Here is a 288,358-nt window from a genome sequence, read left to right on the forward strand (position 1 = left end):
CTTTGGGTATATCTGATATCTTGTATTAGACCAGCTCAAATAGTTGGAAACATTCTTCTTGGCAAACTTTTGGGTATAAATACCATTCGTCAGGCTGAGGAAGCATCTGCAGTAATGGTATTATGTATATATAGATGTAACTGTAAAGTCAAACTAGATAAAGAATACAATCATGGACCCAAATATGTTCTTCAGTGTTGGTCAAATAGTTTTGCAAAAAGAAAGTTATATTAAATCACAATGGCATGTCAACAATGCTTGGATTATTTGCACTGAATAATTTAGTCATTTTTAGTCAGTAGAAACAGGATCTAAGCTCAAATTCTGCACCCTTTAGTAATGTACAAAGATAGAACTGCCTGACCAATTGCAATGTCCTTCCTGCACTTCTCTCTGCCATTTCACCCATTGTTTCTCACCTTCATTCATTTTGTTTGGTTTTTTGGTTTTGTTCCTTCAGTCTCTTCCCCCCCAAAAAATAATGTTTATAGCACAAAGCATTCTTCACCAAAATGTGTCACATAAAGCACTCGTTGCTTCCTGCCTCCATCATATCCTGTAAAATACCTTTATTCTACTCATACTTTGTCATTCTTCTAAAAGCAAGGACAATCGTTACATTATCCACAAAAACTACTGAAAGTAAAATGCTTCTTTCCATGTGGAATTTTCCAAAACATATATATGAGTATGGGGGGAAGGAAAAGGAGAGAACTGTATCTCATTCAATTCTACCTAGGTGGCAAGAGATCCGTTATGTATTTCATGGTCAATAAAGAAAAAAAAAAAGGAAACCTCACAAGTTTTCTATGTATTGCAAGAGGTTTGCCATCTGTCCTCCATTTAATTAGGGCTGCCTAGTTATATAGTGCAGTATTAAATGCTATCTGGCTCAAGTTGAAAATTCTCCATATTTACACAAAGCACAGTACTGTTACAAGTGAAATGTTAACAACATGGAGAATCTGAAGCAAACAAAGATGATGTAAATAATTAAAACCAAATAGGCACTTGTTTTTATGGATAGGTTGAGTGGTTTGGGGAAAATTAAAAGTCTTCTGCCATCTTGGATACTGCCCCATAACTTAATGAAGCCTTTTCTGATGTTCAGAAAATTTAATTTAACTCCTCCCCATCACATTTCATTTCCACATGTTTATGGCTTGTCACTAAATCTTAAATGATACAGGTAAGAAAGGCTTATTTTGTGGTGTAAATAGTGTACTTGTCAAGTATGCAAAAAGTACATAATATTAGTACACTGGCTCCCAAGTAGCTTCTGAGTTCAATTTAGAGTCCTGATTTTGATCTATAAAAGCTGACTTGAGCCTTGTTTATATCAGAAACCTTCTCCTATATAGAAATATTGTGGTCATGATAATCAATGGGATGTAAGACTTATCATCCTCTTTTATTAACAAGAAGGATGAGTTGAGGATTTGTTGTGACAATGGGTAATAAAAGTTGTTTCTTAGTCATTGAAAGGGGTATTTTTCATAGTGTTGATTTATTTTATGCTATGTTATATTTTTAATGGTTTTACAGATTCTAAACACCTTGCATAGATGATGTTTTAATAAATCAGAAATACATATAAATATATTAAAACTGTTCAAAAGTCATTATGAGTTCTCTTTGACAAGATTTTTAAAAAGGAAAATATTTAAGAAACACTACAACAATTGTGGTTATTCAACTGACGGGCTTATTCCATTAGTCTTTTCAATGCCTAAACTGAGTAATATCACAGAGACATTAGCAAGACTGTTTTCTCTACTTATATATGAATCTAGTGTCATTTCTCTGCAGGTTTTGGAAATAAATCTGTTCCATCCAGTAACGGTACACTTTTGTTTAGCTGTTTGTTTCTCCCCCAAGGAAGGCATGGATGAGATGCTATAAATTTGAGATGTTCTTCAGAGGGCCTGTCACCCAGCTACAGGCTGGCTTACTCACATCATGCCTCTCTCATAACTGGAGGTAAATGTCTCCTGAAACAGTCTAATCTGTTATCAAGACAACACTTTTAAAGTGAAACAGACTCAGCCTTCTCTCTTCACCCTACCACCAAACCCATTATTCAGGCCCTTATGATGCATCTCAACTGCTGTAATTCTTTTTTCTTTTCTCACTTGATGCAAGTCACATTGTGCCCCTCTAAGATTTGACCCTCCTACTAGGATCATTTTTCTGACTCATGGCCCTTCACCTCATCCATCTTTATATCCCACCAGTTGGTTCCTTTCCTCAAGCTCACAAGTCTTTGTCCTTTAGGCCCTACACCATTTATATGATCTAGTGAATTACTGAGCCAATGATTCCAGCTTTAATTGTTTGCCCCTTCCCGTCACATGCCGATGCTTTCTCCATACTTATCCCACTGCATGAGGTGGAAAAAAATTCCCCATCAAAACTTGTAAAGCTGCTGCTTTATTCATATTTAAGTGGCTTGTTAAAATCTACACCTGTTTGATTCCTACAGTTTCCCTCTAACTGGTACTGATTATTAGGGAAGCTGAAGACCTGGACACAAGATACATTTACACAGGTATAAGTGGCAGGAGGCCAGCAGGACATTTCATTCTTTTGGAATGCTAATGTAAATTTCAAGAGGATCTGGAGTCAGTAGACATCTAGCACCTTGGGCGTGTCTACATGTGCTATTAATGCTCTGTAAGCTTGCTGTGCAGTAAAAAAAGGTGCAATAAACTTTCCTCAGGAGCATGTCTACATGTGTGCCCATCTGGGACGAATTTGCTCCAGACAGGAGCAGTTTAGTGCAGGGCTAATTCTGCCCTGCTCTGGCCCACTACAGCAACCAGAGGGAGGTCCAGGCTCCCCTGGGTGTTAGCCCTGGGCTGGCACAGGACACCAGAGTCAGGCCTGGGCTCTGGAGGGTGAAGGAAGTCATTCTGCCTTGGGGGAAGCTGTCTTGCTTCTGGGGAAGCTGCCTCATAGCCCTGTGCCCCAACTGTCAGATTGGGGCATGGGGCTGGGAAACTGTCCCCTCCTCCAAGCAGCTGCTTCCTAGCCCCATGCCCTGATCAGCCCTCTGCTGCCTGGGCTGACTGGGAGCAATTTGCTCCTGATCAGCTATCTACATGTGCACTACTGCATAGTAGCTACTGAGCAGTTAATCTGTATCCACAGGTAGTAGCCAACTGTGCAGTAGACTCATTTACTGTGCAGTAAATGCTGGGTATATGTACATGATGATGCTTTACTGCTCAGTAGATTAGTCTGCTGTGCAGTAAAGAGCCTCATGTAGATGCGCCCCTTGGGTAGCTTTATGTAGTCAGTGCTATTATGGTGTTGTAGTAGGTAAGAGCCTGCCCACCTTGAGCAGGGGACTTTGGGTTATGTAGGGTTTTTTTCCCAATTTACTTTATTTTTCTAGTGAATTCTATATTGGATTTGAGTGAGTTACACCAGTGTAAAGTTCTATGTCTATCTGCTTCTTTTGTGATGGTGTAAAGACAATTTACACAGTTGTCATACACCACCAAAGGCTTTTGACTTATATTTTTATACTACACTCAGTCCACGACAATATAGATTTATCCCATTGTGCCTACCACAGCATGTTTTGGGTATACATTGCATGCTATCTAAGATATAGATTGTAAATTCACTAGGGCAAAGATTTTTTTTTAAATTTGTGTGTATGGTTCAAATACAACAGAATCCTGTTGGTTAGTAACACTAGTATCTCAGGCTAAGCAGTACTATTTGACTATTTCCACTAATAATAATCACTGAGTTATAGAATCATAGAAAGTTAGGGTTGGAAGGGACCTCAGGAGGCCATCTAGTCCAGCTCCCTGCTTAAAGCAGGACCATTCATTTACCTGGGTCTTAAAAACCTGTAAGGATGGAGATTCCACAACCTCTCTGGGTAGCCTGTGTTGGCACTGGATTCACAACCTAGTCCTGGTACGTTTGTTCTGGGCAAGCACAACCCTCAGACTGACCACAACCCCTGCCGGTCGATAATAGGCAAGTTTACTGATACACAGTGATAGGAAATAAAAGCAATGCAGGCAAAGCAAGTACAGCATACATTACCCAAATTCCCCAGTCCCAGAACATACACAAGGCAAGCGGTCTATCTGTCTGGTATGTAAACGCCACCTCGAGGTCTTTTGCTTGAGTGTTCAACATCAGCACTCGTGGTGCTCTGGTGTTGGCTCATATTCTTGGCAACAGGGGTGCACTGTTGGCTCATATTCAGCTTCTTGTCCACTGAAGCCCCAGGTCCTTGTTCTCAGAGATGTTGGTTGCCCAGTCAGTCCTTGCCTGTTTGGGTGGATGGGATTGTTCTGTCCTAGAGAGCAGGACTTTGCACTTGTCCTTATTGAGCTTGGTATGCAGCTTGATCCTTCCCAATTAGCAAGGGCCCCAGCCAGGTGGCCCAAGTGGTAATGTCCCAGCTGACCACTTATGTGGTTCTCTCAAAAATTTAAAATAAAAGCTTTGGGGTCACCCCCTCCTGTCATTTTCTTTGGAGCAAATCCTTACAAACTTTTCAGTTGTTTCGCTCTGCCCTTCTGCTCCTGTTGCAGTACCCATGCCAACTGTTCAACCAGGGCCTGCCTTTTGTTCTTTAGCTTGCTGTATGCTTTACCAAATCATGTGTTTGATTTGTCTTTGTTGCCCTTGGACTATCTGTGTCAAGATGTTCTAATGTTTCTGTGCCTCTTCTTGTAGCTGAGCAAAATGCTTCAGCACTTTGTCACTGCTGGTGGGTCCAAAGAAACCTCCCCTCATGTCACAACCATCTATGGGAAGCTTCCTGGTCAGTGCACCAAATTGTAACAGGATGAACATCTAAGGGTGGTCATGGTACCCCCAAGTGGCTAGGTGACACCTATGTGCCCGCTCTTGTTCCCTAATCTGGCCCCTCCCTCTTGTCTGCCATGTCTTGATATTATAGCTAGCATGTTGGTTAAGACTCTGCCTTTAGGTAAGCAGAGTCTAGCCAAGGGTGCATTGCCCTGCCTCCTTCTTCCCTGGCTACTGACCTTCCTGAGTAGTGGGGGAATGTCCTTCTCTCTCCTGCTCTCCCCCTTTATCTTTGGCCGGGGCTTCAACCTCATTGGGTTGCAGCCTGCCTCACTCCTGTCAGGACTTCTGGCCCCTCTGGGGCTTCAACACCCTCTTAGGCCTCCGCCTGGTGGAGGCAGCTACCTACCTTCCTCTCTGAGACCACCACAAATTATTAGGAAAGGGTTAACCCTAAAAACCACAGAGGAAAATTTGCAGGCTGCTGAGCACTCCCCTTGTGGCCTCTCTACCTACCCTCATAGCCACCCCAGTCCGCTAGGTATTACCAATACCTGAACAGAGGAAAGATGAAAAAAAAAGTAAAACAGGCCCTCAATGGGTTAAAATAAATTGCCCCAGCTCACCACATGCATCCACTTCACTGGGCTCCACCTGGGACCACTTGAACCATCTTTAGTCCCCTGGATGCACACAGTCCACAAGGCACCTCCAGGGTTAGAACAATCCCCCACACTCTGCATTCCTTTGGTTCCTCCTCCCAGGGTCATTTCTGAGTCAATCTATAATAATGATAGGCTTATTCTGTCTGTCAAGAACCCTCTGATTGGTTTTCTTGGCAGCCAATCACAATGCTTACTGAAACAACCAAAATGCTCTGGACAGACTGAATAAGCGTGTCATTATTATAGATCCTGTGGCATTTCAGATAGATATTCAGGCAAGTCAGAGCTAGAATGAACCACCAGGCACCACCGCCATGAAGTGGGCAGGCTCTGTGGAAGGAAAAAAAAAAAAGAAAGAAAGAAAAAAGAGGGGCCTGATCCTCTTTTTTTCCTGGAGCATGCACACCTCTCTCATGGCCAGGGGGGCAAGCTGCCAGTGGGAGCTGTGGGAGGCTCCAGTACTTCCCCACATGGCAGCAGCAGCTCCCAGGAACACCCGGGCACCAACAGATGGGTGCTGCCTGGGGGGCACTGCTACAGAGGGAAGCACTGCGGTCTACCACAGCTCAGGGGCTGTGTGATCCACTAGCAGCTTGCTCCCTGGCCATGGGAGATGCAGGCAGGCTCCAGCAGAGAGAGAAAAAGAGACATCAGACCCCTCACCACTTTTTTTTTTCCTTGGCGGAGCCTGCCTGCATGAGCTGCTGCCGAGTCGCGCAGCCCTTTAGCTGCAGGGGATCTTGATGCTTCCTTCTGCTGTGGTGGTGTCTCCCGGGACCACCTGGGCACGGTGCCCACAGCTTATAGGCAGCACCTGCCAGATCCAGTGGTGAGTAGGTGCTAGAAGCCCCGGTGTGCTCAGGGAAGCTCATGCTTGGCAGGGTTCCAGCACCCTGTGCACCTCCCCTGCCACCTTCCTGCTGCCTGGGAGTGCCCAGGAATGGGCTGTCTGCTCCAGGAAGGCAGCAGTAGGGTGGCTGGATGCAGTGGTGGCATGTAGGTGGTGCACAGGGGTGCATGTGCACCCCCTGAGAGCACCAATGCACCCCATCAGGCTGCACTCCCTGTTTAGCTGGTAGGCCAGTGACCCCCCCCTCTGCAGCCACCCCCCACCCAGGTCACTGACTGGTGTCAGGGGGGGCACTCAAGAGGCACTGGACACCCATGATTGGATGTGGTAGCAGCTGGAGAAAATGGAGGGGATTGTGCATGGGAAGCCTGCCAAGTCTGAGCTTCCCTGAGCATGCCCGGGCTTCCAGCGTCCTGCGCACCATCTCTGCCACCTTCTCTGTATAGGGCCCTTGTCCACATAACAAATTACAGCGATATTTGTCATGTAGCAAACTAAAAGACATGGGATGTGTTTTAGTTTGCTACACAGAAAAATCATTTAAATCGAAATAAGCTGCCACATGTGTACACTGTTACGAAATTTAATCATAACATGCTGCCGAATGTGTATACTTTTATGCAATTAAATCATTAAAAGAGGCAATTAAACCACTAAGGGGGCAATTTCCTCACATGTGCAGTGGCCCTCTTATTTTATGACTATAAACAAGTCAGAAGGTCAGACTTTTGACAAAATATGTCTTTATATTTCTAAGTCTGTATTTACACATGGACAGCATTATGTGACCTTTTCAAGGGTGAGAAGTTTTGTTTCCATTAAAGCATTTGGTCAAAGAATAACAAAAAATCCTGTATTTAAAGAAATACTTTTGCAATCAAAATTTAATCACAATGCTTTGCGGGTTTCAGCTAGCACAACATAAAAAGTCTCAATCCTCTGCACCCCCCGAGGTCCTACTCACTGTCTGGCAGCAGAGGCTTCTCCTCCCAAGCAAAGGCTCTTCCAGCAGGGCTTGCCTCAGGTCCTTGTCCCTCAGAGTAGCTCCGTCCTGTTCCACTGCTGGGACCATTCCCTCTGCCTCTGTCTTGAGGAAGGATTTCTATCCCATTAACTCCTCCCCCTTGGCCAGCTGACTAGGCCTCCTGCTTACTTGGCCCAGGTGCTGCCAACGACAAACCTTCCCTTCCTTCAGTTGTCTTTTGCAGTCAGCTAGCTGCAAGGGTTGATGCACTGATTTTCTATTTGAAGTCTTCTGTACCCCAGTAAGATTGTACAGTCTCAGGAGTGATTGAATGGGCATGAGAATTGGCTCCCCCTATTGTCCAGCTGTGTCTTTCAAATCTGGATTTATACATTGCGATGATGTGGGGTTGGTGTCCCTCACACTACTGTAGTCTATGCTGCCCCTAGTCTGTGGATCAATTGAAAACTTTACAATCTAGGGTCTGGCTATTGCTGCATTCACTTTGGAAATAACAAAACAAAACAAACAAGACACAAGCACAAGTACTTATTAAACTGTCATCAGATCAAAGACTAGCCTTAATTGGAATAAACTGATTTACTGGATAATTTATAATGCTGTTAATACTAGTTGAAATGAAAAAAGATTCTTGGATAGTATCCACTAGCCATCAGACACTGGGGCATAGCACATTTTTGAGGAGGAGTAGGTTACTCTTGAAGTTTACTTGTTGTGGCATTATCCATTTGAGGTCCACTAAAGATAACAATTAGCCATGGAAATTCTCTGTTGTTTTTCATGCAAGTTACCAAATGTCAGAAGGAGGTGGATATTGACCTTTCCATGTCCTAACTGACTAGGGGTCCGTCTCATTTCCTGCAATCAGTGTACAATGGAAGCTTGAGTCAGACACATATTTCATTTTTCTCAGATATTGTTTAGCAAAAACAGCCTAAAAAGTATCAGCTCACTAAAGTTTCCTGGCAGAGCTTGTGTTGTGCTGAAAAATCTGCACTTAGGCAGTTTCTTGTGTTTTTAGCTGTTCCAATATCTTTTAGTTACGGAGTTTTAAGCCACTTATGTTTCCTTTCTGTTCTGCAGTACAACACATTTATATACCTAATTATCAGGGATTGGCTAGCTCAGGGGATTTGTAATGGGATATAGAGCATTTCCTCTACAAGTTGCTGGTTTGAATTTGACTTGGTTTGGTAGTGATTGAAAGTTACCACTAGAAATGGCTGCAGTGTTCTATGGAGAATGAGTAGGTGGTCTTAGATTAGTTGCAAGTGGACAGGTATCCAAGTAACCACTGTTAGCCTGGACTGGAAATCTAAACAGATGGCAAGGACTACACAGGACTGGAAACAGATTCACTGTTTCAGACCTACTTGCTATACTTCTGGCTCAGGTGATGCACATTAGCCTCAGCTGGGAGCAGTACAGAGAGGTGAAATTATTGCTGCTGTTTATAGTTAATATGTTCTATAGTTAATAAAGAATTTCAGTTTCTGAGATTATCAATCCAGACTCATTTTACATGAAATCATTGCAGATTTGCCAAAAAGCCTAATTTTTGAAGTTCAAGTCACCAAATAAATGTATGTTTTCTGTTGAAAATGAATGTTAAGTCTTGTGAAAGGAATTATAGTATGCTAGCTTTATCATGTTCCTCTTTAGTGACTGGTACAAATGGTTCATCCTTGCTGTGGAATTTGTTTGTAGATCCAGATTTGCAAAACCACTTATGTACCTCTGTTCAAGTGAAAGATCTAAAAAAAAATAAAGACTTAGATGTCTGAGAATCCATAGTTATCCTTGTTTTTACTATTAGAGAAGTGAGTTTAAAACTCCCTCAGGCAGCGAAGAGCACTGAAGCCATAAGAAGATAGGACTGGAGGGCATCTTCTGGCCCATCAAGTCTGTCCCTTGCCATTCCAGGCAACTGTTTACTGAACGATTCCTAAAAATCTTCCACTTCTAGGCCTCACATGTCAGAGTTTACAAGGCACAAAACTAGGAACACCAAAAACACCCAAGCATATGCCATGGGTAAAGCAAAGTAATAAGGGCACTGCCAATGCCCAGTGAAGTGCAATAGTGGAGAAGTAATTAGTTAATATATGTTTAGTGGATCCTAAGAAGAGGACCATGCTCCATGCTGCTGAAGAAGGCCCAAGTCCTCACAGATCTTGCCAAGCTGACGGAGTGAAAAAATCCTTTCCAGTCCCAAATTTAGTGATTGGTTTCACTCTGAAAAGAGATGCAGGGCACTCTAGGTAGGACTTTTGACTATTTCAAGTGCTGGTAGAAGCACCAGTACATCTCAGTCAAAACTCCCAGCTTTAACTGCAGTCAACATCCAGTGTTTGAGAGGATGACAATTCCTCCAATCCCTTCTTTTTCCCCAAAACAAAACCCAAGAATTAAGTAAACCAAAAGCTAAAAACCCCAACAACAACAAAATATCCATGAGGGGGAAAAATCCCTTCTTACCTCTGCCTGTGCCCAGCAAAACCCATGAAGCACAGGATTACTAGGGATCTCCCACAGTGCAAAAGAGTTCTGTCTACATGGGATTACAAATAATTGGATCCACATACTGTGCTTGCTAGTTGCTGAACCAAAGTTAGGTCTTCCATTTCCACATTAAGGATGGGCTACCATGGCAACCCTATCACCACTACTCTTCAGAAAAAAAGAGTGTCAGTCATCCATCTCCGAAAGAATGATGTAGGTGGTTAAGTCTGGGAAAGATTTCTGGGCTATGAAACCCGGTCTCACATGGATGTCTATCTCAGGGCTGCAGTCACCTGTGCTTAGCAAGCTAACAATTGAGAATTTCATTTGTATGTGCTGACTTCTCCTCCTGTTTGCACAACACTAGACCTGGGGCGTTAGATTGCTAACTCCAGTCTGTGAATTGTACACCTGGCGATACTGAGGGGCACTAAGGCTAAATCCTTTTGTAGACCTAAGTCTAACTCCTTTGTGTCATGTGGGTCTTATGCTCCTATTTTCCACTTGTAACCAGGATTTGGAGGGCTGTTACCACAAAACTGGTATTCTGTCTTGTGTTTGATATTTGTCTTTGTTTATTAAAATGGCATGCATGGCATGGGGTGAGTTTTTTCTTAAGGTACACATAACTTGTTCCTTCAGTGCTGTAGATGTTTTTTAAAAAATAAAAGTAAGGTATGCCAGAAACAAATTTTTTATGGTAATTAAATTGAACAAACTCTGGGATTTCCATGGAAGAATAATTGTGTTGGATGCCTAACTCCTAAAGAAACTCCCCTAGGCTCTTTCAAAACTCCCAGCTGAAAAAAGAAAAGAAGAGGAGGCACAATATTGAATCAACTTGGTAGGCCAGTGCAGAAGTATTTGAAAGTGGGAAGATGGAATGTAATGAAAGAAAAAAAGAATACATTGGTAAGACAGAGGTACATTCCATGGCGTTAATAAGACAAGATCCTGAAAATACTTGAAGAATTTGACATGAGCTGTAAAATTGTTATGTGATCATTTATCCAACTCACTGAGCTCAAAATAATAGATAAAAATGGAGATGTAAAGATTTACCAAGGGAGCTCATGGCAGAGGCTCTGAGAACGGACAACTCAGTCTTTCTGTTGCATTGTCCATGTGTCAGGTTTGAAGAAAGTTGGCAAATAAAAACCTTACTGGCTTGGGATGGAAAGTCTTTGTTTCAGTGGGAAGATAAAAAAGCGAATAAATCATTTAATTACCCACCTTCTGTTTTATGAGATTTGAAGTAACATCTGGATGTAGTCATGTTATGTACAATTCAGTCTTGCTACACTTTTATACGAGAATTTCCACTTCTGTTAATGAAAGAGGGACATGGGGTTGGGACACTAAAATTACTTCAAATAGAGTAATAAAGGACTAGGCTAGATAATGGTGGCTAAGCTTCTGTACAAGAAGGCAGGGAAAAATATAACACAAGCGATGGAAAGAAACATGAAATTAAATGCTAAAAATATGACATCAGAGGCCAATTGCTGTCTTTCTTCAGTTCTGAATAAAGAGTTGCCTTTGTTCCTTCCTCAAGCTTTACTTCCCTCAAACCCAGCGACCCATAGAACAAGCATGGTTAAGATACAGCAGCCCATATGACACTGAGGGTAGAAACAGACATTTACTGACATCATATTTGTGCCTCCATAAAAAAATGTATGGTGGCACAAATGGCTAACAGAGAGATATCTCTACCCCTTGTCATGCTACATTGACAAAGGGCATTGAAAAATAGTGTTGCTTTATTGCGGCAGAGGTCTATTTGCTGCTCACATTCTCCAGTTACCTCTGGCATCAGAGGCCCAGTCCTGCAGGAATTCCTGCACAGGATCAGGCTCTTTAAGCCCTGGGGGCACCTGTCAGGTTTTGCCCACTTGCAGAGACATCCCTAGGGAACCTCAGGTACCTTTCTGTAAAAGTTTCAGTGAAAGTTGAGGTTCCCCAGTTATAGAGACCAACCCTAGGATTCTCTGGGCCCCATGCCTTAGCGCTGGGACCAACACTGATCTGTGCTTCTGCATGAAGTTGGCACAGATTGGAGCAGAACCCAACCGGGGGGGGGGAGGAGGACGGGCAGCAAAAGATGTGGGCAGTCTCTGGGTAAGTGGAACATGTTGCCCATTATCCCTCATGATGATGGACAACAGATAATATGTGTTTCACCACATAAAGCAGGGAGATGATCTGCTTCATTTGGCAACATCTGTTTTCACTCTGATGCAGCTAGCATTATGCCTAGCCACCTTTAACATCTTCAGTCCAAAGAACTAGGTACCCGTTTTATAGTTGGGTTGACTGGGAGTGTCCTTCAACACAAGTCTGGACCAAATTGTTAATTCATTCGTGTGAAACCTGTAGCTAGATAGATTCTACTATGCCCCTCCAAAATCATAATCATCATCAATATTAATTATTACCTGAACTTTTGCTTTCATCTGAGACTCTTAAAGCCTTTTGCAAACAATTATTAGATAAACTTTCACATCTGTTCTGTAGAGGATGGTGTAATAATTTTTATTGGATTTCAGAGGCATCTCTCTCGTTCTTCAGCTAAACTTGAATTCTTTCATTCAATATTACCAGACTGGAAGAAGACATTGCTGTTGTTTCTAGTGCCACTCTGACATGGGCTAGGAAAAGAAAGCTTCTGTAAAGAGAGTTTAGTGTCAGTCCTGGCTGCCAGTTGAGAGAAGCACTCAAAATCTTCAACACCAAGAATGACATGGTATGATTTCCCTCTTTCAACCTCAAATCAATCAAGAAAAGGAGAATTGGAGTTATAGTACAGGTGACAGACACTAAATGACACATAATCATAGAAAATTAGGGTGGGGGGGGGACGTCAGGCAATTACCTAGGTCACACCCTTGCTCAAAACAAGACCATCCCCAACTGTATCATTCCACCCAAGACTTTGTCTACCTGGGTCTTAAAAACCCACAACCTCTCTGGGTAACCTGTTCCAACCCAGTGAGAAAGTTTTTCCTAATATCTAACCTAAACTTTCCTTGGTGCAATGTGAAACCATTGCTCCTTGTTCTTTTATCTGCCACCACTGAGAACAGTTTAGCTCCACAGTCTTTGGAACCTGGAAGCTGCTGTTAAATCCTCCCTCAGTCTTCTCTTCTCAAAACTAAAGAAGTCCAGTTCCCTCAGCTTCTCCTCATAAGTCATTTTCCCCAGTCCCCTCACCATTTTTGTTGTCCTCTGCTGGACCCACATAGATTGTAGAGTTGGAAGGGACCTGAGCAGATCACCAAGTCTGACCCCCTGCCATGGCAGGAAATAGTACTGGGGTTCAACGACCCCAGCAAGGTGCTTGTCTAGCCTCCTCTTAAAGACCCCCAGGGTAGGAGCCAGCACCACTTCTCTTGGAAGTTGGTTCCAGATCCTAGCTGCCCTGACCATGAAGTCGCGCCTCCTGATGTCTAGTCTGAATTTACCTTCTGCCAGCTTGTGACCATTAGTCCTAGTCACAACTGGTAGTGCTGGGGGGAACAGGGACTCCCCCAGTGCCTGCTGGTCCCCTCTGACTAGTTTGTATCAGGCCACTAGATCTCCCCTTAGCCTCTCTTGCGGAGGCTGAACAGGTTCAGGTCCCGTAGCCTCTCCTCGTAGGGCCTGCCCTGCTGCCCCTGATCATGCGAGTGGCCCTCCTCTGGACCCTCTCCATATTGTCCACATCCCTCTTGAAGTGTGGCGCCCAGAACTGGACACAGTGCTCCAACTGTGGCCTGACCAGTGCCGCATAGAGGGGGAGGATCAGCTCCTTGGACTTACTTGAGATGCATCTGTGGATGCACGACAAGGTGTGGCTGGCCTTCCTGACCGCATCCCCACACTGCCGGCCCATGTTCATCTTGGCATCAGTGATGACTCCAAGATCCTTTTCTGCCTCTGCACTGATGAGAAGGGAGTTCCCCAGCCTGTAGGTATGGTGCTGATTGTTCCTCCCCAGGTGCAGTACCTTGCACTTGTCAGTGTTGAATCCCATCCTATTCTCATCCGCCCACCCCTGTAACCTGTCTAGGTCCAATTGCAGCCTATTCCTCCCTTCTAGTGTGCCCACATCCCCCCACATCTTAGTGTCATCAGCAAATTTGAACAGGGTGCTTTTTACCCCCTCGTCCAAGTCACTGATGAAGATGTTGAACAGTGCAGGCCTGAGGACCGAGGCCTGCTGAACCCCCCTGCCCACATCCCTCCAGGTCAAAAATGACCCATCCACCACCACTTTCTGGGTGTGGCCCTCCAGCTAGTTGGCGACCCATTTGACTGTGTAGGTGACACCACAGTCACCCAGTTTTTTAATGAGAACGGGGTGAAAGACAGTGTTAAAAGCCTTCCGAAAGTCCAGAAAGACTATGTCCACTGCTACCCCTGCATCTAAGGATTTGGTGGCCTGGTCATAGAAGGCCACCAGGTTGGTCTGACAGGACCTGCCTCTAATGAACCTGTGTTGGTTGCCCCTAAGCATAACCTCCCCTGCTGGCCTCTCATGGACATGTGCCAGGATAATTCTCTCAAAAAGCTCACCCAGGATCGAGGTAAGACTAACTGGCCTATAGTTTCCCGGGTCCTCCTTGTTCCCTTTTTTGAAAATGGGAACCATGTTGGCCCTCTTCCAGTCCTCTGACACCACACCAGAGCACCACGAGTGCTCATAAAGCCATGCCAGGGGTCTGCAACAACCTCAGCTAATTCCCTCAGCACTCTGGGGTGGAGATTGTCCGGACCAGCTTATTTGAATACATCTAGTCCCTCCAGAAGTTCCCTGACTAGGTTTTCCCTGACCCTTTGCCTAGGTACGCCTCCCCTGGGGCCTGAGCGGGGCCCGGTATTGGGGCTGATCCAGTCCCTGCTCAGGAAAATGAAGTCAAAGAAGTCATTAAATAGGTTTGCTTTGTCATCTGGTGTGACAACCAGATTTCCTAGCGACCAGATTTCCTCTCGAATTTGTCCACATCCTTTCTGTAGTGGGGGAGAGGGGGACAGAACTAGACACAGTACTCCAGATGTGGCCTCACCAGTGCTGAATAGAGGGGAATAATCACTTCACTCAATCTGCTGGCAATACTCCTACTAATGCAGCCCAGTATGCTGTTAGCCCTCTTCACAACAAGGGGACACTGTCATATTCAGCTTTTCATCCACTGTAACCCTTTTCTGCAGGTCTTTTTCTGAAGAGATGCTGCTTAGCTAGTCAGTCCCCAACGTCATTCCCATCGCCATGGGTGCATTTCATATCAGCCAACTCCTTGAACACTCTTGGGTACATTGTGTCTGCCCCCATGGACTTGTACATGTCCAGTTTTTCTAAATAGTCCTCAACCTGTTCTTTCACCATTGTTGGCTGGTCACTTTCTCTTCAATCTATGCTGCCAGGTGCCTTTGGCAACACATACGGAGTGCACCTGGGTACACATGCACCCTCTAAGATCAGCCTTGCACCCCCTGGAAGTGCCAGCCACAAAACCGGAAGTGCACTTCTGGTTTCGCCACTGACTTGGTGATTGGCTGCTGGGGGACCTCCCCCCACACCCCATTGGTGATCTGGTGCCCCACCCCCACAGACTCAGGAGGCACCAGTCACCCATGCAGTAGTCTGGTGACACCTTGTCAGTAAGATTCAGGTGAAAAAGGCATTGAGTACTTCAGCCTTTTCCTCATCATCTAAGTTGTAACTAGGTTGCCTGCCCCCATTCAGTAAGGGACACACACTTTCCCTGATCTTCCTCTTGTTGCTGATATACTTGTAGAAACCCTTCTTGTCACCCTTCACATCCCTTGCTACTTGTAACTCCAGTTGCATTTTGGCTTTCCCGATTTCAGCCCTACATGCCAGAGCAATACTCTTATATCTCTCCCTAGTTGTTTATTCAAGTTTCTACTTCTTGTATTTTTGTGTTTTAGCTCACTGAAGAGTTCTCTGCTAAGCCACAAGGATCTTCTGCCATACTTGCTAGTCTGCCTGTGTGTTGGAATGATTTGTTTCTGATACCTCAGTAAGGTTTCTTTAAAATACAGCCAGCTCTCCTGGCCTCCCAGAGGATCCTGCCTATCAGTTTCTGAGTCTGCTTTTCTGAAGTTCAGGCTGCTTTGTCTGCTGCTATCCTTCCTTCCTTTCCTCAGGATCCTTAACCCAATCATTTCATGGTCACTGCTCCCCAAGATGCCATCCACTACTACATTTCCCACCAATTCTTCCCTATTTGCGAGGAGCAAATCAAAAAGAGCATGTCCCCTGGTTGGCCTCCTCAAAACTTGTACCAGGATGTTGTCCCTAGCACTCTCCAAAAACTTCCTGGATCACCTGTGCACTGCTGTATTGTCCTTCTGGCAGACATCAGGATGATTGAAGTCTGCCATGAGAAACAAGGCCTGTGACTGGGAAACTTCCACTAGCTGTTCTAAGAAAGCCTCATCCACCTCATCCTCCTGGTCTGGTGGTCTGTAGCAGACCCCCACCATGACATCACCCTTGTTGTTGTTCCCTCTGAACCTAACCCAGAGATTTTCCAAAGACCTATCTCCAGTTTCATACTGTATTTCTGAGTAATCATACAGCAATTTTTCATAAACAGAAACTACTCCTCCTCTTCTGTCCTTTTTGAACATTTTATACCCATCCATGAAAGTGTTCTTGTCATGTGAGCTATCCCATCAGGTCTCTGTTATACCAAACACATCATAGTTTCATGACTGTACAAGGACTTCCAATTTGGTAACTGTGCAATTGCCCTACTTTCTCAGGAACAATGAGAAGGCTTCCACCATTGTCCCCTCCTGCCTGTACTTCCCCTAGGGTACCTGCTTTATCACTTACCTCAGGGCTTTAGATTCCATCCCCTGGGAAACCTAGTCTAAAGCCCTCTTTACTAGGTTAGAGAGCCTGTCTATGAAGAAGCTCTTCCCTCTCTTCATCAGGTGGATCAACTCTCTTCTAGCAATCCATCTTCTTGGAACAACATCCCATGGTCAATGATGCTGAAACCTTGATGGTGACACCATCTGTGCAAGCATGCATTGATCTGTAGGATGCATCTGTTCCTGCCCGGGCCTTTCCTTATGACCAGAAGGACCAAGGAGAACACTACCTGAGCCACTGTCTCCTTCACCTTTGCACCCAGAGCCATGCAGTCACTTTTGATCTGCTCAGGTTCACCTGGCAGTATCATTGGTGCCCATGGTGCAGCATGGAGCAGTAGTCATAGGGCCAGATGAGTCTCAATAATCCTTCAATGACAGCTCAGATCTAGGTTTCTGGCAAGCAGCAAACCTCCCAACAGAACAGGTCAGGCTGCCAGAGAGATGCCTCTGTCCCCCACAGAAGACAGTCTCCAATCATCACCACCTATCGCTTCCTCTTGGTGGCAGTGGTCTCAATCCTCCCAACCTTGGGGATGCCTTGCCTGGTCTCTTCCACTGATGGACCGTGCTCCTTTTTTTCTGTTCTTAGGGCTCTGTATCTGTTCCCCAGGCAAACTGCAGCAGACAGGGATGAAGACTTGTTTGCTCCCAGAGGTCACAAGCTTCCAGCTTCCATGTTCCTGGGAATCCATGTTCTCTTCCTTTTTCAGTGCTGCCTCTGGTAGTCCTTCCTCCACAGTCCTAGAGGTCTCTTTCATTAAATTGATGAACTTCTCATGGCTGAGGATGTATCAGAGTCTTACCACCTCCCCCTAGCAAACTCCCTTGTAAGTTGTCCTGCTCCTTGGTCCTGAAAGCTTCCCTTTTTCCTGCTAACCTACCTCCTCTCACCAAATTTACAGTGAAAGAAGGTGAAGGAGAGTTTCTGGGCAAACTTCAGCATATCTTATTACAAGAGCATCATTATCAGCACAGTCTAAATTTACACTTTGATTCCACAAGCAATTATACTCCTGCTTAACTTTAATGAAAGGAATTATCCCCTCCAAGTCAGTGGGAATCAAACAATAAATAATATTTGTTGTGCTCATCGTGTTTTGCTTGCCAATAACAGCCTATGTGGAATCAGAAAGCTAACAATTGTATTTTGGTAGCACCATTCTGCCACTCAGTGCAATCATCAACCAAGTATTAAATATAAGCTAGGAGAGTCTTCTCTGGAATATATTCAGAGCCTCAATGACTTTCTCTGTCCCTCATCTCCTGTAAGGGCCTTTCCCAGAATTGTACTGTTGCATTACATCGATGGCTAGCAGTATTCAAGTGGTAGCTAATACCATACAATAATTCACAGGCCACTAAACATGGCTACCTTCATATTATAAGTATGGGGAAAAAACTGACTGCTGAGATCCATCCTTTCAAAAATGGTCCCTAAAACTGAATACCTCAGCTTCTTTTGTGGTTCTCTAGTTTTGTTACCAAAATGTCTCACCCAAAACCTACTGAAGTCACTGACACAATACATTAAAATCAAAATCACCCCAAATAGTGTTTTCAAGAGGCTAGTAACAACTAAAGGAAATTTCTGTGTGTCCTAGAAGACTATAGCCCCATTTTAATTTGATTATTTTGAATAGATTATTTTTAAAGTAATTTGAGAAAAAAGAAGTACTCACAACTGGGCATGTCTACATGCTTTAATGCATAATAGCCTATTTTATTGCACATTAAAGTGTCACATAAAAATCATGCTATTACACTAAAGCACATTAAGCATCACTTAAAAACTGTGCACATTTATTACTGTGCATTAAGGCAGCATAATGCACAGTACCTCAGGGTGTTTATACACGTGCTCAGGGAGTGTGTGTGTGGGGGTGGGGTGGGGTGGGGTGGAGGGAGGGATGCTTTAATTAGAGCAGCTCTAAGAATTATGAGCTACTCTAATTAAAGTGCTTGGAAGTTTCATGTATCGGAGCCACCATGCTTTAAAATGATGCACTTTAGAGAAAGCTTATTGGATGAGTTTTAGTTAAAGCACCCCCATTACCATTTTTAAGTGCAGACACAATGATACATGAGATGCTGAAGTCTGCTCTGACACGCTGTAATTACAGCATGCCAGGGCAGCCTTTCTGTTTGTGTATAGGTGCCCCCACATTGGAGGTACTACATTTAATGCGTAGTAGGAAAAGTGCCCTAATGCACGTGTAGACGCGCCCACTATGGAACTCCTTTACTGAACTGTGTCAGATTGTTCAAGAAACAAGGTTCATTAAGTAAAAGGCATGGATAGAAGCATTTTTGTAGGTTGTAGGTCAACAATATGCCAAAGTGTGAAAAATTAACTGCAAGTATTGAAAGTAGTGGCTATATGGATCAAATAGAACACATCTTGGAATTTTTCATTTCTTTCCATTCAGATATATACAAAAGATTCCAAGAACCTTAGGGTATACTTTACTCTGTATTTCATAGTTACAGATAGATGGAAGGTGCACATTTTAGTCTAGGTCTGGATCTGAATTTGGCCTTTTTACAATGTTTGGGAACATACATGTCTGGAGCTCTGGTTTGTCCTATTATAGAGAAATGCATTATAGGTTCTTATTCCTCTCTCTGCTCCACAAGTTCCAGAAGTTTCAGATATAGGATTTTGGTTAAATTCTCATGTATGGCAAATGGATGTATATCCATTCCATAATTTTTAAAGATATGCAATTTGATAATAGTCCAGTCATTAACAGAAGAAGGGTTATTATATATATATTTTCAATGATCCTTTTCATCTTTGTTTCAGCATGCCTTCTTGGTGAAAGATAAATTGCTGTATATATCTTAATTCTCATGTGAGCAACTACTGTTGTCTTAGTTTATAATGTTACTGCCTTTTCCACCAACTATCAGATGTTTTTTATGATATACCTTCCAGAAATTCTCTATAATCAGCTTGATACTTTTAGAATTGGTAATGTTTATTTTGTGATCTTAATGTAACCTTATCAATCTTATTATATCGAACCATGCTATTATTAGCTTCCTAATAATCTGTAAATCATTAGAATCTGTTGAGGAACAGACAACCCAGTTAGGGTCATAGGATCATAGTAAAACAGGACTGGAAGGGATCTCATGAGGTTATCCAGTCCAGCCCTATCCTTAAGACAGGATCACCCTTGACTGTACCATCCCAGCCAAGTGCCTATCTTGATAGTTGCAGCATGTCTTCCGAAAAATACAAAATTTTCAGAAATGATTAGGTACCAGAATCTGAATTAGTAGTCCAGTAGCATAACAACATACACTTTTGGCCAGGCCACTCCTTCTTAGTCTGAGAAAATCACTATGGTCGTGCCTACATGTGTGCATTTAATATTCATTAGCTGTATTTAAGGTGTATAAGAGGCATGGATCTACATGTGCGTGCCCTTAATACACCTTAAAAATGCCAATTTAAGGCCATTCTATCCTAAATTTGATTACTGCATAAAGCAGGTATCAAATTTATGTGCAAATAGCTAAATCACATTAGCAAACGTATAGACGCACTAATACACATTAATGTGTCCATTGACTTGGGACCAACTTTAGTCCCAAGTCGGTCTGCACACCCATGTTAATGCGCATTAGTGTGTACATGTGTATAGGCACACCCAACTTGCCTTAACATGCATTAGGCTAATGCACATTATGTGTGTAGGTGCATGTGAAAGCGTGCATAGACACACCCTATTTGTAGTATAGCATCTGGAAATTCCACATTTCTGAGATAAGTTGACTTATGTCATATATCCTCCTCATGGATTTTGTGGAAGGGTATACTGGCCTTTAACTTTCAGAGTTTATTCTTCCTTATCCTTTCATGTAATGCTGATTGTGTGTTAAATGCTGATAAGACAGTCCATCTGACTCTACGCTAGGCTACTGTTTAAGGGCAGTTCTATCTGGATGTCAAACATTCCAGCCTGTATTTCAGAATGATGATTAATAACCTGATTATCCTGGAGAGAGCCTTCAGTACTTGTAAATATTTTATAATTGCTATTGTAATTGGGTACTTTGGCTTTGGTGCCTCCTAAACCTAAGATCTCTGACTGAGATATTTATACAGGCAATAAACTGAGGCTGTTATACCTGTTACGTTCTAAATGGCTACTTTTGGCATTAGGAACGTGTTCCTTTCTTGCTAAACACATTAACTAAATGTTATACTGTAGTTTTCTCTTCTATACTCATGAATAGCACGTGTTATCTACTTTATGCAGTGTGTAACACTGGCATTATTTTTGTACTCAAACAAGGCAGTACTGTGGGGATTGTTAACAGACAAAAGACTTATAGAAATAACAGCTAAGTACTTTATACATTACTAAAGCAATTTTGCCATCTAAAATTAATATGAGATAAATAAACCAAAGCTGTAGCCTATTTTAGACTTGAAGCTGGATTATGCTGTCAAGAGATATGCTGCACAAATGTATACGGACCCTTTCAACAGTAATGAAAAAAAAGGTATGTTTTGATTCTTCATTTACTAGTTCATATCAAAAGAATCCTGAATTACAAGCCTTAGAATATAGGCTCTTTTGCTTCCTTGAAGGATGCTGTCTATGGTAATATATGCCACATGCCCTATCTTTAGATATTTGATGCTTTTTCCTTCACATAATTGAATGCTGATATTCTAGTATTTTGACACTGAACTAAATGATCAAATATGTGCCTTTTATTTCACCTTCAGAATATGATTTTATTCATCATGTATCTTTATATTTCTCACATGTCCACACTTTCTCAGTGTTCACAATTTCCTTACATATGCTAGCAAAAAACTTGCGCAGTACAGATTTGTGTTTGCATTCTCACAGCCTCTAAAGGAACCAGTCAAGGATCATGCACCAATAGTCTAAGTGTTTTATAAGAAAATGACATCCCCAAGTCCCAAAATAAAGTTCCAAAGAGCTTCTGTTAAATTAAATATTGGGTTCAGATCTTTTGACAAGGCATATGTCAATATAAACTGTCCAATAGATTACAAACATTTTTTTTTCATGTTTACTGTCTTGGCCATACAAAGTAATTTCCCAGATACTGTATTTACTTACATACCACATACACCTTTCTCACCAAAATCAGCTCTCCAAAACTAGAGTGTTTAACTTAAATAGGGAAGCTAATTTTTCTTCACTGGAATAGACTTTTCCAGAATAGATTTTTCTTCATTGTGACAGGCTGTAATAGTGCAAGCAGGGACTGTGACTCCTGGCTACCAAGATGGCTGCCACTTTTCCCCGGACCTGCAAACAGTGGTGGGTGTGGGAAAGTCCAGTGTTAAGTTTCTCAAGAGTCACTAATGGTGTAGTAGCTTCTAGCTGAAGAGCCACTGAGCTAACTGAAGGTGAGTGAACTGCTGCATGCAGTTTAAAGTAACTTGATGAGGCTTGTGATGTGGAAATTCTTTATTATTTACTTATATAATAAGTACTTGTATAAAGAACTATTAGCAAGAAAGAAATAACTGTCTTCTTACTGCCCTTGGAAGGAACTGGGACATAGGTTTGTTGCTGTCCTGCCATAACAGGAGGTTCCAGACCGTCTCCTGGGGTGCCACCCTTCCTGGACACTATGGGTGCTGACAGATGTGCAGCTCCCCATTGTAACTCATGGTGCTTCACAGAACACGCCATGAGCTACAGAAAACTCCCTGATCATGTGAGAAACAACTTCTGTCTGTGCTCTATGTCTCCAGGAGGACTTACTCTGCCACACAGTTGGCCATGGCTCTGAAATTTTTCTTCTACATTCTGTCTCCCAGAAACAAGTTGTGTGTTTTTTCTGAGGGTTTTACCTGAGGATGTGTGGTATGCAAGAAAATGCAGTGTATTTATAAATTTTTCACTGGCAGTTCCTCTGAAATTGTTTTTTCAGTGCCGTTTTCTTGAAAATACTGCTAGTGTTCATACTTGATGGAGTTCCAGCAGAAAAGGTCTCTGTGTGGTTTGTGTTACTCTTGTCTTTTATTATATAAAAAGATAGCAAGAGAAAAAGGTCTTTAATTTAAGAGACCAAAAGCATACCGTCAAAATATGGGGCTTGGTCCCATTGATCTTACTGACTTGAGGATCAGTCACAGAACTGCTATGACTTTCAACAGAGAGCTTCACCCACTCAGCTGCCTGAAGCTTCAAGTCTACCTCCATCCACCAATATTTTTCATGTTTTACCACCCCTTTGTGTACCTTACAAATTTGAGTCTCAGATGAAGCAGTCTGCGAAGTGTAGGCTATTTATCTAATGTATGATTATGAATGTGAGTTCATGGTCTTCCTAAAGCCCCTCATTCTTTTCATCAAACATGCTTGCTTTAAATTCATTGCTTTTTCCACTGTATAAACTAGGTAGATCTGAATACTTACACAAAGAATCTAAAGCATTTGGTTGTTATTAGAGTGAAGATAGCTGACTCACACATGCAAAAAATTAAAGAAACCTTACAAATGTTAGAGTGATTTTTGTTTTGTTTTGGGGCTATGGAGCACCAAACCACATCCTGTAGTAAAACAGATCTTTCCCCTTTTTTGTTTTTCTTATGTAGTATCATGTCAGGCCAATAAAACAAACAAGGACAATTGTTTTATTCTCTATATTCCCAGCATTTTATTATTTTTATTTAAATATAACATAGTGTACAATGTTGCTCAGCCTTTTTTTTAAATAACCAATTTTTGCTCTTGTTCAGGAGTCCCCTCTTTGGTAGGGGTCACACAGATAAACACTTTTGGTGAAAGATCTCTAATACTTTGGGAAGACCATCTGTGGCACAATCCTGCCACAGTAGATATCACAGCATGCCGGTCAGTCATGCAGGGCCATTGTTTTTCTTCAGTGGTCTTCAAGGGCTTTTTATTTTCATTAATTCTCAGGAATCAAACATTTATTCCACAGAACTGCTCTTGTCCCTATCTTAACTTCCTTTGGAAAACTGACATTTTGGGGGGCCTCTGAACAGTGATATGTTTTGCTAGAAGCAATTTTAATGTTTTGAATCCTATAATTATGATTGTTTACATACAACCCCCCTCCCCTAAATAATTCTGTGAAATGAGAACCTAGTTTGTAACATGGATGTTGTTAAAGTAGTCATCCAATACTGTATTTGTCCAAGCAAACATTTAATTGTTGTTGTGGGTGGTCCATTATGCCTTGTCATATGCAATTACTACTTAAAGAATTAAAAAGAAAAAAACTCCCTCTTGTAACAACAAGTTTTGCTGTTCACTCTTAATTACCAGTTTACTTTAAAAATCTGAAATTCTACTGTTGATAGATTTTTTTTTAAAGAAGCTCATTAGTCAAGAAGTAGGTTGGAAATAAACTGTCATGAAATACAGTGTTATCTAGCAGCCAAAATGCTGCGCCTCAAATGACATTTTTATTTTAAAACAGCCAACATTATTTAAGGAACAGGAAATGCAAACTGACCATTTTGTACTTTATCGGAAAGCTTCTGTTTTCACACCTAATACTTAAATAACACATAAACATTGGAAGTGCTGGTTAAGCATTGACTCAAATAAGTTATAGAAGATCACAACACCAGCCTTTCTAGAGGTTTAACTTTGTTAAAAAGAATGTTAAGCAAGACTCTCCGTGTACCAAAATACAGTTTCCAAACAATAAAAATAAAACCAACTTTTTTCACAACAAGAAGTATTGAAGAGAAAACTGCAGCATCAATATAATCTCATAGGTATCACTTAAAGTATTTAAAACAAAATAATATTATACTACTTTTTGTTTCTCACTACAGACACTGCAAAGAAGGCTTATTTATTTAGTGGAATACAATGTGAAGACAGTGGTACATGTTGGTTGATGTATTGTTCTCTATTTACCTGCTCTAACAAAATGAATCTCAATATGGTTATACTGATGAGCTATCCAGAGCTCTCTAAAATCACAGAGAAAAGTTAAATAAAAACAAACCTTATGTACCTTTTAAGAACAGACTTCATAGTATGTTCAGCTTAGCTATACTGTATTTGTTCAAATTAAGCCGTGGGAGTAATTAACACTTTCCAAGAAGTGTTGAATACTTTTGTTTTCTGAGTCATTTTTTAGTATGATGTATATGAAAGGCATTCTAAATCTGGACACCAGTGTTGCTTCAGGGTTGGCTCTCCTGTCACATACATGAGAATAATACACTTTAGCATGTTTTAGATCCTATCCTTCACTCCAATACCACTCTCAGTGAATATACATGATGGTAGGAGCTTGTAACACGGATAAGTTTTGAATAGGTGTGTTAACTGTATAAGGAATGCAAAATTATGCTCATCTTTACCTACCACTTTGGGACCACATTTTCTCATAGGATTTTCTGACCTCAAATGTTCTCATAGGATAATTCTGTTCTTTCTTCAATTTATGCAGTCTCATTGATTTTAATGGGGGTAGGGTGGGGTCCATGTTCAGGGCTTGATTCAAAACCCACTGAAATCAGCAGATTTCATCTGATTGCACTGGATTTAGGATCAGGCCCAAGGTTCTAATTGAGTTCCAAATAGAAATCAATGAAAGCTGAATACTCTTATACTCACACACATTTGTATACTCACACACATTTGTGTACACGCACACACGCACATACATACACACAAACACAGATTTACCCCTCTCTGTCCATTTCATAACAGCAGCGTGACCCTTCATACAACATATTTCTTGAAGTTTGCTCATGAGTGATGGCAGGTAGGAGGTCTCACAGACATAAACACACCCAAGGCATGCCAAAAATCCAAACACTACATGTTGGGTCTTTTTGCTTAAGTGCAAACCAGGTTAGAAGAAAACAGATTAAACACATTAACTGCTGCCTTTAAAACCTTGTCCATTTACTAGTCTCAGTTCATGAGGATTTGAAATTTTCCTCCATCAACCTCTGTATGAAAAGCTGAGAAAAGGAAAAAAAAACAAGGAATCAAATGAGAAAAAACATTTAAACCCAAAAAGGATATTTAACATCCTATTAAATAAATAACTTAGAGAGAAATAAAAAGAACTAAAGTTAGAATATACAGACAGACCATACTATTCGTTTTGTTAGAACAGTTTTACTCTAATGTGCTTATATTTCTTAATCCTATCCATTCTTCCATGAGGCTACTCCAGAAACTTCTTTTGTGCATATGACCCAAGTGCTTCCAGTAAATGCTTGCATGTCTAACTGTTCATTGGATCATTAGGCTTGAATGAGCAATGAAGGTCTTTGATATGAGTTAGTATTCCATAAATAACTTTCCCCGAAGATCATTCAACAGATTGTCTCACGTCCTTTAAATTCTATCGCAGAGATAAAAAAAAAAAAAACATTGTTCACACCGGGAATAACTCCTATCCCATTTGATCCAGCTTGTATCTTGATTATAAGATATGACACAGAACTGATTAAAAGTACTTCATGTGCCAGCAGTGAGTACAAAACCTTCAAAGGCTTCCCCCCCCCCTTTTCAAACAAGCAGACGTCTGCACTGTTTCTTTGCATTTACCCTTCAAGAGGATTACCCAGAATACTTGACAAAAAGGGCCTTTGGTTCAACTGCATTAATAAACAGTTCCTTCTCTATGACATTACTACCATTGGAAGAAAGTGGGCTGAGGTGTTTTTTCTCCTTGTTTTCTGTCCTCTCTTTGTAGCTCCCCTTCCATTCAAGGCCACAAACATTTGCCTTCCATTGTGCTTCCAATTTAAGGACGCATATGTGTTATATCCATTTTCTTCTATTCTTTCCTTCAGTTTACAATCACTGTTAAACTCTTTCTGTTAAAATAGGAAAATAAACAGGCAAATTCAGAAAGTAAACATCTTTGTACAGTGTATTGAGGAAAAATTAGTTCTAAAATAATTATATTCTAAAGAATTCTAAAGTACTTTATACTACTTCCACCTAAGCTAGAACATTATTTTATAATTATAGGATTTTCTTATTAAATGATATAACTTCATGTATAAAGCCCCCCCATCAAATACAAAACAAAAATGCAATCATTTGGGTAACAAATAGTTCATATACAATGATGAGTATATAATTCAGGCACTACTGAAATGCAGTTACTTCTGGAATAGAATGTGGTAGATACTAAATAAATCTTTTGGTTACAGAAATTATGGACTCCTTCACTATGTTTCAATTCCAGCAAATGCAAACCTTGAGGTGCTTTCATCCAGATTATTGGTTGCATATGTTAAATAAATCTATACAGCCTTATTCTCATTTAACTACAGTTCTTTTTACACCACAAAAATAACACAAAGGGGCCTTTTAATGGGAATGAATCACTCTTCCACATAAGTTTGCTTCATGTGGCTGTGAGGCTCCTTTAATCTGCTAGAACATCGTCAAAGAACTTAGTATAAATGAGAATCAGGCTCTCAAAGACTTGAATGTTTGGCCCAATATTCATATTGCTAGATTATTCACAGAGAGCCAAACAAGCTTCTGCATATGCTCTCCCAAAGATGAATGTACTGATTTTTTAAAGAAGTGGTACCATTTTGCTTGAAGAGGATGTAAAATGTAAAAGCTATTTTTTTTTGTAATGTTTAATATACACAGACAATATTCACAGACACATATTTGTATTTCAGTAGTGATGACAAGATATAGTTTCCAGATTTGGGAGAAAAAAATGAGAGAAGCAGTTTCAATTAAACCACAAAGCACAAATTGGAAGACGTCTGCAAAGTCATTTGAAACTATAATCAACAATAAGAAATAAAGCATTGGATGTGTCTACACATGCAAGTAATTCAAACCAATAAACTCGGAGCAGTTTGGACACAGTGTCTACATGTACACCTAGGACAGCAGCAATTTGAGCCAGGGTGGAACAGTTTATGCCAGAGCCAGGAGCACAGTGGAGAGTCAGCCCTGGACTCCAGGTGGTGGCATCAGGTGGTGGAGGGGCTGGCTGGGACACAAGGGTGCTGAAAGTGCAGAGCTGTGTGGCTAGTTGGCAGGCATGAGTCTGGACCCCCGTTAGCTGGGCTGACCAAGCACAATTCATGCCTGCAGTCAGCATCTACACATGCATTTAATCACAGTTAATTACCCCGGCATAAGATAGTACTGTCCCTGATGGTACTAGTTTACTACAGCATTGATTAGTTTACTGTGGCCTAATAGTGTCACATATGTGTAGACTGTGATGCTTTACTGTGCAGTTAATTAGTCTACTCTGCAGTTAAGTGCATGTGTAGATGTTATCATTATGTACTTCTGTAAGTCCTGCATTTTAGAAAGCAAGTTATTTCTTTAGCAGAAATGTGCAGGATCATCACAGTGGAATACAGCACTGCTTCTCAACATTTTTAGACTCAAGGCACCCTTCATTAATACTCAAGGCCACCCTTCGAAACTGCCACATCTTAGCTTTCATTCATTTCTGACTACAGAAAAATAACAGAACAATTCTCCTATTTCAAAGAACTCAGAAAGACTGCAACACATCAGACTGTTTTTGACAACATGGATTCCTATTTGAAATCCCTGGGTTTTTATCTTGTGAATCATGTGCAAGTGTTTGCACACTTAACAGTGCTAATATTGTGCAGCACCCTTAAACGTATCTTGCAGCACCCCAGGGTGGACAATTAGTGGAATGGATAAACATGGAGATGGCCTATAAATAGATGGTGTATCTAAGGCCTCTATTCATATGTTAATAAGACAAATCAAGTCTTGACATTATAAAGTGCTCATCACGGTATGAATAGAATTATTTGGGGCTGATTCAGACATTTTAATTTGTTGTTTATATTGAATGTTATTAGATGCCTTGATGATTAAATAATTAGAAAACTGCTACATTAAATAAAAACAGATCCATTCTTTAGGTTCCCCCTTTAAATAATTACAGACACAGGGAAGCAATGTGTAAGACCCAATTCCTTTTTAAAGAGTATATTTTCATTTCCTTTTCATAAAGATTTGAATTTAAAAAGTGAGTAAGAGGTTATATTTGGACACAGCTACGTTTTAGAGCCTTGGATTCCCTTATTCTCAGTTAGAACTATAGCAATCATACTTATGTGTGAAGAACAAATACCCATTGTTCTACTATGGGTATTTCCCATGCTTCTGGACTTTGCTGGTTGCCCCTACCCCACCTTTCTGCTACATGTCAGGGTGCTTTTAAGTCTCCTTCAGAGGCACTGGGTGTTGGGATTCTGGCTAGAGGATCTTGCCCCTCCACTCAGGGTCAGACCAATAATCATATTTATGGTCAGGAAAGAAGTTCATCCCATGGTCAGAGAATTATGAACTATGGGGGTTTTTGCTTTCCTCTGTAGTTGGGGGAAGGGTCAGAGGAGAGGTGTGACCCTCTACCAGGGATCTCTTCAACATATATTGACAATGTTTTATTGAAGCAGGATATTGGCTGCCATGGTTTCCTTGCCTTATCTGTGGCAGGTTAGTGTGTTATGTCTGTGTTGTGTTGTTGCTGGGTTGATGGTAGTCTTAGACAGAATTTAGATTATGGATTGTATAGGATAGTTTGGAAAGGGATGATTCTGCCTCAGGCAGGAGACTGGAGGTCCCTTCCAGTCCTATTTCTCTATACCATAATTGATTGATACATGTGACTCTAAGAAAGATCATTTTACAGTAGTAACCTAAGCAAAACTATGTGAGTTTGGGAAAGCGTTTTCTGAAAATATTCTCCATTTCCCAAGATAACCCTCATACTTACCGCTTTCATAAACATCAGGGCACTGACCTTATTTTATTTGCTTTAACATGCCAGCTTCTTCCTCAATGCAGTAAATAGGTAGCTGGCATTTAATGTACACTACAGTTCTAAATTACATAAATTCCGATTTGCTCCTAACTGAACAGTTCAAATAATTAAAAAACAAATAAAACAAATGAATCTTCCTTTTGCCCTCTCATCCTAACTATAGTCAGTAATAGTGACTGGAACATATTTGATAAAATCAGTCTTATTTGAGTTCTTTTTTTTCTAGATACAGGACTCCACTATGGTCCAAACCTTCCTCCCAAATTATAGATGAACGTGAGAGTTAAGAAATTCCATTGGCAGGAGTTTTGGCATCAAGCCATGTATAACCTGTACAGATCATTCCAAACAAATTTCAGTATTTTCCTATATCTGCATATATCTTGTGTATAGTTTCTCTCATATCCAGGAGGGCTGTTTTTCACATCCACCAGCGTGTAAAGAAAAGCTGCCATTCTATAGCATCATGAGTCAGGAGAGGGACAGAGAAGAACCTGATGGATTTTAGAAACTTCTGAAATATTATAGAACAGTGAGCTTGTCAGGATAGAGGCCAGTTTACCAGAGGCTGAAATTCTGATGAACAGCTCATTGCAGCTCTAATGACTATTAACGACAGACAACTGGCCTATTCAGTAGGTAAGGGGTGGAGGGAATCATATTGTTGCCTACTACCATCCACTTTGAAAACAAAAGTAGTATACTTACAGAGCCATAGACTTTTCCTTTCTTGTTCATGGCTAAATAATAGTTGCTGTTAATGGACTTAACTGCAACAACTCCAATTTCCACAGATGTTATCTCCAATATGCCTAAAATACAAAAAAGAAGGAAAAAAATAGAAAGGCTCAGCTTAATGACTTAACCACTTCATTAAATAAAGAGAGGACGTGTCAATCATAAAATATGGGTGAAATTTAAAATGGGTCCTACCAAATCATGCTAAAATTCTATTAATATTTTAAATCAACCAGTCAAAAAGCCTCAGAAACATTATTCTCCAAATCACGGCAAGAATATACATATGCACTGTTTCAATTAACATGTTTCCTTTGCTAACCCTGCATTTAAAACCTCATAAATATTGAAACAGCTCTACTTTTCTTAGCATAGATTTCACTAAAATTTATCAGAAGAGATATCTGACCCACAGCATTAAATTAAATCTATAGCATATGTCAATAGAATGTCAGTTTTACCCAAATCTTCAAAAACAGTGGTAAGCTATTTATTTTTATAGGGTATTTAGATAAACTAAATCTCTTGGCTGTACTGATCTGATAAATTCATTTTTGGCAAGTGTGCTGACATTCTGGGATAAGACTAACCCTGACGTCCATGTTATCTTTGTCTTTCAGATATCAGAAACACTCTGTTCTGTTTATAATAAATGTGATTATCCTCTTTTGTTTTTCAGATGAACTCTTTCTGGAGTACTGAATGGTTCAAGGGACCAGTGATGGGCTACAGAGGCTTTCATCTTTAGGTCATCTGTCTGAATTCATATTTACTTGGGGGTACTGAAAACAGCTACCACTTATATGAGTTAGAGATTTCTGTTCAGCTACTACTGGACAAAGGTCAGCATTAAGCAAAGTGCCAGAACTGTCAATCTACAGTTGTAACAAGGAGTCAATGGATATGAAGACTGAACTGTCCTTTGTGCACATCCAAATTTGGATTCTTATCTTCTTTAGGAACCATTTTTAAATTGGACCAATCTTAAGTGGAATAGCTGTCTAGTCAATGTGATGGGCCAACCCTTTCTCACTGGGCTATAAATGGAAGAGGTCCATATGACATGGTAGTTAAGAGACAGACAATATAGTCTGTCTATACTGATTTTCATAAAGTTGTTACCACTGGAGGAGCTGCCTAAAGAACCAGATTTCAACAAACTTTCTTCAGTTGACAACATTTTAATCAAGGAATACCTGTTATAACTTCCCATTGTGTGATGGCACAATGCATGTCTTTTGTCAGGAAAGATGAAAGAATGGAGTAAATGGTAGCAGCAAGGATCCCTTTGGTATCTGGAACTACTTGACTAACTCCACTAAGGAAATATATGAGCCATTAGATAAGTGAAAGCTTATGACAGTTCAGTTTATGACATATTGGCATACATGTGCATTACTCATTTAGGGCTTGTCTACATTGCAGTGTTAGCTCAAGACCATTAACGTAACTTCCTGCTGAATGTGAAGACTTGAAGCTAGAATTATATGGTATTTTAAACTGTAGCTACCCCAGCTGTACTTAGGCTCATTGGGAATATGGCTTGGAACCCTAATGATGCTGCTGATGTTTGAGCTACAACTGCAGACATTCCAGTCACAGTGATGTTACTTAGCCACGTAGCAGATCTCACTCAAGCTAGGCTAACTTCCAAGAAATTAGGTGTGTAGCTAGAGATTAGATTATGAAAATGGAAGGTTTCAGATTAGTAGTTTAGGGAATGAGGTAAGATGATGAGCTAGAAGTTGAAGTCTGTGATGGGCCAGCTTCAGGGATGATGCTCAAGGGCAACCAGCACGGTTTCATTAGGGGCAGGTCATGTCAGACCAACCTGATTGCCTTTTATGATCAGGTCACAAAGGCAATGGATTGCAGTGGACATAGCCTTTCTAGACTTCAGCAAGGCCTTTGACACTGTCTCCCACCCCATCCTCATTAAAAAACTAGATGACTGTGGCATTGATGCCTACACAGTCAGATGGATTGCAGATTGGCTCAAGAGTCGTACTCAGAGGGTGGTGGTGGATGGGTCATATTCAACCTGGGGGGAAGTGGGCAGCGGAGTCCCCCAGGGCTCAGTCCTGGGGCCTGCGCTGTTCAATTTCTTCATTAGAGATTTGGGCAATGGGGTGAAATGCAACCTATTTAAATTTGCTGATGACACCAAAATTTGGGGTGAGGTGAGCATGCTAGTACGGAGGGAAAGACTGCAACAAGACCTGGATAGGTTACAGGAGTGGGCTGACATAAACAGGATGCATTTCAATACTGACAAGTGCAGGGTGCTGCACTTAGGCAGTAGAAACCAGCAGCACACTTACAGAATGGGAAACTCCCTTCTAGAGAGCATGGAGGCAGAAAGGGATCTTGGAGTCCAAGATGAACATGGGCCGACAATGCGAGGTCACGGTTGGCAAGGCTAACTGGACCTTGTCGTGCATTCACAGGTGCATCTCAAGTAGAGCCAGGGAGGTGATCCTCCCCCTCTATGCGATGCTGGTCAGGCCACAGCTGGAGTACTGCATCCAGTTCTGTGCGCCCCACTTCAGGAGGGATGTGGACAACATTGAAAGGGTCCAGAGGAGGGCCACCTGCATGATCCGGGGACTACAGGGCAGACCCTACATTTAAAGACTGAGGGACCTAAACCTGTTCAGCCTTCACAAGAGAAGGCTGAGGGGGGACCTGGTGACTGTCTATAAACTCACTAGGGGGGACCAGAAGGGTTTCACCTAGCACCCCCTGGTACAACAAGGAACAATGGACACAAATTATTAGAGAGTAGATTTAGATTAGACATCCACAAGAACTACTTCACAGTTAGGGTGGCTAGGAGCTGGAACCAACTTCCTAGGGAAGTGGTGCTGGCTCCTACCCTGGGGATCTTTAAGAAGAGGCTTGATGACTACCTGGCTGGATTCATTTCAGTCCAGTCTTTTCTCCCGCCCAGGCGGGGGGTCAGACTTGAAGATCTACAAGGTCCCCTCCGACCCTACTTCTATGATTCTATGATAGTATATTTCCATTGTTTTAAGCAGATTAAATCAGTTTATACATGTTTGGGTTCTGGTCCACATGGATACTGCTCCTTTAAGATTTATTGCTACATTCACTTTTACAAATCTCTTGCAGGATATGCTGCAGGATCATTTCATTGCTATATTCCTCCAGGCTCCTGTTGACCCTCCTCAAACTATCTGTGTTTAAAGCCAAGCACTGTTAAGTATAGTGGCTGTTGATAACAGCCTCTTGGAGGGGAGAAATTGTCATGTGAGCACTACCTGCTTTGCCAGCTGACACCTTTTTTCTGTGTTTGATTGACATGTTTTTGCTTCTTTCCTTGTCAGACAATGATGATAAGAATGCAGGCCATTAATTACATGGAAATTTTAATTTGCTGAAACTGCTCGTATAGCAGTAAAACCAGACCAGATTCATTTCTAACAACCACAGGGAAAAAATACTACATGAGTATTTCAAGGGACATCATTAATTATTTTATGTTGAAATAGATTAAATTGAATTAAATGTTATCATGTTATCTTTGCAAGAATAATATTAATATAACATGTTATTTGTCCCGGGACAAGGGGGAGACTTGAACCCCGAAGGGTCAAAGAGGGACCCTGGGGGACAGCACACCCCAGGGAAAGGTAGGAGAAAGGAAGAGTGAGCAAAAACAACTCACCGGCAGCACAAGGTGTGGCGGGACTGGAAGCGGTGGCGGGAACTGCAGCGGAGTGGAACAAGGCGGCGGAGCCCGCGCGACTCATTAGCCGCGGTTTGCTTAAAGGGGAAACAGCTGGGAGAGAGGGGGAGGAGAACCAACCCAGGAGTATAAGAAGGGGAAATAGGCGGACTGAGGGGGAGGAGAGGTGGCAAGAGAGTGGCGAGAGAAGAGCCCTCGGGGCCACTAAGGCAGTAGAGGGAACAGGGGACGCTGCTCCGGGCTCGCAAAAGGTATCCGAACCGTGCCCGGGGGAGACGCTGCCGGCGGACCCGAGAAGATGCAGGTGTCCTGGCTGTATATAACCCTTGGGCCGTGAGGGGAGCCCACAGGAGTGACCATGTCGACTGGGGCTCGAGGCCGGCAGAAGTACGAAGCAAAAGGTATCCGTACGAGAAGGCCAAAAATGTTGAGACCTTCACACTCGCAACAGAGGACACAGACTGGAACCCTGTCGAGGGAGGGCTCCTTCATCGAGGAACATAGAGGGCATATTTACGTGAGAAAATCCCCACCCGAGCTTGCATAGTAGCCCTTAAGTGGAAGGGTAGTTGGGGTTTAAGGGGATGGTACTGCACTAGGCATGCCTAGGCAGAGATATAAGGAAGGTTGTGAAAGGGTGTTGAAGTAAGGTCACCGTAACTTCTTGGTGGACCTATTATTGTTATTATTATTATCGTTGGTATCACTTCCATTATTGCTCTTAGTGTTGTTACTGGTGAGCATCGCAGCCAGAGGGAGCTAGGGCCCCTAAGCGCGCTCGAGTCAGGAAAAGGTCTGGGTTTATTGGGCCCTCTTCTTAGGCCTGACTAAAATCAGGAGGGACCCTACATCAAGTAAGGGTCAGTCATTGGCAACCACAATAGCACACCGCCGAGGCTGGGATAGGGCAAGGTACAGGGGGAGTTGGAGCCTCGCGAAGAACATCACACCTTGGCTGCAGGGAGGCAGCCAGGATCAGACAGTCGTACCCTTCCACCACTGAAATATCATCGAATTTGTGGCAGGCGGGACAAGGAGGGGGAAGATCGCCTGAACCAGGAGATCGGTGGCACCTCCCTTAAGGGACGGAGCGAAAGGTTACCACCAAGTCCTTGGGCCGGGTGGCACGGGATTGTATGATCGAGGCCTGGCGGGTGCATTATTCTATTGACCAACATATTTGTGAAATTTTCAAGAACAGTATCAAAGTGGATAGTATATTGTTCAAGTATGAAATTGGCATGCGATTGAATAGTTCTGGTTTGTGCTTGAATGGTCCAGAAACATCACATTTCAATATAGTACTTCAGTCAGTGCTGTGCAATAGAAAACATTTAGCATAATACATCAAAATACAACAGATTTTTCTAGTAAACAGTAGTCCCACTCCATCACGTTCTAGCTGAAAAAGCTCAAAAGTGCTCATCAAGATGGAAGTTACTGCATTTACATTGTATACCACAAGAATTTGACTGTGCCTAGTGATGGTTGTCCAGCTGGTCCAAAGGTGGTTGAATTCTTCCAGAGTATTATCAACTTCATCTCATTTCCTTGGATTTGTTCTCCCTAAGTAAGCATGCTTTACAAACTTGGAAGTGCAGATGAAAAACATTATTGAAGTCTCAAATGATAACTTTATGGACTCCCACCTCTGGTGTCTTTTTGGAGATTTCAGTGGGGGTTTGTGTTTGAAATGAATCTGGTATTCTTAATCTACCAGGGAGTTAATGTACAGTATGGGTCAAATTCCTTATTCATTTATGCCCTTTCTGTCTATACAACCCTAGACACTTCAGTAGAGGTGCATGCTAAGTCTATACAGAATTTGGCTCCATCTAGATCACGTAGCCTCTTTCCCTGTGTTTGGCATAATTTATAGATCCACAGCTATCTTAAAAAATGGGGCCATGTCTACGTGAGACACTAGCTGTGCAGTAGCTCATTACTACTGCGGAATAGTATCACATGGCATGAAGCATGATGTGACGCCACTGTGCAGTAGTAGTGAGCTACTGCACAGTCAGCATCACCTGAAAACCATTCAAAGTAACAACTGCGCAGTCAGCATCTCGTGTAGATGTGGCCAGGGAGTCTTAAACTAACTTCAATAATGTTGACATATACGTAGTAGAATTTGGAACAAGATCACTAACTCATTTGACATATATCACCCAAAAACAAACTGTAGTTTATTTCAGAATCTATAAGCTGGCCTGGATTCAATCCAATGCCCTTTGGTATGAAGGTGAAAATATCTGTGTTCATAATCCTTGAGTTGCTGTGTCATCAAGTGCTCCAGGAAAGTACCTAAAGAAAAAAATTAGTCCTACAATAGAACAACCTAAAATTGTAATCAATATTTTCATCATCTAATTAAAACAATTTCTTCCCTGAAAAAGAAAATGCTGTCAGGTTGCATTATGGGTCACCTTCTTATCTAATTCAGTTAGACTGTCATACATCCATATAGTGCATAATGCTGTAACACAGTTGTAAGCCATGACTGTGGCTCCCCAGTATTTCTGGAATAAGACTAAAAATACGGATAATATGATAAAGATTTTCAAGATTAGACCTTTTAAATTGCCTTGATAAGTACCACCATACAAAACAAATAAAACAGTTTGGGGGATTATCATTAGCATTTGCTCATTTGTTTGATGTTTTTTTAGGAATTTGGAAAGAAAAATGGTGGGGGGGGGGGAACGACACACCCTTTGTGGCCTCCATTATGGTTTTAAAACATATAGCACACTATTATTTTACAGTCATTACTCTATAAACTGGTACAATTACAACTAATCCCATTTTACCACATCCACTGTAAAAGCATGGTTTTCAATACCCAAATCATTTCCAACTCATTATAATTAGAAACATTTGAAATATCAACTTGAGATGTGCCCTGTAGCTGTGCCTCTATTTGCTTTACAGGTCCCAAATGCTAGAAACATATTCCCCACAGGAACCAAGTATATTTATCTTATATAAACTATATTTTTATAGTTTATAAAAATGTTCATTATGCAAATGAGAAGGCAACAGAAAAATGACTGGTGATCTTGCATCACACAAAGGAATTGTAAAAAAGAGGCTTATATTGTTTGTATGCTATTCGTAAACTTCTTGGATTCTTATAAAAGTACTGGAAATATGAACGTAAAACATATACAGAAAATTATGTGGCTAGTGCGGCATTCTACTGAGCAATTTATTATGGGACAGACAGCTTGGTATTGGTGATGCTACTGAATACTTTATTGAGATATCACCATAATAATAAATGAATGCTGTTATGAGAGGCCAAAAGAATTGGTAACTATGGATCATCTGATTCCAGGACCAAACCTTGCTTCTTTGTGATACGGGGCATCCAATCATTCTTCTGTTGTCTTATAATTTATATACTGAACACCTGTATACTTTCTAAAAATGCCTGTGACCCCAGACATGCACTAGCTAATAATGCCACCTTCCCTCCATTCCATGTATCCTTTAGCTGGTGATCTGTTATGCTTCTAACCTGGTTTCTTCCCACAGACATTGCCTCCATGCATAAAATATCACAGATGAACAATGAGTTCAACTCAATGGAATGTGATAATGCTAGAAAGCTGCTGAAATGCAAATTTTCCAACTGGTCAGATGCCTGTAGACAACAGGCTGCTGGGTATATGGAAATGGCTGCTGCTCTCAGCTGGGTGAAGCGGGTTGTGGAGTGGCTTTTGGTAGCATTTTTCAAAATGAGGTTATTGGAACATTTAATCCATGTCTGTGGTGGGTTCAAAGGACCTGCAGGTGTGAAATGGGTCCTCTGGGCTGCCTGGGTCAGGGTCAAGTTTGAGTGGTGGTGAAGAATGCATGAAGCCATAACATGACGCATTTGCTATTTTAAGGGGTTGCTGTTGATTGGTGCCTTAGGATTTGGGCAGCTTGAAGAAAGGTGGGGCAATCAGCTGTGTATGCTTTGTTAGAGGAGAAGTAGGCAGCCATTTGGTCTGCCTTTGCTGGAGTAATGGAAAGAGAGGGATCAAAGCATGAGAAGGATGAGGACACTGAACTTACTTTTCCACTGCCTTAAAACTTACTGTCATGTACACGTGTATAAAGCAAATGCAAAATGACAACAGATAAGAACCAGATAAGGACATGACTTCTGTTATATTCACTTTGCATAAGTATTGGTGGGGGTGAGATGCATCTATATGAGATGCTAACTATACAGTAGCCTAATTCTACTGCACACTAGCACGCATGGGAAAAACCATGCTACTACATTAATGCGCAGTAGTTTTAGTCTACTGTGCAGTTAATGTCACTAAAAAGCTGTGTGCTGGGGTTACTGTGCAGTAGTGCCAGTTACTGAGCATTGATTTAGTACTTGGTTATACAAGTACTAAACTTAATGCACCGTAACTACTAGTGGGTAGCCAATGAACATGTAAACATGCCCAGGGTGTACTTAAATTGCAGCTTCATGGATTTAATAGAAACTGCAAAATCTGGGACTGTCTGCAAAATCAGCAACAACTACAACAACTACAACAAAAATAAAATAAAATGGAGGCTCCCCAGTGGGAACCAGTGGCCCAGCTTTACAACCTGCCCCAGAAAGGCAGATGCTGCCTGGTGTGGCAGCATGAAAGGCAGCAGAAAAGACAGTCACTACTCCCTCGTCTGTCCTCCTCTCCAGGGCTTCTCTGCCAATCAGTGTTGAGGAGTGGGGTTACATGAAAGACAGCCAGCAGTCAAGATGGTGGTTGCCCCCTTGTCCCTCCTACACCTCAGGCCTCTCGGCCAATCAGTGCTGAGGGGTGGGGCCATTGGAGCACATCTGTGAGATGTCTGCAGAATTTGCTCATTACGCTTCAACCAACCTGTGAAAAGTGGTAAGTCTAGCTGTGGTTTAAGCAGACTCCTAAGTACTGGTAACTGGGTGTAAGGCAGTGTGCCTTGGAATTAAGCTTGAGGTGAAGAAAACATGACTTGGAGAAGTATTTGTTTTTAAATAAACTGTTTTCAGTAAATAAGCATCAAAAGTTCAATGTAAGCTGTGAAGGGAAATTTACAATCTAGGGATCACAGCAAAATGATTTTCTTACAAGTCCAGCAAAAAATAACCTCTTTAAATTAGGGTAAAATAGCCATATGAATAAGAACCATCATGAACCACATCACAGATCTACACACATGCCTGAACTTTTATTGGAGTTAGGAAAAAAATCAGAAGCTACTAGTAGCAGCAGCAGCAGCAGCAGCACAGCCTTCCAAGCTTCCTGCTTTAAATCCAAAGTGGAAGGATTGAAATACCCTAAAGAAAGATGTTAACATGTCATGCCTAGTTCAGCTGGCCTAGGCTTACACATAAACAGTTTTAAGTAATCAGAAATTGGTTTAAACCTGTAACAGAACAGAAGTTCAGTGCACATAAACCAGTTTTGAAATGCCTGAAAGATAAACCTAGTTGAATGTAGTATCAGACTTAACTGGTCAAACCTGTTTATGAAACTTCTGTCCAGACCCCTTCCTGGTTCAAGTTAAATCAGAGTTCCCCAGCATCCTGTTCTGTGCTGTGCTCTCTGTTCCAGCAGAGGAGGGTTGGGTGGGTGAAGAAGATGGAAAGAGGCAGGAACTGCCCTCCCTTCCCACCCCCCAGTATACCCTGGCTAGGGTCTGGGGCCAGGGAGAGGGCTTAAACCCTTCTTCCCCCAAGTACAGAGCTCTGTTCTGCCCTGCTAAATGTACTGAAAGTTACTGCTGGCTGCTACCGTAGACTACAAATCCCAGGGGCACCTGGAAGCAGGAAGAGGAAGTGATGAGCAACCCTGCAGAGTCCTGCTTCTGGGATTCTGGATGGCAAATCCCAGAGACCTTAGGGGCAGCAGGAAGAGGAAATGCCAGACAGCTGTGCTGTAGTGCACCTCCCCAACTTGGCTTCTGGCCTGACCCATTGCAGAGCTGCATTTCCTGAATCAAAGGTAAATGTGTGTTCAGTTGTTTCTCAGTTTAATCTTTGCAGCTTAGACTAACCTGCAAAGACTGAATCGATTCAGCCTTAGGCTTTTTGATTGTCTGCACTTAGCCCTGAAGCCAGAACGTGATGTGATGGAAATCGTGCAAGAAACCTGTCTATGTGAGATTTCCAGTCCAATTTTCACATTTGAAGCATTTGGATGAGTTCGAGTAAACATATAAACTTTTGGAAGGCTATGGGAACAGAACCTTTGAACCTTGTTACATTATCATAATGTGAACAGACAGTATGAAATTACAGTAGAAGCACAGAAATCATATAAAGGACCAGATTGTCACAGATTTGCTTCAACACACAAGGCATGTCTACATGAGATGCTTAACTGCACAGTAACCTAGTTTCCTGTGCAGGAAAACCCCCAAATCATGTGTAAATTTGCTACCTGCAAATGCAGGTAGCAAATTTATGGATGATTAATTACTGCATAGTTATGTACATGTAGACGTGATCCAGGAGCAAGTTTCGTCCCAGGTCAGCCCTGCCACTAGGGGGCTGGCCTGAGTTTAGCCCCAGGGCTCCTGGCTGGCAGCCTCTCCTGCCTCTATGACAGCCCCTGCCTCAGGCTTTAAAAGCTTGCAGGCATTTTGAGCCCTAGAGCACACCGGCAGGGAGCCTGAGGCCACTCTAGGCCCATGTACCCCGGTCAGGTTACAGGCTAACTTCACAAGCCTGTCTGCACCCTTGTGTGGCTGACAAGCCAACACTGTCCAGGCCTGCAGGGTGCTGCAGCCTCCTGCCAGGCCTGTCAGCCCCCAGGCCCAGATTCAGGAAGCTTCTGGCTGACAGAGTCAGCTCCACTTGCGCGTAGCATACCCTGAGCAACCTACCTTGAGCCTGCAGGTGCTGCAAGATATTGCCTCTACTGTGCAGCTGCCAGTCCCATGCCATGCCCCTGCACTGGGTGCTGCAGGCAGTTTTCCAGGGTCAGCAGCATAGGGACAGCCATGCAGGGGCCCAGGGAGCCAGAGGAGGATCCTCAATGACCCATGCCTATGCCCATGCCCATGGCTGCCACCCAGGGCCCCAACTGGTCCAAGGAGGAAACTGTGACCTTGTAGTGCTGTGGAGCAAGGCAGAGGTGCAGCGCCATTTTAAGTGGGGTGGGTGCTCCAACACCCACATCTCTGAGGCACTGTCAGGCTGGATGTGGGAACATGAGTACAACTGGTTGGTGCAGCAGTGCTGCATAAAGGTCAAAGCCCTGTGGGCACAGTGGGTCACAGTGACTGGTCACAACTGCAAGTCTGGCAGTGCCCACAAGCCCATGCCCTTTATGCAGCAGTTGATGGACATCCTGGCACCCCAGTACCCAGGCCATAGCCATGCTGTTTACAGTAGCATGGGCAGCCTGCCCAAGCCCCTGCCCCAGATTGGCACGCTCGGGACATGTCACTGGAGAAGGGCTTCAGTTGTTCAGTGGCCTGTCTTGCCGAGCTCCCCGACTACACTCTCCACCAGCAGCTCGGGGATCCCAGGCTAGTCCAGCTCTGCAGCCCCAGGGCCGGCTACGAGGTGCAGCCAGCCATGACACTGTTGGCCACCAGCAGTGCCAGCTCCTCACAGGGGGAGCCCTGGGTGGGTGCCTGCACACCGATGCCTGTCATATGAGGACGCCACCCAGAGCTGCACACTGTTGCTGCCAGCCAGAACCAAGCGGAGCTGTCAGACGCTCCAGCCCCATCCATGTGGTAAGCCCTGCTGTTGGAGGAAGCACCTCCCCGCACCTGTCCATATCCCTGCCCCTATCCCCACTCCACACCTGGCCTGCCCATGCTCCCCTGGCCCTGGGTTCCCCTCCACACAGCATGCAGGGAGGTGGGCGGCAATGAAGAACTGTATTAAGCAGCCTGTGCCCCTACCACTAGGCAGGCACTGGCCTCTCACACACTGAGGAAAGTGTTGATGTCAGTGGCGATGTCCTCCTCAGCTGTGGTGGAGGATATGTAGTGCAGCCACAGGTAGCCCTCCAGGTGGTGCTGGAGGTTGTGGAGTAGCTTGGGCTTGCTTCCCACACTGTTGAAGCTCAGGGTCCCATGCCAGGTGTGCAGATGTGCCCAGCGCACCATGGCAATCAGCAGCAGCAGGGTGTAGTGGGTCAGGCACTGCTCGGTCCACAGAAATGACTCCTCATGCTTGCAACATGCACAGCAGGAGCACGCTCAGGGTGCGGCACTGGCGTGGTGGGGGGCGGGCCCCATGGCACTTCCCCCCTCTGGGGAGGACGGGGGCATGGACAGCCCCCCTCTGGGGAGCACGGGCAGCTCCTCATCCCAGTCATCTGGGAGCCCCACACACCCTAAGCCCTGCCACCGTGAGCTGGGCAGCAGCAGGAGACCAGGTGATCTGCAGAGGTGGGGGTGTGGAGCAGGGCCTTGCTCCACCTCCAGCAGCCAGAAGCCCCCTCATCTAGACTCAGCCCTGCCACTCAACCCAGCTCTACACGGGCTCAGAGCCGGAGCTGCCTACAGCTGTTGGCCACTGGCTGCTGGAGGAGGAGCTGCCTGCACCGCATGACCAGCAGCCACTGTCACCCCCCGGCAAGCCCCCTGCCCACCATACTTGCCACAGTGTCCACACCCACATGGGAAAAACCAGAGGCCAGGGTGCTGGGCACCTGTCCATGGGTTCTGCCCTGTGGCCCTCCACCCTGGGACACCACACAAAGCACTTTGTAAATTGTTTGCACAGGGAAGAGGGTGTTTTATTGTTGGTGAGTGGGGTGCATGATGGATGGAGCTCTGTTTCATGTGAGCGGAATAAAAACTTGTTCTTCTGAGATGTGTCTGCAGTGAGCATGCTGGTGAGGATGAGTGGGTGGCAATGCAGGTGGGCTGCTTACTAAATACTTAGATTCGAGTCGTTTGGACCAAACAAACTGCACCTAGGAGTGAATGACCGCTCTAAAGCAATAGTACTTCGAAAGACTGTTATTTATAACTAGAGTCTGTCACCCTCAACTCAATGAGTACTGTCATCTTCTTCCACAGGGGCTCCTTTTCTGTGTGGAATGGCACATGGAAGACAACAGAGCACTGAAAAAGTGTTGGACTTACTGGTAAGGATGAAAGTATCTCTTTCAGGATAAGTTTAAAAGGGAGAATATTTTGGAACTAATGCCTACCAGTGCAGATAGGATTTATAATGTTACATACAACTACTTACCTTGTTGTTACGGGTTATAGAGCTATTACTCTTACTTTGTTGGAAATATTTCAAAGAAAGTTTGATTCTGCCTTTTAAAGTAGGAAGATTTTTCATATTTTAAAATTTTCATACATTTTTATATATTTGCCAATGATTGACATTTTTCAAAATGCTTTTTAGAATTTCAATATAGAAAACTTCCATTTTCAAAAAGTCCTACCATATGACTATTTGTCAGCCTTCTGAAAAGAAACTGAAAAGAAATGGAGGAGAAATGATCAGGGAAAGCTAGGGCTGGAAAGGATCTCAAGTAAACATGGAGTTCATTACCTTGCCCTAAGGTCAGATAAAGTAGATCTACACTGTCACCAAAAGATGCACCTTGCCCATTCCTGATAAACCACATTAAAGAGGATTCCCAGGTAGGCTCCTCCAGTGATTCAGTACACATATGTTTAGAAAGTTTTCCTAATATCCAGCCTGTCTTCTTTGTTGCAAATTAAGCCATTTCCTTTTTGTCCTTCCCTTATCGAAATGGTGGCTAATTGATCACTGTCCTGTTTATAATAACCTCTCACACATTGGTGGACTGTTATCATGTCCCTCTTTAGTCTTCTCTTTTCTAGACTAAACAAACCCAAATCCTTCAACCTTTCCTTAGAGGTCATGTTTTCTAAGCCTTTTCTCATTCTTGTTACTCTCCTCTGGACACTCACTGAAAATGATAAATGAAGGAAGTAACTGTACTGGTTTGCCAATCTCAATGTTTGTGAAAATTTCTTTTTGAAAAAACACTGGCCAAATTTCAAGGAAAAATTAAAAATTTAGAACAGCTTATACTGTTTTCTCATTCAGGATTATGACATTATATTGCTGAAGTCAAACAGTGTCCAGGAAAAAGAAGCATGCATTCTTTTTGAAAATAAAACAATCACCTAGCACATTAAGAAGCTGATACATATTAATAGACAGACATATCCTTCCCATCTGCTGCAGTTAATCAAATGTTCTTGTCTTTAGTAAGTTTGAGGAAGTAGTAGTTTGTTCATTTTAAAAAGGACCAACAAATTCATATTGCCCATTGAGCAGGCATATGGGCTAGTCACTGCATATAGCACATTGCTGTGCTAAATAACCCCCTAAAGACTCCAAGGGGTATATTTTATGTATTGTACAGCAGCACAAAACAAGGGCAACTGCAGATGCCTCAAGCTATGAATAAAAGCTGTGCTGACAATCAGACCAGTACTCTTGCCAGACAATCATCAGTCATCTGTGCAATGCCAAGGTGTTCAGGGGTTTGGTGAAACACTGGCAAATCTAAAGTCATGAAAGGATTATGCCCACTCAGCTCCTACTGCCAGCCTGCTACTGCTAGGCTTGTCTGCAGGGGGTTTGACCTTACTTAGCATGTGAATCAGGTCCTGCCAAATACACTAAGCCCTGATGTGGACTAGTTGTTCTTCTAATGGGTTGTGTCTGTCACAGAGAAAGAAACACATGGTATTTTGAAATATGGAATCCACATGTTTACAATACAATACTTATTGCTACTGTACATGCTGCAATAATTACGTGAACAAGAGTAATTATTTCAGGTGACAGTTACCCTTCATCCTTCATATTTTTTCTGCAATGCTAAACCTTCTTCACCACTTCCCTGGTTCTTCTTGCTCACAGTGGTTATTTTTTCCAGTAAAAGAGGCTTTATAATGGTTGTAAGGGACAGGATTAACATTGCAACTAGAGGTGTAATAGCCATGGTCTGTGCCCTTGGTGGTGGTGGTGGCAGCAGCGGCGGCAGCAGCAGCAGGAGCTGTGTTGGCTGTATTGGCTGTTGGGCCAGTTAGGTGTCCCCTCAGTGGACGTCCATGGTTGGTGTTGCTCATTATTGTTCTGTTTGCACTCAAAAGTCACCATCAGTAGGTATGAGATACAACTGGGAAAACACGAGTGTTTTAATACACTATAGAATTCCCTGACCCTACCTATCTCCTGCATGCTCTTTCCCTTAAAACATCCCCTTATCTATACGCACCCAGTTCTGATAAAATCCGAGATATTTTGATTTTATTTAGACTCTCTTGTTTATAAAGGCTCTATCATCCAACAAAGGATCAGAAATAATATAGAGTGAGATTAGTAGAATAACTGTGCTATATGAATTGCTAAGAATCATGCTGGGCAATTTACAAACCAGATACAGGCTAGAATTTGTTCAGCCAAATGACTAGTTAAGCAATTGGGAAGAAACGATTAGCATTGTGACTTGTTATTGGACAATTAAGAGCAGAGAAAAAGGTAACACTTGTTGACAAAACTATTATTTGCAAATCGTTCACAGTCCTCCTTCATTCCTAAGTCTCCCCCGTACTAGTTACTGTGTGTAACTTAATTTGTCCTACACCCTGGCAGACTGATCACAAATATGGCATTCTAGCATTGCGTGTAATGCTCTAATTGTTTTACTGTACAATTAGCTTTTGATTTTCTACAGCAGATATTTGTATCTAACTACACATTCAGTATGTAGCCTTCATTATCAGAGGTATGCAGCAATGTGAAAGCAAGTAACAAGGTCTGTCCTTTTGCACACGTGTAAACAATTGCCTGGTATACGGCAAGCACCTGACATATATCTTTCACAGTGTTTCCATCTTTAATGCCTCCTATCCTGGTTGGATCTGGTATCTTCAAGTGCTCTAGTACAAACACACTTTTTTAAACACTGATGAACAGTGATGTGCCATCCTGTTAAATATTCATTCAACACCTCATCAAAAAGCAGGCAGGCAAAGTCGTCAATCTTGCCCAGAAACTTAAAAGGCCTATCTGAAGAGCACAATCACTTTACACCCTTCTGCTCTCATTATTCTTCAGTCTACTTTTTATTGTTTTCCCATCTTGTCTGCTGACATCCTCAGAGAGTGGTCAATGATTCTGTTTTGGGATTAAATAACTGCAAACACAAATACAAACTGAGGAATGAGCAAAGAAAGACCTGGGGATTACCATAGACCATAGACTGAATATGAGCCAACAGTGTGCCCTTGTTGCAAAAAAGGCCAACAATATACTGGAGTTGTATTAACAGGAATGCCATTTGCAAGTCAAGGGAAGTGATTCTTCCACTCTATTCAGTACTGATGAAGCATCACCTGGAGTACTGCATTCAGTTCTGGGCCCCACACTTCAAGAAAGATATGGCCAGGTTGGAAAGAGTCCAGAGAAGAGCAACAAAATGATTAGGGGCCTGGGAAGCATGACTTATGAGTAAAGTCTGAAAGAACTAAGCTTATTTATTCTGGAGAAGAGAAGGATGAATGGATATTTGATAATAGTTTGTTAATAGTTTTTAAATACCTGAAGGCTGATTACAGAGAGGATGAAAATGAGTTTTTCTTTGTGGCCATAGGGAAAAAACCTAGGAACAATGGATTCAAGTTGCAGCAGAGGAAATTTAGGCTGGAGATTAAGAGTAACTGTCTGACTATGAGGGTGGTCAAATCTTGGAAAGGCTTTCTAGAGACGCTGCAGAATGTCCATCCCTGGACATTTTCAAGAACAAGTTAGACAGATACTTGTCTGGGATGGTTTTTAGTCAGGAACGATCCTGTCTTGAGTGTGGGGATGGACTAGATGACCTTGTGAGGGTGCTTCCAGCATGACTTTCCTATGATCCTATGGATCCTGGTATTTACTAACAAACAGGGTCAGCAAAAAGGAGTAGGTTGAAACTAAGGCTGTGTGAAGCTTCGGACTGTGCTTTGGATCCAGAGAAGCTTCGGACGCTTTGGCGTCTGAAGCAGCATGTTCAGATCGAAGCTCTGGCTACTTTAGGTTTTCTGAAATGGTGCAGAGCTTCTGAACCACTTTGGAAAAGCTTCAGAGTCGCCTTGGAGATCCGGCCATAGGCTTCAATGGGGAATCAATGAAATATCTATAACTATGTTTTTTTTGTCTGATTTGGATGAAACCTGCTGGGATGGTGGCCCCTGGTGAGGCCATGAAACCTGCCAAGCTTCAAGAAGATTGGTGCTGGGGTTTGGGGGAAACTGTACCCTAAATTCTTGAAAGCAAAACTCATGTCATGTGTATGTGTTACACCACAGTGGGGAGAAAACTGCAGGGCTGATCACCACTGCTGAGGCCATGAAGCCTGCCAAGTTTCAAGGTGATCAGTGCAGGGGTTTTGTGGGAACTGTACCTCAAGCTGCTGACAGGCAAAACTCATGACATAGATGACACTGTGTGTGTTAAGGCGCAGCAGGTTGAAAGCTGCAGGGATGGTAGCCCCTGCTGTGAACACAAAGCCGGTCAGCTGTCAAGGAGATAGGTGCAGGGTATGTGTTCTGGGGCCCTGCACCTCTGGCTTCTGACAGTCAAAACTTGTGACATGGGTGCTTGTGGGACTGACATTTCTCATCATGAAATTTGGCAGGCTTCATGTTCTCAGCAGAGGCTACCATCCCTGCAAATTTCATCGAAATCCGACCAAAAACAACAAAGTTATAGATATTTAATTGATTCCCCATTATACCCTATGGCCGGTTCTCCAAGGCAGAATCGTTTCGGCCAGATTGCAGCGGGAACCCAGTCCAGAGCTCCAGATCAGATCACTGGCATCCGAAGTGGTTGGATCTGAAGCCGAATTGAATAGCTGCCTACTCGCACAGGCCTAGTTGAAACATGTGAGTACAATCATATTGGTTGACTTTGAACAGCAAAAGTCTATTTATTTCCTTTTTTATTTTACTCTTTTGAAACATGCATGAAGGATTAAGAGGGGGTGTACAAGTATAGTTGAACTCCCTACCCCTTGGAGTCCCATAACTAGGTTAGAGGGCGAGGGAAGCAGCCCTGGGAGACGAAGGGGGTCAGTCCTCATTCATTCCAGGGAATGCTGGAAAATGTATTCAGGTTTCTTATTCTTTAGACCTCTCCCTCCTGTGATTGGTTGCATGGCTAACTGGGGCTTAGTTTCTCTTCCCAAGCCAGGAGAGCAGCTGCCGTTGCCCTGAGGCCAAGGGCCCGATCCTGACTGTGCCCATTTTCAGAATCCTAGATCCACCCCTGCATGCAAGTGCCAGTAATGGCATGAACAGTTTTGAAGAACTTCTAAAATCCACCAAAATGTGTATGTACAATCAAAATTTATTCCCATGCCAAAATTAGACCTTTACATTCTGGGGAAAAGCATACTAAGGGGATACTTGGCAGACTAAGGGGAAGATAAGTCAAGGAATACTTCACAGTATAGACTTATATCAGCTTCCTTTTTTCAACAGTGAAGCACCCACATACTGCAGATTTGGTAAGGAATATCTCCTTAAAAGCCATTAGTAAACTTCAATGGCTTAGAAGCTTTGTGTATACATGGAGCAAGAAGCTAGAAAACTACAGTCTCTCATGAGTTGCACTAGATTTGCATAACCTCTCACCCAAAGTCATCCTTTGGCTTCTCTACAATGAAAAGGAGCAACACCCTTTCCAAGCTACTCCATCCACTTCTCACAAGATCTTCAGAGCTGAAAAATACTTTGTGGTGGTATGTATAAAAAGCATCACACACCAAAATGAACATGTTATCTTTAACAGTTGTTAGGAGATCAGTGCACAATGTTAGAACAATGTTATTAGTGCTATTTCAGTCCCAAACTTAGATCTAAAATGAGACTGACCAGAATCATGAAAATCACGAGATTACAAACACTGACCTAGTATTTGTCAGCCAGCTTTTTTTATATACCTCAAAATAGGTTATGTGAGACTAGGTTATAAATGAAAAGTATGTCAGCATCAGGTGGTTTTTTTGGTAGCCCACTGTTGCTGACAGAAAACACATGACATCTTATGTGCAGAAAGAGAAGCATTAACTAGTTCCTGCAGCTATAGGACCTGTGTCATTAAGGCTCATTTGTCTCTCTCTTTCCCAGTTACTGAGTGGTATTTCTAGAGACTGTAATCCATTCTGTCCCAAAGTCTATTACAAACACCAGCTGTTTTATATAACTTCTTACTGTTATACTACAGCAACTACCACTGACTATGCTGCACAGTGCCCATGGTACTTGAAACACAGAGTAAAATCTCTTACCACAAAGAATCCCAAAGGCAGATCATAGTTAAGCACTAGTTTATACTGTCCTTCTAAGTCAAAGAAACTTAGTTAATTAATGTCTTGAAGGGTTGTTCTAAGATAATGTTTTTCCTTGTTGACTGTTAACAGAAAACCACGGAACATTTCTATTCCCTAACCACTAAGTATATACAACAGCATTCTGTGAAAGGAGCATGGTGTCCTGCAGGTCTCAGGCTGCGAAGTGCAGTTCTTAGAGTCTTTGTGACCAGGGTCTCCTATCAGGAAGTCTTGATGCTTCAGGAAGCTGAGAATTTGACAATGGTTCACAGTTACTACCTATCCTACTCTTTACCAGGAGGTTTCAGAGGATTGTACATCATCCTTATTTTTACAGATGGGGAAACTGAGGCATGGAGAAGGGAATTGACTTTCCCAGTAGTAACTCAGCAGGCAAGTGACAATATTAAGACTGTCAAAACTGGGAAATTCAGGTTGTATGAGTTGCATTTTATCCACTAAGCCATACTGCCTCTTAATAGTAGTCTTTTCTAATTGCTATGTTAAACCAGCTAAAATGAATGTTTGATTCCCATCTTAACAATGGCCATGCCATTGGAATATATTTTGAAGTCATTAAGTTTTCAGTATGTGTTCATTTTTCATGAAGCTATTCCTGAAAGGTGCTGAGTGGCTCTTGCAATTGTTGAGGGGAGGGCAAGACAGTTAAGGATGCTCAATATCTTCCCAGACTTGGTCTGACATGTTCTGACTGGAGTCAGCAGCGTGCAGATGATGCTAATAGAGGCCGGAGCAGACCCTGAATCTGTAACATTTAGCATTTAGAAGATCACTGACTTTTGACAAGGTGGTTAACAGGGTGCCATAAATCATGTGGAAAGAGACAGTGGCAGCTGATTCTTATTCTCTTCCAACATGTGGATTACGTTACATCTACACAAGCAGTAACCTTTCATCTCCGGCAGTTGTGAAGGTGAAGGCTTCTGGGGGTCTCGTTCCCTAATTAAGCCTGACTTAGAATTCACCTAAGTTAGACTAACATGGATAGGAAGTCAGGTTTTGTTAGCTGTTCCACCTTTCACCTTACAACACATCTGGGAAATATTCAGTTCAAGATCATAACCATGAATTTTGGCATTAACTACCCAAAAAACATTAAGATATCACCAACAATTTGCCTTTGACTGGGAAAATTAGAAGCATATTTGAGATGTAAACACGTGGTGTGTCACTAATATTGCTGGTAATGATTAAATCCTGCTACTTTTATTATAATGGAATAAAGCAAAGTTGACAGTCTCAGTTCATGCCCATTTTTAGTTAAAACAAGATAAGGAAATTCCAATGGGCATATCATATTCTACAGGGGAAAAAGGCTGGGAATATTTAGAGGGGAAGAGCATTTTTGGTAAGCTCTACAAATGAAAAGCAGTATGTGTAAAGTACTGTAACAAATTTGTGGTTATAAAGCAGAAGTGGGGATAGAACCCAGAACCTCCTTCTCCAAGACTGCAAACACATGTCACCCTAGTGCCACTTTAAAAAATGTTTATGGTGGTGCAAAACCCAAGCAAGCAGACTTTGGTGCTTTGGTGGTGTTATACCACAAATGCCCAAAATTGAGTCTAGAATTCCAGTTAATAGCTTGATCTGCTCTTCCATGGCACAAGTGTGTGGGAAGCCCTGGGCAGGCAATCCTAGGACTTCAGGGTCCTGACCCTGCAGGACAGTGGTCCTGGGTGCATGGCCCAGACCTGAGATGTGGACTTGCAAGTGCAAAGCAGGGAACCCTTTGGGCTTCTACACTTTGTGCTTCCAGATGCACACCCTAGGTCAGGGCTAAGCACCGAGAACTGTTGTTCCACAGAATCAGGCCTGTGAAGCCCCAGGAACAGTAGAGGCACAATCCTGGAGGACAACAGCCCCAGGTGACATCTGTCTCTTCTCATCCTGGCACCATTGATGCTGCCACAAATACAATGTCTATTTGTACCCCAACAGTCCTCCTACTTCTTGAGCTAAAGGAGAATTGCTTTTAAGTGTAAACAGCCTAGAGCCTAGGCGCACACACACTGGAGACCATCTAGGAGAGGGCAGTAGTATACATGAACTCCAGCCAAATCTCATTAGATAAGTGATTTTCAACCAGGCGATCCTTGCGATCCTTTTGGGGGTGCCACACAGTATTAACATGTTAGATGTATTCATAAGATAAGCTCAGAGACTTCAAATAGGAGTCTGCAGTTTTCAAACCATTCTGACCTGTTGCAAGTTTTCTGAGTTCCTTGCAACAGAAGCATTGCTCTATTATTTTTCTGTAGTAAAAACATGAATGATAACTAAGATGACATTTTTGACGGATGCCTTGAGTTTATCGAAGGATGCCTTGAGTCTCAAAAGTTTGCGAACCAGTGCATTATATGAAGATGATCACTATCACCAATGTGACGCTCTCTCATCAGGAAAATTACTGTGCATCAATGACCACACACCCTTGTAATCAGAATAATGTACAGATGGGTTTCAACATGGAGTATGTTTGCTAACAAGTGCCCAGAACTTCACTACTGTGCCATTCTTCACTGCAGGGCTCCCTAACACAGGCCATTGACCGCCCAGACGTGCCTCTAGTGTAGATGTAGCTTGCATCAGTGCTTTTGCCAGTATAACTATTTAGGGTTAAGCTAATCATTTTGCTAATGGAAATTACTATATTTGCAAAGGTTGTTGTATAGAGCTGATCTTAGCAATCTTTACAAGGAAAATGTCACAGTTCTCTCTTTCGTACTATAGAAGAAAGGGATCTCAAACTTCTTTATCAAATAAGGTAAAAATCAGCAACCCCCATTACAGATGCAGAAACAGGCACAGAAAAATGAAGCAATTTAAGGTTACAGAGTGAGTCATTAAACCCTATTTTCCTACTGTCCACTGCAAGGCTAGCTTCCTAATTAACCAACGTTTTTTGACACGTTTACCAGAAAGATCACGATTAATCAATGAATGGAGGGGAGGGAGCACCAATAACAGACCCAGCAGAAAAAAAAGAGATCAACTAGGAGTTAGAAAAAAAATGAAGCAGACTTAGAAAAGTGAGGGAACAGTAATTTACCAACTGAAATAAAACAGGAAAAGTTTGATGACTGTGTTTTTGACCAAGTCACTTAGGCCAGATTTGCAGAAGAAAAACTCTACATCCACACTTGTGGTCATATTTTAAAAAGACTCATTTAGCTCCCAATCTAAGGAGCTAAGAGAATGTGAGTATTTTTGAAACTCTGCCTCTTGTGGGGCTGAGTAGTTTTGGTAGTCTGGCCCCTCTAGACCTAAAAGGCAATCTGGCCCTCAGTTATATAAGTGGTGATGGAACTGTTTTGAAAATCTGACCTTTGAATTTTGATGCATCATTCCTTGTAAAATGAGGATAACACAGTTCCTTTCTCCTACTCCTGTACCGCTTTAAGCAGTTTGGAACTGGCACTTTCCTCCTACTATCCTTAGTTATTCCTTGGGGTAGCATTTTCTGTGTAATTATTTACCCCTTCCTTCAAAGCTTTGCTCTCAGATTAGAATGTGCTTTTTAAAAATGAGAGAATGTCTTCCAATTTACCAGTGTTTCCTACTGTATCAGATCCATGTAGGAGAAAAAGCAAAATAATGTCTCTCCCAAATCACAGTGCTATATGTGCTATTAAAGATGAGGAAACAAGATACAGTTCAGGTTAACGAAAGCATTTATCTTGCATGTTTAGTTTCTTAAGCCTTTGATGTGTTTAAAATATCGGTAGAGTCTTTTCCTCATCTTCCCCCACTGCAGTGTGAGTTCAAAGAAACATATATTATGAAAAAGCTAAGTTGTAACAAAAGCTTTCTAACAGCTTTGAACTGAGATGTATGTGTAGTTTGAGTATAACTTTATTTATCAGAAATGCCCTAACATCTGAGACAAAGTACCCTATTAATTTTTGTTGGTGGGCTTGTGATCAGTGTATTCTGTTTCATCTACTGCAGATAATATAAATGGGGGGTGGGAAATACAGCTCAGAATTTTGCTGTATAAAAGGGAGACTGGGAATATGTATCTAGCTGCTTAAAACACATTAGAAAATGTATTGCAAAAAATTCAGCTGGATCTTTCTAAACAAGGTAAAACCAGTGAGTTTACCTAGCAAAAGAAGACAAAGAACCAAAATCCTCTTTTGCAGATGCAATTTCAAGAATTTGTCATAAAATGTCAAAAAAACCTGCCTAGAGTCAGATTTGAATACAATTACTTCTCAAAGAGGCATATGGACACCAAATCAAAAAGGAAATCACTACTTCATGTGAGTAGTGTATTATCTTTCTCTCCTAGAAAAGCAGAAAGAAAGGTAAATGTTGGGAGCACATTGCAAAATATTTAAGAAATGTAACCAAGCAGATAGCGAAAGATGCAGCCCCCCCCAGAAGCTTTCCCCTAAAGTCTCTTCAGTTCCCTTCACCATCTGCCATTCATACCCTTCCTTTTTTTATTCTTTCTTCTCTGCCTCTTCTCTTTTCCAGTTCCCTTTGCCTCCTCCCTACAGTCTCATCTCTTCCTTTATTTTACCATTTAGCCAATCTCTAAAAAAATCTGCGCCTCTCAAAAATAAATATGATGTTTGTGACTATCATATTACTCATTCTGCTTGTTCATGATGTTCCTTTCCTTTGTCCTTTGTTTTGTCTTTTCAGAATGTAAGTGCAGGACAGGACCTGCCTCTTCTTTTGTGTTTGTACACTGTACGCTACAAGGCAGTCCTGCTCTCAGTTTTGTTCTTAGTGTTACCACAATACTAGCACGTAATAATCTGTATCCAAGTTATTTCTTAAATACATTATCGTATTAGTAGCTTAGCCCAGGTAAGTACAACTATCCCCATTACATAGATGGGATAAAGGGACACAGGATTTATCCAAAGGGATGGAACACAAACTATTTACCTACGGGTGGGCTAATGCATGAATTTGGAATGTGTCGATTAATCTGCTGTGGCTGCCTGTGTACATCTTCTTACACTGAAGTAAACCTGAGGTAGCTTACCCTGGGCTGGATTAACACTGTAGTGGACCCTAGGCAAACAAACTCATGGGCCCCTGGCTGGTCAAGACCCCCCTCCCTACTCTGGTGTAGCTGCCCACGGGGATTGGGGCTCAGAGCTGCTGGTAGGAAGCAGTTGCTGCAGGTGCGAGGCTGGTGGAGGGGAGAGGAGGGGAAGGGAGGTAGATGGGGCAATTTGTGCTGCCACCATGGAGGGAAGGATTGGGGCCCCCTGCAGCTCAAGGCCCTAGGCATTTGCCTAGTTTGCCTATGCATTAATCCAGCCCTGAGCTTACCCCAAGGTAAAATGGATAAACTACCTTGCCTTCATTTCATGGCTGTAGCATGCACATGGACACATGAATGCCAAGTGCCCCCGGAGGCGGGGGAGGCTGGACAGGAGTGGGCTGGAGCTGGGCCTGATGCCCAGCTGGGGAAGTGTGCAGGGCTTGGGGCCTAGGGCCAGAATGCATGGCTGCAAAGCTTGGGTGGGGAGCAGCAGGCACTGGGGGAGTCACTGTTCCCCTGAGCACCGCCAGGAGTGACCAGGAATAACGGTCAGAAGCTGGCAGAGGGTAGGTTTAGGTTAGATATCAGGAGGCGCTACTTCACAGTCAGGGTGGCTAGGGTCTGGAACCAACTTCCAAGAGAAGTGGTGCAGGCTCCTACCTCCTGGGGGTCTTTAAGAGGAGGTTAGATGAACATCTTGCTGGGGCCATTTGACCCCAGTACTCTTTCCTGCCATGGCAGGGGGTCGGACTAGATAATCTGCTCAGGTCCCTTCCGACCCTAGAAACTATAGGACGGAGCTGCAGACAGGTCATCCAGGGGGCAGAAGGGTGGGGTACACACTCCCAGGGAGGGGCATGGGGGACACTTTCCCATCAGATTTATGAATGAGGCAGGGGTGGGCTGCCTGCTGTGAGCTCAAGGCTCCCCACCCTGTTGCCCTCCCCCCAGGGCCTCCACAACCCAGTGGGCAGGACCTAGCATGGCAGGGCAGAGTGGGACCAAGTGGGGAAGGTCATTGCTGCTGCAAGTTCCATGCCACCATGGCAAGGTGCTGTGCCACACCAGATTCCACCCACTGGGCTGCAGAGGCCCCCAGGGAGAGGGAAGCAGGGCAAGTAGCCTGAGCCCACAGCAGGCAGCCTACCCCTGCCCCGCTTCATGGGTGCTACTGTGGCCATACTGACCAGGGTGGAGGGGGAGCCAGGCTCCACACTCTGCTCTGCTTTAGCAGCTGCCACCTCCTGTGGGTGGCAGCTGGGACATGGGTGCTTCTGTAGGGGACCTGGGGCTGCAGACCTGGGTCTCTGGCCCTATAGTCCTGGCAGCTGCGAGCCCCCTCTGGCAGGGGTGGGGGGAGCAGGTGGCCATGGGTGGGGAGGGAGGGGGACCAGCAGGTATGGGAGGGCTATGGGTGGAGATTGAGGGGCACCAGCAGGGCCCAGGGACTGTGGGTGGGGAGTGATGGGCAACAGCATGGGCACTGGCATATCAGGGTTGTTCAGGAACACAAAGCAGCATGGGAACAGCCTCAGCTGAACCCCTGTCTTGGTGAGCAAAGGAGGTAGGGGGAGTTCTGATTTTCCATGATAAAACCCCCCAAATCAAATACCAAAATGTATAGGTATTTGGAATTTTATTATAGTGATTGAGGCATTGGTAGGTTCCCAAATTGCTTTAAAATTGTAATTATATCAATAAAACATTGTGCTCAACTGATACATGTTACACACACACACACACACACACACACACACACTATTGTTTCATTTTAATCGTGGAAAAACATGAATAATTTGAGATTTTGATCAGAGAATTTGTGATTTTTTTTATGACCAATTAGCTCTGCAGTAAAGCTTCATCATTTACACGTGTGCCTCATCAGGCTGGAGTAAATTAATTAACTTTGCTGTTGGATAGTACTGCCTGATGTCAGGTATTGCAGTCCCTTGTGGACCTGAAGGACGCTGCCTGCCACTCAACCAGGTTGTTATCTGCTCTAACTGAGGATCTTACATGCCCATGTTTCTCCTGCCACAACTTGATGTTAATGGAGTTGGTTCATATACCTTGACGTGTAGTCCAATTGTTAGTCTCACCGACATCCCGGGAGGTCCCGAGTTTTTGAGGGCTCCGCCGCCCCTACACCCTCACCCGTTCCACCGGGTGGTGGCCAGCCAGTTGGTCCAGCCACATATCCTCAGTTCTTCTCGAACAATCAACAAAAGAAAGGTCAAAAAGAAAGCATGAACACAGAGGAGGCTCTCCTGGCCTGTGTCGCTGCTTCGGCTGTCTGCAGCCACGCTCGAAACCAAACCTGACCTTCGTTGCATCAATCTCTCTTGTTGGCTCTCTCTCTCTTTCTCTGAGAGCCCCTTGTCGAGCTTGCCATGATTTCTCTTAACAGCTTAAGTCCATACTATTGGCTTGTGCCACTATTACATGTACTGCAGTACCCCAAAGTCAATAGTGTCCCTTTATTAAGGCTATTACAGCACCCTTCTCAGGCAGGGCTCAGCCAGCTCCCAGCCGGTAAACAAACAGTTCTGCCCCCCCGCAGGGGCCAGTAAACTGGGTTCCAAGCCCCCGCTGGGGTTTTGCTCTCTGCCAGAGGCTCCTACCAGCACTCAACATCGCTTTCAGCGTTCCCTGCAGTGTGTGCCGGCGTGCTCCACCTCCTCCTCCTCCTCTTTGCGGTTCTGCATTGTTGCTCCCTGCCTGTCCCAGGCTCTTCTTTATACTGGTGGGGAAATTCTCGGCCCCTCCCTTCCCGACACACCTGGGTAAGGGGAATCTCTGCCGGGCTCCTTGGGGCTGCGGACCTGGGGCCACTGATCCTTTGATTAGGCCGTGAGCCTTGGAGCCTGGTGGCCCCTTCTCTGTCTCACACCTGACACAAATACTATCCTATGGCAGAGTTATTTACCCTGCTGCAATGTACATGTAGATGGTGACTGGGGCTGGCTGGGGCAAGAGGGTGCTACAGTGCAGGGGGTTGCTTGCTGGCTAGCTCTACACTGTAGCACCCTCGTGCCCCAGCCAGTCCCACCGCCACACATTGAGCCAGGTGGAAGCAGCTCTGGGCTGGCAGGCTATCCCTCAGGGTCCCCTGCCAGCTGGGGCTGTGCCACCTCAGCTCAATATGATGTGGTCCCAGGCACGCATATAAATGCTGTACCTGGGAGCAATAAACTCCAGCATGAATTGCACCGGAGTTTATTACATCACATTAGGATCACATGTAGATGCACCCACTGAAAGGTATTTTTGTTAACTTAGTGAAAACAAAAGAATGTGGAATATTTCTGATCATATTTTGTTGTCTCTGCCTGTGAAATAAGACCAGAAATGTGAATCCAGCTATATCATACTCTAACAATATACAGAGTGATTATATGCTCATGAGTTTTAGATATTTTGAATATTCAGAACTGCATTTTTTGGAAGTGGCATTGTCTTCTGCATCTCTACTTTTCAAAAGTGTTCTCTGAAATGTTATACTTCTGGTACAGAATCGTGTCAAGAAAAAGATTATGATAGGCTCATGCTACACGGGCAGAACAACAGTAGGCTCTTCTAAATACTTGAAGTCCAGGGACATGCAATGAACGTCCAAGGACATACAATGAACATCCTTCTTCTAAAATTGCGTATAATTCAGCACAGTCATGGAGCAGCATTCATTTTCCTTTCTCATATTTCTGCCCATGAGACAGCAGTCAGTGTTGTCTAATGGATAGATCTAGCCTCAGATATTTCCTATTTGGAGGCTGATGTAGGTCAAGAGAAGCAAGTAACTGCTCTAAGTAGAGGTGGTTTACTAATGAAAAAAATTTGAAATTGTCACTAATTTTGAATGTCTTTTCAGTTCAGCCACGTTCACATTCCTTCATTTAAAGCAAACATCCTTTCAGATGGGTTTTGTTTGTAATAATGCTGGAAAATGACTGGTTTCTGTACATGTCCATATTCATATGGTAAGAAGGCTATCCACATATTAATAAAGGATTTGTTTCAGTGTCCTTGACATAATACTTTGCTACTCTTCACATCTTAGGTTATATAGATTTTTAGTTGCCTAGTTAGTGAGCAGACATACAATCATGTCATTTAAGTCATAAATGAATAAAAAATTGAGGTTAATTGGCTATAGTTAGAAGAAGCCTATTGAAAACAACCTCTGAGCTGAAATATGTTAATGTATAAACCTGTAACAATTACAGATATTTCACAGGTATATTATAAAAAATCAGTCTATGTACAGACACTTCTCAAAGAGGGATAAGGTGTCTGAAAACATGCTCCTGGCAAATATTTTGGCCAGTTCTATCTAAATGCAGTTCAAAATGTATGAAAATTAGCTTTATAAAGCTGAAATAATGGGATTCTTAGTTAGGGTCATAGAAAACAGAGCTGGAAGGGACCTCATAAGGACTAGTTATTCTGTCTTGGAACAAAAGCTGGATGGTGCTGGGTGCTTTTAATTAGCAAGCTGTGCTAATTAAAAGCACCTGGTGCTGCATCAGGATCATGTGCATCAGTGTGCCTCTGTGTGAGAAAATGGTGGCGGTGCACTTTGAACTAAAGCACATCGAATGTGTTTTAGCTCAAAGTGCACTGCCATTTTCTCAAAGCAGAGGTGCCCTGTGCTGCTAATACACATGATATGTGAGGTTGCCAGAGCACATCAATTTACATGCTCCAGCAGACCCGATTAATTGAGTCTGCTCTGATGCACTGGATTTCCATCATGTAGGAGGAGGCTCCCTGCTTGTTTTTAAGTGGCGAAAGGCAATTTTCATAGAATTGTCTTAAAGCAGTACTGGTGTTGTCATGCTAACTGCAGTAGTATTTTCTTTTTGTCAGTATGGCAAGCAAATAAGACACACGCATAGAATGGAAGTTTTAAAAGCACTCAGCACTGGCCTAACTCTGAAGGGTTTCAATGCTGATTTCAATGGGTACAGAATTTGAATAACACTGGGTGCATCTATATGAGATGCTCAACTGTGCTTTACTGTGCATTAGTCTAATGCATTAGTCTAATGCACAGTAAAGCATCAGCATGTACACATGTGCAGCAATTACTGTGAAGTAGATTAGTCTAATGTGCCAGTTTTAGTATTTCATAGATTTCATAGACATTTGGGCTGGAAGGGACCCCAGAGGATCGAGTCCAGCCCCCCACCCCAGGGGCAGGAAGTCAGCAGGGATCATAGGATCCCAGCAAGGTAAGTATCTGTAGAAAGGTACTAGAAATTGGAGTATTAAACTTATGTGCTGAAGTGCACGTGTAGATGCTGACTGGGAGCAAATTGCTCTTTCTCAGCCTAGGCAGCAGGGGACCACAGGGGGCAGGGAGAGCTATCTCAGCTTGGTGGGATGCTGCCTCCCAGCCACATGGAGATTGGCATGTGTCCTGATCTCCATGGGGCAGAGAGGCAGCTGCCCAGCAGCTGGTACAGCTCTCCCAGTCACATGGAGATTGGGAGGGTCCTGATCTCCATGTGGCTGGGAAGCAGCTTCCTGGCAGCTAGGATAGGTCTCCTCCACCCAACAGAGATCAGGACTAGCTCCCATGCTCCTTCCAGCCCAGGGCTGGCAACCAGGGGAGCCTGGAGCTCCCCCTGGCTGCTGTAGGTGGGTAGAGCAGGGCAGGAGCAACTCTAAACTGAACTGCTCTTGTTGGGAGCAAATTTGCTCCTAACAGGCATACTTTTGGACAGTTGCAGACAGCTGGTTTAATTCACCTGAATTTCCTGGGCAGAAAATTCAAGGGTATTAATTGAAGGTATAGATGTGCCCCCTAAGTACTTTTAAAAATCCAAACCACAATTGATATCAGCTACATCAATTTATAACCACAGGTGACCTGGCCTATATGACTGGAAGCTGTTGGAAACATGCACAAATCCCTGCATGACTTCTAAAGCTAGAATTGGTTCTTAAATCATGTAAACTGTGTAAACAATAGTGACATAATTCTCTTGCTACTACAGGGAAATAAATATAAGATAATTCATCTCTTGCTTTTAGCTAAATACAGCATATTACATTATGGTTCATTTATTACAGGCATGGCTAGCAGTTTCACCTATTATTAAAGTTGCCTGATAATTACTGACAGTGCTTGTCGCTTACTTATAACGAAGTTGAGTATATTTTAATTTTAAAAATCTTTTCCCTTTATTATGGATACCTTTCTTTAAATAGTCTTTTAAATACCTTTCCCCTTTTAAAATAATCCCATTTTGAAAAAAATAAATGTGTTGACAACTTATGTAAAGTCTTAAATTCCATGTAATTTATTAAAATCATTTAATTAATTAAAAATAATATTCAAGCAGTTTGTAGTTACTGCTGTAGTTTTTAAGAAAATCAAACTGCCAAACAGGTGAAAATCAGAAAGTAAGCACCTGACATCAGATTGAGAGCAGCTGGCTCTTCTGCAGGTGCACAGATTCAGTTTACTCAAATGATTTCAAACTAATTCAATGATTAGGAGCTGAGAGAGCAGAAACATTTGTTTTCTCCTTCAATTTATGAGTAAAAAAGAGCTGTGAGAGGCTAAGTTCTACTAGTTTTAAAATCTTTGAGGGTGGTGGTGCCATGGCCCCCCTGCTCCTTGCACTGTAGAGTTGTCGGTGACATTGTAATTAACTCGTACATTGAGAACTTTCACTTCTCTGTTGTTTCCAACTGGTGTTACAGTGTATATTCTTGTTTTGAGTGCTGAGGTACATAAAAGTACATTTTACATTTTGCATTTTGAATGTCATGCTGCTTCTTTAGTAGTCAAAATTAATACTTCTTTCATGACAGTTGTATCTTCTTCTATGTTAAAGATGCCTCCCAATTTTGTATTCTTACCAATTGCAGTAGTACCTTCCTACTTTTTCAGCTCAGGACATTAATGAAAAGAATAAATGAAATCTGTCTCAGGACTGATCCTTAAGGAACTCAACTAGTACCCAGAACAACAGTTCCTCTTTTACCATAACCCATTGTGCTCTCCACTGGTGCCAGGTTTTACCACCTTACAGTTCTTGTATAATAACTAACATGTTTCCATGTAGAGACATATCAAATGCTCTACTGAAGTCCAGATAGATTATATCTAATGTATCTCCCCTGTCCAGAAAATCATTTGCTTTATTAAAGATAGCAAATTTATCCAGCATAATCTATCCCTAGTAAACTCATTTCATCCAATTTTCCATTTACTCCTTGCATTTTAAAATATATTTTGAAAGAAGAATTAAAATTGATGATTTTAAATCTCTTTAAAAAATCAGTTCACCTTTTATTAAATAACCAACTGGCCTGAATTTTTTCATGCCGAGTGCCTGTACCAAGTGAACAGGGACTGTAAGTGAGAGTTAAGTTGATAGGAGGCTGGTGGGTGGAAAGGAAGTGGCAGGTGAAGATTAAGTTAGAAGATGTTCTGGGGGGAGAGGAAAGACAGTGGACCGTTGGAAAGGGAGAGGGCAGAAGGATAAAGTTTGGGAAGGATGGGCAAAAGAATGTGGCCTCACTAAAGTATCCTTCCTCCAGAATTTGAAATGGCACAAAATTCTGGCGCCTCATTATTCCTTTGCTACATACAGAATTTATACAAGCAATGGCAAGGTGTCCTCTCCCTTTCTAGAGTTTGTGCTCATAGAAGATATTGCTTACTACTTCTATCAGTTACTTTGCTAGCTCATGTGGAAGAGGTTTGTGAAAGGCAGCAACCCTACAGGTGACCACTGTTAGTGTCACTACACATATCTATATAGCACAATGATGTATGGAGAGGTACTTGATTTAGCTCTGAACAAGCTGGAGAAGGGTGGGATCCAGAAGCATTTCAGGTATATGTAATGCTGAGTTCTAGCTATGTTAATAGACCCCACTTCAGTGCATGGCACCATAATCATGCAGCTATTTTACTCCTGGTACCCAAACTACTTTATTTGTAGCTAGCTCGGGTATCTCCACAAGGAACTGAATGGTGTCAAAGGTACCGGATAGCATTTCAACTTGTTTTAACATTTTTTTTAAACTAGTAAAAGGCACATCTCTAAATTTTTTATATGCAATAAAAGGGACTTAGGACTTATCCAATATCACACAACCACAAGCTCTTGCCTTAACAGTCCTTTAATAGGATTTGACTGTATACACAGGCAGGGGCAGCTGGCCAAGTGGCCAAGTGAGGAGGACTCACTGGTGCTTAAAGTCTTTATGACAGGAGTATATGTATTTCTAAAAGATATGTGTTAATCCAGCTCTAGGAAGAATTCTATGGCCTGAGCATTCAGGGTTACAGAATCATAGTTTTCCCTTCTTATTTCTACATATATGAAAATGAAATGCTCTCTATGTGAGGAAGCAGTACACCTCCCTGGAGGCTGACATTGGCTCCAAAGATTAGCAGCTTGGCTGTTTGCTACAGGCCACCGAACCAAGGGAAGGGGTTTGATTTGGGGTTCTCTCAAGAACTTACAGAGATAAGGGACCTGATTGTCATGGGTGACTTCACTTACCCAGACAGAGATTGGGAGGAACACTTGGCTAGGTTGGATTGACCATGTAGCTTCTTAACTGTAATTGAAGAGCTCTTTCTGATCCAGGAAGTGCAAGGACTTCCCTGGGATAGAGGTTAGGCTGATTGGCCTACAGTTGCCTGGGTCCTCCCTCTTCCCTTTCTTAAAGATGGGCACAATGTAGGTCCTCTTCCAATCCTCCGGGATTTCCCATGTGCCACAAATTCTGAAAGGGTTTTGCCAGGTATTCTGCAATCACTTCAACCAGCTCCTTCAACACACTCAGCTGAAGTCCATCCAGTCCTGTTGACTTATGAATATCTAGCTTTTCTAGTTGGTATTGCACCCACTCACCATCCACAGTGGGGAGGCTGCTGTTCTCAGCATGCCCTCTACGAGCCTTACCTTGCTTGTCTTTCCCCTTGGTCTGGTGAAATACTGAAGCAAATTGGGCATTCAGGAGTTCAGTTTTGTCCTGAATGTTGGTTACCAGTGTCCCGAGTTGTTAAGCAGGGGTCCCACACTTACATTTGTTTTCCTTCTACTGCCTAAATACCCAAAGAAGGACTTCTTATTGTCCTTGACTCCCATGGCTAACCTAAACTCAGTCGCTGCCTTGGCTTTCCTGATCATTTCCCTAAAAGTGTGGCCACTAATGTATAGTCCTCTTGAGGACCATTCCTAGCTTCCACTGCAACTACACCTCTTTTTTTCTTTTTTAAGGGGACCTCAATGTCCATATTAAGCCAGAAGGGCTTACCAGCCCTTCTGCTGCCTTTCCTTTTTGCAGGAACTTTTTTTTGTTTTTTGGTTTTTTTTGTGCTTTGAGGATCATATCCTTGAGCAATGACTGTTGTTTGTGCACCCTGTTCACCTTCCCTTCCTGGTCCTGCACTGCCTCACCTACTAATGCTCTGAGCCTGTCAAAGTCAGCATTTTTGAAGTCCAAGACTTCAATCCTGTCCTGCTGGTTGATTTGTTGACCTTGTGGCAGATGACAAACCGTCACTTTCTCCCAGGTTACCCTCAATGTTCAAGCCACACACCAGATCTTCTCCCTTGGCCAAGACCAAGTCTAAGAGAGCGTTACCTCTGGTTGGCCCTTGCACTTCCTGGGTCAGAAAGAGTTCTTTGATCACAGTCAGGAAACTACATGAATGATCTGACTTAGCCAAATGTTCCTCCCAATCTATGTCCTGGTAACTGAAGTCACCCATGACAACCAAGTCCCTTGCATGCACAGCCTCTGTCAGTTCTTGAGAGAACTCCAGATCCAGCTCCTCCCCTTGGTTCGGTGGCCCGTAGTAAATGCCTACAGTTAGGTTTCTCTCACATCGCCTCCCCATAGCATGACCCAGAGGGTTTCAAGCTGCTTATCTTTGGAGCCAATGTCAGCCTCCAGAGAGATGTACTGCTCTCTCACATAGAGAGCCACCCCTCCACCTTTTCTCCCTGGTTGGTCCCTTTTGTGCAGGGTGTAGCCCTCTACAGCTACACTCCAATCATGTGAGAAGTCCCACCAGGGCTCTGTGATCCCTACCAGGTCATACTGCCCACTAGAGAGCAGGAGGGCTAGCTCCTGCTGCTTGTTCCCCATGCTCCTGGCATTGGTGAACAGGCAGCTGAGGTCCCCAGCTGACACCCTTAATTTCCTGAGATGCCGTGGGAACTGTTTGGTTAGCATTTTCAAAAACAGTTTTGTGTCCTCCACAAGGGAGCTTTCCTGTGCCAGTCTCTGGGCATGCTTCAGTTGAAGTTTCCCCATCTCCCAGCAAAGTCAGTTTTGCAGGTAGTTGAGTCCCATTATTATTTTTTAAAATAAATTAGATCTCTTAAGCCACTTGAAACAATTATTCTAATATTATTATTAAGTTTGCACTGTGGTAGTACCTAGTGGCCTCCCTTGAGGAGTAGATCCCCATTGTGTCTGGGGATTCTGTATGGCCACTTTAAAAGCCCTTTCTTTTGTTCATTATCTAAACACATAGCATACACAGACATATACAGCAAACAGTGATCAAGCACAAGGTAGCAAAGTGACTATTATAATTGATATCAAAATTAGCAGTCACAGAATTGCAGTGTTTCATTGGCATTGTGACAGGTGAGTCTTGATACAGATGTCTGAAGGGGGCAGTGTGATTTTTTTACATAGTCCTTCTATGTGTGAGTGGAAGAAAATGTGAAAACATGACGTCATGTACAAGAAAATTGAATTAATGAGAGATTAAGACTGACTTGAGCTACTGACAGCATCCTAAGTGCTTTCTAAATTTGTGTTGCTGGACTTGTATTAAATAACTTGTAGCTCCATGGTAAGTGCACCATCAACAGTTTGTTTGACCACACAAAATATTTCTACAGATAGAGCCTTGGTCTCAGTGCAAAAGATGGAAGTTGTTTTGTGAGTGGGGACTGCTGGGAGTTGACAGAATCATCATGGTGAGATAAACTCCAGATGTCAGCAAGACCTGAGTCTTTGAAGGCAACAGTGTTGCCAGGATGGACTTCTGAGGTAGATGGAAATGCTGTCAAGGACACATTCAAAGTCATGTTAAAATTATCATGTAGGCTCATTTTTCATTCAGGTGCTTGCTAGCTTCTGAGTCAGTGTATAAGATTTGTTCCATATTCCTTCGTTATCCATCCCACACTAACAGTATTTTACATGGATCACTAGAGTCTGGAAAGTTAGAGTGAGAATCTTCTGGATGACTGTCAAAGTGTAAATTTTAACCTTCCCAGCCTGTTTATCTAAGCTAAAGCATAATTATTTATTTCCTTTATTCAAAGACTGTTTAAGTTCAAACTTCTAATAAATATTCATTATGCCTGGACAACTACATTAGAAGCTGATTTGTCTGGAATTGGTTTCATAGTTTCTAGGGTTGGAAGGGACCGGAGTAGATCATCTAGTCCGACCCCCTGCCATGGCAGGAAAGAGTACTGGGGTCAAATGACCCCAGCAAGATGTTCATCTAACCTCCTCTTAAACACCCCCAGGGTAGGAGCCAGCACCACTTCTCTTGGAAGTTGGTTCCAGATCCTAGCCGCCCTGACAGTGAAGTAGCGCCTCCTGACATCTAGCCTAAACCTGCCCTCTGCCAGCTTCTGACCGTTATTCCTGGTCACTCCTGGCAGTGCATGGGGGAATAGTGACTCCCCCAATGACTGCTGGTCCCCCCTGACTAGTTTGTAACAGGCCACTAGATCCCCCTTCAGCCTTCTCTTATGGAGGCTGAACAGGTTCAGGTCCCATAGCCTGTCCTCATAGGGCCTGACCTGCTGCCCCCTGATCATGCGAGTGGCCCTTCTCTGGACCCTCTCCATGCTGTCCACATCCCTCTTGAAGTGCGGCGCCCAGAACTGGATGCAATACTCCAGCTGTGGCCTGACCAGTGCCGCATAGAGGGGGAGGATCACCTCTTTGGACCTGCTCGAGATGCATCTGTGGATGCATGACAAGGTACGGTTGGCCTTCCTTACTGCCTCTCCACACTGCCGGCCCATGTTCATCTTGGAGTCAATTATGACTCCAAGATCCTTTTCCGCCTCCGAGCTATTTAAACATAGCTCATAAACTCCTTCTAAAGGCAAACAGAAGTTCTGGGTACATTTTTTTTGTGCTTATTACAAATGATTATTTCTGGTATTACAGGCTACCAGTAGATACAAGGAAGCTCCAGTCCTTCCCATTCAATTCAGTAAGATATATCAAGCATTGTATAAACAAGCCAACACTTTGAGCAATGCTGTTAAATTCTGGGGTTTTTTTTACATATTCATTATTATATACCTTATTTGGGTGGAGTTAGTGTTTTGTACTATTAAAAGGAAACAAATTGTTCCATGACAAATATCATCACATTCACGTCAACACACTTCATCCCAGGTCTTTATTAGAGGCAGATCTAACCTTTAGCATTTGTACAACATTCACAAGTACGTTCATTTTTAATTATAGTTTTTCTTTGGAAATAAATATCTGTATTTGTTAAGCATGACCTCATAAGGAGTAATCAACATATGAAAAGCTGAACGCATGAATTGAAATTAATTTCTGTTCCCTCCCAGCATAATACAAAGATGCAGCCCACTCTCTACAAGTGATCTAAGGAAAGCAGGAAGCTTTAATTTGCCATTAATTTAAGACTTGCTTGAAATCCATAAAATAATAAATCTATAAAATCAGTGAAAACTCCACTATTAACTTCATTAACTTTGGTCCAGGCCTCTTGATTGCACTTATCCCAGTGGACCCCGTGTGACCGTAATACAATCTTAACTCTGACTCAAAATAAATATTTAAATGTGTATAATATTTTTTATTTTGTGGTTGTGATGTTGGAGCCATCATGGCCCAGGAAATATTTGAGGCATGGACTTTTGTTGGTTATATATTTTATTGGACCAACTCCATGGTTGGGAGAGATTTTAACAAACTTTTGGATACAAGGGACTATTCTTCAGGTCTGAGCTAAACAAGGCTCAGTACAACCACACAGCTGATTTAATAAAAGGTACCTTAAAAATCCTTGTATTCTGCACTTTTTATTTTAATATTTCATCTAAATATATGCACAGCAAACACTTTTGAAAAAGAAGACATCCCAGAATTGTACTAGTGACTATTTCTGATCAACTACTCACATGCATATGAAATCAATAATTTCATTTAATTTTCCTATTAATCTACAATTCAAGCATCATTCTTTAAAAGTAGTACTGCGCTTACTTGAATAGAAGTTGACCCTGGTTATCGGATGGAACGCCCCCCCCCCAAATAATTAGAGTTTATATGTGAAAAATCTATTAATTTGTTATAATTTTCCAGGAGTAAAATCTAATCATTGGAGGGTTTGCCTTGAATTTATCCCCTTCCTACTGCTACATGACAAAAATAAATAAATAAATAAATAAATAAATACAAATCTGGGGGAACCAGGTAGCCCTTTGCTTTCTGCTTCCCCACAACTTTTCCCCTCTCAGCCCCTTCCCTTCTCCTTACTGTCAGACCCTGCTCTCCCTGGGCACATGGAAGTGAGGAGGAAAGTTGAAAACAACAATCTTGAAATTAAGTGGGCTATAGCAATTTTGATATAGTATACATACACTTAGTTCATCAAGAATTGATTAACTTTACCTTTTTTTTCCAATTGCTGCAAATTTTAGCACAGGTACTCCACAAAAATACTTCCAAGCAGTGCTTTGGCAGCTACTTGTACATACTGGGCACATCTCCACAAGACATTTACTGAGGAGCTTCATAATTAGCTCCACGGTAAAGTCTCAAGGGCTATGCATGCAGCCCTATTAGGTCATAGGAAACTAATTAACTCTGCTGCAGAATAGTGTGCAACAGAATTAATTAATCTTTCCTGCCCAGCAAAGGGGGGCTGGATGTGATGATCTCATGAGACCTCTTCCAGCGCTTAACATCTGTGAATCTGTGAAATGTATATGTAGATGCTCATGGGGCTCGCTGGGACACAAAGGTGCTTCAGTGCTGGGGCTGCCTGCCAGCTAGCCCTACACTAATGCACCCTCATACCCCAGCTAACCCCTCAGCAGCAGACTGAGTCAAGTCAGAGCAGCCCCCAGCTGGCAGGCTGACCATTGGGAACCTGCCAGCTGGGGTGGCTCTGACCTGGCTCAATATGCTGCAGTCCTAGGTGCATGTGAAGATGTAGCACGTACAAGCAATAAACTTATTGGACTAATATTATACATAATGGGTACATCTATATGTGCAATTAATGCAAACAATAAACTCCAACATAGAAAATATGCTACAGCTCAGCACCTCTTAGCATGTGTGTGTACTCCAGATACCCCTCACAAAGGATCCATGTGCGAATTAGCTCCCATTCATGACTGGAACCAGGTGTTCTTGTCACAAGTCTTGGGTTGCTCCTAAATTTATATGCAGATGAAGCAACCTGGTCCAGTTTCACCTCATGGATGGTGGGGCCACATTAATCTTATGGAGCAGGGGTCAGACTAGATGACCTCATGAGGTCCTTTCCAACACTAATTTTCTATGATTCTTTGTGCAGAAGACTGAGCAAGGGGATGACAGAGGGATTCTGGGTGAACTGTATACAATGTCAAGGCTCACCATGGCTTGAATGAGTCAGGAGTGAAGGGGACTGTGCTTAATGGGCACTATCATATGCCTCATTCAGACAGGCAGCACTAACCTATTCTTGTAATAGGTTCTCATCAGCATGTTTGTGCAACGTGGGCCATGTGTTTAATTGTCATGCTCAGTGCTGCCTGCATTTAATCAAGTTCATAGTTGGTTTCTATTGCTGAGCACATGCTGTTTTTGGTAGCCGTTTAATGATTGATAATGTATTTAGTGAGATTTCCTTGTGTACAATTATAAGACAAGGGGCTTTATCTTCCTAAGGCAATTGGGGAGAAAGCCTCATCTTGTATTTGAGTAAATATGGTAGTTAGACTGTAATAAACATTCTCAGTTGATAAACATACTTAGCTGTCATTTTTCATTCAAGTGTAGCCCTTGAAAGATAATCAGAAATCAGCATTTAAACAAGAAAAACAATATGAAAACATAAATAATAGGTGTCTTGTCACTATGTTGCTTTTCTTCATACTTGATAAGACTAATGACAAATTCAGATGGAATAAATCAAAGTTGTTCCAGTGAAACAAACAGAATATGCAGATTAACAGCAGTTGAAGACCCATAGCAATGTGTTCACATTGATTATTTGTACCATTTTTAAAAGTGGTGCCATTTTAAAAAGATTTAAAAAAGTCTTTTCTAGATACTAAGTGTTGGGATTTTTTATGTGAAATGACAGATGAGTTCATGGGTGTTTCTTAATTGGTATTTCTAATGTAGTGCTTGTTTTATGAAATTCTGTTACTTCAGTGATTCTTCACAGATCTCTTGTGATCCATGAACACCTGACAGGAGCCTGCATAGAAATGCCTGGCCATATGATGCTTCTATTTATTTCCATCTGTAAAACCCCATTACAAGGTGACAAAAAATACATAATGCTAGATACTCAGATGTAAATCAGAGAAGGAATACTGGATTTACTCCAAGAGAGTTACAGTGATTTATATCAGCTAAGGATCTGGCCCCAAAACTTTGTTAGAAGTACTTCTCCATGCAACTGCTGTGTTTCACATGATAGGAGAGGGAGGGATGGAGGTCTGCACAGTGTGACTGTGAGGAGATATAGCCCACGAAACATTCACGTGTTCACACTCTCACTGTTGAGAATCCCTGTATAAGTGAAATCTAGTGCAGCACTTTTTCAACATTTTTTTGTGACAGAGAAACAATTTGAATGAAATCTGTGTGACATTTGTAACACTTAAAAACTGTGCAGCCACTTCAGTGGTTCCTTTAGAAATGCCCTTCTTTTTAGAAATCAATGGTTTACATTCCAGTGAAATACAACCCATATTCCTGGCCCTGCTCCCATAAAGTCAAGGGCAAAACTACCATTGGCTTCAAGGAGAGCAAACTTGAGTCCTATAATTCCAGCTGTTCTTTTCTTACTATGGTGTAATACATTAAACAGATGCACAAAATCCCTTCAAGACAAAAGGCAGATTTTGCCTCTGTCGGTTTTCTGACAGAAGATTAGCTTCAGTCAACCTTGGTACAGAAAATGAAAGTAACATATTTTGTTACCATACACCTGTCACTGATAACAGATTGAGACAAGATGTCATGTGCTGGATAAGAGAGACAGTCAATTTTGATTTATAGTACTAAGGATACATTTACTATGGATTTAAGCACGGATGTCTTTCCAACAGAAAAAAAGGTCTAAAGTAAAGGAAGTCTATATTCAAAGTCTCTCTAATTACTAAGGAACACCTGGGATAATTATCCTTGTAAATGAATAGGTACAAGTGTGTGTATAGCTCTTACCTATTCAAAATGTAGAGAAACTATTATATGCCTTGTTGCCCCATAGCAGACTGTCTCTAAGCCATCCATGTCACGGGAAGGGCAGGTGGGATAGTTCCTTCTGGAGCCAACATAAATATTGTTCGGTGGTTTCAACAAAAATAGTTTGCATGCATCCACCTCTGCTACTGCTCCCTGCAAATGTACTCAGAATGAAGTTCACTTCAGAGCACTGGACCTATGCACTACTTAACCTCCTCTCAAGCTAAGGGCGTAAGTGTTGCCTCTGGCTGTTTGGGGCCCATTGCCTCTGTAATTTTGCCTACACAATACCTCACATTGAGTTTTTCAATCCCATATGTTATTATTCTTTGCATCCAGCTTTCTCTTCTATCTTACTGTTTGATAGTGCCTTACCTTAAACAAGGTCTTCTGAAGGTGGGACAATGCTCTCCTGTATCCCTAACAAAATGGAGCTTTTGGTACAATTGCTTTACAAATCATCAATAAAAGAAAAATTTGGAGTCTTCCAGACAGTTAGGCCCTATCAGCATTTCTTTCTTTTTTCCCCTGAGGGAGTCAATCTCAGGATGATTGTAAAAGAAGACATATATGGGAGTGTCCTTAAATATGTACACATACAGATGTTCTCTTCAATTACTCAGATGAAAACCAAGTGACTTTAATGATGGTTTTATTCATGGAAATGGAATTGTCTGCACACAAATGTGCACTTAAATTAAGACTATAAATGGTTTTAATTGACACCCTGTTTTATTCTGGTACAAGTTTGTGCATGTATATTCTTACAAACTTTGACCAAAATATGAGCTCTGAATTATGATAGATTCACTGAGTCATTCCCTTAAGTTTTGTTTTCATTACAGCTATGCATGGCAATAGCTACTGGGATGACCTACATGACAGTATATGGTGGGATGACATATACTTCCATTTAAAAGAAAAAGAAAAAACAAAGCATTTCTAACATTTAAATACTGATCCAAAACACATGTACAGACTGCAAAGCTATTCAGAGCTGTCAAATAGAAATACACACAGCTGGGTTTTGTGCTTAGTGTGTAATTAAGTGAAAGAAGTGGGGAGGGGGGGTGGGTGGGGCTCTGGGAAGGACTTCAACTCAAAATTCCCTGAGCAGTCTGGAGTGTAAGTGGAGTATGGCCACAATATGATCTTTCTAGATGGTCCAATCTCACAGATCTGCCTGTTCCTTGTCCCTGTCCCCCTCCGATTAGTATTGCATGTACCCCAGGAACACTGGGACACACTCATGCCTGCACATCATATGAATGCCAGCTGTACCCATTCCCTACATAAAGGGGATACCTTCCTTTTGCATCCCATTTCCCACTCTGAGAAGTGGAGGACATATGGTAGAATGCAGCCCTTATTTTCTTCTCAAATATAACAAGAACAATCTTTCTTCAAAGACAACAAGTGATGTTTTGCCAAAGAAGTATCCTCTAACAAGTCAAGATTCATGGCTACTGGACTTGGACCAAGTAGCTTTTCAACACTACAGAACATAGCTGTAGATAGAGATAGGTAAAAACCACAACTTTCTGGATTCAAATTTTACTAACATTAAAGGGATGGGGAACAATGAGGTTTGATGCTGGCATATCTTTATGTATTAGAAAAGCTCTTCATATTATATTTATCAGTTTCAATGTGACCCAGCTGCTATAAGACTTTTGGGCTATGAGTCTGTGAGGAGAGGGAAACAGATTTGGCAGGTGGTGAAGCTGGCAAATGCTGAATAGCATCTGCCACCTACTGAGTAAACAGAGCACTAAACACACTAATCTACAAAGTCAGCCAGGGAGCTTTTGCTTTTGCTGGCTCCTCTTCTCCTCCCATATGGTAGAGGTATGCAATCCTAAGAGATTCACCTATTTTTGCCTCACATGCTGGAGTTGGTATGGAAAGTTTAGTTAGGATTTTGCACCATCTACTCTGGTTCTAATAAGATCAACAAGACTTTCAAAATTATTAGTGATTTTTGGAGATAAAAAATGACAGGAGGCCAGGCAAGGAGCCATGGGGTTCAGTGTGTGCTATATTCTTCCAAATACTGGTAAGCTCAGGTGTGAACTTTCACTACATCAGCTACACGGCAGAATTATCTACAGACACATTTCTACCCCATCACAAAGGTCAGACAGCTTGCTCTACTTACATTGAAGAGTAAGTCACCTCATTTTTAAATACAAGCTAAGAATGTGTATAGGAGCAGTTACCACAGGGTAGATGATGCACTGCAATTTCATCCTCTAACTTACCTGGTAAGTTTTTTGTGTGCCTATGTTTTTTCATATTGTTGCCCAGTGGACAGTGAGGAATGGAGAGGAAAAGCACTGTCAAAGGCCATGGAAACATGTACAGTATATACACTGGGGTGGCATGGGATACACTCTGGGCTTGGCAGGCACTACAGCGGGACGACCTTAAGTACTTATTTTGGTCTATGTCTGAGTAAACAACATGTTACTCCAGAGTCTTGCTTTCAGAAACAGCATGAGACCTACTCTAGCAGCAGCCATGTCAAATATCAGTTGCTAGCAGGCTTGCTATCTTGAGCACGATGCCTAGCACTATGCCTAGCACTCTGTGGGTGCCTCTACACATGCACTTAATGTGCCTGAATTTTCTGTGATGTGCTCCCAGGTGCACTTCTATACATGGGAGCAGTTCAGTCCAGGGCTGTTCCTGCCCCCCTGCCCTGCTCTGCCACCCTGCAGAAGCCAGCTATACGGTGCTTGGGATCACGGACCAGCTTGATGACACTGGCCTGGGGCGATACCCATCACCTAAGTGTTGGGGTAAGCAGTGCCAGGGGTGGGGGGGAGACATGAGGAGGCAGCAGTGCTGGGGCTGGCGGGGAAGATGTAAGGTGGAAGCTGTGCCAGGAACAGGGGGAGAAATGTGAGGGGTAAGCAGTGCCAGGACCAGGGGGGAGATGTAGGGGAAAAGCAGTGCTGGGGATTGGGGGAGGGCGTGGGGGGGGAGATGCAGGGGATAAACAGCACCAGGGATTGGTGATATAATGCATGTCTACTCCTCAGGTCTCCCCCCCATAGCAGTGCTTCCCCCCTGCATCTCCCTCCTGGTCCTGTCACTGTTGTCCCCTCACACCCTCCGCAGTCCTCAGTGCTGCTTACCCCCCCACACACATCCCGTGACTCCTCCCCAGTCCTGGCACTGCTTCCCGCCTGCATCTCCCCCCAGTAACAGCACTGTTCAGCTCCTGGCTCCCACTGGGCACAGGCAGGGAATGGGAGCTGACTGGGACATGTGTTGTGTGGGAAGCAGCAGGACTGAGGGAGCAGTGAGCTGAGCCAGGAGCTAGGCGGTGCTGGAGCTGTGGACAGCTCACCTGCCCCCCTGCCTCCTCACGGCCTCCCCCCTACTCCTTGTGGCCCCCTGCTATCTATGCTGATGGGAAGCAAATTGCTCCTGGTCAGTGTCTACACATGCACTGTTGCACAGTAGCTAATAAGTCATTAAACTACTACCTGCATTTGTTAGTACTAGCGAACAGTGCATTAGCCTAATTTACTATGCAGTAAGTCCCGCACACATGAGATGTTGACACTTTATTGCACATACGATTAGTCTAATGTCCAGTAAAGTGTCTTGTGTAGATGCAACCTGTATGTATGCAATTTATATCATAACTGTTTTCAAACAGGTTTCTTACAGTGGAGTCTCGGGTCCTAGAGATCCGAGACATACAATATGTAGAGCAGTTGCACCTCCTGCTGTTTCCACCAGGACAAGTGTTTTTCTCCTGAGTTCCTTAAGTCCTATCTATATATATCACCTTAAAGAATATAAGCTAAAATTTATCTGCGCACCTGTCCTGGCCTTCAGCATGATGCTGTACCTCTGACTCAATGTAGGCTGAGCAAAGCTTGTCTACCACTGAAGAGCTCACTCAATTTTTTTCCTTTTTTTTTTAAAGGGTAATTCTTTAGTATGGTAGCATGCTGTCATTGGCTAGTTTAAGACACTATTAGCTGTATATCAGTGGTATGTATGATGCTGAATCCCCACAAATGCTGTTCATGGAACCTGCTAATATTTAGAAATTAAAAAAATTATATGATACTCAAGAACTGTATAGTACTTCAGTGTATTTAAAGTGTTTTGTTCCCTAGTGCAAACGCAGTTTCTCATGCAAATCTACATGTTGTGCTTGGGTGCCATCTGGTAGCCCCTGAAATAATTTTTGACTTATTGAGGTAAATAATTTTTGACCTATCAATATAAGAATTTAGATTTACAAAATCCAGCTACTGCTGTAGCATCAGAACATTTAGTACTGTTGAGCAACTGAGATGTATGTCAAGGCTTTTCTCCTTGCTCCTGCTTACAGTAGAGGTGTACTATACAATCACCATCACACTCAGACATACACATGCACGCATGCACATGCAGACACACATGCACATATATGTGTATGCAAAATTCCCTTCTTGTCCTCCCACACAGAAAAAACAGACTTCTGTACTTGTAGGAATCAATTCTGAGTCATATTTCTTAAATTAATTAGAAACAGTCTGGAACCCTCTGACCACTTAATTATTGAGAGTGTATTTCACAGACATTTTCCCTTAAACTGACTACTGACATGCTAAGAGCAAATTCTCTCCTAAATTATCCAGTGTAATCCAATGGACATCCATGGCGTAATTGAGAAAATTTTGTTCCAAGGAACCCCAGAAGAAGAATAAAATGTGAATTGAGAATGACAGAAATCATAATAATAATGCTATTTAGGTGAATTCTTTCCAGACTTCTGCAAACTGGTGAGTGCAGAAACTTAAGACGAGGCATGTTCTGTTGTGACTGCCTTGTTTCTATGCTATTAGTACAACTAATATTCATCCATTTCTCACCAGTCATATAAGCTGATTAAGATTATAGTGCTTCATCACATGCTAAACCCTACTAAACTTTTATGGCTTCCTGTGCTTCTGGAACATTAATTAGTTTACATTTCTGCAGCTTTGAAAATGTAAACTGCAAGTGCTAAATATTCTGTTAAGCAATAGTGAGTTAGCATTATAATCAGTTTTACAGCTTGGATGCTTAGAAAAAGACACATCTGTAATGATGAGAGAAAAGGGTTTATCTGGTCAGGGAAATGGACCTGTTTCTAGTTTCCACTAACTCATTTTGTCTAGAAAAAAAAATCAGCTCATACCCATTAGCATCTGAGGCTCTTTGTATCCACAGAACAGGAAATACAGATTGTCAGTCTTATTTAGTGCCTGAAGACAGCGGAATGTTGCATTGGAAGGAAATCCAGCAATATCATCTCAATAAAATGTCTTTCCACTGGATATAGGAAAAGTTTATCAAAGCACATTAATGAACTTAAATACCCCACAGTATTTTATGTGTACCATGCAAATATTTTTCTAGCAGCAAAATATTGTCCAGCTGTCTCATCCAAACTTTCCATCCTGCTCAACAGAAAGCCAAATGGTCCTAAGCTCTGTACATAAATTTGGTGACATCTGAAAGAAGTGGCGTGGTTGGTCCTATGAAAAAGATCTGCATGGCAATATATTATATCAGACAAGTTATAAAGCAGCTGGGGATTTAATACCAAATCTGTGATGGATAAAATCCAGGGCTACTGCTCTGCTACTGCCTGTCCTTAGTTATACTATCTCCTCTCAGCCAACACATGTAACAAATTAACAATCCAATAATTAGTGCACATTCCTGTCTGCTACTTAAAACTTCACTCCCAGATGCTGATCTCTATTTTATTACCTTTGATGATTCACTGCACTTTGTAATACCAGTCTCCAATGTTATTCATTAGACTGAACAGTGGTTAGGCAGACACTACTTGAAGTCATGTTTCTAACAGGAATGCCCATGCTCTTATTTCATGTGGCTAGCTTCTATAAATTATTATGAAACTTTGTTCAAAAGCCACTGCAACATATGTTGGTGTACCTAGACAAAATAACTGCTACCATTGAAGCAAATTCATGCAGATAGATAATGAGCCAAATGGCTAAGTAAAATAAGAAAGGTGATTTTACTGCAAAGCCACCTTGGCTTAAAAAGTCATGTTTATTATTTTATCTATTCTTTTCCTATATGTACAAACATCCATCTCCAAACACCATAGCTGCTATATCAATGCCATTCTCCAGAGAGCTAACATCAACAACCTTCCAGAAGTAGTATGCCAGGCCTCTACTCTTTTCTGACTGAAGTCCCACAAAAAGTGAGTTAATAATGGCATTATTTTGTTTACAGTTACTAAACAACTAAGTCAACTATTTTATACACATCTATTATCTGATGCCTGTAGCCCCTTTCTCTCCTCTCCCATTTGTTCCCTGATGTTCGATGCACCTAAAATCAGATGCCATGTTCTTCAGGATAGTGACTCTATCTTTTTAATGTGGAGATACTTACATTTAGACACTGTGGATGCCTGTACATGTGCGCGGAGGCTGCTCCAATGCACTATAATTACAGAGCCTGCTGGAGCATGTTAATTAGTGTGCTCCAGCCAGCTTCTGTGTCTTGCGTATCAGCATCCCCACACTTCAAAATGGTGGCAGGGATGCTTTAACTAAAGCTTGTTTGACAAACTTTAGTTAAAGTGCCTCCATTGCCATTTTGAAGTGTGGGATGCTGATACCCAAGACGCTGCATGTACTTTAATTAGAGCTGCTCTCAGAGCCTCTCTAATTAAAGCACCTCCTCCCAGCCCCTGGAACATGTGTAAAATGCCCTGTAAAAATACTTGTGGACACCCAAAGGCTTGGTCTCTTCCATGAAAAACTTTTTAAAGTAATTTTTATTTGAGATATATAGGATAAGATTTCTTGTAAACATTGCCATTAGAGTCTGGGTTAAATTGAGTTTGAGGTCAAGGAAGCTTAGTTTTGTCCCATTTATAGGGATCATTTTAAATTTCCATTGCCCACTGATGCAGAGGATGTGCTTGCAACCAGTTGTGAACCAGACCCATGTCCATCCTGGCCCATAAAAGCCAGTCTGGGGAGACTGGGGCCACTGTCAGCGGTGGTTATCAACACTTCTCTTCAGAAGGACAAGTTAACAGACATTCTTAAGTCTGTGATTGATCTCTATTTAAGAAATCATCCCTTGATGCTGACTCCTGGGCCAGGTATCACTGTCTCCAACCTCCCCTTTTTGGGAAAGGTCACTGGGTGGGTGGTTGGCCCAACAGTTCCAGGCTCATCTGGATGCCATTGTTTTTCTAGACCTCTGTCAGTCTGGCTTTCATCCTGGATATAGCACAGAAACTGTACTTGTGGCATTGGTCAATGTTTTTCACCTGGAGATTGAGAGGGGAAATTGTGCCCTGCTGATATTACTAGATCATAGAGTCACAGAATCATAGAAACAGTGAGTCAGAAGGGACCTAGACAGATCATCTAGTACATGGGCAGGAAGGAGCACTGGGGGGGGAGAGGGAGGGGGGTGTCATAAGACCCCAGCCAGGTGTCTATCCAGTCTCCTCTTGAAGATCTCCAGGGAAGGTGAGAGCACCACCTCTCTGGGAAGCCTATTCCAAGCTCTGGCCACCCTTACAGTGAAGTAGTTCTTCCTAATATCTAACCTAAACCTATCCTCCCTCAGCTTGTGGCCATTGTTCCTGGTGACTCCAAGGGGGGCCCTGGTGAACAGACTTTCCCTGAGTCCCTGCTGGTGGCCCCTGATAAGGTTGTAGGCAGCCACAAGATTCCCCCTCAATCTCCTCTTGCGGAGACTGAAGAGATTCAGGTCCCTCTGGCCATGGAGGCCCTCAACCACATGGGTGGCCCTCCTCTGGACCCTCTAGATCTTTCAGTGGCCTTTGATACAGTTAACCATGATGTACTCATAGGGTGTGTCCACACATGAAGGCACGTGCGCTTTCAACAGCTCAAATAGAAGCAGTGCAAATTTGAGCTGGGGCTTTTTGCCTCAGTGCATGTATCTGGACATTGTCTTTGGTGTGGTACAAGTTGTGCCACTTGGGGCAAAATAACCCTGCTTGACTCCTCCTGGATCTGCAGCCAGGGGGAGCTAGAGCCTGGGGCCAGCACCTGTGGCCCCATCCTGGCCCCATCAGTACAAAAAGCTGCCCTGACAAGTAGTTCGGGGCCACTCAGTCTGATAAGCTTCTGGGGTCTGGCCAAATGAGACCTGGGAACAGGTACCAAAGGGCTATGAGACGCTGCAAGAGGCACATGTGTGCTTGTCTTGGCGTGACCATAAAGTGTTTATATGACCTGGCCAATATTTGTGACACTGCCCTAAATTGGTTCTGCTCTATCTTAGCAGTGAGGTCCAAGAGGGTACTGATGAGCAAGCGCTCATCATCTAATCAGGACCTTTTCTGTGCTGTCCCCAAGGGCCTCGTCTTGTTGCTCCTCCTGTTCAATGTGTACATGAAGCTGTTGGGCAAGATTGTGCTAAAATTTGCAATGAGGGGCCATCAATACGTTGACTACACTTAACTCTACATCTTTTTTTCATCTGACCCTGACCCTGCAGCCTCAGTCCTTTCCCTGTTGCAGAGGACTGAATGTAGGTGAACCAATGAAAACTGAATCCAAACAAGACAGAGGTGATGGTGGTGGGCAGGCTATATAACTTAGGGTGTCATGGGGGAATTGACACTTGAAACTGATGGGCTTTAGTCCCCCCTTGTCACTCAGATTTGCATCCTGGGAGTCCTCCTAGATAAGGGGTGGGCAAAATGGCAGATCCAGCTTGCGGCCTGACTCCATTTCCCAACAGTCTCTGTCCATGTTGCTGCAGCTGGTTTCCATGGAGACCCCAGCAGCGGCAGGGCCATGACAGCAGGGGGCCAGGGTTTCTATGGAGACTGGCCCCAGCAACAGTGGCAGGGCAGTGAGTTACTTTGGGGCTGGGATTTTGTGGTGGTGACAGCATGCTCTGGAGCTGGGACAGAAACATGATCCACTGCCTGTGTGCCCCTGCCTGCATGAACAATGCATGTCCCCAGAGGCTAGGGGGCATGGCGGCTGCCTGCAGGTGGCAGTGGTGGCAAGCAGGAAGCTCCCGCAGGTGGCCACAGTGTCATTGGTAGTGGGGGAGAGGGGGTGGTAAGTGCTGACTGGTGGCTGGCAACCACCCGCAGATGCCACTGGCTGCATTGGCAGTGGCCAGCACCGATCAGCGACTGCTCGCATATGCCACTGGCGGTGTTGGCGGTGGATGGGGTGGTGAGTAGCGACTGTCCACAGATGGTGCCAGCAGCAGTGGCAGCGGCCAATCGCAAGGGGTGCACCACCAATCTTAGTGGGTGCACATGCACCTGTGTGCACCCCCTACCCATCGCTATTTCGTGCCTGGGTGGGCAGGCAGTAAATTGCAGTCCTATCCTGGCTCTGGACCATGCTGTCACCACTGCAGGATTCTAGCCTTGGCCCTGGAGCAGTTCCCTGCCCAGCCATGCACACTCCATGGAAGCCTTGGCCCCATGCTGTCATGGCCTCACTGCTGCTGGCCGTGAGAAACTGGCCACAGAGATGCCGGGAGAGGCTGCTAGGAAATGAAATGTGCCATAGGCCCAATTCAACCTGTGGACTAGACTTTGCTTGCCTCTGTCCTAGATCCTCTGCTGCTTGATCTATGGATGGCAACAGTGGTTAGAAGCATCTTTTACCACCTCCATCTGGTGAGAAGTCTATGATCCTTTCTTTTAGATTCACATCTGGCCACTATTATCCATTCCCTGGGAATCCTAATGCTAGATTACTGCAAGATGTAGGACTTCTCTTGAAGACCTTCTGGAAACTGCAGCTGGTGCAGAACACAGAAGCTCACCTTCTGACAGGAGTGGGTTGCCAGGAGAACATAACTCCAGTGCTTCACTATGTGCTTTGACTTCCAATAGTTTTCTGGGCACAATTCAAGGTGCTAGCTTTGAGTTATTTAGCCCTGAACAGCCTGAGCCCAACATAAGGGACTGCCTTCTCCCTTATGACACACTGTGAACTTTAAGGTCAGCTGAGAACAAATTCCTACAAGTACCACCAGTAAGTCAAATCTTGTTGGAGAAAACAAATAGAAGGTTGTTCACTGCAATTGCTCTTCAGCTCTGGAACTCCCTACCTCTTGAGGCCTGCCAAAACCTGAACTTGGGCATCTTTTGGAAGCACTGTAAGACCTTCCTGCTTGGGCCGGCAGTTAGCCAACAAAACTATGCTGAGATATTATTTGGTGAGGAAGATCTCTGTTTTCTGTTGATATTTTAGTTCCCTGTTACATTGTTTTGTTCTTTTGTCACTCTCCTGTTTTCTAAGCTATTCTGTTCTCTTATTGTAAGCTGCCTCAACTTTGTTGGGAAGGTGGTATGTACACTGAATAGCTAACTAACTAGATAGCTAGCTAACTCACTAACTAGCTAAAGCCAAGGAACACCTAAAGGCTGAAGTGCTGTTCTTCACCTGCATTCTTGTCTGTAGATAAAACCAAATACTTGCTACAGTAAGTAAAAGAAAGAGGGAAAAAATCACCCATTTTTTGCTGCTATTATAAATATTCATGAGGAAACCAGAAACAATCCATTTAGCTTTGAGTTTGTGATAAATTAAGTCCTCATGTGTGGTTGGTTACAAAAAATTGACAAAACCTTATTATAAGCTTTAGCTGGTAATTTGTTTTCGGTAGAAATCATGTCAAATTCATAATTTTGGCACAAACTCCAGGTTCAGTTTTGCTTTTTGGGCTTGAGATGAATGAAACTCCAAAAAAACAAAACAAAACAAAAAAAACTAAACCAAACCAAACCCTAACACTTGGAAGAAGAGGAAATACACATTCTGACTAATATCACCAAAATATATTTGCAGGAAATTCTAGTAACTGCTTCCCTAAGTATAACTTTCCTTAAGATTTTGGTCACTTTTTTCTCCTAGAAAATATGTAGTTTTGCATTGAAAATTCAGACATTTTATTTTCTTTTGGTTCACTCTACCTCCGATATTCTAATATTTAATTTTGTGTAATTTAATTTATGAGATTTTGTTTTGGTGTAGTTTTAGTCAGTCTCGTAATCTGCATTAATTTAATTATACGTGAAACTGCTTTAATTTTATTACACATAATGAATAATTTTTTAATATGGACATTTCACATTATGTTCCATCTGGAAATGTGTTTTAAATTGTTCTACTTAATAGTGAAATAGAACAAACAAAAACAACAAGCTACTCAAACGTCCTGAGCTCAGACAATGACTAATTAAGGGCTAACATCCAAAAGGGTGTCATACCAAAAAAGAAGAAGGAATGGAGCCTGGTTGTCACAGTCTTAATGCAAAAAAAAGAAAAGAAAGGAAAAGAAAGAAGTGTTACTTAAGAAATACTTGCCTAGCTATCTTGATAAAGACAAAATTGACAACAAACATGTCTCCTAAAAGCTGGGGTGCCCAGAATTTATCCAACTGAGAGCCCCTTAGTCGTTTGCAAAGAGCTGAAACCTGATCCTACACATTCCTCCATCTATGTGCTTTAATCTATATTTATAAACATTGTACAACGGCATAAGTGGGAACCTGTCATGTATATTAAGGTTTGTAGAGCAATAGGTACCAACTGGAATGGACTGTACCCACTGCCAGGGCCAGGGCCTCCTCCGTTCAGGTAAATTCACACAGCTCCAGTCTGTGGAACTCTGTCAACTTACACCACTACACACCTCACTCTTGATCTTTAATATTAATAAGAGTTTGACCAACATCCAGCTTTCCTTATTGATTTGAGCTGCCTTTTTGAGGCAACCTGCCCTAAAATGAGGGGTCCAACAGTAGTATTACTGATTGGCGATCTTTGGGTACCTCTGTGAAGCAAATACTTTGCAAGGTGTTTTCTTAGACAATTCAAACATCATAAAGCAGTACACTGACTAGCATCAATAGGTATTATTCTTATATCAACAGTGGTTCTTATATGAACAGTGGGACTGGTTCAGTTAATGTGAAATAGAATATTTTTCCTGTGAAAATGGTATCAAATATAGATTGAGGTTAAATACCACACCGGCCAAATGCAATAATTTCATTAGCTGAACTACTTCACACTTCTTTATTACACAATACATCCAATATTGTAAGCATAATTTTTGGCATATGTAGATTTTAGTTCAAGAATTGACTTGGACAGCACATTTGGCTAATGACAGCCTTATTTTGGCTTTTGCAATAATAAGATATAAACAAAAGCTGACATATACTGGCAGCAGCAACAACAGAACTTATGCCTTTTCCTTTTCACAATTCACAGTATCATGCTGGCATTTGTTATACATTTCTAAGCACATTTTGACAGCTAAAAATGTCTCACATCATATCTTACTGTAATGGCCTTTTTACATTATATTTTTTGTTTCTAACTCAGTTTTTAAAAAATTCAATGAATCCATTATTTTTGGTGTAAAAGAATGCCTTGCAAATTCTATTACTTAATTATAAAAAAAACACAGAATTGTTTGAGTGTTCTCTGATTTTTTTTGCTGTGCTCTTATATTGGCAAATTCAAGGATAACTCACTGCAAGCAATGTCCAAGTTGGTTCAAGCATGTGAGCCATATCAAACAGATTTAAAAGATTATTGTGCTGCTGCTCTAAAGGAGCAGGAATGAGGTGAGACAGAAGTATATTGCCACAGTTTAAACTCCCTCACTGACCTTGCAACCCTGCCTCAACTTACTCCTTTCTCAGAAGCAAATGTTGCCCCCACATTGTTAAAAAAGCAAATTGTGTTAGTCTGCAAGAAAGTGACTGATAAAAGGCATGGGATAATATCTACTGGGCAGGAGGGAGGTGGCATTCATCTCTCTGTGCCTCACAAGGCAGGAAACAACAGATTTCAAGTGAATTTGGAACTCAAGTCAAAACAGCCTTTCAAAAGGCTGTTCAACATCTTCATCGGTGACTTGGACAAGGGGGTAAAAAGCACCCTGTTCAACTTCGCAGATGACACTAAGATGTGGGGGGAAGTGGGCACGCAAGAAGGGAGGAACAGGCTACAGTCAGTCCTAGACAGGTTACAGGGGTGGGTGGATGAAAGTAGGATGGGATTCGATGCTGACAAGTGCAAGGTGATGCACCTGGGGAGGAAGAACCAGCAGCATACCTACAGGCCGGGGAACTCCCTTCTTGTTAGTGCAGAGGCAGAACAGGATCTTGGAGTCATCATTGATGCCAAGATGAACATGGGCCGGCAGTGTGGGGAGGCAGTCAGGAAGGCCAACTGTACCTTGTCATGCATCCACAGATGCATCTTGAGCAGGTCCAGGGAGGTGATCCTCCCCCTCTATGCAGCACTGGTCAGGCCGCAGTTGGAGTACTGCATCCAGTTCTGGGCGCCGCACTTCAAGAGGGATGTGGACAACATGGAGAGGGTCCAGAGGAGGGCCACCCACATGATCGAGGGGCAGCAGGGCAGGCCCTACGAGGAGAGGCTACGGGACCTGAACCTGTTCAGCCTTCACAAGAGAGGCTGAGGGGGGATCTAGTGGCCTGTTACAAACTAGTTGGAGGGGACCAGCAGGCATTGGGGTGTCCCTGTTCCCCTGAACACTACCAGGAGTGACTAGAAAAAACGGTCACAAGCTGGCAGAGGGTCAATTCAGACTAGACATCAGGAGGCACTACTTCACTGTCAGGGTGTCTAGGATCTGGAACCAACTTCCAAGCAAAGTGGTGCTGGCTCCTACCCTGGGGGTCTTTAAGAAGAGGCTAGACGGACACCTACCTGGGGTCGTTTGACCCCAGTACTCTTTCGTGCCATGGCAGGGGGTCGGACTTGATGATCTGCTCAGGTCTCTTCCGACCCTACCAACTATGAAACTATGAAAATTGTTCCCCTGAATGAAAACATACCTTCACTTGTTACAGCTGACTCCTGGAACGACAATAAGTGGTGAACAGTGTATGACTGACCATTTTGTTTGTTTTGCACACCTGACAACAGTTCACAACCCCCCTCCATGCAGGCAGTTGCCCTCTGTGTGCAGATCTCTTATAGAACAAAAGATACAAAGCAGCATTTTTAAGGAATAGGAAAATGCTATTATAAAATCTCAAAAACTGTCAAAGGGGCACCATTGCGGGCATAATATTCAAAACTGGCTACATTACAAACTGGCAATGTGCCTTTAAATGAAGGGAGTGGCTTTTAGAGTGGACTTGTGTAGGTTTTAAATATTTTGACAGACAGTTGCGATTCTTTCTGCACATCCTTGCCAAAGAGATTCTGTTACCAAGTCACAAAGAGAGTGCTCAGCTGACTGACAAACTTGTCTGAATACATACAAACTCATTTTCGAAGTACAAAGCCATGTAAGAAAGAAGCTTTAAAACTAAGGAAAGAGTACAGGGTACAGACAACTGGCTGCTTTCCTGCTTTGCTAATGATAGCTCCCCCCCAGACTGTTTATGTAGTATGCTGAGAGTGTCAACTGATGTGGATGGTACTGGAAACTTTCAGGCATAATTAACCTCTGTAGCCTCTTAATGCAGTTTCACCTATAATCCACAGTCTCATAGCTTGGAAGAGCATAACAGTTCACTCAAACAATGATTGCAACATTTCATGAAAAAGTCTGTGATTAAAGCCAGATATATAGACAGAAGAAGAGAAGTGAAGTGAAGCGATGTGAAGCAAAGCAAAGTGAAGCACATGGTGTCCATTATCTCTATACAACAGCTGTAATGGTCCACACTATCCATGATCTCTTTAATAGTCCATGTGCCGAGAATACCTCCTTTTAATATATATCTGTCTCAAAAAGTTATGAAATGAAAATATGCCTACTCACCTCAGGAAGTGCTATTCTGAGAAAAGCTGCCACAATATAAAAGGATATATGTTTGTCAGCCATTTCTCCCCAAAACCTACAGTTAGATATCGGTATAGACTACATGAAATAGCATCAGGGTTTCAGGTTCAATCCCCAGTTGTACTAGATGAGCTCTTAAGGTCCCTTCCAGCCCTACTTCTCTATGAATTTCTATGAGATAGGTAGCAAACTTTAGAACAGTGGTGTGAAAAGAGTAATTAATATTTTTGCACTGGTAGAAGTCCATTATAATCTTTATTTTCCATCAGCAGCTTTATAAAATGAAGAACTAGATCGTCAGTTTGCGGTATGCTCAGACTGAGGGGCAGTGGGTGTGCTGCCTCTGGAATAAATTTACTTCTCCAGGAAAGGAGTATACCAGAGACAACTGGCTAGTACTGTGTCCTAGACAGTTCCTCATCACCCTTACCCCGCTTCACCCTGCAGCAGCTCCACCTCTGTCTCCTGGCAGTGGAGAGGGCAGAGCAGTGAGTGGTGGAGTGGTGACCAGAGGTTTTTCTGCTGCTGGAGATACTACCTACTTTTTGGCCACTGCCATGTGTCTGCCGACCAGAAAAAAAGGCTTGTTTTCATCAGCAGAAAAAGGAGGGGATGTTCCCCAGCAACAGAAAACCTCTGTACAGAACTATATTTCCCAAAATGCCCTTCATTGATGCCTCACCTACTCTCACACATACTCCTGTGCTGCTGCTAGTCTCTCCTCCCTGCTGCTGGAACCAGAGCCAGAGCCACTGCAAGGAAAGTGCTAGGGGATGGGTACAGGAGGGCAAGGTGCTCTGCTAACTTCCTTGTGGTACCACCATCCCCCAGGCAGTACCCAGGGCCCATGCCCTACAACTCCACCCATTGATATGCTACTAAACTGCAGCAAATTTATATCCAGTGCTGTGTACTCTTCCCTCTGCACAAGTAACTCATGGTCAGATTGGGGGCATAAAATGGCTTTGGCCAGTCTCACCCATGTGTGTCAAGTGGGGATGTAGCAGCCCTATGAGGTCTTGACTTCATACCAGGGACTGAGCAGTTCTATAAAAATATATAAAAATAAAAATATCTTGGGATTGGCATATGCACACATCATCCTACTAATAAGGGTTTAGACTTAGAGAGCGGCTGAATGCACTGCTGCTTTTCTACCATTGATTCATTGATAAAATCCCGTGATAACTGTATGGATATACTTTGCAATATCCCAGGATAAAATCTTACCAGGAAAAGATAAGACTTACAATACAAACTATTGTGTAGGGCATGTATGTGGGAGCAATTTCCATGTGACAAAATTGCAGAATCACACAAAAAATTGTCCCGAACCATTGACTGCCTTACCAGCACATTACCTACTAATTATCTCAGCTTGTACTACTTCTATCATTCCCATAGCCTGAATGGTATAAAATGGGTCTAATTTACTTACTATATTTTAAAACAACTACTGGAATTCTTTTCCAGATGTAAACTTCTCTCTCTTAATAATACTAAAATTTTAATTGCACAATGAGCAATGGTCAGTCCTTGATTAGTAATGTTTAAAGTCTGTTTTTGGGAACTAACAGAACTATTAATGAGACCTTTTACAGTCAGGTAGGATACAGGTCACTTAGGGACTAATAAAACTTTGTATTACAAATCTGTGGTCTCATCATTGGAAACAGTAAAAGAAGAGAAAGTTCTTCCTGTGTGAGTTTATCACAGGATCTATGCATCAGCCACAAATGTGATGTGGCAATGAAAAAAGAAAATGCAAACCTAGGATGTTGCAAGTGAGGTATCTCCAGGAGCGGTAGGGGATTATTAATGACAGCACAAGGCACTGGTATGATGTCACTTGAAATACGCCATGCAGTTTTAGTGACTTGTACAAAAAGTATTTTATGTTCACAGAATTGCTGTGAGGAGCATCAGGAGACTGGAGAGCCTATCTTATGAGAAGAGACTAAAAGAACTTGGCATGTTTAACTTAGCAAAACAAAGGAGGATGAGGAATGCAATTGTTCTCTATAAATATAACAGGGATAAACACTAGGGAGGGAGAAAAAGCTATTTAAGCTAAAGGACAATGTTGGCACAAGAACAGATGGCTGCAATCTGGCCATGAATAAATCTAAGGCTGAAAATTAGAACAACATTTCTAAGCATCGGAGCAGTGAGGTTCTGGAACAGCCCAATGTAGATAGCTGTTTAGTCTCAAACCAAGCAGAAGGTTGGGTAGTTGCACCTTATAGACTAAGTTATTTTACTTAGTCTATATCTACGCTGCCTTCTTGTGGAACTGATCTCCTCACCTGCAGCTGCTTGCCACGCACTGCCCCAGCGACACGCACCCAGTGCCTGCTGGTGGTTTGAGGGACACGGCCCTGCGCTGCTACTTTCAGTGTAGCCCCGCATGCAGGAGGTATGTCACCAGGGCAATGTGGGGCAAGCAGTGGTGGGTGAGAAGATCCCCGTGTGGCTTCTCTGCTCCTTGCCATGCTTGGTTATGGGGCAGGGAACCAGGGTGGCAGGGAACACCAGCCCTAGCTGGGCTGGGTCGTGGGACAATCAGAGCCCAGAAGCTCATGCAGGGATGCGGGCGGGCAGCTTCCACTGCTGCTGGGCTTGGATTGTCTCACAACCCAGCCCAGCCAGGGTCCCATTCCTGGTGAATGGAGCCCCAGCTGGGCCAGGTCATGGGACAATCTGAGCCTGGTGTATCATCCACATGTGTGGGTGCGTGGCTCCTGCTGCCACCAGTCTTGAATTGTCCCATGACCTGACCTGGCCAGGGCCCCATCTGTGGGCTGCTGACTGGCCAATTGCATGCTGCCAGAGACAGGCACAAAACACCCCCACCCCGCCATTTAGATGGGTGGGGGTGGGGAAGTGCTACAATGTGCTGCACAGGACCAGCCAGCACATCCCTCCCCTCCCCTTCCTCCTCCCCCTCTCCCGGGTAGGAGGTGAATGCTCCCAGGCAGATGCTGCTACCACACCCTGGTTGCACTGTGTCCCCTCCTGCTGATGCATACACCCTATAACCTAAGTACCCCCTAGGGCTATGCCTATGACCGGTTGACCACCCTATGTATTAAGGGTAAGTAAAAATTATTTTTATACACTATACTGTACAGTATTGAAGTCCCTAACCCCATTTTCCCCATAAGCCTTTAGTTTTACCAACTACAATTTTGCCAACAATGGGAACTGTCTGGAACCTAACCCCCGTGGTTGGCGAGGGAAACCTGTATAACATTTATGTAATAATTTTGTGGCTAATTCCTATTATACCTTAAACTGAACGTGTGGCCAATACTCTCCTGAGGCTGGGAGGGTCAATCAGCTGATTGTCCCAGCCTTGGGAGCCCACCCGAGGCTTGAAGGACTCCCATGTAGTCCTGAAGCTGGAAGCACCAGGCAGCTCTCCAGCTTCTGGAGCAGCAGTCCACTGATTAGTGCTCACAGTCCTGGGAACACAAAGAAGCCCTTCAAGACTCCATTATGCTCCCAGCCTTGGGAACACTAGCCCGCTGTTCAGCACTCCCAGCCCCAAGAGCTCACTAGAGCCCTTCAAGAATGTTGTGCTCCTGAGGTCGGGAGCACCAATCATCTGGGCAGTGTTCCCAGCTGTTGATGCATTGAGCACTTTGTTTGCTCCTTGCCTCTGCCCCAGCAATAGGGCATGATTTAGATTTGATCCCTGATCTCATGCGGCATGGCAGGAAGTGTGACTGTTCAGATCAGGGATCAGATCCTATTGCACCTTTAAATGAACGATTGTCAAGGCCTTACAGACTACACATCAGCAATCACTGCATCTTGATGATGAAATAGCTGCATGAACCATCTGGACACATTAAATCTAATTTTCCAAAAACTGATGGAACAGCCCATAAAAATCAAGGGTGTTTTCTGCTGGACTGGATCTTAAGTGTATTACTGTTCTTTAAAAAGTGCTGAAAAGACATCTTCAATAGTAACTGGAATCACAACATGAGCATTTGGCTACTTTGAATTGCCAAGTTCAAAGGAAAAATAAATATGAACAATGAAAAACTGAGATTCTGGGCTGTAACTTTTAGTAACAGTGCCAAATACATCCTTTCTCTTCAAAGCTTAAGTAAAATCTAGCACTTCAAACCTAACTGTTGCTCCTTTAATACTATTCATATTTCCCCCTCCCAAGTGACCCCCAATCTCTGTTTTGATCCATGATTAGGGAACACAAAAATTGTCATACCAAATCTAACAAGTCATCTTAGCATCCTGCTTCTAAAAGCCAACTGCTTCACTGATCATAGGGGAAAGTTTCTTCCTACCCAATGTATTAGAGGTTTGGTAAAGCCTAGAAGCACGAATGATTTTATTCATCTCAAATTTGTGCTTAAACTTTCCTACTATAGCTTTGGGTGTTCTCAGTTTCTATATAATTCTTCTGAAAGAAAAAGCCTGGTAATTCTTCACTGTAGTGAATTCTTGTGGCAGTGAGTTCCATGTAATAATGACACGGAAAGATACTGTGTGAGAAAAATATTTGCTTTCAATTCCTTTATATATGTTGCTTTTCAGTTTCACTGAGTGTCACTTTGTTTTAGAATTATTAGAGAGCAAAGCGACTTCTCTCTACTTTGTACTATTTATTGTTTTGTATACTTCTATCACATCCCCTTTTATTTATCCTTTCTGTTCTAAATATTTCCAATTTTTCTTTCACTAACATGCCTAAAAATAACTTTCCCTTCAACATTCTCCCTCAGACCAAAGACATATCTCAACCTTTTCATGGCATCATTTAACCAATGTAAAGTTTTATTCAGATACTCCCCAGCCCTTCTAAGCCCTGCTAATTCATCCAGCATGTTTACAACGTAAATACATTTTCTCTTGTGGTCATTCTACCCCAACCCAAGATTTTTGTTCCTTGGTCCTCATTTGAGTCATGATTAATACATATGTTTAAAATAAAAAACTGCTTTTGCTGGGTGAGAATCTGTTGAAATGAAAAGGCATTCTTCTCTTTTCCAGTTTGCAAGCGCAGAAACATTTTACAGATAAAGCCAAACTCTTCTTCTGTTCCAAGTGACATCAGATCAGAACTCCATAAGGGATTATGGGCAACCACTTTCTAACAGATGTAATTCTTATGTCAGCTATGTCTGTTTTCTGAGCTGTCAAAAAAACTCAGCAGGAAAGATCAAATCCCCATCTTCAAGGACCTGCACAAGTTTCCCCACAAGATAACATCTTATCTCAGGTTTCCCTGTTTAACTTAATCCCCTCTTGATTTCTTTAATTTTCAAAACTTCTTCCATGCTGCCCCTCTGTGGGCAATGATCTTCTTATCCCAGAACATCCTCTCCCTCCTGTCATTTAAACTTCTCATATGGAAAGACTGCAAGCAGGAAAACATAATATACAAATAGAAGGATGGATGACAAAAATGTGACTATGATAATTATTTCTTGTGGACCTCCCAATGTACCCGTGCGTCTCTTCAAGATTGTGTCTTCTCTGGAATATAACTTTGATTTAACATTTTAATTTTAGTGTTAAATATGTTTTATTCTTATTGTGGTTTAGGGGTTTTTTTCTGCCACCACACATGAACAATTAACTTATAGGGTTCATTTTTAATTGCCCAAAGTACAGTAATATCACTATTATTTTTAAACAATATTTTGACTATTACTGTAGGAAAATGCAACACTTTCTTTTCATGAAGGACTGTAATCCATTTGAAAATTCTACCTTACCCTATCAGTTAAAATATTTCTAAACAAAAAGTTTTTCTTCCAATGGAAGCCAATTAGAATAATGAGGCCAAAAGGTTAGACATGCATCTGGTCTCTCCATTTAACATCCAGGTTTATCTTTTACCCATTGTTGAGTATAATTTAAGGGGGAAATTTCCCCAAACATTTGTATATTTTTCCATTGCAAAAACTGTAGCCTCCATTTTTCATATATGACATCTGAAATAGCTCAGACATAAAAAACATTAAGAAAACCCGTGCTTCTTAGCTTCATGTTTAATTGCTGGAGCCAAAAAAGGAGGTGAGGAAATAAGGCAGGTCTTGTATGGGCTGACACTGTTTAGAAAGTATAGTATAGCAGGCATGGCTCTCATTATATTTAAGTGAATTAGTCTGTTTCCTTTAAAAATTGGGAGATTAACAAGCCACCAAGGGCCAGCTGTAAATTTCTGACATTTTTAGTGGCTTGTGACATACGACTTGCAAACATCAGTTCTCCTTCAAACCAGAAAACAAATCTACCATTAGTATGAGGAATGCCAAAAAAATGATACAAGGTCATGTTAGCTAAAACTCACTAGCAAGGTATTCATTGGAACAGGAAAATGAGACAAAGTCTTTATCTGAATCAATTTAGGGATTATTAAACTATCCTGTAATCTTGGTAACATCTGTCATCCTTTGCCTGACATCTGAACGGAGAAGTACCTTGGTTCAGCAGAAGAAAAACAATAAATGCTCCTTTTAAGAAATTCAGTTCCCGGATTTAAATAATGGAAGGACAACATATAGGTCCTTTTACTTCAAGATGCTAGGGGCTAGGGACAGACATTCAAAAAGCCTGAACCTGAATTGATTCAATCTTTGCAGGTTAGTCTCACCTGGCCAGGCTAAATCACTTCGTAACTGTACAGACATTCCAAACACGTAGGCACACGCCTGCAGTGGCTCAGACTAGAACAGCTAAAGCAGCCCTCCCTTCCCTTGTACAGAGATGAGCTGGGGTGGGGTGGGGGTTGCCAGCTCCTGGCACAACACTGATTAGGGAGGGGTCCCCCCCACTTGATAAAAGAGCATTTAGCACCCCATCAGAAAACAAAGCCTTGTGCATTGGTTCAAGCTCTTCTTAAACAGTTTTTTCCAAAGGAGGGAATGCAGGGGCATTACCAGCTGAACTGCTGATTAGCTCTATAATCTCCTAAATGGTCACTGTCCTATCTGCCTTACACAGCATTAGTTAGCATACCACATGCTGGCTAGGTCTGTGCTATGAAAGAGAGGAGGGAAGGATCTCTGCTTAAGCAGTGAGTGGTGAGCTGGGAAGGGGATCATGGGGAAGCCAGAAGACCTTGCTGTGCCTACAAGTCTCTGCCAAGCTCCATCTAGGGAGCAGAGGGGAGGGGCCAGCTCTGCTGTGGAACAGAGAGCCCTGCCCAGCCCAAAGGGGATGCCAGGATGCTGGGGGAGTCTGGTTTATCTTAAACCTGCAAAGGGTCTGGGACAGACATTGTATAAACCAGTTTGACCCAGATCAGCCAAGTCTGGTATTACATTCAACCACGTTTATCTCAAACCAGTTTCAGCCATTTTCAAACTAGTTTATGTGCACTGAATGTCTGTTTTGTTACAGGTTTAAACCAGTTTCTGATCACTTAAATGGCTTTATGTGTGAAATGGACCTTTAACAGCTGCAGTGCAAGAAACACACATAAAATATGCAAGAATGTCCATAAACAGTTATGGTTCCTGTGGGTTCCTCTGAATAACGCATTCCTACATATACTGTGCCATTGAAGCAGTTTCACTATGCTTCTGCCAGACTGTGATGGGTGTGCCAGGTACATAAAAACAAGCTCTTGGTTTGTATATCACTAAAATTTTGTCTCTTCTGAGTGGAAAGTTGCATCCAACCAGAATAGAAGTAGGAAAAAATGAAGGGGAAAACTGGCAAATGACAATGGGCAAAAAGCAAAAAATAACCTCTAATTTTACTCTAGTGGTTCTCAACCCTTTTAGACACAAGGCACCCCTGGTTAGATGTAAGACACGCCCCCTGGGAAAATGCCATCTCGTACTTTTCACTCATTTCTTGAGTACGGAAAAAAGAATATAGAACAAATCCTTTGTTGCAAAGAACTTAGAAAGACCGCTGCAGGTCAGAATGTTTTTAACACTGTGAATTCTGTTTTGAAATCTGTTGGTTTATATCATGAATCATGTTTGCACATGTGGCCGTGTCCAGATGTGCAGAGGCGTGCACTTGCGGTGGCAAAAATACTGGTGGCACAAATTTCATATTTGTATTGTTACTTTTTTCCCTGCAGTACACGCAGGGCAAATTGTCTCTCTTTGGGCAAACTGCCTTTGCCTGGCTCCTCCTGGCTCGCAAAGTGCTGGAGGAACTGGGGCAAAACTGCAGGAGTGGAGACAGTCTGGACAGAAGCCAGAGCGTCTCCCTGGAGGACCGAGCCTCTGTGTCTTCTGTGCCACATTACTTTTTTCCCTAGTGTTTCTTTTTGCTACCAAGATTTCCTGCTAGCAAATTTTTGCCCTGGTCTGCAAATCTGAAGCGTGGAACATGTTTTAACAGTCCCTGCATATGGCTTGTGGCATTGCAAAGAAGTTTGAAATGCCACAAATCACATCAGCCTGCATGTCTGGACATGGCCCAACAGTAGTATCATGGTGTGGCACCCTGCAGCACCCCTGAAAAGTTCTGAAAAAGCACCACAGGGTGCTGTAGTACCCTACTAAGACTCACTGTTTTACACAAGATCAAACAGTGCTATACAAGTAATTTGATTTCTTAAAATTAGAGTTCTTTAAAGACTTGTATTTCTAAATTGCTTAACAGGTGGCTGATTCTTTTAACTACTATAATAATACAAAATGCTTGTTATGAAACACACACTTAAGAAGAAAACCTAAAATCTCTCCTATGCAAGAGGGTGTGATATTTTAGAACAATATTAAGTATACGATCAAGTATAGTTTTGTGCAATTAGATTTTCTACATTTAATTCTTGGTGAGTCTGGCATTGGACACTGTCAATGATAATACATCAAACTGTATATATAGACTGTTGGTTTGGTCTGGAAATTCTTATGTTGTATTTTTATATGATGTTGAATGAAAGGTAATAAAATGACTGACATGTATTAGAGTACTTGACTGGCTTTTACATGAAAATAAATTCTCTGATGGAAAATTCCCATGTTTTATGAATATTTGATATTCGGAAAGAACAGAGAATGTCAGCATGTTGAGGAACCATGCCAAGTACAGGCTGAGATGTGGTTCAATAGAATATAAAAATTGTCATCTAAAACCCTGTGTAGATGATCATGTTTCTGTAACTCCAGTCACACTGTGTTAGAATGATCGGCACAGTGGTGCTGCCACATCTCTAATATGCTACAGATTGTGGTTAATGTCAATTGGTACATATTGCCAATTGGAGTTGAACACACTCTGATTAATCTGGTTGCATGGTTTGGCACCAAAAGAAAGCATTCTTAGGACCAAGTTCTGTCTTTCTTAGTCATACAAAACTTCCTCTGAGGTCAGCAGGCATTGTGCGTGCACAGGGCAGGCAGGAAACGACCTTAAAGCTACAAGCTACAGTACAATAGATGTGGTCCTAAGTGGCTACCATAATGGTTAATGTAGTGATGGTTAATAAAAATAGAGTTGATGGACCCCAACTGGAATGACATCAACTCCAAGCAAAATAAGTTGTATCTTCAAACAAGCCAAGGCAGAGGTCCTAAGCAGGACCCATGATATGAAGAACAGATGACGGGAAGACAAGGCAAAGATATTAAACATCTTGCTGACATTCACAGTATATGCATTTTTTTTTCAACGCCACCAAAGCCATCTGAGCACTCAGCAACCAACCCGCTTGAGACCTAAGGATAGAGGAGACCTGATTAGAAAGGGGAGCCATTAACACCTGTTGGAAGGCACATTTTGAAGACCTTCTCAATTGGGATTCTGTTGCTAATGAGAATGTTCTCAGCTCCATCCTGCACCACCCAATGAGAGATGATCTTAGAATCCCCGCAATCCTTGATGAAGTGAGGAAAGCCATCAAGCAGATGAGGAACAAGAAGGCATCTGGAGCTGATGGCATCCCCACCAAAATCTTCAAGCAGGGGGAATTGGGACTTACATCACAGCTTCATGCCCTCATCTTAAAGATCTGGAATGATGACGAAATCCCAGATGACTCCCAGATTCAGGGACTCCATGATGGTGACAATCTTCAAGAAAGGAGACAAGTCTGACTCGGGACATTACAGAGAGATCACTTTGCTGTCCACCACGGGAAATATCATTGTGAGAATTCTCCTGAACCGTCACTTCCACTTGCTGAAGAGCTTCTCCTGGAATTTCTGTGTTGGTTTAGGGCATCAGGAGGCACAACTGATAAGATCTTCATAGCTTCCCAGCTGCAGAAAAAATGCCAGGAACAACATAAACCTCTTTACATGGCCTTCTTTCACCTCATGAAAGCCTTTGACTCTGTCAGCTGAGAAGCGAGGTAGAGGATCCTTCTGAAGTATGGATGATGACCAAAATTTATCACCATTCTTTACCTGCTTCATGATGGTATGCTGTATTATATTCTGACTTAGAAGCAGACCTTCAAGTAATCGTCAATGTCTTTACTGAGGCATACAAAAAAAATGTGACTGATGCTTAACATTCAGAAGACTAAAGTCCTCCATAAACAAGCCTTTAATGAGTAGTCCCCAACTCTAGTAATTCAGATTCATGGTGAGACTCTGGAGAATGTTGAGTATTTCCTGTAAGTCAGAAACCATCTTTCACAGAAGGCTGACATCAACAAGGAAATCCAACATCGAAGCAAATGTGAAAGTACAGTCTTTGGACACTTGAGGAAATGGGTGTTCGAAGATCATGAGATCAGATCCAAAACCAAGCTTATGGTTTATCAAGCAGTGATGATCCTTATCTTACTGTACAGAGCTGAGATGTGGACAATATACAGGAGATCCTTGCCATTTGCGGGGGATATGTTCTCATATCTCCTGAGAATGGTGAAATCCACAAATAAGGCACTGTGTTCATGAATGCCACCTGCATTGACGCATGCAGTGCCCCTGGCAACTGGGGGGTGAGAGGGAGGGGCATGGCTGTGCTGGTGATGGTGGGAGTGCGGCAGTGGCGGGAGCTCGGTGGTGGCAAGCAGGGTGCTCCCAAGGAGCTCCTTTAAGTGTATTTAAGATGCGAGTTTGGCATTCACTAATATTTGAAACCGTGAATGCCGAACCTGCAAAAAGTGAGGGTTTTCTGCACAGGAGATACCTCAAGTCATTGGAGAAGTACCATCAATGCTGCCTGTGGAAGATCTTTTTAATCCAGTAGGAAGATAGACACACCAACATTAGCATTCTTTCTCAAGCAAACACCATGAGCAGTGAGGTTATGATCATCTAACATCAACTTTGCTAGGCTGGCAATGTTGTCTGGATGTCTAACTCCAGACTCCCAAAGCACATTTTATTCTCCTAGCTAAATCAATGTATACACCAAAGAGGAGGGCAGAGAAAGCTCTTCAAGGATGTCGTTAAAGCCAACTTTAAAAAATGCAACATCAATATCAAGTCATGGGAAACTATTGCCCAGGACTGCCTCAAATGGAAGAAAAGTCTACTGCAAGGATTTCAGTACTTTGAAAAATTATGATGACAACAAGAGAGGGAAAAGTGGGAGTGGCAGAAATGGTGCATCACAGGCTGAATCAAGAATCTGGAGCTGCCCATTCCACACAGAATCATGTGCCCAAGTTGCAACAGATTTTGTCAATCCTGAATCATCCTCACCTGCCATCTTTGGACACACAGATAAGACAATCATGGAAGACAGTTATCCTCAACTGCAAGGGACTGCCGAAGAAAAATATAAAAGACACCTATGCATGATTTCTTTTACTGTGAAGAAGCTGCTGTACATCAGCTTCCACATGGTCCTTGGCAAGGAGGCCAAGACAACTGGAGATCTTGTTTCACTGCAGCCTTCATCTGCCTTTGCAGCTGTTGAGATTCTAACATCTTCTTCCACCTGCATTGAGGACTTGTAGACCCATGGCTAAGGGCAAGACAGGCTTATTATAGTCATGACCTGTACTCACAGCATTGTCAAAGGATATACGTGGCTTATCAGAAGGAAAAGCATGGCCATCTGCTGCCCCAACCACATCCTGGAACTGGTGCCACTTCTTGGTCTGCATCCGCTTATTCGTCAGAGTTACCCTGGCTTATTTCATAGCTAACCTTCCCTGAAGGTCATTCCTCTATCTGCCACCTGTGGACATGCTGGGTAGCAGTACAGCTCTGCCTCCAGAGAACATATAATATCCTCAAAAGAAATAATCAAAATTCAGGTCCATGAAAAGTAGTATGAACTTTCATGTGCTTTTTCTAACTATTCTTCACTTGTATAATCAGCTTTATGTAATGTATTAGATTATAAGGTAGGATAGTTAATATCTGATGACAACTATGGCATAAGCAGAAACTGCAGGGTTGGGAGGATTTTGTCCAAGTCTGATCTGAGAAGCAACTTCTGTCAGTCAGCAGAGGAAACATGATACTTAGTATAATGAATGTATTGACTGGCTGGCTAGCTGACTACCATGAAAAGGCAGAAAACATGGCTCTTAGGAACAAGGGTGCTAACAGAAGGAAATGAAGAATAAGGCTGACTCCATTGGTGGTAGTATCTCTTACCTCAGCATATATTAACATTTATATTTCAAAGTAAAAACTCCAAAAGTTAGGAAACACCAGACTTCAGGGTGATTTTGTGTACTGCTCTTCTTGCTTGATACTCAAGTTATGTCAAGATTTTATTTTTCTGAATATGTCTGTCTCACCTGTGGCTTCTCTTCAGGAATCTAAGGATACAACAAACTGGCAACAAATGGGAGATTGCCAGAGAAGTGGTCTATAATCACTCTGTTCAGTCAGTGAAACAGCAGTCTTGTACTACTTTATTTCAAGTGACGCTGAAAGATCTTTAGGGACATATGCATGATGCCTTTCTTCTTTGACATATAAATCTCCATTATGAAATATTTATTAAAAACACTGGAACAGGTTTTGTTATGGCAATAGCAGAGCAGAAAACAAACATATGCCACCCGTGGTGACCCTTCTGGTCTGTTGCATATGCTCACAACACCAGCCAAGCTAAAGAGATCCACAGAAATTGGTACAGATATTTTACAATGGCATTTATCTCCAAAATCCTTGTTGGAGCAGAACGTTTCCTGTTTCATAAGCAGAATCAGCTGTATGCAAAGTCCACAAGCGCATGTGTGGCAGAACTGAAGAAATTAAGCCAGCATGGTGAATTTGGAGCAAATCTGGATAACACTTTGAGGGATTGTTTGATGTGTGGTCTGAGGCAAGAAGCCATAGAGTAACAGAAGTTGATCTTACATGTACCTCAGCTGCGGATGTTTCTTTTTCAAAGCAGATTTCAGCAAAAGACATGGAAGATATGACCAAGAGATGAGATTAATGCCACATTAGCCAACTGTCAGACCAAACAGGCTCATTTTAACTGTTTTCATTGTGGTTGATCAGATCATAAACTGAAATGACTCTCATTTCAAAGACAGATTGTTCCAGAAGTGCCAGATGACATGATGCATACAGGGTACGTATAACAGTGAATTCAGCTGAGAGAATAATGTGTATAGATGTCATAGGGATAATACCAATAATGATAAGAGATAGGAAAATATTCAATTCTGATATCCCAACTCTAAGAGCTAGTCAAGCCCTTCAAGGAGATGAAAAGAGTCTTGAACCAGCTCAATCTTGGTAAAGCTTAAATGGATTAGACGAGATCATGCTAAAATTCCTAGGACTAAAAAGTACAGGGGCACAGGAAAGGAAAAGACAAAGAATCTGTCTTTGTGGTACATTTTGAAAAGTATCACCTTTTACAAGTTATATGTTTATTAATACTAAAGGAAGGTACAACCCAGAGAATTCCAATCTAGACTAGCATTTCAACATTCGGCCCCCTACAATCATTTTTTTTTAATATTTGTCATGGATGTAAAAAGTCGTACTGTACAATGGCTATTATACAAATCTAGGTTTCGGGTTCAACTTATTATAAGCAGGACCTATTTGCATCTGTGTCCACAGTGTAGCATTTTATAGCACTTAATATATTCCCATTGACTTTAGTTACAACTCAATGCTTCTGAAAATCAGAGCCAATTCTCAACTCATCTACCTTAACCATCAGTCTATCCTCTTTCTTCTCGAACTCTTGTTTCACTCACTAGACATATTTGAATTTCTACAGCAAATGAATCAAGGGTCATACGGACAAATCTCCTTAACAACCCAATCCTGAGTAATCCTAGTAGCAGGTCTATCCCTATAGTCTTGCTGGGGTTGTTTGACCCCAGTCCTCTTTCCTGCCATGGCAGGGGGTCGGACTAGATGATCTGCTTAGGTCCCTTCCGACCCTAGAAACTATGAAACTATGAAACTATACACAGAATAAGGCTGAGCTTCTGTGTAAAAATAGTATAAAATCATATAGTTAAAAACTGTGATAATACATATGCACAAGGGGTGAATTAAAATTGTTCACAGAACCTTATTTTTTGCCTTTTCTAACTTCTGGTTCCCAGTCTTCTATATGTTTTTTGACTCAGAGTGTGCATCTACATAAGATGCTTTACTGTGCAGTTGACTAATTGACTGCATGGTAAAATGTCACTGTCTACACAGGCAGAAGCTTACTGCACAATTAGTCAACTGCAGGGTTAATTTGCTACCTGCTGCAGTGACTGTGCACTAGCTCACATATAGATAGCTGACCAGGATCAAATTTGCTCCTGGTCAGCCTGGGCAACTGGGGTTGGGAGAACAATCCCCTTCCATGGGAGCTGCCTGCTGCCAGGATAGGCTCTGAGCCGGGATCCTAGCCAGGACAATGTCCCCTTGCCCTGGTAGCAGGCAACCCAATTCCAACTCCCCCATTAGAGCAGGGGACTGCTTCCTGCCCCTAGGAGCTGCCTAGTGCCAGGGAGAGCTCTGAGCCTGGCTGGGACAATGTCCCTCTCCCTCAGCAGCAGGCAGCTCCTGGGGGCAGGAAGTAATCTCTCAGACCCCACTCTGATTGCAGAGCTGGGGCTGGGAGCTGCCTCTTTCTGGAGCGCAGGGACATTGTCCCAGCCGGGCTCCATGGTCAAAGCCCACCTAGGCAGCAGGCAGCTGCTGGGGACAGGAAGCAATGTCTCAGCTCCCTGCTTTAATTGGCAAGTTGGGGCTAGGAGCTCCCTGCACCTGGAATTTCCTGCCCAGCCTGGAGCTGGCTGGGTCCTGCCCCAGAACAGGACATGTCGTGACCAACCCTGAGCTGTGTGGGGAAGCCCTAGTGGGCACAGGGCTTGTCCTAATGTGTGCAGGGTGGGAAAGTTCTGCATTAGCAGCTCTCCTGCCCCATGCACATCAGGACCCCTCCCAACATGTACAGGGCCAGGTGACAACTGTCTCCTGGCCCCGTGCATCCTGCCAGTCACTTGGCTAGCACCCAGGGGGAGACTGGATGTGTAGATACACTCCCTCAGTAGGCTTACTGTGCAGTAGTTTTACTGCACAGTAAGCCTACTTCAAATAAATAGCATATGTAGATATGCCAGTTTCTCTCTCCATTTACTGGCCTTGAGGTTCAGTCTCTTGCTCATCCTAGCTTATTCTTCCCTCTGCCCATCTTAACCCCTCTGAATTTCAATCATTCAACCTAAGCTGCTGAAGCATCAGCAGGGAAAACATTTTTATTTTTCCTTTGTTCTCAGCCTCCTTGCCATGATGCTTGTCCAGAATCCTTCTCAAAAGCTCAAATTAATGCTTGTCAACACCAAAAATTATATATCAACCTAAGTAAAATCATTGTCTTACACTGATTTAGTTGCACAACTGCAAACCCCAATGTAGACACAGATAAATTTGCTTCCAACTGACCTATACCGATTTAATTGACTTAGCATGAAGGTAACTGTGCCAATACCTCTGCTAGTTCTCCAAGAAGGGCAACCATGAACTCAATTTCCAAAACCCAAGAGACCCATACTGAGCTATGTATTTGTGCCTTATTTTCAGGGAAGCTGCATCTGGATTGCTTATTGAACGGTCCATGCCTTGTCCGTTCCATACACTCCTTTATAGCTGCATAGATTTGCACTAATGATAATGTTATCTTTCTATTTTTTCTATATCATCTTCTTAACGTCTCCCATTTGGTCCAGGGACAGGAAGCACCCTCCCCTGGGAAGTTTAGAGAACTGTAAGTTTAAGTTTAAATTAAGACAGCTTCTGGTTTTGTGTAGTATTTCCCTATGGAAAGTCAAGTCAAGTAGGTGTGACTACTTTGCTAAATCAAGGTAAAAGGGAAAGTCCATTCTAGGCAGCTAGACTTCATTTGGACACCCATATTTTCAGTTGTTACAAGCAGGAAGAACAAATGCTCCAGGAAAGTTTGGAGAAAAACATTTATTTTCCAGCATTTCTTTTTACAGACCCAGTCTGTGAAAATTACTTTTTAACCATATAAGATATACATTATTGACAGATTATTTAGAGGTAAATGTGGAAGGAGATAGGCTAAAGAATTATTAGCTTAACTATAAAATATCTTTACTGGTGACACTATGAATCTATCAAGCACTAATTGGATGCACGTGTTAGTAGCAGTAAAAAGGCACTGTCCAGTTGTCCACCTTACATGGGAATCTACTTTGAGTGTCTTCTTTGATTTACTGTTCCAATTAGAACAGAATGTTCAAAGAAAGAACACAAATGACCTGATTTAAAAGCAAAGAGTACCTTTAAAGCTATTATTTAGCATTTCACTAGCTGACTTTTAAATGTTCTTTTTCCCTTGAAGCTTTCAGTTGTGTAAAACAGTACCCATCACAGAACTGATTCTGTTTAATAATCCATTTAATTAAGTATAAGCAATATTTTTCTTCTGTAAAGATTTTGATTTTTATGGAAACCTAGGTCTTTCTAGACAGATGCATTTTTAAAACTTAGGGACTTTTTTATGTTCAATAAGGTAACATATCTCTTCAAGTTATACTGGGTTGGCAGAAGCAATAACAACTAGTTCTGTAAGAAAAAATACTTTTCCAGTTCCCAAAGCCAAGCAATAAAGGCAGAACTATTATTTCCAAATAAAAGGAAAAGCATCTGAACAATAAAGCCTTAAGGCATCAAACAATAATTTGAATCCAAAGAAGACTAATTAGTTTTCTATCCATGTACAACATAACTTGTAAGACCAATGCATATGCCAGTCAAAAACCTGAAATATACTTGAGTATATTCCAGTTGTAAATCTTCCCTCTGTTACACATCACATAGTTAGTTTGTCTTATCTTGGAACAAGCAATGAGATTTTCTTTTAATGCAATCAACACTGGTTATGCATACTGTCAAATTCAGGGGCTATATGAACACAGTTTGTAGTTGCATTGTTTTAAAATGTAAAAAGTGGGGTGTAAAGTTCATTAGAAGTATGATATAAATCACCTTAAACTACATGCAGTTAATGGTCCACTTTTTACTGCAGCTGCACATAATAAACTGATTGCATTAAATTTGTGTAAATTGTAATTTCAACTCAGTACCATGTTTGGAGGTATAACTGATTCTTTGTCAAACACAAGAGAAAAGACTCTTAGAAATAATCCCATAGTGACTCCATCACCTTTCTGGTGACTTAGTTGACTTAATTTCTAGTTCCCCATGTGTAAAACTTTTGAACAAAAATACAATGTTGTTCACAGATTCACAGAAGTTTAGGGCTGGAAGGGACCTCATGAGATCACTTGGTCCAGCCCCGCCTGCTCTGGGCAGGAAAGACTGCTGGGGTCAAGTAACCCCAGCAATGTGTGCATCCAGTCTCCCTTTGAAGATCTCCAGGGTAGATGCCTGCACCATCCCTCTGGAAGTCTATTCTAGAGTCTGGTCACATGAACTGTAAAGAAGTTTTTCCTTCTATCCAGTCTGAAACCTTCTTCTAGGAGTTTATAACCATTGCTCCTGATTTTCCCTTGGGGCGCTTTGGTGAATAGTTGTTCGCCTAGCCCCTGATGCTCTCCCTTGAAATATTCATAAGCTGATACCAAATCTTCCTAAAATCTTCTCTTTTGCAGCCTGAACAGTCCCGTATCTGTCAGCCTTTCCCCATAGGGCTTGCTCTCCAGGCCTCTAATTATACGAGTGGCTCTTCTCTGGACTCTCTGAAGCTTCTCCACATCCTTCTTGAAGTGTGGCACCCAGAACTGGACACAGTCCTTCAGCTGTAACCTCACCAATGCTGAGTAGAGCAGGAGAATAACTTCCTTAGTTTTGCTTGAGATGCATTGGTTGAAGCATGACAGCATATTGTTTGCTTTGCTAAATGTAGCATAATGTTGCACACTGGTGGCTCATATTCATTTTATGGTCAATTATGACCCCCAGTCCCTTTTGGCCATGGTGCTAGCTAGCGTAGGATCACTGAGCCTGTGAATTTGTTGCAGATTTTCCCTCCCCAGATGGAGCACTTTACACTTCTCCGTGTTGAACTGCATCTGGTTCTGGTCTGCCCATCTAACTAATCTGTCTAGGCGTGCCTGGATCATCAGCCTACCCTGATGTGTGGCCTCACTTTCCCACAGCTTAGCATCATTGGCGAACTTTGACAGCACTTTTCATCCCCAGATCCAGATCATTGATGAAGATGTTGAAAAGCACTGGTCCAAGTACTGAACCCTGGGGAACCTCACTAGCTACCTTCTGCCAGATCAACACAGATCCATCTATTAGTACTCTCTGGTTCTGACCCCACAGACAGTTTCCCACCCATCTGACTATTGAATTATTGAGCTCATTGTCCTCTAGTTTTGCCCTAAGAGTCTCAGAGAAGAGGCACGAAAGGAACTCTACCATATTTGTTTGTAACCTTCAAGAATCTTCAGTGCAATGAGCTATTGTTCTGAATGCATGGATGGTAAGCTCTCCCTTTAATTAAGAGTAGCTAACCTTCACATATTTCATGTGGGTAGATAAAACTCAGTAATTAGATCAATACTAGGCCCCTTGCTTAACTAGAGTCCTGGGAGATGGGGGAGTTCTCTAGTGAGTTTGCCTGGAAACACTCAGCTTCCTTCACTGTAAGCTTGATGAGACAAAACAGGGCAAAGGAAACCTTTCAGGACCAAGAAGCAGTGAGCAGACCAGTTTACAGAGGAGTTTGGTAGGGAAGTTCTGCTTGGAAAGAGGGACAGAAATAGAAAGATGGCAGATTAAGAGACTCAGAGAAATGGCTGGAGGATGTTGCAATACTTTGATTGCCAGCACTTCCTCTGCTTTCACCTGTGAGATTTCTGGTCAGGCAAGACTCTTCACTGTTGAGGTTTTCACCCAGGTCCTGGTTTGGTGCTGTGGAGACAGTGGCTTGCAGATCCCTTCCAGCTGCAGCCAGGTTGGGGAGTGCCTGTGATGTGACCGGTGCTTTCTGGTTGTGTCCCTCTGGGAGCAGGTAAGAGAGCTACAGGATGAGCTACCAGGAGGACGTCATCGATTCAGTGCTGGAGGAGAACTCTAGGACTGTGGAAGAAGGACTGCTAGGGGCAGCACTAGAGAAGGAAGAGGATATGGACTCCCAGGAAGGTGGAAGCTGGAAGCTTGTGACCTCTGGCAGCAAACAGAAGTCTTTATCTCCACCTGCAGCAGTTTACCTGGAGAACAGATATAGAGCCCTAGGAACAGAGGAGGAGGAACATGCTCCATTGGTGAAGAAGGCCAGGCTAGGCATTCCCAAGATCGGAAGGACTGAGACCACTACCATCAAGAAGAAATGACAGGTAGCAGTGGTTGGACACTCCCTTCAGCACAGGGTGGAGGCAGCATTTGCGCACTTAACCTGTTGTCTTGGGAGGTCTGCTGCTTGCCCAGAGTATGAATCCAAGATGTTACAGAAGGATTACTGAGAGTCATTTGGCCCTATGGCTACTATCCCATGCTGCTCATCCATGTGGGTACTGATGATACTATGGGGGGGGGGACCCTGAGCAGATAAAAAGTGACTACAGGGCTCTGGATGCAAGGGTGAAGGAGACAGGGGACAGGGGTTCAAGCAGTGTTCTCCTTGATCCTTTTGGTCAAGGGGAAGGGCCCGGGTAGGAGCAGATGCATCCTGAAGATCAACGTGTGGCTATGCCGATGGTGTCACCAGCAACGCTTTGGCATCTTTGACCATAGGATGTTGTTCCAAGAAGAAGGATTCCTAAGAAGAGATGGGATTCACCTGATAAAGAGAGAGAAGAGCATCTTTGCAGACAGACTCGTAACCTAGTGAGGAGGGCTTTAAACTAGGTTCAGAGGGGAATGGAGACCAAAGCCCTGAGGTAAGTGGGGAAGTGGAAGCACAAGTAGGAGGGGCAAAAGGGGAGGCCTTCTTATTCTTCTTGAGAAAACAGGACAACTGGCTAGTCATCTCAGGTGTCTGTACATGAATGCATGCAGCCTAAGAAACAAGAAGGGAGAATTGCAAGTCCTTGGGCAGTCACGAAACTATGATGTGATTGGAATAACAAAGACTTGGTGGGATAGCTTGCACAACTAGCAAGTATGGCAGAAGATCAACTTAGCTTAGCAGGAAACTCTTCAGTGAGATAAAATACAAGGAAGCTTATAAGTGGAAACCTACATAGACAACTAGGGAGGAGTATAAGAGTATTGCTTGGGCATGCAGGGATGAAATCACAAAGCCAAAGCACAACTGGAGTGTGAAGCATAACTAGAAGGGTCTCTACAAGTATGTCAGCAACAAGAGGAGGATCAAGGAAAGTGTCGGTCCTTTACTACATGGGGGAGTGACAGAGGATGCAGAAAAGGCTCAAGTACTCAATTACCTTTTTCACCTCAGTCTTCACAGGCAAGGTCAGTTCCCAGACTACTGCACCTGGCAGCACAGTTTGGGGAGGAGAGGAGCAGCCAACAGTGGCAAAAGAACAAGTTACAGAGTATTTAGAAAGCTGGACATGTACAAGTTCATGGGGCTGAATGGGATGCACCTAAGGGTGCTGAGGGAGTTGGCTGATGTGACAGCAGAGCCACCGGCCATTGTCTTTGAAAATTCATGGCAGTTGACAGAGGTCCCAGATGATTGGAAGACAGCAAATACAGTGCACACGGAAAGAAGGAGGATCCAGGAAACTGTAGACCAATCAGCCTCACCTCAGTTCCTGGAAAAATCATGGAGGAGGTCCTCAAGGAATCCATTTCTAAGCACTTGGAGAAGACGGTGATCAGCAGAGATACTGGTTTTCTGTGATAAAAAAAATCCCAAATTTTGGGTGAAAAGTCACTCCAAATCCACATTTTTCCATGATTAAAATGAAACACCACCTGTGCGTGTGTGTGTGTGTGTGTGTGTGTGTGTGTATTTATATTTATGAGCAACTGGAGTTGCAGCTAGCAGTTATATATATATATAGCTGCAACTCCAGTTGTTCTTATATATATACATGAGTGGTGTTTCATTTTAATCATGGAAGAATGTGGAGGGTAAGGCTAGGATTCAGAAAAATCTGGACAAGTTGGAGAACTGGATCAAAAAAAAAATCTCATGAGGTTCAATAAGTACAAGTACAAACTCCTGCATTTAGGATGGAACAAATGGTACAGGTTGGGGACTGACTGTCTAAGCAGCAGAAAAGGACATGCGGGTTACAGTGAACAAGAAACTGAATATGAGCCAACAGTGTGCCCTTATTGGAAAGAAGGCTAACAACATAATGAGCTGCATTTGGCGTGTTGCCAGAAGATTTATTTGGTACTGGTGAAGCCACATTTGAAGTACTGTGTCCAGTTCTGGGCACCCCACTACAGAAAGGATTTGGACAAATTGGAGAGAATCCAGTGGAGAGTAATAAAAATGGTGAGGGGGCTGGGGAACATGACTTATGAGGAGAGACTGAGGGAACTGGGCATAATTAGTTTAGAGAAGAGATGACTGAGAGGGGATTTAATAGGAGCCTTCAACTACCCGAAGGGTGGTTACAAGGACAGAGCTGGATTGTTCTCAGTGGCAGATGACAGAACAAGGAGCAATCGTCTCAAGTTGCAATAAGGGAAGTTTAGGTTAAATATTGGGAAAAACTTTTTCACAAAGAGAGTAGTAGTAAAGCACTGGAACATGTTACCCAGAGAGGTTGTGGACTCTCCAACCCTGGAGGTTTCCAAGACCTGGGTAGATAAAGCCCTGGCTGGGATAAACTAGTTGAGGTTGGTCCTGCTTTGAGCAAGTGGTTGAACTAGATGACCTCATGAGGTCCTGTCCAACCCTAATTTTCTTAGTCTATGATTCAGTTCACTGTGCTAAATAGCAATGTGCTATATGTAATTTCGCTATTTCGTGGCCTCATCTTCCTCGAGTGCAAAGGTGATCAGCCTTGTTTTGCAGGTGGCTATAAATTAAATTTATGAAAAAAGCTTCCTTAGAATGGTATATAGATTTAATAGATTTATAATAGAACTACAATGTTAGTGTGGAAGGTGTACATGGAAGAAATGCAGTGAAAGTAACAGAAAAGTTTAATAATACAATTCCTTCCATAGTCATTTCATGTCTGTGACTCTACACTCTGGGTTATAAATTATATAAGTGAGCTCCACAGTAAATAAAAGCTTAAATGAAAAAGCAACTCCAATAGTAGTAATAAAAAGGTATAGATTTTCTACCCCTCCTACCCCAAAATTACAGGAAATATTTATTAGGAGGCAGGTTGTGATTTCCTGTTTTTCTTATGTCTTTTTACAACTGTCACCATGTGGCAACCCTTTGTAAAAAGTAAAAAAAGTAATGTGAGCTTGGGAAATGTACTCTCTCATTTATAAAGAAGAAAAATCCCATGTTATTTAAAACCAATTATGAAACAGTTGATGTGATATCACATACACTATTTCAATAGTAACCAATATTAAGGCAGCATATTTGCCCAATATTCTATTCTTCTTTATTGCTGACATCTGGTTGTTATGTATCATTCAGTGAAATGATTTCATTACACCCGAGAGAAATTAAACTTTGGCTTGTTAGCTGTAAATTATTAGAGAGTAGAACTATCTTAGTCATTACCCTTGATCTAAGGTGCACTGGTGTTAACAAACATTATTGATATAAATGTGGGGGGCATGTGGGACCCATACACATTTATGTTCAAAGGCTGTAGAATCAGAGAGCAATAGTACAACTTAGCCGCAAAAGTAATTAATACATGCTCATGCATATACACACATACTCTCCTAGTAGTTGTTAATGTCCCTCAGAGCATCTGAACAGGTATTTATGGTATCTAGAATGAAGTAATTCTGAGTTTTAAGCCTTCTTCTACTATATGATCCAAAATTCCTTAAAGCTAATAGAAAACCTAGTATTAACTTCAATAAGACTAATAGATGTGTACCTGAAAGGTTTGTCTAAACCAGAGAAAAAAGTCTGGAACAGCTAGTGTAGAGTTAGCTCCCTTTGTGGCCATTTTTATTCTGTACTCAAGTGCCTTTCTGTGGTGTCACTTCAGATTCTCTCAAAAATATATTAGTAGATTTTCAGCCACTGTACAAACTAATACAATGCAATGGACTTCTCTGAATGCTGGATTCCTGAGAAACTATCGCTGCACTGCTCAGCTAATTTGAGTGTAAGATCCTTGGGATAGTGAGTATGCCAACAGGTGCTGCATCTTTTGTACAGCACTGGGCAAACAGAACTTGAACACCAATCCGTTGATTCTTTCTATTAATTTTAATGAAGTTTGTATCAGGCATCTTAGGTTCAATAAATAGATTCATAAATAATGGGTCTAATCCTGCAATCCTCAATCAAGCAAATTTTTCACCAAAGACTGCAATCTGGAGCCTGATAATTTTACAGTTCATATTATATTGTTATTCCTGTTAACATGCACAACTTGCATGGTACAAACTTGCAGAAAGGTACCTTTATATACAACCTGTTTTTGACTATGTGCCATTCTAAAAAATTAAGACAAGATTTTTCCAGCCATGTCATCACAGATGGGCCCAAGTCTATTGTTTATTAAACTTATTCAATCCCCAGTTTTTAAAGGATGTCATGGGTGCAGCTAAGGTCAGAATTTGGTTGTACTTCTCCATACAGCAATTTCTCTATCTTCACAGATGCTGAAAGCTCAAAATCTTCTAAGTCATCTCAGATGTCAAATTATAGTTGACACTTTTGTAATTACTCTTGGTTTTTTGTTTCTCACACGCTGATAGTCACTGGAGAGCATTACAGCTGTTTTATTCACTTCTAGACATGCACTTACCAGAAACTGTAGCAAAGGAACTTTGCAGCTGTAACACTGAGGTAAGCACTAGTGCTGAGTGGTAGAGTTTCATGGGCAAAACTCTAGATGTAAAGAATAATAAAACAAAACCTAAGCTATCCTACATATATCTACTGACAGATAAACTCCAGCTATGCTAAATTATGCAGCTTCCCCCAGGCTTCTGACAGAAGGGTCATAATTCACCTCAGTTCCCAACATCTCATAGGTATCTAAAGGCTGAGGTAATAGTTCTGTGTAATCAAGTTGGAAAACATCTGCCAAAGTAAACCTTTATTTAGTGCATACTATACAATATTTATAGAGCAAAGCTATGAACACTGCCTGAGACATTTTAAGGACTGAGAACTGAACTATGCTTTCTGGATGTTTATTCTGACTTTTTCCGACTGTTCCTCTTACTTGACAGCATTTAACTGGCAGTCAGCCACGAAAGCTGTTGTCTAATTACACTGCATATCATGATCTTGAAGCCCCAGAGATAAGATTTTTACTGCAGCATAAATGGATTTTAAATAGTTTTGTAATCTAAGAAAATTAATCCCCAAATTAAAATATTTAAAAGAACAAAGCATTGTGTGTCAATAGTAATTATTATTTGTTTAGGAAAATGTGGTTTTGGATGAGGAACTGATTTCAGAGGTTAAATACCTTAATATTTAACAGGCTACAATTCAGTGGGCTGGCTGGCTATCCCTTTAGGCACAGCATGAATTTATTCACATGTAATTATATATTTGGACAATATCTTAATGATACTACATGCTTACACTGAATCAGTCCAGCTGGGGATCATGGCAGTGTCCTGATTACTTAGCCACATGTGAAACAGGACCTATGCTTTTCACTTAACGTGTTGCCAGAGATGCTTTGAAATACAAAACAGGGTAGGTTGAAATCATTTAATATAAGATGGGCTTTCATGAAGCCATTTAAAATTTGCATCATTAAGAAATGAGCAATACTAAACAAAAGTGTAAAACAGTTTCCCCTTTTCATCAAAGGCTATATATTTAAGGAGTTTTGCTTTTAAAAAAATAATCTATACTGTACTTCAGATACCGTCTTAGTGAGTTAAAGAAGCTGCTATTTTTAGGAGATTTTGCTTTACTTTACCTCACACAAACTTTGCTGACAGAGTATTTCTAGATCTGATTTTAATCTGACTTGAATTAATATGCCAGTTTGCCCACTTATCTTGTATTTATATTTGCTGTTTAAACATTAACATTCGTCAAATCTGAAAACAGCTGACATAAGTTTGAATATGAATAATCCTTTAATATGCTCATACACTGAGTGTAAAAAAAGGAGATACACACACAACACCAGAACCTGTAGGCTGCAAAAATGAGCTGTCCCTGAGCAGGCGGGGGTGGGGGGGGGCGGGGGGGGAGGGCTAGATACTGAACACGTGTATGTATTTCAGTGTATGCCCTCTTCTCAGTTATGAATGCTACTGCAGATATTTATGCAGCTGAGTAACTTTACTCATAAGAACAGTCACACTGGATAACTAGGATGTTCGTAGGAGTAAAATCACCTTTATACCTAAGTGGCCCTAAATGTTTACAGGATCAGGCCCCAAATTCTTATCATTCTCTTTCTGCCACAGTACATTAACACAAACCCCATTTTATTGTTCATATGAGGTGCACACAGATATTCAGAACCACATTACTGGGAAACATAATAGGCTGGTCTATTAAAAAACAAGGTCAGATTAATAATATCAACAGCCAGACTTCTTCAAAAAGAAGACTTCCATGTATGATGGTATCTCATAAAAATATTCTCCATGAAACATGATAGTATTACATGGTAAATACATTCTGCTTTGACACCTACAGCATTTACAAACATAGGTTGAACATTGCCAACTGTGATCATTCAAAGATCATGAACATAAGATGCTAAGTGGAGCCAGTAAGAGCCATAACTGAGGAATTCAAGAAAAATACACATATTATGACCGTTTAACAAATAATGCAATAAAGGAGAACTAACTAATCTTACTTTAACATGACATGCTACATCCTGCCAAATCACACTCTATACCTATTAGTTCAAGCAGTCCCCTATAAGCTATCCAGTTGTTTTAGTTTAGTAGAGGGTGTTCCCCCTATGTATATTTGGATTTACAAGCAACCAACCTGAAACCAACTAGTTGCTCTTTACCAGTAACATCAATTAAAGGAGCTTTACTCAAATGTTTGTATGGTAGGGTTCCTCCCCCTGCAACATGCTATTACACAAGGATGTAGTCATTTGAAGTTACAATGCAATATATTGTGATTTACTACAGTGCCCCTATCTTGAGACTGTGCAGGCAAGAAAGCGAATAGAGGTTGCATTTCTCAAGCTTGACTACCAAAAAATATATTACCAGAGGCAGAGGCACACTACTACTAGAAGCCTAATTAGAGTGAACCCACAGAGCGAACTTTTTCTCTAGTCCTAAACTACGGCAGAAATAGCCTTCTGACTTTTACTTTGAAATTATTTCTTTGGGGGAAAAATGACAACGAAACGTCTGTGAGGTCTGCGTGAATTCAGCCCCAGATGTTTACGACGCAATAGCAGTGCAGCGGCGCTGCAATCCGAGAGCTCGCCGAAGAAAGCGAGTACAAGGGGACACCACAAAGCGGCACATACGCTATTGACAAGGCAGACATGAGCATCATGTTACCAGCGAGGAGGCAAGGCAAAGACACATAGCAGCGGTGGTGCCTCGGAAAGTTAACTTCATGGGCGCGATTGCTCCAAGCCAACAACATGCGGGGACAGAAATCAAAACCAGAGAAACACTTTTCAGCGTGTGCGTGTGGACAGGCCAAGACGGGGAGGGGAGGGCTGGATCTCGGGGAGCTGAGAGGGAGGTGGGAAATCAAGGTATTGTTTTCAAACACAGCCCCCCACTATTTTAGTAGCAGGGGAGCCTTCTTTCCCGACTCAGGAGACAAGGTCCATTCCTCCCCCCACCTCCCTTTACAAACCTTTCTAATTTGCTCGCCCCCCTGCCAGCCAAGGAAACAAACTGTGATCGCTCAACCCATTTGCAAACCAAATTCGCGGAGGGAGAGGGAGATCAGGAGATAGGCAGGCGGCGGATGCCCAGGGCAGAGCCAAAGCAGCCACCACCTCTCCTCTCTGTGCGGAGGTGTCACCTTCCCGAGCAAGCGGCTTGGAGAAGGCGAGGAGCCGGGGGGGACAGGGTCCCCGGGCTCGGCGGGGAGGGGGCAGAGCCCCGGGGGCAGGGGCAGAGGCAGGGAGGGGTGGGCACTTACTGTAGGGGCAGTTCTCCTTCTTGGTCCCGCTGACCTTGCCGTTCTTCTCGATCTTGAGAAAGTATTTGTTGTAGGAGTAGAGCTTCCTCCAGCGCACGTCTCCCTGGAGGTGGTTGTAGCTCCGCACGTGTCTCCCCGCACTGGGAGGCGAGGAGAAGGACGAGGACGAGGAGGAGGAGGAGGAGGAGGAGGAAGAAGAGTTGGTGGCCTCCGGGTACCGCATGTCCTGGCCGAGGTCATGGCAGGTGACAGCCACGGAAGACACGAGGAGCAGCAGCAGGAGGCAGCAGCGGCGGCGGCAGCGGCGAGGCAGGTGGGAACAGGCGGAGGCACCATTTGTCAGCATCCATTTGCACATTGTACTGGACCTCTGGGCGCTGGAGAGAGGCTCGTCAACAGAAACATGCTGGAAGGGGAAAGCCGGGGAAGGGGCACGCGGAGAGCTGGTGCCGCCTGCTCCTGCTCAGCCCCCTCTCCGCTCTGATCTGGCCTGAAGTAAGTGCACCAACATCCATAACTCAGGGGACAAAATCGCCTCCGAAGTCGCTGCCTTTTAATCCTTCGGGTCCTCCCTCAGAGAAAGAGTTTGCCGGTTTCTTGGGGGGGGGGGGGTGCTGCGGTTAATCCTCTTTCCTTTTGGTCTCTTCCCCCCCGCCCCAACCTGGGCTGAGGCGTCCCAGTGGTTATTTTCTCTTCCTCACTCCTTTCTTCACCATCTTAAGAGGCAGAAAGGTCTGCAAAATAGATGACAGGAGCGTGAGCAACAGGCAAAGCAGTGAGTGGCGGGCCGGCGGGGGTCGCGGCGGGGAGGCCGGGCGCCCCCTCCCCGGGCTCCGCGCCCTCCGCAGCCGCCACCCCGCTCCTGCGCCAAGCCCGGCGGCTCGCACGACTCCCCCGACAGCCCGGGGGGGCAGTTTCTTTGCTGGGCTTGGAGTGGTCCAAAAAAGTAATTAAAAAAAAAAAATCCAGGGGTGGTGGGGAACAAAAGGAATTTAAAAAAAAAGAAACGAAAAGAAAAGCAAATCACAACTTGTCTGCCTCCCTTTGGTTGTAAGCAGGTTGGAGGCTGTAGGCTAAATGTCAGCGATCCCAAGCCAAAGGTGGGATGTGCCTCTGGTGGTCAGCCCTTATTTGCAGGGGGTCAGGCAGCGGTGGGACATCTGAAACCCTTTTGCAGTTGGAGGGAGCAAATGCCTGCTGTGGAGGGAGCCTCGGGAGCTGCCCTCGCTTCCTCCCCGGCTGCAGCAGGAGCAGGAGCAGCCGCAGCTCTCTGCTAATTGCTCCTCAAGCTCTTCTCCTCTGAGCGCTGGCCACCAGCATGGCTTGGAGACTCATGCTTTACTAATTTCCCTGTCTTCCAGGCTGAACCAATCCCCTCTAGGGAGCCCCCCCACCCCCCTTCTTCTTTTTTAACTTGTTTTCTAGAGCAGGATTTTATTTTATTTTTTTGGCAGAGAAGTACTCGAGCAAACCACCTGGAGCTTGTTGCTTTGCTAGCTCCCCACCACCCCCCTCCTGGCCCACTGCTTGGAGGAGGGGTTGGGTGGAGAGGCTGGAAAGAAGAATATACTGCAGGCAGCCCCTGAAAAAAGCAGATTATATGCTGGTCAGGGAGAGTAAAAAGGAAGAGACATAATTAGCTCCCTTTCCTTCCCCTCTGCCAGCTTCCATGGAGGTCTCTCTGCTCCTTTAATGAATCATTGATTTCTCGCTTCCGTTGCTGAAATAAAAAGTTCACACTTGAGCCTGCTCTTCCTTTTAAGCCTCTCAAGATTTATCGTGTCTCTCCCTCCCTCACCCTCCTTGTCTCCCATGAAATCAGGGACCTAAATGACCATTTTCTAATTGCTAACATGAGTCATTTACTGAATTATGAGCCTGACATCAAAGCAAAAGGGGCTTTTATTGGGATTGCGAAGGTTTCCCCATAAAATCTGGCTGAAAGTTGTGCCGTCTCCCCCCCCCCCACACACCCCCCTTTTCTGCATAAGGCAATTTTCTTGGCCAGAAAGAGGCATATTTTCCATTTTCAAAACTATTCAAAAGCAATTTTTCAAACTGTTCTCCTTGGCCGGGGGTGCCTGGTGTTCTTGTTTTTTGACTCTGTAGAAGTTGGAGTCCTGGCCAGAGCTCCCAATGGACCTGCCATGTCGCAGTGACTGTCCTGACAGATGCAGACACTGCTCTTGTCCCAAGTTATGGCATTTACTAACAGTGACCAGGCTCCTTTGTGACATATTGAATGCATAGACTGTAATAAGGCCTCCGAGGTTCCCTCTGCTCAGACAAGGGAAGGACAGTGTGCATCCTTATGCATGCCTGTAAAACAATCAAAGGCAATGCAATGGTTATGAATAAGCCAAGAGAAGAGTGGAGAAGGAAACTGACTTTATATGAAAAAACAATTATGTGGTTTGCTTGGGATAGGTGCAATGGAAGGGGAATAATGTGGAGTATAGTTTGCCAGTATAGTGTGCATTTAGTATTACTCTGGCTCCCAACAGAAGAATACAGAAAAGACAAATAATTCTAAGGGTAGATTGACTTACTAGGTTGGGTTCTTAAGTATATTGTTAACTTCCTGGCAAAAAATTAGAAATTATTTTCTCCAGTTCTGCTGTGTCCTCTGTTTGGAAAGAGTCTGCTTTTAAATTTATGGTCTTGGTTTAAGGGGGTGACATTTAAACCGCCTTAAAATGAAACCAGTGAATCAGTATGTTTTATGGCATTGTTTATGCTACTTCAGAATATTTATTCTTCATATTTGGACCCTGTGGTAAACACTTCAGAAACTTCTTGGGTTTAATTTGATTCAGGAGTTATTCTGTAACTTTGTTCAATCACTACTTTGTAACTGCTAAATTGAAAGAAGGAAACAAAAAGCGAATGAAAAGCATAAGCCTGCTCTAAAATGAATGTTTGACAACTCTTTTAATGTGGCCCACAATCCTAATTTCAATTTTCACAGTTTATACATGCTGGCATGAATCCTGAAAGATAGGCCATAAGGTTTTCTGAGGGATTTCAGCAAGAGATGTTCAGCTGATTGCTGAAATTTTAGATGACATGTAATTAAGAATCTGTGTTTTTTAAACGGTATATTTTGTGAAGCAGTCAAATAAGTGCCCTTTTTGCTGTCAGATGTCTCAAAATGCAGCAACTTGATATTTTAATTTTTCTGAGCTGGCAAGGAAAAGTATCAGTGAATTTGCAAAAGGATGGTCTTTTTTCCTACTTTTTAAAAAATCAGTCTCATTCTTTTGAAGCCACACTAAAGAACTTTCTGCTCAAGTGAGAAATTCTGCTTAGACCTATTTCTAATTTGTGCAAAAATAAAGCTGCATGTCCAGAATTCCATGTTAAAGCTGACTCTGGCAGGTGCAATACTCAGTGCAATACTTAAAACGACTACAACACATAGAGTCCTTTTCTATACCGTGTGATGACAGGGAGGGCATTTACAAAACAGAACCCAAATGAAAAGCTGACATAGCTTTTTAGATTATATCTCATTCTTTTTTCTACTTGCTGTATAGCCTTTCTTTTATAGCACAGTTGAATCCCTAAATACCCCACTACTTTGTATTGTTAGGTCACCTCTTAGGTTAGCCTGAGAAAGCCTGAGAAAAGTTCCAGAGGAAAGATGCACTATTTAACGGAATTCAATCTGTCCCAATAGATTTGAATCACTAACATAAATGTATGAATGTAGATTATATCTCTGTAATGAGGCCTGAATCATTCTCAGTTACTTCAAAGGACTGAAATTCAACCTTCCTTTTTAGCAGCAACAATCAGACCTTAATGGGTTCCTTTATTAATTGTTCCACTGCTAAATTTGAAAAGGAACTACCTTCAGTCCAGGTCCTAGAGTACAGTGGTACCTGCTACCTCTAAAACTGTTTCTTTTTGCCTACAACGTCTTTTAGATTTGTGTATAGCTTTATTTCCCTATGTTTTTCTAAATGTTAAGTAACATTGCCTCATCAGCAGTGAAACACACACAGCTCTTTTCAAAAACATGTGCAGAGTAGAAAACATTTTTAAGGATGCTTTTTGATTTATCAGTTTTTCTAGGAGTGTTGGAAAATGAAGCACGTACATGATTTTTAATGGGAAATAGTCATAAGGGCTGTGAACCACACATGCTTAAAACAGCTGCTTGTCTTTTTTGTTTTTGATCAATGGAGAGGTTCCCCTGGTTTAAAATGCAAGTGTCCCTGGTGTTAGATTCACTTTTATTCTTGAATATCAGGAGTATCTCAAGCTGTGAAGACTGCATGTGCCTACTGAGATTTCCCCCCACAGTAGTATCTTTCTCTGGTGTTTTAAGTCATTTCTGCATAAGTCACAGTGTAGCATTTTAGTCAATTCACTCACTGAAGTCACCAGTCTCTTCTATTCATTTTGGAATGTTGGATAGCACTTGTGACCATATGCTGCACACAGTGTAATTAGAGGTATGTATACCCCTTGCAGTCAAGGGATCCAGTCCTGTTTCTTTTCTAGTTGATAGGAATTTTGCCAGTGACTTGAATGAGAGTAGATTTGGGCCAGATACTCATTCTCAGAGACAATGCTTCTGAAGCAACTCAAGGAATCGTGAATGACAGTGATGGTACAAGGATTGCAATCTGTAGTTCAAATGCAAGCTATAGAGCTGCTTTGCAATATGGTACAAGACCAATTAAAACTGTGAAAAGAATGTTATGACATGTAAGAATTAGAAGTCTCAGAATGTAATGCATTCTTAATAGGAGAATAGGACATTTTGATCAAGATGGGCCACTTTGTGCTGGATGGATATTTACAACATAGGATGCACTCCCCTTAAGGAGAAAAGCTGCTATCTGCTGCTTATGCAAATTAAGTTTGATTTAAGCTTGTGGCTAGTCGGTATTATGGTTCCTATTTTAGTAATTTAAAATATAATAGTAATAACAATAATCTTTATCATTATGCTTTTCTGTACATCTAAAAGGGCTTTAAAAAGATGAGCAAATACAATTATTTGCATTTTAGATGCAGGTTAAAGGATAAAGAAATTAAGGATGTTGCTTAAGATGATGCAGGCTGAAATTCATCCTAATGTTGAAGGTCATTCACCATTTAGGATCCACTGTAATTGGATTTTAGTAGGACTTGTTCAGAAGTATGAATTTCAATCATACTAAGTCACAGAGATGGAAAAGGAACCCAGGATACATTTTCAATCCTTAGCAGTACTTTACGGTATTGCCCATTGCAAAATGTATTTCTTGTATACAACACATATTCCACGCCCCTCCCCCCAAAAACAAAACAAAACAACCCAGTTACTTGAAACTTTAGTGTGCGTTATGTGAATACACTAAAAACAGTTTCTGCTGGCTATGGGCAAAAGTGAAAGTAAAATTTGTACAGGACTCATAGGAAGTGGAACAATAGCAGATTCTGTTCCCTGGCTGCTGATACTCCATTATTTACTACAAGGAAAGATTTTTTTTTGGTCTTCATTCTGCATTACAAAAACAATGTTATATTCTGGGGAGTGTTGTATCCAAGAAAATACAATACATCTATAAGGATAAAATACTTCCTTGTTGCGCACCCTCAGAATCTTTAGCTGCGTATTAACACCATTTAATTTGTAAACGTAGGGATTTTACCAGGGATCATCTGTGTTTATATTTTGCTATCAAAATACCTTGCATTCACAGTTCAGTTTTAACCAGGAAAAGTGTACCAAAAAAGTCTGAAATAAACAAATTGAATTTAAACCAGGCCTAACTCCACCCTGCACATAACTGTAGTATTGATGGCAATGGGTATTCAACTTGAGGAGGAACTAGATCTCAAATAGTTTGACTTAGTTTGTGAAGGAGGAGGATGTACAGAGAAATGTGAGGAGTAAGTTCTGGAGCCACCTCTGATATGTAATATTGATCTGGCAGAAATCAGTGCTTCATACTTTTATGGGAGATCCAAATGTAAGATTTGAATCGCTTATAAAATAAGAATAAATAAATTGTAGCACTTAAGGCAGCAATGCCAAATACAACTCATCATCAGCACAAGTAGACATACTGAATTCAATGGGACCCACACAGATTTGGCAACAAGGATTTGTTTCGTTACACAGTACTTGGAAATTTCCTGGAGAACTCTTAGTGTAAAAATCAAGGAATGGATTGTATTGATCCATAAATACATTTTTCAGGGGAAGCCAATATAGTGTTAAACTATATCCTTAATTACTTCTAGACACTGAGGTTCAGAGAATGGAACAGGAAAGAACTGCTTAAACAAAATGTGAGAAAAGTGCTTGTGGTGGCTTTTTGTGTCACACCTGTTAGGGTGTGGACAGATGTAACACTTAGAACATTTGAAATATGCTCTAGACCAGTGGGTTTTAACCTTTGGGCCACAGACCCCAGGGGGGTCTGCAGACTGTGTCTAAGGGGCCTGAGAAAGAAGACTATGATCAATCAAAAGCACGTGAACACCCACGCTTACAAGTCTGGGGAACTCCCTTCTCATCAGTGCAGAGGCGGAAAAGGATCTTCGAGTCATCATTGATGCCAAGATGAACATGGGCTGGCAGTGTGGGGATGCAGTCAGGAAAGCCAACTGCACCTTGTCATGTATCCACAGATGCATCTCGAGCAGGTCCAAGGAGGTGATCCTCCCTCTCTATGCGGCACTGGTCAGGCTGCAGCTGGAGTACTGCATTCAGGTCTGGGCGCCGCACTTCAAGAGGGATGTGGGCAACATGGAGAGGGTTCAGAGGAGACCACTCACATGATCAGGGAGCATCAGGGCAGGCCCTACGAGGAGAGGCTACGGGACCTGAACCTGTTCAGCCTCCACAAGAGAAGGCTGAGGGGGGATCTAGTGGCCTGTTACAAACTAGTCAGAGGGGACCAGTGGGCACTGGGGGAGTCCCTGTTTCCCCGAGCACTACCAGGAGTGACTAGAAATAACGGTCGCAAGCTGGCAGAGGGTAAATTCAGATTAGACAGCAGGAGGCGCTACTTCACTGTCAGGGCAGCTAGGATCTGGAACCAACTTCCAAGCGAAGTGGTACTGGCTCCTACCCTGGGGGTCTTTAAGACAAGGCTAGACAAGCACCTTGCTGGGGTCGTTTCACCCCAGTACTCTTTGCTGCCATGGCAGGGGGTCGGACTTGATGATCTGCTCAGGTCCCTTCCGACCCTACCAACTATGAACTATGAAACTAAGTCAAAAGGATCTGTTCACACCTCCATCCAAAATTTTTTAGGGGTTGAAAAATTAAAAAAAGTTGAAAACCACTGCTCTAGGCCATAAGCCTCTAGATGTACATGCCACTTAGTACTATCTTTTAACTTCCTTGAACATTTTAAAAGCACACCAGGAAAATCAGGTACTGTTTTCAGCTGAACCTCCATGAATTGGGTTAACGTTATGTGGGGATATAGAACATTCCCTTCCTAGTAACTGGTCAGGCCTGCAGGCATCCCAAACTGCTCCTCATCCTACCCGCTAAGCATATGCAAGACAAGGAGCTGCTCTCGAATGCAGCCAGGACTCTGTGGTGCAAACTCCTGCTTTCAGTGTCCCTTCCCACCGGAGCAGAGCAGAAGCAGAGACTGGTTTTAAGTCCCCAAATCAAGTAAGCATCCCACCCCACTCTCTGCACCCACTCCCTTTCCCTCCATCCTGAGCAGTAAGTTTCCTCCCCTCCCATTCCTCCTCTTCCTGTCTACCACTGCTACTGTTTCTGGCTGATCTGGGGGCAAGGGAGCTGGAGTGGGCACTCCACAGTCACTGCTGGCCTGCCCTAGCCAAGAACAACAGCAGCAGTGACAACAATGGGCAGGTTCCTTCTCTCTGTCAGGTTCCCCTGGGTGTTTCCTGCCAGCCTGGGAGCAAGCGCAGAGAGGCGGAGCCCACCTACCACTGCTGTTTCTGGCTGAGCCCAACTGGAAAGGTGCAGGAGCAGCTCCAGACCCCCCCACCCCTTTAGTGGGGGATAGAGGGTAAAGTGGGAGCAGAGGGTGGGGGTGGAGAGAATAGGAAGGGAAAGGATGTGTGCTGATGATGGAGGGGAAGAGAAGGGGAGATTCTTACCTGCTTTGGGGACTGCTGCTCCCATTGTGTGGTCTCAGATCAAGGTGTGACCACTGTATCCCCTCTGGATCTGCTTGTGCCAGGTGCTGGGATGGTTGTGTGTCTCTCTGCTTATCGTTATCAGGGAGGCTGCATGCTCTGGGGGCTTCCCAAGATCACAGCAGCTTTTTAACCCCTGCCTTGAAGCCACTCTGCCAATTTTACTTCCTTGCTTAAAACCCTGTGCTCTAGGGTTCCCAATCAGTGATATTCTTGGAATGGTTCCAGTGTTATGTCTGTCCAGACTATTAGCAAACATGAAGAAGAACACACTTTGCCAATGTTTGGTCACTTGTTTCTCTGAGTGGACTGACTCATACTACAAGATGTTGTGATCTAGAGCTCATTAGAAATTTAAATGTCATTTTCATGGGTAATTTTGACTGTCTGAAATGTGCTTTCCTCTTTTGAATCAGAACAGTAGAAGGTTTTTAGAAATTTACCATGAAAGGGAGTCCAAAAATATTTTCATAACATTTTTGTTTAATTTAAAATTTCATGTTGAATGTAAAATGCCGTATTGAATTTAAAAATTCATATTAAACTTATTCCATTTTTATTTTCACATAACTTCATGATATAGCAGTAGTGGTTGTGTATATCAAAACATACTTAAAATAGTCTATAATTTTTATTTCATTTTAAAAAACATTAAGGGTAGCTGCTACTTATTACTGATTGAAACACTTCATCTTCTTTTCTAGAGCAGTGTCTCCTTTCCATATTGGAATAAAATAGTTTGATACTTCAGATCAATTTATTTTAACAATAAAAAATAAAAATGAAATATTTCAATGCATGTCATATAGTGTCAGTAGCTTGCAGTTTGACTGCTAACATGCCCTGTAATGTATAATCAATATCAATACAATAATGAAAAGTATATGTTGAATGCTGGAGGCTGCAAGTAGGAGAGGAACACCCTAGTTATATCCTCTGTTCACTCTCCCTTTCAGTATCCATGCTGTCCCTGTGTGACACAGGATTCTGGGCAAGATGGTTACCTATGGTCTGACCCAGTAAATGACAGTTCATATGGTCATACAATAAACAAATTTCCGAAACTAAATATCGAAATTTCAAAACTAAATTTTGATGTTGTCTTATGTAAAAATTCATTGAAATGGAAAGTTTCTTCTTTCAAAATACAGTTTTCTGTGGGAATTTTTGTTAAAACGTATGTGATTTTGCTGGGAACTTGGCATAATAAAAAAGTATTTTCTGATTTTAAAAAAATATTCCAAAGAACATTTTCCAAAACAGGTATACTGAAATTTCATTTATATAAAAATGCTAAGAACTGTTGAAAAAAAATGACATTCAAATTAAAATGCTGCAATATTTGCAGGACATCTATATTGCACCTTATCTGTTTCTGCTATGCATTGGCTAAGCGGTTAGGATGTTGCACTTTAAGCAAACAATTAGGAAATTTGTTTATTCTTCATAAGATGCTAATTATGGTTACTTTCCTAGACTATGTTTATGGTTATGTTACATCTGGAAAAGAAATTATGAGAGACTTTGTAAATAATGTACATGCCAAATATCAAAGATAATTATGCAATTTTTCTTGATAAATAAAACTATTAAAAAAATGAGTAGGAAATGCATTCTGGAGAGGTTAGCTAAATGGAATGGCAGGGCACTTAGCTAGTGTGCTGTAAGAGACTATGTGCCTGGGTTGAATGCTGACCATGTTTAGTAAGTGTCTGACTCTAGAAATGCTCATCCCAATTATGGTTGCATATTCTAGTCAGGTGGTGCTCAGCCTTTTGGCCCCATGGGTCCACAGGCTGGATTAGACCCCATGCCCCAGGATCGAGCCTGCACACCTGTATCCAGACTATGCTGCCACTGCTTGGCCACATGCTGTGATTGGGTCCTGGGAATGCACCCCTGTCTGGTCCCTCAGGCTGGGAATGGGACCCCAGATCCTGCACAGCCTCCACCTGGTCTTGCATATAGGGATTTGGCTCTGTGCCTCTGCCCAGTGCCCCACAGTGAGCTTGGTGCGGGAGGACAGAACAGAGCTGGTCAGGGAAGCACAAGCCCAGTGCTGCCCTGGCGAAGCAGCGAGGATGGTGGTGCAGAGTTGTGCCCCTTGCTGCTGCTGAGCAGGCAGGGGGCACTTTGTCATGGTGGCACAGAGCTTCCAGCGGCGGCAGTGAGCTTCCCCACCTGGCCTCACTCTGTCCTGCCTCGCCAGGTCCCACACACTGAGCTGTGCAGGCCCTGGAGGGAGGGCAGCAGGGAGAGCCCACCCCTACCCCAACTCCCACTCCTCCATGGGGTCTGCTCTGGCTGTGCCACTCATGGGGGAGGGGGAGCCAGGGTCTGTGCTCCACTTTGCTGCAGCACCCTCCACTTCTTACAGGCAGCAGCTGAGGCTTGAGTGCTGCTGTGGGGTGGGAGGGAAGGGAGCTGCCGACCTGGGGCCCTGGCCCCATAGCCCTGGTAGCTGGGGGTTCCCTCTGGGAGGTCTGAGGGGGAGGGTCGGGGAGTGTGGGTGGGGAGTGAGGGGCATTGGCAGGGCTGGGGGGCAGTGGGAGGGGAGTGAGGGGCACCAACAGGGGTGGGGGGGGCTGTTGGCAGGTAGTGAGGGGCACCAGCAAGGCTGGGGGCGGGGTTGCGGCTTGGGAGTGAGGGGCCTGGGCCTGTGTCCTAGTGAGTGATTTTCCATGATAAAAAACTGAGAATCAAATGTCAAAATTGATAGGTATTTAGAATTTATTTTATTATAGTGATTGAGGCAGTGGTAGGCTTCCAAACTGCTTTAAAATTGTAAATATATCAGTAAAATATTGTGTTATATATATATAGTGGTGTTTCATTTTACTCACAGATTTTGGGTTTTTTTAATCAGAGATTTTTTTTTTTTGAATCAGAGAATCCCTGGTAATTACTGTTTACAGACATGAAAAATAATAAAACAGCTCTTTAAACTTGGTGTACCCCTGCACCAAGTACAGTGCATGCCCAGAAAAGGCATTGTGTTAGTTTGACCCAGCTTGCCCAAAATTTGTATATATTGGGTGCTTCAGCGGGCCTTTTTGGCGCTTTTATCTAATAGCTGATTGAATCAGCTATTAGATAAAAACACAAAAAAGCTCCAATGAAGAGCCTGATCTATACAGATGTTGGGGAGCTGGGTCAAACTAATGTGCTTCTTCTTCAGGTAAAGCACTGTTTTTTTTCCCCGTGTCTGTCAGCAGCCTTAGTTCAGGCCATTTAGTGGGTTATCGTATATGCTCTGCTCTTTAATGGACACATAAGACACTCTGTTCCTGGTACACTGTATTGAATATTTCTGGACAGAGCAGGATATAAATCTAAATAACAGAATATGCACATAAATATTAGGCAGCTGAACTCCCCCCAACCTTTGAGCAAGGTTTTTCCAAGGCATGTGAAGCATGTACATTTTATCTAATACATTTTGAAGAATACTGGTATAGTACTAAATTTCAGAGGAGTTTGCTCAAACATATCTGTTTTTGTCCTTTTGGGCCCTCTCTATATGAGGCCAGCATTGCACCCGAGAAGCTATTTAACTGAAAAAAGTCATGATTTAGATCAGAGTGTCAAACAAATGGCTTGTGTAGCCCAGCTTACTGGCTACAGGGGGCTTGCAGTCCAGGAACCCTGTTGTGCTAGATGCAGTACACAGAACTATATAGGGTTTCTGCTTCACAAAGGTTTATATCTCATTATGATCATTTGTTAAGATGCTTTTGTTTGGTTAGAAGGCCCTGTCCACCTGTCAATTAAAATCTCAGAAATTCAATTTGAATATGATTTATATTTAGAATTTGTTTTGCTGTTTGTTAACACCAAACTGAAGAGAAGAATAATAATATGGCACCTTCCTTCAAATGTTATTTAAAATGTATACAATGTGTTAAAGACTGAAGAAATTATCTGAAGAGCAGTCAGCCATCCTGCCAGCCTTAAAAACCTTTTTTCCTTGATAGTATATGATTCAGCACTGGCCACACAGATTTAGATGAACCAGCTTTTAACCACATTGCAAGCCATAGATGATGATAATTAGCTCTAAAATGCTAGATTCATTAAATTTGACATAACTTTTGATCTACTCTTCATCCAATAAAAAGCAAGGAATTTGCAAGCTAAAAATGACTCACATTGCTTATTGCCTGCTAAAAACTGGCAAAGATGTCTTCTTCCTTGGATATTCTCTAAGTATTAGAAACTACTGAAGGCAAGTTTCCAACCTCTTCTGTGCAGCTCAAGGATGTGTGGCCTCTAAAGCAAGAAAAGTCTGCCAACACAAGAGGCATTCCCAACTATAGCAAGCACTTCAGGCATATTTGTACAATAAAGGCCAATTCTGACCATTTCCCAGAAATATGTAAGAGTACATCACACCCAAATAGGGGCAGCTTACGAAAAATTAAAAGTCAGATCTGGCTCTTCCTCTGTATCATGCATGTACTTTCAATGCTTCCCTACATCATTTACACTTTCATTATAATTTTACCACCCTCAATTTACCTGAACTGTGCTACTTAAACGATGACTCACAGTCATAACGCTTTGCAGGATCAGGCCCTTCATTTTGGTATACATAAATATATACAATACAAACAGCAAATAGAAACCTATTCATTCACTTCCAGTAGTGGCGGTCAGTGCTGAAAGAGCACCATCCCATTTATAAAGTAAAATCAAAGAGAATAATGAAAGGCTAATTTATTAAGTTGCAAATGGCATTTCTATAGATGAGGTGCAAATAAAACTAGTTATGGCCTGATTTTTTGAGAAGCTAATTCCTTGCAGTTGCCATTATAGTTATTCACTTATTCTTACTGCAATAAGACTTAGAAGACCCATGCAGGGACCAAGTCTCTCTTGTGCTAGGTTCCTAACAAAACCATACTGAACCCTGCCCTAAATAGCCTCTATTATTTATTTGATTATTTTAAATGATAAGACATCTCTACAGTAAGCTCTAACAGTTAATTGGACCCACAGTCACATAATGATGACCACCCAGAAGAAAAAGTCATAAATAATACATTAACCTAGCAAGTTCATACATCAGCCCAACAGAACACCACTGTGGCTCCCTGGGGACATATTCACAAACTTCCTACCAAACTGTATTAGACAAAAAGTCTACCTGCCCATTTCAACCTCTGTTTTCTGAGTGACAAGTTCAGCCCTGCGGTGTTCAGAGGGCCTCCTGGAGCTCTTGGATCTCTGTGCTCTGCTCTGAAGGGACCTTCCACAAGAACCATGAAAACAGTCATAATCACTCTGCTCCATTAGCCACCATCCTCACTGGTGGTGCTGCCACAAGAGAAACATTTTACCCCTGCTGGGGTTCCTCTTATAGATGCTCAACATCCACAGATGGAAGTCACGCTGCCTCCAGCAATAGAAACCTTTCCCAGAATATCTGTTTGGATACCCTGAGGGTTAGCCAGGAATGGTGCTAAACCTCATGATGGTCCTTTTCCAGTATCTCTTAGCTCTGCCGTGCTCCACATGGAGCACCCATGCAATGTTAGAGAGACTGAGGGGTGAGGTTATCAAGGAGACAGTCCTCCGCCATTTTGTTGGATAAGCGGAAGTCCTTATTGAGGATACTGTCTATAAATGGGCTGTAAGGGAAGTGACCTGGACCCAGGAACATGCATCCATCCAGGAGTTGTGACAAAAAGATAGAAAATCAATTAATACGCCACAAAAAGGAGCTGTATTCCTCTTAGGGAAGGGTAGCCAGTTTGCTTGAAAAAGCAGTTAAGGTGTTACAAGCATAAGCAATCCTAAGGAAAACAATGGGGAATTCTGTTTTGGTCATTATAAAGTATCTTGTTGAATACAACATGACAGAGATAAATCATCATAGTGTCCAGGAAATGGTCTTCTCTAATCCATTAGAATTCTTGGAACGGAGTTAGAAAAATGGGGCTTGATCCTGCAAGATTTTGAAGCCCCTGGCTCAGAACCCGTTGAGTGCTCGAACACAAATTTAACTTTGAGCACCTGAGGATTCCCAATAATTTCTCATTACTGTTCACATGCTTAAAATTAAATATATGTTTAAGACTTTGGTTATGTTCAGAGCATTCAGTACTGAATATAATGTATTTAGACTTTCTATTGGCTTTTTAACACATTTTCTCAATTATTTTCTTCATATGGAAGCATGGAGACCAGGACTGAGAATTAAAGTTCTTTCATATGTAAAAGAAAAAGTGGTTCAGATAGAGGAAGCAAAAAAGTCCTGATTATGGCAAATGTTTAGACTAGAAAGAACATTTATATTGTAATACCACAAGAAATGACGTATGACAGCCAAGTTTAATATGCCAGTCAATCACCTGGAAGAGAGGATGATTTTGGATTTGCAAGATTTGTTACTGATAAAAAATTACTTGGTGAGGATAAGAAAAAATCCAGAAAGATCTAATAAACATGAAGCCAAACAACATAACAGAAAAGGAAAGCCAATATAAGAAATGACCAATTAATAAATATTGGAAGAAAAAGCTGTTCAAACACACAAATGGGTTTTGAATTAATTGTCAACCTCCCTGGAAAAGGATCTAGGTGTAATTATAGAAAGATCAATGAAGGCATCTGCTCAGTGGGGAGGTAAATGAAAACAAAGAAGATGTTAGGAAGCATTGCACTGGGAATAGGGAATAATAATGAAAGCCATTATATAAATCAGTGGTACCATATGCCCTTGCATTTGACACTGAATTCAATATCAGAAAGAGATGATAGAAAAGGAATCCTAGAGAAAATACTAAAACAATATTAGAAGCTGACTGGAAAATAGTCAACATACAGAAAGGCAAATTTTCAGACATGAAGAGATATTTAATAGATTAGGACTGTTTATTTGTAAATGGATAGTATAGGAGGATACAAGAGAGGTATAAAATATTCAATATAGAGAAAGCTAATCTCAGCTTTCTCATAATAAAATGGGGCCATTAATAATACTAATTCAAAATTGATAAAAAATATATGGTTTGAGGTAATATACCATTAAACAGAGAATTTACTGCCACATGAAATCATATTCTGGGTTAACTCAGGCAACACCTTAACTACTGTTGCAGGGGTTTTTCACTTAGTATGACCAATCAATATCTAAGCACTAATCATTTAATTTTCTGCAGAAAAGGACCTGGGGGTTACAGTGAAGAATTAGATAGACATGAGTCAACAGTGCGCTCTTGTCAAGAAAGCGAACAGCATACTGGGCTGCATTATTAGGTGTGTTGCCAGCAAATCAAGGGAAATAATTTTTCTGCTCTATTCTACACTTGTGAGGACACATCTGGAGTACTGTGTCCAGTTTTGGGCTCCCCCCTATAGAAAGGAAGTGGACAAGTTGGAGAGAATCTGGCTGAGAGCAATGAAAATGGTTTGGGGCTGGGGCACATGACTTATGAGGAGAGGCTGGGGAAACTGGGTTTATTTACTCTGCAAAAGAGAAGATTGAGGGGGGATTTAATAGTAGCCTTTAACTCCCTGAAGGGGATTCCAAAGAGGATGGAGCTAGACTGTTGTCAGTGGTGGCAGATGACAGAACAAGGAACAAGGTCTTAGGTTACACCAAGGGAGGTTTGGGTTGTATACTGGGTAAAACTTTCTCACTAGGAGAGTGGTGAAGCAGTGGAACAGGTTACCTACAGAGGTGGTGGAATCTCCATGCTTGGATGTCTTTAAGACCTGGCTTGAGAAAACCTTGGCTGGAATGATCTAGTTGGGGGTGGTCCTACTTTGACCAGGGGGTCAGACTAGAGGATCTGCTGAGGTCCCTCCCAACCTTAATTTTCTATGATTCTATGATATGAACAGTTCTCTGTGATGCTCTTCTAGATCTCTGTGATCATCTCCTATCATGGCAGTTCTTGTATTTGTAGGGTAAGGTTGCATTAATGATATTAATAGATCTCAAAGGAACAGAAAAAACCACAGTGCTATCCAAGACGGTTGTGAAATCTTCCTCACTGAAAGTTTTCGATAGGATTTCAGACAATGTCTGTCAGTAAGGGTCCAGGTATATTTAACTGGACTCATTTTTGCGGGGTTTGACTAGATGAAGTCCTGAAGTTGCTTCCATGAATTCCATTTCAGTGACTTTGTTGAAATGAATTAAACTCTAATGCAAATTTTACAGGTTGGCTGAACTGGAAGGGATATTTTAATGGAAGTACAGCATAAGCAGTGATAGTGAAGTCTTCCTTGTTGTATCACTTACACTGATTTTTTTTCACCTTCTCTAACAACTCAGGCTTGCAATGATAGAATCAAAAGGCTTGAAGGGAACTCAAGAGTTATCTAATTCTACTACCTGTATAAATGTAGGATACATTATTATTATGTCCATTGAAGAAGCTTCCATAACTTCCCTGCCAAATTGCTCCATTGTTCTACTGTCCATTGCCCTACCAGTCTTACTTACTTACCCTACCATTCTTACTTACCATTCTTACTTACTTACACTTAGGAAGTGTTTTTTTTCCTGGGATTTAACCTAAATCTGCTTTCCTGCAGTTTAAACCTGCTGCCTTGGGTCCCACCTTCTGTGGCAGGGGTGAACAGTGGGTGGGAGTTCGTTTCCCTTTGGTCATGTAAATGCCAACTTTTTAATTGTTAACATGGCACTTCTGGCAATTACATGCAGGCAGGGATTCTGTTTCCCAGTAGCAAAGTTCCCTCCAAGCTGTGCACATGCGCAGCCGTACACAATAAAAAATCTTGCCATGCAGTAACTTTTTAATGCCGTGCACCTGCCCAGAGAGGAGCCAGGCTGTGGCTTCCTATAAACTTTGGGTGCGAAGTGCGGTGGAGGCACCAGAGGCAGTGTGGGACACTTACCAGTGGTAAGTTACCACTCAGCTACACGTGGGCCACCCCGCTCTGCTCCTCACTCCTCTGCTCTGCTCCACTCCTTACTCCTCACCCTGCTGGCATCCCTGCAAGGAGGGAGAGCAGCATGGGGCAGGCAGTGGCTCCTCCCTGAGGTGAAGTGGGGGCAGGAACGGGGGCTGGGGCAGAGCCAGGCACCATGTGGGCTCTGCCAGCTCTGGGGAACTGCTTCATTCCCCAACCCCTTCAGGCAAGCTTCACCCTGAGCCCCAACACCATGTGCCTCCCCAGCCCAGGGCACTTGGAAGAATGGAGAACCTGCCTTGTGAATGGAGGAATGGAGAACCTGCGGATCACCTGAAGGACCAAGGAAGAGCTTGCTCCTTTCAGCTTTAAGCCCTGGACATTGGCCACAGCCAGAGGTAGGAGAAAGGCTGGGAGAGGGGGTGTTGGTGCCCCCAGAAGTATTGAGACACCTCCCAGGTGCAAGGACTGTGGGGGTTTTGCCTGCCTTTAGCATGGTGCATGGTCAGCTGTCTAGGTCTGTTTGAACACATCTTTCTCTGCCCCTGCCATGGCAAAGGTCTCAGTGCTCCTGTTGTGTGTCCCACTCCCATCCTGTGGCCCACGATGGACCAGTACTATGGATACATATGTGGGTACACACACTATGAATGTAGACTGACCATGGGCAATAGGCTATGCACTTGCCATATGACCACATGTGTGCATCCCCTGTGAATGCATACGGTGACTAAGGCCCACTATTGCTAGCAGGTGTTAGGCCCAGGAGATGGAGGGCTCTCCCAGATTTTAGTTCAAACAACTGAGTGGACAAGGCAGTAGCCTGGAAAACTAGAGAACCAGGTTCTGATCCCCCTTTACTTAAATAGGGTTTGAATTTGTAACTCTGTGACCTCCCAACACAGCACTCTTAGTCCAGAACTACACATATTGAAGTTTTCGCTAAGCCCTAGCTTCTTTTGAAAGTGGCCCACTGGGCAGCCAAGAGAAGGAGATATGTGAAACCAAGAGGAGACAAACAAGCATGTGAAAAGACATGGGTGGGAGAGGGGGAGGGAGCTGGTTTCTAGTTTAGTTTTGCTCCCAGTGAGGCATAAATGTACCCCGCATTTATTTTTTCCAACGACTATTAAATTCAAGGGGCAGTGGCTCAGCTTCAGAAGTGGCCAAAACATGCTACTTAGAAAACAAAAAGAATCACTTAGGAGACTAAAATGAAATCAAATGCCACCAAATTCTTCTCCATCTTCTTTATGATATCCTTTCAAATATTTGAAAACTGTTATCATGTCCCCTTAATTTCTTGCTTGCATTCCAACCTCTTTATCATCTTTGTTACTCATCTTTGGATCCTTCCCAATTTCTCTTCATTCTTATTATAATGAAATACTCAAAACTGAGCACAGTACTCTATCTGAGGCCTAACCAGAAATGAACAGGCTGCTAGTCAGAAGTGGATTTGGGGGGGGGGGAGGGGCGTTTGCAGTGGTGAGTTGCACCCTTCCCCCTTTGATTCCTGGTTCACCCAAAGTTTAAAACCAACTGCCTGGCAGGAGCAGCAGAATTTCTATTCAAGCAGTGAGAGAGGCAATTGATTCCATGGCTCATTGTAATCTACCTGATTCCTTCTAAAATCTTATTTCTACAGGTATTAACGACCATCTCTCCTTTTAAATGGTTTTGATCAACTACAGGCATGGAATGAGAGGCTAAAAAAAATATGAAAGCAAAAAGAAATGGACATTCCAGTGGCCAAATCCTTACCCTACCATAAAGGGCTGATGCACCATGGCAAAGGTGGCAGTCTCAATCACCCATGCACCAGATTCGGACGTTCCAAGGAACTAATGAAGAAGTGGGGCTATACCATTGGTTCAACTGCCTGTGACTGCAACACAGAGTCTCAGACTATGCAATACGTGCTGCAATGCCCACTGTTTGAAGGCACATGTACAATGAAACATCTCACAAAGTACAATAAATGAGCGCACAAGCATGCATAACAAAATGGTCAAATGTGGTGTAGAAACATGAGAAGAAGAAGAAGAATGGTCTTGATATTTCACTATGCTGGCTAACCTTCTTCTGCAATTCTGCTATTAGCTGTTCCTCTTAATGTAGCTCCTATTTCACAGGCCTGCAGACTATTTTTTGCTCAAACTAAAATTATCAACTCAGTGTGGAAAGCATTGGATGCACTGGCCAAATACTGAAGAAGGCTAGATTTGCTTTATGAATCTTCAAATATTCATTTAATTGTAGTTCTATCTAGCCCACATTTCCCAATGCTGCATAGGCAGGACTGCATGAAACCCAGCATACTTTTGTAGGTTCTAGTTCAACAAACATCAGGCAATATGTCAGAACCTAAGGTTTTATCCATGTTGGGAACTGGGGACACATGGGTTAGAAATTTAATCTAAACTGAGAGAACATATTCAAGAAGAGTATACATTTAGTGACCATGTTTATTTTGTCCTTAAACCTAAAATTACAAAAGTTTTTTTTCAGTTTAGCATTTTTATGTTGTATATGAATGTTCATTAGGCACTTGAATATGACTGCATCTTATTTCTCTTTCCTCCCCAAGTCATTTTCAGATGGTAACAATGCTTTGCTGCTATTGACTTTATTAGGTCTAAAATCAATACCCTGGCTGCAAAAAACATTTTTCTATTATTAATTTGTTAATCTTCTCTCACGTTATTTTAACATGAGTCTTGAGTATGTGGTTCCCAGGCCACCATCTGCAGAATACTTGTCTTCCAAAATCTGCTTTGTGAACAGCACTTAATTTGGCATCTGATCTATTAAAGCGAATGAATATTCTAAGGTAGCAATCTGACTGTTCCCATCTACTTCCATGAGTAGATCAGAGCCTCAACCAACACTTTCTAAGATTAAAAAAAAATTTAATTATGTTTTTGTATGTATTTCCCAATTATTCTTTGCTGAGAGGTCTTTATTATCATTTTAGACTACGCACTGCTGCTCAGGGAAATTGGGTTCTGTGTTCCATTAAAAAAACTGTCCCACGTTGGAGTAAAATTATATTTCCTGTTGATTAAAACAGTTTTGTTCCTTTGAATCCTATAATCAATGTTTAGAGCCAGAAAGAACCATTGGCCACTTTTATGTGTGCTCTGGGGGTGGAGGAGGCAATGCTTTAATTAGAGTGGCTCAGAAAGCTGCTGTAATTAAAATACTGCAGCACCTCATGTATCAGTGTCCCCACACTTAAAAGTGGTAATGGGGGTGCTTAAACTAAAGCTTATTCGACAAGCTTTAGTCCAAGTGCCCCCATAACCATTTTTAAGCATGGGGATACTGATACACAAGAGGCAGCAGGCTACTGGAGTGCGGTAATTCCCATGCTGCAGTCTGCCCTGACATACTGTAATTACTGTGCATTGGAACAGCCTCCATGCTCATGTATAGGCACCCATCATGTCTATCTAGTCTGATCATCTAACTTCTATAACAATGGACCAAAAATGTCCTCAAATCTTCCTGCATCTAATCCAGTTACCCATGGTTGAAAAAGTTTTCAGTGGTCATCTGTAGCAGCCTCCAACTTATAGAAGCCTCTAGATGCAGTCAGTATTACAAGGATAATTAGCTCAGAAGAAGACAACTGATTTATGGATTTGAAATTCAAAATCCATCTAACAAACTTGCTACAGAAAGCCAAAACCACAATAATGTAAAGGGATTTCAGTTCAATTCAGTTAAAAATGAAGTAATTGGATTCTAACTTCGGAGGAGGCCTTACTTTTGCATGAAAAATGAAAATAAGAGCCATGTTTTTTGCTAATCTCATTGAAAATTTGTAACTTAGAACTCTTCCAATTATAGGTAAAAGCCTATTACTTGGCTTAAATTACATTTATAAAAGATGGGTACATTAAAAAAGAGTTATTCCTCATCTTGTTCTATTTTATTTCATGGTGAATTGCCTTGCAGATATGAAGAGACAGAAATGAACTTTCATATGTTTTGTAGAAATGCTAACAATGCCTTCCCCCCACCCGCAGAGCAAGCTAAAGATAGCATAACTGATTATTTCAAAGTTGTATTTTCAAATATTACAGTTGTGTAAAATATGATAGTTGGGTAAATGGGGTTGGATTTTGCATTAGTCAGAACATTCCTTCTCACAAGCTCAGCAGCCCATAGAATTAATCTGGTTATGGCGTGACAGTTTCTGTAGCCAGGAAGCACACACTGGAGTCACATCACATCTGACGTCCTTTGACACCACAGCGCAAATGACCAAGTAGACATTTAGAACTGAATCAAAAGGATTCATGCTCTTGGCGTGAGTCTCAAGTGAAACCTGGAACCATAGCAAGACAGCTTAATCACTGCCACCAGACTTCACATTTCTAGAGAAAGAAAATACCTGAGTTTCTGTTTGATTTTGATTAGGAAACGAGAGACAAGTTGCCTGAAAACATGTTGGAGTTTTAGAATCTTGGTCAAAATGTTTGAGGTGTTATAGGTTTGGAAACCTGGAATTCTTTTCTCCCCAAAGACATGTGAAAGAATACCCACCTCTCCAAATGACCAAGATAAAACCCACCATTCAGCTCTCTTTCTGTTAAGTTTTATGGCAGAATATAAACAAACATGGGTTGTAGAAACAAACAGAATAGTTGCGGAAAAGCTTGGCATGTCCCCATCATTTTTGTATTTTGACTGCCTTATCCCACCACAGCTCAAGTTGCTGCTGTCATCTTAGGTTCCAATCCTACGAAGACATGCAAATGTTAAAATTTGCATACCACAAATGGGGCTATTGACAAGACTTGATCTAAAACATGTGAAATCAGTATCCTTTGGATAACTCACAGCATGTAAACTGTAACTACATGTATAAGTCTGCGTAGGGCTGGGACCTTATATTCAGTATTGTATTGTTCTTGGAATTACATGATTTCATTGGCCAATCTGATTTATTGACTTCTTTCTGCACTGACCTTATGATGTACAGTAAGACAATTTCCCCTATATTACTGTAGACTGGATCCCCCTGCAGCTGGGAAGACACTGCTGGGAAATCTGTAGTAAGGGAGTAGGCTGTGGGTGGCTGTTTCTCAGCTCCACTCAACCATGGACAACTTAGAGTTAGCATCCTGTTCTGGTTTCAGTAGGAAAGAAGAGAATATGGTCATGATCTTTTAAACTTCCCTATGTAACAAAATTAATTAGTGTGAACTTTACATTTTGAATTGTGGCTACATGGAAAAGTTATTGAATATTAGACAGCTCAGACTAATATTTTTATGGGAATAATGGACACATTTTCATTTACATGATCAAATCTTAATAGTGTCCCTAAAGGTCTCATCTGGGCCAAAGCCCCTTGTGCCTGACATTGCATAAACACATTAAATAAATGATTTTGCACCAGAGTCTAAGAGAAAGGACACCCACATGGATGGAACAAGCAATAGTCTTCCTCCTACCACATTCTGTCCTCAAATCAATGATTCTGTGAAAGTATGTGAAACTAGGCTGTGAACACTAGATTCTTCCCAGTGGCAGCATCGGGAACAAAAGCATGCACCTAATCAGGACTGCTGTCTGGCAGGCTGGTCTTCAGCTCATTCCTGAGAGTTGCCCTAATATGCGCTGCTGATACACTGCTCCCAGTGGTTCATAGTACAGATGTAGAAATACCAGGGCATAAGAACATCCCATATATGGTAGCTCCTCCAAAATTTACGTCATTCTCTGTCTCAGAAACAGATACTTTCTAGAGCGACTGAAATACAGTCATTTTCCTGAAATGATGCCCATCACCCTGTACCATACCACCACAGCTGGGATGAACAAAGTCTCCCAAGTTTGACTTGCCTGTATATATGACAGAAGAAAGATGTTCCTTGTTATGATATCTGCTGACTCACAGATTTTCAAAGGGCCCCGGACTTGCAAATTGAATTGTGTGGGACAGAGCTGCAGTGTATATTTTAAAAAACAGTTTACTAATCAGACTTGTTTAAGGTGAAAGCATTATGCACCAAATTCTGATACTCCTACTGAAGGTCAGTAATATTCCAGCCCCCAATATCTATGAAACTTCTTTGCAGAGTTACCCCTATAACATTAATAGGGTTACTGCTGGACATGAAGGAGGAGACCCAAATCTGGGTTTATTTAAACATAAACTATAGGAAAGCTTGTCTGAACTTCACTTGTCTGCATCACAAATTGCATCAGTTTAATTCGAATTGTTTTTTTAAAAAGTTTATTTAAATTAATGCCACTTTCATTTGCTTTTAAGTTATTTTTTACCCATTTATGTTAAATCAGGAAGCAAATGATTTATGCTAAATTAAACAAAGCCAAGTATAAATTGATTTAAGAATATTCAGACAAGGAATCTGCTCCAGTTTTAACTAAATCGGTTTTAGAAATACACCTGCAGCTGAATTAGTGGGGCTCGTTATAAAGTCAAGACACTTATTTCAGGCTGCTTTACCTTTAGAATCTATTTCTAAGATGAAGAGGTAACTAGTTTTGTATACAGTAGTGGGCTATCCCAGGCAATCTTGCTTCTGAATGAGACAAGCTTTTCCAAGAAGAGATAAACAAAGAGATTGCCAGTTCACAAAGCGTTTGAAAAGCATCAGATGCATGAAATATTCAAACTTTCTGAACAACAGTTAGTCCTTTTTGATCTTTTATCGTGGACTTCTGAACCCAAGAAAATAAACATCCCAGATTGTGTCCTAATTGATTGTAGGGAGCAGAGCTGTAGCACCTGGGTGTGTGGTTTCCCTTTATAAATTAAAAGGTCAACCTGGCCCCTCCTCCATTAAGGAAAACATCCTGTTCTTGTGCTTTCAATGGCCTTAGGCAGCTAATCAGCATCATGTTATGGGGCTGTTGTGTGTGGGAGTCTAGTTTGAAGATATTATTTTCTCCTTCATTAGGTAGGAAGTTCTACCCTCTGCTGCCACAGTCCGGGGAAATGCCTCTCTTTTTTTTAAGCATCAAAAGATGGGAGATGCCCATTAAATGAGAGAAGTCTCTGAGCAGGCTGTAAACCTGCACAGTGAAGCCTGAGCTGTGTATTAGGAGATCTTCAAATTAACTGATGTGATCCTTCTAAATATAATAGTCATGGTAATGCTGCAAAGATGCCCTCCCTTGGTTCTGAGTCTCATTCATGTTCCTGCTCCAAGCAACTTGCCAACCCAAAATGGAAGGAAAATAAAATAAAGGAAGAAAAAATTTGAGTTTGGCAACTAGAATAGAAAAAAGAAAAAAAAAAGTAAGAATCACGTTTGTATTAGAACACAAGATGAAAGCTAGGTTTAAAGAACCCTGGACTTCCCGTTCACAGGCAATAAGCAATTACAAGGCAAAAATAAACTGTTAGGAGGGTTCCCTTGACTCTGCTATCTTTAAAACTTGCTTTAGATTCTCTGTAAAAAAACATTCAGATGCTCTCTCTTTTTATTCTTAGTTTGGAAACTGGGTCTGTGTCACACTTAAAATGTGCTGAGTCACCAAAATGTAGCCTAAAATGTTGCTGATACTGGTTAATAACTGGTAGTGTAGCTATGAAGGGGATAGCATTTCACAGCTGGAAAAAAGGTGGCTTGAGAAACAGAAGTACAATTAATTTCAGCATCATCAAGGAACAGTCCATAAATTTACACTGGAAATCAGAACTTGTTTTTTGAAAAGGTTACTGAAGTTACTTAGCACAATGGAATCTTGATCCATAACTAGACAAGGCTACAATACCAACAATAGGGAAGAGATAATAAGAAAATTAATGGTGCCAAATTAATTGAGACAGCCTCTAGATACAGGAAGGCAAAGTCGCTTCCACATGTAGGTAGTTGTTTGCTCTCTGCTCAGACCACCAACTGGGTGCCAGCATTATGATGTGGACAACTGTCCATTAGGAATTAGACTGATTCCACAAACTCATTTCATGTTTTCCATAAAGAGCTCTGTAAAACCTTTTGGTTGCTGATAGGGTTGGGTTTCATACCAAGGTGAGTACTCTGCATTGTGCATAGTCTCCTTATTTGGCAAATGTGTTTGCTATATAAGATGATTTAATGTTCTGTGCAAACAAACCTCTGTTAGTGCCTTTGTCACAGACTTATGTGACTATCTGAGCTGTGTGATTGATCATTTTGGCTAAGTACAGAAATTACATTTTTACAGATATAAGTGATCAGAAACTGGTCTATACCCATGACAGAACAGAAGTTCAGCACACAAAACGGGCTTATAACTGTAATAGAACAGAAGTTTGGCGTAGATTGGTTTAAAAATGGTGGAAGCCAGTCTAAGTTTTGCCTGCTTCCACCAAAGGGCTAGTGTGTGTTCTGTTAGCTAATGATATGAACTACGCTACTTATAGAAAAGCACATAACTTAAATCAATTCCACCTCAGGCTTTTTGAATGTCTGTACCTAGCAGTTTGACATGCTGTAGAAGGCACCCTACAAACTAAAAAATGTTTGCCACGCTATATATTTGCAGTGCAGACTCTAAGTCTGATACGGGGGAATTCTGGTATCAAAAGAACACACTCTTGGAAAAAGTAGCACAGAGCACAGTCTTGGAACATGCCTGGAAACAACTGGAGGCTGGGTCCTCCAAGGAAACTCTCTAGCACCCAGCCAGAGGGTCTCTATGCTTGCTGCATGGCCCTGCTGCTCCAGCACACTGGCATAGCATGCTGGAGAATAAAAAGCAGGGCATGGCTGGCAGCAGTGACTCTGGAGTTGGCTCTGTCTTGGGTTGCTCCAGAGCCTGCCAGGCACCCCAGGTTTTCCCTGAAGCCAGGCAGCAGCAGCAGGACCAGGCAGGCTGCCTTGCAGCTGTGCACAGGCACCAGCTATGCCCGTGTCCTGGAGGCTGGAGGACCCAGGTTTCAGCTCCAGGCCAGAAGCAGAGTCCAGAGGACCTGGAGGTCACAGCAGGGACCATGGGCAATCCTGGCAAGCAGGGTTGTGGGTTTTCTTTTTCCTATGGGAAAACACAGAATTTTTCCTTTTAAAGGGAAAACTGTGGGTTTCCCCATTTGCAGACAGCTTTCTGCAGGCTGGTAGAGTTCCAGACTGCAAGAGCTACTTGCACATAGGTGGGAAACTGGAAGTCAGGGGCAGCCACGGAGCCTGCACAACTCGATGTGCCTATGGGTGAGTGTGAGGACTGCGTGAAGGGCTGCCCCCCCGCTCTTCTCCATGGTGCACAGCCCCTGCTGCCGGCAGCAGCAGCCAGCATCAGGCCCTTGGGGTGCTCATGGCTGACTGCACGCAGAGCCCCTGGCCATTCATTGCTCTGCCTAAGTCCTGGGTGCTACATGTGGCACATGGAGCTGGCCCATTCCATGGGTCCAGGCTGGATCCTGCTTCCACAAGGGGCTTCCACCACTCCAGTGGGACCCCGCACATGGAGGCATGGAGCCCAATGGCACGTGAGTCTCTCAGTCCACATGCCATGGGGACAGGTGGGCTCTGTGCCTCCATGTAGGGGTTCCTGCTGGAGTGCTGGGAGCCCCATGTGGAGGCAGGAGCCAGCCCAATCCTGACTGAGGGTGCGCACCAGCATGCTGGGCTGGCTCCGTGCGCCACACTTAGTACCCAGGTCTTAGATGGGGCTGCACACCGCCGATGGGCTCTGTGTGCAGCTGGCCATGAGCACATCAAGGGCCCACTGCCTAGAGGCAGGGGCTGTGTGCCATGGTGGGGGGGAGGTGTGTCGGGCCCCCCACCCACAAACCCACACAGACTCCCACACCTCCCATGAACCCCACACTGGCCAACACCCCACCTCCCCTAAACTCTACACACCTGCCCACAAACCCACCCCGAACAAACCCCACCCCCGTGAACCCCACACAACCACCCTCCCTACCTCTCCCCTTCCCACAAACCCCACACTCACAAACCCCACACAGCCACCGACAAACCCCCACCAGCCCACACCCCTTCCTCCCCCACAAATCTCATGCCCCCCCATAAATCTCACACACCATGTGCCCAGCTACCTGATGGGATGGGACATGCTGGTGGGAGCTATGGCTGCATGGACAGCTGCCACACTGCAGCTGCACCCACTCTGGTTCTGGGACAAGCAGCCCTAGCCTTGGCGGGGAGAGGGGCAGGGAGGGCTCCTGGTCCCAGAAATTTCTTCAGGAGTATGGTGGGATAGGGTGAGGGGTGAAGGTGGCAGCAGGGGTTGGTGATGGGTGTGGGGACTAAGGTGGCAGTGGCATCTATGAGTGTATGTGCTGAGCCAGGGGTGGCACCAAGGGTGTGTAAGAGAGAGACTGGGGGAGCATTCCAAGTAGAAGCAGTTTCCAGAGTCCAATTTGGATCCCCCCTGCCCCCTAGAAAAGTCTGTGCAGGGGGAAGCCAGCCTGGAAGGAAAGGGGCTTGCACAGCCAAGTCCCTGAGCCGCAGTCAAGGTCTTCCCAGGAAGGACCTGGGCTCAGGTTCAGGGAGCAGAACAGCAAGGGCTGGCCCTACTCAGAGCCACAAAGCAGTGGATGGGACAGCTGCATCTGGACTTACGTATTTGTGAAAGGAGGGAGCTGCTGCCAGGAGGTAGTGAATGTGAGGCAGCCAGGGGCTGTGGCTCAGGAGTGAGGGGCCTTGGTGGGGCAGTGGGCATTTCATTTTAATTGTGGATAAAACACAGACTTTGGGTATTTTAATCAGAGAAGTTGGGATTTTTATCAGACGACTTGCAATGTTTAACCAGAGAAACCAGGATCCCTGCTGGTGAGGCAAGAGATGGGACCTGGGCAGAGGAGCCTGCCCAAGACTGGCACCAGGGACTCAGCTGGAGGGCAGATGAGGTGGCTGACTGCCTGGCTATTTGGGGACAGGAGGACACACTTTAACAGTTTAAAGTGGGGCACTGCAATGAGCATATCTTCTGGGCGATAGCTGCCCAGATGTTAGAGTAGGGGCACCGGAAGACATGACAGCAGTGCTGCACAAAGGCCAACTCTTCAGCCATTGCCCACTGGCAACTGGCCCAGAGGTGCAGGTGGCTCTTGTGCAGTGCCCATACCACAGTCCAGGCAGCCATGTGGCCCCTGTCTGGGTCTGGCAGGTTCACAGCCATGGGACTGCAGGTCCAAGAGGGTGGATGCTATTGCAGGTGGCAGCAGGTCACAGCCAAGCAGCAGCCCCCATTGCCAGACTGCTGCAGTGGTTGGAGAGTGCAGGGGTCAGTCTTGGTCAGGGCTGCTGCAGCAGTCCAGCTGGCACAAGGGACTAGTGTCCCCAGACACCAACTAGCTGGGTCTCAGAAGCTCCTGAAGGCAAATAGCCCTGGGCACAGGTGCTGGCAGAAGTGCTGGCCCCAGCCTTTAGCTCCCCCTGGCTGAAGATCTGGGAGGAGATGGCAAGGGTCAGCTTGCCCCAAACAGCACCACTTGCCCCACACAAAAGCATATGTTCAGGCATGTGTACTAAGGCACAAATTCACAAGTGTACATGCCTGCATGTGTGAACTCACCCCCAAAGGTTAACTTAATTTTACAATGACTGTGTCTACATGAGCATGGGTGTTTTTTTCCCATGCATAAGAAGCAGTGGGACACCTTGTGCTGCTTCTACTTGTCTTTGGAGAATGCCTGTGCTATGTCCCCTCTGGTGCACGGTAGGTTACCCAGTGTGTGGTAGGGAAGGCTGGGGCTAGCACTGGCCTGTCCCCAGCAGCCTTACCTGGGGTCTAGGGGCCTCTTTGGGCTGTAGCAGCAGGAATATTGCTTATTGGAGCCTGGTAGTAGCTGGAGTGTGGCTCTGGCCAGCCAGGCTCCCATTCTGGGTGGTGCGTACTTTCCCTGTGTGTACCGCTCTGCTTTTTTTTTTTTTTTTTGCGTGGGTTTTTTTGACCTTAGGATCTCCTGGGGTCAACCCCCACCCCACGCTGCTACCTTGCAGCATGCAGAACAACTAATTGTGCAGTGTGTGGCACTGCAGATGTGTCCATGGCACCAAATGCTGCATGGCTGCACTTATCGGGACACAGCCAATGAGGTGACCTAATCTTTCTAAGCTATTCCTGCATTTTCCCCAAGAGATTGTTTTTCTAGTTGTGGAGAAATTTTTTTTTTTACCCAAATAACTCCATTGTGGCCGCTAGTGCAAAATGTACGTAAGCTGTCTGTTGGAGATATAAAACATTGCCTCATGAATGTCCATATGAAAGTGAATGAGAAAGGGCAAATATGGTTGAAGCAAAAATCTATTAAAAGTCAGTAAGTTTTCTTGTTTATAAATGTAGCTCCTGCAATGACACAGAAATGAAATCTTCATTATTTCTTTTCTATTCCATTTCACCCCCAAAACACTGATACAGCTGCTGTTTGCATTTACAATGTAGCTATCTCTATATTTATTTTTCCACAGTTACATGCCAAGGCATTAAGCCTGTTTTCTTGGGAGTTGCACTGTTTTCTCCTTTCACATCTATCTCTTGCCTGTAACAATTTATGCTAGAAATATCCTCTGCTTCTGGTTTGCCATAGCACCCCCTTTTTTGTATTCAAATTCCTCTGAAGGGCTTACTATTTTCATGATAACTGTAAGATTAGAGCATCTGATGATGATAAATAATGAATATATTATGTAACTTCCTAGTGTATGCTGTCTTTTTGGTTCCTGGCAGATTGTTAGGTTTTCAGGGCAGGGGTTGTCATCGTGTTTGATCCAGTGCAACACCAATCAATTTCTGTGTGACATACAATAAGAGAATGAGTGAAACTATTTTCTTTATGCTTCTGTAAATCTGGAGACTGACTGTTAATATTTGTGTTTGACCCACATATATACTGATGTGTGTATAAAATAAACATAAGCACTTTCAGTTTCTACACGGGAAGCTCATTTATCAAGCCACGTACATCAGATGTATATCATTACTGCATATGCAAAACATATTTTTCCTTGTTAATCTAGTGCATCATATGTGTTCTTCTGCCCTCTGTAATCAAATTAAAGACATTTCTTAAGGAGATAAATGTTTACTGTTCCTTCTTTCTTTTTCTTTGCAACTTTACTGTATTACTAATCTATTATGACACAATATGAAGCGACTAAATGTAACCCCTTCTTCCCTCCCTCTAATTTCAGCTCTTTTAAAGGATACATCAAAGTCCTGTCTCTGACACTTTTATTGTCCATATGGTCTGTGACATGTACAGATGTTACATTTGCTAATACACTGATTATCAAAACATGTCCTGTTGTTCACTTGAGGACTACATCTTGCTAGTTCCATTGCACAGATTGATAGTTTTCATAAGTACATAATGCACTAATTCTGTAGCTACGCAGATTTTTTTGTAGAGATGCTAGATGGCACTGCTAGTCAGTGCTTTATTTTGAACAGCTGGATTTCATAAAGCTAATTCTTCAAGTTACAAAAGGGCATGTAAGGTATTATTTAAACTTGACAGCAAATGCATTTAGAGAATATATTATGATGCACTCACAATAATGTTTCCACTATAAGAAGACTCAAGTTCTGGCTCATAAAGAATAACACTGTTCTCTATATTGTTTGAATTTACAAGAATGTACATGCTACACATACAATGAGTTATCAGAGAAGGGCCACTTATCATGTATTGTGGGACTTCACAACAAATTCTTATTAAATAATTTAGGTCCTGTCCTTTTAAAATATTTTTTATTTAAGAAATAGAGACACAAGGGTGGGTATAACAATATTACCAATTTTCTGGCAGAAACTTCATTTTGGCAAACATGCTGCTACATTATTGAGGAATACAAAATAAGTTATTTGGAGCTCCAACAACATTTTCATATCCACCCTTAATGGTAATTCCTTTTCTACAAACGTAATTTCCCTCCCATTTATTTTGAATGTTAATCTATGGCTTTCTTTTCTGTACTTTGTTATTAAATCCCATTATCTGTCATGAGTTGTGGTTTTCATTTTAGAAAAATAAACCTTACACCTAACATGAAACTGTGAGAAACCAAAACAAAAATGCCTTTGCGGAGAAAAATTCTAGGAATATATAAAGCCCCTCCTGCCACATAAAGATTTGCGACTTGAAAAAAGTTTATACAACGTTATTGACTATTCAGTCTCTGTTTAGTGGGTATCAAATTCCCTTCTTTTGTTTATTGTGCAGTAAGCTTACAAAGAAACTGCAAATTCTCAGCCTTCCGTGCAGACAGTTGGATACCATGTCTAAGCGTTTGGAGCAACCAAACGGAACCTGCATCATTCTGACCATTGGCTGGGTCACTGGCTGGGGCTTAAAGACTCACCTGAGTAACTCGAGAAATCCCTTCAATCTCCCCCTTTTGATTCGCCTTTCACAGGCCAGTACTTTTTATTTCTTCTCATCTGTCTGCTATCATGTTAACAAGCAAAGGAGAATCTCAGCAGTTCATTGACAGCATAATAAAATGGGATTTGGATTTCAGTGTCCAAAGAATGGCTTGCTTTTAGGGCTTTAAGCTTCAGTCTCGTGTTGCCTCAGTGATCAAAAAAACCCCCAAAACCCCAAAACATAAATAGCTGACCAGAAGAACTGCTTACATAGATTGTCTAGCCATGACTGGCAAAATGTAATATAATAAACTTCATGTAAAACAACAAAAATGTATTTCATTATAAAGTTACATTATTAACAGAGAACGTTCTTTTGTGTGGGTTTTTGCAGTTAATTACTTTCCTCTAAAGCAAACTTCAAAATCCAAAACCTAATTTGAGACAACTCAGAGGACAATAAGCCAAAATCATTATTGGTGTAATTTCATGATGCTGATGGGATGAATTCGGCCTGGTATGTCTGTACAGGAAAACTCCTGCTTCCTCTCGGAAACCCAATGCAAATGTAACCCAAGATTATTGCTTTAAAAATCTGTGCTAAGTGACGCTCTCAGGTGAATATTGTGCTAAATATTTTATGACTACTGAGAGATGTCCCTTGACAACATCTAAGGAATTCCTTGAGTAAAATAAACTCTGCTTTGTAAAAACAGACAAGGAGCGTGTGTATATGTAGAACAATATTGTTTATTGTGGACAACCTAGTACAGTGTAACACAATATTGTGACATAGACCCACAAGGTTACATGGATTTTGAAGCACATGCTAACCCTCCAACCTTTTAAAAAAGCTGACCCAAAATGTCTAAATTAAATTACATGTATGTTTTCAAACTACATATTATATATATATATGTATACAAGATTATTGAAATATTGTTTTTATCTAAGCAAAGTATTTGCTTTTAATTGTAAAGGGACTGATTTTATTTAATAAGCTTTTTTGCCTGGAAGCCTCTCTAATATTATTTTTAATTAACAAAATTACATTAGCTTTGCTGTGACACAAAATCTAATATATGTCTCACTAAATTGCTGGTCATCAAGTACCCTTACAACAAATTTTACAACATCCAGTAGGACAAACATAATTTTCTGGATTAGTCAGCTGTTCCTTATTCTGCATAATTTAGATGCTGTGAACTGGAGAGGTGTGCATTATTTATAAATAATGTATGTGTGGATTAGTTTCATGTAAGGGAAAGATGAGTAAATAAAACCACTCTAATGTGCTCTATTTATTATTAATCAGTGCAACAGAATAACTCTTAAACTGTCCCATGGATACTCATAACACAGCATTCTAAAAATCTAAGGGCTCATTGAAACCTAACATTTTATGGAGGAGTCCCCATAGAAATCAGTGAAAAGTTATGTCTAAAAATTAACTTAGGTACATTGAATTCTGTGGGGAAAACATACTTTCAAGAAGGAATGACAAGCTCTAATTCATACGAGTGCTGGTGGGTTTCAAATTAAGACTTCAACTTCATTCTTCACAGTAAGTCACATGGGCAGATCACAGTACCCATGCAGAGCTTCACTGACTTCAGCGAGGCTCCATTTAAGTGCAGGGGTCTAATCAAATGGCTGTATTAGGACCTAAGTAAGTAAACAGTGATGCCGCTTCCTGTACTGAAATCATGTCCTTTTTCCTTCTCATTTAGGCAAGACTATCAGTCTGCAGCATTGAGACCCTTTTCACTGTGCTAGCAAAAATTATTAAGGACCAGATTAAGACTGCGAGAGTAGAAGTGCCCTCTCCTTGCTTGCTCAAGCAATGTTAAGGAAGGCTAGGTTCACTGTAAGTCACTGTACTCTGTAGAGCAGATGAATGCCTCCCTGAGACAGAATGCCCCAAAAGGGGCAGGAAATATTCAGGTACTTCCATCTCTCTTCCCCATGGCACTGCCATGAACATTTTCCATCCCTCAAAGGATATATATAACATTGAGGTGCTTCCTCTTCCTGCCTGGTGCATGTATCTTTGCAGCACCTAAATACAGTAGAGCATAATCCAGCTGGAAAAGAACAGGCTGTTCTATGTCCAAAAAGGATGCTGCAGTGCTGAGGCACCTCATGCACTGAGAGGAATTCAGCAGCCTTTGCTGGCTGCTGATACACCAAATCAGTGGCTGGGGACTGAAAACACACAGTACATAAACCTAGTCAATAGGGAAATGAAAAGGACAAGGTCTGCTTAACTCCCACCTTTCTCCAGGGTTTAAGCAGTTTATTTCAGATGGCAAGGAATACCTGAGGATAGCAACCTACAACTATTATTCTAAAAAGGAGCTGGGGTTATGTTTGTCAAATGTTATTGCCACCAGTGAGGCTGGTGCCGCCCAACATCATGCAATAGTTCAGAGGAGTGGTGCCCAACCTTCTGGGCCTGTGTACAGGATGAGTGGCTTGGGTAGGTCTATGGGCCAGATCCAGTGTGGGGGCAGTTCACAACTGCAATCTGGGGTACCAGCCCAGGCTCCCTCTCCCCACTGGCATGATCCAGCATTCAGGGTCGTGTCATGTGGCCCACTGGGCTCCATATGTGTTTAGAAATGTAATGGTGGGGGTGTGCTGGCAGTATTAATGCTGAAGCTCTGGAAACCAACTAATCCTATCACAGCTCCTGATGCCCAAGTTCTTGCCTCATGAGGAGCCCTGCAGGCTGGATTTGGCTGGTGGTTGAACACCACTAGTCTCTAGGTTAGAAGACTTGTCCAGGAAATAGAAAACTCAGGTTTAGTTCTCTCTTCTACCTGAGGACAGTCCAACAAACATCTCTCATGGAGCAGGAAAGAGCCCTACCTATCAGGCTGTAGGCTATTGTGGGGGAAGGAGACACTTTTCATCTCTGTTCTTAAAGGTGTTTCTTGACACAGGAACAGGGACTTTGTTCCTTTCCTAGGTAAGCATGCTAACCACCAGGTTACAGAATCATGCTCCTTGTTTCTCTGGCTTAATTCATCTTTAATTCTCCTGCATATGAGAATAGCTTCCCCATGGGGGGTGTGAATCGGAGCGACTGCCCTGGGTCCCGTGCTTTGGAGGGCCCCACGGAGCTGGGCAGAGTGGCCATGGTGACTCCACGCTGTTACCGCTGGCTGTGTGTCCAGTCATTTGCTACTCGCCTCCCACTCACTGAGCTGTTCAGCCCTATCAAGTTTGAGCTTCTGCTGTGTATTTCACCATACACAGAGCAGAAATATAAGGTAAAAAAAATACAGTGCTTATTAAGGTTAGACTTCAAATGCCTCTGTCTTTTTCCCCCTGTCCTTTAGGATCTGTTTGCAAACCTCATTGTGGTTTCATCCACGTAACCAAGAGCAGAACCTGGTCCATTGATATATAAGACTTTTTAAATTAAAGATCAACTTGACATTTTAAATTGTTTGACATTAATCATAACTGTAGACAATATTTTCTTATTTCTTTTTACACTTAACACTACATCTGTAAGCCTGATCTTACCTCCACAGAAGTCAATGGGAATGTTGCCGTTGCTTTGACAGGAGCAGGTTTGGCTTTCATTTGTGTGTGTGCACATAGTAAATCTGAGGTAACACCAAGCCCTGCCTGGCACTACAGTTCTTTGTTTTAATAAAACTGTTTCATTTTTAACCAAGTTAATTAGTGTCCAAGTGAGTAAGATGCTTTTATACCCTCTTAATACTCTCATTGCAGAGTGATAGTTGCCTGGGGTTGAAGTGTTTTTGATTAACTCTATGTGGTAATGAAAACCATGAGAACAACCTTTTGTAGGAGTTCCCTCTTTCTGATGTTACATATAAAACTGCGGAAGTCTTACAATATTTAACACGCAGACCTTTCCCCTCCCTTTCCCTCCTCTCCCAAAGCCAGAGCTCAAACTAATTATGAATGTTTTTTAAATGATTTTAACTTAAGACAGTGTTTCATAAGTTTTGCTAAGTGAAGAACAACCATTTTTACTGGGGTGAAAGGAGAGCACAGCCTCACTATGCTCACTGCCTAGCTCTCCTATGTTCTTGTCCTGTGTTATCAAGGATGGTAGTCAGCTGGGTAAAAGTGCATGTAGGATTAGCTAAAAGAGCAAACAAGAGACTTTGTTTCACTTGCACTTATTCAGTAAGGTTTTTAAAACTAAATATTGTTGAACATTGGACTTTTCTTGCATTCTGGAGCCTAAGAAAGAAAACACAACTAGCCTGTTGGGACTGAACAAGGCAGCCAAATGTTTGGGGTTAAGAAAACAGTATTAACTGTCTGCTCAGGATACTGTACAATGTTATGGTTACTTAAAGACCTCATTTTTCATGTTATTCCCATTGAAAAAGTACTTTTTGGACAGAGATCATTATTCTGTAAAAACAGACACAGTATTCTGTAGCGACTGTCAGGGCCCTGAAAGGGCCAGATTCTGTCAACAGAAGTCAACAACAGGACTACAAGGAGCACATGACAAAGTGCAAATTTGCTCTGTCACACTGATGTACATCTGGAAAATATCTTTTCATTTCAGTGGAGTTCAAATTTATCCCAGTACACCTGAGGCCAGCCTATGTGAACATCAAGGGCCAGCACACTGAGGCATCACTACTTTTTTTTGGTCTCACCAGTGCAGTTACCAGTCGTAGGTGAAATCTTGACTCATTTGAAGTCACTGGCAAAACTCCCATTTCAACCTGTAACTGAGTTTTGAAGTCTTAGTCTCAGAAAAAAAGGAGTGTTCTATATGGGAAAGGCCTGTGGGTTTGTGAAGGCCGTAGCCTGAACTACAGGTGGTCTCGGAAGAGATACACACGTCTGTAAAGAACTGTGTCACAGTTATTAGAAATATATTACATTGTTATATAGTCAGTGACAAAAGGCTAATGCACAGCTGGACTTTGTATGCATTGAAGTCTACGGGAATTTTACCACAGAGAACACAGTATGATTGGTCCCTACATAACATTATTTGGCATTTACTGGATAAACACAGCTGGACAGATACAGTATTTCTTTACCATTTGCTTCATCAGGAATTGGATTGAGCCCAGTGTGATAAAGGAAAGGTTCCAGTGTTGCTATTGTTATTCTTGCTAACCAAAATAACAAAAGCATTAATCCTTCACGATTAAAACCTATTTAAAACTTGACTAATTTTGGTAATATTAATATTACAGATGAAAGCTGATACATGTTTTAAGGAGCAGAGGAGCAGTTCTTCAATGACTGAAACTACTATGTAAAGTCCTGTTCTGGTATCACTTTTTGGGCTCTGTAAAGCAGCCATGTATTGTGCTAAGAACTTGTCTCAGGTTGATGGATCCATTGAAGCCTGGTCATTGGCATATATTCATTAATTAAATCAATTTCACATAGAACACATCAGCTGCCTAATGTGTTAGTGTTACAGCATAGGACTATGCCTGGCTACCTTCCACGTAGCAAAAGTCAAGAGGGCATTAAATAAAGCTGAAGTAACCCTTGTCAACACCAACAGTATAAAGCAGTTGTGACAACAAAACTGTTAAATTAGATAAAACTAGTGCCATCCTAAAGATACACATTCTGTCTCATTAAAGTCTTGCATCTGAAACCACTAAGTTATCTGGTCCTTTATAATGCTATACTATAAAGGTGCTAAAATATAGGGATCAAACTCTCTATGCATTCAGATTAAGGTTTCTCTGAAATAACCCCTGCCTAAATGTTCAAAGTAGAGTGTTTGCTATGAAAAGTTGTTTTGGATAACTATAATATTAGTTTTTAGCACAGCAGTACTCTGATAGCAAACAGACACATCACGGCATATCACCTTTCAACAGATACATATAGATATAGATATATTGGGCCATATTCTGCAGCGCTGTCCACTTTATTGGGGAGACCAGACTGTGTAAATCTGGGTGAAATTTGTCCAGTTGTTTCCAAAGTACATGATTGTGAAACATAATAGAAATTGCAACAATACCGTTCGCTGTTCAGAAGCAAAATCATAAATGTTTCCAATCATAGCTAAAATCAATCAGCAATCTCTGTTCAAATTTCAGTAGCCTGGCAAGGCTTGAAATTTTTTATTGCTGTAAAATTCAAACACAACATATTGCCAGACTTGATAAGGATGTTTCAGCTTCCCATTAACTATTAATAAATTAGGGAAATCAAATTTTTAGGAATATATGTGACATCATTTAAATGAAAATGGGGTCTACTGCGTTTTGTTAAATGATTTTTAAAATACAAAAATCAATTAGTTTACCAATATCCAACTTTCCAGTAAAGCTATAGTCAAATAAAAAACAAATGATAAGAAACATCTGAAATTCTTTGAGCATTTTCTACTGCACACTACAGATCCCCATAATATAATCTCGTCTTTGTTCTGAAAGTGCTATTTTTAAATCAAATTTTGGATCAACTGTGCAGCAATTAAGAAAGAACCCAATCCTCCAACACTAATTCTGTATCTATCCCCTGGTAATAGAGCATTATATTATTAAAGTCAAAGCCCAAAATATGAATAACAATTTTTAATTTATATTAGTATTATAACTCCATGTAGCCATTGGACACTATAAGAAAGACAAGCATTATGGAATTAGGAAAAAAATCACATAGATGTTATAATGGTATAGTTTATCATAATAGCCTTGTAGTCATAATAAACAACACTGCCCACTTATTCAACAGATGTTATTTTGAAACTGGACAGTTAATAAGGTTTATAAGAAAAGTAGGAAACATAAATAAAAGACTCTAGTTTTGAATCTGCTAATAATCCAGAGAAGTACATTGCTGGAAAAAGTTGAGTTAAAAAAAGTTAGGCATGTTTAAGATTTTATTGATTTAAACCTTTCTGTTTCCTTATTCATGTTAGCACCTGCTCTTACTATAGATAATTATATATTTGAACATAACCAATAGAGGCTATTAAAAGCAGGAGTATTTTTCTTGTTTCACCTGTTTAAGCAAGCTTTAAGAAACAAAACTGAAAGGTTAAGTGAGATGAAAGGTATATGTCTACTGAAAACAATAAACATAGTTCAAAAGGGCTTTTCTGATCCGTCTGATGTGGTTTGTAGTCTAGTTGTTAAAGCTTAGAGTAAACATATGTTGTCTATACGGATTTCCCTTGAAGGCTTGATGTCAGGTGCACAGATTATGCCCCAATTCTGCAAACTTTGCTTACATGAGTAACCCCACTGAGATCACTTACATGGGGAAGGATTTGCTGGATTGGGTCCTTACTCTTTTCTTTTCCCTGAATATTTAGCTTGAATAGTTTAACCTTGAATAGCTCAGTGGTGTGCAACCCCTTCAGATACCTGCACGTATGTGAATATTTTACAATACGCAGCTGTTTGATTCCATTGTTCCTGTCAGGGATGGGAGAAACTTTGAAAAGATGAAACTAAGAAAATAAAAATAAGGAATAATGCTTTTTGTTTCCCAGATACTTTGGGCATGGTTATATGTAACCCTTATCTATCTATCTATCTATCTATCTATCTATCTATCTAAAAGTGCTTCAGGAGAAATCACAATGACATTGTTTCATTCAGTACAACTTTTTAACTATAATTTAACTCACAGGTAAGAAATGCATTTTCAATTAAAGACAATACTAGGGCTCAAAATCATTTTCATAAAATATGTCACTGAGTTTGCAGCAGCTCTTGATCTTGTTGCTATGTTTTGTGCTTTCAGACCCCTTACCTTATCTCAGACACTCCCATGTTAGACTCCTTACATACACATTTATCTTTTCTCCCTTGTTTAAAAGAAGCTTTTGCTCCCGTGTTTCTAATCAAAGTATCTGTTACTCTGTCAGTGAGGTAATTGTTTTGGTACCTTTGTAGCAGTCCCTCTTAGCTTTATCTGTTAACTGGTGGTTTACAAATTCTTGCTAATACAAAATTAGAACAGTAATTTCTGCCTGCTTCTTCTGCTTTTTTCCCTTTCCCCTCAGTGCTGGAGCGGGGAGGGGAATGCTGTAAAGGGGATGAAAAGATTTAACATACTCACCCTGCAGGGCAGAGGATAAGGAAGATCACAGCTGTCTACTTCTTGGATCTGGTTCTTATTAATGTCATCGAGCAGTGAATCCTCTGTAGCTGTAGGCTGGACTCTTCCTGCCGTTAACAGGCCTCAGAATGAACTGAAGTTCGCTAAACTTTCTGCACTAAGTAAACTCAGTGTTACTCAAAAGTTTTCTCCAGAGCATAAGTGTACAGCAAATGGGATAGTGTTAGTACAACAACCCCATGGAATCGTTTGATGTCTGCAAATTGACTCAAGTGTTAAAGTATATCATTTGGGGGCTGCCCCTCCTCCCAGCCGTAACCTGCTCTCCTAAATGGAGCATAAAGTCGTGCAGCCTGCAGTGCAGTTGAGATGAGACATGGCTGTAGTCTCTTATTGTCCTGTAATCCTTCATGCTATCTGAACCATATCAAGCTCTGCCTTTGCTACCTAGCCTGTAGTCATTATATTTCAAGTGAAAAGAACAAGTCACTGAGAATTCAAGAGGAGTGTTAAATACCATCCCTGGAGGGTATAATATAAGAAACAGGCTTTTGAACTATTTGTCATTATTGCACTTTAGATATTAAAAAAAAGGAGAGGTCTTTCCCTAAAATGTGATGATAAATCTGATACTTTTTCTTGTAGAAAATATTATACTGTTTTACGACAAACTAAACCCAGGGATGGTTCTTCAATACGTATCATCTTACAATTGTACGTGAGTTGGACCAAAAAACTTCTTAGAAAATATAGTTTTCAATGTCTAGATAATTGTGTGGCTTCTATGGCTTAAACTTGGAAACTGGTTAAGCCTAGCATTAGAAAGGCAGAACTTTTCAATACTATGCATTACTGAAAGACATTGCTGTTAAGCAATTTAATCACATCACTTGTGAAATACCTGATCAAGTTACCTGAAACTTAAAGACAAGTGATAAATGTGAAATGACTTCCATTTTTTCTGGTGATCTCCCATCTCAATATTTTTTGTCTGTGGACCCTAATAAAAGACCAAGTTAGATAAAGTATTAGTATGCTCAAAGCATGACTTGGGAGATATGAATGTTAGGAGGGACTGAAATTGGAGTTAGAAATCAAGTGTCATCTGACTATTTAGTATAGGATTGCAACTGCAGTCCTAGACTGCTTGTACATACCACAGGGGTTTAATTTGGTTTAGTTCTCCCTAAATTGAAATGGTGGGTTTTTACAAATATCACTTCAGTTTAGGGAGAATTAAACCGAATTAAACCAAATTGGGGGCATGATCCTTACCTGCCTCTTCGGCGGTGGGGTAGAAGAGGGGGAGGCAGTCCTTGAGCTGCAAAGGGCCCCTCAGGTGGTACCTACCTGCTGGCACCCGGCCTGGGCACTGTCCCGCCCCCCACCCCCAGCAGCCATGGTGGGAAGCACCAGGCCCTTGCACAGCTCAGGCAGGCAGGCAGGCTCTGGCAAGAAAAAAAAAAGAGATTAGGCTCACTGCTTTTTTTTTCTTCAGTAGAGCCTGCCTGAACCGCGCTGACCTGCCACCAGGTCCCACAGCCACTGAACTGTACAGGGCCCACCAAACCCCGAGCACATCAGCTTCCAGTGCCCCATGCACTGTTGCACATTGTTAGGAAGCAAATTAAAACACCTTGGAGGTGTTTTATCTTGCCACGTATCAAAGTCATTTAAAGCAGAAGATGCTGCTGAGCATGCAAACAGCAACACTGTTAAAGCAGTGCAAAAGGGCATTTAAGCTACTTTAAAGGCCAATTTTGTGGCATGTACAAAGGCCCCTAATAAACTGAATAACTCTTGTAAGTGCATGGAATACAAGTAATTGTTTTATCCCATATGTTCTTTAAATTTCTTGAGTAGTAAATATATTTTCCTATGCTGAAAATCATGCTGAACTATGAAATATAAGGGTAATCATATCACATACTTACATAATTCTTTTCATCTACTGATATCAGAGCAGTTCATAAAAGTGGATAAGTATCACTATTCTACCCTGAGAAGGGGAAACTGAATCATAATTAGGTTAAAATTACCCCTAACTTGTACAACAAGGTAATGGCAGAATTAGCAATGGTGTCTTGGTTGCCTATCTAATTCTCTATATCCTCTACAATGCTACTTTTTTAAACTGTACTTATATTCTTGTGTACCTTTTAAGTCAGTGTACAAATTACTAGTTTAATGTCTCAGTCCTGCAAACCTTCACTCATGCAAACAGTCTAGCTGATGCAGGACACATCTACCCATGCATTTAAGCGTGACTAAATTTAATGCACATTAAGCCATTTTTGGCAGGTGTCTCCATATGCACGAACTTGTCACTAAAGTTAGTGTACTTGACACTAAAGTTAGGACCAAGTCCCTTCAGCCCTGCCATGTGCTCCTAGTGGCTAGGCAGACCTAGCACTGAAGTTAGCACTGGGTCGCATCTACATGTGTATTAATAAGCTTTAACTAATCACACCTAAATGTGATACCTGTATTTTCAGGTATCAAATTTAGATGACATTAGCCTTATTTTGCCATTTTTAATGAGCATTAAGGACATGCACATGCAAATTAATGTGTCCAGTGTACACGCACCCACAAAGTAAAAATTACTTGTGAGCAACAAAAAGCAGAATCCAATCACAATTTAGTAATCCAGATAAGCTTTACTAGTCTTTTTCACTAGTTCTCAAACCATCTCACAACAACAGATTGTGAAACAGCAAACAAAACAAATGTGTGAATAATGTGTATGATCTCTACCTAGTTTAAATGATGCATGAAAAAATAAAGGAATTCACTTCCCTTTGTTATTCAGATTCCTGTTCAGTGGTGCATTTAGTGACAGCAGGTGGTAATTAGGATTTTGAGAACTGATTTTGAGAAAGTAAGAGTAAGCATTTTTTCCTAAACTCAAGCCAAACCAAGCTAATGACTTTAGAGATTTAAGGACATTTGGTTAATTTAGTTTTTTGTGTATGTGTACCTCTGTGCTTCCTTTGTATGATTGTAGCCTGGCAACTGGCCAAAAGAGAGTGGGTGAGAGAGTGAGCAAAATATTCTTCAGCAGCATATTGACCATGTTTGAGAATGGGAGTAGAGATGCTGGACACCACCATGCAAGAGTGTTATAAATGTCCCTTTCCTTTGGTACAGCCTCCCTAGTACCTTCACGGCAAACAAAGTATGAGAGTGGCCTAATCTTTGCCACAATTAACATATCTATATATTAGTGGCCTAATCTTTGCCACAATTAACATATCTTATATCTATATAGCTTTTTTTTTATCCAAAGGACCCTAAAGAAGCTTTACAAACAACAGGAATAATTCTCTTGCTAAATATTTTTAGGGGCTTCTGTTGACTTTAAGTGAATCTATGCATACACATTTGTGAGGAGAGCTTGCCCACGGGAATGATTATATTCACAATGAATCATAGCTGTAGTGCACATTGTTTAGAACAAAAAGTAAATCAGAATGGTGTTATCTATTTGGAAGTGCTAGGGAACTACAGTAGGCACAATATAATTATATAATTGTACCAATGGAGTGGCTTTAGGTTATCATTTCCATTTTGAGAGGGGGTAGTGGGATATTAAATGATCAGGAGTTACATCTTACTGGGACAGACTTGTTCCACAGCACGAGGGCCCTAGCATTATCCTGGGACATTATTTTTTTGCTGATTAGGGAGAGTGAAAGTTAGGGTGCCTGCTTTAGGGCCCCCGCTTTAACTCATAGCACTTTACATAAAGCATTTTACATAAAACACCATGAGTTAGAGTTCTCCCTCGCCCCCAACAGATGTTCACGTTAGGGCAGGTGAGGAGGGGAAGGGAGCGGGGGGCAGGAGTGGAGCATGCCTGTACCAAACGTGGCCAGCAGGTAGGGGGTCTCCAGCAGTACTTGGTAGATAAATCACAGTTTACTAATCTAACTTGATTAATCATGACCTTGGTCATTTTTCAGTTGTATAACTCTTTGCTTGAACTGGAAGGTGTTATGTTTTCCAAGGCATTCACAAATAAATTATTCTAGCCACAAATGTGGGAACAAGTCACACCAAATTGAAAAGCACAGAATGTATTGTAAATATAAAGTAAAACTATACATGTGTTCACATTAGCAAATTCAACACAAAGAAATTTAAGATTCACAGATGCAGATTCAACACATTCACATATCTCTCACCTTGTCCCCCACACCTTTTGAATACCATTGAAGGCATAATGCACAGACTACTGTCCTCTCAGGTCATTTGCGGTAATGTTGATAACCTTCTTGACTACTTCCCTGGGAACAGGATGCACAGCTTCATGTTTCTATTTCCTTCCTGCCTGGTGGCTACAACTCCCTTGAATATGGTCCTGAGGATATGGGCCTCCTTCATCTATGTCCAATTCAGATGTCTCCTCATCAGATGTAGGTAATTCAACATTATCAGGTTCTGGTTAGTCAGCATTGCTACTGTCTGATGTAGCATTTTGTTGTTACTGTAGGTTGCAAAGCTGATGGCTCTGCAACAGGTGGGGTGCCAACTGTTGCTGCTGTTCTCTGTTTAGTGGTCATACCTGTATCTCATATTTGGCCAATGTGGCATTGGCAAACAATATTAGGATCCACTTGCATTGCATAAAATAAAGGACCTGTTTGTGCACAGCCAACCACAGGCTGTCATTTATTAAGTGTTCAGTAATTACAGGCCAATATCTTTGGCCTACATGTAGGTGCCAAGGGGTGTCTGTTCCCTTGCTTCCTTTGTTATGGCGTGACATACTTGGTGATTTCTAACATGTTACTGTCAGTCCAGTTTCAATAAGTCCAACTGTGACCTGAGATTCTGACCCATAAACAGCATTGCTGGTGTCTCATTTGTTGAAGCATGCATTGCATTCCAGTATGCTAGCAAAAAGCAGGCCATTCTTCTGCTGTAGTGACCCAGGCTCTTCTTTCATGGAAAGCAAAACAGTTTGAAAGACTGCAAATCAGTCATCCAGCCCATTTGTGGCTGGGTTACATGGTGCTGGTTTGGGCATCTCTGGTACCTGCTTGAATCCCAAGGTGCTTTATTTGTTGATTAATATTTGGTCACCATACAAAACTTCTGGTTAATGCCTTCATTTTTACAACTCCTAGGTGCTTCACTATGTAGCTCAGACAAATCTGTCTCTGAGGGGTACATTAAGTCTGTACTTAAAATTGCACTGTTCTGATAATTTCCATAACTCTGTTGCAAAAGCAGAAATAGATTCACTTTCAAGGTGATTTCTCTTATGGAACCTGAACCTTTCTGCCGGTAAACAGTGGCATAGGTGCCAGATGCTCTGGGACAATTTTCACTAATTCCTTAAAGGTTTTGCTTTCTGTCTTTCCTGGGGTAAGAAGGCTGCACAATAACCCATACGTTTTTTCTCCCATCAAACTCAGTAATGCAGCTACATGTTTCTGTTTATTTACTTCAAAAAGCTTTAGCAGTCATTTTATATACATAGACCAGTCCTCCAGGGTGCTATCAGATGCCCCAATTGTTCCAATTTAAGTAGCCACTTTGGGTTCCAACAGATTTCTCACAAGTTAATTTCACCAGTTGATTTAAAGCATGCCCCACACGTAGGATCCCATTATTGAGGCCATTATTATTGCTATGTTAGTTCCAGAATTTCAGACTGGCAGGCACAGAATATACTGTAAAGATAAAGTAAAACTATACATGCATTTCATAGATATTAGGGCTGGAAGGAACCTCAAAGATCATCAAGTCCAGCCCCCTGCCCCAGGGGCAGGAAGTTTGGAGTTGATGTCAGCTAAGGGTCAAAGGAGTCTTCCCAGATTTCATAGATTAAGCATCATCAAGCATTTCTAGGGTGAAGCGAGATAAGTTCCATTTCTTGAATAAGTAAGCGCCTGCACCACCTCTGGAGGGAGTCTATTCCAGGTCTTGGGGGCTCGGGCACTAAAGATTTTTTTCTTATGTCCAGCCTAAAACAGTCTTGGAGGAGTTTATGACCATGTGGTCCTTGTTTTTCCTTGGGGCACTCTGGTGAACAGACGTTCTCCCAGATCCTGATGAATACCCCTTGTGTACTTATAGGTAGCCACCAGGTCCCCCTGAGCCTGCACTTTTCCAGACTGAAGAGTCCCATGGCTCTCAGCCTCTCTTCATAGGGCCTATTCTCTTGCCCTCTGATCATGCGTGGCTCTCCTCTGGACTCTCTCAAGCTTCTTGAAATCCTTCTTGAATTGCAGAGCCCAGAACTGGATGCAGTACTCCAGCTGCAGCCTCACCAAGGCTGAGTAAAGTGGGAGGATGACATCCTGAGATTTACTTGAGAAGCATCTATAGATGCAAGCCAGGGTTTTGTTTGCTTTACCAGCTGCAACATCACATTGGTGGCTCATGTTCATCTTGTGGTCAGTCATGACCCCCAAGTCTCTTTCAGCAGTGGTGCTAGCAAGTGTAGCACTGCGGAGCCTACAAGTATGCTGCAAGGGGGAGGGGGTTTCTGAGGTGGACTACCTTGCATTTATCAGTATTGAACATCATCAGGTTTGTGTCCCCTCACTTACTAAGCTTATCCAAGTCAGCCTGGATCACTAGCCTGTCCTCAGGTGTGGACACTATGCCCCAAAGATTAGTGTCATTGGCAAACTTAGCCAGTACACTTCTGACACCAATGTCCACATCATTGATAAAGATGTTGAAGAGAACTGGTCCAAGGACAGAGCCTTGGGGATGCCACTGGTTACAGAGTGCCATAATGACTTGCTGCCATCAACCACTACTCTCTGGGTCCAACCTTGGAGCCAATTTCCCAGCCTCTGAACTGTGGTGTAGCCGAGGCCACAGTTGGCCAATTTTTCCATGAGGAGGTCATGGGACACCAGATCAAAGGCTTTTTTAAAGTCCAGGTATATGACATCAATCTTCTCCCTTGTCCAGGTGATAAGATGGAATAGAAGGAGATGAGATTGGTCAAGCAAGACTTACCAGTGCAAACCTTGCTGGCACCAGTGTTGCCCTCAGCATTAATCAGAAGGGTATGATAATTTTCTCGAGAATCTTACCAGGGATTGAGGTCAAGCTGATTGGCCTGTAATTCCTGGATCTACTTTCTGCCCTTTCTTGAAGATGGCCTTCTTCAAGTCTTCAGGTACTTCACCTGAGAGTCATAAATTTTCAAATATTTTTGTCAATGGTTAAGCTATGACACCTGCCAACTCTTTGAGTACCCTAGGGTGTAGTCTGTCAGGACCAGCTGACTTGAAGGTATCCAGCCTCTCAAGGTGATCCTTTACTAAATCAACACCTATGCTGGGTATAAATATGCCCTCTGTCTGGCCGTCCCACATCTTGCTAGGCAGGGTGGTCCCGCTGGACTGATGAAAAAACGATGCGAAGTACCCATTAAGCAGGTTAGCCTTTTCCTGGGTGTCAATTATCAACTGTCCCGTTTGGTTCAGCAGGGGTCCAATGTTACCTTGCTTCTTTTCTGACTCCCTACAGTCTGAACAAGAACTTTTTGTTAGCTTTGATATGTGAAGCCAGATGGAGCTCAGTTGCAGCCTTGGCTTTTCTGATCCGCTCCCTGCAGGTATGGACTAGTACTGAATAATCCTCCTCAGAGGTAATTCCAACCTTCCATCCTTTATAAGTCTCTCTTTTAGGTGTAGGAAGTCCTTGAGTTCCCTGCTGAGCCAAGGGGGTTGCTGCGCCCTTTTGCTACCCTTCCTCCAAGATGCGATGGCCATTCCTTGTGCTGTCAGGATTGGTCCCTTGAGAAGCAACCACTTCTCTTGGACTCCTCTTCCAGTCGAGTTGTGGTCCCTTAGGGCTTCAACAACGAGCCTCCTGACCTTGTCAAAGTCAGCTTTCCTAAACTCGAGGACTTCTGCTTTGCTCACTGACTTACCAGCTTTGCAATGGATAGTAAAGGTGATCAGCTCATGGTCACTGTCACCCAACTTTCCATGAATTCTTACGTCACTGACTATGTCATCCCCTTCAGCCAGTACCAGGTCCAACAATGCTTTCCCTCTCATCAGCCCATAGAATTCTTGAGTTAGGTTCCCTGGTAAATTCCTGGTCCAGTTCTTGTTTCTGGTTAGGAGGTCTGTAGTAGACTCATTTTCATATCATAGATCATTTTCAGCAGATCAGTCTTGATGTTTCTTTGTGGAGAAGCCTAGGAATTCTTTGCATGCCTTTGTGGATGCCTTTCTGGAGACTCTGCCTGTGATCAGTGGTGTCAAGATCATCAGGGAGGTTGAAGAGTTCCTCACTGAGGCAATGCTCGAGATGATCATTTTTAGCCGTGTTTTTCAATCATTCAAACTTGAACCTTTTTCTCATTAGCTTCTTTTGTTTACATTGTTTGGAGGTGATGTGAATAAACATGACAGACCATATAAAATAATGATCCATCCAGGAGCCAGTTGTCTGCACTGGTTAGAGCTCTAGTGATATGGACATGGTGAAGGTCCTGGGCATAAACTATGACATAATCAATCTGTGTTTTGCATGGGGGTGCATCCACCATCCTTTCGATCTGTTGCTTTGGTGAAATGAAGAGTTTGTGAAGATAATGTAATTTTCTGGACACTTGCTTAGGAGAAAAAATTCATTTGAGTTGACTTTTCCTTCCCCTTCCTTTCCAAGTGTTTCATTTCATAGCTCAGAGTCCCTTCCCACTCTAGCATTAAAATCACAAAGAAGAATTATCTGATTTTCTTTTGGGACACATTACAGGACTTGGCTGAATTTAGAATAGAATACTTCTTTTGTTTTATCATCTCTATCAAGCGTTGGGGCATATGCACTGACAACTATTGCTGTCTGTTGGAAGCTCATTGCATATGTTTTTTCCACTAAAAGTATAGCATAGTCTGTGGTTCATAAAGAGTTGATGCTTTTAATTTTCTTTTCTGTCTTTAAACTCTTTGAAATCCAAGTAATTGCTCCTTGGTCTTTATTTAGGAACTTAAATTAATGGCCAAGCAACAGCTCCAGTTTATTTTATTGGCAATATTAGAGGTGGTGAGAAACCATTTTTTTCTGGAATTATTTTTTTTTTTAAATCACACTGAAGAATTATTACTCAAAGCATAACAGGAAATTGTGGGGCAATTCAAAAATAATTTTAAGTCAAATCACTGCTTTGAAACTTTGTTTCATTTTAAACTGAAATGACATTTTATTAGTTTAAACAACTATTTTGTTTTGAAACTTTCCACTGAGAAAGCAACACTTTACAACAGAATTGATGTTCTTCTACCAACAAACACATTTTTGACCAGTTCTCATCAAATACCCTTTACAGCAGTGATTCCCAACTGGGTGCTGGGACACCTTGGGGTAAAATGGGGGGATATAAGCTAAGTCTGAGGAGAGAAGCAGACAAGCAGACAAGAGCAGGCTCAAACTTTCCCCAACTGCTTGCCCCCACTGCAAGGAGGTAAGCATTTTAAAAAATGTTTTTTTAAACTGGGTCCTGCTCCACTGAAAAAAGTTATCAAGGGGTGCCTTGAGTTTTAAAAGGTTGAGAACCACTGCTTTACATGGATATCTTCAACATGGCAATATAGTAAATGAAGACCGAAGGGGTAGCAGTCATGAGACAGTTCTAATTCTTGGATCTCCTGCTGAAATAACTTTGGTAAGTTAAGTGAGCTAGACTATTTAGACTTAGGTTGTCTGAATAAATTAACTTATTTGGCCTCATCTGAAAGCCATTAAAATAATTTACTTCAGTATGCTGTGGAGGTGCTGAGCAGGTGGAGCTCCTACTGAAAGCTATGGATGGTTAGCATTCCTGAAAATAAAGTGTGGGCACTTCAAGTCAGGTATACACATCTAAAAAGGTTGGTCCTGATTGTCTCTCTCCTTCAAGTTTTTCACTATATAAAATGAGGATGGTGGTAGTATTTGCCTTTTTACAGATACCTTGACCTATCACCTGGACAAGGGGGAAGAGATTGATGTCATATATCTGGACTTTAAAAAAGCCTTTGATCTGGTATCCCATGATCACCGCTTGGCAAAACTGGCTAACTGTGGCCTCGACCTCACCACGATCCGCTGGTTGGGGAATTGGCTCTGCAGTAGGACCCAGAGGGTGGTTGTTGATCGAAGTCAATCATCGTGGTGCATGGTGACCAATAGGGTGCCTCAGGGGTCTGTTCTAGGGCCTATACTTTTTAACATCTTCATCAATAGTGTAGACATTGGTGTCAGCAGTGGGCTGGCCAAGTTCGCCAACAACACCAAACTCTGAGGTCAAGCATCCACACCTGAGGACAAGACGGTGATCCAAGCAGATCTTGACAGGCTCAGGAAATGGGCGGATGAGAACCTGATGGTGTTTAAAACCGAAAAATACAAGCTCCTCCACACAGGAAGGAAAAACCTGCAGCATGCTTATAGGCTCAGCAGTGCTACGCTGGTTAGCAATACAGATGAAACGGACTTGGGAGTCATGATTGACCACAAGATGAACATGAGCTTTCAATGTGATGCTGCGGGTAGTAAAGTGAGCAAAATGCTGGCTTGCATCCATAGATGCTTCTCAAGCAAATCCCAGGATCTCATCCTCCCCTTGTACTCAGGCTTGGTGAGGCCGCAGCTGGAGTACTGGATCCAGTTTTGGGCTCCACAATTCAAAAAGGATGTGGAGAAGCTTGAGAGGGTGCAGAGGAGAGCCACGCACATGATCAGAGGTCAGGAAAACAGACCATATGATGAGAGGCTGAGAGCTATGGGACTCTTCAGCCTGGAAAAGCACAGGCTCAGGGGCGATTGGATGGCTACCTATAAGTTTATCGGGGTGTTCACCAGGATCTGGGGGAATGTCTGTTCACCAGAGTGCCCCAGGGGATGGCAAGATCTAACGGTCACAAACTCTGCCATGACTGATTCAGGCTGGACATGAGGAAGAACTTCTTTACTGTCCAAGCCCCAAAGGCCTGGAACAGACTGCTGACAGAGGTGGTGCAAGCACCCGCTTTGAACGCCTTCAAGACATGTTTGGATGTTTATCTTGCTGGGATCCTATGATCCCTGCTGTCTTCCTGCCCTTGGGGCAGGGGGCTGGACTCGATGATTCTCCGGGATCCCTTCCAGCCTGAATGTTTATGAAACCTATGAAACCTATGAAATCTGAGATATCAATATATACAGACAAAAGGACTAGACAAATATGTGGGTGATAGATCCACTAATACTTATTAAACAGAACAGTCAGGGATTCATAGATTCATAGATGTTTGGGTCAGAAGGGACCTCAGTAGGTCATTGAGTCTGATTCCCTCCCCTGGGCAGAAAAGAGCACAGGAGTCAGACAACCCCAGCTAGGTGCTTGCCCAGTCTCCTCTTGAAGATCCCCAAGGTAGGGGAGAGCACCACCTTCCTTGGAAGCCCATTCTAGATTCTGGCAACCCTTACTGTGAAGCCAATGTCCAACCTAAATCTGCTCTCTGTCAATTTGTGGCCATTGGTCCTAGTTACTCCAGGGGGTGCCCTAGTAAATAGGGCATCTCCTATTCCCTCCTGCCTGCCCTCCCCTGATGAATTTATTGGCAGCCACAAGATCACCTCTCAGCCTTCCCTTGTGAAGGCTGAAGAGATCTAGGTCCCTAAGTCTCTCCTTGTAGGGCCATGCCTGCAGGCCTCTGACCATACAAGTGGCCCTCCTCTGAACCCTCTCAAGATTCTCCGCATCCTTCTTGAAGTGCGGTGCCCAAAACTGGACACAATACTCCAACTGCAGCCTGACCAGTGCTGCATAGAGGGGAAACATCATCTCCCTGGGCCTATTTGTCATGCATCTGCTAATACACGATAAAGTGCGATTTGCCTTGTTGATCAGTCTGTCACATTGATGACTCTTCATCTTGGAGTCAACTATGACTCCACACAGGAAGGAAAAACTTTCCACTGCTGGGCTGCTGAGAAAGTCATCCCCCAACCTATAAGTGTGTCAGTGGTTCTTTTTACCCAGGTGCAGCACTTTGCACTTGTCTTTGTTGAACTGCATCCTATTTTGTTCTGCCCATTTTTCCAACCTGTCCAGATCCACCTGGATCCATTCCCTACTGTCTAGTGTTTTAACTTTGCCCTATAATTTGGTATCATCTGTGAACTTGGACAAGGTGCTCTCTATGTCCTTGTCCAAGTTACTGATGAAGACATTGAATAGCACCAGTCCAAAAACCGAGCCTTGTGAAACTCCACAGCCCACATCTTTCCAGGATGATATTGATCCATCCACCACCACTCTCTGGGTGTGATTCCTAAGCCAATTTGCCACCCACCTGACCATGTAATCATCTACATTACAACCTATCAGTTTATTTACAAGAACAGAATGCAACATCATATCAAAGGCCATATCTACCTTCTTAAAGTCTAGGTAGATGACATCTACCTTGACTCCTGCATCTAAGCGTTTTGTGACCTGGTCATAAAAAGAAACAAGGTTAGTCAGGCCGAATCTACCTGCAATGAATTTGTGCTGATTTCCTTTCAGCTTTATTTCTCATGCTGGGCTCTCACAAATGTGATCCTTAATGATTTTTTCCAGAGTTTTCCCAAGGATAGAGGTGAAATTAACTGGTCTATAGTTTCCCAGTTCCTCCCTCCTCCCCTTCTTGAAAATAGGGACCACATTGACCCTTTTCCAGTCCTCCGGGACCTGACCAGAGCACCATGAGTGCTTGAACAGCTGTGCCAGCACCTCTGCTATGACACTGGCCAATTCCTTCATCACCCTTGGATGAAGTTCATTTGGGCCCGATGATTTGAACACATCCAGCCCCTTCACGTGCCCCTTCACTAAGTCTGCACTAACAGTTGGGGGGCTGATGTTCCTCCTGTGTCTATCTATGATCCAATTGGGAGATTTGTCTTGGTCTGTGTCAAGGAATGCAGATGCAAAGAACTCAATGAAGGGCTCAACTTTGTCCCCCCTCTCTGTCACTAATTGCTCCAGTTTATCCTGGGTCCTATGCTACCCTGTGCCTTCCTTTTGCTCCCTATATACCTGAAAAAGAACATTTTGTTGTCCTTTAGGGGATCTCATTCCATAAGCATCTTGGTATGTTTAGAAGTTAGAGATGGAAATAAATATTGGTTACATTTTTAATGATGGTCTCTAAGTATGTGGGCATGACTTCCTATCTGGGTGCAACTTCTATGGCAGGGCTGTCCAAATTCTTAAGGGCAGGGGCAGCACATAATGAGGGCCACACCTGTAGGGGCCATGGATGGGTATTTTTTTTTTATAAAAGATGTAGTCACTTGCTGTAGATTCAATGTAAGTGTATGTATTCTAGCTTTAAGTGTAAGTGATATGTTTATAAAATGCACTGGCATAGTTTAAAATAATATGTAGATGTGTAGTCTAAAATGATTAATATTGGAATCTTAATTACATGAGAGTAATATTTTTTTATTATTAATAGTTACTTTATCACCCTGTAGTGATAATTTGGTTTGTGGTCATGTACCTTATTCTATTTTTCCACAAATATCTGTACTATCTCTGGTCTATTATGCATATTATGTAAGCACATTTCCCATCTTTTATTTTAATCTAAAATCAAGTACCCTTGATGATTTCAAATCAGGTGGGGGTGATTAAAGGATCGCTCGTGACTTCTGGAAAAAATAAATGTAGATTTTTCAGATTTAAATTCTCAGTATTACTTTCTTTATTAAAAACCAGCTTCATTTCCGAGTATGTGTGTTTCAGTATTTCACAGAATGAGATTGGTTCTCACCTTGTTCTTTAAAAACTGAACAGCTTAAAATCATGTATCCTCAAAGGAATAAGGATTTTGTACAAAAACTTCAGAAAATTAAATAACAAAATAATCATGATAAAATATTCTTCAACAGTATCTGGATCCTATAGGCTAAATAGTGATTAGAAGTTGTGACCAAAATGTCACAGAATTGACCATGGTTCTATTAATGTGTGTCAAAAGGTTATGGATTCAAGTGCCCATCAGGACTGTCACTGAGAGCTTGGACTAGCTGAGTTATTATTTTAGACCCACCTTCAAAAAATGAAATACTTTGACTTAGAAATTTTGCTGTGGTGTGTTTCCACGATGGCTGACATTTGATTGTCAAATGCATGGCTGAAGACTGCTTAAAAAATGGCTGATGGGATTAAAATATGAACCCTCATTGAATGAGGGGTCAGATGAAGACTTTCAAAACAGAGCATGTTCTGTAACGTCTGTCTGCACTGCCTCCTAGCCTGTCACTGTTTTGAGAATGGGAGTGGGGAAAGGAAGAAGAGAGAATTCAGTCTTGGGTTTTTTCAGCTCCAACTAGAGGCTAGGATGGGTGTATTGGAGCTCCCCTCCCCCCAAGGGACCTGGATCAGGACCCATACTGCCTTGCCTCAGCCCCATGTGTCTGGATTGGGTTTCATGCTGCCTTAACTTGGCCCTATACATTGTGATAGGCCCTGTAACATCATCTGTCCCATAGAATCATAGAATTAATGAGTGGGAAGGGACCTAGACAGATCATCTAGTCTGACCCCCTGCCATGGGCAGGAAGGAGCACTGGGTGTGGGAGGGGTCATAAAACCCCAGCCAGGTGCCTATCCAGTCTCCTCTTGAAGATTTCCAGGGAAAGTGAGAGCACCACCTCTCTGGGAAGCCTATTCCAGGCTCTGGCCACCCTTACAGTGAAGTAGTTCATCCTAATATCTAACCTAAACCTATCCTCCCTCAGCTTGTGGCCATTGTTCCTGGTGACTCCAAGGGGGGCCCTGGTGAACAGACTTTCCCTGAGTCCCTCCTGCTGGCCCCTGATAAGGTTGTAGGCAGCCACACGATCCCCCCTCAGTCTCCTCTTGCGGAGACTGAAAAGATTCAGGTCCCTCAGCCTCTCCTCATAGGGCTGGTCATGGAGGCCCTCAACCATACAAGTGGCCTTCCTCTAGACCCTCTCCAGGTTCTCCACATCCTTCTTGAAGTGCAACGCCCAGAACTGGACACAGTACTCCAGCTGCGGCTTGACTAGTGCCGCATAAAGGGGGATCAAGACCTCTCTGGACCTGTTAGTGATGCCCCTGTTGATGCATGACAGGGTGCGGTTGGCTCTGCCTATTGCTTCATCACATTGGCGACTCAGATTCATCCTGGAGTCAGTCCTGACTCCAAGATCTCTCTCTGTTTCTGTGCTTCTGAGACGGTCAGCCCCTAACCTATAACCGTAATGCTGGTTCCCTCCCCCCCAGGTGCAGCAGTCTGCACTTGTCCTTCTTGAACCACATCCTATTCAGATCTGCCCACTTCTCCAACCTATCCAAGTCTGCCTGGATATAGCCCCTGCCTGCCAGTGTATTCACTTTACCCCACAGCTTGGTGTCATCAGCGAACTTGAACAGGATGCACTCCACACCCTCCTCCAGGTTGCTAATGAAGATGTTGAACATCACCCACCCAAGGACCAAGCCCTGGGGAACTCCGCTGCCCACACCCTCCCAGGTCAACATCAACCCGTTCACCACCACCCTCTGGGTGCGCCTCTGGAGCCAGTTTGCCACCCATGTGACTGTGCATTCATCAATACTGCAGTCCCTCAGCTTGCCCACCCGCATTGGGTGGAACACTGTGTCAAAGGCCTTCTGGAAGTCCAAGAAGATGACTTCGACTTTCTCCTTCACATCTAAGCTCTTTGTTACCTGGTCATAGAAAGAGACCAGGTTAGTCAGGCAGAATCGGCCTGGGACGAACCCATGTTGGTTACTCCTCAACATCACTTCCCCTGCAGAGCTCTCACAAATGTGGCCCTGTCGCAGTGCACTCAGGTGCCCTGCGCCTGAGAGTGGAGATTGCTTTGGGGAGACCCCTGGTGGCAAAAAGGGGGAGGCTCAGCTGCCAGTCACCAGGGCTGCACAGGTGCTGGTTGCTGGGGCAACTGGTAAAACCAGCTGACAGGAAGGGGCAGGGCTTATCCCTTCTTAAGCCCAGGTAGGAGGCCAGGAGAGCAGTCCCTCTCCAGCAGCCGTGGGAGTAGGGACTCAGCTCGGACAGACAGAGGGGAGGACTCTGGAAGTGAGAGCATCCCCTGGTTGCTGCTGAGGTTGGGGAGCCCTCCTCCCCTCCCCCCCGTTCCCTCACTCTCTAGTAGGGAGTAGATTTTGTTTGACCAGATGGTCTAGTTTTTATGTTGTAGCCCAGGGGCTTTATGTTTTATGTTTACTGTTTTGACCAGAGGACTGGGTGAGGCTGTTAGGGGTTGGAGGAGGCCTCATAGAGACTTTCCAGTAGCATGGGGGTTCCTGGCACCTGAAAGGATGCAGCATTTGTGGGGTGCAGTGGCCCTAACCCCAGAGCGAGGGGTAGGCAATGAGGAGCCCCAGAGCAAGAGAGGGGCAATGAGGAGCCACAGAGTGAGAGAGAGAGAGGGGGCAGTGAGGTGCCCCAGAGCGAGAGAGAAGGGCAGCAAGGAGCCCCAGAGCAAGAGAGGGGACAGTGAGGAGCCCTGGAAGTAAAAAGGAGGGCCAGAACATAACAGGGCCCAGGTCAAACCACGTCAACTCCATCTGCGAGGCTTGGGCTGCAGTGGAGGGGAGGAAAAGGAGCTGCAGGTAGTGCCCCCTGTCACCGCAGCGTGGAAAAATGGGCAGCCTCCTGCTGATTACAACCATCTTCTAATCAAGTAAGATCAAGGTGTGGCAGGCGAGTAAGCAGGTGGTTGGCCCATTACAGGAGGGCAGAGCCACCCCGGAAAGGCTCCGATAGTGATACTCCTGTCACAGGCCCTTGATAATTTTTTCAAAGACCTTCCCCAAGATAGAAGTGAGGCTGACTGGCGTGTAGTTACCAGGCTCTTCCTTTCTCCCCTTCGGGAAAATAGGGACCACATTGGTGCTTTTCCAGTCATCAGGGACTTGGCCTGAGCACCAGGAGTCCTCAAACAGCCATGCCAATGGCTCCGCCAATTCCCTCAGCACACGCTGCCCTGCCCTGCCTCGTAGGGGTCCAATGTTACCCCAAGACTTCTTCTTGCTACCTATATACTTGAAAAAGGACTTTTTGTTATGTTTTGTTATGTTTAATCCCAGAAGCTAATCTAAGCTTCAGTGCTGCTTTAGCCTTTCTTACCAAATCCCTACAAGCTCGGGTCAGGGAGGTCATCAGGGACTTGGCCTGAGCACCAGGAGTCCTCAAACAGCCATGCCAATGGCTCCGCCAATTCCCTCAGCACACGCGGATGAAGGTCATCCGGGCCTGCCAACTTGGATACATCTGAGCCCTTCAGGTAATCCTTAACTAGGTCTGAACTAACAAGCTCGGGTCAGGGAGGTCATCAGGGACTTGGCCTGAGCACCAGGAGTCCTCAAACAGCCATGCCAATGGCTCCGCCAATTCCCTCAGCACACGCGGATGAAGGTCATCCGGGCCTGCCAACTTGGATACATCTGAGCCCTTCAGGTAATCCTTAACTAGGTCTGAACTAACAGTTGGGGGACTTACATCCTTCCTGGGCCTCTCTACGCTATCACCCGAGAGCACCCCATTGTCAGCAGGAACATGGAGGCAAAGAACTTGTTGCCTTCTCTTGTGCGTACGTCACCAGCTGCCCTGCCCTGCCTCGTAGGGGTCCAATGTTACCCCAAGACTTCTTCTTGCTACCTATATACTTGAAAAAGGACTTTTTGTTATGTTTTGTTATGTTTAATCCCAGAAGCTAATCTAAGCTTCAGTGCTGCTTTAGCCTTTCTTACCAAATCCCTACAAGCTCGGGTCAGGGAGGTGTACTCCTCCTTTGTCCCTGCCCCTTGCTTCCACTGCCAGTACACTTTTTTCTTTGCCCTCAGGCCAGCCTGGATATCTGTGCTCAGCCATGAAGTTTTCTTGGAACCTTTTCCCACCTTTCTGTGCAGAGGAATTGCATCCTGCTGTGCCCCAAGTATAGCGTCCTTGAGGAAGGACCACCTTTCCTGGACCCCCATACTAGCTACACCCTGGGCTCCGAGTGCCTCCCTGACTACTGCCCTGAGCACATTAAAGTTGGCTTTCCCAAAGTCAAGCATTTGCGCTGTGCTAGTTACCCTCCCCACCTTTCTCTGAATAGCAAACTGGATCATTTCATGATCACTGTCCCTTAGCCTCCCTTGTACTAGCACCTCCCCCACCAGGTCGTCCCCAGAGGCTAACACCAGATCCAGTATGGCATTTTCCCTAGTAGGGACAAGTACCTCCTGCACGAGGTGTAGGTCCTGTACGCAAGTCAGGAACCTTCCTGAGTGGCTAGACCTGGCTGAATGCTCCTCCCAGTTGATGTCAGGGTAATTCATATCCCCCATGACCAGAACATCCTTTGCACGCACGGCCTCCCCAGGCTGCCTGGAAAATTCCAGATCCAGCTCTTCTTCCTGATGTGGTGGCCTATAGTAAACTCCTACCACCAGATCCCTCTCCCCCCCAGCCCTCCTTGAAGTTTGACCCACAGGGTCTTAGTTAAGCCTTCCTCTCATCCCATATGGAAGGTAGAACTGGTATACTGTTCCCTAACATAAAGTGCAACCCCCCCACCTTTTTTCCCCTTCCTATCTCTTCTAAACAACCTATAGCCCTCTATGTCTAATACCTCATCAAATGTTTCATCCCACCATGTCTCCACTAGGCCAACCAGGTCAATTTTATTACTTGCAAGCAGGAGAGCAAGCTCCTCCTGCTTGTTCCCCATGCTTCTTGCATTAATGCAGAGACACCTTAATCCCCCCGAGGGAGCCCTGGGCACCCCCCCTTCCTGAGAGACAACCGGTCCCTTGGTATATACCTGAGCTCTTACCTGGGCAGGCCCTACACCTGGTTGAGTTTTCTTTTGCTCCTGTGGATCCCCATCCCTTGTCGAACTTAGTTTAAAGGCCACCGGAAGAGGTCAACTAGTCTGTAAGAAAACAAACTCTTACCTTTGGGGGAGAGATGGAGACCATCATGCTGCAGGATGCCCTCTGCTCTGAAGTGTGGGTCATGGTCCAGGAAGCCAAATCCAGCGTGATGACACCAACTCCGGAGGTGCCAGTTCACCTCACGGATACAGGCGCTCTGCCACTGACGGCCTCCACTAACTGGGAGGAGGGATGAAAAGACCATTTGGCCCCCCAACTTTCTAAGCTTGGCCCCCCAGAACCATGTAGTCATCCATGATCTGGTCTGGACTAATCCAGGCCGCATCATTGGTTCCCACATGGATGAGGACCATAGGAAAGTAGTCGGAAGACCGGATGAGGTCAGTGATCTTCCCTGTGATGTCCTCAATCTTGGCTTCTGGGAGACAGTACACTTCTCTCACATTGGGATCTGTGTGGTGGATGGGTCCCTCCATTCCTCTGAGGAGGGAGTCCCCTATGACAATGACCTGACATCTCTTCCTCTGGGTCACTGGATGATGCTCAGCTGGTACGGATGATGGCTTCTTCCCTTCCTCCTTCCTCATGCCCAGTCTCCTCCAGCATTGCCAGGGCTGCATACCTGATCCCCAGTTGTACTGGGGTGACAGTTGATGCAGCTATGTGCCACCTACGACACCACCTGGTCCTGGAGATGACCGTCCTCCATTCGCCTTCTGCAGACTCCTGGGTGGTGACAGCCTGAGGGGACGGGCCCTGCAGAGAGACAAGCCCTGCATGTGCCTAATCTAGCACCAGGACCTTGCTATCTACCCCACTAGGCTCCAAGTGGGTCCAGAAATTTGGCAGTGGGGCAGTGACAATTAACATTGCCACCACTCCCCCAGTGCCACATTTTTTGGATCTGGGAGGAGCCTGGTGGGTTGGATGGTACACAGCTCCAGATCCACGGGATGGATCTGGTGTGCCAGGGATTGAGCAACCCTAAACTAGACTGATTCTCCTTAATTAGCTTTGAATGTGTGAAGAGGACAGGGCATCATGGAAGGTGCCTTCATTGCAGCCACTTTTTTCTCCTTTCTTTTCTCATTTCCATAAGTCATTAGGGAGGTTGCTCTGGGAGTTGTAGAATACATGTGATAAGAATTGGCATAGCAGGTGAGGCCACAGGAGACACATGTTCTCCTTCTAGCAATATGGAGCACAGTGCAGCAAAATAATACAATCCTAGATGGTTATGCCTTTCTGCATCTCATCCATCCTGAAATGAAGCTACTCTTTAAAGAAGGGTTTTCAGTTATCATTGTGGCTTGAAGTAGTTGCTTTGTTGGAGGAAAGTCAGCCAGAGACATATCCCACTATTCCAGTGGGTCTAAGGATGGCCATTGGTCCTCCAAAATTTGTCAGGTTCAAAGGCTGATCCTGTCGTATTTTCTATGGGTGAAACCCCATCAATCCTTACATTTGATTGACAATAAATTTACATGAGATAAAGTGATCCATATAAGTTTAAAAACATTCACTGACAGAGCAAGTTGGGTTATGTAAATGGAAATAGTGTGTTCTGGGAGCCCCATTTTCTTCCTTGATCACTTCCTTAGTAGCCCTTCATGTAAAATACTTCCATCATGGAAGGTGCTATTTCAAACAATATTCTGTTTTGCATTTCTTCCCCATTTGTTTGTTTGTAGGTATAACTGGGTTAGTCTGATACATTTTAATAGTGGTTTTATTTTGTCTCTTTCTATCTTACTGAAGAGTTATTGGTAATAATAAGCTTTATACAAACTTATCTGAACTGATATTTGTCTGTTTCTGAGAATTGACACTAATCCTTAATCTCATGAATAATTCTGCAAGGGTAATAAATGTTTAAACTATAATACAGCTACAGAGTTGCCTTGTTAAAGATTGCATGTCTGTATCTGGTATCGCAGGAACAGAGAGAATTTATCTTTGTAAAATGATATTATTAAATAAAAATCCATGAATCACAACCAGTTAAAAGATTTAAAATACCTCTTAAAGAAAGGTAATGCTGGGAAGGAAATTAAAAAAATATTTTTAAAGAAACTCATGATTATTATGAATCATTGTTGAAAACTGAGGTGCAGATATCCTAGAATTTTGGGGGATGTTGGTTTCCAGATCTGAATTTCAAAATGGACTCTCCTATAATGGGTCAAACCAAAACCCCCAATTCCCCTATCTCTGAAATACCTCCATTTTGGTGTGACCAGGGCTAAGCACAGTAGGATCCTTATGATGTTTGGGTGCAGCTGTGTATTAGGCTCTGTTTATTTTTTTTACATTATACAAATCAAGTCTAAGTTTATTCTTTACATTATAGCTATGACTACCTGTGGCAGGGTGCAGAGCCAGGAAGAGAACCAGAGGGGACTATGTCTTAAGTTGGCATGCTTTCTTTGGGGGTTGCTCCTGGCACATGCTTGTATGTGCAAACAATTTGCCATGTTCCCTAGCAGCATTTTTTCCACCTGGTTTACTGGGTGTGGTTCAGGGCCTTCCCCATTCTCTTTTCACATTGTTAACTCATCAGGGATGTAGATTGCTGTTCTGAGTACCCCTTTGAAAAAGCACAATGGTGGAGGAGACTCCTTGCATGTCCCTTTTCTACTGTGGAGCTATGCAGTAGCAGCCTTAACCGTATCACCTTCCTAAACACCTTCCTTAGACTGATTAAGCTTTAAACCTCAATTCTGTGGCTCAGGTGCATCTCTTAGAAAAATGACAGCTGACTTAAGAATCAGCAGCTTGTATTGCTTTGTAACCCCAACAAAATCACAACTCTGATTAAGTGAGCTTGAGATCATGAAAGCTTATGCCCTTCTGATGTAGTTAGCTTATAAAGGGGATCTTTACCCTGCCTTAATCACAAATGCTAGCTCCTCCTGTTTTGGTGTGCTAACTGCATTTGATTGAGCTGAGTTTGGCCCAAAGGAAATCAGCCTGATAAATACCCTCTTTCTAAATAAAAAATATTACAGTTCACCTAATTGTACAGGCCATCTACAGTCCATCTGATCAGATCCAATTAAGTCTCTGTGGGCACGTCTATACATGTGGCAGACTGCGCAGTTGTTACTGAGCAGTCGTTTAATACTGGCTTAAGTAACCGGTGACACTGTGTAGTCCCATCCTCACATGATTATTTTGAGTTGTTACTAAGCAATGAGCCACTGTGCAGTAACACTGCCATCACGGTTCATGCCTGACGACATACTGTCTTGTGTAGACGCACCCTCCAAGTTCTTTAGGACCCACGACATAATTATGTTTTTAGTTTTATAACTCTTCCTGGTAGTATTCTTCTTAATGCTATTCTGAAAGTAAAATATCTGTGCCACAAGGCTATCATATTTTGCACAATGGGTACTTTTCAGTGCAACAAGCATATTTAGACGATGTTTGTAACAGAACGAATAATGTGGACTTTCCTCTATGTGCTCCAATCAGGTCCACAGTGCACTACACATGTCCTGTTAGAGAGCTGGTTGATTAGTTTGCATGCACATCTATTTTGTAGTGCTCAGTAAAATCAAAAGATCATATATAACTTGAATATAAGAGAGTGTATTTATTGTGTTCGTCAAAAGTAATTTGGCTTTTCAGATTGAGAGACTAATTAGAAACACAGATTAGAACACAGAGTAGGCACCCTGAAAGAGGGAAATTTTGGGTCTCTGACAGAAATGACCTAGACGCTGGATTAAGCACCCCTAAATTCAGAAACACTAGGATTATTCAAGACTCAGAGATAAGGTTTAGATGTACAGGACCTCACTAAAAACCATGGATATATAATGGAAACTCTAGGAATAAGGTATGTTACATATAGGAATATAAAATCTGTCATGCTGGATCAGACCAGGTCCATCCATTGTCTTTTCTGTCCTTGTTAGCAGCCATCACTCTATAGTTAAGAAAAAAATATTAGGTTTTCATTTTTCTGGTTGTGTTGATTTTTTGGGAGTGGAACTAAAGAAAAATAAATGTTATGTGCACACCTTGCAAAACTCTGGGTGAGGAAATGATAGCAGCACAAGGAATGGCCACTCTGTAGAGAATTATCAACATTTATTACTGTTATTAGCGATACACTGAACATAAAGTAGTATATTATAGTTGACCTTGGTCTACACTTTAGCAGAAGTATATCCTGGCTTTGAGGTTCCTGAGCACTCCTTGCCCATCTATTCCTGTGCTTATGGTCCGAGCCCAGAAGTATCCTGGAGAAGATGTTCTGGGACAGTCTCTCAAAAGCGGTTACTGGTTATGACCCTGGGGTGATTTCATTCATGAACTTCTGGGTTTGGCTCATGCCTGTAGGAACATCCCAGCTGGGACTTATTTCTGGTGTGATGTAGATGTGCCCTGAGTATCCTCCTGAAAGAAGTAGCTTGGGCATCCTTTTCAATGTTTACAGAGATTATGAGATTATAACTGGGGATTTTGTAGTGTACATCTTTTGCAGGTGTAACAGGAATTACTAGAGTTCCCAAATATTCTCAAATTTCTTCCCAAGGCTTCAGTTGGCCCCTTCATGGTCAATGTGAATTATGTACTCAGTTTCAGTGACAGATGTGATTGCAGCATGAATGATCAGAATCTTGGTAGCATGCAGATGTCAGCACATGAGCTTTAGCATCCAGAGTATGTGTTCACCATATGCCCTAGGGGTGTATGCTCACTGATAACATTTGCTGAAGCCCAAACAATTGTATCTTCATTGCTATATCCATGTTGGCTAGAGTAACTTGGCACAGGGATGATAGGACACAATATCATTAGACCTTCCTGGTGGTGTAGATACGCACTGAAAGGCGTATTCTAAACCTAAGGGCATAGACAAAAATCAAATTAGAGCAAGTAAATATGGGTCTGGGACTTATCTCAGAACAGATTATATATGTTAATAAAATGCATACCTTCAATTACCCTGAAAAAAGCTAAACTGAGTAAACAGTCCCAGTTTAGCTTCATCTTATTGTAATCTGTGAAGGCCTTTAAGTTTGTGAAACCTAAGCTTCTGGATTGTCCACCGAAATTCTTACAAACAGGGACAGATCCGAAGGGGATGCAGCAGTGGAGCTGCACCTCCCTTCCTGACCACACAGCAGGAACAGCTGTGGGGACTACTGCTCCTGGGTATGGTCTGCCTGCCCCAGGTGGGGGGGAGGGAACAGAGGTTGAGAGTGGGGGTGGAGCCAGCCCAGCAGCATTGGTTGTTAATCCTGCATCCTCCTTTGAAAAATCCTAGACCTGCTTCTGCTTACAGAGGTAAAAATACTGAAACAGAGTACAGGATATATCAAACCTTTTTTTGAGGGGAAAACCACTAACACACTGAGGGCCAAACCCTACAGGCCTTACTCCTATGAAGTTCAGTGAGCATTTGCCTGGATGAAGCTTAACGACAGTCAGGTGGAAATACTCTGGTGATAATAGTTTTTGTTTATCTCTACCTAGCATATTATGGATTCCTTCCTCCCCCCACCCCAGTTTTTGTATAAAGCCTCAGAATGAAAAATGTAAATGAATCAATAAAAGCCTGATGAAGGGTATTTGTAACAAAAGCTTGCAAAGAAGAATTTTTCCAGCTGTTTGAGTTGGTTTAATAAAAGATATTGGATTTACCCAAAGATCCTTGTGTGCCTATATCCTTAGTGCAACACAGTTACAACCTACATCCCTAAATGTATATAATATTTTAATTTTTCTGTATATACACAATTTCATGTGTCTGTATCAGTTGCTCTCAACCTTTTTAGACTTAAGGCATCCTTTGATAGTCTTTGCCGCCTTCCCTCCCCTCCCCCTTGATAGATGCAAGGTACCACTCAGAAAATGACAGCTCTTAGTTTTACTCATTTTTTTGATTACAGGAAAATACTGAGGGAATGATTCTGTTGTGAAGAACTCAGAAAAGACCCCAACAAGTAAGAATGCTTTTAACGCTATGGATTCCTATTTGCAGTCTCTGGGTTTATCTTGAAAATCATGCTTGCACACCTAACAGTGCATGGCAGCCCAGTCACCCTTAATAGGATCTCAAAGGGCCTCGGTTGAGAATCACTGATCTACATCTTCACTGAAAACAACAGGTTGTGATTAAATTATTACTCAGCAGTGGAAAAGTGTTTTTATTAGATTTAGTACTCCATTCAAGAAATCTTTTAAGGAATGAAGCTGCTAGCTTCTATTTTTCTATCTCTGAATGCCAAGCTTTGCCAGTCAATACACCTGCTTGAGTGGTCCACCAAGGAAGACCAAAACCAAGTGATTGAACTAGAGGTGTTCCATGCAATACACACTCATATTTTTGTTGTAAAACTAAGGGAAATTTATGAGTCATTGCAATCTTAGAATGTAATGCCAAACAAATGAGAACCAGACCACAAACAACAGAGCCAAGTACATCATTATAGGGTGAGTAATGTGAATGACTTACATAAACTACGACTGAAACTCAGTTTTTAGCAGAAGACCATAACCTTTGATTGCATCAACAACAGTTAAAAGCAGTTTAGTATGCATGTTGTCCTTCAGGATAGAGAATCTCATGGATTCAAATCTTTAACACTTTCAGTTTTTCTTTTTGATTTAACTCTACATTTCCTCCTTTTGGATTGTTGCTTATGAAATGTTCTCTATTTAGCTATTGTCTTTCAAAAAAGGGAATAGGTGAAAAGTAATTTCCTTAAGTGATGCCTTCAGTCTCTGACTTGCCACTTTTTTGCACAGTATACCACATCATTAAATCCCGTCTCCTAAATATTATCTAATTTGTCTTTTAATAGTATCTCTAACTTTAAAGTATGTTCCTAATAAGTATGATCCAGATGTATCTTAATAATCAACTATTTTGCATAATCTCTTGAATTGTCTTCATAAGATAACTGCTCTAATAGCCACCGTAGCTTTTGAGTGTGTGTGTGGAATGACTTAGCTCCACTAAAACAAGTTATTTAGTGCAAGTGACACCACTGGAAACCACTGATGGAAACCAAGTTCAGCAGAAATTTTAGTCCAGTGTCCTTGCTGTCTTTACTTTAGACACAACCTGATTTCAGATATAAGGAGGTGTTCCTGCCCACAATTTAGTCTTTGACATAAAGCAGAAGCTCTTGTCTGACTAAGTTAGACTGAGAGAAAAGGCTGGATAATCACTAGTCTAGTGCAACAAATACACATACTAACTCTTAGTAAATAGCAGAGTGAGAATTCAGGCTGTTGCTACTGATGATGATGATGGAAAATGTCATTCAATGCTTCTATTTTTTTATATTATCTGAGAGGAATTAAAAATCCTCTGAGAAGCTGGCTTCATACTGCTTAAGCACATCCTGCTAGTTTATCTATTAGCATAAACTGATGGAGATACCACTGAGCGCTACCAACTTCCAGTCAGTTCTGACAAACGAAGCACTTTCCCTGCTCCAGCAGCTGGTAAATGGTAACATCTGGTGCATCTCATTTGGGTTCTTACAGGGAGACTCTCTTGTACTTTTTCTTCATTGCCAGGTTGCAGAGATAATAAAGACTGAAAAACACAATGTCAGAAAATGAAAAATAAGCAAATTAATTATTCTGAGGTTGGGATGGCAAACATTTTCTCTTCTGCACCAAGTGTTCCTGAATTACTCTTAAGTATCGCATGTTCTTCCATTTGGGTTCTCACAGAGAGATTTAGCTGTACCATGGCTTTATCAGCAGGCTACAGACCTAACATATTATTTAAGGTTTGGATAGTAAATGAATCTCTGTTCTGAAGGAAATATTCCTGAATTATTCTAAGAGCCAAACATTGCTTAGAACCTGCCTCAAACCAGTATCAATTGCAACTGTTGTCAAATTTTAATGTAAGCCTGTTGATTCTAAAATGTCTTATCCAGTTTCACACATTTTGTAAAGTTAGGGGTGTATCAAATTTGTCTGCATATCACTTAACTGCCAGCCACTAGTCTAGTGATGGACTACCATGGCCAGTACCGGGCACTGAAGTGAAGGGGTGCCAACAGGCACTGCCCAGTCAGGGTGGGCTGCAGGACAGAGCAGTGAGCAGCTGGTTTGGGGGGGGAGCAGGGATGGAGGTGGTGGCTCCCACTGCTGCATGCACTTTTGGGCAAGCATGGTGGGGTGTGTGTCCCCCGGAGCTGTGCCTGGGGTGAGGGCAGGCACCCGCTGCAGGATTGCCCCAGGTGCCAAACTTCCTATGGCACTGATCATGGCTATGTAACTACATGTAGACACAATGCAGCCAACCACTAATGTTCATGATAGCATCATCAACCAATATTTGCTAGACATTCTGTACCAGCCAGGCAGCTGGCAAGATACAGATATCAGCATCTCTGTTGACTGGCTTTTTATTTCTGTTTGATAATTACCTAGTTTCACAGACATAGTGCTTCAGCTGTGTCTTCAAAACCTACATTAGCATGCAGGGTTTGTATGCTTAATAAAGTGAATTGGATTGTTTTAGCAGGTGCCAAAATGTGGCCATAACTGCAATATACTGTGACTTCATCAATTGATTATAGATCTTAGGAGCCAGATCTTCTAAAGAGTTCATGCTAAAGCTTTCCAGTGCTCATCACCAAAAATAGGCCTGGATTTTCAAACATATTAGCCACCAAACTCCCACTGAATTTTTTGTGTGCTTATTGCTCTTTACAATTTCACTTCTGCTTTTGGTGCCTAAATGGGAACCAAGCTCTTTTCAAAATCTGGCTCTGATTGTGGGTGCTGACTAGAGCAGTGTGAAATAATTTTGGTGAACAGTAAGTCCACTGAAAAAAATGTGGATTTAGTTGTCTCCAAACTATTTGCAACATTTGGCTTGAATGTCTAGACTGTTTTCAGCTGGAAACATTTTGTGGGATGGTGGCTGCTGTTGGTGTTCTCCCTTTATATGCTAGCTCAATGATTAGAGTGTTCACCCATGATACAGAAGACAAGGTTTTGATCACAGCCTTCGCCTTAAGGCTTTGAATCTATATTTCTGTATCCCACAAAGAGGTTCTGACCATTTGTGTTTAAAGGCAAAGAAACACTCTATTGTATGATCCTTTTCTCCCACCTTTTACTGTATACGAGATACAAAAGGCCCTTAGAGTCATAAAGGAAGGTAAAGTTGCAGCTATGGATGAAATATTTCCAGAATTTTAAAAATTCTGTGGCCCAAAGACTATATCACGGCTAGAAAAGTTTGTTTGTTTTTTACCAGTATTTTGGAAACTGCCTTATTTAAGAGGACAAAAATAATACCGATAGTAAAACCTAGTAAGGATCCCAATAAAGCTGACAAGTACTGCACAATAGTGTTATTAAGTATAACTTACAAACTATTAGACAGACTGATATAAAATAGAATTTTTCAGACTATAAATGAACTTATTCCCCCTAAGCAAGCAGGGTTAGACCAAACAGGGGATGCTGTAAACAGATCATGGCTCAGACAACCAATATAGAAAATGTATTTGAAAAATCACTAAAAAACTGTAGTTGTCTTCCTTGATCTCTCCAGCTGCATATGATGCAGTCTGGAGACAAGGACTCATTTTAAAGTTCCTGGACATCATACCTTGTTTTAAAATTGCTAAGTAATTAGATAACATGCTCAGCAACAGATGGTTCCAGATTTTTTCTGATAACATTAAGAGTAGATTCCATAAATTGAACAATGGATGCCCGCAGGGATCAGTCCTTGCACCTGTTTAATCTTTACATTCATGACCTCCCAGGCACCTCATCAAGAAAATTCATATATGCTGATGACATTGCCTTTTGTTATGCAACAATCTTGTCTCTCCAGAGCAGAAATAATACATCTGATCTGAATATTTTAGATACCTACTTTAGACAATGGCATTTGTCTCCAAATGCTGGGAAAACAGAAGTGTCTACATTTCACTTGGACAATAAACAAGCTAATTATCAACCCATTATTGTTTTCAGAAATCAACTGCTACATTACAATGATACTCCTAAATATATAGGAATTATACTAGATAGAATACTGTCCTAGAGAAATCATTTAACTATGACAACAACTAAAGTTGACCTATAACTCAACCAAGCAATGTGGGATCATCACGAGAACAATCCAATCCACTCCTCTTCAGTAGCTACTTATTCTTAGTACTGTACATCCTCCCCCATTAAGAAGAAAAAATGCCTTAACTAGATTACAGACTAAAATAAAAAAACAACGACCTGCAGCTGCCTATACATGAAGTTCTCTTATAAACTTCATGTCTGAGATTAAAATCTAGAGATTCCTCCTGGAGAACAGCAATTCAACTTGAGCAACAATCATTTAACATCCAAGATGCCTGGATGCAAGAGTGGCTTAGTTCACCCCCTAATACAAAAATTATTATTACAAATCCCACCATTAGACCAGCTGGCTTTGAGCTCCCTAAACAGCTTTGGTCTTCTTTAAACCGAATCAGGACAGGACATTGCAGATGTGGATTTCTGTAATATTGATGTTGCTGGATTAGCTCACTGAACTGCAACTGTGGTGCCCTTTCTCAGACTTTGAAACCCATCATCTCTGAATGCTCTCTTCATGTATTTAATGGAACATTATTGGATTTGCACAATACTAGTGTACATCTGAGGCAATCAGTTGGCTGCAAAAATTGGACATAAAATTGTGAATTTGTTTCTCCTTGCTTTTTAGTATCATCATACACTATATATGAACCACTTGGCTGTAAAGCATTTCTGGAGCTGGCGTCAGAATACTGTCTGTTGTACTTTGTATACACAGTTGATGTATGTTGACTGGTGCAGAGACTGGAACACAAGTTTCTCACAGCACAGATGAGTGCCTAACCACTAGGGCACAGAGTTATGGTCACTGTCAATATCAGCAATGACTTAAATATTATCTAAAATAGAACATCATATGCAGGAGAGAGTGAGGCAGACCCCTCAGGGTATCTGGTAGGCTGATTGTGAGGGCAGGGTGCTACAAACATGGGAAACCTGGGGTCCAGCTCCTGCCTTTACTCATGCAGGGACTGAATTTAAATATGATGTTCTACCTCTTAGGTGAATACTTACTCATATATTATAGGATATTTGTAGGTGGCTTTCCTCAGACATTTGTGACTGAAGTGCGCCATTCCACCTTGTACAAATCATATAAATTGCCATTGAGATAGTGTCAGCATGACTCTCTAATCTGTCTGTTAAGGCAGTCTCATGTAGGAACTTGGACATTTGGGGCACTTTTACATGTGCTCCAGGGGTAACCGGGTGGAGACCACACTTGAATTAGAGTGACTCTGAGAGCTGATCTAATTAAAATGCCACTGTGTTTTGTGTATTAGTGTCCCTGCACTTAAAAATGGTGGTGGGGCACTTGAACTAACGTGCAACTGATGAGCCTTAGTTCATTCACCTCCACCACCATTTTTAAGTGCAGGGCTGCTGATACAGGAAGCTGCTGGAGCATGGCAATTGCCGTATTCCAGCAGACTTGATTAATTGAGTCTGCTCCGATGCACTGGGATTCCAGCACGTCGGCGCAGCCTCCGTGCTTGTGTATGGGCACCCCTGGGTTCCAGTTTCTGTATCAGTCAATGTTTAGACAAAGTAGAATCATGTCAGTGGTGAAGACTGAGATCTACCTGCACCTTCCACCTTTCTTTTAAACCCAGAATGCCCCATAATCTGGTGTTTAAGGTATTCTTATGGGATATGCAAGTAGCTGAACAGGGAGGGGACTGAATCTAGGTTTCCATGTCCTGAGTGAGTTCTCCAGTTCCTGTGCTATAGGATAAAGGGGAAAATACTTCTTTTCCCATACTTTTGTGGCTACAGTCTTTCATTTCCTTTTCTAGTTTCTTCAGAATTCTGACCTGTATGATTTGGGCTCCTGGGCTTTACATCCAGCTTGGATGTGGTATTCACAGCCCCATGCCTTTTTCCTTACGAAAAGCATCATTCTTACAGAAAATCAAGGCAAGGTTTATATATTACCTAAAAAAATAAATACTCTCTTTAATCTCTCTTCCATTCTTTCTGCATCATGGCCCTACTTCTTTCCTTGTTCTCTTTGTGTATGGCCATAGGAGCTTACACTTTTTGTTTTAATATACATTACGAGGGTTAACTCAGCTTGTCACTTGGCAGTTCTCTCTCTATTTCTGACCCATGAAACAATCCCTTTCTTATTCCCTGAAAGGCTGATTCTTTTCGCCTAGTAGGTTGGGCTTTTGGGGGAAGGGTTGTTGGGGTTTTTTAGGTGGCTTTTCATTCACTTCTGTCTTGAGCCTTTCTTTGGAAAATTTTTGCCTTTGGTTGGGATACAAGTTCCAAATAGCTTTTTACCTTTGACTTAAAGAAAATCTAGGCCTCTTTTATATTCAAGGCCCAAGATCCTCAGTCCAGTTGCATTAAGTAACTACTTCCCTTCATTTCAAGTTTGTCCTTTTGAAATTGAGAACCTCAGCTGGAGACCTACTTTTGTGTATCCTTCCATTTCACTTAAAGTAAATCAACTTGTGGTCACTTGATCCAAGGTTATTTTGTATGACCAGCTCTTCTATGATATCCTCCCTACTTACAAAACAAAGTCTAAAATAGCATCACCTCTTGTTGGTTTCATGGCTATCTGATGAAGAAATCTGTCGGCTATCTCATCTAGGAATAACTGGGTTCTACATTATTAATAGATTGGAGAACAAATGCTACATCTCCTATAATGATACAATTCCCAGTAGAATATACCTTTCTAATAACATCCCAGGGGTCTCAGATCCAACCTTAAGGGACTGTAGCATACTTCCACCACCACACAACCCTGTTCTTCCTCAAGGTAATTTTGGTCCAAACAGGTTCTGTTTTTTCCCTGCTAGCCCTTCTTATATCTTTACTTTCTATTATATGTGCAACATACAATTCAACACCACCTTTGTTACCTTTATTCCTCTCTTTCCTAGATAGCATATATGCTTTACTAGCTGTGCCTCATCATGATTGCTATTTCACCATGTTTCTGTTACACAGTAATATCCAGGTTCACATGCTGCACCAGTAGTTCTAGCTTATCCATTTTTTTTACCTAGGTTTTTTGCATTAGTGTAGTAAACATTTTTAATATACACATTATATATTATAATAGAATATATGTTAAAATGTATATAATTTTGTATGTTTTAATATATATCAAATACAGATTAAACCGTATGGTCTACCTGACTCCTGAAGGAATAAAGTCAAAATGTTCCTCAATGAACTTTTAGTGTTTGGATTCAGTTTTAGTTAAGACCCACTTCTTGTATTAGTCATAAAAATATGGTTTTGTACCTTTTTTTCAAGTACAGTCACCACCACGGATGAACATTTATATTTTGTGCCATGTAGGCACAGCACAAAAGTATGATAATATGCCAGTAAATTTCAGGGGCCTCTGACTGAATTATGAAAGGAATACTATTAAACTGACATATTCAGAAGCAAGACAAAAATACTGTTCCCTTTTAGTATTAATTAAAATTAGAATTGGCTGGGTTCATTTCAGTTCCATAAAAAATGTCAAAGACACAGAAATCACTTTTCATCCTAAATTATGCCAATGTCCCCAAGACTGCATATTGTGTGGAACTGAAATCCCACAATATTGTGTTTCAGAAAAAGCAAATTGATTCATTAAGAGTTTATTTTCAAAATGCAATTGAATCTTCAGGAACCTGGCTGCCTGCTGGGAAAAGGAGGTTCTGTCCTGAAGCTCAGGCATTTAGAAGCTGAGGGCATGGTAGAGTGTGTGTGAGAACCTGGGTGTAGAGGCAGCTCACCTGGTGGTTGACCGAGATCCAGAAATATGGATGAATGTGTCCCCCAGTGATGTGCTAGGTGAGCTACCGCAAGCCATGAAGCTAGGAACAGTCTTCTAACAGAAAATGTAAGTTCCCCTGTAGAAAATTTTCATTTTCTGCAAAATTAATTTTCTGCCAATGGGAAAATCCTAGCTCTAATTAGAATTCTATCCAAGGATATTTTTCTTCTGTGAAAACTCATAAGCATGTACCTGTAACCTGCTTCTCTTCTGGAATGGATCTTTTGGTTATAGCTTTTGTGACAGGGACCATTATTGCTACTGAAATTCATTTAACTTGCGTCAGTTTAAGTGTATGACTCTGTAAAGATCTGTAACTCATTTCTTGTTTTTTTTAACTTAACAGTTTAATTCCATGGAGTTAGATCCTCAGCTGTTGTAAACAAGTGCACCTCCACTAATTTTTCTCTTGTATGCTATTTTGAATACTAAAAATCATTTGATAAGCAAAGTTTAACTGGTTTAATTTATCCTAACAATGTCCAAAGAATAGCTTCAGTTGGAGAATTTCAGGACCTTTGGGGGAGTGAACATAAAGTCTAGTGGAGGTCCCATTTTACAAAAAGGTAATAATTGGGGAGTTTTTTGGATAATGAAATGATATGTATAGAAGTCAGCCTCCAAATTCTTAAGCAGTATTATGAAGGAGCCCTTCTAAATAATTATTCAATGGCAATTCAAAATATTCTACAATATGTTTTTAGTTACATTGAGTAAAGGGAAGAAAGGGTAACAAGTAAACTTGTAATTGCTAAGAACTATTCCAGTAAAAAATACTGTATAAATGTAAATTCCAACCTATTGTGTGAAGATAGCTATTATGCATATATCTGTGAAACTGTAAACACATTTATCATTGAATAAAAACAAATCACACATTACAGTATAAATTGCTTCCAAAACTATAGGTTATGAAACAATAATATTTAAACAATATCAAGTCATAGTGGCAATTTTCTTCCTCCAAAACCTCCTAATTTCTCATTTATTTGTTTAGGTGTATTTAGAAACACCCATATTAAAATATATCAGGCTTGATAGCCATAATGCAAAGGACCCACATATCTCTCCAAGGTTAACAGTTTCACTCTAAACTACATTTCTGAAATCCAGTTAACAATATACTATATTAAAAAGATATGTTGTCAGACAGTCTTTTGTATCCCCCAATCCACTCCTTCCTGAGTAAGCTAAAGTAGAAATGAACCACACATTGCACTTTGAAAGTCAACAAACAAGGGCAACCCATCACAGAAAATTCCTTACAAGAGTCCCATGCATTTTAAACATGGGGGATGTCTCTTGAGCACCTCTGTTGATGACAATTGCAGTGCTTTTTCCATGAGGATAAGAAGTGATCTCTCAGGTAACCAGATCCTAAGCCATTAAGGGATAGATTGTCTCTAGTCTAAACATAGTTGTACAAGGGAGTAGAGGTTAAGGACATTGACCCCTGCCTGCCTCTATGTGGATGACCTAGGCCTGTCTAGATTGCAGTTTCAGGCGATGGGGGATAAGAGGCAGAGATCAGGAATGGGGCATTTGATATAGCATATAGATGATGGCCAAGCTATGGATTCTGCTCTTCCCCCTCAATATAGAAACTAGTGGAGTTGCCCAGATATGAGAAGGGGAGTAACTTGTATTTTGGAGAGGAGTGTGGGGTGACTTGAAGCCCTTCCTTCCCATCCCTCATGGGAAAAGAGGAGCAATGGGATAACTGTGCCATTCCCAAGGCATTTCAGCTATGCATCACTTTAGGAACAAACTAAAGGCTGAGTTTAAACCTTATGGATTTGCAACCCACACAGTTAAATAGGGTACATCAATATTTACAGTATATGAGCTAAGTGGTGCTGGTATTTGTTGCTACTTGATTGCTGACTAATCTTAAAGGGGTTTCTCAGCCAATCTTCCTTCCATATAGCTTCACTTCCAAACCTGCACAATATTATCTACTGAACATTTCATGGAGGTGACAAACTGGAAACCTTTGTTTTATCCATTGAGGATGGATACTTGAATGAAAAGTGTCATTTTTGCTGTGCAGCGGAAAGCTGATGACAAGTACATTTGTTGTTAGCCAGTTCTAATTAAAAAAAACCTGAGATTACATTTGTGAGCATTCTCTTTTCAAGTTAATGATGGTTTTGGAAAAGGCCTAAAAAAGAGAGCAAGCTAAGATTCTTCCTGAAAAGATGTTCTTCCATTTATTTATTTAGTTATATATTCCAGGGTTTTACATAAACTAGTAAAAAACAAAGTGAGCTTGTCAAATTATTAATTAATTGTCAAATTATTGCAAAGTGTATTAGGTCTAATAACAAATGCTTATTCTGCAAATAAAATATCTATTTCATCCAAGGTTTCTCTATGTTTCTGACTTATAAAGTTGTTTTATTCTCTTATTTATTCTCGTGAGAGAGGGAATGGGGCAGGGGCAGGAGCAGGAGTTTGGGTGGGGAGCTAGATGGAGCCACGGGCAGCTTGTGGTGCAGAGGGCGTGGGGGGTGGCCTCAAAATGATCGAGAGTGGGGGAGAGGGGACGTCCTGTGAGAGGAAAGTGCGTGTCTGTGTGTGAGTCTCTCTCTGTCTCTCTCTGCCCACCTCTCGTGTCTGTGTGTATCTGTCTGTGTCTCTGTCTCTGTGCCTGTCTGTGTGTGTCTCTGTGTGTCCAGCACTGCAGGGAGGAGCCAGGCCAGCCCAGAAAGCTCCTACAGGGGGAGGGGGCCTCCAATTTTCTCTTTGCCCAGGGCCCCAGAAATCCTTAAACTGCCTCTGCCTTTCCCCTCCCCTCCACGGGCCTTACTGCCACCACGGCTGCTTTCTAATGGTGGCTCCAAGCCCTGCTCCCTGTGGGCGACAGTGCCGGGGTGGGGAGGGGGTTCTCGACTGGTCCAGGTTGTTTGCCTTGGGGCCACTAAAGTGTTAATCTGGCCCTGGTCAGAATTTATAGCGGATGTTATATTATGAAAATTATGTTCACTGTTTACTGGTTAGCAAGGCTTTAATATTTAGGGTTGCAAACCTGGTACTGTTATAATCCTGTTTTCACATTCTAGTTATGACTAGTTAAATGTGATGAAAAATATCCTTGGATAGTATTCTAATTAGAGCTGGGATTTTCCCATTGGCAGAAAATTAATTTTACAGAAAATCAATTTTTTCTACAGGGGAACTTCCATTTTCTGTTGGAAGTTGTTCCTAGGTTCATGGCTTCCTCTGTTGGTATCTCCAGAAAAGGATTCCAAATGAATTTGTGTACTATCTCTTCAGTGCTTTTAAGTTAGACAAGGGTAGGGCAGGAAAAAAAAAATCCTATCGTGGAAAAAAGAAATCTTTTTTGTGTGAAATCACATCAGAAATTAAAATCTCCAGCTCTTTGCATGGTGTTCTAAATGACTAACCAATCACTTTTGAAATCTCTTAGATGTTACCAGATTTCTGCCTTGTTTGTGACATCACCTTGTGGGTGGAAAAAAATAGTTGTTTTTTTTCAAACCCGAGTGAACGTTGCATTCTTTTGGGACAGGCGCAAGAGCAAGATTATAAATAAAATAATCAGCAAAATCATGCAAAAAGCTTTGTGAGTACTCATGTGAAAACTGTAATCATGAAAAACCTGTAAATTCCTCCCAGTTATGAGAAATGGATTTTATTCACAATGGTCATTCCATTCTGCAAATATATTTCGGGGGGAAAAAAGGTTTGTGTTTCAGTTGCAAAGTTACAGCTAATAAAATGTAAACTGAAAATCTGCTAAACTGACCCTGAGGAAGGGAATTCATCTGTTCCAAATACCATTTACCTCACCTCACTAATCTTTGAACTCTGAGTCTTACTGGAAATTTAATAATATTCTCGAGTGAAAACTTTAACATGACATTTTAAAATTAAGCATAGTTATTTTCACTTCTTTTATAGTAAAAAAGGAAATTAAATAAAAATGCATATTGCAGCCTTGAAGTTCCTAATAAACATGAATAATGGTTCTTCTATGTTGCAAATAAATTTAAACAAGTAATTAAAAAGCTGTATCTGAAACAGGGGGGAAATCAATTTGCCTACCAGAAACCTAGTTTTAACTCCTGACTTTATAACTGTATTACTGCATTAAAATGCTCATGTTGTATTTTTGCTGTGTTGTAGAAACTTGTGCTACTTTCTGTAACCTCTGGGAACATATCATAAGCCAGTAATATTGTTGGATGCTTTCCACTGCAAAGGCCCTATCCTGCAAGTGACTTCAGCAGGCTTAGAGGTATGTCCATATGAAACTGATATATCAGATAGTCCTGTAATGACAGCCAGAAAAACAGGATTTTTGTTGTAAGTTAACAATCTGAATGAATACTTTATGTAACTACAAGGCGTATTTCAATATATAAAATGTTTGAACCAATGCCATCCTTTTAAAAGACAAGATTAAAGTGCTGAACTATCACAAATGTGTGTTGGAGGGAGAATATATTATAAAATGTGGTGCCAGCATAATGAGGCAGAAGGAGGCTGAAGCAATATTATATTAACTATTACAGGACCTTTCTTCTTGTACCTCAGCTCGATTCTTTTATGAAGCACAGACCACAACTCTGTTTTCCAAGGCTTTCCAGAAAGTATTACATAGCTAAACCGCAGGGCTATTGCGCATAAAATCTGAATAAATAGGTGTTCATGAAAACTGACTGGGAATCATTGAGACAAGAGCATATAGTTTCTAAGGGTCTACTTCTGCCTTTGTACAGATGTACCCACATCAGAATCTGAGCTGAGCTCCATGCTGCAACAGCCACTGGTATTTATGCTAGCTAGGCTAACCCAGTTCCCCTTTGCTCCCACCTTTCTTGATTTGGAGACTGTTACTTGTTTTTCTCAAATACGTATCTATCTGGGGCCAAAATCTCATCTGCTTTGTGATATCACTGCTGTCTGCAACACAGGCATAACTAGTAGCTTTTTTGCCTTGGGAAAAACCCTGCAGGAGGAGGGGAGACTAGCTCTGGGCAAAAATCATGGTGCAGGAGTGGGGATGTATCTGATACATCTGCTTCATGTAGACATCCATCTAAGCCAGAACACAGCCTCCTGAAGTCACCTGCAGGATAGGGGACTGACACTATTTTCCACTAACTCATTGGACTGGGAATAATAGAGAATAGTGACAATTTATCTAAAACCAAACTTTATTACAAATAGCTCAAATCCATGCTCACTGTAATGTGCTGCTCTAGTCCATATACCTGGCTACTGAAAATGGATTCAGTATACATGGCCATCTGTCTAGCTGAAGTATCTTGACAGTTTGTCTGAGGGATGAGTGAATACTGATCTAGGACAGCTGAGCCACTGTAAACAGATTAATGCTTCCTTTGTATCACCTGACTAATTTTTATTCTGCAACCAGTGTGGAATCTTTCCTTTGACCTGGTATATATTTTTTGTGTATGCATAAACCTTAACAATTTTTTCAATGTCACCATTAATTTGAGGCCAGTATAAAGCATCTCTGAGCCTTCTCTATGATGTTTTGGTTCCTAAATGAACTTCATGAACCCCTTCTACCACACATTTTGTTAATACTGCAACAATTCAATCCTGGTGCTGCTAAATAAAATCCCATCTGGACCTGAGAGCTCTTACTTGCACTGATTTTAGCGGCTGGGAATGTGCTGGCCACTCTGTGCTAATATTATATACTGAAAGATCTCGTCCTCAGATCTCATCCCATAGGCCATATTTTTTCTCCTCATTACTACAATCTGTGTCTCCTTTCCCTTGCTTTGCTCCCTTGTTGTAGGCCAGAGTCAAATGCTGCAATGTAAAGCCTCTGAGTTATACCAACTATTAACAGTAACAAAACAAGACACTTATCCTATGCTTTCATTTTGTATATTGTAATATTTTAAAATTTTCTGTCTCATCCTATGTAGAATATCTACATACAGCTACTTTATTTAATGATATGGTTTACGTGCTACAGGTGGAGCCCTCATGTTCAAGAAGGGTATTGGAACAAGAAGAAGAGATGACCTGATCCAACAGAAATATTTTGTTCCCCAAAATGTTATGAAATCTTGGTTAAAATATTAAAAAAACTGGAACTCTTGGTTCCAAAATGATTCCTTTTAGTAGACTGACTGGGTAAAACTTTTGTACTTGTGGTATGTCAGAGCCACACTTAGAAAACATTAGCTTGCATGACCAACACTTAGTCATCAAATCTCACTGACTTTGGCAGTCTGACCAAGGTTATATTTTTATATGGCCAAACTGTTTTGGAACAGAAACCTCTGGAGGGATGTACTGTCTACAAAAAAGAATTTAAGTGAGATTGTAATACTAAATCCAAATGAGGTACACTCCGGAAAAATGCAAAAGGATAGAAAAACAGTAACTTCACCATAAATGTTTGTGAAAATAAATAAAGGAACCAATAACCACCTGGAATATCAGGCTAGAACAGGAAAGAGGAAGAAGATAAAATATATAGAGGTCTTCTGTTGGGAGGATATAGAGTATGCATGTTCAGACACCCAGTGGAAGGTAAGGGCCCTGGTAGGGCTGTGCAAAGCTTTCAGTGCTGATTCAATTCAGAGGAGACTCAGCTCAATTTAGCAGCCGAATCTCCAAATCTGAATCGAATCAGGAGACCAATAAAAAGGTCCGAATCGATTTGAAGCTCCCCAAATCAATTCAGAAAGGATTCCAATAGCTTTAGAGATTTGGGCCTCCTCATTTGCTGCTGCGGGGAGCTGGACCCGGACTCCATGGTGGTAAGTAGGGGCAGCCCCCTCTCCCCTGCCCCCTACTTACCATCATTGATTTCTGGGGAACAGACTCAAAAACTATGGTGCAGATAATCCGTGTTAGTACAGTCCATGCTAAGTACTAGTGTGTTATATGAAACAAAAGGAAGTGACTCACTTTCCATTTTGACCTCTCAGTTTCCTTGCATTTTAACAGTAATTATTCTGGAAACTTGTCTGAGGCCTTGCACAGTGACAATGTTTCCACGATTTCATATTTCAAATAAAACAGACATACCCAATTACTCACCTTCATAGATTGCATGGCAGGGCCAGAAAAGATTTTGTTAGGGTAAATTCAATGGTAATTTGTGAGTTGCAATGTCATATTACAATTATATGATTTCTTATCCATTATATGTGGATTTATCCCATCACGTGGGAGATGTATTGATACGAAACAAAGCAAAAAACTGAGATTAACTTCTGAGATTGGGAACTTTATGTTTTTATTTAATACAATACAGAATTATGTCCATACCTGCTAGGGCATGATAAGGTTTGGATTTCCCTGGGTGAAAGGACTATGGAACCATGCTGCTAGACTGTATATTACCTTCTCAGTGGCAATTATCTTAGTTATCAACAACATTCCAGCAGGAGATTAAGCTCAGGTACACATTTTTATCCTTACAAAACTCCCATAGGGTTGTTTAGCCTCATCGTTTGAATCTCTTTTGGAAAAGTCTGCCAAGCATACACCAGACTGTGTCTATTTCCTGTTTCTATTCATGCATATAATTGGGCTGTGACCTTCAGGCAGAAAGCCATAAAAATGGGGTTATGGTTGAAAGTTCATATCTGTAAATTAAGGGTAATAAAGAAATTGCAAGAATGACATCATTCTTCCAAAAGCAGTCATTACAGATGCAGGAAATCCAGCACTAAGGTTCGATTTAATGGAAATTGTAATGTACTAAGTTGCAGAAATACATAGTGAAGGTGTCCAGACAACTTCGACTCTGTGCTGTAGCTACTTCATGAAAAAAACTCTTTTCAGATCAGTTGTGACTAACATGAAACTCCTCACACATGCATTAGAACACCTCAGCCATAATTATACAGTTACTGTTTAGCGTTTGAAAGTATTTGTACAAATTAACATGTGACAATTGAACCTGCTCCTGGTTTCCAGCTCTGTCCCTCTTGAGATACATGCTAACAGAGCAGATGGGGATTTCCTGACAAAGGTATATGCCTGAACTAGGCATTAGAGGAAGAAGTCAGAGCAGTCCAGGGATATGTAATTCCAGGCTTAGCAAGGCAGTGTATTTGAAAGTGGCCTACAGGGTGCTTTACTTCAGGCAGGTTTATAGTCCAGTTCCAAGGACAAAGGGGAAAGAAAAATATAGTATAAAAATTATTGTAATTATAGTTATAATCATTAACTTATTTTGAGAGTGTTAGATTTAATTTGGGATGTCAAACTCAAATCAATAGGCAGGCTATAAATCCTGGCAGTAGCTAGAAGGTTAATGCCACTGCTGCTGAACTCCATCACCAACTGTTGCTTATTTTCATCAGCAGCAGTTGCTAAAAATGATAAATTTGATGGCAGGGAAAGGGAGGTAAGTAAGGAACAGTGGTAGTAGCAATGTTAATCCCCTGGGTGCTAGCAGGGCATATAGCTTGCCAAGTAATTTGAGAACTCTATGCCTAGGAAGTCACTCTAGCCACACAGAAATGCCTGTCCTGCTGGCTGCGCCAGGAGGGGACATGCTCCCCTACAGCCAGCCCAGCACAGCCCAATCTGTGGCAATAAGCCCTGTGATCCATCTGTTTGATAATCTTTGTAAAGGCAGTTAAATGATCTGCTAGCCAGCAATAGCTATGTACATCAGACTGAAAGAATTAAGCAATTGAAAGTGAAAAGCACTGTAAACCAGTATAGGCTTTCAGTATACATGCCAAACAGTCATTTTAGCTACTAGAGGAGAGAGTGAGAGTAAACCTTTAGGCCAGAATCTGCTTTAAAATTCCTTCATCCCCTCATTGCCCTTTTGGATGGCCTACTTTCCATCTTTCACTCTGGTGCTTAAAGTTTTACTCCTGCCCTTCCTGTGGTAGCCATGCTTTCCCTCTGGACAACTTAGGTAGGGATAGAAATTACACTTAAACTGGTAAAAGTGATTGGAAACTGGTTCAAATCTGTAACACAATAGAAGTTCAGTGCACATAAACCTTTCAAAATGGTTGAAAGTGGTTTAAAATAAACTTGGAGGATGCAGTGTCAGATTTAACTGATTTAACTTAAATCAATTTATTGAACTTCTGTCCCAGATCCTTCCAGATTCATGTTAACTCACAGCCCCCCAGCATCCCAGGATACTTTACACCTCCCCCATAAGCCCCCCTTGCAGGGTAGGCAGGCTAGATTTGGCCTAAGCTGTCTGCTCCAGCCAAGCAGGGAGGCATGCTATAGCGTCCCGGGGGTTCTGGCATGGGCCACTGCAGGCATGTGGCTGCGTTTCCAGAATCAAAAGTGAATGTCTGTTCTCTTGCTTAGCAGTTCAATCTGTGTAGCTTAGACTAACATGTGAAGATTGAATCCATTCAGCCTCCATTCTGACTGTCTGTAATTAACCCTTGAGTCTTCACGTGACTTTCATTGGGCACTTTTGGAAGCTGTGGTAGGAAGGAATTACTAAGACAAGTGATGGAAAGATATAGGCAAGCACTCACCATTTCTCCATTCTCCCTCACATCACCCTGGGTAGGGCATTCTGAAGATTAGCTGGGTCAATGAAGAACTTCTTGCTCCCTAATCTGTACTGGTAAATTTCTGCTTGACCAATTTCACTGATACCCAGAACCCTCTTCTGATGTGTGCAGCAGGAAAAAGACTGAAAACTTTCTCACTCTCAGTTAATCTTCCCTATTACCATTACAGTGTGACAAAAATGTGCTGATGCTGATTAAGAATTTCTTGCATTGGAAAACTTATAACTCTATTCCATCTATACAGTCGGTCTAATACAAGATATTATCCTAAGAAATCCTTGCCTTGCATAATTCCTGGACCTTCACAATTATACCAACACTCTAACACTATCAGTACTATTATCATGCTGGCTTTTCTTCAAATCTTCCTTATGTAGATATATACTACATTCCTGTAGCAGCCACATGTGGGTCATATGTATTTGATTATTGTTGTTTTTATCTGAGACCATATGTACGTTCACTTAGCCACAAAGAGATCTAGTTTTTAGCATCTCATAGCTGGACATTAATTCTTTCCCTTTCCTAGGAAGTGCATGTGTTTTTCAGAGAATATTTCTTACTTGGCTAGTATTAGAAAGGTTACTTGTTTAGTATGTGTCAAATTTAGCTCAGTTTTCTATTTTATTATGACAAGCTTCTAAAGACAAGTGATTGGTATGGCTAAATTCATATGCAGCTGTATAACACTCCCAAAGTATAATGCTAGACTGTTTCAAAAGTACAACTTCACACTCATTAGGAGGTGCACATTCCACAAACTCCAACTAAGTTCCAGAAAAGATAATGGTGTTGTCGTCAGAGAGAACCAGAGCTTACTGCAGTAGCTTTGGGTATGGCAGAACAGCCGTTTCTTGTCAAACAGACAAGCTGAGCTGTTAGAGGGTCGGGGTTGCATACCATGTAATCTAAAGCTTGATCTTGATTTCATTTAAACTGGTGTAAACTACTTCCAGGAAGTTAGATAGGTGTAATATCATGCAAATCAGATCAATATCAGGTGCTAAAACTACAACTTACTGCAATTTCCTTTGTTTACATATGCATATCACAGAAAGCCCAGGTAGCACTTGCTGTACTCAGGATGAATTCCAACTTTTGTCTTAACCTCCCCTCATTCCTTTTTCATACAGTTATATTTTTTTCAGACAAATCACTTTGGGGCTCATGAGAATTTCTCATAACTGGACTCAACCCAAAGGTGGGACTTCATCAAAAGTCTGAGAGAACTCAGTTGAGCTGCGTGAGTTATATAAGTATAAAAATATATTTATCCCATAGGCTTAGATCTGAGCAGGACCTGAATTTGATCTTTTGAGCCCAGATATGAATCTAAAATATACTCAAACCATTCTGACTCAGGAAACCCTAGAACTTAAGATTACTCCCACGGTCTTAACTTGGCCACGTTGTACAAGTGTTACTTTCCATTTCTATTTTCTTTAATAAGCCTAAGTCTTAATATATTATTTTGTTGTTAATGGTCTACCATAAAATATACAGGATATATAATTTGGATAGTTAAAGCTGTGGGAGTTAAAGTGTAATATCTGGATTTTCTGACTCCTGAGTGCTTTATTTCTCAACCTTATTACTGCATTGTTGACATTAGCTCTTACACATTTTATTAATTTTAATTTTTTTATAGGAACTGTAGACTCAAAAAATCCTCTTTGTCCCTCACCGCAAATTTGAAATAAGCTTATGAATGTTTGCAATGCATGCTTCATTTATGTCCTTCAGTACAGTACAAAATGTACTGGTATATTCTGATTAACTAGTTACAAAGCAAAGGGATTTTTTTAAAGTTATTTGGATTTTCAAGTAGTTTAAGTCTAATATTTAATATCATAATATGTTAGGAAATGTCCTTTGGATTCAGTCAGTTTATTTCTATCTTGGTCATTTCACTTAATGCTTATTATTTTAGACCCCACAGAAACAGTGCTGCATTTTCCTTCCACTGGTTTTGAAGCAGAAGCTAACAATTAGTAGGTTTTGAAGCAGCAGCTAACAATTAGTTAATAGGCAACTGTTTGATTTGGATTTGGCTGATTCGATTCAGAGATTCGAATCGCTTTTCCAATTCAATTTGGCTGAATCGATTCGGAAAAGATTTGATGATTCGGCCATAGAGTATAATGGGCAGGCAAAACTCGGAGCATGGGTGCTTGTGGGACTGTGTTCAGGTGCACCCTTCCTGGTGCTGGGGCCTCTGCACAACATGGCAGTGTGACCCCATGAGGCCTCCTCCCCCACAAACTCATGGACTCAGTATAGATCAGAGAGTGGAGTTCTGACATACTGCAACCTGCCAGACATTTGACTCCCCAGGTATCTCTGCATTTTTACCTGTGCTGCTACATCCCTCTTCCCCGCCCCCCACTACCCCCTCCAACCTGTTCCTCACCCCCTGACACCTCCATTTCCATTTTCACTGACTGGCTTTCTTGCTGGCATTGCAGGCCAGGCCAGCCTCTGGCTTCTTTTCTATTCCTTCCATCCAGGACCAGGAGACATACCAACTACATGCACTTCCTCAGCCTGACAAAGGGTTTTTCAACCCAAAAGCTTCCTAAGATACATTTTTCTAACTATTTCTGTTTTTTTCATAATAAACTTATAAACATAAAAACACAAGATAAGCTATCACACACCATGAGTAACATATATCCAACACAACATCTTTACTTCCTGCTGTCAATTCCTTTATAAAAAGAAAGTCTCTGGGATAGCTCCATCCGGGTACCTTTGATGTTGCTGGTGCTGTTGGTGTTGAGCCTGCTAAGTTATTTTGACCTGCCTTCATTTACAATTGTGGACCAAACCAAAGCTGTAGGGGAGGAGGAGGCCTCATGGGGGCACACTGCTGTGTTGTGCAGAGGCCCCAGTGCCAGGAAGGGTGCACCTGAATGCACACAGAGTCCTACAAGCACCTATGTCACAAGTTTTGCCTGCCTGCGGCCCCAGAACCCAGACTCCCCCTGCACATATCTCCTTGACAGCTGTCAGGCTTTGTGGCCACAGCAGGCTCTAACAGGCTGGCAGTTTTCACCCACCTATGCCTTAACACACACACAGTGTCACCCATGTCATGAGTTTTGCTTGTCAGCAGTTTGAGGTGCAGTTTTCCAGAAACCCCTGCACCTATCTCCTTGAAACTTGGCAGGATTTGTGGTCTCAGAAAGAGCTACCATCCCTGCAGTTTTCACCTCACTGTGGCTTAACACACACATGTGACATGAGTTCTGCTTTCAGAAATTTGAGGTGCAGTTTCCCAGAAACCCCACACCTACCACATTGAAGCTGGGCAGGCATCATGCCCACAGCATAGACTTCCATCCCTGTGAGTTTAATTTGAACCAGCTGAAAAACAATAAAGTTATAGATATGTAATTGATTTCCCATTATACCCTATGGCTGAATCTCCGAATTGCTGAATCTTTTCCTAATTGATTCAGGAGCTCTGAATCGATTTGGAAAGCCTAAAGCTTCTAGCAATTTGATTAAGATTTGTAGATTCGGCATCTGAATTGTCTGAATTGTCTCTGAATCCAAATTGTAATCCGAAGCTTTGCACAGCCCTAACAATTACTATTTGGACATGTCTGCTGGCATCAGTAATAATTTTCTGATGCAAAAGTTGCATGTATCTTGATAATTTACTGTTGAAATACAACAAAGAAGATAAACCAATTTAAATGTATCCTAAACACGTAGCAGGAAAAAAGGCACTTTCCAAGGAGAAACTAACAAAATTTAGGTATTTTTAAATTTATTAGAACAATCATTGAAAATAATTAAAATGTAAATTAGATATCTTTAATTAGAAAGTCTATTACAGAAGCAGTATCTTTAGCATTGATGATTGCAGATTCCAAATGAAATGTCTACTTCATATGTTTTGAATATCTAAAAATAAAATAGTCCTATCCACTCGTCAATGAAGAGTTCCCATTTGGGAATACTATTGCAGTATGCTAGAGCAAATCAGACAGAAACAAGTTAGAGGATTGGGTAAGGAAACCTTAGGAAGAATTCACTGTTCATAATTGCTCATGCTTTTAACTCAGACCATTTTTAGACAAGATTAGTGTATCCAACATCCCGTCAGTTTTACACTCCTTTGATTCTTTTTCTCTATTTCTCTGCTTCTCCCTTACTCCTTCTTTGCTCCTTCTGCCCTCCTCTCCATTCATTTTCACTGGTTTCTTCCCCCTCAAATGTTTCCTCTCACTGTTTCCCTGGCCCCCTTTTTCTGTGCCCAGCTGACCGTTGTTCCTTGTTACCCCAGGAGGCGTCCTGGTGAACACAGCATCTCTGATTCCTTGCTGCACCCCCCTAATTAATGTGTAGGTGGCCATAAGATCCCCTCTCAGCCTTCTCTTGAAGAGGCTGAACAGATCCAGGTCCCTTAATCTCTCTTCATAGGGCTTGGCCTGCAAAACCTTAACTGTATGAGTGGCTGTCCTCTGGACCCTCTCAAGGTTATCCACATGCTTCTTAAAGTATGGCACCCAAAACTGGACACAGTACTCCAACTGCAGTCTAACCAATGCTGCAAAGAGGGGAAGTATCACCTCCTTGGTTTTATTCATCATGCATCTGCTGATGCATAAAGAAGTGCGGTTAGCTTTGCTGATGATTATGTCACACTGACGACTCATGTTCATCTTGGAGTCCACTATGACTCTGAGATCTCTTTTTGCTTCTCTGCTGCTGAGAAGGTCACTTCCCAGCCAGTAGATGTGCTGGATATTTTTGCACCCTAGGCGCAGCACACTGCACTTGTCCTTGTTGTACTGCATCCTATTGCGTACTTCCCACTTTTCCAAACTGCCCAGCTATGCCTGCAATCATTCCTTACCTTCTGGTGTGCTCACTTCACCCCACAATTTAGTATCATCTGCAAATTTGGACAGAGTACACTTCACACCCAGATCCAAGTCACTGATGAAGACATTGAAGAGCACAGGTCCAAGGATCAAGCCCTGCAGGACCCCACTGCCCACATCCTTCCAGGTCAATACCAACCTGTCCACCATCACTGTCTGGGTGCGACCCCCAACCTAATTTGCTACCCACTGGACTGTGTAGTTATCTAAGTTACAGCCTTTTAATTTATTTATGAGAATGGGATGAGATACATGTATCGAAGACCTTCTTAAAATCCAAGTAAATGACATCCACCTCTACTCCTGTGTCTAAGCACTTTGTGACCTGATCATAAAAAGAAACCAGATTAGTCAGGCATAATCTACCTGCTATGAATCCATGCTGGTTGCCCTGCTGCATTATTTTTCCTGCCTCTAATGAACCCATCTTGGTTGCCTCTAAGCATAATCTCCCATGCTGGCCCCTCGTGGACATGTGCCAGAATAATTCTCTCAAAAATCTTACCCAGGATCGAGGTAGGACTAACTGACCTATAGCTCCCTGGGTCCACCTTCCTCCCTTTTTTGAAGATGGGAACCACATTGGCCCTCTTCCAGTCCGCTGGCACCACACCAGAGCACCACAAGTGCTCGTAAAGCCGTGCCAGGGTCCCGCAATGACCTTAGCTAATTCCCTCAGCACTCTGGGGTGGAGATCATCTGGACCAGCTGATTTAAATACATCCAGTCCCTCTAGAAGTTCCCTGACTAGATTCTCCCTGACCCTTGGCATAGATGCGTCTCCCCTGGGGCCTGAGGGAGGCCCGGTGGGGGGGCTGATCTGGTCCCTGCTCAGGAAAATGGAGGCGAAGAAGTTGTTAAATAGGTTGTCGTCTGGTGTGACAACCAAATTACCTAGCGTGTCTTGCAGGGGCCCTACATTACCTGGTACCTTCTTTTTGCCCCCTATGTATTTAAAAAAGGACTTCTTGTTGTCCTTGATCTGGGTAGCTAGTCCCAGTTCCATTTCCCCCTTGGCCTTCCTAACTGTCCCCCTGCATCCCCGAGCAACCGCACTATAATCCTCCCTGGTGATGGTCCCTCCCTTCCATTGGATGTATGCCTCCCTTTTAGCTAGAAGACATTTCCAGATGCTTTTGGTGAGCCATGGGGGCTTTTGTGCCCTCCTTCTTCCTTTGATCTATGTTGGGATTACCTTTCTTTGGGCTTGGAGGATCACCTCCTTAAGGAGCAACCACTCTTCTTGGACACCTGGCTCCCCTCCCCTCCGGAACTTCAGTGCTTCCCCGACTATTCTCCTTAGCTTATTGAAGTCCAACCTCCTGAAATCTAGGGCAGCTGCCTTGCTGTAGGCCTTTGCCACCTTGTGCTGGATGGTGAATTCCAGCAGGCCATGATTGCTGTTCCCCAGGTGGTCGAGCATCTGCAGCCCTCTCACCAGGTCGTCACCCGTGGCCAGCACTAGGTCCAACAAGGCGTCTCCCCTGGTGGGGTTGTGCACCTCCTGTGTAAGACGGAGGTTCTGCATTTGGGCTAGGAACCTAAGTGAGCAGTCACACCTGCCTGACTGATCTCCCCAGCAGCTGTCTGGAAAGTTCAGGTCACCCATTATGACCATGTCCTTTGACCTAACTACCTCTGTGAGCTGACTTAAGAATTCCTGGTCTAGCTCTTCCCCTTGGTTGGGTGGTCTGTAGTAGACCCCCACTGTTAAGTCTCTTTCCCCTCAACTGCTTTGTATTCTAACCCAGAGCACTTCCAGGTGCCCCTCCTCTGACTCTGTGCTACCTGGTGAGGATGTGTATTCTTCCTTAATGTAGAGCGCCACACCCCCGCCTTTCCTCCCTGTCCTGTCCCTCCTTTACAGCCTATGGCCCTTGATATTCACTGCCCAGTCATACGTTGGGTCCTACCATGTTTCAGTGAGCCCCACTATGTCTGGGTTGGTGTCAGCTAGCAGGAGGGTAAGTTCCTCCTGCTTGTTTCCCATACTACAAGCATTTGTGTAGAGGTATTTGAGGCCTCCTGAAGATGTGTGCACTGGCCGCCTAATCACAGCATTGCCCTAGCCCCTGTTGCTTTCCTATGTATATGTTCCACTCATTGGTCTAGGCTGGGATGTACTTGTGAATGCTGCTTGGTTTAGCAGTCCAAGACTTCCTCCTCCCTTGTCTTCCCCTTTCCCTGATGAGCCTAGTTTAAAGCCCACTGGAGGAGATCCACCAACCTAGAAGAGAACACATGCTTACCTTTAGGGGAAAGGTGGAGCCCATCCCACCCCAGCATGTCTCTCATCGTGATGTGCGGGTTGTTGTCAAAGAAGCCAAAGTCCGCCTCAAGACACCATTCCCGAAGCTGCCAGTTGGTCTCTGTGATGCATGTCGCATGCCGTCTTCCATGTCCACTCACTGGTAGAACAGAATACCACCTGTGCACCTATCTCCTTCAGCACGCCCCCCAGAGCGTGGTAGTCCGCTCTGTGGATTAGGACCATGGGGTAGTAATCGGTGGGCTGGATCATGGCCTGGATCATCCCCATCATGTCCTGAATCTTTGCTCTGGGTAGGCAGTAGACCTCGCGTGTCAAGGGGTCCTGGCGACAGATGGGGCCCTCTGTACCTCTCAGGATGGAGTCACCTATGATGATCACCTGACGCTTTCTCCTTCAGGACTGCTTACCTCCTTCGACCTGTTTGGAGCATGGAGAGTGTGGAGTTACCTCCTCTCCGGTTGCCTCCTCCCCTTCCTTCTCCTCCAGTGTTGCCAGGGCCTTGTACCTGTTCTCCAGCTGGTACTGCTGTGTTAAGAGCAGCCTTGGTTCTAGAGGTGACCGTCTGCCACTCTGCAGTGGAGGGCACTTCCCAAGGTGCTTCTTCCTTGGGTGTGTGACCCTGCAGGGAAAGGAAATAGTCGTCAATTTCTTCCTCCTCCTCCCTGATTCCCCTCAGCCTGCTAACCTCCTCCTGGAGCTCCCTCACCTGTGCCTCCAGGGCCCTAAGGCAGGCGCCTGCAGGACAGGTGTGGGGGTCCCCAATCCTTGCCCCCCCAGGCCTTACTGGGCAACCCCCGCAGGCCAGGGAATGGGTGGACGCCTCAGACAGGCTCCAGGTAGGCTGCTCCCCCGGGCAGGAGTCCTGGCAGCACTCCGTGTCAACACCATCATAGGAGTTGCTGCTTGTTTTTAGCTTAGTGCAGTGCCTTCACTCTGTCCTAGTAGGAGTCTCCCTCCTGGCCCTTCCTGCTTGCCCACCAGCGCAAACTCTGATGCAAATGCTGGCGTGCTCTGTAAGAGCGCGCCTGTTTGCACATCCTGTTCACACAGCGTGGCTCAAGAGCGCAGCTTCCTACCAGCTGAGCTAAGAAGGATCTGGGGGGCTTCTCCTCTGGATCCAGCTCAGCTGCATCTGGCCCCTCTGCCCACTTACCCTAAGGGGATCAGCTGCTGCTGTCCTCGCTGCTGGCTCTGCTGCTGCTGCGTATGCCTTCGCCTCGGTTCTGGTAAGGAGGCACACGTGCGTGTGGGACACACGTGTGCCTGGATCCCTCCTCTCCCTGCTGCTCCTGGCTCCCGAGTGGTAGACCTCAAACTACAATTCCCCTGATATTGAAGATTTTCTTGGTATTCCATGTGTTACTACTTAAGCTCAATACAGTGAATTCTTTCCCAAACTGTACCCAAACTCCACCCCCTGCCTCCCCCTCCTTCCCTTCCCCCCACCATAGCAGTCCAGGGACAGGAAGAGTATCTAATTTATGAGATTTTATTTTCATAGTGGAGACTATGAAGTTGCATTACTTAGTAATTTGGAAGGTATATGAGCACAAAGACCACGTGTAGAAACCAGCAGAAAACATCAAAGCCCTCGACCTGCTCAGAAAATTCCATAAAGACCACTTGGAGAAACCAGGACATGTGCCCCCCCAGGGGCTGTCTTAAGGGGGAAGGGAGTGTGATGTCAGGATATGGCTGTATAGTTCAGGCCTCATCCTCGTTGGCATTTCTACTCAACTCAGCCTGCCACCCTATGGCTGATCCCCAGTCTGGTCAAGGCTGACCTGAAGTCTCTAGGAGGGCCTAACCACATGCCCACTCCATGTCATTGGAGTGACTGGCTGGGGTCAGCTGCCCGCATCCCCACTTTCCACACATAAATTCTTGAACAGAAGCAGGAAGTTTTGGGGCAACATGGCTTTACTAGACTTAGTAAGTCTTACAACTGTAACTTGCTTATACTCCCTTACTAGATTCTGCTTTTGGTTTGATATTCTGGCTTCCTGACTCAGTTTGTTGATAACCTCATTTTCCATCTTCTCTGGTGCTCTTGAATTAGCATGTTTTTGGACTCCACTCTCTGACTGACTTCCTGCCTCCCTGACCCAATTTGTGCCCCACAGATTCTGCTTATTTTTCTTGACTCAGGTTGTTGCCTTGAGCACTATTTATATAGCATATGCGGTTTTGGCATATTGTTTCAGCCATTTTACAGTTATGTCATCACCAGTGTGAAGAGCTTGAAGGTCACTAGGTAGCATAGTAATCCCTGAGTGGCCCCATACTCAACCACCCAGCCCTGCGACACCTGAGCTTGTTTCATTTTGGCCCACTGCTGGCACATGATGCGTACTGCTGCACTAGCTTATCCTCATTAACTTCACGCTTTTGATTCAGTTTACATTTCTGGAGTGTTCTGATGCAGACAAGACCTTAGTGATGCTTAATACATGCATTCATAAAACATACATTTAATGAAAAGGCTTACATTTTGCCTTGCTTCTGAATTACAGATTTCACAGATTTCATAGACATTAGGGCTGAAAGGGAACTTGGAAAATCGAGTCCAGCCCCCCGCCGAAAGGGCAGGAAGTCAGCTGGGATCATGGGATCCCAGCAAGATAAGCATCCAAATTACTCTTGAAGGTGTTCAATGTAGGTGCTTGAACCACCTCCAGTGGCAGGCTATTCCAGACCTTGGAGCTCAGACAATAAAGAAATTTTTCCTTATGTCCCACCTGACTTGGTCTTGCAGTAGTTTATAACCATTCAACCTCATCATCCCTTGGGGAGCTCTGGTGAACAGATGTTCTCCCAGATACTGGTGGTCACCCCTGATAAACTTATAGGTGGCCATCAGATCACCCCTGAGCCTGTGCTTTTCCAGGCTAAAGAGCCCCGTGGCTCTCAGCCTGTCATCGTAAAGTCTGTTTTCCTGACCTCTGATCATGTGCGTGGCTCTTCTCTGGACTCTCTCAAGATTCTCCACATCCTTTTTGAATTGTGGGGCCCAAAACTGGACGCAGTACTCCAGCTGTGGCCTCACCAAGGCCAAGTACAAAGGGAGAATGACGTCCCAGGATTTACTTGAGAAGCATCTATGGATGCAAGCCAGCATTTTGGTTGCTTTAGTAGCCACAGAATCACATTGGAGGCTCATGTTCATCTTGTGGTCAATGATGACCCCCAAGTCTCTTTCTTCCATATTGCTAGCCAGCGTAGCACTGCTGAGCCTATAAGGATGCTTCAGGTTTTTCCTCCCAAGGTGGAGAACCTTGTATTTTTCAGTGTTAAACACCATCAGGTTCTTGCCTGCCCATTTGCTGATCCTATCCAGGTCAGCCTGGATCAGCCTCCTGTCTTAAGGTGTGAATGCTTTGCCCCAAAGTTTGGTGTCATCGGTGAACTTGGCCAGTCCACTTCTGACTCCAGTGTTCACATCATTAATGAAGATGTTGAACAATATGGGTCCAAGGACAGAGCCTTAGGGGACCCCGCTGGTCACAGGGCACCATTGCAATTGACTTCTATCAACCACCACCTTTTAGGTCCAGCCATGGAGCCAATTCCCCAGCCATGGACCCAAGGCCACAATTGCCATTTTCACCAAGAGGTGATCATGGATACCAGATCAAAGGCTTTTTTGAAGTTAAGATATATAATATCAATCTATTCTCCCTTGTCCAGGTAATAGGTCACCTGGTCGTAAAAGGAAATGAAATTGGTCAGTCAAGACCTACTGGCAACAAACCTGTGCTGGCTATCCCTCAGGATGTTGGCATTGGCCAGTCAGTTAAGGATGGCCTCTTCAATAAACTTTTCTAAGATCTTCCCTGGGATAGAAGTCAGGCTGCTGGGCCTATATTTAGCCGGATCCACTTTTCTTCCTTTCTTGAAGATAGGCACCACATTGGCCTTCTTCCAGTCTTCGGGCACTACACCAAAGCACCAGGAGTTCTCAAAGATCCGTGCCAGAGGCTAAGCTATGATGCTGGCCAGCTTCCTGAATACCCTGGGGTATAGATTGTCAGGGCCAGCTGACTTGAAGGTATCCAGCCTCTCAAGGTGTTCCTTCACGAGGTTAGCATTAATGGAGGGCAGGAGATCTCCCTCACCTGGACCTCCTGTCCTGTGGTGGGCATGGGCGTCCCATGGGACTGATGAAAGACCCATGTAAAGTACCCATTTAATAGGTTTGCTTTTTCCTGGGCGTCAGTTGTCAGTTGTCCCATCTGGTTCAGCAGGGGTCCAGTGTTGTCCTTGCTTTTCCTCTGGCTCCCCATATATCTGAAAAAGGACTTTTTATTGTCCTTGATGCTTGAAGCTAGTTGGAGATCAATCGCAGCCTTCGTTTCCTGGATTGCTCCCTGCAGGACTGGACCAGTGCAGAATATTGCTCCTTGGAGGTGAATCCCATCCTCCATCCTTTGTAGGCCTTTCTTTTTAACCTCAGGAGGTCTGCTAGATTCCTGGTGAGCCAGGGGGCTTCTGTGCCCTCTTGTTGCCTTTCCTCTGAGATGGAATAGACTTAGCTTGTGCATTGAGGAGCACTTCCTTGGGGAGCAACCACTCTTCCTGAACTCCCCTCCCCCTGGGGTTATGGTTCCTTAGGTCCTCACTGACAAGCCTCCTGAGCTTGTCAAAGTCAGCTTTCCTGAAGTCAAGGACTTCAGTGTTGCTGACTGACTTGCCAGCTTTACGGTAGGTAGTGAAGGTGATCAGCTCGTGGTCGCTGTCACCCAGCTTCCCATCGATCACTAGGTCACTGATTAGGTCATCCCCAGTAGCCAGTACTAGGTCGAGCAGCACTTTACCTCTCGTTGGCCTGTAGACTTCTTGAGTCAGGTAGATCCATGCATGAGAGGAAGCTTTGCGACCACTCGGATTTTGCTGAGTGATCGTCCAACAAGATGTCTGTGTAATTGAAGTCATCTATGACAACCATGGTCCTGGAGCGTGCAGCCTCAGCCAGTTCCTGGGTGAACTATGTCAAGCTCTTGACTTTGGGTGGGAGGTCTGTAGTAGATTTCCACCATTGTGTCCCCTGTGCCATTGTGTCCCCTGTGCGAGTGCAGTGGGGCGGCCAAGCCTTGAGACCCGCGGGGCGGAAGCCTCCACAGTGACAGCCCGCCCGTGGCCCCGGGGGGCAGGGCACTTACCCACCTGTTGCAGGTGTGAGGCGAAACGGGCTGGCTTAAAAGCCAGACTGGAATGAAGGAGCATGGGACCCGAAGTGCCGGCATGGGAGCAGATCGCTGGCAGAAGCCCAGCGCAATGGAGCATGCCGACACGCAACCAGCCCATACGTTCTGGGGCAAGGGTAAGGCCCCGGAAGGGCAAGACGACGGGGGCAATAGGCCCTGAAGTTGATTGCGGGAGTCGTGGTGGCCGGAGGTGCCTCACCATGGCTGGGTCTTCACGGCGGACAGCTCGGCTTATAGGGCTGCTAATCTCAGCCACAGTGCACCCCGGCAAGTGGAGGGATTACCCCAGGAAGGGGAGGACTCTGGGGGGACGGAAAGGAGTTCCCTGATAAAGGACTGTGGAACTTCACTGAAGCCAACTAACCATAGGAACCCGGGACCAAGTGCCCGGGAGTGGAACTGATTGGGTGGCACATAATTTGTTGATTTCAGGACTCGTATATTTAAGACATTGGCCTTCACTCTCCCTAAAGAGGGTGGAGAGACTGGAAGGCGAACTGCGATTTTGCACGGAGGCCTGGGTGAGGGTGTAGGGAAGGAAGGAGCCCTTAAGAATCCCACCTCTGGAATAACTGGAATATTTTTGGACCTGCGTGCGTCAGAAGAAAACACTGAACATAGGAACCATCAAAGTCGTGGCAGGCAGGTTTTGACGTACGCAGCCCCAGAGACGGTGCACTTCCAGCTGGAGGTTATTGACCGGACGGGTACAAACCATTAGATAACTGGACTCGTTCACAGTTCCCCACAGATTTTAACCCAGAGGGTCTCCAGTCATTCACTTTAGTCACCAACATCAGCTTTAGTGAACAGCTTTAGAGCACGCTCATTAGTTAGTAACCCAGTGAGTAGTATAACGGGTACATCTCTTGTTAAACTTTAAGCCTCATCCCCTGACAGGCACTCCACCTCTTGCCTCACCCTATTGCTCACCATCTTGGAACCAGAATTCCTGCTCCATTATATGGTCTATGGCATCATAAGTCCCATACCTGGCCACCATGTTGGCTGCCGTGATAATCCCAGAATCCCCTGCTGCTCCATCACGTGTTCTGTGACATTAGAAGTCCCACCCCTGGCCACCATGTTAGCCACCATATTGGCCGCCATGATGGTCCCATAATTCCCTGCCACCCTGTTACATAATCTGTGATATTAGAAATCCCACCCCCTGGTTGCCATCTTGACCACCACATTGGCCACCATGTTGGCCCTAGAATCCCCTGCTGCCCTGTCTTATGCCCCATGACATCAGAAGTTCAACCCCCTGTCCACCATGTTGGCCCCAGAATCCCCTGCCTCATCACATGCCCCATGACATCAGAAATGGGGAATTATCAGAAATGCCCCATGACATCAGCTACACAAGTCAGTGAGAAGACATTTGACAAGAAACAAGACTGTTGTTTCAGATGTGGATGCACAATGGCAGGCAGATTTGCTGGATAGGCAACAGTTCTCCAAACACAACAGTGCTTTTAAATATATCTTAACAGTGATATTATCCAAGCATGCCTAGGCCTTGGGCCTAAAAGACAAATTGTCAGGTGAAATATCCAAAGCCTTTAAAAGCATTTTCTCAATCGGTTGTGTGCCTAAAAAACTACAGACTGACTGCGGGAAATAATTTTTAAATAAGCCTTTTAGGAAACTGCTAAAGCAGTATAATATCCAGTGTTTTGTTATGAATAATTAAATGAAAGCGGCAGTTTTAACAGTGGTTTAACAGAATGTTAAAATCAAAGATGTGGAGGTATTTTATAGCAGGGTATGGTCTCCCCGGTTATCAGGGGATGCCCATGATGTATGGGGCTGGTGTGGGGGGTATATTCCACAGCCTCTTTAGAAAAGCCATCCCACTTTTGGAAAGCATTCTGGTGATTATTAAACTCCATATTAAAAATGCAGCTCAAAACATAGCCAAAGATGTGATTGGTCATATGTCCCAAACTGCTCTGGATAAGGTGGGCAAGTCAGCAAAGCAGGAGGGGCCCAGCCTTATGTATATTAAAAGAAGGAGCCTTAAAAGAAAGAGAGATGCATTATGCCCCCATGTAGAGGCCTGCCCCAACCCCTTAAAGGAAAGAAGGTAAGTCAGCAGATCAGGTATACGTGAAAGACCAAGAAGCAGCTACCTGAGAGAAAGAAAGGCTGCTCTTCTGGAAGAAAAAGAAATATATTTTAACCAAGATGGCTTTTGTTCACTGTGTGCCTGAAGAGTGTATCAAATCTGGACTGAATTTGTTTCAAGTAGCCCCTACACAGACCAACATTCAAAAAAGTCTGTACATTGAGATCTCCCTGCTATTGGCTATTACAGAGTCTGTCCCCATTGATTTTTTCATTGCCAGGAATGGTGAAGATTATATAGATTTGAACAACATGCTGCTGTACCTTTGTTGCAAGATTGTAAAAGGTGACAGAACTGATCTTGATGATGGGACCACAGTGGGCCTGATGAATTACCTGCTGGCCTCTATTTTCAGCTAGTTGGATGTCACTGGGAGATCATCTCATAAGCCAGAGCAACAACTGTTACCCTTACCAAGCCTTCATCAAATTGGTGCTCAGCTACAATGATGACATCCTCGCCACCTAATTTTCAACCAGCCTGTTTTATGAAGACACCCCCAGGCAGCGTGAAGAAGTCACTCTGGATGGTAATAATCATAGGTGTAGGAGATGTGCAAACCTGACTGTCCAGAGCAGAAAGGTAGAGCTGCTAGGCCACCTCCACAGCAATTTGTTTATGCAAGAAAATCTTTTGTTGAATGGTCTGGACATGAAAATTAAACTGACTTGTAGTGAAGACTCCTTTTGTTTGATGGGCACCCTGGAAGCTGGACAGTGTAAACTACAAATTACGTACACCTTGCTTTTTGTGAAGAAACTTCAACTTTAAGCAATATTAATTTTGTTGCCATGTACGTTGATGGAAAACAAATCCCAGTGAAACAACTACAACCAGATTTTTAGAATGGTAACTGTGTGAGAGAATATATGCATTTGGTGCAGATGACTGCGGTAAACTTATGAGAGACCGTTCCCTATTGATCAACCATGAGGAGTTTGCCTGGGGGTACACCTTATTTGCCTTTGACCTGTCTCCTGATCAGAAATGTGCTGACGTTATTCCCTAATTAAAACTGGGAACCTGAGAGCAGAAATATGCTTTGCTGGTGCTTTGCTGACCCTGTCAACATAATTGTGTATGGGGTCTTTGACAATGTTATAGAGATAAACCTGCAGAGAAATATCCTGTTCGGCTACATATGAATATGGACAGCAAATACTTGTCTTGGGTTTTATCCACAGACCTTTACACAAAAGAGACTGGCTCCCTAAGGCTCAGATGTCTTGAAGACCCCTAAGGCTAGTGGTCAACATGCATTTGCCTAATCAGCCTGGAAAACACTGGCCGGCAATTTACCTGGCAGATCAAAACCATGGGGAATTTTTTGATTTGTATGGTCACCTCCCAAACACTGGTCTATTTCTTCAAAGTATTGCTTTTTAAAAATAAGAATGCTAACAGCAATGCTTTTCAGATAAAACAATTACAAGACCCCAGCTCTGTTGCCTGTGGATACCACTGTATGTTTTTCCTGCACCACTGTTACAAGGGGCTATCATCTGAACACATTTTCAAATTGTATTCTGATGATTTAGTCCAAAATGATGAAATGGTGATACAATTTGTAGACAGTAAATACAAATCTTTCCACATGACTGGACCAGCTCAAAACATGTTTCAACATGCCCAGACCCATGTCTCTTGCAACGACTTCCACAAAAGTGTTATTTAAATAAAGAACCACATTGTTGGGTTTTTTTAAAAAAAGAAAAATCTGTGTGTGTGTGTTTCTTTTACCTCATACCACTTTAAAAAAATACTCCATGGACAAAAATTTGAAGCAGTATAGAATAATTTTTTGCAAGTGTAAAACTTTACATGGTGCTTCACTTGCTTTTAGAGACAATCTTTTGCTTTTTTGGTGGCAAGGCTGGTGTTTATTGGTCTGCAGCAGACGGTTTCAGGGGTTCCAGATGATCCTGATTCACACCATTGCCCAAAACAGAAGATGGTACATTCAGCTCGGCCATGGCTTTCATAAAGATGTCCTAACTTTTAGTTGGACTTTTACTAGAAGCGGTGTGAGTCTGAAGGGTCCCCTGGACTAAGTTGAGCATGTTAGAGCCGTTGATGAGCATCCCTTTGTATACAAAACCCCCTTGATCATCCCAAGAAGAAATATGCTTGTGCTGACTCAGTTTGCTGAGCAACACTTTAGCATTTTTCTTGTATCCGGCGGGCACATTACCCAACTTTTCCAGGGTCAGGATTTGTTGGTGTTTCTAGGGGTCTTGCCATTTCTAGGGCGTTCTGTTCTAGCATAAACAGGGTTAATTTCCCTCTGTCCAGGTCATCCTGCTTCACATATGTCAGATATTTTTGAAGCATGGCAGCATACAGTTCAGAATTAACATATTTGGCTTAAACCTGTCTTTGGAGAATGTCCCTCATTTCAGCATCCAATAAGTGAGTCACCTCACTTCTGATATTTACCTGAAGTTGTGGGGGAGCTCTTAGTTGCTACAGCTGGTGACTGGGCACCAGGTATATTTTTTCTGCATACTCCATCACTGCATAGTAAAAAGTCCTGTTATCAGAGGGACAGCAAAACTTAACAGGGGGCTGATAAATCCCCCAGACTGTTTCTCTCTTTTTTTTTTTTTAAGAGACAGTCTTTTGTTACTTAGGCGTTTTATGATTCCACATCTCTTTTTCAGCACATGGACTTGGTGGGGTGTCAAAGGGTTCAGACCAATTTCTGAAATGGCCGCTACTAAATCATCAGAGGCTGAGCTTAGCAGTCCTCTGCTGCGGGTGGGGAGGACTGAGTAAGAAGTTTTAAGAGAGCCAAGTTTCTTTTCATGCAGTTATACATGTTCCCCTTCTGCAGGCTTGGGAGCTAAAAAAAGAGCCTGCTGCTACATCATCATCTTTTTATTTCCATCTATTGCTTTTTTTGAGTCTTCTGATTTTAATACTTATGAGGCCTTTTCTCTCTAGTTGTTACAGTCATGGGACACGTCATCAAAGATGGCCCTGGTTTTTGCATACTGGTCTTTGACTCATCCCTGTAGAGCTAGTGTGATGGAATCAAAGCCATTCAGTTTAGGGATGGTACCACCCTGTCAGGTTCTTTGTAATATTCTTGAGGTGTAAACAAACCATTCTGTTGTAGCCACCAGGCCTGGATAATTTAGGGTGGTTACCCATCACAATTTTTCTGTTTTGCTAGCTTTTTCCTCAGTCATGTCTCAACATGTCCTGCTGAGGGGTGGTCATCACACCTTGGTCTTTTTGTTATGTTCATAGGTGTAAACAAACCACCCTGTTGTAGTCAATAGATTTGATTACTTGAGGGTAATTAACCTGAATTGCTCCACAGATTTTTCTTCAGGCATCTTGCAACATGTTCTTTAGCGGGGACCCACCCCTTTATATTTATATGTATAAATATATAAAAATATATTAAGCAGGAAAGGGATAATACAAGACCTCCTGTGGCAGAGCACCTTTGGGGTGCTTGCCACTTTTGGGCTCTCACAGGCTCTGAGGGGAACCTGCGTGGAGGAGCAGCAGGAGAAACATCCCTCATGTACCATTTAAAGGGGGATGGTATGTGGCAGTACACTGTTTGTGCCTGCCATTTTAAGACTGGGGCCAAGCAGCCAACAGGTGCTTAATTGTGGTGGCCATTTTAGAGCTCTGGCTGCCCATATAAGCAGGGCAGTTCGCTGCTGGTGGCCTAGGCAGCAACATTGGCTGGCTGTGAGGCTTTGTATATCATCCAGGGAGTAAGGGCAGGAGCTGTAGGGGTGGTTTGGAGGCTCCTGGTCCTGGGCATGACCTACAACTGCACCCTGCTGGGGGTGGGTGGCCTTGTGGGGCTCTGTGGCGCAGGAGCCCCCAGGAAATGCCAGGCCAGTTATCACTCTGGTGAAAGGTGGTTGGGGTGCCTTAACCTTAGCCCTCAGCTTTGGGTCGGTTTGTGTAACACCAGAGGCAGTTGGAGCCAGGCATGGCTATGGCCACCTGAGCCCTATGGGGTGAGAGACCCTGAGGAGGGAGAGTTGGGGCCAGGCATGGCTATGGCCACCTGAGCCCACTGGGGAGGGAAACCCAGTGGCCCCAAGTGAGAGGGGTAGAGGTGTGGAGCCCCAAGTGAGGGGAAGGCAGAAATGAGGAGCCCCAGTAAGGGGGTGACGATCTGGAGCCCTGAGTGAGGGGAGTAGGTCTAAGGTATGTTTCCGGATGCCTGACATGGTAGTTTGGGCCAGATGCTCAGTAAGGGGGCTCAGTCCAAGAGAGAAGGGTGCGTCATGACCCCAGTAAGTCCTCCACTCCTGGGAGGCTGAGTGTGGGTCTAAAGTAATAGCTAAAGGAAGAACAAGACGGCTGAGTGCCCAGTATATTTATATGTTTAGAGTTGCCCCTGGAAGGGGCCAGAGTAAGCTTAGACCCAGTCGGGTAATTGGCTGGCCACTATCCTGGTGAGGGTCATGGGAGAGGGCCAACAGACAATAAGTCTGCCACCCAAGGAATGGACTAGCTAAGCCTATGGCCTAAGGGGCCCACTCCAAGAGGGAGCAAGACGGCATAAGTTGGTGATATATGAAAGAGACCCTGTGAGAGAGAGTGGAGTGTGAGAGGCCATAGGGAGAGAGGACAGTATGAATGTGTGTGTGACTGAGGGCTGATGATGCGGCCTGAGTTTGGTCCAGCTGTAGGCTGGGAGCACTGTAACATCTGGATGCCACCTGCGAGGCATGGGCTGTAGTGTAGGGAAGGTACAGAGCTGCAGAAAGGGCCCCCTTGCATTAGGGCAAGAAAAGGGCAGCCTCCTGCCTAATTAAGATCATTGATGAATTAACAACAAGACATGGCAAGAGAGTCAGGTGGGGGGCATGCCCAAAGGAAAGTGGGGAATCTAGCACTGTGGCTAGTTGAGGCATCCCACTTAGCCACACCTCCCCCTAACATTTTATTATGTTTCTTAGGTCAACAATCCCCAAACCCATTTTTCCCTCCATGGTTTGATTCAAAGCATCTTCACACCCCTTTCCCCAAAGATGACAGGATGACATCAATGAGACAGCATTTTTCTTAAGATTTATATCCATCCAAAGCTGTATAAAATTTATAGATTTTGATAGTTTTATACTATATCCTGGCTAAACTTTTCTCTGGAGAAGGAATTTATAATTTATAATTGGGAATTTATAATTCCCAATTAAGAGTTCAATGTAGGGTACCAGATGCATATCCTTTTCATGGATTGCTCCATGTAAGGCAGAATATGGGTCTTCAGTCAAATGAATATGTTTATAATTGCCATGTCCTGAGCTAAATGTTTTTCAGTGAGGCATATACAATCCATAGAGTAGATTGCAACAACTGAATTTAGAACACTTTCCATACACAGCTCAGTACAAAGACAGAATTTTCTGGTTTATATTCTCATCTGTCCAGTCCACATAGTTATGGTTTTCTTATCCTGGGCCAGCTAGGAGATAGAGAATTTTTGAAAACTGATTGAGCTTTTTCAAGCAATATTTTAGTATGCCAGAACAAAAAACATGGATAAGACATTTTCATGAGGCTTTTATGTCCCTGTCATGAGATGGGGCCTATTCTTTCAATCCCAAGTTGTCTTCTAAAGGCCACAGCATCTTCTTCTTAAACACCAGAACTGCTTGTCACAATACAGTTTCTCTTTTCCAATACAGGGGTTACAGGTCTGTTGATATGCTATCTTTCTGATGTCATTAGAAAGGCTTGATCAAGCTGCAGAAGGTTTTCAAAGCAAAACTTCTAATTAGCTTCTGTTTAAGGAGTTCACAGCTAATTCTTGCCCCAGAACAGTGCCCCAAAACCCCTACCACCAACTCCCCTAAAGGTCCCCACACCCACAGCTCAAGTCACTCACCAGTGCATCTCCCTTGGAAACATCTTCTTCCTCAGCATCTAGCATGAGGCACCCTTCAGAATCCTCAGTGCCTGCTCTGGATGTCTGGGCATCTCAGGCAACCCTTGCATTAGGGGGCTACTCTACCCTTTATGGTAGCATTTTCTTGGTAGGCATCTGGCATGCCGTGGTGGTAAGGCAGGAACAAAGGGCATTACCAGTGCAAGAATCCTTATTTGCTTTCTGCAAAGGTATTATATAATTAACACAGATGCTCCCTATTACCATAGAAAGCTATTCCCTTCAAAACATCTAGATTAATTACCTCAATGAAGCCCTTGGGGTTTAGCTTGTCCACCACTTCCATGCTTTTTGCCACTGGCTGTGATGCAGGCTGTTGCAGGTCTGCCATGGTTCCTGGACCTGTTTTGGGAGTCCTAGAATCTGTCTCAACCATTGAGATCTCATCCATAATGCTGCTGAGAGATGCCTGAGGCTTTCACAGCATAAAAATTCATATTTGCTTCCATCTGCATCAGCATGGTCTCAGAAAACACATGGCCTGGTTTGGAGCATTTCCCAACAGGATTTGGAAAAGAGGCAGGGCTGGATCTTCAAGCCTAGGTCTCACCCCTATACTTGCTTTGTTTGGTTCAGCCATTCTCGGGGGAGGTCCTATGCCCCTGAAACTCCCCACCCTACAGATTGGTCAAGTTTAGCCAGGATATAGTATAAAACTAGCAAAATCTATAAAATTTTGGACAGCTTTGGATGGATATAAAGGGGGTGGGGCAAGTTGTTAGTGGGGTCGCTTATGCCTGCACCTCACAGCCCAGGGAGGCTGAACTTCTGGGGTCCCTGGGTGGGCCATTCAGCTTGAGAGGCAGTGTTTCCCAGTCAAGGAGTGAATCTTCTGATGTCACAGGGGCATATGACAGGGCAGCAGGGGTTTCTGGCACCAAGATGGCACCCAACATGGCTGCCAGAAGGGTGGGACTGTTGTCATAGGGTACATGAAAGGGCAGCAGGGAATTCTGGGGCCAACATGGTGGCCAACATGGCAGCCAGCATGGTAGTTTGGGAGTGGGACTTCTGATGTCACAAACCATGTGATAGGGGCAGGGGATTCTGGGACTATCATAGCAACCATCATGGTAAACAACATGGAGGCCAAAATGGTGACCAGGGGATGGGATTTCTGATGTCACAGAACATGTGATGGGGCAGCCTTGGATTTTCATTTCCTTGGACCAAAGAATAGGAATTCCTAGTTAGATTTTTCAATCCCAAAGTACTCCTGCCATTGCCAGCTGTGAGGGAGCGGGGCCTAGGGGCGGCCGTGAACTCCCTAGCGCCCCCTACCGTCACGTTAGGGTGAACGTAGCACTCTCAGAATCTTGCCCGCCACGACTTTGATGACTAATATATAGTATGGAGGCTGCCTGTTTCCCTAGTGGACGGTACTGGTGTTCCTGTCCCTACTCCTCCATGGGGTATCTATCTGCGCCCCGCCTTCAGGGCCACGCGTGCCTCCAAACCTCCCCTTCAGCACGCCCCAAGCCTCGCAGCTGTTCCAGGGGACGTTTGTATTCTCCCTCGCCCCTCGGGTGCCCCTCGGCCACCTGGCGCCCCTTAGGGCCTATAGCGCCATCGCCGCCCAACTCTCGGCGCCATTGGGCCGGCGCTATCGCCGCCCTAGTCTCGGCGCCATTGGGTGGCTCGCTATCCCTGCTTATTCTGCCCCGCTGTGGGGCCTCGCCCCCTCTGGGGCCTGTACCATGCCCTCTGCGCTTTGCCCTCTCTGGGGCCTCGCCCCCTCTGGGGCCTGTACCACGCCCTCTGCGCTTCGCCCTCTCTGGGGCCTTGCCCCCCTCTGGGCCTCTACCGCGCCCTCCGCACTTCGCCCAAACTGGGGCCTCGCCCCCCTCTGGGCCTCTACCGTGCCCTCCGCATTTCACCCCCTCTGGGGCCTCGCCCCCTCTGGGGCCTGCACAGCGCTCTCTGTGCCTCGCCCCCTCTGGGGCCTCGCTCCCTCTGGGGCCTGTACCGCGCCCTCTGCGCTTCGCCCCCTCTGGGGCCTCGCCCCGTCTGGGGCCCAACACCGCCCTGATGGGCTGGGGTCTGCAACCCCCCTCCACACCGCGCACTCCTGGCGCCGGTGCCTCCCCGGCACAAACAATAGTGCTCCATTAGTACTACACCCCTATTGGGCATCCGGAACCCCCAAACTGTTGGGGAGCCCCGCTGAGGCCTCCTCGCTCCCCTACAGCCTCACCCGGTCCTCCGAATCTACCTACCCTAAAAGGCAATCTTGTTCCCCACATCATCGCAGCCGGTTAGTATGGTAAGGCTGCCACACTTGCCTCGGGCCGCTCAGCTCAGCCGCAGAGCTCCTGCTCCTGCTCCTGCGGCAGCCAGAAGGGAACTGTGAGGCAGGCTCCGGCCTAAGCTGTTTATAAAGGCCTGGCCCTGCCCCCTTCTGGCCACGTGACCCGCCTGGTCACCCTGGTAACCAGCACCTGAGCTGCCTGGGTGATTGGCAGCTCTGCCAATCACCCTCACAGTCACGGGGCACCTACGTGACTCCGTGACACCAGCCTTTTGCTAAAAATGGTAAACAGCTGCAAATAGCATTTCCCTCCATTTCCTTTTGTTGAGGTGCTGTCCCTCTATATACATTGGGTGGATAGGGTAAGTGAAGGGATATGCCCTCCACTTGAGGGTAGGCTTTTTGTACACTGCTAAATCCTGGCAAATTACTGGGCTAAATTTGTGCCTGATCTAAAAAACATTGACTTTCAGGGACCTTTTGAGAGGCCCAGATGAGGCTTAGTAAGTAATAATCTTTTTGCCGATATATATAAAAAGTGACACTAATTTATGTCAGCTAAATATTAAATTTGGTCAAGATCCTTTGAATCAGATTTATGGTTTTTTTTTCATTAAAATCTTCCAGTCTCAGAATAGTAAGGAAATCACTCTGCTCTTCAGTGATGTCACTTGACTGGAGAGGTTAAAAATTCAAGGGCAGGGTCAAAAGTAATGGCTTGTGCATCAAGGAAAAGTAGGAGTGAAACAAGAGTTTGCTTTGCTTTATGTTCAAATGTTGAGTCCTTTCCCCCCCAGTATTTTAAATACTCATCTGTTGTTAATTATGTTCAGTTTACCTGGAGAGTCCAAGGCACTTTATGTAAAAAAGAGTAGGAGATAGTATCCTTGCCCTGAGGAATTTTAAGAGTACATGGATTAGAAGGAGCGCATGGGTGATGGCCTGACATGCGGCATTACCAGACAAACCAAAGACCAGAAACTTGAGCTCGTCCTCCCAGGGTTTTCTGTCGACACACAAATCTGCACTGATACAAACCTGTAGGCATGGCTTGGTGAACCCAGAAGCACTGCTAAAAAGTTTACCCATTCACGTGTGCTTTTCATGTAATTATGCCTGAAAATTAGACAATGTAGACAGCTTGGAAGAGCTCTGAGCCATTCCCTGAGAAAATTCAAGTTTTGAGAGGTTGAGTATGTGTTTCGGGCCATGCATTTAGAGCATCCTTGAGCTGCTCAGCATGACACCTCCACTATCTCTGCTGCCTAGTTTGTGGGTGGTGTTCTTTGGTTTAAAATGGTTTATTCCAATTTAATTTATGGTCTTAATGGGCTTAATTTAAACTAAAGTAACACTGGCACATAACTAAATTGGTTTGAAATCATACCTCAAGTTAAACGGGATCACCCCTATCTCTGCATACAACACATCCTCCTGTCTGGTAGCACAGGATTCCCTAGAGTGACTTGTTGCAATGTTCAAACAAAATAAACTTCTCCTAGGAGTCTGAATCTAATTACATGGAGTTCCAATGGCAGGAATTATCTCTTTAATTAGGCCTTCCCTCTAGCAGAGAGGAGAAATTAGGAGTAAAGGAAGCACTGTGAGAAGCAGTGGGGAGGACAAATTAGGTATTTTTGTAAAAGGGAATGAAGAAGAAGGTGAGAACTCAAGTCCTTATGGACTCATCCCCTTTAATGTTGTCTTGTGTTTAGCTACCTCATGGTAAAATTCTGAGAAATGACAGCGAGAGTGATGGAGACTGTACAAAAATGGAGACACCAGGCCATAATACCAATTTCCTAGGCTTCTGTGTGTAACTAAGTATATTAAAAAGGGATGTAAAAAGTGTTGTAACTCTGAATAACCAAACCCTCAGAATACCAACATTAACTTAAAAAATTATTGGTATGGCTTTTCACAGCTGAGAACTCACTGGAGTCTATGCTGTGAAACTCCAGCATCATTGTGACCTCACGAATCGCAAGTACACAAATGGAGCAGTTCAAAATGAAGGGATCCTAAGGAGGTTAAACTGGCTGATATGAAACAATCTTCCGTTTCTATAAAAACGAACCCTCAAGATAGCTAGAAAATGTTGGTGCAAGAAGTAGGGGTGGGTACTCTTTTTGTTTGCTGATCTAACTGATGAAAGAATGTGAAAGTAATACATCTGACAATACCCTTTGTTAGGTATTGGTTTATATATTTATTTTAATATGAGTTGATATTTTTATAATTGTGAATGACCGGACAGTGAAATCTGTTCCATGATAACTAAGAGAAATAATTATTAGTGATAGAAAATTAATGGTCCCTAAACCCTAGTAAAAAGAGAGAGGATAGTTCAGTGATTAGCAAGCTAGCCATGAACTTAAGAGAACAAGCCCAGTTTCCTGCTCCACCACAGATTTTTGTATGACTTTCAAGAATTTGGGGTGCAGTTCCTCCTGAACCCTTATACTGATCTTCTTGAAACTTGTCAGGCTTCATGCTCTCAGCAAAGGCTACAACCTCTGCATATTTCATTCAAATCAGACAAAAAACAACAAAGTTATAGATATTCCATTATACCCTATGGCTGGATCTCCGAAGCAGCTCCAAAGCTTTTCCAAAGTGCTTCGGAAACACTGAACCACTTCAGAAAGCCTAACGAAGCCAACGTTTTGATCCAGACATGTTACTTAAGATGCCAAAGCATCCGAAGCTTCTCCAGATCCAAAGCATGGTTGGAAGCCTCGCACAGCCCTATATTTAGATGGATATTGATATACAGTATATGATTGCTTCTCAGTAACTCAATTTCCTAATTGCCTTTGATATTTCTAGACAGCTGAGTGCTCAGAAATAACAGGAGCATTAAATAAATAATAGGAACATTAAAATGCTGCACAATTATCTTGGCAGTGTGTTTATAAATAGTTTAGAAATGATTAAACAATGAGTAATAGTGGTTTGATTTAGTACATTGCTGCACATCTTTTTGGTCTAACATGTTGGCTATAAGCACATATACCTGCTTTTACTGATGTTACATGCTGTATCAGTATGGGTACTACAGTGTGTATGGAAAGGAGGGACTGCATGACAGAATATCTGTCTCCTGGCTCATATTGTCCAAGCTACTTGCATTACCACGTCCTTGCTTAGTGAAACATGAGCTGGGCTAACTCCTATATCCTTACATCATGACATTGGCTAGCAATTTTATTAATGCAACCATTGCTAAGTACCACTGAGATCTCTTCTAATAAATGAAAAACCAAATGTGTGCAAGGTTTAAGCTTTACAGAATACAGACTTATCTGCAATTAGAGCTTCTCCTTGACAAATATTGTATCGATTCTTAAAAGCTTTGGTAGAAGAAACTGTGAATGAGGTAGGTGGAAATTAGTTATGCAGTTGTAGTCTAAAAACTAACTGTATCAGAGAAAAAAATTCTACCTGAAGCTGATTATTGAGCAAGTTTAAATGTGGAAAGAAGAATAATTATAAAACGAAAAATCCACTGTTTGAAAACATACATTACCCATTTATTTGAAATTGTTTCATTGGTTTACTCTTACCTGCAGTAAGTCATGCTAAACCATAGTGGCATACTTTTATTTCTTTTGGAAGAGAAGCTGCTCAAGTTTAACTGCCACTTATTCTATAGTAAGTGTAGACAGAAGAAACAGTTACAGTGAATTCAGCTGAATCTTGGAAAATCCCCCCTCTTTTAAAATGATATAAATATTTATCTGTCTATACCACATTTGTTAAAAAAAATATCTATTTTTGTTTATTTACAAACTTAAATTTGAAATGCCAATATGTTTTTATTGCAGTTCAGTCAAGTGTTCCTGGTGCACTTGACTAAACTGGTATTCCTCAGTCAGAAAGGCTTGTCATTTCTTAAAGTAATAATTAGGAAGGATCCATCTCAAGGATGGATATTAACATTAAATTCTTGATTCCTTGAGAAATGGGCCTTTGCATCTGTAGTTTGCACTGACATGATTTGCTTTTCAATGTTTGTCTCTAACTATGGCATATGGAAAAGTTACAATATTTCTAGGTGAATTTTTGTTTTGGGTCACACATTCATTGCCATTTAAATGAAAAGAAAGCAAAGTTTTTAAGGCTTTGAGCTCAAATAAAAGACTTTAGTTGTTAAAACAATTGATACCACCTTTGCACTGAATACCAATTGTCTCTAAAATACATAATAGACCAAAAAAGCCAAATTAGAATGAATTAGATATATTCTTGCAAAAAAATGTGATCCATTCCTGAAACAATTGTATCTATTACTTTTATGCTCCATAAAATCTTTTAGTAGGTCTGTTTACAGGATGTGAATTTCAGTGAGGCATCAGACAACACATTGCCTATTAATGCATGTTATGAACATTCGCAAGTGAATCATTCTTTAGACATGGTATTTCCATGGTGCTATCTACAAAGCTACCTGTTTTTTGCATGATACATCCATGTTTTCTTCCTCATCTCTGTTTTCCCTTGGAAAGATTATGAATATGGCCTGTCTGTTTTGTAAAATGCTTTGATGGTCTCACACTGCTCCTTCTGCTTTCCTTGTTCACAAGTCCTTGCTTTAATTTAGCTTCTCATGTTTCACTCACAATAAGCTGTAGTTGTACAAAACTCTTTGGAATCAATGGGTGTTTCAGTAGGATACTCATTCCAGATTCCATTGGCATAAACCAAGATCCTTGACCTAGAGCACAGGAGCAGGCTCAGCTTAGCCCCCTCCTTATTAGAATGTGAGGATCTAGTCACTTTTGACCCAAGTGTAATAGCACCAGATGCTGAAGAAACCAAGTAGTTGCCAACAGGACATTGACAGAGGTTCCAGCATTACTTTTAGGGTCAGATTGTGTGAAGCTCTTAAACTCTTTCTGTTTGCAGTTGAAGTGCGTCAGTAGAAGCTTTTCCATTTGATGAATAGGGTGTAAAGAATGCTTTCCACATGAGGGTGTGCACTGTTACAATAGGCAATCAAAAAAACAAAACAAAAACCCTCTCTTACGCCAGTATTTCAACACTGAAATACTTATTGAACTACACTCCACCCATTGGTACATGTCTTCATAGTCTCAGATTTCTTCGTAATTAATTCTGTGCAGACAATGCACCCTTCTGGTCATGTAAAGGATTTTCTTTAAATATATATATTAAAAATGTAAATACTCTCCCATAAGTAAGACTTGCAAGGGCTTTATTCCTAATATATCCTGCAGACGTACAGTGCTAGGAATGTAAGGCATTATTGTCATATGGGAAATAGAAAGCACATTATCAATATATATTGCTGTACAATCTAAAATGCCATTCATGAACCAGAACCCTACATGTTTGCCCCCAGAAGCTTAAGCCTCTAAACAGAATGTGATGAGTGCATCACCTCACCTCCATGTGTAGTTAGCTCATTATCTTTCCCTAAGCTGCCTGCTTCCAGCCTCCTATTATAGACCAGGAAGTAGATCTACTCTTTCTAGCAGGAGGAATTAGACTCTTTTGCACACAGTAAAAAACCCAAAGTAGTCATTTTTGGCTTTGGAGTCACTAACAAACAATTGCAATGAACACAAACAATATTTTACCCACTCACACTTTAAAGCCAAATGGTATTTTATAATAGTTATGGTACCGGACACCTAAAATGTAAGACCTAGATATTCTTTTCACTCTGTCAGTGACTCAATTCTTAATTTATCTTTAGCTCCATTTTTTAAATAGAAACAGGACAAAGGCCCAGATCCACAAAAGTACTTAGGTATGGCACTCAGAATGGGATCCACAACAGCCAGCATGCTGAAAAGAGGATAAGGACAGTGAAAATGGCAAAGCTACCCAACGGAAAACCTAGAGGTAGTTGGTGCATTAGTCTCAGGTGGCAGAAGGTATATCAGGGTGGCACCTTAGAGACTAACTGGTTCAGAGAGGCATGAGCTTTGGTAGGCAACAACATACTTTGTTGGGTATTTAAAATGAACCGAAAAGGTAATGCTGAAGAGAAGGGATTATCTTAAATCCTGTCTCTCCTGGGCATAGGTAATTAACTGAAATTCAGGAGTTAGGGCATGTGCGTGTGTGTATACACACATCTAATTCTATATTTTATCTATCTATAACTTTTATATATATAAATAAAAAGCTGGGATTTGGAGCCCTAAATGCTTGCTTTCACTTTGGTTCCTAAGTCCTCCTTTTTGGGTAGGGATGACTATCTCACTTTTCTTTTAAAACACAACTGCTGCTCTTGCTGTTCATTCCCTATCTTTTAAACAAGAACCTAGTGGATAAGGGACCTACCTGACCAAGAAATGACAGACCTGGGGTCTAGATCATCCTCAGCCTGGAATACACTGGCATTTGCATCTCCCAGGAAAATATTGAGCAGGCTAAAGATTTGGTAGAAGTGAAGCACTTTGCACTCCTATTGCTGAAGCTGGCTGCTAGTTAACAAAGAATTCCAAGTTTGTGGAACCAGGAGCTAGCACAAACAGGAGCATGCTTCAGTGTCCCAGTGATTAGTGCATTCATTTCCACAGCCGCTAGACTGAGAAAGTGAGGTCCTGGGTTCTGGTCCCTGATCCAAGACATTTTATTCATCTTTAACGAGACAGTCATTGGATAAAATGTATAAACAACAGAATATGTAGGTTTGAATCTCAGCCAGCTGAGGGAATTGAACTCATATCCCCCACTTGTCCTGGGCAAGTGTTCTAAACATTAGACTATTACATAATGGTGGACAACACTACCCCTGCCCCCGTCCTACCAGCTATGTTTTTGAATAGCAGTATCTCTGGCTGTTACTCTTTCAGCAGAACTCAATGTTGCCTGTATGGTGGTCTGCCTTGAGCCCAGATGGATCTAGCTTTTCAGGAGACTTATGTGCAGAGATGTTTCTTACGTGAAAAATAGGTGCAGGTGGGAGTCAGGCACTGAGATGCTTAGTGGTGGCATCTCTGGCCAAGTGCAATAGCTATTTTAGATGCTTAAACAATTTCACTACCAGAAACATGATATGTATGAACCCTTAGGCATCTATGAAGTTATGATGACATGGACTCGAGTTAATAAAAGCTTGTGCTCTTTATGCATCTTACCTACTTAGTCTATAAAGTACATATCTACCCTTCTGCCTTCTGTCTGACTTTAGACTAACATGACTAACTGCCTCTCTACCTACAAGGTTAGGCAGAAGCTCTGGGGATTGCTCACTTGTAAAAAGTTCCACCTAAATTGCATGCTGGGTGCATAACAGCCTTCTTTGGGTGGGTGGTGGGGGGAAGAGGATCTGGCCCTTATTTCAGAGGGATGTTGGAAGTCTTAATTCATAGGTGCCTGTAAAGTGATATGGGATACATGGAATGTTAGAACAGAACTTCTCTGTATTATTTTGATATATATTTGCTTCCCATTTCACTTTATAAGTCTTGATTCCATTATATCTTTACATATAATGTTACTGCAAATGACCAGTTTCCCAACAGTTATATTGATCCTGCATCAGTAAACTAGGTACTATCTGATACTAAATGGTACAGAGAGTGTTTATTTACCAGATACAAAGGATAAGGGAGCCTGGATCAAATAACAGACCTGACATGAATAGTGTGTGCTGTGCCCTTTTTCTTTGGTAATTCAACAGCTCCTAAATCCTGCTGTGCTTCCTATTACTGGCTGACAAGGAACAGACATGTTTCTGTCTTCAGATCAATGGGGACAGATGGATCAACCCACTAAATAGCCACTGCCTTGACTTTCATCTGTTTGTTTGAAATGCTCCATATCTGCAGTTTCACACCATGTCCCATGTTAGATGCTAACTCTTTATCAGCCCAACAGAATATATATCTGTGAACATTTTTAGAAATGTAAACTATGCTCTTAATCCAAACCAAGAACATTTACACTGCTAAAACAAAATTTGCTTCCAAACATATACGCTAAAGGAAAAATCATTTCATTAGAATGAAATAATATAAATCTAGAGATGAATGGATGCATTCAAATAGTGGAATAAAATTGCATTCGATTATAAACCCTTTGAGCGATGAATTGTGTTTTCACTGTGTAGCTGTGAAGTGCCAAGCACAATACCACGCTGTAGTAGCATAACAAGGAGTAGGCATAAGAATGGCAGCTGCCACAGGTCTACAGCCAGCTTAGTCACTGCCATCCAGGACATAGATCCTAGTAGTTACATCTCTGCAGCTCTAAGACCTAGTTAGGACCTCTAAAAGCTAACTTGGTTCAAATCATTATAATAATAACACTCCTAGACCATGTCCTACCACAAAATTGACCAGACATCATTGTGGTGGATAAGATGGTCAGGATAGCACTCCTCATTGATGTTGCCATCCTACTAGCTGACAGTTTCCAGCATACTACTGGAGAGAAGATAAGATGATAACAAGATCTAGTCACAGAAGTGAAGGTGATTGCAGCCTTCAAGAAGATAAGCATGGTGCCAGAAATGCTGTAAATGAAGAGAGTTCTGAGGATTGCCCAGTAGGTTCCTTCTCTTTGGGCAAGCAGGCATGACTTCACCAACTATTGCCTGCTCTGCATACATAACAGCACATGCTTGGAACCATTAGCATCATAATTATAACAGGTTTTCATAGAAATGCATCTGTTTGCATGAAACTAAATTTGGCTCAAAATAGCCAGACTGTGAAAAGACAGACCACAGTTTCATAAACATTAACAGGGATTTTGTGATATTTGGGAAACCTTCTTTATCTGCACTGAACTTACTACTATTGACAAGAATGATATGGGCAGAACAAAGGAAGAATGACCGAAGTTAGAGATGTGAAACACCCTTTATTCATTCACCACCTTGCTCTACCTAGTGTCTGACTTCAGGCTAACTACTTCTCTTAAAAAAATATGGTACAATTTAGTATAACAAACAAGGAGAAAAGTACATTAAAAAAACCGTGTTCTCTATAATAGAGCTATAATTTGCTGCTTCACAATGAAGAAAAATCAATGTTAGCATTGTTAAAAATGAGGCTTTGTTATAAACAGGGTTAGCTACAAAGAGGTTTTACTATACCTGTAAAATCATTATAAACCATAGAGGACTGTCTTAAACAAAGACACCTCTTTAACATGAAGAGGAAAGTACCAACAGAATGCTACTTTTGATCTAGCTTTACTTAAGGATATGGTCTTGAAGCACCACTGAAAGGAGCCTGAAGATTTGGCCCATCTTTTCCTAGTAACTTTCAAGCAAAGGAACTGAATTTCTAAACATAAATAGAAAAATATTGTTTTCTTTTATATCCCAAATCCAAAAAGCAAATTATATAATGTTTATGAAGGTTTGTTAGAAGTGGACACAGGATGTGGACAAAACATAATTGCTATGGAGTAATTTAAGATGAATTTTACTGCTTGGTAAATGTAACTGGCGACAGTTAGGGGGTACACATGGGTGGATGTGCACCCCATGAGATTGGCCATGTACCCCCTGGAAGTGCCAGCTGTGAAAGCAGAAGTGCGGGTGGCAGTGCACTTCTGGTTTCGCCACTGGCTTGGTGATTGGTTGCTGGCTCCCCCTGCCCAGTCAGTGATTGGCTGCTGGCAGGGTTTGGTGCTCCTCCAGACTCAGGAGGCACCAGTCACCCAAGCTAGTTGCCCTCAGTAGGTGGTGGTATAGAGCCTTGCTGCTAGGTGATGGGATGGCCAGTTTCCTTAGAGCAAATGGCTACACCAGGATGAAACTGATGAAGGGAGTGGATACATTATAGGTACATGAGTACAGCTTAGACCAGGTACATAATTACTCCTCACTTTCTAAGGGGTAACTCTAAAGTACAGTGACTTAAGTTGGTGTAAAGTGACATTAACTATGAAACAAAGTCAGTTTACAAATGGGTCATATCTCTGTACCTACGTTTTATCTGCTGCTTCTGTAAATATGTAACACCCTATTTAATCAAAGGCCATAAGAGATGATATAAAGCAGGCATTTCTGCCTGATATTTTTGTACCTATTCTACTTATAGCTAAACACAGAAGATTATTATGACTGAAACAAAATGTCTTCTAAATGTTTAGTTTTATTGCTCAATGCCTTGACAGCACTTTGTAACTAATCAATGGCCCTTGTCACACTCTGACCTCATGCAGAAGATCTGAATCAATTTAAATATATATTCCCTGTTGCATTTCCATAAATTTCAATATCAGTCAATTTCTCCTTTGCTGAAATTTGTTGGGAAGCAAAGAGCCCTTAAATAACATTTTGCAAAAATATTCAAGATATATAATTTATAAGGTACCCTATCAGAAAATGTAATTCATTCGAAATTAATCAATATTTTTAAGTGACATTAACTGTATCCCTTTAAATTAAAGTGGAATGAAAGAATGGGAGCAGCTCAAAGTGAAAAACATGAATTTTAATCTCACATTTTGCTACAAAATAGCAGCAAGCATGTTCAAATATTGTCAACTACTCTATCCTTGGAATCATAAGTGATCAGTCAGAGATTAATTACAAAAAATCATTTCTAACAAGGGAAAGCCCCCAACTCAGTCATTCAGTGACACTTATGAGGTACCTAGGACCTTTGAAAGAACCTCTGGGAATAGTAATATTATGCAGCTCCACATTTTGTCACCATCTTTCATTTATAAACTTTTGTTGGGGCTTTTAGCTTGTTTGCATTTTTGGGAAATATCATTTTACATTGTCGTTTTAAACACCGGTTGTCATAAAAAGTGGATTTTAAATGTAAAGACAACAGGGGAATTATTAAACCGAAAAGTGGTCTCAGATAAGAAATCCGAATCTGTCTTGAATCATGCTTGTTATTCGTCTGTAGATGAATAATAATATGAACAGCTACTTTCTTGTTATTGCAATGGTCAGGGTTTGTCTCCCCAGCTGTATGCTTTGCATGTTATACTGCTCTTGGTATTTCCAATATTGTTCTTTGTGGCTTTGATGTGTTAATTTGAGGATTCCCTAGGGATTCTTTAGGAGATCCATTCCAGTCCTACCATATTTACTCACATACCACAAACACCTTTTTCCCAAAAAGAAGTCCTCCAAAATTAGGGTACATATTTTAAGCAGGGAAGTTGACCTTTGCCAGAACTTCACTAAATGGAGGCGTAGAAGGAGAAAGACACAAGATGTATTGCAATGTTATTGCCATCTTCTCTCTCCCTGTCAAGAAGCTGAGAGGGGGTCAGGGGCACAGTTCAGTGTTAACCCTGTCACAGCTTCTCTCAAATTGGCACCAATTTTTGGCAAATTTTATCCCATAACAAGGATATGGGGGATATGTAAGACTGAAGTGGTGCCATAAAAGGAGAGCCATCATGAATTATGGATTTAAAATAACAAAAGAGTGTTTACATGGTCTCCCCACCCCCCGCTTTGGGGCTGGCCACATAAACATTCCCTGCTACTGCTTCCTCCTCCAGCCACCAGGGTAGGGACTTCCTCCCTCCACCTGCCTCCGCCTCCTTTCCTGAGCAGCAGGGTTTCCACCACACCTCCCCTCCCCACTCCTCTCTATCCCTGCTGCTTCCCCCTCCCTGCTGTTAGGTGCATGTGCACCTACTTCCACCCCCTTCCCACTTCTGCCTCCTCCACTGAGCGGTGGGACTTCCCCCCACCTTCCTCCCTGCCAGCTGTTGGGTGCATGTGTGCCTGCCTCTGCCCCTGCCCACCTTCTCCTCCTTCCCACCCAGGCCCACACAGCCAATCACCACCCGCCCTCTCGGTGGCACATATACAGTTGACCAAAAGCATTATGGTCAGGCAGATGCACATACAGACATACTATGCCCTTTATTATATTAGAATCTTCTAAAACAAGGTGTGTTTCCTGGGGACATGTAGCATGCCAAAAAATCCATTGAGTTCCTATAAATTTGCAAATTGGTAGCAATTTGTAAATCCAGCCTTATTATTCATTCTCCTGAATATTTTATAGATGAAGCATGATCTTTAATTCTTCTACAATTCCCTTTAATTCTCTTGAATGGGGGTGGCTACCAGTAAGAAAGTATATTGGGAGGAATCTGATTAAAAATGGAGTGACTGCTAATGTCTGTGTAATAATTCTCATGAAGTGTTGCCTCAGTAGGAACAGACCATTGTAAAAGCAAGAGGATAGTTCAATAGATGAAAAAACTGTACAGTATTACAACTTACTCAGTATACATAAGAAGAATCCATTTTATCTGCTGACTTTTATTTAGGAAATGAGTGCATGCTAGTGCATAAGCATGACCTAGATTAGATATTGAAAGTCAAAGGCAGATGTCTAGGATACATTCATTCTCGAGTTACAATGTAGCTAGTAAGATTCAGTTCACTGGACCCTCAGCCTTGCAATCAGCTGAGCGCTCTAACATAGTAACGTACTTAAGCATTACTTAAGTATGCTGTGAATACCCAAGGTGGGATACAGCCTTCTAGCAGGCCAGAGACACCAAAAACTAGTACTTGTGGATGTCACTATATCCAAATTTAACATTTTGATGAATCCAAGACCGCTTCTAAGTTCTGGACTCAAATGACCAGTGAACAACAACATACTTGAAATTACTGGAACAAATTTATGTGGACTATATGCTCCCTTTGAAACAGATACAAGAACTCTTACTCTCTCTCCTCCCCCTCCCGCCCCCCCCCCCGCTTCCCTTCTTCATCCTCACCCCAAACAAAACAAAAATGTTTCCTCACATTTTAGTGTCCAGAGTCCTGTCTTTTTGTCCTTCTGATCATCCTGCTTTTCAGGATATTTCAACATCCTGCTTCTTCCCTTCCATGACAAGAATTATCTGGCTTGAAGATTCAAGCTTCAAAGGGAACATGATGTATTCTTCTGAATCTAGGCCCAAACCACAGGAATTAAGATGAAGGGAGCACTTAAACTGCAGTCCTAAGTGGAGCACTCCAAGAACCAAGATCTTTTGCTGCCACTAAATGAACTGGTTTAGAAAACCCTAATTTATACATCGAAAGTGGACTATGCTATTGGAAACTCAGTATTCCAATGGATAGTGCAGATGAGCCCTGATTCTCTTCTTCCAGAATATCCCCCTTGAAGTATTTTATCCAGTACCGCATATCTCATTTTCAACCCCATTTTCAAGGCATCTTCCTGCCTTGATTTGCATCTTTAGTCACTTTATAGAGACAGAAGAAAAGCAGACATGAAGAAGGTGAGTCCTGCTATGCATAATACATGCTATGGAACACACAAATAGTGAATGAGGGCCTTGAGCCAAAAAGTCACATAAATTATATTGTTTGCTCTAATGGTATGGTAATTTAAAATGACAATAAATGTCCCATGACATTTTTGCTAAATATGAATACATATGAAAGCAATTTAATATGTACCAGAAAATAAAACCAAGGGGGCAATGAATTTGTGTCAAAAGTAACACAGTGTAACTGGCTTAGTTCAATTAAGCCTGAAATGTATCTATTCTACCACTGTACATGTGTTCTTCAGGAAATAATCAAGCATTTGTTCTTTACAAGATTCCATATTTACCTTTGTGAACTTCAGCTATATGCAAATATGGCACTTAGTCCCAAGGCACAAAATACTTGTTATACCAAAATCAATTCCTAAAAGGTAAGTTCCAATATAATATTCAAAGGACTGTGTACACCTACAGATTTTTTGGGTATAATAGAGTAAAACAAGAATAGTTGATCAAGTTTATCACCTTGTTTCCATGAAGACATGAGTATATAAATACCTCTTTAGATTCAGGGATTGTCCTAATTTGTGTTTTTGATAAATCAGATATAGCTAATAATAATAATCACTAACAGGTCTGATATTTGGGCATGAGAGTACTGAGGTAAAGGATGATGGATCTCCCTTTTCTTTTAATTTTTCTGTGTTCCATTATTTTCAAGAGTGTAGGTTGTAGCTGTGTTGGTTTAAGGACACTGGCAGACAAGGTTCTTTGGGTGAATCTGATATCTTTTATTAGACAACTTAAATAGTTGGGAAAAAAAAATTAGCAAGCTTTTGGGTTATACTAAATGCCATTAATGCTAAATGCCATTATTTCAAAGCATTCATATTTAACATTATTCATTTAAGAAAGTGTATTGGATGTGAGTTTCAAAATGGGGATCCTAATTTTTGGACCTGACGTCCATATTACCACAATTCAATGTGTGGCCACATTTTTAAAACTATGGAGTTACATAAGAGAGGCCAAGTTCTAAATATTTTGGAAAATAAGATGTGGTATTCACTAGTTTCCTGAATATGGCCAGAGAAGCCAAAACTTGAGCATAATGACCAATTCTGATTATCATGATTTTTAATACTTTTGTTGTTACAAGTTTGTTAGGCTATGATTCTTGGCTTTTTAATCTTTTGGAAATGTTAATAAACACACAAATCTTGTACTATTGGATTTGTAGTGACATACACTCACAAAAAGGATGGAATTGTTTTGTGTCTTGGGATATTACTCATCTTTTCAGAGAAAAGCATCATTTTTGGCAACAATTTGTTCCTTGTTTGTGAAGTTGTTTATTGTTTGAAGTCATATACACATGCCAAGCATGTACGGTTGGAGGCCTCTGACTTTATTGTTTGTTTGTGTTGTGTGTGTGTGAATTGTACAGAATTCATGTGCTGAATGGATTTAATTGGTTTCTTTTTTTCTTTTAGGATTTTTTTTACCCCTACGAACACATTTATCTAACTTGAGTGCTGTCTTAGTTACAAGTTTGAGCTTAAAACAGGCTACAGAGTAGAAGACACTTGATTTGTTGTTTATGAAGTTATGTATATTTTTTCCTGTTCTGTCATTTAGGGTAGGAGAGAAGATTGCTATTTAAAGATTATGATATATTGCATGTTAAATTTGGTATAGTCCCTGATTCTATTCTTTTTATAGAAGAAAATTGAGGAGAACTGAGGTTCTGAGACTGATATGGCTGCTTTAGGGGGTAGCATTTTAGGCTTCCACATGATTCTGATGTATGTATGAAAATTAGTATTGTTTTCTTATTCTTTAGGAAGCTGAATTAAGATCCTGATTCCATTTAAGACTCCTTCCATTTAGATCTGCCTGAGGTCAGAGCTTTCTCCAAAAAGTTGGAATGTATTGAATATTAAGAAGAAGAATAAATAAAAAGTCTGGTCTTTTGGTAAGGATGTTGAAAAGAGTCTTTAGCTGGAAATGAGATGGCAGAAGTGAAAAAAAAGGCCAATTACAGCAGACCTTCTACTGGGAACATAGCAGGTATGAACAGACATTGCATTTAGATTGAGCTAACTAAGGTTAGGTTGAGCCTAGTGCTGATTTGTGCAGAGGCTAAATTGGGCAAAAATTGGCAAGTCTGATCTAAATTAGTTCACCTGAGGAGATGCCAAGTGCTCTTTACAGATGCCAGCAACCTGGAAGAAGTTATAGATATGCATATGGAAGGGACACATCTCCTTTCACTTCTGTGCTGCCTATCCTAAGGAGAAGTACATGAGCAGCCCCTGCCTACCAGATGATTGAGTTGATGAATCAATGCTTCCTGAGTCAAACTCCTTCCCAAATCATCCCACATAACTCTGTACCATGACTGCGGAGGCCTTTTAGACACCATTAGATTTTCCTTAGAATACAGCTTTTATCAAAGACCTGCCTGAACATTTTACATAAACCGGTTTAATGCACCCTTGAAAGAAATGTAATATATAATATAATCCGTCTTGGCATCTTTTATAATGCCTTGTTTTCAAATTACTTCTGGTACCTCCCATATTGTAACGCTTTTTCTGTTACTATTATCATCAAATATTACTTGGCAGTTTCTGACATATATCTAACCAATACTATAGTAACTTTTAAAAATAGAATGTTTACTGAGCCTCACATTTCTCATATTGTTTTTTATATGAAAATGCTTTTATAGCCTGAAATTTTATAGTACAGCTTTATACATGGCACTTATCTTCAGCCATACAAATTTTAACACACTGTTGTGTCTCTTCCTTCATCCAGACTCCTTCAAGATTGGCTATGTGAGACATTGATTTAAACCAGAAGTGTAAAATATTTCAGCAAAGAGCAGCCTAGTCTATGAAAATAGCTATTCCCTTTGGAGTGAGGTAGAGCGTATGTGTTATGCTCTTACTATTTTCCATATTCCAAAGGAATTGGGTGCCATTTGCAAACAGTCATGAATACCAGATGAATAACCAGAGTACCAATTTCAGGCCCCTGGTACAAGGTGCCAGGGGATCTGATGGTATGCATGGCAGACAGCATGCTTTCGGGATTGGGGATCAGATCCCTATCACATTCTTTCTATTTGCCAGTGCAGGGGGAGCCTGGGGCCTGCAGGACCAGGTCTGCAGGCCTACAGTCAGCTAATTGTTGGCCTTGGCCCCAGACCTTCCCTACACTCATAACACACCAGACAAACTGGTGACAAAAATGTTTTATGTTATATGTAGAACATTTTTATGGCTGCTTTGCCATTTTATGATGCTTTGAGTAACATGTTAATTGCAACAGAAATGTAATGTGTAGAGGGAAATGTGGAAGTATGAAACTAGGCTCTGATCCTACACTTTGTTCCATCCTACATTCTCCTTGTTCTAATATTTTTGCTGTGAGGGATGTGGACATGGACTGGAAAGTGTTTATGGTAGGGACTATTATTATGTGTGTGTTCTACATACAGAGAACAGGCACTACCAAAAAATATATTAGCACATGGCACCTATATTTTTTTTATTAATAATGAATGATTCATGCACCTGCATAATCCTTTATAATAGCATCCTCACTACAGTGTTTGTATTGTGTCTGAGAATACCAAGGAAATCCTAGATGCATTCATTTAATTTGACAAATAAATCATATAAAGAGAGCATATTTTGAGGCATGTATATATGGGAGCCAGAGTTACTGTTGAGTATCCTCAGTAACTGGCTGCATAGCCCCTGTGTAAATTAAATCTAAGATGTCTTAAACTGGGTATCCAATTTAAGGGATTTTTTTCAGAAGTCATTTTTTAAAATGACCAAAAAATGATTGACCTAGCCAATACAGAGTCAATTGGAAAGCAGGGAAGAAAATCCACAAGGAATTCTGCTCAGTGTGCAAACATTCCACAGTAAAACCTGAATCCATGCAAAATGCAATTAGTTTCACATGCCGACTGGAAAACAAATATGGATAAGTTTATTGTGAAACTTTTTTGTGGTCCCTGCAGACCTTTCAGCTAAAGTCAAAGCAAAGCAAAAATTATCACCATTTTTAGATAGTTCCTCTTTAAAACCAGGGTTTTGTCTTATTTTTATAATAAAATTTGCCCTTTCAGTTTAACAAAGCCTCCTGAGTCCCTGTCCTGACAAAACTGTAATGTCTTGAATGTTGGCAAAACTAACTATTTCTACTTTATATCTATATCTACTTTATATCTACATTGGCCACTTCCAGACAAATGTAGATGTTTGGTTCCCTGGGGACAAGTAGCAGTGACACACCTTTGACCACAAGGGAAGGCTGACGGGGGGGATCTAGTGGCTTTTTACAAACTAGTCAGAGGGGACGAGCAGGCATTGGGGCAGTTGCTGTTCCCCTGAGCACTACCAGGGGTGACTAGAAAAAGGGTCACAAGCTGGCAGAGGGTAAATTCAGACTTGACATCAGGAGGCACTACTTCACTGTCAGGGCGGCTAGGATCTGGAACCAACTTCCAAGAGAAGTGGTGCTGGCTCCTACCCTGGGGGTCTTTAAGAGGAGGCTTGATGAACACCTTGCTGGAGTCGTTTGACCCCAGTACCTTTTACTGCCATGGCAGGGGGTCAGACTTGATTATCTGCTCAGGTCTCTTCCGACCCTACCAACTATGAAACTATGAAACTAAGAGCAGCACATGCATGGGTAGTGTGCACTTGCAATGTGGAGAACACCTGATTGTGCAGTATGTGGTGCTGCAGATGTGTTTGCAGCTCCACATACCATACGGCTGCTCTCAGCTGGATGCACCCATTGGGGTCAAGTAAACAAATTTTTTTAAAATCAAAAACAGCAGGGGTTGCGTCTCAAAGTTTTGAAGGACTTAAGACTTTGGTCCTAAAGTTTTAAGGGACCAAAATGAATCTAGCACAGATCTTTTGTCTTGACTTCTAGCTACCTGCTTTGACCCCTACACCACTTTTGTTTGAAAAAAGGATGAAGTATCTTCAAGTACAGAATACTTAGACACTCAGCTACAACATGAAAAGACTGAGAGGCTGTCTGCTTTGGAAACTCCCATTGTCTTAGTCAATTATATTATTACAAGTTAATTAACGTGAATGCCAGGGTGGGATACAGAAATTGCCTTTGACAGCTCTGAAATAGGATACTGGAACATTTCAAAAGCAAAGGAAAATATGCTTTGACAGATTAAAGAGCACAGTGGCATGCTTTACCTTCCTCAAACTACCCTTTATCAGATGGATTAATGTGTTACTACCATTTGAAAAGACAAAGCAGTCCATGTGACAGAAACAAAATAGCTCACTGAATCTGGTTTGACTTTAGTAGAGAAAGAAGGGGAAATGTTTATTTCCCTTGTCAGTCAGCTAAAAGAAATAGACAGCTATTGGCATGTGGCTTATCTTAAATGAACTTCATTAACACAAGGATCAAGTGAGAAAGTTACAAAATTGATACTGTCACAGGATGCAGTGCAGGTAAGTGGTCTGTGGGCAGACTGCATCATTTCAATCCCTCTCTCTTTTGAATGCAAGTGTGAGCTAGATGATAATATTTCCTTTCCAGTAGGAGTTGAATTCAGGTAAGTTCCTCTTTTTATTGACTTAATAGCACTGAGTTTCATTACTGCATACCTCCTAGGTTACTTTAAATGCCACAGGAATCTGAATGATGCTTCTAGACTTTTCATGTGTCTAAGAAACTTTACATCTAAATATAAAGAGCCACTACATCAACTACACTGTATTGTAAATCCAGTCAATATAACCCTATTGGTTCAAAGGTGGGAGTAGGTAGAGAAATTTAGATAAATTGTATGGTAACATAGAATTGCATCTTTCAACCCTGCCCTTCCCCCATTATAATTGAAATATACACAGAAAGGGACAGCTAATATGGAATGCTCATACTTATAGATAAGGACCTACTTAAATCACAATTTACAAGTGTTGAGGAAAATGCAACAAATGGTGATCTCTATGACTGACTGCCATGAAAAATGGTATTGGCTACAATTTCCCAGGAAATCAACAAAAAAAGCAAATAAATATAAAATGCTGGCTCCCTAGCTGCTGCTGCCACAGTGTCCACTTATTTGGGCTGCAATAATGCCATGAAAATGGCTTTCTTTCATCATGAGTTAGGTAGGTCCCTACTTACAGGCCTAGTTTCTATCATTCTAGATCTGATAATCAAATATATTTTAAAGATTTTTATGTCTTGATTTCTCTGATTAGAAGAATCTTTAATGGGGGTTCAACCTATCTCCTTCCAATGTAAAATATGTAGCCTAGAAAAACAGATACATTTGAAAGAAGTTCATTTAAAATAATTCGTCTTTGTCTCAAGGTCTTTTTCAAAGGTAGCAGGTCAAATGAATGGAAACCTGGTTGTTCAGAATTATACAATGTCTAATCAATTGCTACTCAGACCTATTGGGGAGTGGAAAATAAATTGTAGTTCAGTTGAATCCCTGGTAGCACACAATAATTTAGAGCTAAGACCTTGAACTTTCAAATCCAACTTTTACATCCTAAGATGGGCTGCAAACTGCTTAAGATTGCAAATGAATAATCTTATATTATATTCTAAGGACCTATGCATCCACTGTGTGATCTATGCCATGAAAATACCACTGCTACCAGCTCTGTTTGTTTTCTCTGATGACCAGTAGAAAGCTACTGATCAATAATTAGCTTTAGAAATGCCACCTATTCAACTCAGCTACCATGGACATCTGTCCAGATAATCCATAGGACAAGACAGCCCTGATCATAAGAAATGTTTCCTGCCCTAAAAATTTACTAACTAAACAGGAAAGGGGTGTGATGGAAATAAAGGCACAGACAGGGGAAGTAATTTGCCCAGGCATAGCCACCTGACTTCCAGTCTAGTTCTATACCCACTTACCAATGCTATCTCATTTTGAGGCAACTAAGCTCTTAAAAACACTTTAAGATCTGTGGGTAAAAAGTCTCATGTAAGTGTTAAGTAGTTTGTGGTCATGTTAAATATGCAAGTGGTCTTTTTTTTGGAAGTGCTCACCAGAAGGGTTGAATAGGAATCTGTGGGAGTTTGCAACAAGACATGTGTTGAGATTACAAGCCAAATACAGATCATTCTTTCAAGCATAACTGAAGAGCACTCTGAAGACAACTCTTCTAAAACAGAATATAGGATAGAGAGGAAAGGGGGGAGGGCTCTGGGGATGGATTGAGAGAGAGTAAACTGCCATCTCTGTACAGTGCACTTTAACTCACTGGGTATATCAACATGAATTGTTGGCCTGAGGAAAGTGATAGTGTGTGCATGGTAAAGCTAGCCCTAAATGTTATTAAAGGAGTTACAGAGAGATTTTTGTTGAAACACAACATAGGTCAGCAGGGGTAATTGGCAACATTCCCATGTAGCCTGAAATATTCAATATTGTTCTGTTTCTCTCCTGAACTTCTCATACTTTAACAAGAAAATAAGTGAATAGGAACCTCTAGGGAGATGCCTTATGTTCTCTTTTGCATGTTAAAAGAGCTTTTGTTAATCATTTACTTTAACTTATATGCAGACAAACAAAAATATGATCTTCCTCCCATTGCCCAACTAGCACCATTCATGCAACCAGTATGTAGACTCTAGTTTCATAAGCTGTGAGGCCTGGTTTCTGTGTTTCTTTTAAATATAAATTGCCCGGTATGCATATTTTTTTTGAGTTTTGTAAATTATTTTAAGGGTCCTACATTTTTCAAAACAAAGTCCTATTCTCAAGATAGTACAAAATAGGTCATTTGTAGATGGTTGCTTCACTTCGCCTCTTTGGGAAGCTTGTGTTCTTATTGAATTTATCACAGGCTATGGTGTGATTTTTAATTTACTATTCTCTCCCCCCTGGTGTTTGATGCTGCTGACCCCTGAATTTTTTGTTTAATGCACTGAGATTTTAGCAGCCCCATTAAGTGATGCTAAGGTTTACAATAGTTAAGACATTTGGACTGCCTATGGCATGTATGCAAGACACTCACCTCACAAATCAGCAGCCTCTGTTGCTTAAGACAGGTTAGCCAGGAAGGTTATTTTACAGTCCTCTTCTTGGACTGAGGCTCTGGCATTCTTCCTAAATGTGAATGGTTTTCTCTCTCTCTTACAGTGTATGTTGGAAAGAGTGTGTATCTTTATAGGGTAAAGATGTAAGAGGATTGAATGGCACAGGAGATACTGGTATCAGAAGATGAAGTGTTTCATCTTTTAAGTCAGGGGTTGAAGTCCATTGTAGATTTGTATGGCTTTATCCAAAGACAAGTCATTGCAAACAGGCTTATGCAAATACACAGAGCTGCTTAACCCCCATTTCATGGGTAAGAGACCCCAGGGACAGTAGTGTTCATAGACAAGGCCTCATGACTTCCAGCTAATTCTGAGAGAGACTTCCAATCACAAGTAACAGCTGGATGGCAGACCTGCATCTGTGCTGCCACTAAACTGATGAAATGAATAAAGCAATTCCGTTATCCTCTTTGGTGATCTATATGCAATAGGTTGCTAGTCTCAGTGTAATTCCTAGGCTAGCAATGGACATTCAAAAAGCCGGAGACTGAATTGATTCAATTTTTGCAGGTTTTTCTAACCTGTGTATATTGACCCAATGTGCAAGTGGACAGACATTCACATTTGATTCCAGAAATGCAGGCACATGCCTGCAGTGGCTCAGGTCAGAAGTCAGGGGTGCGAGACCGAGCCCTTGGCTGGGGAGAAACTAAAATGTGTATGTGGGGGCCCAGGCAAGCCTGCATATGACTGGGAAAGGGTTTAAATCCACACCCGCCTGTAGGGACCACAGCTGGTGTCTGCCTGGAAGGGGAGGGTGGAAGCAGCCCTTGTCAGGGATATCTAGCACCCCACCCCTGCTTGCTCACTGGTTGATCACAGGAGTAGGGGTGAGACTAGATCCCAGTAGCCTGAGGGGAAGTTGGGATTTAATTCCCCCATTTCAGGGTGGTGCGGTGTGGGGACCAATAGTCTCCACTCACGTACCCAGGGCTGTGCACCTGAGGCTGCAGGGGCCAGACACCAGTAGATTGAAAAGCGGGGATTTCATGCCCCCATTGCAGGCAGCAGTTGTGAGGGTGCACTGAAAGGGCACCTGGGCCAAGTTCCTCTGAACATGGGAGCTGGCCATAGGGAAGGGGGGGAAGGGGGGATGTGACCTGGCTGCCAGGGGCCTAGGCAGTGACTGGCCTATGGCAGCCTGCCCTGAGCGCCCAGAACCACTGCAGGCAGTGGTGGGTGACAGGTGCCTCACCTCCGCTCACCATGATGGTTCCCTCTACTGCCACCACCTCTGGGGGGGTGGGGGGGCAGCCTGCCATGGGCCAGTCACTGATTACACCCCTGGGTCATGCAGCCAGGCTAGACTGGGCTATGGCAGTTCATTGCCTCCCCCCGCCAATGTCCACATCTGTGGCCCACAGAAGCCCACCCTGAGAGCCTGGGTTTGCAGCTCAGGAGTTCAGCCTGGTCCAGCCTAGCCCTGCAGCCAAGGAATGTAGACAGTAAGTAGCCCACAGCAGCCTATCCCTTCCTTTCCTGACAGTGCTGGTGGTTGAGGGAACCATTGCAGTGGGCAGAGGTGAGGCACCTGTTACTTGCTGCCTGCTCAGCATGGCTCTGGGTGCTCAAGGCACAGCCACAGTTTCTGCATAGGCCACTGGGTCATGGGGCCAGACTGTACCAGGCTGTGGCAGTCCATTGCCTCCCCCTCCTGCTGTGCATCCCCTTGGCCCACAGCAGCCCACCCTGAGTGCCCAGTGCCATCACGAGCAGGTGACAGGTGCTTCACCTGTGCTTGCAACATAGTTCAATCTACTGCTGCCACCACCAGGACAGGGAGTGGGTGGGGAGCTGCACTGCAGCTGCAACCTGCTGGCAAACTGTAGCCCCCAAGTGGGGCTGGAGGTGGGAGATGGTGATTGCTGACTCCACCCCTTGGGGCTGCCACATCCCAGGCCATACTGCTGCAGACGGAGTCAGGTCCTATACCTAGCTTGCATATGACTGGGAAAGGGTGGAATTAGGTGGGATGGAGTCAGGTCCTATACCAACCTCCCCTCCCTGCAGCAGGGTCACATCCCCCTTCCCTGCCCCCTCCCTGTGGCCTGCTGGCCACTCCTCAGAGTGTCCCAGGGTGCCCTGTCAGTGTTTTCCCCACCACTGATGCTTATAAGGGGGGAATTAACCCCCTCTTCCCCTCAGGCTACTGACATCTGTCCCCTGCAGCCCCAGGAGCATGGCCCTGGGTGCATAAGCAGAGCCTATTGGTACCTGCGCCCCCTGTAATGGGGGGATTAAACCCCTGCTTCCCCTCAGACTACTGGGGTCTAAACCCACCCCTGCTCCTGCTGCTTGAGCAGAGAGGGAGGTTGGGGGGCTGGAGATGCCTGGCAAGGGCTGCTGCCCCCAGTTATAGTGCTCAGGCTAGGGAGGACAGGGGCGGGACCAACCTTGCTTGGCTGGAACAGACAGCCTATTGAAGCCCAGCCCAGGGATGCAGAGCATGCTGGGATGCTGGTAGACTCTGAGTTGACTTAAACGAGGAAGAGGTCTAGGACAGAAGTTGCATAAACCAGTTTGACCCAAATCAGTTAAGTCTGATACAACACTCAACCATGTTTACCTTATACCAGTTTTGGCCATTTTGAAACTGGTTTAGATGCACTGAACTTATGTTCTGTTACAGGTTTAAACCAGTTTCAGGTCACTTAAACCAGTTTCTGTGTAACTTCTATCCCTAGCCCTAGTAGCTTGACATCCTTGGCACAAAAATCACAACTATGCTTGGAACCTGCTAGGAGAATTTCAGTGGCCAGGCCAAGGGTCAAAATTCATTCTCACTTATCCTATGAAACCCTACTGAACTCAGAACTGAATGGGGGATAGAACTGGTCCCCGGAGTTGAATGGACACTTGAATCATTCTCTTCCCTAAGGAAAAAATCATTTAAAAATAGTACCTCCTCTGGAATTCTATAACTTGGTTTCAACAACAGCAACATCAATGAAACACTTCAGACAGAGTATTATACTAATGATTCCTGGTCTATATATTCCAGTTGGCTTTATTCTTATTGCATGTGCTATATGAGTCTGCTTAGGTGGCAGTAGATAAAATAAAGACCCACATATGGGCTCTTGAGAATTTCCATTCAGCCTATTTACATCTCCTGAATTCTACCTGATGGATATGCTTGGTGTTTTAAAAATATAGAGCATTTCAGGTGGGGGAGCATTGCAGCCTGTGGATTCTGGGAAGAGTGTTTAGAGCCTGTGGAATGGAAACTAATCAATTGCATTTATACTTGGAGATGAGAGAGGCTAAAGAAGCATATGGAATGGTTTCAGGTTCTAAGGCCTTTTCTTATATAATTCCCAAAGCTGCTGATACAGAGTTTTGCTTTTATTGATCCTGTGCTATGAATATATATTTAAAACAAGGGCATTTTTTCTAGTGATTCCTTGCTATAAAGAAAAGAAATATATAGGTAACTCTTCATAAAAGCTTCATTTATATTTAGAATGAATATATCACAAATGGGATAGATATATAATTGGCTGGGAAGAGGTTATGAAGCATGATATAATTGTGAACCTGAATAAATCTGCTTTCTCTGTCATTATGCCCTTGATTTAATGAAAATGAAACTTGCTACAGAAGTCAAATTTCATGCCAGCCATCTTGAATTTTAGTAAGTCTTGTATCTCTTTACCAAAATGGAGCCAGAGTTCTGAAGAATTCTTACACAGTCTGGTGGTTTTGCTGAAATCTTAATGGATTTAGAAAATAAGTAACTGATTATATTTTTGAAATAACTTAAAAACCTCTAGTAATGTGTCCTGGAATTTACTAATTGGCTATTTTCTTACCAGGTTATCTATCTAGTTATTAAACTGAAAATAAATGCACAGCTGCTGTTAGCAGCTTATTGTGGAATAGTGCTGCTCTGGGGCAGAGGCAAGGCTTCTCTTATATATGTTAATGTGCTTAGAAAAACAACACAAATGTAAAGATCTCAATGGAAATAGTGTTGCAGTAGCTTAAGGTCAGTTTGGTAATCATGTTAAACTCAGTTTGGGTAACTATGTCACAATAAGGTTGGTAATTGATTATTTCTTCTGTCCCTTCTAATCCTACCACATTTTTATGATGAGGTTGTTTGAGTAATTTTAATTGGCTCTACATTTCTTCAAGTTGGGTGGTATGTTTATATTCTGTATTCCATGGAACATTGTTGTATTGATGTATTCAGTGATATTTTGTTGTGGGGACTCAGTTTCTGGGATGGCCTGACGTAATTTAGTTTTGTGTCGCACACTGCTTGATGTTAATAATGAGGGATGACCTTTTGATGTTGGAGGAGAAAGGGCTGCCAGTTCATTCAAAGTTTGCGTATAAGAGTATCTGGGAGATGCTATTACTGGGAAAGAGAAAATGGTCTCAAAGAAATATTAAGGACCATATTCAAGGAAGCCCACTGTGTTTATATTGGTATTTGGGCACTATGGCAAAGTGGGGCTCCCCGCCTAGCCACTTGCCTCTGGGCATGTCCCCCACCTGATTTTCCTGCCATGCCTTGTTCTTAATTAATTAAGATGTTCATTAAGGTGGGAGGCTGCCTATTTACTGCCCTGATGCCAGGGGGCGCTATCTGCGGCTTCGTACCTCCCCTACACTGCAGTCCATGCCTCGCAGATAGCTTCCGGCTGTTAGTCACATCAGCCCCATACTGGGCTCTGAAATCCTCCTATCAGGACCCCGCTTTGATCCCTCCACTAAGGTGGCCTACTCCGCCATCATTCAGGCTGCAGAACTCCTTGTAGCTATCTCTCTTCTTGGGCGTGGTCCCTCCATGACCTTTGGCCACACAGGCCCTGGTCTCACCTCCAAGGCCAGGTGAGGCCCCAGGACCTCAGCTCTGGGTACTCCTCGCAGTGGGCGCATGGCCCTTTTGACCTTTCTGGTCCTGGTCCCAGCATTGACCAGTCAAGGGGGTACTCTACCTCCGGCCTCTCTTACTAGCCTCACACTCTCTCAGGTCTGCCTTCCTGGATGTCAGAGCTGGGGTACCTCACACTATGACTGGTACTCCAGGGTCTCACTGGGGACTTTCACTCTCCTCCCCCCCGCCCCCCGAGCAGTGGGTCATGGTGCTACTTAAGATCTTGCCTTCGACCCACACTCGGCCTTCCAGCAATGGAGGACTTACTGGGGTCAGGACTTGTATCTCTGTCTTGGACTGAGCCCCCCTTTACTCAGCCTCTGGCCCAAATTATGGCCTTAGGCATCCGAAGACCTACCTTGGTCTATTCTCCTCACTTGAGGCTCCACACCGGCCCCCTCACTTGGGGCTCTGGATCTCCGCTCCCCCTCATTTGGGGCTCCACATCACCCCCTTCAGTTGGGGTTGCAGATCTCCACCCCCTTCAATCAGGGCTACCCCCTCACTGGGGTCCTCATTTCCACCCCCTCACTGGGGCTCCACACTGCCTGCCTCACTGGGGCTTCTTTTCTTTGCCCCCACACACTTGGAGCTCCACACCGCCCCCTGGTGGGCTCACTCTCCCTCCTCAGGGTCTCTTGGGGTCTTGTACCCTACACAGGGCTCAGGTGGGCGCAGCCATGCCTGGCCCCACCTCTTCTCCTTGGGGCTCATACCCAGATAGGGTTCAGGTGGCTGCAGCCATGCCTTGCCCCAGCTCTCCTTCCTCAGGGTCTTGCACTCCACAGGGCTCAGGTGGCTATGGCCGTGCCTGGCTCCAACTGCCTCCAGTGTCATGCAACCCACCAAAAGGTGAGGGCTAGGGTTAAGGTGCCACTACCCACCTTTCACCGGGGAGATAACTGGCCTGGCATTTCCAGGGGGCTCCTGTGCCCCTGGGAGCTCCACCAGGCCACCCACTCCTGGCAGGGCGTAGTTTTAGGTCATGCCCAGGACCAGGAGCCTCCTAGCTATCCCCTACAGCAACTCCCATACCTCCAGAATGTTATGGAGCCTCACAGCCAAGCAGTGTTGCTGTCTGGGCTGCCAGCAGTGAACTGCCCCTGTTTATATGGGTGGCTAGACTAAATGGCCACAACAATTAAGCACCTGCTGGCTGCTTGGCCCCAGGTCTTAAAGTGGCAGGCACAAATATCCTGCCACATACCATCCCCCTTTAAATGGTACATGGGGGATGTTTCCCCTGCTGCTCCTCCAAGTAGGCTCCTTTCAGATCCTGTGAGAGTCCTAAAGTGGTGAGCACTCCAAAGGTGCTCTGCCCCAGGCACCAATTTGGACTTACATAAACAGGGTGATTTAAATCAGTACTCAAGGAATTGGTAGCTTACACTTGGTCACTGTGAGATCTAGCTGAGCAGAGCTTACTGTGAGAACTGTAGTTTACTGTGACAGGTGCATTCATACCCTACTTACTGGAAAACCTTTCTATGATAGGAGGTATGGTGTTTGGGAGACTCTTCTGGATGAAGTGGGAAAGTAACCCATTTTTCTCATAGATTTTTTTGTAACTTTCTTTGTAATGGTTTTGTAGCAGATGGTACCAACACTCATGCTGTGTTTTAGTTCTCTTTAGGAATGTTAGGATATTTCTGTTAGCATGTTTCATTACAAGTGGCATAATCATCAGTATTGTGAATCCCCCTTTGCCTAAAAGGTCAAACAGAAATTTTGATGAAACTTGTAACAACAGCAAACCCAAGCACAAATGGGTAGAAGCTGACAATAAACAAACTTAGGCTGGAAATTAGAAGATGGTTCCTAACCATTATAGCAAACAAATCCTAGAACAGCCTTCCAATAGGAATGATGGGGGGGAACTCTACTATCATCAGGGAATCAGATACATTTATTAGATACATTATTTGACATGATGCTTGTGGACTTCACCAAGTGCAGAACTTATGTACGCCAGTGGTTTCTGACAGAATACATTGGCAGATGATGTAAATTATACTGAGAATGCTGAGATATGGCTAAAAATTACTGAGTGAAGTTGGTTTCACTTGTCCACAAAACAGAATTAGAAGCTAAAACATATAATTAATTAATTAATACAAGTATTGCTTGTCAGTGTAGATTGTTTGAAAATAGGTCTTTTAAGCTATTTTATTTTTTTGAGAGATTACAAGTTTCAGTTGGGAAAGGCAGCAACAGGACTGGATGCTCCTGCCTGCTTTAGGTTTATTAACTAACCCTAATACAAGCAAAAGTGAAAGCTCATGCTGCAGTCCTTCCTGCTTTGGCTGTGCATAAGATATGCAGAGCAGTTCTACCTTGCTGCAATTGCAGCAATGGTAGTGTCTGCACCATGGCACAATGACCATGACCTGAATGGATCTTGCAGCACTCGGTTGAGAACAACTGAGCTAGTAAATAAAAACAAAGGCCACTGATACAGAATGATCCATGTTGCCGGATTAAATGGTTACAGTACAACAAGACATCTCTGAGCTAGGGATACAGGTAACAGTGATGGAATAGAAAGCAGGAACTCATAAGAAGACCTGAGAGTCATCACTGATAACTGCCTCAACATAAGCTGTCTGTGCAATGCTGTGGCAAGAAACAAACAAACAACCCCAAAAAACCCTAATGCAATCCTTGTGTATATATAAATAAGGAAATGTCCAGCAGAAGCAGGGAAATGAGCTTGCACCTGTATATAGCATTGTTAAAACTACTACTAGAAAGAGTCTGTGAATCCTTTACTGCCTCCAGATCTGGTGTCTGTTTCAAGATTGATATGGAAATAGTAGCGAAAGAGTTCAGAAATGATCCAGGTACAGGAAAACTAATCTTGCGACCTGAGGCTTAAGGTGTGTAATCTATTTAATTGATCAAACAGAAGGTTGAAAGGTGACTTGATTGCTGTGTTTAAGTACTTACACATGGGAAAAAAAAATCTGATAGTGGGTTTTTTCCCCAATGTTGCTGACAACAGAATAACAAGATTTAATGGGAGGAAGCTGATGCTAGATCTGGAGAGAGGACGTGCCATCATTCCCACACTTTAAAATGTGATTAGATATATCTTTCTAAAAGATATATTTTAATCCAGTTTTTACTGGATTTCTGTGACTTGCATTTCCAGAAGGCTTGTTAGGGGTTTGAAAGTGATGATTATTAGGGCTGTGTGAAGCTTTGGGTGCTGATTCAATTCAGCTCAATTTGGTGGCTGAATCTCTGAATCCAAATTGAATCAGTAGACCAATAAAAAGGTCTGAATCAATTCAAAGCTCTCCAAATCAATTCAGAAAAGGTTTGGAGAGCATTGGAGATTCAGGCAGTCCCCACTTGCCGCTGCGGGGAGCTGGACCTGGACTCCGTGATGGTAACTGGGGGTAGGGGCTGGAGGAGGAAGGGGACCATGGGGGGGACCCCTGCCAGGTCCCATCCCCTGCTTGCTCTCCCAGCCCCCTGAGCAACCCTTGACCTCCGCCTGCTCTCCCAGCCCTGTCAATGGCTGACCCTCCCAGCCCTAGCTGCCAGTTCTTTTTTTTTTTTAAAAAAAGCCCCACACTCACCAGATGCTCCAGTGGTCATTGGGGCTTCTGGGGGCTCATGACAGAGGCCCCCCATGCAGCATGGGACAGTGGGGGCAGGTGGTATCCCCCCCAGCAGCAGCCCATGAGGGCAGGGCTTCAAAAAAAGAAAAAGAAAAAAAATGAGCTGGGACGCTGGGGCTGGGCAGCCATTGATGGGTTGGGAGAGCAGGTGGGAGATGGGGCCTGTTTGATTTGGAGATTTCGCCTATTTGACGGCAGCTGAATCTCTGAATCAGATTCAGCTGAATCGATTCAGGACAGTGATTTGAATCACTGAATCAAATCACTGTCCCCCAAAATCGGCTGAATCCAAAGCAAATGCTAGATGCTTTGCACAGGCCTAATGATTATTTCCTTTGTTTTTCTGACTCTTGTTGGCTATGGAAAGTACAGGTATCCTTACATTTTCTTCAACATGGTCATAACCTTTGTAGCTCTTCAGTATGATCAGCTTTCCAGATAATTCTCATTTCTTAGGACTTCGGGGATTTCTCTGGTTGTTGGCAGGGCTCAGGAAGGATTTGTTTTGATGCTCAGTTGAGCAATGTATTCAGGTTTTTGTTCCACCTTCCTCTGAAACATCAGGGATTGGCTACAGTATTCCTGGATAATTTAAAATCTACTTTTGTTTTATTGTAAATTAACGGGCATAAGATTATATTCCAATATTGTACTACCTGGGTAGTGGCAATCCAGGAAGTTTCTGGAGAGTGTTGGGAATAATTTCCTAGTGCAAGTAGTGGAGCAGCCAACTATGGTCCATGCTCTTCTTCACCTACTGTTTTACAAACAAGGGAAAATTGTTGGGGAATATATTAGTGGATGGCAAGTTGGGCAACAGTGACCATGAAATGATTGAGTTCAGGGTGCTGAGGAAAGGAAGGATGGAGAGCAGCAGAGTAAGGACTCTGGATTTCAGAAAAGCAGACTTTGACTTGCTCAGGGAACTCATGGGCAGGATCCCCTGGGAAGCCAGTCTGAGGGAGAGAGGAGCCCAGAAAAGCTGGCTGTACTTTAAAGAAGCCTCACTGAAAGTGCAGGAAGAAACCATCTTAATGTGCAGGAAGACTAGTGAGTATGGCAGAAGACCAGCTTGGCTTAGTAGGGAACTCATCAGTAAACTAAATCACAAAAAGGAAGCTTATAAGAAGTGGAAACTCGGACAAATAACTGGGAAAGAATATAAGAGCATTGCTTGTACATGTAAGGATGAATTCAGGAAGGCAAAAACTCAAATAGAGGTGCAGCTAGCAACAGATGTGATGGGTGACAAGAAGGGTTTCTGCAAGTATGTTGGAAGCAAGAGGAGGATCTGAAAAGTGTGAGTCCCTTACTGAATGGGGGAGGCAACCTAGTGCAGAAGATGCAGAAAAGGCTGAAGTACCTGATGCCTATTTCACCTCAGTCTTCACAGGCAAGGTCATCTCCCTGATGACTGTACTGGGCAGCACTGTTTGGGAAGGAGATGAGCAGCTAATAGTAGCAAAAAAACCCAAATAAACAGGTTAGGGACTATTTAGACCAGGGAGACTGGTGAATGTGGTATACCTTTATTTTAGAAAGGCTTTTGATATGGACTCCCACAGCATTCTCAGCAGCCAGCTAATGAAGTATGGATTGGATGAATGTACTATATGGTGGACAGAAAACTGGCTGGAGCATCAGGCTCAGAGAGTAGTAATCAATGACTTGATGTCTAGTTGGCAGCTGAGATCTAGTGGAGTGCCCCAGGAGTTGGTCCTGGGGCCATTTTTGTTCAATGCCTTCATCAACAACCTGGAAGATGGCAGAGTGCATCCTCAGCAAGTCTGCAGATAACACCAATCTGGGGGGAGTAGTAGATATGCTGGAGGGTAGGGCTAGGATTTAGAGTGACCTAGACAAACTAGAGGATTGAGCCAAAAGGAATCTCATGAGGTTCAGTAAGGACAAGTGCAAAGTCCTGCATTTAGGATGGAACAATCCCATGCACTAGTACAGGCTGGGGGCTGACTGGCTGGGCAGCAGCTCTGCAGAAAAGGACCTGGGGGTTACAGTAAACAATATGCTGAATGTAAGCCAGCAGCATGCCCTTGTTGCCAAGAAGGCTAACAGTATACTGGGCTGCATTGGTAGGTGTGTTGCCAGTAGGTCCAGGGAAGTGATGACTCCCCTCTATTCAGCTCTGGTGAGGCCACATTTGGAGTACTGCGTTCAATTTTCAGCCCCCCCACTACAGAAAAGATGTAGACATATTGGAGAGAGTCCAGTAGAGGGCAACAAAAATGGTGAAGGGGCAGAGGTACATGACTTATGAGGAAAGATTGAAGGAATTGGGCTTATTTAGTCTAGACAAGAGAAGACTGAGGGGGGGGATTTAATATCAGTCTTCAACGACATGAAGTGGGGTTTGAAAGTGGATGGAGCTACACTGTTCTCAGTGGTGGCAGGTGACAGAAGAAGGAGCAAAGGTCTCAAGTTATATAAAGGGAAGTTTAAGTTAGATGTTAGGAAGAATTTTCTTACTATGGGCGTAGTAAAACACTAGAACTAGTTATCCAGAGAGGTGGTGGAAGCTCCATCTTTAGAGGTTTTTAAGACTTGGCTAGACAAAGCTTTGGCTGGGATGATCTAGTTGGGGCTGGTCCTGCTTTGAGCAGGGGGGTTGGACTAGATGACCTCTTGAGGTCTCTTCCAACCTTAGTTTTCTATGATACCCTTTATTGTTTAGACAGCATTGTAATGATTCAAAATATCTGCAGTAAGATGTGCAATGGAATTGAGGTGAAGGCTTGGGAAACAGTATGTGTGTGGGCACACACCATATGTCGGTACTTATGTACAAAACTTTAGTGGGTTTCAGAGCTAGCATGCCAAGTTGACCCATTTTCATTTTAGGGCCTCGGACCAGACCACACCTGTCTGGACACCTTTAGTGTTTTTTGTTACTCTTTTAGATGTGTGCTGCTGTGCTGAGCTGTTGTCTCTGGAAGCCACAGGCAAGAATTGCTTCCTTTGGTTCAGAGAGATGGATTCTTTTGCACTGTCTGCTAATGTGTCTCCTTGAGATTTTTAGACTCTTGTCCTTATCTCTAATCCTCAGAACCCATAGAGATGCCTAAAAGAACTGTTCTTTTCCATTTGTTCAGAAAATGTCTGCTACTTTGCAACTGCATAGGAACAGCTCCTCTCTGAGAAATCAAGGAGAGATGCCTGCAGTGGACTGGAGATCTAGTGTGGCTGCCTGAGGATTGACACAGGCGAGGGTATGAATAATGGGTAGCTAAAGAAGCAAAAGGAGACAAAAGGAGAGAGAGGTGGCAGGAAAGCAAGCAAGGGATTGATGAGAATTGAAGAGTAGAAAAGAAATATGAGCCACATCACTCATATTGAATGGATCATTGCAACCTTCTGCTAATTAAAAAAAATCCCTTTAGCTCAAGACATTCATCAACATAATTATTCAACTATATATGTATTATTGCGGCAGTGCATAGAGTCACAAGCCCCATTTTACTAGGCAAACAGAAGAAAAAGACTGTACTTGATCCCAAAATTTAATAGTCTAGATAATGCCATTATACTGAATATATGTAGGGTCCTACACACATGAGCATCTCAGTAAATGTCACTTGGAGTACACAAGTCTGCCAATCTATCTCGTCATAAATGATTAATGAGAGTTACAGTTCCCCATAAATGCAAATATAAATAGTTTCTCTTGGGCAGATAAGGACATAGTATGCACTGTTTTTGTAGTAGCAGAGATCTTGAGGATTGACCATTCATAGTGAAACTATCATTAGTGCCAAGGTTAATGTTCCAAAATTGTATATATTTAATTAATTTAATTAATGAATGAGTTGTTTAAAAGAAATTAATCATTTAATTGATTATTGCTAGGCATCTGGTATTCGGGTGGTGCAGGTGCTAAGGTGCATGATTGACAGCCAAGAGGTCACAAGTTTGAAGCCATAGAAGAAGTGCTACAACATGGCCGTGTCGGATTCCAATGAATCTTCAAATTCTGCTAAATACCCTGTCACAAGGACATGAGAAGGAAAGAAGATCAGGTGTCTCCATTGCCTTGTCCTCCAAGTTGCTGTATAACTGAAGTGGGGAAAATTGTGGATCCTGCTGGTGGCTGACCTCCATTTCCCAGTAGCCCTTGCCCATGTGACTGGGGCCAGTTTTCATGGAGACCCCATCAGCTGTGATAGTGTGAGGCCAGGGTTTTCATGGAGATGGGCCCCAGCAGCACTGGCAGGGTGCACAGCAGGGTGCAGAGCTGCTCCAGAGCCTGGCTGGGATCTTGTAGCAGTGACAGCATGTTCCAGAGCCAGGGCAGAGCTGCAATCTGCAGCCTACATGCCCCGGGCATGGACATGCAGGCAGCAGACTGCAGCTCTGCTCTGGCTCCTTGCAACAGTGACAGCATGGTCCAGAGCTACGGCAGAACTATAAACCACTGCTTGCATGTTCCTGCCTGGGGCATGCAGGCTGCCAATCCCAGCTCTGCCCTGGCTCTGGACCACGTTGGTACCACTGCAAGATTATCAGCTGGGCTCTGGACCAGCTCCTCACCCTGCTGTGTACTGTGCCAGCAGGGGCAGCACTAGGGGAGGGCTTAGGGAGGCTATAGCCCTGCCCCCAAATTCCCTGTAGCCCCCCATAGCCACCCCTCCCGATGGCACCACTGCCATCACCGCTGCCTGCTTTGCACAGGCAGCAGCACTTGAGCCTGCCTGCAGCACAGCCCCTCCCTCGGTCCCCCCACCAGGAGGAGGTTGGCGCTGCTGCTGCCTGCCAGCACCAGTCTCCATGGAAACCCAAGCCCTAGGCTGCTGGATTCTCTATGGAAAGGAGCCTCAGCCATGCAGGCAGGGGCTGCTGGGAAATGAAGTCCACTGCTGGCCAGATCTGGCCCATGGGCCAGACTTTGCCTACCCCTGGTATAAACTATGCGTGAAGCTGCATAATGTTACTGTTTGACTTTGTTTCACAAATGACTCAATATGTTGTTTTTGTTTGCATCAAGCTTTAAGCCTCAAATCCCAATGCTGATGGGCAGTATTCATTCAGAATGCCATGAGGATTAGCTTTTGGTGCTGGCATTAGTAAATTACTACAGCCTGCCCATGTCAACTCCTAGTTTTTAATACCCCTTCCTAAATGGTAAAGAAAATCTAAAAGAAATATGCAGTAGTAGTTAATGTTTGTAACCTCCATATTAATCCTATTCCTTCTCTTTCCTTTAGTTCAGTTCCTTACAAACTCAGAACACATTAAAAGAGGTGAAAAGAGTAGATGACATCATCACCAAACCATAGGAATTTTTACAATAACTAATCTATAAAAGCCATAAACAGTTGCTCTCACGTTTTATTTATACTCTTGTAAAACATGTGCCAAATTAAAGTTTGGAAGCTTTTATTTACAAAAGGAAAAAGAAAGCTGAATCACAATCCCCATGGCTGATGAGCTTAATACGTTGAACCCAGGATTAAAATTACCTAATCAGAGGACAAAAGCCAAGTTCAAAGCCTCGATGAGTGGTGATACTGTAGGTTTATATTTCCATCTTGCTAATGGAACACCATTAAGTGCTTGTTACAAGATACCCATATTTGGACCAGCAGAAAATGTGGAGGAAAGAATTTCTCTAAGAATCCTGCCTTTGAAGATATTAGTTTTACATCAAGAAAAAGAAAATGTAAATTTAAGTAGCCAGGGATTGTTTTATGAAGGAGATTTTCATTAGAAAATGTTGATTTGTTGAAAATAAAAATCTTTCTTATAAATGAGAAAGTTTGGATGAATTTCTCATCAAGAAACAATTTCTTACATGCAAGTTGGACTTTTGGTCAGAAAGAGATAGCAAGTAGTGTCACAGAACAGCCAGTAGCCTTGTAGACAGGGCACTCACTTGTAATGTGGGAGCTCCAGTCCCAAATCCAGTCCCTTTCTCTTTTGCCATTCTCCCTTAGGAGAAATTTAACAACTAGTATTTACTCTGGGTTTAATAGGTTACAAGAGACCTCAAGGGTCATCTACTCCAACCTGTTGGGATTGAGGAAATGGAGTGGTTCCACTTTGTATACGCAAATAATCCTTGTGTCAAAGAAGGCAAGAGGATGACACTATATCTGAGGAGTGAGGGCACGGCCTTTCTTGAATATGGCGTAACTAGGTTCAAGCTCCTGTGCTAATAGTTACTTAATTAACTGTACAAAGTACACAGCTATGACAACAGAGACCGAGAGAAACACATCATAGAAGAAGGTCAATAAACTGGTGATTAGAGCATTTACTTCATATCTGGGAAAATATCAGGTCAGAAACTTGAATCTGGGTCTTCTACATTGCAGGTGAGCATCCTCACACCAGGATATTGGCTTTTTGTGGGGTGGGGAGGGATCTTATTTTTCTAAGAACTTCATAGTTTAATTTTGATGCAGACTAGGAAGTGTTCAGAAATTACAGAAAGTTTCTTGGGATGTGTAAAATGTTTCCTGACCAGATCTAATTACCAGGAAGAAATGCTCAGATTTTCTATCTAAAAATAGATGTCCACCACTGGTCATATTTGAAAACTCAGGTTAAATTTATACTCCTATGCTCATCCATTTGATTCAGCAAGTATGGCAAAGGAATGTGGGACGGGTAGAGGAAGAAAGTTATGTCCAACACCTAGAACAATCTCCTAATAAAGAACTTCTCAGGGATAGATTTTCCTGAATTAACTCAGTCCTTTTTCTCACCTCCAGTAGACTGCTCTAGTCAGGACTGTCTGAGGGGCAGGCCCAGTGGTATTATTCATCTCTAGTGACACCAACTCTACATGGTAAACTTTACTGAGAGTTTTTGGGAAGTGATAAAGGCGGTGTTAGCCCCTAGAACACCTCCATCATAAATTGTTGGGTTGGATTTCCTAGAGATGGTTGGGCCTGCCTATCTCCTACACCTTTCTGGATAGGCTTTTTCAATCCTGCTGCTGCTTTTCAGGACAATATGTTTTCCATCTGATATTGAGTATGATTTTTTTTTCCTCCTTAACTTCATCCTACTATTCCCATTAATGCTCACTCAGACCACCCAAAACAGTCCACTCTTTCCTTGGTATTTATGCCCTATGAATCTTACTAAACAGTTAGCAAGTCCTCACTAGTCATATTTTGGCCTAACAACAGCATACGTACTTAATTTTAAACTTGGAAGGCAGTCTCTTCAGTCCTTTTGGCATGAAACCAAGAGCAGGAAGATTTCAGACAATAAGGAGAGGTAATAATTAGTCTGATATATGCTGTTTAATTAAGGTAATTGTAATTGTAATGATCAGTAAAGTTCCCATGATACAGGATTAATGATTTGTATAAATGACAGGGACACTGTCGCATTAAGCTGCATTTGCTAACCCATGACTAGTAAGGGTTTGTACAGCAAAGCCATAATTCTTTTATAGCCTAAGAGCACAGAGGAGTGCCAAAAATGACCATTTGGGTGGGCTTTGTCCCCTTTGGGTGGCCACTGCATTTTCAGAAAGGCAGTAGAAATTAAAATAAAATGCCATCAGCACCTAAATAGTATCAGGGAAGAAAAGAGAGGAATAAAATGCAGCAAAATGCATGTCCACTCCTCTGGGATTTTCAAGTATCCAGTGAAGCATATCCAACATCTTCCCTTTTATCTGCAGAAGGTGTCTGAGATAATTGTGCCTATGTCAGAAGTGACTCAAGAGATCAACATGAGATCCCTCAGGCTGTCATAACTTCCATCCCTTCAAAGCAAGCCTGTATGTACATGGTCCACTCCGGTTACCAACTGAAATTCATGTGCAGATCAAAGTATCCTTGAAATGTTTTGATAACTTTATCTAGTAGTTTGTAGTACCTTTCAGTCTCTTACTTACTCATTTTAATCATCTGAACTCACCTTGGCATTTAATTAAGTGGGTTTTGTATAACAGTTTGTTTTAATATATAAAAGGGCATGTCTACATGAGCCCTGACTATGCGTTTGGTACCACACAGTGCCGTTGGTGCATGATTATTTTGAGATGCTATGATGACATGGTGTCCGTGTCATGGTTTGTGCCCACCAACACTATATCACTATAGCATCTTGTGTAGACATGCCTAAAGAAAAGTAATACATTTTTATTATAGTGAGTTTTCATGGGGGACACAAGAGCCTGAACCAAAGCCTACTGAAGTAAAGAGAGAGATGATCATAGATTACAATACATTTTTGGATCATTCCCTAAATGAGAAATGTGGCATTGGACTAGACCAGGTAATGCTTTTCATTCATAAGAGGTACCAACAAAAAAAAGACTTGGAGATGAATATTATAGGACAAGCAAACAAATAGGGCTTGGAAGATGGAAACCTAAGCATAGTGGCAATAAGATGTTAAGGGACAACTTTACATAGCTAGTAAAAATAATTTTTACCTCTTTCATTTTTGCTTGTTTTATATAGTCTTTATATGAACATTTTAGAGCTAACCTAGATTGGAAAGACATGAAAACTCACAGCTGCTCCAGCAAGTATAAGTTATATTTTGCTATCAATCTAATATTATAAAAGCCTAAGTCTGTCTGTCTGTCCATAATGCTGTATTCATGCTCTGACTGGCTGACAAACGGCCAGTCAGAGTGCGAACAAGCATTCCAACAAGAGCTGGCAGCCAGTGAAGTGCCACCATGATGGTGGGGACACAAGGAATGGAGGGGAGGGGTGAGGCCAGCTGTGCTGGCCTGTCCCCCCACCACCCTGCTCCCTGGAGGCAGTGGCAATGGAGTGGACAGAACACTGGTCTCACCTCCCCTGCTCTGTTCCTTGCAGGTGGCAAGGATGGGGGGGGGGGGGACGATGCCACTGGAGCTGGCCTCAACCTACCCCCTTACTCCTTGCAGGTGATGGTGGCAGCAGCACAGCAGGGTGCCTACTCCTCAGCCCACCCCTCCCCCTTCTGTCATCACTGCTTGCAGGACCTGATGTGGGATGACACGGTGGAGGTGGGGGGAGGAGTGGGCCTGATGTCGGTTGGGGTGCACTGCAGTGGCAGTGGCAGACGGGGGGAGGGAAGGAGTGGGCTTGGGCCCCACATGGGGGGGAGGAGGAACAAGCCCAAGCTGGGGCAGCAGCAGACCTGGGCTAACCCAGTGGTGGCAGGGGAATGGGAGGAGTAGGTTTGGAGCCCATGGGGGGAGGAGGGGGGTGGGGGAGGAGTGAGCCCAGGCCCAAGGGGGGAAAGAGGCTCGCTCCTCCCCTCCCTCAGGTGCTGCCACGTTGGACCATGCTTGCTGCTCCCCCCACCACTGCAGTGGGCTGGCTTCTCCCCCAACTTAGGCTTGGACCTCCTTCCCCCACTCGGGCATGGGCCCCCTCCACCATGTCGGCTCTGAGTCCACTCCTCCTGTTCCCCCACCACTGCTGGGTCAACTTGGGCCCGCTGCTCCCCCCGCCACAGCAGACTGCCTTCTCCCCAACCTCGGGCCTGGTCCTCCCCTGCATCCTCTTGGGCCCTCTCCTCCACTCCCTCTGCTAATGCAGTAGGGAGGTGGGGAGTGGGCCCGGACCCCGAGTAACAGTAAGTAAAAGGGGACCAGGCCCAGACGGGGAGGTGGGGAGCATGGAGCTCTGTCCCTGCACGCTCCCCCCCTGCATTCCTGATGTGCAATTGGCTAGTAACTTAAGAATAGTGTTAAGTTGTTATCTTTATATTTGACTGTATGCAAGTCTCTCTTCATTTTCAAACATATGGGCCTTTGAAAGAAAGTGACTTCCCATCACATGTGAAATCTAAGGTCCTGTAAGGGCAATATCCACCCTTTGGGACATGAGGACATCACAATTCCCCTAATGTAAGGCAAGTTTCTTACTTATAAAGAGAAGCAAACCATTTAAAATAAAAGATACCGCTTAACTTTTAAGATCAGCCCCCTCATGAATACTAGGGCCAAGTGAACCAGGCATTGTGCTTGATTTCGCTACCTGTTGTCCTTGTATTTCTCAAAAGTGTTGGATTTGCAGAGGAGTTGAGAACCCTGTACATTCAACCAAATAAGTTCAGCACTTTTGAAAATCAAACTATTTACCTGGGTGCCTAAAACAAGGGCTCTATACCATATCTAGTTACTCAGTGGGCACACATCTACACATGCTTTCACCGTGACATGCTAATGTGCAGTAGACTTAATCTACTGTGCTTCTCGTGTCTTGTGTAGTCTCTTCCAGTTTTGACAAACTTGGCCTAGGTCATCTGATTTTCTGCCCTAAGTCTTAATCACAACATCATCTTTTTTTTTTAACATCAGCTTTTTTCGAATAAGTGGAAAGGCAAAAAGGTAGAAGGCAATGATTAATATCATGGCATATATAAACGGCTGGGGCTGAGAACATAACAATAGGTTTGCTTCTGCTATCAGCAAGCTGAGCCAATTAAATGCCATACTTCAGTATAAACCCGTGCCAGTATTATATTTGCTTTATTAAAGTTTCCGACAAGCCTTTAATGTTACTACAATAGGATATTACTTTTCTTCAGATAAAATGTAAATGTTCTGTTAAAAAGGAGTAAAAATATGCTATGAGGTTATATGTTCAACAATTCTGCAAACTTCCAAGCTCTATAAGTAAATCTTATCTTACCCTAGTCAGGGCACAGGTTTGCTATGGAGCAGGATGTGAAATGTTTATACAATCCACAGTTAAAAGAATTTCTAGGCTCAGTTCAAGAGTTTATACTTTCAAAGTCATTCCACTGGTGCATTCATCATGACCCATACAATTGCTTTGTCTGAGTCCTTTAATTCATTCACCCTTTTGAATCTGTGTACTTAAAAGCATATCAGAAGATTTTGAAATAGACGAGGTCAACTAGGTGTTGTAATTGCATCTCTTAGAAAGCAATCTGTAATCAGCTGAGCTCTGTCTCCAAAACTCTGTAAACCCACAGAATTGTATAGTTATTGATAGGAAGAGTCAAAGATTTCTGTAGTGTCTACTGTCATAGAAATAAAAGATATAAGAATTGTCTTAGCCCTAGTGCATGTAACAAAGATGACACCTTTACACACAAGCATTTTTAACTATGGCTTGCTAATAATAACCTATGAGATTTCGCCCCTCCACTAATACCCATGAATGTCAATATTTTAAGCTCTTACATGTATATGAGTTTTGCTGTAAATACTGTTGTATGTACACTGAAATATGTATCACTTTTAAAATATCTAGCATCTGGGGGAACAATTGTTTATACATGATTGCAATATGTTCTTCCTTCTTTTCCTGTTGTCAAAGTTGGAGAAGATAAAAAATTTAGTACTTGTGGCCAGCTGATGTCTGAAACTTAGGCTTCAAGAATGTGGGGAATATGGGGGTGAATTATATATTTTGTATCTGATAGACTGATGCATTATCATGAATACACATTATTAAAAGCAAGCACACTACTTTGGGACAGAAGCAGAGCATAAAATTATCTTTTATTTATATTTATTATATTTAAATCTGTGTTTAAACAAATCTTCTTAGCTTTTGAGCCAAAAATGAGTGGAAATAAGAAATATTTGGTCTTGTAATCCTTATGACATTTGTTACTTAAATCCGTAGCTTATTGAAAACAAATCAATTGTTGTCTTCTTTGGGTGAAAATTCATCTGTGCACACAATCTTCTTTTACAATAATGATTTACCTTTGTGGAAGGGCCAAAAAATTGTGCCAGCTCTACCCTTTATTCTCTTAAAAGGTAGACAGGGGACACAATTGTTTTACTACTTCCACTGAAATGGAAAGCCAACTGATCCCTCTCGTAAGGCACAAATCTGAAAGTAAAAGTTCTATGATGTGGCCTTGATACAACTAATTGTAATGGCTCCAAAAGGGATTGTGGATTTCAGATAACATAGGTCAGATCCTAGTCTACCTGTTAGGTGTGCAAATGGATTTAAGTGCCAAAGTATAATTTTATTCCACACTGCTTGAGTATGTAAAAAACCATCCATGTGTAAAATGCCATCACCTTATTCTTTAGACTAAGTTAGACCAATTTTAATTTGGTTTTAATGTTTTTCAAGGATTCATACAGGGTGGAATAGGATCATACTTGAGTACCTTCCACCACTTAGGTTACGTCTACACTGCATCCCTGGTCTTCTCAGGGAAGGGAGTTCTCAAACATTCCCTTGCTGTCTTATCTCCTAGCGCTTGGAAGTGTGGCAGTGAAGAGAGAGAACCCTTGGAGTGGTTTCAGTGATTTTTTTCCTGGGTTTGGCATATGCAAGCAGGAATAAATGGGTAAGGCATGTTCCCTGAGCATGTTCGGCATTCAGTGTAGATGTTCCCTGAGGCATCAGGACAAGATGTGGCCTGATGGCTCTTTAACATACTAAATGATTATAAATTAATGCAAGAACTAATATTTGATGCTAAAGGGCCCTTATTATGTTAACTCACTTCAACTGATACAAGTCAATTAAAACATAAAACATCTCAGTTTTGAAATGCAGTTCCCAAATTCATGTGAATTGTACTTTTTTAATGAGTTAAAGGGAATTAAAGACTAATAGTTAATTCTACTCTTTCTAATACTGATACAAATTCAGGCTAAACCATATAGGCAGTGCTCGACTTACAACATTTCAAGTTACAATGTTTTGCACGTACAACGTTTGTAAATTGATACCCTGTTTCAACTTTATGGTGTCAGTTTTAACTTTACAGTGCTTGATCTGATGCGGCACCATGCCAGCAAACAAATTCACTGCATCGCTCATCTCACTGGAGAATATCTGTCCAAACTTCCTTGGACACTTTCTTTAAGAAAGCAGACAAAACTCCAGAAAAACCTGTATGCAAGACTTCTGAGAAAACTCCAGCCAAGAACCCTTCAAAAAGTCTAGCCAAGAGCCTTTCAAATAGTCCAGCAAAGTCACCTCAAAGAAGTCCTTCCAAATCGATATGCTTGCTATTTGCAATATAAATACATTAATGTACCTATATTACTCAACTATAATTGACAGAGTACAAAATTCTGGAGTATTTTTAGTGAAAATAGGGTATCGGGTCTTGGTCTAGGAACCAATCCCTCATTTATAACATTGCTTCTTATGAAAAAATTGGTTCTGGGTTACAATGTTTTGACTTAAGATGCAGTTTTAAGGAACCAATAGTGTTGTAAGTCCAAAGACTGCCTGTACTGATGTTATCTATACTTTCTTACAAGGAGGCCACATTCTTTATAGTTCCTGGTGCCATATCTCCTGGGTACTGTATGCTCCTAGAACAACTTACTGTGTATCACAGAGTTAGTCATGACTCAAGAAAACCCTTTTTTTTTTTTTTTTTTTTTACATTTTGTCTTCTAAGAACAATGGAGTGTGTTTACATGCACTTAAATATGATGTATGATTTTTTTAGCTTATACCACTACAGGAAGAAATTGTTTTTAAGATTGCTCCTGGCATGTACGGATTAGCAATTAATATCCACAGGGCACATCTACATGTGCAATTAATGCAACTGAGTATACTTTAGCTCAATTTGAACTGAAGTAAACTAATCTTGATCTCACCATCTACATGTGCATTTAAGTGCAGTAATTTACTGCACCTTTGAATACCACTTGTATCTGGTGGAACTATCTGGCAACACTGTAGATTAGTCTACTGCACCTTAATTGCTGTGCATGTAGACAATGATGCTTTACTGCACAGTAAATTAGTCTGCTGAGCAGTAAAGTGTCTTATGTAGCTGTGCCCAGAGTAGAATCATTTTTAGTCTGAGTACTCTGTTCCAAATAATAAATGCTGTCTGAGTTCCATTTTCTCTCATAGGAGATTTACTGTCTGAAAACTGATAACCTAACGTGATAAAATTCCTAAGATAATTTCAAACCTTAAATTAGAAAGAAACAAAATATCTTTTGAATCCAGAACTATTTTGGATAAGGTGTAAAATGGTCATGAATAAAATATTTTTGTGACCAATATTTAGCTTACTGCCATATGGGGCCACTCTTGAAGTAGTTTTCTGTTATACTGCTTAGATTAAAAATTTCAAACTATTTAGGTTCATAGATTTCATAGACATTAGGGCTGGAAGGGACCTCGGGAGATCATCGAGTCCAGCCCCCTGCCCAAAGGGCAGGAAGTCAGCTGGGGTCATAGGATCCCAGCAAGATAAGCATCCAATTTACTCTTGAAGGTGTTCAATGTAGGTGCTTGAACCACCTCCGCTGGCAGACTGTTCCAGACCTTGGGGGCTCGGACAGTAAAGAAATTCTTCCTTATGTCCAGCCTGAAACGGTCTTGCAGGAGTTTGTGACCGTTCGACCTCGTCATCCCTTGGGGTGCTCTGGTGAACAGACGTTCCCTCAGATCCTGGTGGTCACCCCTGATAAACTTATAGGTGGCCATCAGATCACACCTGAGCCTGCGCTTTTCCAGGCTAAAGAGTCCCATGGCTCTCAGCCTGTCATCGTAAGATCTGTTTTCCTGACCTCTGATCATGCGCGTGGCTCTCCTCTGGACTCTCTCAAGCTTCTCCACATCCTTTTTGAATTGTGGAGCCCAAAACTGGACGCAGTACTCCAGCTGCGGCCTCACCAAGGCCGAGTACAAGGGGAGAATGATGTCCCGGGATTTGCTCGAGAAGCATCTATGGATGCACGCCAGCATTTTGGTCGCTTTACTAGCCGCAGCATCGCATTGCAGGCTCATGTTCATCTTGTGGTCAATGATGACCCCCAAGTCTTTTTCTTCTGTAGTGCTAACCAACGTAGCACTGCCGAGCCTATAAGGGTGCTGCAGGTTTTTCCTCCCAAGGTGGAGAACCTTGCATTTTTCGGTGTTAAACACCATGAGGTTCTCGTCTGCCCATTTGCTGAGCTTGTCCAGCTCAGCCTGGATCACCCGCCTATCTTCTGGCGTGGATGCTTTGCCCCAAAGTTTGGTGTCATCGGCGAACTTGGCCAGTCCACTCCTGACTCCAATGTCCACATCGTTAATGAAGATGTTGAACAGTATGGGTCCCAGGACAGAGCCTTGAGAGACTCCACTGGTTACAGGGCACCATGATGAGTGACTGCCATCAATCACAACCCTCTGGGTCCGACCACGAAGCCAATTTCCCAGCCAGCGGATTGTGGTGGAGCCAAGGCCACAACTGGTCAGTTTGGCCAAGAGGTGATCATGGGATACCAGATCAAAAGCTTTTTTGAAGTCAAGATATATGACATCAATCTCTTCTCCCTTGTCCAGGTGATAGGTCACCTGGTCATAGAAGGAAATGAGATTGGTCAAACAAGACCTACCCGCAACAAACCCGTGCTGGCTGTCCCTTAGAATGTTAGCCTGGGCCAGTCCCTCAAGGATGGCCTCCTTAATAAACTTTTCTAAGATCTTAGGTGAGCAAGGAGACTAAAATTCACTGTCAAAAGTGTCTCAGTAACTTAGGACTAGATATTCAAAGGGACTTAGACACCTAATGCAGACTACTGCTTAGCTGTATTTACAAAACCAAATAAACCAGTTTTGAAAATGCAGCTGTTAAATGATTTTGGTCCAGATCCACAGAAATGTTCAGGTACCCAATGTCTCTGTCACGGAGTGGGGCCTAGGAGCAGCCGTGATCCCGCTAGCATCCCCTACTGTATCAATTAGGCGATCCAGCACCCTCTTATCTCCCCCACCACATCTTGTTGTTATATGGTTCTAGAAGGGAGGCTGCCTTTGATCCCCTAATATGCGGTGTTATGCTGAACTATCCCCCGTTCTGTATGAGGTGACTCAGTGCACCCCAGCCTTATGGGCAATGCGTGCCTCCTACCTCCCCTTTAGCACGCCCCAAGCCTCGCAGCTCTTCCGGACGTTATCAGGTCCTTTTCTTTTCTGCGCCCTGCCTGGCACCCCTGGGCTTGTCACACAACCGGCACCCCTTTATCCGTTAGCCCTCTCGGGCTGACTGACAGCACTCTTTCCAGTTGGGCTCAGGCGGCCAGAGCCTTACCTGGCCCATTTGACCCTTCGGAGTCCCCACCACTGTGGAGCCCTTCTGGGATCCTTTTCGGTCCACACCCCTACTGGGGTTTCTATTGAGTCCCAATGGGGCTCAGGAGGCCTGAGCCTTACCTGGCCCCTCTGACCCTTCGGGGTCCCCAACACTGGGAGCCCCTCTGGGATCCTTTTCGGTTCACACCCCTACTGGGGTTTCTATCAATAGTATATACCCACTCCTGGGGCTTCTCTCTGTACTCGCCCCCTCGTGAGGCTTCCCTCAAGTACACGCCCGCTCCTGGGGCTTCCCTCTGCCCCCTCCGGGCTCTCTATAATCATGGACTCGCCCTTTCTGGGCTCGTCTCTCTAGTGACACCCACCCTAGGCTTCTCCTCGTGTGGCTTTCCCCTTGGAGCCTAACATGAGTCCCTCAGGCTTCTCACTGGTGCTCCTTGCAGTGGGGCTTAGGTGGCCTTAGCCATGCTTGGCCCCCAAAAATCCTCTTTGCCCTTCTCAGGGCTGGGATCTTATACCCCAACTATGGTGCCCTCACTGGCACTGTGCCCCTCCCCAGGGCTGGGGTAGTACACCCCATAATGCAGCACCACAGCCCAGTGCTGGGAGCACCCCCCACTCTACTGGGGTGCTCCTAAATGAGGGTTCCTCCATCCCCTTATAGCCTCACCCGGTCCTCCGGTGTAACAGTAACTAAACAGAACCGTTAGCCAAACGGCTGAAACACAACAATAAGCCTCCTGGCTATAACATAAGATCCAAGCCCACCTGGCTGTCTCACAAAGGCCTCCCAGTCAGGGTCCTCTCCACCCTCACCATGCTGTAGCTGCTTGGGTGGTCAGGCTGCAACAATCAGTTCTGCTTTGCTCAACTCTCCTACAGAACTCCCACACCTCAGGCTGCCAGAAGGGAACTGCTAACTAAGGCTCTGGCCTGGGCTGTTTATAAAGGCCTGGCCCTGCCCCCTTCTGGCCATGTGACCAGCCTGGTTGCCCTGGCAACCACCACCTGTGCTGTCTCAGGGAGCTTCAGCAGCCCTTATTCATTCATAGGAACAGGGCACCTGCGTGACCCTGTGACAGCTTCATCACTTGCTTAACTCCCATTGATTTTATTGCAATCAGTGGAACAAGGTACCCACAATATTAATTTAAGACTAAAATTTGTTGGAATTTTTTTCTCATAGACAGCATTCTGTAGTCTCCCACAGCATTTCTGCAAGCAGGCTAAGGAATTATGGGTTGGATGAATGAACTGTAAGGTGGATAGAAAGTTAGCTGAATTGTAAGGCTTAATGGGTAGTGGTCAATGGCTCAAAGTCTAGCTGGCAGCTGGTATCAAGTGGAAGTGCCCCAGGGGTCAGTCCTTGGATTAGTTTTGTTCAATATCTACATTAATGATCTGGAAAATAGGATGGATTGCACCCTAAGCAAGTTCATGCATGACACCAAGCTGGAGAGAGTAATGGATATGCTGGAGGGTAAGGCTAGGATTCAGAGTGACCTAGACAAATTGGAAGATTGGGCCAAAAGTAGTTACATGAGGTTCGACAAGGACAAGTGCAAAGGACAAGTTGCACTTAGGACAGAAGAATCCCATGCACTGGCTTGAGATCAACTGGCTAAGTAGTAGGGGCAAACAGGCCATATCTGATTTGGATTTGGCCTGAACCAGGGACAGTGATTCAATTCATTGATTCGAATCACTGTCCCTGACTTGATTTGGCTGAATCCAAAAATTAAGATTCAATGCTGATTCAGAGAATTGGTGATTTGGACATAGACACAGCTTTAAATGTTTTTTTTCTATGTACCTCGAGGTACCAGGTGTGGCTCGTGAATGCTGCAATGCTAGGGTGGATGGAGTGTTGCACAGGAGTGTGCAAGGGGTGGGGCTGTGTGCTTGGCAGTGAACCCAGAAGTGGACTGGAAGTATTTCCAGTCCACTTCCAGGTCTGAGGTGGGAGGGGGAAGGGGTGCACGGGGGGGCCTCTGCACCTCCCCGGCTTGGCGATAGGCCATGGGGGGACCCTTGGTGCCTCCCCAGACCCAGGAGGGAAGGGAGCTTATTTAGTCTGCAGAAGAGAAGACCCGGGGGGTGGGGGGAGGGTGGAGGTTTGATAGCAACTTTTAACTACCTGAACCATTGTTGCAAAGAAGATGGATCTAGACAGTTCTTAGTGGTGACAGATGACAGAACAAGGAACAATGATCACAAGTTGCAGCAAGGGAAGCTTAAGTTGGATATTGGGAAAAAACTCTCACTAAAAGGGTGGTGAAGCACTGGAATGGGTAACTTAGTCCTAGGGAGGTGGTGAAATCTCCATCCTTGGAGGATTTTAAGGTTCAGCTTGACAAAGCCCTGGCTGGAATAATCTAGTTGGGGATGGTCCTGTTTTGAGCAGGGGACTAGATGACCTCCTAAGGTCCCTTCCAGCCCTAATTTTCTATGATTCTGTGAAGGAAAGAGTAGTTCCAGGGAGGATGGGTAGCTGAAGAAGAGAGGAGTCTCATGGAAGACAGAGTACAGAGAAAGGAATAGTCCCAGGAACAACAGAGTGGAGTCTGAGGAAGGACAGAGGGAATTGTGATAGTACAATAAAGGCTGGGTTTTTTAAAGCTGTTTCAGACATTGGCACTCTAGACGTCCCATCCTCTCCCCAGCAGTGGTGGGGGAATGGGAGGAAGGGCAAGAAGAAAACATCTTTTCCTAGGAGCTGATCAGAAAGGAGCTGCCTGAGGCAGGGAGTGCTGAGGTGCTGGGGAAAGTCAAGGACAAAGAGAAGCTAGGATCTCAAGCTGGAGGCCTGCCCCTCAAAAAGCCGTGCAATGGTTCTCCTTTAAGGACAGGGAGACCAGCCAAGGCTTCTTCCCAAGGCCAAGCTTTCTCTCAAAATAAGTTTGATCCTCTGACACCTTTACACAATGACACTTCTGGCAACCATTCATCAGCGAGTGATGGTGGATGACATATGATGACGACATATACACAATAACATATAAACATAGAAATTAGTAGAACATCTAGTTTCCTTCCACAGCAACAGCACTAGCAGATGCTGTAAGTGACAACAAAACAAGAAAAAGAGTTGAAAAATGCAACATTCTTACAATAGATTTCTTTTAAGCAATTTTAGGGATTCAAGATGTTATTAATTAAATTGCATTTGACTGAGTTATAGGGGAAAGGGTTATTTGAGGTACTGTCCCAGGCTTTTTGAGGTACTGTCCTAAGATAAATTATGGGAATATTTCCCAGTGTAATCTTAATGTGTTAATTAAAATCCAACTTCTTTTTTCAGGCTGACAGATAAATACTCATTCATTATGTGGAGGTTAGTTTTTTACTTCCTTTTTTTTTTATTTCTTTTTTTGTTTCCTTTTTAAAATTTCTTTAAATTAAAGGGATGACTGCTGATCTTACAATTATCCAACCATGCTGGACTCAGTGTGCTTGCACAGATACAAGTGAGAAGAGTATTTGGGCAAATTACTCTCTCCTGATCTCCAGATATCCTCAGTTAAATATATTGGGCCAAGATCTGTGCTGATTTACATCCTGCTTTCTGCCATAAACCTCCAGAGGGATTTTACAGACGGTAAATCAGCAGAAATTTGGTCCTCTTTCTTTTTATTAGATGAATGAGTGAAGGTTTTATTCTATTATTATTTTTGTTTGGCCTTCTCACAGCCAAAATTCAGGATTTTTACTCGGTATAAAATGATAGGTTTGCCTATGTGCACAATTTCTTGCCAGTTGTGTATACACTAGGAATATGCCTTCATTTCAATTAAACTGATGAAATATGCACTATTAATAGGTTCAGTGTGTACAATATATACCATAATTTAAATAAATTATAGTTTTGCTCTGAAATAATGGATCTAAAGGGCATACATGGACACTCTAGGGATAGTATCTAACCACAGAAACATCCAGAGTTTGTTCCCAAGTATCTGGATGCTGATGATGTTATTTCTGAAGATTATACTCTACAAACTTGGATGTTCCTTTGTTTGTTTTACCTTCCAAAATTTTCTAATGACCTTTTTTATCATCAGCTTCTATGAGTCTTCTCATACTTGTAGCTTGCAAATTAACATCCTCCTAGGAGGAGACAATTATATTAGTATTATATATATCAGTGGTAGGCACAGGTGGCAGAGTGTGGCGCTCAAAGACATTTTGATTGGCATGCATGCCTCAGGGTGGATGGTGGGGAAGGGGCTGGGACTGTATGGACACAACAAGGATTAGGCAATTCATGGTTCCCCCATCATCTGCCCCTGGCACGCCAACATCCTACAAGTTGAAGTTGCAAGTGTTTTTGGCACACTGCCCAAAAACATTGCTGACCTCCTGACATCTACTTTATAACTTTTCAGGGCCTAATCTATTGGTCAGCAGCTAGATTTTACAGGTGCTGTCCCCGGCCCTTGCCCAATTAATTCTACAGTCCAAGTCAACTCAAGGGAATATTTGCAAGCATGTGAAACTAAACTCACCAGGTCAAATTCACTGTTTATGTGAGTAGATGGAACTGTATTGTCCCATTGCATTTTATTTGCATAGGTTGGTGGATTGTTTCTATCCTTGAAAATATATTTAAAATATTCCTGGATTAAAAAAAAAAATCTTCCTGAAACACATTTTACCTTTAAGCATCCCAAACTACCAAAACCAGTCTTCTTCAGTTGCAAATCTGTTTAATCTTGAGGTTACTTTTGTGTTCACACTGTGAAAGTATTGTTGGTTTCTGTATATCCTCTTATTTTCAGAAGATGCCTTCCTGGGAATATAAATGTAGTCAGTCACTCCCCTGATGATGGCAAGCCAGTGGTTGTGGGAAGGGATTTTTCTCTTATGAAAGGAATGAATGAGATAGACTCTTCAATATCATATATTTTAGGCAACTACTGTTGCCAGTGAAGAATATTGGAAGAAGAGTTAAGGCATCTCACTACGTTTCCAGAAATTGGAGTTTGAGTATCATTCCAGACTCTGCTGCAGGAGGCCTCCTCTAGCCAACTCAGCTGTAAATGGGCATGTTGTTGCTCAGGTTGGGGAAGCAAAGGTGGCTGAATGTGATGCTAGCTCTAGTACTCCCTTGTGTGCTGTTGGCTATGGAAGCTGGTGTTCTTTAACTATGATGACAGGCTAGTCAGACAAACATTTGACCTTTCTTTATGACCGCTGCTGATACAATTTCTTTTAAAGCTGATCTGTCTATTCTCTTTTGTCCCTTTTGTACTTACGGTTTCCACAGAAATTAGCTCAAATCTTTTTATATTTACTTTAAAGTAAAAAGAAAAACTAATAACAAACAAATAAGAAATGACCAAACCCAAACCAAAGCTCAAATACACTCAAAACTGAATTTTGTGGGGTGTTGATTTATGAGACCTACTTCGACTTGTGTGCTTAGTATGATAAAGCTCTTTAATGCCAAGTAGTTAGCCAACCTCCCACAATACTTTGCTAGTTAAGGCAATATTTGTATGACATTTAGCTTCATTAAATATTTAAAAATGACTTAGTAGAAGTCTTCTCCCTTTCTAATTGGGTTGTATAAGTTATGTATCCATTGTATTTTATGTTACCTCTTTTAAGAACAGTTACCAGTAGAATAATTTCTCTATATGGTACTGGGCTACTTTTAGCTATTTCTCTTTTTCAGATATTCACATGTGAATGAGCTAAATGGGGCCACCTAAGTTAAAACAGGAGCCCCTCTGCCGGTATTGCCGTCTCCTCAAAGCTCTGGTTTGGTGGGTCCCTCTGCCCCTTTCTCACCCATGTTAAATAAATCAATTAAGCTTTCAAATTAATTAGTGCTGGAACCAGCTAAGGTATAGCAGCAACTTCGTCATAGTAGCTGCCACCACCTCAAGCCATCAGTGTACCTGCTCCAAGAGCCTCCAGCTCAGTGGCTCCCTCTGCACCAGCTCCATACAAAATCAATTAATTAAGCATTGCAATTAATTAGTGCTGGGGACACCTAAGATAAAGCAACAGGCTCTCCATGATAACTGCCACCACATCAAGCCATCAGTACAGTGTGCTTACTGGTTCAGGGGCTCCCTCTGTGCCATCTCCACACAAAAATCAATTAATTAAGCTTTGCCATTAATTAGTGCTGGGGCCAGCTCAGGAAAAACAGCAGGCCCTCCATGGTAAGAGCCGCTACCTCAAGCTGTCAGTGCGGTGTGCCTGCTACAACAGACTCCAGTTCAGTGGCTCTCTCCATGCCACCACCACACCAAATCAATCAATTAGGCTTTGAAATTAATTAGTACTGAGGCCCGCTGTGAGAGCTGAAAAGTATGCCTATGTGATAAAGGTGCTTGCTAAAGGCTCTATGAAGATTAGACTAAATTTTTTTTTGTATTTGTTTAGATATTAAGCTATATGTTGTTGCTAAAATTAAAGTTTAAGATGTAGTGAGGCCTTGTATAAAGTAAGGCCTAGTAAATTTAGCAAAGCCTTGAAGTAGTAAGGTCCTGTGGTGTAGTTAAAATTACCTTATCAAAGGAATGCAAGGCTTGTATTGCTATTGGTCAGTTCAAGGACAGTTGAAGTAAAAGGAATCTGAGTGGTCGTATGTTATCATTACCCTTCAGAAGCTATAAATTAGCTGGAATATCTGGAAATCATTCAGAAAGAAGATACAGCTCTGTGAAAAGGATTATTTAGCTGTTCCCTGGATCAGTGGGCCCGTGGACCTCGAGGAGCCCAAAAACTGAATTCCAGGGTCCTTCCCAGTACCTCTTGGACAGCGCTGATTGGGGACACCCAACTTCACTGAACTTTGTGGAAAGAGAAACTTGCTGTGTACCAGCCATCAGAAGGGACTGCCAATAAGTTGCCAACATGAATTGTTTTCTTGTCTGTCATTGTTTGTCTTGTTACTACACATAGTTGTGTTTTTGTTAAGTCAATACACCTTTCTTACCTTTCTACCCCTGACCATACTCTCAATTCCAAACCCTCCGCAGGCAGCTGGGACAGCCTGCCAAAAAAAAGCACCAGCTCCTCCATGTTACCTCCTCAAGCCATAGGTGCAGCAAATCCCTCCATCCCTTTTCCACACCTGAGAAATAAATCATTTGGGACTAGCAATTTATTAGCAGTGGGACCATGTGAGGAAAAGCAGGAGCCAAGTTCTGTGATGTCCTTGGTGGACATCCAGTGTCCTGCACCTAGGAAGGAGTGCCAACCTCTGGCACTCTGAAATCAGGACACAACAGTAACAGTGTAGGCATCCCTACAGTAACAGCAATACTTCAGATACAACACAAACACACACACAGAATACACAAGCACACTAGCTCACCCAACCCACACTTCTCACTCCCGTTCACTCCCATTAACACCCACAATATGTCCGCATTCTCCACCGTAAAATGTTGCCCTGTCGGGTCAGGCCAACTCTCAGGATCTCAATATTGAGCTGTTAGACAGAAAAGTGTGACACAATTGCACATATACAAACACACAAATAAATTAGGTGCATACACACATACACTATCAACTCAGGCACATACACATCCAAACTAGCCTAGGCACGTGCATACCTGTCACTAGTTCAAGCGCACTTACGCTATACACTCCAAAAGTTAGACAAAAATCAATTGTCCATACCCACACACTCAGTGCACATACACAGATCACTAATTCATATATCATGCACACAATGACACACACACACACACACACACACACACATGCACACACTCACCAGTTCACACACATACAACCCACCTACACATACATAGAGGTAAGTTCCTAACTTGGATGGTACGGTATGTATGTGTGTGCTTGGGGTACCTGGGATACTTGGGGAAAGGTTAAGGTGAGAGAGACAGTTAAAGTGTAGGGAGTGAAAGTTGCCAGAACTAGACTAGAAATGGGACTAGAGAGAAACTGGCTGAGGAACTGAGGCTTGGGTTAACTTAAGATCAAATGGTGCCAAGGTTAGTCAAGGTCACTGGTGCAAGGGGAAAAGCCTGGTGGCAAGGAGGAGACAGCCAGGAAAGAAACTGAGGCAGAAACCTGGGAGCTCAGGGGAAAAGATGCTAGGGACAAGGCAGAAATCAGGAAAAAAGGCACTGGAGACAAAACAATAGCAGTGGCAGAGATCCGGGAAAAAACAGTGGGGAGAAGACAGTGGGAAAGAAACGGGGTTTGCAGGCAGAGAGGAGCTCAGGACAGGTGTTGGAGGTGGTGGTGAGCCAGAAGCAGGAGATGGAGAAATGAGACAGAAGTTAGAGGGGCGAGGAGCAAAGACTGGAGCAGGGCCAAAACTGTAGTAAAGCAAAACCTATCTCAGGGGTCCAAATAACAGGTTTATTAAATAGACAACATGCTACACAGCCCCATGAAGTTATTGGTTCACATACACATGCACACGTACACACATACAAGCACTCACAATGGCAGCAGGAGAAAGAGACTCAGTGAAAGGGTTGGAGTCCAGATAGGGAAGAGAAGCAGAGTCCAAGTCCTTGGTTTAACAGGGGGTGGGGGGTGATAGCTACCTATCCAGGCTGGAAACGGGTCCTTGTCCAGTAGGTGTTGTCCAGAGGGGGGTCGCCAGCAGGGCCTCTGGGTGGATAGGTGGTGTGGCATGGTGCTGGTCCAGAAGGAGAGGGCTTCCCCAGGAGTCAGTCTTCACTGCCCCTTTTTATGGGGCAGACTACCTCTAATCTCCTATGGGGAGGGCCTGTCCAGGCAATGTCAGTCCTGTTCCAGAGGGTTCCAGGTGTTCTTACTGAGCATGTACAGCCTTGGCATAATGATGGGTTGCCTCATCTTTTGTTTCTTGAATGCTGAGGGTGGTTCCAATGGCTGGATCATTGGTCCAAGTATTGGTGTTGATGGCTTGGTTATTCAGAGGGAGCTATTTTTAGACCTAGTGCCATTGTCTCTCAAGCACCCATATTCATCCCCATTCATTCAGGAACCAAGTTACATAGGAGGGGTAGGTATGAGTTATAGGTTAAGGGACACAAGATGGAGGCTGACATTACACGATGGAAATTTTACATGACTTATGATAATTTACATATGTAGGCCTAAAACAGTAATCACGCAATATAAAAGCAGTAACAAAAATCAATACAAACATCATAATTATCACTTATAAAACAGTCAATATCTATATCAAAATAACGGGGCAGTTATTTGCAAAGAGGGGAGAGAAAAATAAAACTTACTACCAAAAATAAACTGTTAAAGCTTATCCCACATCTTATCTTACTTATACTTATCTATAGGGAATAGAGAGGGAGATAAAAAAGTCAGAAATGGTTGGGGAAGGGGAAGGAATGCATTTTAAATGAAAAAAAAGAAAAACTGGGGGTTTTGCTACACCAGATGGCGGAGATGCTGGTCCAGGGAAGATGGCATCGAGGGACAGCTGGGCCACAGACACTGGGGTCATGAGTGGGGGTGGGCTGAGACCCCTCCTTTCTTTGTTGCAGTTAATTGTTTCCATTCCTTTGATTTTCCCTGAGCCCTAGGGCAGGAAACAGGCCAAGAGAAATGCTCACAGGACTGAGTGAGCCGGGGCAGTGTCAAGGATGGCGGCATAGCAGAGAGGGCCAAGCATATCACCAGGGACCATCCTACATCCTGAAGGTATTTAGGCAGGGCATGAACACCAGGAGCCAAGTTGACGGGGAGGATCCAGGAGGCAACATTAGACGAAGAGCTGGTCGACCGTTGATTGGCCATCCTGAGAGGCTGGCACATGGCTGGGGTATAGGGGAAGCAGAGCCCCAAGCATCCCTGCTAGGAGTAACACCCAACCTGTAAGGAACAACCGGAGGGAGGCCCACCCCTGAACAGAAGATCCAAGTCATGGCAAGTGAGTGTCGGGGTTTCCCTTGGGGAGAATGCGACTTAGCATTGAGGTTACAGGAGTAGAATCCATGGCTGGTCCTGGGCGCATGCTCCAAGGCATCCAGGGAACAGCTACACGAAGCTAGGCAGGTACAGATACCCTTTATATAAAAGAAGTCAAACACATACCAACCAAGCAGGCAAAAACACAGTAGACAGTTGTTATGTCATTCCATACAATAACTATTTTTTGTTACAATAGAACACTCATATCAATGCTGAAGTTTGCACATAGATTAAATCCATCAAATATATCTTTAAATATGTTTACAAAGGATATGACTGTGCCAATATTAAAACAGTAAACAGTGACTACAACATGACAAGATAACCAATTACCTTGATCAGATGCGTGATAGATCTCATGGAATCATTAGATTAGCCCTTCATTTGCCACTCCAACAGTCAGTATATTTTCAACCAGGGTACGAACGTGAGGCCATCAATCATGCAGACATTTAAAAAACAACTTTAAATGCTTGGTTTTCACTAAATCTCAATTGCCCTGAAGCACAACAATATTTATATTGTGAAATTCCATACCATTACGTATTTCAGAAAGGTGTTTGGCAAAGAAGACAAACAGGTGGAGACAGCATTCTCCCTATGATATATTCAGTAAGTCCAAATGATATAAAAAGATTATGTTCAAGAGTTCTACTGTTGCATGTCCATGGAGTAACCAGTTTTGAAGAATTACATACTGTTGACAATGTCCTCTGTGATACATTTCAAGAAGCAGCAATAATAATAATAATTTGATGGCCAATGATGAAGAATGGAGCCACTGTCTCGTGGAAGCAGCTGGAATTCAAATGCCCAGACAGTTGAGGCCCACTTTTGCATTCATCTGCATATTTTGTAAGCCATCTAATGCATTTCAGCTATGAGAACAATTTCAGAATGCCATGACAGAAGACCATAAGAGAGACATCACAATGGTGACATTGCAGTACAAAAGGCACTGCTGGATATACAAGGATTGTTGATGGTCCATGGATGAAATTGTAGTTCTTTTGGTTTCCCTGATCCAGGCGTCATTGTTGAACAAAGTAATTACGTTACTTTATGAAATTGCCAAAGAATTTGCAGAGGCAGAACAATGAATTAGAAACCTCAATGTACAACAGAAATACGCCTTTGATCAAATTGTTACTGCTATAAATGGAGAGAATGCAAATTGCTGCTTTTATTTGGGTGGACCTGAAGGATCTGGGAAAACTTACTATATAACACTTTAATGCTAGAGGAATTGGACAAATTGTTTTCCCTTTTGCAACAATGGGAATAGCTGCTCCTCTTTTAAAATGAAAAAGAACAATACACATCAGTTTCAAAGTACTCATCCCAATACTTGAAACATCTACTTCACATATGAGCTTACAGTCACCTGAAGCTGCCACAATGAAAAAGGCCACACTAATTATACTTGATGAGACCACTATGATGCACACTCATGAACTTAGATGCATTGATATGTTACGCAAAGAAATTATGCAAAATCAAATGCCATTTGGCAGGAAACTGCTTTTGTTATGTGGAGACTTCAGACAAACATTACCAGTCATACTACGCTCTACAAGAACAGAGACAATTGAGGCATGCATAAAAAGTAGTCATCTGTGGTCAGATTTCACTAAAATCAAATTATCACAAAACACACGCACTGAAGGACAACATCAATTCAATGACTGGACTCTCAATGTTGGTGAAGGAACTATGTCAAATGATTATAGGTTGCCACCAGATCTAATTGAAATACCAGAAACCTTTACTGAAAGGGAGTCCATTAGCACACCAGTTTATGGGAACCACATTGAAGCAGAAGTCTTAGAGTCCCCTTGCAAAGAAAATTATTGTAACTCCCAAAAATAAACACGCCATGGAACTGAATACTAAAATTATAACTTTGCTGCCTGGTGAAATGAAAAAGTACTGCAGTGCAGATTCTATAATCATGGATGACTCTAAAATTCAAACTATTTATCCCATTGATTTTTTAAATGTGCACACACCATCAGGACTCCCACTACATGAATTTCACTTGAAAATTGGTGGTATCGATGTTACTCAGAAATATGAATCCCAAAATGGGACTACGCAATGGAACTCGACTGGTAAGAGGATTACACCACAATTTCATACATGCTGAAATAAGTACAGGTACTAATGTAGGAGAATGCATAATCTTTCCTTGGACTCATTTGGCTCCATCAGACACACAACTATCTTCATTCTGAAAAGGAGAGAATTTCCCATAATGACAGCATTTGCAATAATTAATAAATCACAAGGACAAACATTTGACTCTGTTGGCCTCTACTTACCAGAACCAGTGTTTTCCCTTAGACAACTGTATGTAGCCCTAACGAGAACCAGTAATGAAAAAAACTTAAGAATATACATTTCACCGGTGGTAAACAAAGAAGTAAATCTAAATGGTGATGAGAAAATATTCACTGAAAACATAGTCTTTAAGGAGATATTTGATGATACCATCTGGATGCTTAACTGAACTATAAGCAACCCAAAGGATCATTGGGGAGCCAACCCGAATGGCATATTAAATCACAGGAAAAGGAAGCAATTTATACTTTTAAATGTTCGGCCTGCTTAATTTAAGTTTTCAACATATTGTCCTTAAAGTACAATACATATAAAAAGTAAAACCTACCTGTTCATTCCTCTTATTTGTAAGTCATCTGTCATTCTGCTCCTTGGAGGACGGCGGGGGATGGCGGGGAAAGACTGGCATGGTGGAGCATGCCATGACAACAGGGAATGGAGGGGACAGAGTGGGAGGGCAAGGCTAGCAGAGGATGGGGGGGACAGGGGATGCATATGGAGCCAGACAAGGTGGGGTGGCAGAGGCAGAGCAGTGGCAGCACAGGGCGTCAGGTGGCAGCACTCCATCCCAGCCTCCTGCCCCCCCCCCATCATTCTTGATGGGCAATTAGCTAGTTTACATAGAAGTGTTTACACCTGGAGGGCTGATTAGCTACTAGGCACATGCACACACACACCCTTACACAAAAATATGTACAAACATGAAGAGGAACAATAGAAAGGTATCTAAATACCAAGGACTTTCAATGGGAACTACATACATAATGCATGCCTGTTTCTTTTGAAACACCACTAACATTTCACTGGAAGGATTGTAACAAGACAAAATTGCATGTAAATTTTTCTAGGCAGCCAACACAGCTGGCTTTTATATCATGCTTTTTCTTGTGCATTTTCTTCAGCTGCAGGGGACAAGGCAAGAAATAATTGTTTTAAATTAAAAAAAGGAAATTTAGGTTAGATATTAGAAATGTCTTCCTAACTACAGAGTGGTTAAGCATCAGAAAATATTACCCCAGATCCTGGAGGCTGTGGAATTTCTATCTTTGGAAAGCTTTAAGAGCAGGTTAGACAAAGACTTGTTTCGGGTGGTTTAAACAGGGATGTTCCTGCCTTGAGCAGAGGGTGGGCTAAAAGACCTCTTTAGGTTTTTTTTAAATCTATTTTTCTGTGATTTTCATAGTAAAACTAACTGGCATTTTTATACATTCACCTTTAGCCACATTTCTCTCCCTAAAATACTCCCACTTCTTTCCTTTCCTGAGGCATTCAATCCCACAAGAATTGTTCCAGTTACTATTCCTATTTGTGGAAATCAGGTTAACTGATCATGGAGCTGATTCTATACAATGTAATTTAGATCAGTGTTTCTCAACTTTTTTTGTCCCAGGACCCATTAGTAAACATCAAAGGCTAGTCCTGACCCCTGCCCCTCACTCCCAACCCACTGCTCCCTGCCCCCAGGCCCTAGCTCCCCAGTATGTGGGGAGAGGGATGGGGGGTGGGGTGGGGGAGAGGGTCTGCATGGAGCATGAGGGGCCTCAAGTGGTCCCAAGCAGCACCTTGCAGCCTGGAACTGACAGCCTGCAAGGGGGAAGCCATGGTTTCCCATGTTTTTCTCATTTAAAGGATAATCCATTTTTAAAGTTTGTGACCCTTTCATATATCCTTGTGACCCACTTTTGGGTCATGACTCATGGATTGAGAAAAGCTGATTCCGATGACCAATAACAGAGACTCAAAATCAGATATTAATAACATGCCCTTGTAACCAGCAGCACAACAATGTTGCCAGGTGCTTGGGGCACAAGGGTAGGATCAACCTCTAGTTGTTAGTGTGATTGCAGCTGCAATTTTGCAGCTCCTGGGAGCAACTGGATTTTTTGCCTCCTCCATCCTCAGTTCAACACCTAGGGGGCAGTTGCCAAGGCTGCCCCTCCCTAGTTAGGCCACTGCTTGTAACAATAAGTAAATGCGATTCCATAGGCACAGTTATGCTCATAAAACAATTAATTGAAAAGTGAAAAATAACAAAGGAGAAATGAAAAGGAGACCAACCTGATTTCTAAATTTGTGAATAATGATTCATTTGACAGGCTGTGGTCAGAAATGAGCCATGAAGGGTGATTCAGCAGGGAATTTATTTGAGAATCACAATATTTATGGAACATTTATGAACAGGAGAAAGCCAAAATCTCTTAATAAATTATTAATTATGTAATGGAATTTCTCTCCCTGTACCTGAGGCTTTCCTGTCCCATAGCTTTTGCTCACCTCTTCAGTGAAGGGGGGAGGGGGGAGTTGAGGGGGAGGGAAGACCCCCACATGGAAAGCAGGTTTTCTGGCTCCCAGTTCAGCTGGGAGAAAGAGAGAGAAAACTTCCTTGAGTTTTTCTTATATACCTGGTATGACATCACTCAAACCTTGGCCAATTAGGTAATGCCACAGGCCAGCCTCTCTCTTACTCATTTGCCTGGGGATCTTCTGCTTCCTCTGACCAGAGGGTTTTACATATTTTGTCCTGATACAAGCCCCATCTTGCCGTATGCTGAGCACATGGCCAGAACAACCAGGGCCATCTCGCCCACATAAAACACACAACCCTCCCCACCTAATACACAACCCAGGGTATGTGTGGGTGTTAGAATTACAATAAAACTGTTCATTACAAAGACTCACAGACCCTGTTGATGGTTTAAGACAGTAGAGCCCAACCTTTCTGGCAGGAGTGTCACAAATTAGCCCTGCAACCTCCCCAAGAGCCACTCCATTCCCCTTCCCCTGCCTGATCAGCTGCTCTGCTTTATGTTCCCTGTCCTATCTGTCTCTGTGCTGCCTGTCCCCTCTCCAACCTGTTGCATGCCACACACAGAGGCTGCCCGTACCCATGCCACTTGTGGTACCTTTGCCACAATTTACTCACCCCTAGTTTAACCACATTGTTCCCTGAGGACTTCCATATTATATCCATTGGACATTGAGGTGCTGATGTCAGCGAGGTGCCAGCACCAGTACTTTCTGCATCTTCCACAGTGACTATCTTAACATGCTAAAGAAAACCTATCAAACTGACTATTAGATTACAGATATGGGCAATCAAAACATCGTTCTATAAATCTGGGACCTGCAAACATGGAATGCTCACTTTTGTTCATTGCATTATTAAAATATGTTATTGGCACATTTATATTTGAAACTGAATTTAAAACTTTTAATCTATGTAAGTACTGGTGGAGGTGTGCGCCAAATTTGATACAAAGAGTAAAAAAGAGCAGTTCTGGGGCCAGAAAAGTCTGTATTGAAATGAAGTTAGTGTGGACAGTTGAGAAACATAGTTTAAGAGGTTGTTGTGTTCTGGTTTTCACAGGTATATTAGGTAACATGTCAAAACCTTGTATTTTCCACATATTATATGCATTATAAAATGAGATTCCAGAGGACAAATATAATTTGGCCACATTAATAGCCTAATTTTATATGATACACTTAAAATGAACGATATTACTGTAAAGTATCCACAACTATGAGTCTCCCAGTGAAGAGATTTATCATGGTATATTTTAGGTCCTCCCCCCACTCTGTAGCTGGACTGGATTTCTGGCATCTGGATTTGAAAGTCATATATATCTTGGCCTCTCTTCTGTCTACTTGTTGGCCCTTGTAGACCACAGAGAGCAAATACTCAAATTCTTCATTGGTTATTTATTTCTCCTTTTCATGCTGTGGTGAGCAGTAGAGCACATTTACCCTAGTATATTATGATGAAACCTTTTGAAGTGTGTAAAATAACAAGTCTGAACAACTGCTTTTTAACCAAGTCAAAATCCATGGAATATCACTTCCTTTAATTAGCAGCTGTATTCATCAGAAATCAAGCAACCCAGCACCTACACTTTGAGATTTAGAAGGAGGAATCAAAGTATTGCGTTTATCAAAGAAGATGCCAAAGAAGATGATAGTTGACACAAAAGTATATATATAAATAAAATAAACTCCCTGTATTTAATAAAAAGGGCTAATGCTTTGTTCTTAGAGGAATTTAGAATGAAATTCCACATTTTCAACAGCTGAGACAGACTATATTGTGGATAAAGACAGTTTAAAGGTTTTTGTATCCACAATGACAAACTACAGTGCCTTGTACACCTCTTTCCATTGTCATCCAGCTGAGAAGCTTGTTCCATACAAGCAATAAACAAATTCACCTTGACACATGATTTGTCATGGGAGATAAAGATTGTACTTTGTTTGGATCAGGTTTAAGAACTCAGCTAGAGAGAATGTTTGTTATATCTCTTTTTTCCTGTCTTTTTTTTTTTTTTTGCTTACAGAAGTGTTCTGCACTATAGTCCTTTGAATAATGATGATGGCACATGAAAGCAATCTCTAACAAACCTGATCAGCCCATATTACATGAAGGAATTTCTTTGATGCTGCATCAGGTTGTGAGATTCTGGCAGAGGTTAAAAACACGCGAAATACTTAAGACAGTTGTTGCCTAAGTGATTTTACATTAGCAACCATAACATTGTACATGAAAAGTAGGATTGATATAAAAATCAGAGGACCAAAACTTTGGCTAATAGTCTTTATTAAGAATGTCATTGATTTGAAAGAAAGTATGTTAGATGCTGACATGTTGCTTAACTTAAATTGACTTAGTTAAGACACCTTATTTTAAGTCGATTTAATACGTGTGTATGCTTCTAGTTTTAATGGACACCTATACACGTGCCCAGTGCTGGCTCCAATGCACACTAATTAGCATGCTCCAGCAGCCTCAGTGTCTTGTATATTCAGTGTCCCCCTGCTTCAAAATGGTAGTGGGGGACTTTAACTAAAGTTCCTTCCATGAGCTTTAGGTAAAGTGCCCCATCACCGTTTTGAAGCATGGGATGCTAAATATATGAGATGCTGCTCTAATTAAAGTGCCCCCGGCACCCTGGAGCATGTGTAAAGATGCCCAATGATATTAGGTCAAATTTGCTTGCATTCATTTTCAATTTATATTATGCCTTCATTTTCTTTAAAAACATGAAAATGTCATTTTTCAAAGCTTATCTTTATGAAAAGATCTTGCAGAATCCTATAAGGAATTTTTAATAAAGAAGAACTAATTTACACCACTGCACATCCAAAGTAGCTGTACTGACTCCAATGTAATTCCATGTTTCATGATGTAGATAGCTGCATTTGAGGTGCCAAACAACCTCAGCTCAGACTGAAGTGGGAGTTATCTTCAAAGATCAGACCCTAAATTCAGTGCATTGGAACTGAACATTAAATGCCTTTCAGCAGATAAAACTGCATGTCAGACAGGAGAATGAATTATGCTCAGGGCGTATAAAATAGCCAGAACCAGAACTGGTATATATACTGGTGTATGTGTGTCTGTGGTTGGTTTCAGAACTGATCCAAACTTATGATTAGAGTCCTTGGGTGGTAAGAGTTCAGATACTTCATCAGTGTGACTTTGAAATTTGGACAAAGAAAAGTCCCTAACAAAAGCTTTTTCAAGGGAAAGTGCTGGTGTTCCAGATACTTGCTCAGAGTAAATTAGTGGTGTATTTTGTCCGTTTACAGTTGAAAGTAGTGAACTGATATAGCAACCTATTTTGTTTACAGTGTAATATTATGTCTATGGTTTGTCGTTAGGACAAGCAGCATTATGCTTTAGGGTGCATTGGCATCTTTTAGCATCCTTTGGCAATATTATTATTCTAAAGAAGTATGAAACACACATTATTTTTTATAAAGTTATGCTTAATTAAAGATGTAAAAGATTAAATAATATGAGACAGAGCATAGCATACAGATGCTATCTGTGTTGAGGTTTCATGTATCTCATTTTTAAAATGTAAGAAAATTCAGCAAGGAACTCTCCTCCCATCAGTTCATCCACAAAAAAAATCCCCCAAAGCTTGCCAACCATAGCAACAAAATTAATTCATTCTGGTTATAATAATAACAACAATAATGATGTATGCATGAAGAAATTCATAATTAAGAGTCCACAAGACACCTGAAATCTATCCCCATATTTTAAATTTAACCTTTAGATTAGAAACCTTTTAATTTTCTTCACATATATTTTCTATATGAGCCTCAAATCCTCATAAACCACCATCTGCATACCACTTAAAGACCATTGTCATTTAGGTTAGCTGCTATAGCTCAGGGACCACTACTTATCCCCTTCCTCTTAAAAACACAGCAACTCAGATATAGGCCAGAAATTCAATCCTAACCCATCTTTCCATAGATTTTTCTTATTTATGCCAATAGACCATTGCCATAACGTCATCTCATTCTCCACATATAGTCCAATACCTACATCATTCTCTGTATACAATTTTAGTTAATCAGAGACAGGCATGTCTACATGTGCGTTACAGTGCTTTTTCTAATGTGCATTACATTTAGTACCTCCCATGTGAGGTACTAAAGCAGGGGTGGGCAATTATTTCAGGTGGAGGGCGACTCAATGAGTTTTGATGAGTTGTCAAGGGCTGCATGGATAGCTCCACTACCTGACACATGCCCCACCCCCTGGTTGCCATCCCGGGGTGAGAGGTCCTGCCCCCTAACCCCTGACCTTTGCAATTGGAAGTCTCTCCCCCTACCCCCAGAAGTACTCCTTTTGGGAAGGCAGTTTGCCATCTTGGAACTGGAAAAAAACCAAAAAATTGTGTACTAAAAAGATCAAACATTGAAAATAACATTTTAATTTTATTTAAAAAAATTTTTTGTCCTGTTTTGTGTGTGTTTGCATGGTGTATATAGAGGTAATTGCATAATAGCTCAAAATGAAGTCTTACTCTTACATATTGTAGGGTAGTGTTTCCCAAACTGTGGTATGTGTACCTCTGGGGGTACAGGAGACACAGGCAGGGGATATGCAACTGCTACATTTTGGTCTTTGCCTGCTCAGGACAGAAGTTCTGGTCGCTGCCCCTCCTGCCCTCTCTGGTACACCAGGGCTTTCACTTTCCGGTATCAGTGTGCCAGGGGATAGGGAGGGAGGCCCTGCACATGTTGCTTTGCCCCAGGGTGTGGTGGAAAAAGTGGGACTTGCCTCACGGCAGTGAAATCACAAGTGCTATGGTGGGATTTCTGGTTTTGCTTTTGTCTTGTCAGCCAGCAGGGGTTGAGAACCACTGTTGTAGGGGAATGTGGAGAGGTGTCAAGGGGTATGGGGGTAGGTATGTGGTTTGTGGGGGCTGTGTGTGTAGATGTGTGTGTATGTGAGATATGGGGGAGGGTGTGGAGGTGTGTGGCAATGTAGGTGGGTGATATTCTGGGTTTGTGGGGGGAAGTGCCTGTGGGTGTGCATGTTGGTGAGTATGGGGATTGTAGGGTGTGTGGAGGGGGAGGCTGGATGAGGGAGCATGTGGAGGGATGGGTGTGGTGTGTGCACGGAGTGTGTCTCTGGTGGGATGTGTGCATATAGAAGTGAGTAGGGATCCCCTCAGAGGCACACCTGTGTGTTTGTGGGGGGGTTGTGTGGGGAGAGGGTGTGGGTGGTGCAGTGTTTGTGGGATGTGTGATTGTGTGTGGGAGAGGGTGTGGTTGTGTGGTTTGTGGGGGAGGGTTTGTGGGTATGGTGGGGTGTGCATGGGTCCCATGATATGTGCTCCCCTGAGCTGGTCAGCACCCGCCCCTGCCCCTGCCCCACAACAACCCAGAGCCTGCGTGCCCTGTAGCACCTCGCTACCACTGCCAGCAGTGCTCAGCTCCAATGTGCCCTACACCCTGTCTGGACTCACCCCCAATGGAGCAGATCATTTGGAACACAGACACAGCCCTGACCCACTCTGCCTTGAACCTGCTCCACACCACTCCCCCAGTGGCATGTCCTGCTGGCTCCAGGGCACACAGAGGGGCTGGGGCAGCTCTGCAGCTGGACTGCCTTTCTGTCCAGCCCAGATGGTGGTGGCTTCTTCCAGCTGCTGCCACCGCTGGCCCAAGAACTGTGGTACCAGTGGGAACCTGCACTAAACAGCCTCAACCCCATGTGCCTGGCACCTACTCTGGGCTCACCTGCCCAGCCCTGATGTGTACCCAAGGGGCAGCAGAACGTGCCACAGCTGTACTGTACCTGGGCCAGGGGACTGAGGGACCTGCCACAGGCCAGACAAAGGCCTGCTGTGGGCCAGATGCAGCCTGTGGCCCGTATTTTGTCCACTCCTGTACCAAAGAAATGCACATTAGACTGCCTTAATGTGCATGGTTTTTAAGTGATGCTTAATGTGCAGTAGTCTATTTTACCATACAGTAGTGTGACTGCATGGTGTTTTACATGATGCTTTAATGTGCAGTAAAATAGACTACTGCTCATTAACACACGTGTAGATGCACGCACAGTGTATATGGCCCCCATTCATTTTCCCTAGAAAGATCTATCTAGAATATAGTATGTAAAGCAGGATTTGATTTATAATGTTACATAATTTGTAATGTACATAATGTATTAGTATCCCTGATTTATATCCCATATGCCATATTGACCTTTTTGATGCAACCCAAATTCCTAGCCTCAGTATGTAGGCCACAGTCCTATTCTTGTTAGTTACACTACAGAAGTTATGTAAGATTCCACTGCAGTCAAAAGGTTGACATTAACCATTAAAGAGAGAAGAATCAGGCCACACCATCTCTATTACATCTTTCATTCAGCATTAGAGTTTGGTAATTATTTGGATAAATAGTTTATTTGCTGAAAAATACAGATTCAGAGCAACCAAAACTGTTCACAAATTTTTATTAAATTTAGCAAAGACATTTGGGAAAAAATAAATGAAAAAAGGCCAGGTATAAAATATTTCAATTTTTCACCTTGAATTGATATTTCCTTTGGAAATCTTACCTAAGTATAATGATAAACATATGGTAAAAGTCCCCTGGATATGAAACATGCTTTTGTTAAGTTTTCTTTTTCAGTTCCTTATTTTGTCAAGAAAACTGAAAAATACTTATTTTGGATAGACTCCCACATATTTTTCCCCCCAAAATTTGCAGTTTAGCCAATACACCAGAATTCAGTTATTCACAGCTCTACTTTTCATCTTTGGAACACAGACCTCTGACTACCCCATTCCTGTCACTCGAATGTATAATTTGCTTCTCACGGGGTGCATCTATATGAGACATTTAATGCACAGTAGCCTAACAACACTGCACAGTAGTGTGCTGGGCAAAAACTGTACTAAGAGGGTACTGCTCAGTAAGCATCACAAAGAAACTGTGTGCCAGCACTATTGCACAGTAGCACTAGTTACTGTGAACTTAGTACTTCATTAAGCAAGTACTAAATTAAATGCACAGTAACTACAGTGCATTAATGAACATGTAGACACCTCCACAAAGGAATGAAGCGGCTGACATGGCTGTAATAGAGGTGGTCTGGATTTTTTAAAACTGTTTTATTGGAACATCACAGTTACTTCCAAAGGATTCAACTGCTTCCCAGCTTCTAGTTAAAATATGAAAGAGAAAGATCTTAGTTTTACCCAGTTTTGTCCCCAAGTGTTATAAAACAAATGTCCAAGTTTTGAAGTTTTCTAGCCAGCCCTAGTCTACTGGTCTCAGTCACCATTATGCTATGCTGAAATGCCTGCAATTTATAAACTAATATCAGACTGCAGTTACATGCTGATCTGTTGGGCCCCATGACTCCAAAAATGTCTTATGCACTAATGAAAAGAACAGGCTCATTCAATGGGGAGGAGGCAGAATGAAAACTGGTTGATAAACTTGATTAGTTCTTCATTTTGAAATACTTGTAAATGGTTATTACTATCTGATAATTTTGCTTAACATAATTAATGGCTATTTACAATTTTATTTGTTCATAAACAAGCTTTATTAATATGGAAGTCCACTTGGTACTCACGAATCAAGTAGTTACTTTACTGCCTGCCTGCCCATTCATTCCAGCTATTAAATAGTTCAATCAAATGCTGAAAAATAGTTCCTGAGCTCAGTGAACTTGTTTATAGAACTTTGCTGAAACAAAGTCTGCTTTCTTTAGGAAATGATAAGTATGAGCTGACTTGATTAAAGTGTACTGAATTTGGAAGAAAATAGCAAAAAAAACCTCATGCTGAACTCTGGCTGGAATTCTGTTACCCTTTCTGTGCCTGCCTGGCATTTTTTTAGATGCACAAGGACTTTTCTCTTTTGGCAGTTAAGTGATTTTTTATTCTGTTACCCTCTATTACTCAAGAAATGTGGGCATGTTAGCATGATGCATATATTGAGCAGGCACGTTAGGCTGTGCACTGGCTAGGCAGGTGTACAGCTACTTGTGTATGCTTAATATACATGCATAAAATCACAAAGTAGTAGCCAGACTAAAGCCCCAAGAATAATGGGTGTTGGATGCCAGAAGAGCTGGATTCTACCATGCTTAAGCCCAATAACTGAGTGGTTAAGGCACTTCCCTAACTAGGAGAATCCATGTTCTAGGTTCCCCCTCAAGCAAGTGAAAACTTAAACTGTCTCTCTGCCACCCCTCAGCAGTGTTCTGGTCACCAAGATGCAGGCTAAGTGTTACCCAGTGCTTCTTTTCAAGCTGGCCTTCTGAGAAGCTAAGAGAGGAAGCTATGTGGGACCATGACGAAAAAGTTAGGTTCAGTGAGTGTTTGAACACAGGATGGGGGGTTCAGTCCTCAGTGTTTTATTCTATGCCCCCTAAATTTAAATTCACCATGTCAATTTTTCCATCACTTTACGGTGAAGAGTCTAATTCTTTTTTTGTTGTTGTTAGAGCCAGAGTCTGCCTTCAGCCAGGGGATGAGCTGCTGGTGGGTCAAGCAGCCCCTGAGCTGTCGGGAGCCCTGGTCCTTCCCTCTGTGATATAGTGGCACCTCCTGAGTGTGCCTGGGCAGGCTGCTAGCGAGCTGGGTGCTTTTCTAGCTTGGAGGCAGCACCTGGCCTGATCCAACTGTTCCCTGAGCCTGCCCGGGTAGCAATCCCAGCAGGTTTCCAGTGGGTGAGCTCAGGGAACAGTTGGATCAGGCTGGGTGCTGCCTCTAAGCTGGGGCAACACCCAGCCCACCAGCAGCCTACTCGGGTGGCCCTGGGGGGCAAACTGACAGCTACATTGTTGCAATTTGCAATGTTACAAACTAAACTACATAAGGATGTAGTTTAGTTTGCAATGATGCAAACTCACCTAACCCCCCCCCCCAACTAGTGCACATGTAATGTGTAATGCCATTAAGCCACACAAATGACATTTTTGTCATGCATTCATTGTGATGACCATCACATGTAAAAGGACCCAGTGAGATGGGTGCTGCTGTGGAAGAGAGCAGGCCCTGGGCTCTAGCCTTTACTCTTGCTCCGGAAGAGGCAGATACTTCTCCACTGTTTTCTGTCAAATGCAATGTTCAGTGTTTCATCTCCAAAAAGGAGTACTGGAGAAGTTCTTGGATAATGTCCAACCAGCATCATGGAAAATTGTGCTGGGAAGTTGAAGATATAAAAGTTCAAATCCCCTCCGGGTGATAGGGCCCTTTTCCTGGGCTAAAGCCCTCAGCTACTGGGGATAAAACAGAGAAAAGACCTCCTCCTGCTGCCTTTTTTCTGGGACTTACACTAGTGTGTGAGCATATATAACCATATACCTGTTTGGTCAGTGCATAGCTTACCGCGTGTGAATGTAGCAGGGGACCTAGCTCGGATCCTGCTATGCTTGCTTCTCTGAGTGGGCCTGATATGTGGAAACCTGGCCATGCATGAAAGCCAAGCCAGTGGTGGGGGAGTTAAAGCTGGCATGGCGCAGTCTAGCATGGCTGGGATTGGCTCTGAGACCTCGTGAGTTCTGGTTCTCCTTTAAAAGAAAGTCAGCCAGGAGGACCAGTAGCTCACTTTTCCCCTGGAAAGGGTAAAACAAGGAGACTTAACTTGGATACCATATGGAAGCATGGACAAGCCACTGGGAAGCAAAGAGAAGAGCTCCAGTCACTGGAGAAGGTGGGAGATGGATCTCATGACTGTTGCTGAAGAGGGTCACTCTGTCTCAATAGGGAAAATATCTCCTCAGTTAGGCTTTGGAGCGGCGAGAGATGTGCGGGTGAAAGCCTGCCGTGACCCCACTCCCCTGAAGCCCCCCAGACACCCCAGCAGCCACGGAGCCACCCGCCGACCCTCAGCGCAGCCAGAGGCAAGCAGCACCATGGTGGGAAGGGGTTAACCACTCTCTCAGTGGGGAGGAGGCCGCTGCATGGAGCCAGGCAGGGTGAAGCCCTGCCCAGGCCCCTACTTGGCCCAGCCCCCCAGGGAGACAGAAAGGTAGGAGGGGATACTCACAAGTCCTCCTCCACTAGGGCAGGGCCTCCCAAATCCCAGGCAGGGCCCCCGCTTGCCCGAGAGCAGCTTTCCTCGATGGCGGGCCCACTGCAGATGCGCGCAGTTTAAAAAGGCCCGCCAACAGCAAAAAAAGCTCCAGTTAGGCTCCAGAGCAGTGAGAGACGTGTGAGTGAAAGCCTGCCATGCCCCCCACTCCCCTGAAGCCCCCTAGACACTCCCCAGCAGCCGCGGAGCCACCCGCCTACCCCCAGCACAGCCGGAGGTAAGCTGTGGTGGGAAGGGGTTAACCCCTCTCTAAGTGGGGAGGAGGTGGCTGCATGGAGGTGGGCTGGGTCAAGCCCTGCCCAGGCCCCTACTTCGCCCAGCCCCCCAGGGAGCCACGCAACCGGACCTCCGCAAACAGGTGCGCTTGTCTGCTTGTGCATGAGTTAGCATGGAGTTCATGCAGGAGGGTGCCTGAGACCCTGCCTGTGAACCCCCCCAGGGTAGACAGTCCCAGCCATAGCCAGCCTACCAGAGGCATGACACAGATGGGCACATGTCGCACCCCTCGGGTTCTACGGCTCCCCAATCTGGCACGTCAGAGACTGCCAC

General features: G+C 42.8%; 1 protein-coding gene and 1 long non-coding RNA gene across 3 annotated transcripts; one reads left to right on the forward strand and one right to left on the reverse strand.

The window, feature by feature from the left end:
* Nucleotides 1–24,149: 24,149 nt before the first annotated feature.
* On the reverse strand, nt 24,150–114,496 carry FGF10 (fibroblast growth factor 10). Of its 2 annotated transcripts, XM_090038046.1 has the most exons (4): nt 113,049–114,496; nt 30,191–30,294; nt 26,319–26,501; nt 24,150–25,634 (listed from the first exon to the last, which is right to left on the reverse strand). In XM_090038046.1, exons 1-4 carry the CDS (start codon nt 113,404–113,406, stop codon nt 25,590–25,592), a joined length of 690 nt encoding a protein of 229 aa, XP_089894172.1. In that variant the 5' UTR covers nt 113,407–114,496; the 3' UTR covers nt 24,150–25,589. The 2 variants fall into 2 exon arrangements, with proteins under 2 accessions (XP_089894172.1, XP_089894173.1); XM_090038047.1 differs by having other exon boundaries at nt 24,150–26,501.
* Nucleotides 113,418–143,318, forward strand: LOC149868133 (uncharacterized). The gene is made up of 3 exons (XR_016441188.1): nt 113,418–113,543; nt 130,332–130,462; nt 131,713–143,318. It is a non-coding gene; the product is annotated as an uncharacterized LOC149868133 (long non-coding RNA).
* Nucleotides 143,319–288,358: the final 145,040 nt, after the last annotated feature.

Source organism: Crocodylus siamensis, chromosome 3, assembly GCF_052110815.1.
Source record: "Crocodylus siamensis isolate JL-2025a chromosome 3, ASM5211081v1, whole genome shotgun sequence".
In the NCBI taxonomy this organism is placed as follows: domain Eukaryota; kingdom Metazoa; phylum Chordata; order Crocodylia; family Crocodylidae; genus Crocodylus; species Crocodylus siamensis.

What these genes read in the sequence shown, in the direction of transcription:
- FGF10 (XM_090038046.1), bottom strand. Translation starts at nt 113,406, where the DNA reads ATGTGCAAATGGATGCTGACAAATGGTGCCTCCGCCTGTTCCCACCTG. An exon ending in GAAGGAGAACTGCCCCTACA is followed by an intron (nt 30,295 to 113,048) that starts GTAAGTGCCCAC and finishes TTTGTATTTTAG; the next exon opens with GCATATTGGAGATAACATCT. An exon ending in AAGGAAAAGTCTATGGCTCT is followed by an intron (nt 26,502 to 30,190) that starts GTAAGTATACTA and finishes CTATTTTAACAG; the next exon opens with AAAGAGTTTAACAGTGATTG.